This window comes from Hyaena hyaena, unplaced genomic scaffold (assembly GCF_003009895.1).
Source record: "Hyaena hyaena isolate Hyena2069 unplaced genomic scaffold, ASM300989v1 scaffold_291, whole genome shotgun sequence".
Lineage (NCBI taxonomy): Eukaryota > Metazoa > Chordata > Mammalia > Carnivora > Hyaenidae > Hyaena > Hyaena hyaena.
Genome location: NW_024080921.1, coordinates 1 through 288,358, shown reverse-complemented (window position 1 = coordinate 288,358; position 288,358 = coordinate 1). Strand labels below are relative to the sequence as shown.

The 288,358-nt window shown below is 38.8% G+C and overlaps 1 protein-coding gene across 1 annotated transcript; it reads left to right on the top strand.

Annotated features, from left to right (window-relative positions):
• Positions 1-73,111: 73,111 nt before the first annotated feature.
• Positions 73,112-287,196, top strand: AKAP6 (A-kinase anchoring protein 6; the record flags this gene model as incomplete). The annotated part of the gene is made up of 5 exons (XM_039247141.1): positions 73,112-73,154; positions 186,143-186,500; positions 273,707-273,958; positions 283,256-285,022; positions 287,047-287,196. Coding segments are annotated over exons 2-5 (2,493 nt in total), but the record flags the coding sequence as incomplete, so codon positions are not given.
• Between the last annotated feature and the right edge of the window lie 1,162 nt (positions 287,197-288,358).

Below are 288,358 nucleotides of genomic sequence, written 5' to 3'. Positions count from 1 at the left end.
TAGTTTGCCAACCTCTGGGCTTAATCCATTTACATTTTTGTGATTGATAATATATCTGTACTTCTTTCTGTTATCTTATTTTGTGTTTTTTGTTTACCATCTGTATTACTTAGGGTAGTGCTACCTGAGGTTACAAATGAACCAAAAATAATTATTTTTATGGTTAAGGATTAAGTATTCCATTATTATATTTTGTCAGTTTTTATATTCGTTTTCCTGACTTCTTTCTTGCTAGAGTGTATTTTTGAGTTTTTGTTTGTTTCTTCAGTGAGAGGCTCTGGTTGGTAAGCTCCTTTAGTCTATTATACCTGAACAGCTGGATATGGAATTCAAGGTGGATACTTATTTTCTCTTAGTATGTGGAAGGTATTACTCCATTTTCTTTTGATATTTCTTGTTACTGATGATACATCTATTGTCAGTTTAATGGTCATTGCTTCATAGGAATCTGTCTTTTCTCTCTAGTAACTTTTTAGTGTTCTGTAGTTTGACCACATACTATGATTGTGGGTTTATGTTTGTTGAGTCACATTGTCTCTCAGAGTACTTCTTCAAGCTGTGGATTCTTCTTCACCTCTTGAAAATTATTAGCCATTAACCATTTGAATAGTGCATGTCTGCCATTAATTCTCTGTTCTTATAGAACTGATTAGATGTATTTTGAAGCTTCTCAATATATTTGCCAGATCTCTTAACTGCACTTCCATAATTTTTTTTGTCTTTCTCCACCATTTGTTCTAAGTGCAATTTTTCAATTTCCTTAATCCTCTTTTGAATGTGTATAGACTGGAGGTGATCTCATGTATTAAGTTTTTCAGTTTCTTTTATTTTCATTTTTTATATGTTATAGCTACCGCCTGTAATTTCATTTGTGCCTTTTTTTGGTTTGAGTTTACTTTGAGAGGGGGAGAGAGAGCACAAGTGGGGGAGAGGGACAGAAGGAGAGAGAGAATCTCAAACAGGTTCTACACTCAGCATGGAGCCCGATGCGGGGCTCAGTCCCATGACCCTAGGATTATGACGTGAGCTGAAATTAAGAATTTGATGCTCAACTGACTGAGCTACTCCAGTGCCCCTGTTTGAGATTTGTTACTATTATTTTTTATATAAGGAAAGACTTTTTCTTCTTCTTTTTTAATTTATTTATTTTGAGAGAGAGCAAGCAGGATCAAGAGAGGGGCAGAGAGAGAAGGAGAGAGAGAGATCCCAAGCATGGTCTGTGCTGTCAGCATGGTGCCCAGTGTGGGGCTTCAGCTTAGAAACTGTGAGATCATGACTGAGCCAAAACCACTCAGTTAAGTTGAATACTTAACCATCTGAGCCACCTAGGCATCTCTGTTTGAGTTTCTATTTATTTATTTATTTAAAGTTTTTTTTTAATGTTTATTTAAAGTTTTTTTTTTTTAATGTTTATTTCTGAGAGTGAGAGCGCAAGTGGGGGAGGGGCAGAAAGAGAGGGGGACAGAGGAACCAAAGCAGGCTCCACACTGACAGCAGTGAGCCCAATGTGGGGCTCAAACCCATGAACAATGAAATCCTGATCTGAGCCAAAGTCGGATGCTCAACCGACTGAGTCACCCAGGTCCCCCTGGTGTTTGAGTTTTTAAATGAATGTCCTTCCTTCCTTGATCTCTGTAATGATTCTGCAAACACATAAAAACTTTTTTAGAGTATTCCATTATTTTCTTTTTTTTTAATTTTAGTTAAGTTTTATTTATTTAAGTAATCTCTACAGCCAGCATGGGGCTTCAAACTCATGACCCCAAGATCAAGAGTTGTATACTCTTCTAACCGAGCTAGCCAGGCACCTCTATTCTATAATTTTTATTTGCAAAGTTGACTGATTCTCATTGGTTGTCTTTTTTTATTGACAGATTCTCACCTTTTCTTTCCTTTTTTCTTCACGAATTCCTCCCTGAATGGTTGTGTCTACCCCAAGTCCCTTGGGACCCCTGTTCAGAACCAGGTATGGTATACCAGGTTGGAGAGTCCTGCCCTATGTGCTACTGAATCAGTCACAGGTCCAGTCCCTGCATTTGTGGGCGGCCTTGATCATGTTCTTGCTCATGGCAGTTCAATTTCAGGACTGTGCTGGTTCCCTTAAGTTTATAGCTTTCCAGGAGGCTTAATCTCAGGCAGCAGCTGCAGAACTTCTCCTGTGATAGGTAGGGTGCATGGACGACACTGGGCCAGCCCTGATTTCCCACAGTGAGCCTGACTCAGAGTACCTGCCGTTTGTAAAGCATCTCTAGTCTCCATGTATCCCCAAGAGCTAAATTCATTTGGATAGTAAACATATCTATTTATGTTTGGAGAAGTGGTAGGAGTGGTATGGTTCTATTCCTTTTCTTTTAGGAACCAATCCACCCTGATTTGAGAGCTTTCCTCTATTCCCCTTTTTCACTCTTTCATGAGTGGCCATACTGCTCAGCTCATTTTTCATAGCTCACATCACTACTGAATCCCCACTTGCACTCAGAGCAAGTGAGCATGAGTTGTTCTTGATAATTTTTTCAGAGATTGATGTTGATGATTGAGCTTGATAACAGGAGTGAGTTGGGTCTCACGGGCTGTGTCTAATTGAGGTTAGGCATGGCTGGCTTGAGTGTGAGTTCTGGCAGGGCCACCATGTTCCCTGTACCCTTGTTCCTTGTAACATCTCTCTTCTCAGCTAGCCTGATGTCCCGGGGCACAGAGGGGTGTGAGAAGGTTGTCTTTGGTTTGGGCTGATGCAGACTTGACACCTGCCACCTTTTCTGACACTCTGTCTTGAGCCTAATTATTTTTATACCCTGAGCTATAGGCTGGGAAGGCTCTGTGTGGCTGTATGTTGCAGCACTGTACCTGAGGACAGAAAGCACCAAGGGCTGAAATCATGCCTCTGTTCCAGCCAAGCTGTGCACCCACAGGGCTGTGTTCACTCAGAGTGAGGGCCTTCTAATTTATACATAGACTGTGGTGGATACAAGGATGCATCTGTAGGTTTCTCATTTCCTCAGATAAGATGGTCAGGCTTTAAGCCCCTGTTTTCCACCCTTATAAACAGAGTGTTACTGAATCCCATGTAGAGGATACTTTCCTACTGGGGCATGATGGAAGGAGGGTTAGGGCCTGGGGCCAGGTTGTCATGCTACACAACTGGCTGCTGGAAGAAGTTCCACAGGCTGGGCCTCCTTACTTCAGTGTAGAGCTGGCAGGTAAGGTACCAGGCTTCTCCTTTTATCTGGATAAAGCCTCAGACTTTTTCTCCAACTAGTGACACCCTCGAACTGCCAAGTGGCCAAAGAAATTCTCAACCATTTTTTTCCCTCCAGGGGCCAGCTTTTTTGTGTTCAGTGCCACTGATACCTTTGATCTGGATCTAATTACCTATCCCCTCTCTGCCACCTCACCAAGTTGTGCAACTATTTCTGGCCATAAAACTATAGGAAATTGGCCCCAGGGAAGGAGTTGCTGGAAATCCAGCCCTTGGTATAAGAAAGCCATGGCAAATATCACCTTGCAGTGCTGCTGAGATACTCCCTACTAAGTAGTATTATAACTTGAGATACTCCCTATTAAGTGGTATTATAGCTTGACACCTTCTCAGAGGACACTTCTGTGCTAGTGCCTAAGATAGCATAGAACCATATGGTTTCTAGAGCATATGAATACTTTCTTTAATTTCTCCTCCTCCTCCTCTTCTTCCTCTCTCTCTCCTCCTCCTCCTCCTCTTCCTCCTCCTCCTTCTTCTGGTTTGACTGGTTCTCAATATCCTTTCTACTTATAACTGACAGAATTTACCAGAATTTGCCATAGAATTCCTTCAGAGAATCTCAGGAGATGATAGAAGGAAAGAGAGGCTCATCTGTAATGGAAACAAGGAAGCAGTTATGAAAAGGATAGAGGAAGTGAGAGAAAGAAGACCAACTGATAGACCGCAAGATCATGACCTGAGCCAAAGTCAGAAGCTTAACTGACTGAGCCACCCACGTGCCCCTGTTTCACTTTTCTATCTACTTATGTATCTACTTCTTTTCTCCTACCTCAACCATTTTTACTACTTACAATAACCTTTCTTACCATCATCAAGAGGGTTCCTGCATAATAAGGAAAAGAGATCGGAACAAATTCAGTCCAAGAGTTTCATGTGATTGGTAGATTTGGGTTGAGAGTATCATTCTCTAGAATGTCTTGTGCTGGCCAGCATCCCTGAACCCAGTTAGTAGGGACAAGGGAATGGGATTAAGGAACCATGAGGAATCTGTTTTACAGCTGGAGTATAGGAACCAGGGAGTCAGCATAGGAAAGTTAAGGTTTAGAATTATGGAGGCCTTTGATGAACTACTCTTATAGGAAGTATTTTACTAGGCCAGGCAGCATTTACCAGTGGAGGGGGGCAGGAGGCCAGGTTTGACATTTGGGACAGGACGTTTTTTTCTTGTGTAAGAAGCTGTTTTCAGCTAGGCACTGAGAGAATTTTGGAAGTTTGTATATGAGGGAGAATTCAGGAGACATTCAAAGGGGTTTAAGATCCCTGGGCCTGACTATGTAAAGGTGTTTCCATCTTATAGAAACAGAATACTAGTGAATTGTGACCACTGTTTTTAAATAATATTGACAAAAGTCATTACAAGAAGATCCTGCAAACTCTTCTTTGGGTACGGGAAAATGAGTAACAGATGCTTTGTTTAGGTTCTTTTAAGTAATTGGACATGTCTGGAATCAGGTTTGAATCAATGAGTATCAGTAGCAAGTCAGGGAATGTTGGTACCTTTCTAGGCGTATGTAATGAAATAACAATTTTTGCCAAAGAGGATCTAGGGTTGAAATTGTATTGTTGAATCTCTTGAACAAATACTGGTTCAGGAGAGACGTGGAAGGCTGAGTAATTGATTTCTCATTGGTGAACCTAAGCTGGCCAACTTGTAGCAAATGTACTTACTCAAACTCTGTTTTCCAGCTAAAGACAGATAGAACCTTTGATCTGAGAGGTTTTGCTCATTATCCAAGCTGAGCCAGGTTCTGTGAGCAGAGACCATTTTTGATTGCTGGAGATCACCCCGATGAAGTTACATAATTCAGTGCATCTGATTCAGGGAAACATGGGAGCACTGAGAGAGCATAGAGATTTGAGGGGCTTCTGTTAAGGGTGTTAGAAGAGAAGTAGTGAAGGATGGGAATAGGAGATATAATGAACATTTCCTGCCATTCACATGGAGCTGATGGGAGAAAGAAATTCTCCCTGACAAAATGATCATAGAGTGTGAGGAATGGGTAGAACTTAAGCAAATGAACCCCTTATTATGCAGATGAGAAACTGAGACCCCAGGAGATTTTCCAAGGCCATACAGTTGAAAACAGTTAGAATGGAATTCCAACCCATGTCTTGAGACTCTAACTTTACATCACGCTATGTGGAGTTGAACTTATTTTTTTGTGGTTCCTGATATAGTCCTGGGTCTAATATGGCCAAATGAGTCTCTTGTTTCCTGTTCTGAAGACAAAGGCCATAGATCTGCTATTATTTCCTTATTAGCAATGATGCCTGCAGCTCATAAGAAGTTTACACACTAGATAATAAACTCGCTCTCATAGTCTGAGAGAAAGGTTGAAAAGAATTTACATAAAAATTATCAAAATCCCAAACTCATTAATGGATCCAGTTCCTACTAATATTCCTTTTTATCCTACTTGCCTTTATTTTTGTGATGGTTTTGGGCTTCCTGAAGTGAGTGATGATTTATCTTGAACAAAATAGAATTTGTTCTTGAATCCTGCTGGTGTAAACACTATGCTAAATAAATAGAAATAGATATAAGTCCCAGGAATAAATCAGACTCCCTGCTTAAAAAGCAAGCACAAAATTCAGTTCTTTCTTTCTGGAAGATAAAAGTCCCCAAAGCTAAGAGTCCATCTTCTTGCCCATGTGTAGAACTTAATGGAAGCTGTTTGTTTATTTATTTATTTGTAGTAAGATTGGGATGTTTTCTCCCTTCATTATCATTCATTCTTTGAGGGGTCTTTGGTAAGTCAGGATAAAAGGGACTTTATCAGCACAAAAATATATGAAACACTATAAAAGGTGGTGAATATTAACAAGGAAAGGTATGTTAGAAGTGGTTCCCTCTGAGACTCTGAAGGAATTAAGATAATCAGGACTCCTAGAACACAAAGAAGATGATTCACACTCCCCTCCTTCAAGGGTTGAGGAAGGACCTTTGAGGGAAACAGAGGGACAGAGGAAACAATGGAGACACAGGCAAAGAGATTAAAAGGGAGACCAGAGAGAAAAGGGCCTTAGAGAGTCTACCAAAGACAGGCTCTTCAAGGATTGAGGAGTTACTTGATGGAAAAAAGTGAGGGGCCCTCTGTGTGTTTATGATCATCTAATCAGTGGAGAACATTCCTTTTGGTATATAGCTAAGGTAAAATATAGTTTGTTATCCAAACTGATACCTTTTGCAAGGGAAAGGGGGCATTAACTGATTATGCTGACTCAACACGTGTAAACTGGGACTATGAGGCAAATCTGGACATAGGGTCACAAAATGTACCTATAACCCCTCCAGACCTCATGGGCATAAGTAAGAGGTTAGACCCAATCACAATATGGCTGTTAAGCACTGATGTGCCCAGCACTGTGCTTGGCACTGAGGGTACAAAACTGAGGCCTTCTGTTTTCTATACCAGATAAGTTGTTTTTTCTATGGCCAAGACTTTCATGACACTAAAGAGCAAGGGAAAACCTTCACAGTCCAGTTCCCCAAATTATGATACTTCTGAGCAGGGATTGTGTACATGGCTTCCACCTGGTCTCGCCTGCAAGGTGGTGGCTGTGCACCCAGCAGCCTGATGAGTCAGAGCAGTGTAATTTTGTTCTGCTTCTGCCCCACATATGCTGGTTTCAATCAAATGAATGCCTAATCCTGTAGTGAATTTTATTAAACCCTTTGCCCTTCCCCATTCCATCTGTTACATGTCTCATTCTCTATCCTGGAATAAACTGTATTTTTTTCGGACTCTTTCTGTCTGTGTTGGATGTCTTTCAGAAATAGGCCTGGAGGGGTGCCTGGGTGGCTCAGTTGGTTACACATCCAACTTTGGCTCAGGTCATAATCTCAGTTCAATGAGCTTGAGCCCCGTGTCGGGCTCTATGTTGACAGCTCAGAGCCTGGAGCCTGCTTCAGAGTCTGTGTCTCCCTCTCTCTCTGAACCTCCCCTGCTCACTCTCTGTCTCTCAAAATAAAGACATTAAAAAAAAAAAAAAAAAAAAAAAAAAAAAAAAAAAAAAAAAAAAAAAAAAGGAAATAGGCCTGGAGTTAAGAATTACAATCAGGGTGAAGTGGGTCTGACTGAGGAATTGTAGTATCTGAGTTACTTTCTGTAACGCAATGCTCTTATCACAAAACCTCCAATTTTGATGATGTGTAATGAAGTGTACTGGGAAGCTCTGCACTTGGTTTCACAGTCCTTCCTGTTGGCCTGCAATTACCGTCTCCCCAGACTCTAAGGGACCCTAGGGGCATACAGTTATGTGGCATCCACTTGGATCACGATGTCTGGGCTGCTGAGCCCAAATACCTGCTGGTGGATACCTCATAATCTTGCTTCAGTGGACCTTTCTAATTCTCTTGACTTATTCAGCTATTTTACTATATTATCGACCATATCTTCACACACATAAAAACCAACTCAACTTGAAAACAGGCTTCAGGGCATGTTGTGTCCTGGGAATAGCAAAAGAATATAAACAAATCTTCGCCAAGGAGTTTATTTCTGTTTACTATAGTTTCTCTCCTTGGCAGGTATGATAAGGTGTTAGTTTAGAGGAATGAAAATCTTTTGAAAGATGTTGATGGTATGGCCAGTTACAAATTTGGTTGTCTTTGAGGAAGCACAAGCTCAGATCCCTGGGTTCTGCATGTCTGTGTCAGCTTCTCCTATTTTTAAGCTCCTTTGAGGGAAAGCTTCCTGTATCTCTCATCTTTCAAGCCCCTCTTCACCCTACTCTTCTATACCCTAGTGCTAAACTCATTTTTTTTTCTACAAAGAATGTATTTAATAAATTTCTCTAAACTCAGTAAATATCTTTGGCCTGTAAACCAGTAATTCCCTTATTTGATGCTGACTGAAAGACTCATTGACAGGTTCTTGGAGGGAATGCACGGGTTAATGTCCCATAACAAAGCCATGCGAACGGTGTGGAAAATATGAAAGTCACTCCAGCACAGATTTTGGTACCACAGTGCTGAATCTTCAGGCCTCTATAGAGATGCAGGTAAAACATAGGGTTGATACCACATCCAATCTTTTAACTTTCTTGCTTACTGTTGGTGCTGTGTGACCTACAATCACAAACCTCCTTTGTGTGATAGGTGGAAGGAAAGGTATCTTAAACCTCGGAATACTCAGCTAAACTAAAGCCCAGAGCCTGCCTTAAAAGAAGCACCCCTACCCCCAAAGAAGCACCCAGAATTCTCAGTTGCTTCCCAAACTGATTCAAGTAGGATGTACCCTACCTTGAAATAGGCAGGAATCAAACCAGCCTAAAAAAAAAAAAAAGCAAAAAACAAAAAACAAAAAACAGAGGGAGTAAGACATATGAAAAAAGGCCACTTGATTTTCTGCATCCTATTCCTTATTTTTTAGGGTATCAACCCAGCTATAGTATGCTGTCTACCCTATTTGATGCTTTCAATGTTGCTTCTCTCTATTGATAGCCATTGGGCTTCTGGTCAGCTAGGGATGATGATGCTTTATTACTACCTCTGGGTAAAATTCTGGTTGCCAGGAATTCTGTTTGTGTTATATGTGCTAACAATCCAAATTTCTGCCTCGTTGAGGGTAGGGTAGGTACGTCAGGCTGGCCATTATGAACAGATGATGAAAGTTCAAGGCATTGGGAAACTTCACATGAGTTTCCAAGTAGAGAGGAAGTATGGAAGTGTTTTATAGTAACTTTCTCTGTTTGGTAAGTAGACCCACTCTTGTTCAGGGCTGAGTAGTGAGAAACAGGAGAAGGTGTCTTCCATTTATGTTGTGATAGCCATGACTTTAGAAGGAGAAGAGGTGTCACACAGGGCCTAGTATATGGGGACATGTAGCACAAGGCCTATGCACAGTCTGCCTTTAGTGATGACGAAGCAGTGATATTTTGTCATTTGCCCAGAGGGGATACCTTTTTGCAATTCTAGTAACACAAAGCCTTGTAATCATCTGCCTACCAAGAAGAAGGAACACCATCATCAATATTGTGTCTCCAACATCAAATCACATTCCTAATTCAGTGAAGACCTAGAATATAGTCTTTTGATTCTAGATAGGTGTTTTTGTCTATCTCCATCATTTTGCTCTGTGTATGATCAGGGCCAATCAGAAATGCAAGGTATTAAATTTTTTCAGGATGGCTCTTCCCCGTATCTATTTTCTGAGGCCCATTATTTGAAACTTAAAAATCTAACACTACACATAGCTACTAAATGTAGAATTTTTGGAGACTAAGATTCTGGGTGGTTAATATTAGTCAGAGTGCCTTAAGCAATAGCTGAAAAATCCAACACAAACGTAGAGTTTTTAAATCTAGGCGTTAACAACCAGTTGGGGCTTCTTTGAAATGTGGAGATAGGGAGAAGATTTGGGTCCTGGTTTGGGAGAGAAGGGGGTAAAATATTCTGTTAAAAGTGAATATAGGCATAAGCCAGTTGTGTCAGGGACAGATAGTTTCTTTGTGTGGCTTGAACTTAAGCTGGAGGAAAGGAACTAAACTCCAGAAACTTGAACTTTTAAACTCAGGTTTAAGAGAAGCTATGAGACTGCACGTTCCATAGGAATGGAATATGCCTTACACAGTAAGTAGTTTTGCAACTGGCAAGGTATTGTTTTACTCTTGGTGGACACTGAATAAATGTTCTTTGAATTGAATTGAATTTTCTGAATATATAAAGTTGGTGGAAAGTCCTGATTTGGACATTTTTCAGTTTGTTTTCTCTGTATAATTCTGTGATTTCAGGAAGGCTAAGAGGCAAGAGAGAAAGGATCATTTTTGAAGATCAAAGAGACTCATTGTGGCTGGAACATGAAATGTGAAGGAATTCTGGTGAGAGATAAGACTGGAAAGGTATATGGAGGCCAAGTCATACGGAGTCTTCTCAGTTGGTTAAGGCATTTGGACATCATCCTAAAAGCAGAGTGGAGCCACAGAAGGATTTTTAGTGATGGGAATGGCATGCTTAGATATGCATATTTGAAAGATCACTAGATATAGCATGAAAATAATTAGAAGAGCTCACATAGGGACAGGAAATCCAGTTGGTAGACATCTCAAATTTGAGAAATGATGGCTTTAACCTGAATTAGGCTAGTAGCAGTGAGAGTGGAGAAAAGTAGATGGATTCAAGAGAGGGAATGGACAGTTCTTGAAATGGAATGGATGTGAGGGAACTTGGGTGAGGAGGAACAAAGGGTGAGGGATGATTCTGCGGTCCCTGATTTGGGCAATGATAGAAGGTGGTACCATCAACATGACAGAGAGCAGAGCATAAGAAAGGGGGATGGGGAGGAGATAGAGAAGATGATGAGTTCAATTTTTTACATGTTGAGTCTGAGGAGCTTGTTGGACATCCTAGAGATGTGCAGTTGGCAGTTGAATGAATGAGTTCTGAAGAGAGATATCAGAGTATGGATTTGAGAATGATGCAGACATAGGAGTAGATGGATTTGTTCCGGGAAATACCAATATGTAAAGGCTTAACAGAGTTAGAAGGGTACATAAAGAAAACTAATCATGAGTGGTTAAACGGATAGGAGGCAAACAAAAGTGTGCACAGCAGAAGAGAGAATTTAAAGAAAGAAGGAGTGGTCCACCTTCTTTGCCTTTAAGTCATTGAATGTCTAGGTTCCCAAATATTTCACATTATTTTGGTCAGTAAATCCTAGATGAGGAAAAAAAAAAAAGATAGGAAAAAACCCATATCCAACTACTACTGTGTGAATGAGGTATCCCAAGGTCATTGCTCTAGGTCCTGCTCCCTGTGAGGATTTTACCTATAGTAGAGAGAACAAGAAGAAATCCTCTTCATACACTGTACAGCTGCACGAAAAGTAGCCAGCAGGGAAATTGACCTATAAATACTGAGAACACATTAATGTAAGTACATTTTTAAAAAAGTTATGTCTTCTGGCTATGGTCTAATGTGATGATTGGTGGAAGTGGAATTGAAGAGTGACAGGAAAATATTAATGGAAGGTAACACACAGTCCTTTGTCCTTAAAAAGAGCAATGGACTATATCTGTTCCCAGAGGGAAAGTTTGATGAGTAATGTCTTAATATACATTTTAAACATTCTGGCAATAATGCAACGGGTGCTGCTTTTACTCTTAGGATAGCAGACTCTCCTATGCTCTGGTGGGGTCTCCTACTTCAAATCTATTTAGAGGGCAACCTAAGGGTATAAGGGCAGAAGCATCACGACTCCTATATTCCTATTTGAGGCTGTGGGTGCTGTAAAACGCATGCTATAAAAGGCTGTAGGTGGGTGCTGTAACATCAGGGCCTGCTTTTGCTGCAGAGGAAAGAGAGCAAATCCAAGGTCCCAAGAAGACTTGCTTTCCCAAAACATCTCATTTCCCAGGTTGCTGATTAAGAGCTGATGATTCACATTTAGATGCCCCTCTGCCCTCACCCCCATCCTAACAACACAAAATTTGAGTCAAGCTTGAACCGTGCTAAGAAAGCAGTGTTGCTCTTTTTAGTCTTAGCAGCACTGGCATCTAAAGAGAGCCTCCGTGGGAAGGCAGAACCTTAGTTACCTCCTCCCCAAGCTGTTGCAGGAATTTCAGACCTCTGCCTGCCAAAGCACTTTCATAGAGCTTAGGATTTTTCTTTCTTTCTTTCCTTTTTTCTTTCTTTCTTTCTTTCTTTCTTTCTTTCTTTCTTTCTTTCTTTCTTGCTTGCTTGCTTGCTTTCTTGCTTGCCTGCTTGCTTGCTTGCTTGCTTTCCTTTTTTCTTTTAGTGGGGTGAGGGAATGCCTTCAGTGACTCCCTCCATTTCCCTCTCTGGGCCTCCGTTTTTTCCTCCTAAGGGGTCTGGATTAGGGGATCCTTGAGGTTCCCCAGGACTAGTTTTTGTCTCCACCAGTGGCCCCAACAGCAGAGAGCTTGCCCTCAGCTCTTCCCTGTTGAGCTCAACTGGCTTCTAGGGGACTGCTCTATATTTGGACAAGGCAAGTCATGATATGTCAGTCAGGAGAAAAGGAGCTTTTTTGGAGTGGAAACTCACAGGAAGAGGCTTCTTTATGCAGTGGAAATGCACACACCCCTGTGGGGGCTGGGAGGAAGATAAAGAGCCTTAGTTGCTCTAAGGGGTCTAGAAATCAGAATGGTTAGATTCTGCCTGGCTCTGCTCATGCTTTGCCTGATTTCTTGGCCTTATAAGTTTGTGTTTACTTGTGTGAAGAGGCTCCGTGTTTAGAGAGAAAGGGTATTAGAAGCAGACAAACCTAGCTCTGTTCCTTGGCCAGTGTGTAACTGAGGGAGTTATTGGACTTTCTATACTTCATTTTCATTATCTGTTAAATGAGGATGTCTTATAGGCCTGTCATGAAGATTAAATGAGAAAACACATATAAAACAGCAGTATAGAGTCTGGCTTGGGGGTACAGTGCTGTTTCTTCCCTCCATACCAGTTATTCTCTTTACTTTTACCTTTGCCTGCATTATTCTCCCTTCCTGGATCATCTCTCTACCTCTCTCTCACTTGTAGTACTCTTTGAGGTCCCCCTGCCCATGACAGTACTTGAGTCCTCTTGCTGTCCCAAGCATGCATTACCTGGCTTCACATTCTGTTAACTACCTTCTTTCTATAGTATTGTTTTGCTGATTCTGCCCACCTGGATTGCTGACCTCAGATAAAAGGAATCTGTCAAATGCTGGTTATCTTTGTATAGTACCTGGTAAGATGTCAGGTGCAAAGAAGAGGCCTAAGCAATATGAATGGATGCAGAAAGTTACAGGTAAAATGAGGAGACAGTGTATGGTTAAGGCCTGAATGCTAAATAGCCTACCTGGGTTTGAATCCTGGTGCTACCAATTATGAACTTCAAAACTCTACAAATTGTTGAATCTCTGTTCCTCAGTTTTCTCATCTGCTCAGTGATGGCTGTGGTAAAAATACTACCTTCTCCTTGAGTTGTTGTGAGAATTAAATAAGTTAGATTTGAAGAGTGTTGAGATCAATGCCAGCACATGGTACTATGTAAGGACCCACTATTATTATTTTAAAGAACATGAATTTAGGATTAGACATACCTGATTTCAAAGCCTGCTCTACTGCTTACTAATTACATGACTTTGGACAGAAGTTATTCAATTTCTTCATGCTCTAATTTCTTTATATGTAAAATAGGAATAATATAAATTGTTGTGAAGACGAAATTGATGTAAGAGCCCAGAACACAGTATGAGCTTGATAATCCATTGGTGACTAGATGCCTGCTTCAATCTTCTAGAAGCAAGAATTTGAAGTGCCTGCATGAAAAATCTTTGTGGTGGCTCAGGCCCCAATAAGGAAACTGAAGACGAGTTTGCCTTGTTTGGAAAGGGTTGAGAAAAGAGTGGAAACGGGGGTTGTGGGTGTATTGCAGGAAGGCATTGGGAAGTTACTTGTGCTGGTTGCTAAGCTATATCACCAAAATTCTGACCAAATTAAGTCATTAAAAACACATTTGGAAGGAGCTAGAGACTTTAGCCTGTGTGAAATTCCAACACAGGTCCATGCAAGTCACCTTTCTGTGTATCTTTGATTATGTAACGTGTTTCTTGTGTTTTGTCCTGACGTAGCCAGCTGTGTTACTGTCATGGTGATGTTGTAGGTGTGGACTAGTGGACACGTGCCATCCCCTGCTAGCCAAGTAGGTCTGTGATTCTTGGCTTTTGAGGAGGTGAAATACACTGGCTCAGAGCTTGTGTATCTGAAGGGTTCCACTTGGCCTCTTCTTCTGACACCAACCTGGGACTCACAGAGTCCTGATTTCTAGAGTTCAGTCTATTGATTGTCATAACGGAGATCTCATTAGATGTTGAGTGATGTTTTCTTTTTTAAAATTTATTTATTAATTTTGAGAGAGAGGAGAGCAAGTGGTGGAGGGGCAGAGAGAGAGAGAATCCCAAGTAGGCTCCATGCTGTACCCACAGAGCCTGATGCAAGGCTTGATCCCATGAACTGTGGGATCACATGACCTGAGCTGAAATCAAGAGTCAGATGCTTACCTGACTGAGTCATCCAGTTGTCCCAGCGCTGAGTGATTCTTTAGGCCCCAGTAGGAGCTATGTTCCCTTATCCTCTGCCAGCATTGAGGGGCTGACTGCTTTCTACCATTCAGGGCAGAGGGGATCTGAGTGGTTTCAGTCAGGAGCCCTGCTAGGTCCATTGTTCTTTTGGAGGGTGTTGGGGAGGAGCAGAGGAGAGGCTGACAGGGTGGCCTTGGCACTGATTACTTCTTTCCCAGTTGTCTTTGCTGTGTTTAAGCGACAGGACTAGGGATTTAAACCTTTCCACCACCATCTGGATCTTTATTTAGAGTTTTCATGGTACAAGCTTCTCATGTTCCTTTCTGTCTTTCTGCTGCCTCTTTGTTTGAATTTAATGCTACGTTCTGCAATGCAACAAATTCTTTGGAAAATAGATGTAATACATTTCTACCTCAAATTACAAATTTGCTGCATATTTGCAGTGTCCTCTCACCATCTCATCAGCATCTTGTGGCTTCATTGTTAGCAGTGCCAACAATTGGTTTCAAATATCATGATAAAAGTACTTACTTTTTTTTTAATTACCACAAAGTCTTATTTCACTATATTCAAATGGGAGGACTCTTGATTAACTTCATTTTGCAGAATGAAATTCAGATATGGGAGAGTTTAAAGAAGGCAGTTAATTATCTTCAGATAGTGGGCCTGGCTACACCAGTTCAGTGGTATCGATTTGGCTGGGCACCTGAAGAGTTTAAAGAAACACGATGCCGATGTCTCACCTGAGCCAGTGAAAAATGACAGTCCCTTGAGGAGTTGTCAAGTCAAGGAGATTTCAGTCTTTTCAGGAGAATCTCATGGGCAAATATGGCACATATTTTCACTGTTGGAATTAGGAAATCAGAGGAATGACTGTAAAATATACATTTAAAAATGTAACTGATAATGTTAAATTAAAACTTGCTTAATACGATTACTTTTCAAACGAATTAGAATTTTGTCTGTGAAGGTTTTTGGATAGCAACAGGTACAAAGGTTTGAACTTGTGTTTTTTGTTTTAAAGAATAAAACTCCAGGGTATTAGGACCAGAAATATTCATTCATTGTTTATCAGGACCTTATTGACTATAGTGATATGACTCATGCTCTCTCCTGCTCCCAGGTATGTAGTCATTGACATATGACTATGCTAAACTTAGTAATTTCCAATGGGGTTTTGAGCAGAGGTTTTGAGCAGAATAGAGGGGGCTATTCAGAGCCATTTTCTCAGAGTAAGCTTTCTCAAACTATACCCCACATCACGTCCCTCAACCTCCCCATTCTGATCTGTTCCCTAAGGATCCTAGTAAAGTAATACTGCATCAGTCAGCCTTGATAATTGATGGGAGCTTATCTTTTGGCTATGTGAGAGCAGAAATTAGGTTGAGAGCCCCTTTTACTAAAAGTTTCCCCAATACTATTTATTTATTTAAAAATATTTTATTTATTTCTGAGAGAGAGAGAGAGACAGCATGAGCAGGGGAGGGTGAGAGAGAGAGAGGGAGACACAGAATCCGAAGCAGGCTCCAGGCTCTGAGCTAGCTACCAGCACAAAGCCCAAAACGGGGCTTGAACCCATGAACTGTGAGATCATGACCGGAGCCGAAGTCGGTACCGACTGAGCCACCCAGGCGCCCCTCCCCGACACTATTTAAAGTATGATATATTTACCCTTGACTTTAGAGCTTTATGTGGAAATGTCAGGCTAGTTGTTGCAAAAAAGCTGGGGTTGGAAATTTTTTGCATTTCATCTGAAGGTTTGATGCATCTGTAGTTGGGATTCTGTCCCTTTTATGAATAGAGTACAGAGCAAAGAGGAAACCATTCTGGAGAAGATTTGCCCTAAAATGGCACCTTGTGCTGGCTGAGGCCCCTCTTGAACCACAGATAGGGATTCTTCAAGTTTCTAGCTTGGCTGGGCCGCTTTGGGAGCCAAGGAGAGTTCTAGTCATTAGCATTGGTGAGTTGTTGCTTATTAGCATTTGTGTGAACCAACAAAGGGTGTGAAACCCTAGCTTGTGGTGGGGGGAGGGTGAGAGGGATTGTTTCTCCTTGGATTAATACCAGGGTTATTTCCCTTGGTGCAGAGCCATTCTTCTCTGTGTGGGAATGTTTAATGTTCATACTGTTAGGTGCAAGTCTCATTCAGAGAACTTCTTTTAAATACACATCTTTCTCAATTTATATTAAAGTACCCACAAACCTAACAAAACGCTCTTTGTCATGATGGTTTGTTCAGAAATTTGAAAAGGCATTCTCCTGTCCAAGAGAGCTTTGCCTGTTGTGTAGGTCCAACAGTCATTCAAGCAAAGGGTTAATTGAGGCCAGAGAGGCTTCTCTGGCAGCCGGCAAGCTTTGTGCAATAGCCAAGCTGGGGGCTGGGAGAGGCTGATACTCATTTGTTTGTGTATAAGGCTTTCATTCCCAAAGTCTTAGACATCACATACCAGGAAAGATGATTGTGAAAAGCAGAGACAAACTCAAGTGTTTCCTGGCTGTCCTGGTTGCCTCTGATACATTTAATTCTGCCTGACAGTGATTGCCGCTTGGTTTCTAAACATAATTTTCTTCTCCAGTGGTGAGTGAAGGTTAATTTTTAATGTCCACTAGTAAATGATGAGTCCTAGATTAAAACCTTTAGTTTGGAGATCTTCAGTCCTCCCTTTCCATTGTACTGCATTTAAGCTTTACCCTGGATTTGTGTTGCTTGATGAAATGTAATGGTCTTTGACTCTGAGAAACTGTGCAGAGGGGTTATGCAAGAGGCCCAGCAAGAAATGTCTCCCAGGACCCTGAAAGCTCTGTCACTTCCTTTTTCTCCAGGTTTGCAAGCTCCTGGGATCTGGATATAGCAACAGCACCCCCTAGTGTGGGTGAGGGTGAGGATGGGCTCCTGGTGAACTCCAGAAGGGAAGTGTTCTGTTTTCACACAGTGAGCTGTGAGAAACAGGCTGCTTGCATTTATTTAATAGTATGGCTGAGACCAAATATGCGACGTCAGTGTGTCTTCTAGGTTTTGATAGCTGAGAAAGGAAGATAGAGACCGCAGGAAGACAGCAGTTTAGATCATTGTACAAAGATGTGAAAGCTAAGGAGAGCCACAAGAGCAAATCAGGAGATCACTAGGGAAGGGAGCTGTTCCTATGAACAATTTGCCATTCTTCCAAAGAATTCAAAGCTGGGCCTCCTGCGTGGAGACGAGGATAGATAGGGTCTGGCCACAAAGGCTTTCCATTGCTGACTGAGACTGGGCCTACAAAGGGGCCAAAGCCTTCTTTTAGAGTAAAACTGAAATTAACAGACACTCCAAGCAGCAGCTTAAAGGCCACTAACATATAAATAACTAATAAACATTACCTGCCAGCAGAATTTTGATCAAAGGAACTAGACTTAACAGTGAGCAAAAGGAGGGTAGAGATGGGCTATAGAGAGAAGGGAAGAGGAATACTTCCTTCCCTCATTTTGTTCATCCAGCAAATATCTATGGTTGAGCTGCTATTCAGTGCCAGATTCTGTTTTAGGAATTGGGGTACAGAAGTGAATAGAACAGAGTCCTTGCCCTCTTAGAGCTTATATTCTTTACTATTGCTACGGGGCAAGTCACCACAGCTCAGTGACTTATTTCCAGGCAGAATGTGATTGAGGACATGGAAAGTACCTGCTGCTTAAAACTGTGTCTGCCCTAAAGCAGTCTTTTCCGAATTTTCTAAACTTGAGCCCCTTGTTTATCAGTGATGTGTTCTCTGATAGAACTAATAATGAAGCCAGAGACTTTGGCTCCACACCTACTGTCTGGTGAAAAGGAACAACCTAACAAGACTTGGAGGGATGAGGATACTGAGGGATAGAGTTATAACTCTGGCACTGGCAAGTTGTGGCCTTGAGGAATTTATATTTCAGGACTAAAGTTTCCTCATCTGGAGAAGCAGCTGCATTAATTCCTCTCTCAGATCCTTTCTAGCTCTGACATTCTATTTTGCGTGGCAGATAGCATCCAGGAAAACCCAAACCTGGAGTGCCCCTGAAAACACTGGGTAACTGCAGATGGGAGCGGGACCAGATTAGACACTGAAAATAAGAGAGGCAGCAAGGAGCATGAGTGTGACTTGATCATCAAATCTGGGCTATTTAAAGAATGTTTCTAGGGCATTTATTCCTGGGTCCAATTTCTGACTAGAAAATGCCCCAAAGGGAGATTGGCGATGTGGATGTGGTTGTTGCAGATTTGGGGGGAAGCCCAGTTACTTATACTTTTATAGATCAAATAATAATTATTCACAGAGCTCCTGGATCTAGATCATACACACGCCTGAGCTGCAGCTGCCGTAAAGAGCTCTGTTGGGTGGGTTTTCTTGTGTAGTGTTTTTCCTTTAACGCTCCTGTTCAGGATAGAGATGGAGTACCATAGGTTGATATTCTTTGAATCCTAGAGAGCAAGTGACCTACTTTACTATTGTGCCTGAAATATTCAATTAGAGTGTATTTTAGGAAACACATTTTCAGCTTGAAATATGGTTTTTGCTTTTGTGAAAACACACTGCAGTAGAGAGATACCCTTTTGGTTTTCTTGGCTGTTCTCCTGACCTACTACTGTATAACTTTGGATACTTATGTGATTTCTCTCCTTGGAAAGAGGAATGTAAAATTCATAAGTTTCTTTAGAAAAGATAACATATAACTGTACCTTTATAAACACATGTGATGAAGATTAATCAAAGCTTTGATTGGGTTTAGAAATTTTAAAAATGCACATGTTATATGCTGGGCTCTCTAACAGCTAGATGTTGATCCTGGTCTTTACACTTCATTGCTTAGGCTCTCTCTCTCTTTTTTTAAAAAAAATATATGTTATATATACTAATGTATATTAAATATAATATATATTAAATATATATGTGTATGTACACATATAAATATATATATATTAATGTTTATTTATTTTTGAGAGAGAGGGAGACAGTGTGAACAGGGGAGGGGCAGAGAGAAAGGGAGACACAGAATCTGAAGCAAGCTCCAGGCTCTGAGCTGTTAGCACAGAGCCCTACGCGGGGCTCAAACCCAAGAACGTTGAGATCATGACCTGCACAGACTGAGCCACCCAGGTGCCCTGGTTAGGCTTTCTTAACTTTGCGATCCTTTGTCTTTGTGAAGAGTTTCAGCCTCACTGTGAGGAACACAGTACTGTATAAACAGGATTTAGGGATGGAATGTGGGTGGAGCTTTTTATTTGCAAAATTCCTTCTTATACATGGCCAAGTTTTAAAGAAATCAGGCTGAGGAACAAATGAGAGGCAGAAACCTTGGGTGGCTTTGAAGTTTTCTATGTGTGTGTTCTGCCATCTGCTGGAAAAGGCTCACCAAGTTTGGAAAGCTGACTGGCAAAGTTGAAGAGTGTCAGCACTCCTGGCACCTCCCTCTCTCTCCCAGGGCTGGGCAGAGAACAGAGCTCATAACATTCCATGATGCACTTGGATTTCTGCTGGATGACCTTAATTCACAACTAGAGTTGTGTCCCCCAGGGATTTCCCCACGGGTTGCTGAGCTCAGGGCCAGATGCCTCAGGCTCAGGCTGCTTTGGGAGCCTGTATTACAACTTCCTCTGGCCTGGTTCCTCTGGATACCCAGTGTGTTGACCAGGATTGCTTTGAGGTACTTTTCACTGGCTTTAAGTGGAAACAAAACAAAATTTTACATCCAAAATAGGGGCTAGGGTGGCTGCCTTCATTGTAATGTCATAACCAGAGGGCCTTTTGACCTATTGAGGAAAGGAATGCAATGCCCTTTTTTTCCCTGAGATTATAATCTCTTTATTTTTTGGTGTTAAAAGCCCTTTCACAAAATGTTGGTAATGGTTGAGAATTATCACTTTAAGCATTTATTTGCTTAGTAAAAGAAAAGACAACTGTGAGTTCCCTAATTCTTTCAAAACATTCTCTTGTCTCTGAAATCCCAAAGTCTGGGCCCATGTGCTGTGCCACTCCCTATGGTCTCACCTTTCGCTGCCTGTGACAACTTGAGTGGAAAAGTGGGGTCAACAATCGTCATTTGTAAGTTCCATATTTTCCCTGGCAAATTCTCCATGGATTTTCCTGTGCTGTGACCCACATAGAAATGCAAAAATAATAGTGTGGTAGAATGAGGATAATGTCTCTTCATTAACTGGGTCGCTACTTTATAGATGAGTTTTGGTCTGTAGTGAATGCCTGGCCTGGTTTCGCACACCTTTGGATCATTTTCTTCCTCTGGAGTTCTGGATGGAATGTGACCTTCCTGGCTGGATATGTATGTGGAACTCCCATGGGGAAGACTTAGATTTTTTGGCACTCAGACCCTGTAGGCAACTAGGACAGGATGTGGACATCCACCCTCCCTGTTTCTTCTCAGAAAGTTGTATACAATTTCTCAGAAGTATACAATACTTTTGAAAAATTTTAAATGAGAATATGACATTTAAAATCTATGAAGAGTTAGGAGTGCCTGGGTGGCTCAGTCAGTTAAGTGTCTTCATCTCAGGTCATGATCTTGTGGTTTGTGGGTTTGAGCCCTGCGTTGGACCCTTTGCTGACAACTCAAGCCTGGGGCCTGCTTCAGATACTGTACCTACCTTTCTCTCTGCTCTTTCCTCACTGGCTCTCTCTCCCTCTCAAAAATAAATAAACACTTAAAAATTTTTAAATTAAATCAATGATTAGTTAAAAGATTCTAGTAACTAAACTAATGGAATGGACTTTCATTTTTATTAAAGGTTATGATTATAGAAGAGTACTTTTTTTCCTAAATTTTTAAGTTTTAATTCAAAGAAAATGATAAAGCTAAAAGAAAACGATGAAAGTGAAGCTATTCTGATTGAGGCAGGGTTGGTATTTGACTCTGTGGAACCTGAACTGAAAATGGCTAGTGTAGAAAAACTAAACTGAAATTTGCTTTTGAGAAGATATTTTGTCAAGAGGGCGGATTGTTGAGATCTAAGTAGATGGAGGCCGAGAAAATCAGTTTGTGCTGAAGCCAGAACACGTGGTGTCTTCATTGGAAATAGATGTTCCCACAGAATTAACTTTTTTTGTATATTTGTTGATAACAACTGCTTCTGAACAAGCAAGGACATTCAGGATTGCAGGTTGTGAGTTTCATATGGACACACACAGAGGCTTATGACCTAAAGGCCATGTGAAGAAGGCGGAAAAATCCAACCCAGTTAAATGATCATGGGCCAGATTGTTAGAAATATGTCCAAGAAGTGATTTCATAAAACTTTGGAAACTTGGCTGAAAACACTGGCAGATCTGTATCATCTGGTAAATATTTAGGACTCTGTATATACTATCTTCAAGGAAAGGCAGTACACTGTAGAAATTACATTTTTCAACAAAAACAACAAAACACTGCAAGATTTTTAGCTTTTTAAGCAAATAAGAATTTTGGTAAGGGAATAAGTTTTTTATCCAGGGATGGCATGGAGAAGAGGTCTTATTTCTGATAAAATTAGTTCAATTAAAATTCCCTTTCATTGAGGGTAACCAGACTGAAGTTTGCTCTGATTTTGCTTGTTAACTCAGTGAAGTCTGGGCATATGGTAGCTTCATTCTTCCTCATCTGGTGGAGTTTTTTTTTTTTTTTTTTCTTGCCTGAAAGACTTGGTGAGATTTCATCATTACTTGCATCTTAAAATGTCAGTATATAACTGAATGGCAGTTGAAAATGTGAATTCTCCTATGTCTTAGGAGACTTGGAAAGCAAAAAGGTGGAGTTCAGGAATAATACTCCCCAAAGGGAGCAATCAAACATTAAGACCACATCCTGCTTTCCTCAAGTCATAGCCTTCTCTTAATGACACCGTCTTGTATTTCATTCCCCTTGAGATTCACACCTGTCATCTCATTTGTCTTTCAAATATCCATTAATGTAAATGGATATAGTAATTACACACCTGTTATATAACTTGGGAAACAGAGTCACAGATGAGGAGTTACTTTCCTGTCTCCCTTTTCCGCAGTTCATTATTCTGTTGGTAATAAGGGTAATACAGATGTCAGCCATTACTAAATGCCAAGCACTTTACATGTATTGTCTCATAATTTCTTGTGAGGTAGGTATTTACCTCAGACAAGGAAATAGTGGCTTATAGAGATCAAAAAACTTGCTGGAATTTATACAGCTAGGAAGTGGCAGAACTAGAGCTGACCCAGGTCTGACTTTATGACCCAAGCCTGAATTTATTACACCGTACTACCTCTCCAGTCATATACTACTGGGAAAAGAGCTTCTGCAGGCCATTTGAACCCAGCGTCTATGTCTGGACTCTCAGCTTAGTTGCCCTCCTTTATGCCCGGCATACAGAGAAGTTCATTTGGACCTCCCAGGAAAGGGTTCTTGAGAGGCAGCAGGGTCCTGCTCTCCAGCTAGGAATTGCTGTCACTCTTAAAACCCTCTCTAAGATGTTCTAGAAGAGTACGACAGAGATACTGTACATGAATATATGGTCTATGTAAAGCCTTAGTAAACAGCCACTCAGTAATTTCTTAAGGCCTAAGCAGGCAAGCGGGAGGCCTCAAATTGGACATGCCTACCCAGTGTGCAGGGAGACGCCATCTCAGTCTATATTCCCATCCTGGCCTCTTCCCCTTTCTGCTGACTTGGGCAGAGTCCCAACTTTTCCTTACAAAGGATCAAAACTAAGACTTCTTGGCTGCCCAAATCGGATCGTCACTAAGGTTTGGCAGTCTCTCAGAAAAGACAGGCTGGGTTGGCCTGAACTTTCCTCCCTTGCATTCCAGGAAATTAAAACTCCACCAAAGGAACTTATAACCAACAACTGTCTCCTTCATACCATAGTTTTTGGCTTTGATTCAAAAAGTGAATGTATCTGATTGTCAAGTAAATGGAAACTTTGGGGATACTGTCCAGACTCCCCAGCTTTTAACTTCCTTTATCTTTAGAAACCTAACCCTTCTCTTTCAGCCTCCAGGCCTGTATAAATGAAATTGTTTTGGATACAGTTTGTGCTAAAAAAACTTTCTGGACTGTTACTGTTTTTAAATCTTAATAGTTACCTTTGTTATTTTGTTGATGATGAGTTTTCTAGAAGATATACTTTTGTAGAACATATGTACTTTGGATCCTGTTTGTGCAAAATTTACTTTAAGGAAGGTGTCTTAAATGCCTGACTGAACTATTTGTTTTAGAAGTAGAAGAGATATCTAAGCTCTCCATTTCTCTTTCTTTTTGGTTCTTTGAGCTAGTGAGATGTAACTTCAATTTTTCCTATTCCTCAAAAATTCAAACATCTTCAACTACCCACCACAATGAAATATCACAAGTGCTTTAGGAATTTTAGAGGAGTAAGGGTGTGGTCAGAATTCTGCCTTCTTTCTCCTAATCACAAACAGCATCTATTTACTTTCTAATTCACCATAGAAAATGTGACCTTCATTTTAGCCTCTGCATATTAAGAACATGATTTCTGACATTCCGTTCATTACAGCAAAAGTTCATTATTTTAAATATCTGGTCTCAGATGTTCATTACAATGCTATGTTTTCTCTTCTGCTTCCCAAGAGAGAGAAGCAGCGTATCTGGCAAATGGGAAAGAGTTAAATAGATAAACTGTGACTCATCGACCAACTCAGCCCTGGCCCCAGGCAGCAGGTGGTTCTTTTGATCTCTCGCTATACTAAGACTTTTGCAGGAAACTGCTTTTGAAAAAGGCAGTTGAAGGGATTTGGCAGTTTTGTAAGCAGCATACAGGTGAGCCAGAGGATAATCCTTTTGCACTCCAGAGACCTTATAAAATAGTGCTGGAACCAGATGTACAGGAGCCCCCAAACACGCAGTTTCTGTAATGCACGTATTGTCCAATCATGAGCCAAAGAAGTATAGTTGATGATATCTTGCCTGTATCTTAAATCCCAAACTAAAAGAGAACGAGGGACCCTGCTTTTAGTAGGTTTTCATACGATATCAAAAAAAGCTCGGTCCCTTGGCAGAGTACCCTTCCTTTTGGAAGAGGACCTCTTACCCTGCAGATCCCAAAGTAATGAGGATAAGAAATAAAGACCTACTGTGGGATCATTAGAAATGATAATAAGTGGGGCCACTCCTGTTTCTGCGTCTTGGTTCCCAGACTCATGAATTCTTCCTAGTGAAACATGGGGTCATATAGATTTATTACCTATACTGCTTCTTGAAGGATGGTACCCCATTCTTGTAGAGGATTGCTTCCAAGCTGGTATCTCAGCTTTCCCTTCAACCAGTACATTCCAGGGCTCTATCAGGCCAGTGGCTTCTGGCTGATGTAGTATGTGATATAACCAATGTATTCCATGGTCATGGACCCACTCCACATGTCCTTCATTGTAGAATGGTTTCATTGGTTGCATGCTATGTTTTGTGGGATTCCATGTCTGTGGAATAGGCACACTATGATCCCTGGACAGTGGTGCTGTTTGAGGCTCTGCAGATGGTAAAGCAAACCTACACTTGAATAAGCGTCTATATAGCAGGATTCTCACACAGAGAGACGGATACTGAGGCTTTCTTTGTCCAGGAAGCAACTTTATTCATCGAGCCAGCAAGGGCCCAGTTTTTCATACCTGAAAAACTGAGCCCTGAGTGCAGAGTATAGCCTTTTATGCAATTTCTATTTCTTTGTCTCCCATATAGGGTGATACATAGAGTCTGAGTGGACACAGTCCAGGTTACACAGTGGTGTCAGAGCTATGCATACGTGTATAGGAGCTGACTGGGCCACGTTGTCTTTCTTTGTTCTTAGAAGGCCTCCACCACATTCCTTAGGGAGGGGCTTTACCACACCTACTCCTATGAGACTGAATCACTGATCCTTGAAGAGGTATAGTGTCAGTTTACCACCAAGTGACCAGTTGGTCAGTCTCCTTGAGGATTACAGCCATATCAGGATGCTGAGAATTAATTTCTGAGGTTGGAAATTCAGAAATGGAAGTAGTTAGATTGGGTGTGGTCAGTGGGAATCATGCTCTGGGCCTCAATATTGCCTTCATCTTTGCCACTGTGGGCATGCACCCATCTTATATGTTCAGGGTGTTAATGTTAAAGGCTGACTCATGTGAACTGCCAAGTCATTTTGCCTGTTTAATAGTTCGGTGCCTATTCTGGGTGGATGCTTTCTGATGGGCATCAACATGTAACACAGAAATCTTCACACTTCCACCTCACAACTATAAGACTATTCATATGGATCATTTTGTCTCTGATTTTCTGGTATCTTTTCCTTCTAGTCCCTGACCAGCCAATTGCCTTCTAGCCTTGCCAGTCATTGTAGTAATTTTGTTCTTCCAGCTTTTGTGCAATCACCTGGTCTCTATTGCTTTGAGGACCCATCAGCCCTATCACTATCAACAAGCTAAGTTTTGTGACTGCCTCTGGTACCATAGGCTCTGGCCTAGAGAGCAAGGCCACCACTGAAATTCTTAGTGATGCTGGTTCCTTTCTCACTAGCAAATTCCTGATAGCCTCTGTCAGTGAAGTGTCCTCTTGGCTCCTCCATGAAATATAATCCTCTGGTGGGTCATATGGCCAAACTTGATGCAAAGATGGCCTACCATTGCTTGGTAGGAGCTATCACATCCCCCATGCAGGGAGACACTACAGAGGGCCTCTCTGCTATAGGAAGCTCATGCTACCTAGATGAATGGTGCTGCTTCCCTCCAGTATACCTGCTTCCCTTAGCCTCTTCATGCCTTCTTCCACTGCCTGCTGTGGCAACCCAAGCATTTCCACTTTCCTTAGCACAGACTATCATTTTCTCCTGGCTTCTACGGGCCACCCTACTTGTAAGTTTGCTCCTTCCCTGGAGACATGTTAAATCTCATGTCCCAAGAGAATGCCCCCAAATCAATTTGGCAAGGACTCCAGGGAAGGAGCAAACTTACAAGTAGGGTGGCACCTAGAAACCTGGAGAGAATGATAGCCTGTGCTAAGAAAAGTGGAAATGCTTGTTTTTACAGTCTTATATTCCCTCTCCACTGATCAAGCACCCTCAACATCCAGCTACAGAGGTTCTTCTCTGGACTGTCAGGACAGGCTGACTAATTCTTACAGGGCCTCTCTTATCAGTCCTAGTTTATCACCCCAGATTATCCTGGAATTTATCCCTACATAGCAATTTGGCAGCCAGGTGACAAGGTGGGGCCATTCCTGAAGGTGGCATATACTGCTTGTGGCAGAGAGGCCTCTGCAGGGTCTCTCTGCATGCGGGATGTGCTAGTTCCTAACAAAGCGTGATCATCCATCTCTGAAGGGAAGTCTGTAGAGCCATAATCCTCAGGTGCTTTAACCCGCATGGCCCCATATCGCTCCCAGGTTTTTGCATAATAGATGCATCTAGACTAAGCATTTAAATGTTTCTGAAGCTTTGCAACTATTCAGCCCTGGGTTTACTTCTCACTTGTGTCCACCCTTTCAGTATGGGAGACAAGGTCCTTTTTATAAACTACCCAAAAGATTTTCTGATTTTTACATTTTAGTCATTAACTATTTTTTTTAAAATGTTTTATTTATTTCTAGGAGAGAGAGAGAGAGACAGCGTGAGCAGGGGAGGGTCAGAGAGAGAGGGAGTCACAGACTGAAACAGGCTCCAGGCTCTGAGCTGGCAGTCAGCACAGAGCCCGACGCGGGGCTCGAACCCACGAACCGCGAGATCATGACCTAAGCGAAAGTCGGACGCTTAACCAACTAAGCCACCCAGGCGCCCCATTTTAGTCATTAACTATTATCAGGTACTGTCAATTTGTTTATTTGCCCTGTGCTTGGCAATATAAGTTAGTAATAACCAGCTGACTCCACTGTCTTTTTTATGCATTATTCTCTCCTTACCTTGCAAATGTCTGAATCTCACTGATAAAGGCATTCCCCTTCACTGAGATGTATTCCCACATTACTACCAGTAAACTTTTCAACAGCTTTCCTGCCACCTTGTACCAGGCACTATCCATGCCCCAAAACCACTTGGGATGTGCTCTTCTTTGTCAGATGAGAGGTGGATGGTCCAGCCCCTAACCTGCCTGCTTTCTCAGCTCAGTCTTGTCAGTTCCTGTTCTCTGGGTGTAGATACCAAGATGGAATTAGGAGTACAAGGGACTTAAAGGGAGAGGTACTTGTGAATGATGAAGGGGAGTGAGAGCCGGGGCCTTTGGATGTCACTGTCAGTCATAGAACCATGAAGGGAGAGAAGAAAGGAAGGGTAGGAAGAGCCTGAGACCCAGCATAGCTCTGAGACAATCTCAGAAGGCAGGAAAGGAACCAGAGCAGTGATTACCATAAAGGCATCGTGCCCTAGCAGGAATGGCCCCACTCTAGAACCCTGCTGGGTATAGTCACTGGCTGAGTGTGATGCAGGGGGCTCATGGCCTTGGCCTGAATGATGCCTTGAAGCCTAGAGGGGTATCTGCTGGAGATTGGCAGCTAACTACGTGCTGTGCAGCAGGGAAATCTGAATGGCATTCCTCCATGAATGCCCCATCCCTGCCCCCTGGCAACTTCTCTGTCTTTAGTCTTCCCTATCTTAATGGCAACAACTCCTACTCTTAGGTAAAAATCATGAACTCCTCATTTATTCTTTTCTTTTCTTTGTTTTCTTTTTAAGTTTGTTTATTTTGAGAGAGAGAGAGAGAGGGAGGGAGGGAGGGAAAGAGAGAACATGCAAGGAAAGGGAAAAGACAGAGGGAGAGAGAGAATCCAAAGCAGGCTCCTCACTGCCAGCACAGAGCCTGATGCGTGGCTTGAACCCATGAACCGTGAGATCATGACCTGAGTTGAAACCAAGAGCCGGTTGTTTAAAGGACTGAATCACCCAGGTTCCCCTATTCTTTTCTTTTTTACATTCCCCACATTCAATTTGTCAACACAACCTGTGTCCAAACCTTCAAATCCTATCTCGAATCTGACCACCTCTCCTTACCTTTTCCACTCTCCTTGATGTGAAGAGACACAGGGAGAGGACAGCCATCAGCAAGGCAGAGAACACCTGAAGCTACTAGGCGTTAAGAGACAGGCCTGGAACAGACCCTTGCCTAGGGCCTTCAGAGGGAGCATGGCCCTGCTAACACCTTGATCCCAGACTTTTGGCCTCCAGAACGGTGAACCAATAAGTTTCTTTTGGTTGAGCCACCCAGTCTGTGGTTCTTTGTTATGGCAGCCCTAGGAAATAGATACAGATATCATCTCTCATTTGGATTACCACAGGAGCCTCCCTGTTGATCTGTTTGCTTTCACCCCCTTCTTACAGAGCAGAGTAAGGATCTTGTTTAATGTAAGTCAGATTATATTACTCCTCAGATCAAAAATCATCCGGAGGATTTCTGTTTGAGAATAAAAGCAGAGTGTTTACATAGGCCCAGATGACATGTGTTCTGCCCCCTGCCCCTTTCTCTGACTTTCTTTTTTCTTGCCCATCCTGCTCTGACTGCCTACCTGTAATTTTCAAACAGGTCAGGCTCTTGCCTCCATAAGGGCCTTTGCATAAGCTGTTGACTCTGACTGCCCTTTCTCAAAATGGTCCCATAAGCTTGTTCTCTCACCTTTTCCAAGGTGAGAGCAAGTGAAGGAAGCCTTCACTTCACCCTGCTGAAAATCACAATCACTACCCCTGTGTACCTGATCCCTTTTAATAAATTTTGTTCATTTCTATAGTATTTATTACTTAATATATGATATAGATTATTATAATTATTTCTTATTATCTGTCTGTTTCCACTAGAATATTAGGCTCTGAGGGAAAGGATTTTTGTTTTATTCTCTGATGTATCCCAAGAAGTATAACAGTGCCTGGTTCCTAGAAGATGCTAATAGGAATTGGCTTTCCAGGATAGGAAACAAAATAGAATATTAAACTCCATAGCCTAGTAGCACAAAAATCCTTTCCTAATTTAATATCTGGTTTTAATCTTGTATCCAGAACTACCAATCTTCATCACTTAAGAAATATCAAAAACATTCTGTTGTTAGGCACTGGGTCGAAAAGGAATCATGTTTGCTCTTTGCCTTCAAGGACTCCAAGTCTTGTGGCTGGAGGCAGGCAAATACATGTCATAAATTTTCTTTTTTCATCCCTCCCCCTTTTCCTGTATAGAAGCAAGCAAGGCACAAGGGATGGTTGGAGGTATGACAGGGCCAGGTAGATTTATTTTGCTTCATTTAATCCAAGTGGGCTTTTTTTTTTTTTTTTTGAGGGAAAGTTGAACCCTATTCAAGTATCATATGTAGATTTAAAATGTTCCCAACTCTGCCCTGTATCTAACCAAAAAGTAGAGATTTCTCATGAAAAAGATGTGATTATATAGAATGTAATGATTGACTTATTGTGAAATGCAGTGATGTTTCTTTTAATGACAAATTTAGGTCATTATGCATGTTTCTGACTAATCTAGCTCCAGGTCAATTTCATGAAAACTTGTAAATAAAACGTGCTGCTGGCAGATTTATGCAAAAAAGAAGCCTTTAAGTAGGATTCATCTAAGGCTGCTGAATGCAGTGAAAGATAAAAATAAATTGGGTAGTAACCTATTCATAGTCTTGTATAAGAAAATAGGTATTTTTAGTTTTTTTTTTACTTTAATTCTCTGAAATTGCTTTTTGTGATCTGTCAAAATATATAACATTTAAAAAGTGGATCTATGCCTGAGAAGTTTTGAGTTTTGTTTAACTGAATTTAAAAAAATTTTTGTCTTTGATGGGACTTAGAAATTTTGAGTGCTGTCTCAAGGGGAAAACAGTATTTGAGTGCATGTCTGTATTTCTATTGTCATGTCCTCATTTATTCAATGTTTGTTGAGTGCCTACTACGTACATACTAGTTTAGATTTGAAAATTAATATTTTCTATATTTTATGGAGATCAGAGTTCTCAGATATCTCCTGATAGGGCAGAAATATAAGGAATTGTCCATTTTGTATTAATTGCAGTGACTTTGAGAGAAATAGTCTTATATCTTTTTTGGCTAAAAATTCTTCTGCAAGAGGTAAAAAGCTTTATATATAACTGAATGAGGATAAGAATAAAAATTGTCAGGAGTTCAGGGTTTAAGAAAAACACCTTTATTTCCACCTGTAAATGACAATTATTATTTGGTTTAAAATATCAATTTCTCCATTTTTATTAATCCTAATTTTTTCAGAAGAAGCATGGCTAATTTCTTCTTTGATAATTTTCATTGATGTTCTTTTCTTAAAGATTATTTTTCAAAATATTTTCTTCATATATGATATTTCCTTCTCTTACCATTTTGTAACCTTTCCATATGTATTTTCTATTTTCTTACTAGCTTTTAAAAAGCTCTAAAAGCTCACCTCAGCATTTCCTTGAGTAATCAAATTATTCTCAGATTATACCCCTATTCCTTAGCCTTTTTATTTTCTTTTTTGTTTTGGCCTTTCTCTTCAAAGACATCATATTAATGTTACTTTCCTTTCTTCTCTTTGAAATACTGTTAGTCTACCTCTTTTTTTTTTTTTTTTACAGTTTAATTTTCAAGTTGGTTTCCATAAAACACTCAGTGCTCATCCCAACAAGTGCCCGCCTCCATGCCCAACACCCATTTTCCCCTCTCCCCTACCACCATCAACCCTCAGTAGCCTACCTCTTTTTTGAAATTTTTGGTCTCATTGATTTTCTGTATTTGAGAAATCTTTCAATAGATTTCAAAGAGTTGTTCAATTCATACTAGGTTCCTAAGAAAGATTCTTTACTCAGAAAACTTTCTTCTTTCACATTTCCGGATGTTTCCTTTATTTCAGTTCTATCTTGTTCTTCTTCGCCCTTTTTGTCTTCTTCCTGGAAGACACCAAATCTCCTTCTTTCTGAATTATCTTTGATTTATTGCTGGAGTGATTTCAAGACAAAATGTCAGAGATTTTCCCTTTTATTCTAGGAAGTTGCTCCCAACATGCTTCCTTTCAGGGCCTCTGGTAGGTTCATTTTTGTTTTCTTTTGTGAGTAAACAGTCTCTTCTGTGATTTTCCAATGTTGGCTTCCTCTTTTGGAGGCACTAGTTGTCTTAGTCCATATTCTCATGTTAGACAGGCTTACTTATTTAAGTTCCACATTCAAGGGGTGCCTGGCTGGCTGAGTTCATAGGACATGTGGCTCTTGATCCTAGGGTTGTGAGTTCAAGCCCTACATTGGGTGTAGAGATTACTTAAAAATTAAGTACCACATGCAAAATGTCAAAATCGGGTGGTCTTGGGTTTTTACTTTTGTTCCATTAATTTATCTGAATTAGACAACTCACTTCTTCTAGTTAAACTCAATCTGTTAGGCTTCCCCAGATATTTATTTTTTTAAAGTTTTTATTCAAATCCCAGTTAGTTACCATATAGTGTAATATTTGTTTCAAGTGTACAATATAGTGATTCAGCACTTCCATACAACACCCAGTGCTTATTACAAGTACATTCCTGGTGTGCCTGGGTGGCTCAGTTGGTTAAGTGTCCAACTTTGGCTCAGGTCATGATCTCACGGTTTGTGGGTTCGAGCCCCACATTGGGCTCTGTGCTGACAGCTAGCTCAGAGCCTGGAGCCTGCTTCATATTCTGTGTCTCCCCCTCTCTCTGATCCTCCCCTGCTCACACTCTCTCTCTATCTCTCTCAGAAAAAAAAAAAAATATATATATATGTATAATATATGCATATAATCTCACATCTTCCTTATCCATTCATCAGTAGATGGACACTTTGGCTATTTCCATAATTTGGCTATTGTAGATAATGCTGCTATAAACATCAGGGTGCATGAATCCCTTTGAATTAGTATTTTTGTGTTCTTTGGATAAATACTAGTACAATTGCTGGATTATGTGGTAGTCTATTTTTAACTTTTTGAGGAACCTTGAACCTACTATTTTTCCAAATGTTTCATTAAAAATTTCTCTCCAAGGGAGCCTGGGTGGCTTAATTGATTAAACATTTGACTTTGGCTCAGGTGATAATCTCATGGTTCGTGAGTTTGAGCCCCACTTTGGGTGAGCCCTGTTTCTCTCTCTCTCTGTCCTCCTCTCTTTGTCTCTCTGTCCCTCGCTCACTGTGTCCTCTCTCTCCCCCGAAAAAGAAAATTCTCTCCAGATCCTTTCCCAACTTTTTAGCACACTAAAGCATTACAATGATGTCTTTAAATTCTCTTCTCTAGCCAAGTTGAAGGTTTTGGTAGGGTCTTCTTTCCATGAAAGGCTAGTAAAGTCTCAGACTCCTCAGTTTCAACTTTAATAAAAGTTGTTTCAAAACATAAAATCCACCTCCGTTCTTCTCCTTTTTACTGGTTAAATTCAGGAGGTTATTTTTTCTTATTCTGACATGATTTAGTTGAAAAACCAGTTCTTGAGAATAAAAAGAATAAAAGGTTTTACTCAATACAATGCTTAGGTGTCAAATTATGAGTCAAAATATGACCAAAAAATATAAATACCTCATCTTCTTATGCTCTTTGCCTATTCTTTATAGGATTTATCCTTAATATAGTTTTTACTCCTGAAAACTGGCTTGATGGCTTTCTCACACACACAAAAAAACATTCATCTTATCATTTTCTAAGTATTAAACTATTTGTCCTCATTTCAAAAGGATATTCTCTCCCCACTTCAAGCAATCAATAAAGTCAATAAAAATGATTTCTCTGGACACTAAAAAGTCATCTTTAGATATGTAAATCAAAGCCATAGTGAGATATAACTTCACACTCATTGGGATGGCTAGCATAAAAAAGATAATAACAAGTGTTAGTATATATATGGAGAAATTCCACTTCTACATCCTGGGAGCAGAAATGTAAAATGATGCAGCCATTTGGAAAAACAGACTCATAGTTCCTCAAAAGTTTAAACATAGAGTTACCATATAATCCAGCAGTTTCACACTTGGGCGTATACTTAGACATAGACCCAGATGTTAATAACAACAGTATTTATAAGAACCAACAGGTGGTAACAATGCCAATGCCTATCAACTGATGATTAGATAAATATATGTGGTATATCTATAAATGGAATTTTATTTGACTATAAAAAGGAGTGAAGTACTAATAACCCCAAAACATGGACGAACCATGAAAGAAACCAGTGAAAGAAACCCGACACAGAAGAGGATATATTGCATGATTCCATTTATATTAAATGCTCACAATAGGTAAATCCAGAGAACAGAAGACAGATTAGTTGCTGTCTGGGGCTGGGGTGGCAATTGGAGGTGGCACATGGATGGGCAATTGCTGCTAATGGTATAGGGCTTCTTTGTGGAGTGATAGGAATGTTTTAAAACTTTGTGTGGTAATAGTTGTACATATCTGAATATATTGAAAAGCAATGAGTTGTACATTTTAAATTGGCAGATTGGTAAATGAATTCTATATCAAATCTATTATGAAAATAAACATAATTTAAAAAATGCATTCACTTTCCAGTGATCAATACCACTTCTTTATGAAATGTTTATTTATAAGAAATGTTTTTGCATCGTCTTTACCTACATTTTACCCCTTCTTCTCAGAAGTCAGGCTTATTCCTCTAACTGATAATTGCATTTTATCGTGATAGGATCTGTTCTGCTTCCTATAAGTTTCAAAATAAATCCAGACTGTGCTTTCTTCTTAGGAGGGATAAAGCTAAGCCTTTACCATTTTGAAACAGTAAATGTAAGTTTAGGTGGTTCATTTTTACAGTGCACAGTTAAATTTATGATTTTTAACTACATATTTCAAATATATACAAAAATAGGATAGTTTAATGAAGCCTAGCATTCCCATCATGTAGTTTCAGTAATTATCAACTCACGGCAATTTTATTTCATGAAGACCCTACCTACTTCCATCTCTGCCCTTCCAGTAATTATTTTGATGCAAATCTTACATATTTATTTCATCAGTAAAGATTTCCACATTAAGCTTTTTTTAAAAAAAAAACCACCAATATCATACCTAAGAACTAAGTATATTAACAATAATTAATAAAACAAAAAATAGTAGTCAATACCATGTAATATCTCATGTTCACACATTTCCTTGACTGATTATATATAGCACTTTGTTAGAATCAGGATCCAAATAAAATTTAATCATTGCAGTTAGATTTCTTAAATTTCTTTAAATCTGTGGCTTCACTTCCGTCTTTTCCTTTTCCCTTGCAATCTTTTTTACTGAAGTAATTGGGAGTTTCCTATAGTCTTTGTTTTGCTGATTGTCTTTCCATGGTGTTGATAAATGTGCCTCTCTGCACCCTGTTTTTCCTATAAATTCAGGGTTAAATTTAGTGGTTGATCAGATTAAATACTTGATAGGTTGTTGTGTTGGGTACTCTACTAGGAGGTACATAATGGATGGTATTCTCCCTGTGGAGAGGTTAGCAACCACTGACGATTATTTTCTGGATACATTAATTCATAAAGCTTTCCAAAGGGGGATATTCAATTTTTACTTCTTCCTTTATTAGCTGGAATAGTTCCACCTTACAGAAAATCTTCCCCTCAGCAACCACTAGGGTTCTCTGAGGTATGGCTCATAAAGGAAAGGCAGGAAAGGTGCTTGGTTTTTTTCCCCTTTATAGGACATGGTTCCCTAGTATTCTCCAGTGATGACTAGTGCTTTTTATTACCATTGTGAACTTGTGGATTTAAACACATGTGATATATTTAATCATTTGCAGGTATTATCCTTATTGTCACTAAAATTTTCCATTATTTGGCCAGTGGGAGCATTCAGGTTGGCTCCGGGGTACTCTAGATGCAACTCTAGTAGTGTTTGATGACTTCTTTTTGGTGTAACAAATTGTTCCAGGCTCATCTTTTACATTTCCTGGTCTAGAACTGAATCTGCCATTTCTCCAACCACCCCCCTGAGGCATTTTAGAGATAACTACCAGAGTACTACACGTGCATATTGTTTACACTTTGGTGATTATTTTTAGGTCTTTCAATGGACAGATACAGGAAATATTTAAGATAAAATAAATTTTGAATGCATACTGATACTTCTAATTTTAAAAATTGGGTTTTTACTTAATTTCATTGATCTTACATCCATGCCTCCTTTCTCCTACATCAAGACCTTGGTTCTTAACACCATTGTAGCTACTCATTTCCCTTATTCCACACTAAGCACACCTAAGCAATATGATTAATTTTCAGTTCTTTTTTACAAGGAGGGCGTATTGCCAAAAGAATGACCAGACACATTATTGTGTTTTAAAGTCACTTGGAATGATTTGTTGTGGTGATTACACAATCAACTGGACATACATTCAGGTGTTCTGGCTTTTTATTTTTAAAGATTTTATATACTTTTTATTAATTTATATACTGTAAAATTCATTCTGTTAAAAAATTTATCCTTTTTAATGTATAGTTCTATGAGTAACTAACTAATTTTATGCTTTGACAAAAGCATAAAATCCTATACCTTGCAGTAAAACTGAGATATAGAACAGTTCCATCACACCCCACAATTGCCCTGAGCCCCTGTGTAGTCAGTCTTTACTGCAGTCCCTAGCAACCCCAGATTTGTTTTCTGTCCCTGTAGAAATGTATAACAGCTTTTATCCAGAATGTATAACAGCTTTTTGGCTGTGGACTCTTAGCTTAAGCTTAAAAGGATTGCTTTTTAAAATTTAATAATTTTTTATTATTATAAAACATTTACATGATTCTACAGTCAAATCAACGAAGGTATATGAAAAGAAAGGCAGCTTCTGTCTTTGTCCTCTCCACTTTATTCCTTTCCTCCTGCTATAGATACCCATTTTCTATTTGTTTTTCTTTAAGATTGTATTTTAAAGAAATCTCCACACCCAATGTAGGACTCAAATTCACAACTTTGAGAAGTCAAGAGTCGCACACTCCATTGACTAGCCAGCCAGGTGCCGCGTCACCTGCCCTGCTCCTATTTTGATATCTATCTATCTCATATCTTCCTTTCCTGTCTTAAACAGTTAACATATTATGTACACTTTCTCAGGTGGTACATTTTAGTTTAAATTACTTTCTGGAACTAAGAATTAAAAGGGCTTAAGCATAATATAATTGATTAACTTATAGTTTTGTTTATTTATTTTTAATGTTTATTTTTGAGAGAGAGAAAATATATGCATAGGGGAGGTACAGAGAGAGAGGGGAACAGAGGAGCCAAAGTGATTTTCATGCTGACATCAGAGAGCCCAATGTGGGGCTCGAACTCACAACCCATGAGATCATGACCTGAACTGAAGTTAGTCACTTAACCTACTGAGCCACCCAGGACCCCTGATTGATCCATAGTTTTAAATTATAACTGTAGGTTTGATAAAAAAGAGTAAATCACCCCCTTTCTTATTCTTCCCTCCCTTTCTTATTTTCAGATGTTGATATGAGTCAATGGTTGTGGCAATGTGTCCACTGTTAAAGACTTGCAGGGTGATGTTTGTCCTGCAGTTTAGGTTTGGCTAGGATTTCCTGAGTCTTCAGTGTCACAGTGGGCGTCATGCAAGTTTATATTGCAAAGAATAGTGGTTATTATCTAGTAACTACTTGTGCAGGCCAAATGCAAGATATGGGAGAAAAGGCTAGGAACAAGTTAGACGTTTTCCCTGACCTCACAATCTTGCAGTTCTCTGAGAAAGGAAAAGGGTGAGCAGTGTCTGTAAGAGATGTGAGAAGGCAGGGTTTCCGATTTCCTGGTACAGCAGCCAAAGCTTTCCACAAGAACAGCCAGACTAGGCAGCCACTTATGTCAAGTCCCCCTTTACCTTAAAATATCTCCTTCCCACTCTGAGGACTGAAATGTTCATTTCTGCAAAATTCATTCCTTTGGGTTACCATTATTTTCAGAAACACTTGTTTAAATGTATAAGGTAGGGGTGGCACATTAGTATATTAGATCTCATTCCATTCTTGCCCAATGCCTTTAATAGATTTTTAGAAGATAGAAGGGCTCCAAGGAGTATTAATTAAAAAAAAAAAAAAAGGATGGAAAGGACAGCTAGAGGTTAGATTGTAGCTATAATGGGGGTGTTGGGTGGCTCAGTTGGTTAAGCATTACCACTCTTGATTTTGGCTCCCGTCATGATCTCACAGTTCATGAGTTTGAGACCCTACATCGGGCTAGCTCTCTACTCTCAGTGCAGAGTCTGCTTCTGATCCTCTCCCTCCTTCCTTCTCTGCTTCTCCCCTACTTGTGCACATGCATGCTCTCTCTAAAAAGAAAACTTAAAAAAAAAAAAGATTGTAGCTCTAATAAAGCTTAGATAGTTAATATGGAGAATGGCAGATAATAAAAGTGATCTCGATAGGTTGGGAGGATGGGCCTGGTATCAACAGGATGAAATAATATATGGATAAAAGTAACATTTGGAATTCTTCATCACAGATCCAAACAAACACACATCTGGCCCAGGAGTTGGAGAAGCTTAGAGCAAGTTTTAGGACCAGCTGCTGTCTAATGATAGAGTTGAGCCAGCAAAGATAAATAGAAACCTGTGGGAGCTACATCATTTCTGCCCACCAAATACCCCACAGGAATCTTTCCTATTGCCAACCCTCATCAGAAATATATAGGAAAGAAAATTCTGGAAAGGTTAGTTCCGTTTAGCCAAGTTGTACATGGGTGTATACTATTGCGATTCTTTGGTGGCAAGTAAGACTCCAAATAAAATTAGCTAAGGAAAAAATAACTTTCAAGATAACAAGGGTTACTCAAGTAACCTGGAGCAAGAGTGTAGCCAGGCCTCTGGAGGACCTAGAATCAGTCATGGCACAACATTTTGATACTTTTATTGCTACCCCTTGGTATGGCTGCTTCATTCTGTCCATAGACCTATTTCCTCTGCTCCTTTGATCTTGATGGCAAGTAGAAGATGGCCAGCCTACATATCCAAAGGCTGTTTTCATTGTAACTGGATGAGGCATCACAATAGGCTAAGCCTGCCTGTCTCTTTCCCTTCTTCCTTTGTCACTATTTCAGTTCAAATATTAGCAAATGAGGGATGACTAGGTTGTTCAGTCGACTAAGCGTCTGACTCAGTTTCGGTTCAGGTCACGGTCTCATGGTTCATGGCATTGAGCCCTTCACTGGGCTCTGTACTAACAGCACAGAGCCTGCTTGGGATTCTCTCTCTACCTCTATCTCTGCCTTTCTCCTGCTCATGCTTGCATGTGCACTCTCTCTCTCAAAATAAACAAACAAACAAACAAACAAACATTAGCAAATGAACTCTAATTGGTCCAGCTTAGACCTCATGTCTATTTTTGGTTCATTCAGGAAAACAGTATAACCTCCTTACTCTTGCTCTGAACTAGATTATCTGCATTTTAAAGAGAAATAGGAGAGGACAATATAGTATTTAAGGGAATTAAGGGTAATGTCTTGACCCCAAACAGCAGCAAAACCTAACCAACCAACCAACCCACCCCTAAACCATTTGGTTTAGGCCAGATGGCAGTCTTGAAAAGGTATCTAACATTGGGGCAAATACAAAGATACTATTTAACCTTATCACCACCAAGACTCTTTGCTAGGCAACTCTTTATTTTGTCTTTACTGGAACATTACACAGAATGAATAGCTAGAAAAGATGTGACTAGTGTTTTGAAACCACCTGAGGAGCAATAAATTCTGTTGTTTTCTGAGAATTGTGAAAGACTAGAGTGAGAATAATCAGTTGCACTGCCTGGATATTAAGTACTTATTAGTGATAATTGGGCTGATAGTGTTTTCATGCCTGTTTCTAAAGGCCAGAAATACTACCAAAGCATCACCAACATAGGGAAGCTGTGAAGTGGATGAATTTTGCAGTCTGTGACCTAAGCCTCCAAGCCCATGTCACTAAATCAACAAATATTTATTGAGTGCTAACTATAGGGTAGGTACCATGCTACTCTCCAAAAACTCTCACTTAAAAAATCAGTAGAGAGGTGCCTGTGTGGTTCAGTCGGTTAAGCGGCCAACTCTTGATTTCAACTCAAGTCATGATTTCATGGTTGTAATTGTTTGGTGTTGGCTCTGCGCTGGGCATGGAGCCTGCTTGGGATTCACTCTTTCCCTCTCTCCCTCTGCCCACCCCCCATATCTACTCTCACCTGCTCTTTTTCTCTCTCTCAAAAACAAGAAACAACAACAACAAAATGAATAGGGCCTTAAATTTAGAAGGGATTCTATTTTTTTTAAATGTTTATTTTGAGAGGGAGAGAGGGCAGGGCAGAGAGAGGGAGAGAGAATCTCAAACTGGCTCTGCGCTGACAGTGCAGAGTCTGACATGGGGCTTGATCTCACCATTGTTAGATCATGACCTGAGCTGAAATTAAGAATTGGACACTTAGCTGACTGAGCCACCCAGGTGCCCCTAGAAAGGATTTTAGGAGAGAATTGGGACCCACTCTATCTAGGAATGTCCTTCAGTGGCATCAAGTATTTTTTATTCAAAGGCAGCACTCTTCAACAATGGTCATCTCTGAATGACAAAAAACTCTTCCATATATTGTGATGAAAACTCATTCCTCTCTTTCTACCTATGGGTGTAATCTGTCCTATGGAGAACAAAGTCTCATTTCTACTTACACATGACAACTGCATAAGGTTTACGGATATTATCACTTTCCTTTAGGTCTCCTCCAAGGTGAGCATCCTCAGGGCTCTTGGCTGTTCTTGTGCTGTCTCATGGGCACTCTAGGTACAGATGTTCCTCTTCAAACATGATGCTCAGAATTGGACATAGTGATATATAAGTGTAGGGCCTAGGGGGTGTGTTATACTGGTATACTAACATAGTCCACATTGACTTGAGTGATTATTTTGAACATACTAAGTTTGGATCAACTAAGCTTCCAGATCTCTTTGACCTTCTACTCCTGCCATTGATTTCTTGAATTCAGGTATATCAGCATTATAGTCAAAGAGGGCTGTATTAGTGTCTTATCATTTCTGAAACAAATTAACATAAATCTAGTGGCTTAAAACAACACAAATCTATTATCTTACAATTGTGTAGGTGAGATATCTCATATGAATCTCTCTTGCCTAAAAACCAGATGTCATCAGGGTTGTGTTCCTCTCTGGAGGCTCTAGGGGAGAATACATTTACCTGGCTTTCTGGCAACCAGAGGCTACCCTCATTTCTGGGCTTGTGGCTCCCTTTCTCCATCTTCAAAAGAAGAAATATTGTATCTCTCTGTTCCTTTCTTCAGTAATACGACCCCTCTCTTAGGCCTTACTCTTTTATTTTTAAGGACTCTTGTGATTACACAGCCCAGATAAACCAGGGTAATCTTTCTTTTTGAAGGTCAGCTGATTAGTAACCTTAACTCTAGGCTGGAAAGGGGGGCTTTGCTTCTTTATGTTCCCATTTAAGGAGAGGGAAAAATTTCCTAGAGCCTCCTTGCCTGTAACAGACATCCCCAGTCATCTTACTGGCTACAATTGTGTCCCCTGCCCATTCCTGACCTAACCACTGACAAGGAAAAGAAGTGACCATGGTTGGCTTTTGCTAATCAAGATGTATTCCGTGAGGCTGAGGAGGGCCCAGCCTCCCAGGAGGAGGCAGATGGGCCTCTGACACCTGAATCAATTGAGCTTCTGGTAATAAGAAAGACATGGAAAATTGCTTTTGGGTATACTTTATTCTATAATGTCACCTTGATAATGGCCTAATAACCTGAAGGAGAGAGAGGGCAAGAGCATGAGAGCATGAGAGCAGTATTTTAAAATTATTTCTGATTTTCTTTCTCCCACTTTGGAAAGAGTGAAGAGATTTGAGATATCTAGAGAAAAGAAAGGAAAGTATCAATATATGTTTTAAGTGTATGGTTGTTAGGTTTCAGAGAAATATATATATTATATAATATATACATATTAGAGAATATATATGATAGAAACATTTATATATTATAGATGGACTGAAATCTTAAAATTCTTATTGTCTCTGGTCTTTCTTTAAAGTTGACTGAATCTTACTCGGATTATAGTATTTAATTTACTCAGGATTATTGCTATTCCTGGATTTTCCTCCCTGTATTTGAACTTTTTCAAGTTTAGGGACACTGGCAAATTTAAACATTAGAATTGGTAGTGTACATTGATTAGGGGCCTATACTTTAAGGGCTGCGTTTTCTGACAGCAGAATGAAGAAAAGGGAAAGGGCTAGTTTAACAATTTATATTTTATATATTATGTCAGATGATTCCTTTTGTTTTCCTTTCCTTTGCTGTGCTATCTAAGGCTTATGAGTGATTTACAAACCCTGAGACATTTGTTTCTCTTCAATAAACAGGAGCCATATATTATCCTTTAATAATCCTACTTACAGTCCATTTTATGTTTGGCATTGCTTTTTGGTCACTAGATTTTTTATAAGAAACTCTACTCCCAACATGGGGCTCAAATTCACAACCCTGAGCTCAAGAGTCACATGATCTACTGACTGAGTCAGGCAGATACCCCTTTTGGTCACTAGATTGAAAGATGATAGGATACAAAACTCCTTCTATAGTGTTTAAGGTGAAGTGACTATATCCTTAACTCAGAGTAATGGTCTCATAAGACAAATATTAGCAAAAAATTTTAAATCATGCCTTTTGGCATTATTTTTCAAAATACTTATTTATTTTTGAAAGAGTATGAGCCAGGGAGGGTAGAGAGAGTGGGGGATAGAGGATCCAAAGAGGGCTTATTGCTGACAGCAGAAGGCCCAACATGGGGCTTGAATCCATGAACCATGAGATCATAACCTGATCTAAATTCAGCCACTCAACTCACTGAGCCCCCCAGGTGCCCCAGCTTTTTGGCATTATTAAGTGTAGTCATTTGTTTGTTAATTGTGCCATGTATATCTTAGAAGCATTTTTGCATAAATTACTCATGTTTGAATTAAAGGGAAGAGGATTAAATTTACTGAATGTCCAGGATCTGTGTGCTGCATGCTGGGTGTCCTCATTTCACTAATTCATGTTTCAACCCTATGGGGAGTAGTTTTCCAATTTACAGTGAAGGAAACCATGCCTTAGAGTTGTCACTCATTTGTTTCCTCCACTCTGCATGGTGGAGCCAGGATTTGAATATGGTTCTATGTGATTCCAAAGCCCATTATATTTATTGTTGTTACTATTTAATTAAAAAAAATTTAAGACTGATTCTGGCAAGTTTGGGTTTCCTTAGTAGTGTTTGTTATAGATATACTATAAGATAATGCACTTGACTACACTGACTTGAAGTAAAATGGTAGAGTGTGTGTATATGTTCATACACATATGCTCATGTACACTCATACTCACACAGTTTCCTGTTAGGAAGAGGGATTATCTAATATGACTGTACATTAAAAATATTAATTCTACATTAAATAGGCATGTTGGTACGATGGCACTTTTTTCTTTTATTTTAAAGGGAATTATTAGTAAGCTGTGTATTTATATACATAACTATAATATTAGCATTTTATGCTAACATTGATGTCTGCTGATGGTATTCAAAGTACCTTTCTCTTTATTAATCCCCATATTAAACTTAACTATTGTAATAAACCATGATTATCAGCATTTTTGTGTATTTCTTTTTTTTTTAAGCTTATTTATTTATTTTCAGAGAGAGAGAAAGCGAGTAAGCTGGGGAGGGGCAGAGGGAGGGAGAGAGAGAATCCTAAGTCGGCTCTGACTGTCACCCTGGAGCCTGATGTGGAGCTTGATCTCACAAACCATGAGATCATGACCTGAGTCATAATCAAGAATTGGACGCTTAACCAACTAAACCATCCAGGAGCTTCTTTTCTATCATTTCTATATTACCTCCAAAAAGCTACTTAATTCTTTGTATCATATTTCTAATTTGAAAGTGAAGAGAAGAATAGATACCCAAATCCCCAAATCATCTTATTTAAAACCAGTTTATCCACTCTTGGAAGTTTCCTTTCCTTCTCCTTCTCTTTGACTTTTTATTATCTTTGGTTAATACATAACTTTAATACATTTAGGCATCATTAATTTTGAACCACACTTAAAAAAAATTAACTTGTGGGTAGAAGAAGTAAATATTTAATGCTTCATAAATTCTTTTTGCTGTTTCCCAAACAAGTTCATAATACATTACCCTATTCTGTTTCCTTCTTATTCAAACACCAGTTAATGCTTTTTATGGTCTACAAAGACTGAAACATGCTTGGATGAGAATGGACACATCCATTTCTTCTTTCATATTGACACTTGGCTCCCAAAAGCTACCATGCCAACCTCTGCTAGTCACACATGCCAATTTAGAATTGTATCCAGGTTAATGTGTATGGGGGAGTAGAACTCAACAGTGACTTTGGAAAGTGAGGATATAGACCTTCTCCATTACTTATGGTGTGAGGGAAGTTGGAGAGGGAAAAAGAGCTGAATTTTGTGTGAGTTGCAGAATTATGACCCTTAGAAACAACATCTTATTGGTTTCTCGTGATTGTACATTACCCACAAGGACAGAGACACTGTTCACACTCCTGTCCAATGCCCAGGGCAGGGACATCTAGCATCTACATAAAAGAAGTGTAGTTGGGCCAGGGACCTTCCTTATCCTGACTGTTCCATGCCAACAAGGACTGTGGCACTGGATATTAGCTTCTTTCCTTATAGACTCTGTTCCATTTCTAATTTCTGAACTAGCTAGGACTGAATTAATTGTCTTATTGCTTCCTTCTTCTTCTTCTTTCCTTCCTTCTCTCCCTTTTTCTCTCCTTCTTTCCTTCTCTCCTTTCTTCTTTCCTTCCTTTTTCTCTCCTTCCTTCCTTCTCTCCTTCCTTCCTTCTCTCCTTTCTTCTCTCCTTCCTTTTTCTCTCCTTCCTTCCTTCTCTCCTTCCTTCCTTCCTTCCTTCCTTCCTTCCTTCCTTCCTTCCTTCCTTCCTTCCTTCCTTCCCTCCTCCCTCCCTCTTCATGTCCAGCAAGAGCCTAATGTGGGGCCTTAACTCAGGACCTGGAGGTCAAAATGTAAGTTGAGAGCAAGAGTTGGTCACTTAACTGATTGATACACCCAGGTGCCCTATGATGGAATTTCTTATAGAAACATGGAAACACAGGATTTTTACTTTAAAAGAAGTTAGTATTTTGTAATTGTAAATGATTTCCCAGATTAGAAATTGAATATAAAATTGTGCAAATGATTTGTCTGTTCAAGTTGCCTCTTTTTGGGTGGATTCTTGGCTTATGGTCATGCCTACTCTTTATATAGTCACATACCTAGATTTTGAAAACAGTTAACTTCCCTAGCCAGAAACTACTAAGGTGGTTTTATTTCATGGGCAAATCATTCAAATAATTTGCCCTGAATTTGTTTTGGAAGCATATTGGTTAAATTAAAACATATACTTCAAATGAAACACTGTTCAGCTGTTAAAGTAAATGAGATCAGTCTACAGGTCACTATAGTAACTGGAATAAAGTAAGTAGCAAAAGAGTATAATATCAAATTTTTGTCTTAAATATCTACATATGTGTACAAATAACACATAGAGTTCTCTTTGTGTGTAAAAAAATGAAGCTACATAAAAACACTGAATTCTTTTCCTCTGGGGATGTAGATTTATGGGACACATTTTCTTTCTCCGTTAATGTATTACAAAAATGTCCCAACTTTTAATAATTATCATGTGTTTATTTTGAAATAAAAAGCATACTCTAAAAATACCCCCATTCTTTTCTTCTTCATTCCTTCAAAACAAGTCAAGAGGCCCAATCAGGGGAAGTATTGGGTCCAAGATCCTGAGGGATCTGAAGAATTAAGCATTGGGCATCCCTACTCAGTATGGTATTTTATCTAAAAAATCTTATCCTGACCAAACCATCAAGCCTAATTAAAATTGGAAAATTCAGGGAAGGAGAGGCCTCTCTGCAAGCCCCAGGGGAGCCATTCTTCCCTGGCTCCCTCCTGAGTCTTCCAGTTCATTAGCTAAAAGGGAGTTAGAGTAGTTGTCTCTGGCCACAGCTGCTGCCTTCTCCAGTGTCGCTCTGATCTGGTCAGCAAACCCCTGGTGGAAAGCAGCAGGCTCTGAGTGGCCTGCCAGCCCAGGCTGCTGGCTGTCTCCAAAGCAGCCCTGCTGGCTGGGCCTACCCTCCCTCAGTCTCCCCTCCTCCCTCTACAAGCCATTGTGCTATGGATAGTCATTAAGAAACATGAGAATTGAAAGGCTTTATGCTTCAGGACAGGCTGTGTCAGGAGTGAGACACTCAGAACCTGGGTCCTTACTAGGGATATCCCAGGCCTAAGATCTTAGAGATGACCAGAGCCAATGGCCTTATTTGTGTGAGGAACGTCACATGCTCCATGGCCGTCACATGCTCCATGGCAGCCATGCTTTATACTTAGGAGTGTAGAAATTATAAAAGAAAAACTGCTCTTCTTTGCTGTTCTTCTTTGTGAACCTCAGCCCTCCTTTGTGGGATGCTTGTCCTCACCATGGCACATAAGAAGCCCAAGAGAGGACATAAGACTGAGAACAAGGATATTATTTTGACAGTCACAGGGTAAGACGAGTCACATAACAATCCCATAATGTACACCTGGATCAGATTCTAGTGTGGTGGCAGTGTGTGTGAGAATGGAAATGGAAGAGAGGGATTGAGACAGTCCAGCAGCAGGCAGACAGAAAGTTCAGCTTTTCAAGAGTCCTCTTGGTCCTTAACTCCAGAACCTTGCTCCCATAGATCACATTCCAATGCAGTTAGAAAATTTACTTTGTAATTTACTTTGGTCATTTCCTGAACACTACACTAAACATTCTTTGGCTTGGTTATCTGGCTCCTACCCTTTTAACCGATCCGATTATAATGAAATCAAAAGAGATGGGACAGGCAAAACCAAACTCATTTTGTGAAAATAACTCCTTTCTTCATTTAGGGCCTAATCATTCAACTTCCTGTATATCCTAGCAAATCTTTTGCTTTCATTCTTTAATAAGAAACAAATCTTGCATGTCTTAATTACTTAGATAATTTTAGTACTTTTCTTGTGTTACTGTAAAACAAAGTATTTTTAAAGACACATCTGTGGGCAGCTAATTTAAGTAGGGCAATCTCTGTATTTAGGGAGAGAGAAATTTCATTAAAGAAGTTAATTTCGGGTCTTTCTTTCTTTCTTTCTCTCTCTCTCTCTCTCTCTCTCTTTCTCTTTCTCTCTCTTTCCTTCCTTCTTTCTTTCTTTCAAGGAATTTGCTACTTGTGGCAGAGGCCATTGGAGGTCCAAAACCAGACATTACTTCTCAGCCTCTCCTGCAGCTAGGTGTGGCCTTCCTTACCTGTGAGATATGAGTGGAAGTCACTGCTCCTCTCCCAGGCCTGAGTTGTAAACATCTCCCGTGGGCAAGCCCCATTCTCTTCTTTATTTCTCTGTTGAATGGGGAGATTCAAAGACTTGAAAGAGATCAGGCTAAAGGAACCTGAGTCCAGAGGAACTTTGTAGAGCAGAGTCCTTCTCATGACCCTCATTGGACCATGATGTGAACAAGAAATAAACTTTCAATGTACTGAGCCACTGAAATTTGTGGGTTCTCAGCTATAGCATTGAGTCTCTGTTAATTTAAATAAGCTACTTTAAACTAGGACTCAGAGGTACTCTTTGTACTTTAACTCTTTTCATTCATAGAAAGTACTATAGAAGTATTAAGGTTCTGTATTGTTAGGCCTTCATTTAGAGAGAGAGAGCTAGTTCATGGCATCAATAACTCTTTAGGGCAGCTTTTTTTTTTTTTTTTTTTTTTTTTACTAGCAATATCTTGTGAAATATTTATGGGCAAACCCTAGAGAATGTTTACACCAGAGTGCTGTTATTATCAAGGACCATAAATTGACTTTCCATGTAGCAAGACTAAGCACAAATTAAAATGCTCACTTTCTTCACTCGTAACACAATGGTTAAGGGTAAAGGAACATTTTATTAGATCATTCCTAAGATGCCTTCCAGATATGATGTTCTGAACCTGTAAGTTTGCTTGTAACAGAATCTATTATGAAAAGGAAAAAAAAAGAAGCTTACTGAATAGATTTGTGTAGTTCACACAGTAACAGAAAATAAGATTTCATAAGTATAGAAGCCATGGTAGCTCCAGGCATCTCAGTCAGAGAAACTCACAGAAATCTCTTTAGCTGCCTTCAGAATGACTCAGCTCCACTTATCTTCCATCTGTTCATCTCTTGCCCAATATTCCATTTCCTTGGGGAGAGGGTGAGTTGTAGATTGTTTACATGCTGACCACTTCGGCCAGGATAGGGTATCAAAGCTGAGGGACTCAGAAGTACCATAAAGAGGGCAAGAAGAGATCATTCCCAACAGAAAGGCAGGATTCTAAAACATGCCTTTAAAAACAGAAGGTGATGGCAGGAAAAGTAGAAGCAGGTTACATGGCTTTCCCTCTCCTGTGCGAGTTTGTCCTCTGAAGGATCTGTGCCTTCTTTCTAGTCTAATAAATATCTGAAATGATGAGCCTGGGTCAACACACAGAACTTATATATCGATAGATCTATCTTCATTTATTTTTATTTTTTAAGTTTATTTATTTTGAGAGAGAAAGAGAGAGAGAGAGAGAGAGAGAGAGAGAGAGAGAGAGAGAGCATGTGTTTGCAGACAGAGGAGGAACAGAGAAAGAGGAGAGGAAGAATCCAAAGCAGGCTCCATGCTGTCAGCCTGGAGCCCAGATGCAGACTAGATCTCAGGAATAAAGGCTGCTTCATTTATAATTAAATGAGTTACCAATTATTAGATAATAGTAAGCATTATCATCAAAAGCTTAAAAAGTATTTACTATTTTAGTTTCTCATAATGTGAATGAGATTTCTGGACATACATTCCAAAGAGGTGAGCTGTAATTGTTGAAAGCATGTGGTGTTGTGGGCAATTGCAGTTTTTAATACTGTTTAAATTAACAACTTTAGCAGGTTTAGCTGGGAAGTATCTTCAGATTGACAGTAATTCTTAGAATCATTACTTGATTTTAGTAAGAAGAAATGTTTGGATTCATTAGCATCTGAGGTCAAAAGGACTGTAAGTAAATCAAATGAAGCCTATTTATCGATCCTTGAGTCACTGGATATGTACTTCACCCAGCTTCGTCTAATGTTAACATTTTATGCATGTATAGTTACAGTCCTTTTTTAGTGGTTGAGCATGAACGCAGTCATTTAGAATTAAGAGAGACAGATTGATGCATTTAAAACAATGGAGTTTTGGATTCTGAGAAACTTGGATTCAGGTACTGTATCCCAGCCCTCCAATTCTGGCATTTTCTGATGCTAGGGGAAAACATGGTCTTTTTGACCTCAGAACAAAATGTTTCCACATCTCTTACAATATAGAGAAATTGTAAGGGAAAAAATGAAACCAACTATAGATTGCAAAATGTGATTGTGTGTGTGTGTGGGGGGGGGGCGTGCGGTAATCAGATAAAAATACATACTATTAAAAACAGTTCAAACTCTCCTGTCCTTTAACCCTGGAAGAGATTTCTAGTACATGAAATTCAAGACTCTGGATCCAAGTAATCTATTTTAATCAGGTGGGACTCAGATCCTTGATGGGTTAATCTACTCTTGTCATTTACTCTGATGAATGTCCATGGGGAAGGGTAACAGTACAATACTGGCACCATTTCACCTCTCAACAAAAATCTGCTTAAAACCAGATGCCTGGTAGCCATATGACAGACGCTCCACCCAGAAGAGAGGGCTCCCCTCAGGGATCTAGGAGAGGCATGGATGATTATGCTGTATGCTTGCTTCTAAGCCTAATGGGCAGGCTGGGAGGGAGAGATGGAGCCCTGAACATCTTGGAGGTGACATCCTCTGGGTCATAAGTGCTCCAAACAGGATTTAGCTTCAGCTCAGCAGCTGTCCCATGGCAGCAGCCCTTTTTTGCCATATGGGGGAGCCATATTTGGCATGGAACTGGGATTCTCAGGCTGGTAGAAACCCCATCCATGTCAGAATGTGGGTCAGAGGCCTAATTTGAGAGTAAGGGAGAGAGAGAAAGAGAGGAGAAAAGACACTGTCAATCTCCAATTGCCTCCTTTCTTTAAAAAATAAAACAATTTAATTTTAATTCAAGGACTGTTTTTCTGATGTCCAAGCCATAATAGATAGGAGAGGGGAATGAGTGTCACCATCAGAGACTATTATAAGGAAAAGATGATAATCAGGATTGGGCTGGGAGGGAGTTTTACCAAGGGGAAATGCTTATCCATGGTGGGCTTATTTGTAAGTCCATCTGGGTCATTGGAAGTGTCACAAAGTAAAAACATGACCATTCAGTAAAGAAAATGGGAGCCAGGCAAGTAGCATTTCTATAACAGCTACACTCCCAGATTTGTAAGGGGGCAGGAAGAAGGCTGAGGTAGGACATAGGACCAGAGGGTATCTTCTTTGCCTGAGTGATGTTGGAGGGGTGGGCAGAAGAGGGATTACTAGGGACCTTATTTGTTGTGATTAAAGATTGAGTCATTATCATTAAAACATAGTGGCTGTTTGAGCTCTACAGAGGTGGCAGAGATATAATCATTTTGACTATGATCAGTGTTAGGGAATATCCATGTTGCTGGATATATTATATGTCATCTTTTCTTTTAGAAGAGAAGTGCTGACATATCATATCGCTACAAATATATGATCTAGTGGAAGATGGTGGAGCCACAAGGCACTTGATTTACCATGTAGGTTCTTTGGCTGATTTGCCTCAGTTTCTATTTTTCTTTTTCTTTTCTTTTTTTGCTTCAATTTCTTTATTCATCAACGGTAATGAAAATAATAGCTAATACTTCATTACTACTAGCCTTATGTCAGGTACTTTCTGTGTATAGGTACTATTATCAACCTAACAATTTTATAATGAAGGAGCTAAGACTTGAGTTAAGTAATTTTCTGAATGTCATATGGCTAGTAAATGACAGAGCCACCATTTGACCTTAGGTTGCCTGACTCCAGAACCTATACATTCAACTCCTGCACCATACTGTCTACTCTATTTATACACAGGGTGTGGCAAGGATGAAATTAGGTAATAGAAAGGAACCAGTCTTGAGATGGCCATTAGTATGGAAAGACCCTTCTACCTGTTGGAGCCTGACAAAGATGGATTTGAATTCTGCTATCACTTTGTACCTTACTGCATATTACTTAATCTTATCATTTTTCTTCCATCATTTTATTTATTTATTTATTCTTTTTAAAGGAAACATTTTTTTTAATGTTTTATTTATTTCTAGGAGAGAGAGAGAGACAGCATGAGCAGGGGAGGGTCAGAGAGAGAGGGAGTCACAGACTCTGAAACAAGCTCCAGTCTCTGAGCTGGCAATCAGCACAGAGCCCGACGCGGGGCTCGAACCCACGAACCGCGAGATCATGACCTAAGCGAAAGTCGGACGCTTAACCGACTAAGCCACCCAGGCGCCCCTGCTTCCATCATTTTAAATAGGAATGGTAATGCCTATTTTTCTGGTTGCTAAGAGATTGGAGATGTTGTGTATAAAGTGTTCAGTTCGTAATAGGGACTTGAAAATTGCTAGCTATCATTGCTTACTCCCACTTTTATATATTAGTCTTAAGAGCCAGGACCATGCATATATTTTTGTATCCTGCTTTAGCTGTAGTAGGGCTCAGCACAAAGCTGTCACTCAACTGTTAGTAAGAGTGGCTAACACTTACTGGTTTACCATGGGCTATGTGCTCTTTTAGGTTCTTTATATATACTAACTCACTTAACCACTGCAAGATGAAGAAGACACTCTTACTGCCCTGATTTTACAGACAAATAGTTTATGACAGAGCTGGGATTTGAAACAAGTCATCTAGTTCTTATTTTTAATTGTTTTTTTAATGTTTATTCATTTTTGAATAGAGAAAGAGAGAAAGAGAACACGAGTGGGGGAGGGACAGGGGGAGAGGGAGACACAGAATCCGAGGCAGCCTCCACACTCTGAGCTGTCAGTCCAGAGCCCAGTGTGAGTTCGAACCCACAAACTGTGAGATCATGGCCTGAGCCTAAGTCAGATGCTTAACCAACTGAGCCACCCAGGTGCCCCAGTTCTTAATTACTATCTATTAGTCACAGATTCATAAGGTCATAAAGTTGGAAAAGGAAATAGAGGGTCTATATAGCTCAACCTCATGCCCCACAGTGAGAATTACTTGTTTAATATTTCTGAGAGTTGCTTACTCAGCTTCTGCTTGTTTATCTTCAATAACAAGGCATTTGATGGCACAATGAGGCCATCCTTTTGATTGTTGCATAACTTGCTGTGGGAGCTTTCTAATGTTAAGCTGAAACCAGCTTTAGCTTTTCCTTCTCCGTTGATCTAGTTTTTGAGGTGAAGATAACAAGGTTAGTCTGCTCTTCAACATTACACAGGTTTGCTACTCGAAAACCACTATCTCCTCTTTTCCAAGCCAGTGACTTCAGTTTCCCTCATTGGTGACTCATCATCTTGGTCAGCCCTCTATCTCTCTTTATGTGTCATACTGCGAAACTGGACGGTTATTGTCCCTCAGCAGTACATCATTCCTTCCTCGTAGGTGTAGGTGAAGATTGCATTAACTTTGTAGACAACCTTATCACACACAGTTTGCTTCCTTTGGCTTTAGGTAACTATAACCTCCTGTGTATTAGTCTGCTCAGGTGTTCTTAACAAAATACCATAGAATAGGTGGCTTAAACAACAGAAATTTATTTTCTTACAGTTCTGGAGGTTAAGAGTCCAAGATTAAGGTTCTGGCTGATCTGGTTTCTAATGGGAATTCCCTTCCTGGCTTGCAGATACACATCTTGCTATGTCCTCACATGACCTTTACTTGGTACATATGTGTGGGGGAGAGAGAGAGATCTGGTATCTCCCCCTCCTTCATAAGGACACCAGTCCCATTGGATTACGACCCACCCTATGACCTCACTTAACCTTTATTTCCCCTCTTAAGGCCCTATTTCCAAACACAGTTATATCGGGGGTTAAGGTTTCAATGTGAATTTTAGGGGACATGATTAAGTCATAGCATCTTATGACCATAGGTTGATGGCTGGGTGCTGGAGACCTGTGATGGAGAACCAAAGGAAAGGGTCATGGCCGCCAAATCGTGGGCTGCAAGGTAGTGTGGGAAGAGTTAAAACTGCTCCTCTGCCTTTAGGGGCTGTGCGCCTGTCTTTATAATCCCACTGAGCCCCTGAGCTTCCCCATTCTTGGTTTTGAGTATCTATCATACTGACAATATGGGGACAAAAGCTGAAATCTGTTATTGCATCAGTAACTCTAAGCTTCACACCAGGGATTTCCCTATCTACCTCACATTGGGCATTTTGCCTTCCTGCCATAGGAAACAGATGTAGGGAGGGCAGGTTGTAGGCTGGAACCCTTAATCATAAGGGCAAAGGGAACTCTCCCAGGACCTTCACTGCTGCCAGGATGTCTGTGGAGACCTGCCAGAGAAATCCCAGCAGCCTTTGTGGAGAAGCTTAAGGCGAGGAGACCCCCTGGTCCTATGATCCAGCTTGCTTCACCCCAAAAGTTAATTAGGACAGGGAAAGCAGGACATCTGTCTATTAGGATTGTCTAGATTACAGGTGCTAGAAAAACAAAACTAAAGTGCCAGAAGTCAGGTGGGAGTGTATTCACATATAGTCCACAGGCAGGCTGAGCTTCCAGTGTGATTTGGTGCAGTGCTCAAATATTGTCACAGGGATCTGTCTTGAGGCTTTCTTTGTCTGCATGTCAGCTTTATCAGCTCACTTTGTGGTTTCATATCCTCACACTACCGATTCCACAGGAAGACCAAACATGTTTTCTTGGCTCTGACTAGTTTATGTGCCATTCTGGAACTAATCAGTGTAGACACAGGGATGGGATGTTGTTATTCTAAGCCAATTAGGGACCTTCCCCGCCCCCACCCCTGGAAGTAGAGTTGGAGTCAATTCCATGGAAACCACATGACTGGAGAACAATGGAGTGGAGGGTGGTTTCCCAAAGGAAATTTTGGGTCCTCTTTCTCAAAGGAAACTTCAAATTTCTTAGAACTTTTGGAAAAGGCTATTGGACAAAAACAACAGGTGTTTATTACACAGCATTTCTGACATGGTCCCCAAAACAAATCTGTAGTCAGCGTTCCTGGAATGTGCTTAAAAATTGTAATAATGTGTTACTTTCTCTTTATACTCTTATTTTAGCAGTTTTTATGTTTTTATATGCTGGAACATAAGACTGTAGTCCATTTAGAGTCTACTCCATTTGTTTCTGAGATTTCCCCCATGGTCTTATCATTTATGCCCATCCATCCAAAACCAAGTACTTATTAAGTGTCTACTGTGTACCAAGGAATGCTAGATTCTGGGAATGTTGCAGTGAACTAGAGAGAGAAGGTCATTCCCCTCATGGGGCTTTCAATCTAGTGTTCTGTTCTCCTTATCAAGCTACTGTGCAAGTGCTGGTCCCACCTCATCATGTGGCTGAGACACCTTTGATCTTTGTCAGGCCATGGCTGCCCCCACTCCCATACTGACCTGATTCTATTCTTTATTATATTGTGCCACTTGGAGGGCAGGATTTCCCCTTAATTCTGCACAGTATGGCAGAGACGGCTGTGTGCTCTCATATGTGCAGGATAGTACTTGTCACAATTGTCATGAAGTTTCCATACATTTTTTGTTTAATACCTTTCTCTCTTGACTAGCAGAAAAGCCTATCTTAATCATCATTGTTTTCCTTTGCCTAGTACAGTGCCTCCAGTATACTAGGCATTCAAATACTAGAAAGATCTGCTAGACTGTTAGGTTTAACAAGACTGCTTTAGGTAAAGGAATAATTAAACAAAAGTACAATACCAAAAGAATCCTGAAACAGTTACTAGGTGTGTGTCTTGTCACTTCAGACTGCCATAATAAAACACTAACAATACCAATAAGAATAATAAAAAAGTACCAGTAATAAAATGGTGTGGCTTAAACAACAGAAGTTTATTTTCTCACTGTTCTAGAGGCTGGAAAGTCCAAGATCAAGATGCTGTTCCTGGTGAAAACTGTCTTCCTGACTTGTAAACAGCTTCTTATATGTACTTACATGGTGGAGAGAGAGAGAGCAAACAAGCTTTCTGGTATTTCTTATGTTCCTATAAGGACATTAATCCTGTTCAATCAGGGTCCCACCCTTATGACTTCTTATAACCTTAATTACTTCCTTATAGGCTCTATCTCCAAATATAATCACACTGAGGTTTATGGCTTCAATATATGGATTTTAGGGGGACACAATTCAGTCCATGGCAGTGTTACTAACTTCAGAATCCATAGCTCTACAGTACTTTCAGGGGCCTTTCTAGTGTCTCTTAGTTCCCTCCATGCTTCTATGTGCTAGAGGCCAGCTAACCATACCCTGGAGCTCAGAATATGTCTACTCTTAAGAATGTATTCATAGTTTCCCTAAGACCCAGAAAGTGAATGAGGTTCCTCTGTCCTAGTCTAGGGTTAGCTTTGTCAGTCCCTGTTTTTTTGTCCAAGCCTCTGTCTCATCCAAGGATTGGGAATATCTACTCTCTTTAGGGGAACCTTATCCTTAGACTACAGCTCCTCTCTGAAAAAGCAAGGACAAAATCTCTTTAAGGAGGGACACCTGGGAGGCTCAGTTGGTTAAGCATCCAGCTTTGGCTCAGGTCATGATCTTGTGGTTTGTGAGTTTGAGCCCCACATTGGGCTCTCTGCTGTCAGTACAGAGCCCACATCAGATCCTCTGTCTCCCTCTCTCTATGCCCCTCCCCCACTTGCTCTCTCTTAAAAAAAAAAAAAAACTCTAAAGATTATTTCAAGCTTAACCCAAAATGAAAATCTCTACCAAAGAGAATACTTGTACATGTGTGTGTGTGTGTGTGTGTGTGTTTTAAATGTTTATTTTTGAGAGAGAAAGACAGGCAGACAACACAAGTGGAGGAGAGGCAGAGAAAGGGAGACACAGAATCCAAAGCAGGTTCCAGGCTTTGAGCTGTCAGCACAGAGCTTGACGCAGGGCTCAAACTCATGAACCATGAGATCATAATCTGAGCCAAAGTTGGAGGCTTAAACAACTGAGCCACTTATGTGCCCCCAGAATACTTATATTTTTAATTTGAAACATCTATAGACAGAATATTTCACATTATTCTCCAAAAAAAAAGTTAGTAGGTATAACCAAGGATATGTTTGGATGTTTTTTTCAAAACAAAGGATCCACGTACCTCAAAGGGAATTTAAGTCCTTGTATCTGGACAGATGGAATTGCTTTCAGCACTGAAATGTCAGCCTCTCTCCCACTAAAACTTCCCTTCAGATTTTACCCATGAAGGCTTGGAAATCTTAGGAATGGCCAGAATTCACATTATACTAACATTGCCTGAGTCTGGTATTAACTCACATACTATAGTATTTTAGTCTCTGAACCTAGACCTCTGTATTCATGAACCATGATGGCTGGGATAAAGGGAAAAACTAAAACTATCCTAAAACTGCCAGAAATGTGTTTTCTGTGTGCATAATAAGCAGGAGCAGGAATAATCTTTGGAGCATAGTTTTTCTTTGTTCTGACAGCCCTGTAGGTTGTATAGCTGTAATTAAAAAAACTGACTGTGGTTGCTTGGAATGGCTTCAAATATTGGTAAAGTCAACCCAGTACAAACACCTCAAGTTGGGTGATATACTTGTTTTCTTCAGTAATGGGAAATATGTTTCTTGAAGAGAAAGTCAAACTTTAAAAGTATTTTTTTCCTTGCTATCTTCATTTATTAATTGGTCTAGGATTTTTATGGAGAATATCTGACATGACTAACAAATATTTTAAAGTTCAATGAAGAGGGGCGCCTGGGTGGCTCAGTCAGTTAAGCATCCGACTTCGGCTCAGGTCTTGATCTCACTGCTCGTGGGTTCAAGCCCCATGTCGGGCTCTGTGCTGACAGCTAGCTCAGAACCTGGAGCCTGTTTCAGATTCTGTGTCTCCCTCTCTCTCTGACCCTCCCCTGTTCATGCTGTCTCTCTCTCAGAAATAAATAAAAAACATTAAAAAAAAATAAAGTTCAATGAAGAAACTGCCTGGACCAATAATAGCTTAAAAACAAGTAAGAGATGCCTGCATGGCTCAGTCGGTTGAACATCCGACTCCTGATTTCGGCCAGAGTCAAGATCCCAGGGTTATGGGATTGAGCCCTATGCTGGGCTCCCTGCTGATCATGAAGCCTGCTTAAAGATCCTGTCTTTCTCCCCCACTCTGCTCCTCTTCCATGCTCATGCTCCCTCTCTTTCTCTTTCTCTAAAATAAATGGGAAAAAAATTAACAACAGCAAATAAGAGTAAAATCTAATTTCCAAATGGTTGAGTCTAAGTATTATTTTTGGTAATGATAGTAAAGATATCAAGTAACATCTATATAGTGTATTAGAGTTTACAGAATGTTTGGTGGGTTACCATTAGGTCTATTTTAGTGATGAGGACTCTGCTCAAGCCCAAGCTAGTAAGTAACTGGAAATCTTACCATACAAATAAGTAGTGGATATTCGTGGTGGGAGTGGGGCATAGTTTTGCCTCTGCTCATCCCCAGTGTTGCCTCTGTTTCTGCTAGTTTCCTCCATTCTGTCAGCCCTGCCACTATCTGCCCCCAGCATTTCTAAGGCTTCTACTCCCTCTGAGACCACGGGGATGAGGGAGTCTCTGCCACCAATGAAAAAAGAGCTGTGAGGATGCCCATGTTCCTTGACATAACTACTAACTTAACATCCTTGCACTTATATATTCATCTTGGCTCACCCTCAGCCCCATTTGATGAATATTTGCTAGTATACACCCTTTCAATTACACCAGATTATTTTTCCATTACCTAGCTGAGGCCCACTGTGGGCAAATACCGAACTTGGTGAAGGTAGGAATCTAGAATCTGGAAATCCATTTCTGGATGAGCCAAGAGAAGTTTTAAGACCTGTGCAGGGCGCCTGCGTGGCTCAATGGTTAAGCGTCCGACTTCGGCTCAGGTTATGATCTCACGGTTTGTGGGTTCGAACCCCACGTCGGGCTCTGTGCTTACAGCCAGCTAGGAGCCAGGAGCCAGTTTCAGATTCTGTGTCTCCCTCTCTCTCTGACCCTCCCCTGCTCATGCTCTCTCTCTCTATCTCTCTCTCTCTCTCTCAGAAATAAATAAAACATTAAAAAAATAAATTAAAAAAAAGACCTGTGAGCTATGATTATCCTTGGGGATCTGGTAATGACAGATTTTGCTCTGAGGACAGTCTCTTCTAGCACCATTCCCAAATCATCAGCCATGTGTGTCACCTGCAGAGCAAGAGAAACCCAAGCTTTTAAACCATTATGTTGTCTGTTCAGAGAGTTTGGAGCAAAACTGCTCCTCCCCTTGAGGTTCAGTCAAATGTAATCTTCTCTGTGACCTCTGGATTCCTATTGCTGAGGAAAGAGAAAAACTCTGGGTTCTGGAGAGCTCATCCAGCCTGTACAGAATACAGGATTTCTGACTCTTCTCAGAGGGCAGATTTTTGTTCCTCATCTGAACCTTAATAAAAATACTACCCAGTAGTGGTAAGTCAGAGTCTTCTTGGTGTATCTGATTTTAATTCCTTTTAGTTATTCCATTAGGATGTTTATTTTATTGTGTGTTGTCATTTTGGTGTGCTGTGTTTCTTTGGCTGTTCTGAGTCTCATATATATGTATTTGGATGGGGGTACTAGTATTACACAACTAGATATTTGCCAACCAGAGGATGTGTTTACTCCTTTGGAACTGCTCTGATTGAAAGAATTTTTTTTTTTTTTTTTTTTAATGTGTGGTTCATGGTTAAGCTTTAGCTGTGTTTGGCTCTATGTAATGGTTTCTTTTTTTAAACATATGCCCATGTATATATTATTAAATAAACTTTCTCCTCCATGTTCCCCACAGGATGCCATGAATAAAACAGAAATGTAATAGAAGAGGAAATTCTAGTGCCTCTGTACTCTTGGTTACTTTCTCAGACAGTGGTTAAAATCTTTACCATAGAAATAAACTCTTGCTTGTGAGGAAGAATAGAGGAACCCATAAACTATTTTAAGTTTTTTCTTGGCTTCCCTCTGGTCACTCTCCCAATATCTTTGTCATTTCCCCCACGTTACCCAAGACCAGCTTGGATCTCTCTTTCAGCTAGTTATCTGGGTCTTTGTTGTCTTTCCTTGACTCCTGAAGCAAGGCATTAAACCTGGCAGATTGTAGTCTCTTAAGATTTGGGGGTTTGAGGGTCAGAGAAGAAAGTTCTGACTTAGGTTGAAGTTTGAGATCATAAGTGTCTAGAATTCTTTTCAAATATTGAATGAATTGATGTCACAGCTCTGTTCACAAAAATGCTGGATTTGATACCAGTGGAGATGACAACTTACAGGACTAGTATGGAGAAACGTGGATGGAGTATTTAACATCCATTAGCACTTGAGCTTCCTCAACTTGCGCGGTCTGCTCAATTTCTTACCCGCTGCCTATAAATCAGTGCTTATTTGCACGGGAGACTTTATCTTCTTGGCATAGAGATAGATAATCCATTGTATAAGAAAGAACAGGCTGGAATGGCATTGCAATTGTTGCTACTGTTATTATTGCTGCCCTACTACTACTTCTGTTACTGTTATTGTTGTTGCTACTTGCTTCTCTGACAATAATTACAGCTGATCTTGCTGCTCTTAGTACTTGCGTTGCTGCTGCTAGTCACCATTCATCATGGTCAGTTCTATGCTAGATGCTGTGGGAATTTAAAAAAATTCGTTGTCAAAGGCCTCATGATGTTTGTAATTTACATAAGACTAACCTGAGAAATAATGGCTGGCAAACAAGCACAGTAATTACCATTTATTTAGCACCAATATGTGCCAGATACTTTACATAATTAGCTCATTTAGTTATCTGACTACCTTAAGAGATAGATCTTATTATTAATTTTTTGCAATAGATCTGGAAACTATGTTCAGGGTGGGCAAGTAATGTGCCCATGATCACACAGCTAGTGAATGACAGAGCTGGGATTTAAAGCTAGGTCTGTTGGGCTCTAAAACTTACACCATTTTCACTAGGCTGGCTTGTAGTGTTTAAGTGTAGAAAGCACACTTCCTTCTATTATTTGGGGGGATTTTAGAATAGCGTCCAGAAACAGCAGGGCATGTATCATGAAAAAACGGAAACATGGAGAATATAAATGACCCTCAGAGCTAGTTACTGGGATTGAGACTCAGGCCACCCAGTTCCCAGCCGTTGTTCTGCTTCCCTATGGAGCAACAGTGTTTTAGTGATTCTATTTATAAAGAAACCCTGAAAATTACCACAGGCCCAGAGGCTTTTAGGCCAGGGAGTCAAGATTTCTAGCAATTATTAAGATTGCGTTTCCTTGTATACTTGCCGTGCCATGTACTTAGTGCAACCATATTCACCTTGATTGTGATTTCAACCTAATTGTCTTTCCACCAGCCTGGCTAGTGCCTGTCTCACAGCATGCACCTCCTTGCAGGTATCAATGGTTGCTGATGGCAGATGGTGATACCTCGCCTCCAAAATACTCATTAGCTTCCAACTGAGTGGAGTGAATCCTGAGGTAATTTAGGAGCCAGAGTGGGTTTGTGGGGGAGACCATGGGACAGGTGGGACTTGGATTCTCCTCAAATTCCACCATCTGAGTAACACTTACTCGTAAAGCTATCTCCTGCAGGAGAGGACTCCAGACTGATTGCAAAACCCACCAATGTATGGGAGCCATACCCAGCCATCAGAAGTAGTGCCTCAGAATTGAGTGTCTTTTGGGGGTGGGTGTTAGTATTTACCTTTTTCAAAATTACCATTTAAAATCCCATGTAGAAAAATGGTGCTGGCTCTTCTTTCCTTGGGCCATCATCTCTTTCTTCAGTGTAACTCATCTCGTATAGTATATTAATGGTATATTACAGCACGTCAATAACATTTCAAAACCTTAACCACACATTGTTGTAGTGCTAACTGACCACAGTGACTACTGTCTACAGTGATGCCACACTTCTTGGGTGTTTTAAAACATTAAGCCAAGGGCTGACATATTAACTAAAACAGGCCCTGAAGTATTTTAACTTTATATTAGAAAAATTTATTTCCTGGCCAAATTCCATACAAGATCTGGATGTCTTTTGTTGTTGTTGTTCTTTTCTCTCTCTAGCTTTACTGAGGTATTACTGACAAAACTGTAAGATATTTAAAGTGAACAGTGTGATGATTTGATATATGTATGCTTTGTGAAGTGATTACCTCTCACCTCACACATTTTTATTTTATTTTTTGGTGAGAATGCTTAAGATCTACATTCTTAGCAGATTTCAAGTGTACAGAAGTAACCGTAGACACTATACTGTACATAAGATCCTCAGAACTTATTCATCTTATAACTGAAAATTTATACCCTTTGACTAAGGTCTCCCTCCAAGTCCTCAGAAACCACCTTTCCACTCTCTGTTTCTGTGAATTTGATGTTTCTTCATCTGGCTTTTTTTACTCAGCATTTCTTTATTCATTCATTTGTTGATGGACAGGTTGTTTCCGCATCTTGGCTACTGTGAATAATGTTGCAATGAAGATGGTAATGCAGGTGTCTCTCTGAGAGAGTGATTTCACTTCCTTTGGATATACCCAGAAGTAAGATTCCTGGACCATGACAACTCTATTTTAATTTTTTTGAGGAGCCTCCATGGGCAAAAACTGAGAGCTTTCCCCCTATAGTCAGGAACATAACAGGGATGTCCCCTCTTGCCACTGTTATTCAACATAGAATTGGAAGTCTTAGCCTCAGCAGTCAGAAAACACAAAGGAATAAAAGGCATCAAAATCGGCAAGGAAGAAGTCAAACTTTCCCTCTTCGCAGATGACATGATACTCTATGTAGAAAACCCAAAAGATTCCAACAAAAAGCTGCTAGAACTGATCCATGAATTCAGCAAAGTCGCAGGATATAAAATCAATGCACAGAAATCAGTTGCATTCCTATACACCAATTATGAAGCAACAGAAAAAGATATCAAGGAGTCAATCCCACTTACAATTACACCAAAAACCATAAAATTCCTAAGAATAAACCTAACCAAAGGGGGTGAAAAATCTATATACTGAAAACTATAGAAAGCTTATGAAGGAAATTGAACAAGACACAAAAAATGGAAAAATATTTTATGCTCCTGGATTGGAAGAACAAATATTGTTAAAATGTCAATACTACCCAAAGTAATCTACATATTCAATGAAATCCCTATCAAAATAATACTAGAATTCTTCACAGAGCTAGAACAAACAATCCTAATATTTGTATGGAACCAGCAAAAACCCTGAATAGCCTGAGCAATCCTGAAAAAGAAAACAAAAACTGGAGGCATCACAATCTTGGACTTCAAGATGTATTACAAAACTGTAATCATTAAGACAATATGGTGCTGGTGCAACATCAGACACTCAGATCAGTGGAAAAGAATAGAGAACCCCAAAATGGACTTATAAATGTGTGGCTGACTAATCTTTGACAAAACAGGACAGAATATCCAATGGAATAAAGACAGTCTCTTCAGCAAATGGTGCTGGGAAATCTGGACAGTGACATGTAGAAAAATGAACCTGGACCACTTTCTTGCACCATATGCAAAAATAAACTCAAAATGGATGAAAGACCTAAATGTAAGATAAGAAGCCATCAAAATCTTGGAAGAGAAAGCAGGCCAAGATCTCTTTGACCTTGGCCACAGCAGTTTCACACTCATTACATCTCTGGAGGCAAGGGAAACAAAAGCAAAAATGAACTATTGGAACCTCATCAAATAAAAAGCTTCTGCATAGCAAAGGAAACAATCAGCAAAACTAAAAGACAACCAACAGAATGGGAGAAGATATTTGCAAATGACATATTAGATAAAGGTTTAGTGTCCAAATTTATAAAGAATGTATCAAACTCAACACCCAAAAAACAAATAACCCTGTGAAGAAGTGGGCAAAAGACAAAAATAGACACTTCTTCAAAGAAGACATTCAGATGGCTAACAGTCACATGAAAAAATGCACATCACTTATTATCAGGGAAATTCAGATTAAAACCACAATGAGATATCACCTCACACCAGTCAGAATGGCTAAAATTAACAACTCAGGCAACAACAGATGTTGGCAAGGATGCCGAGAAAAGGGAACTTTGTTATATGGCTGGTGCGAATGCAAACTGGTACAGCCACTCTGGAAAACGGTAAGGAGGTTCCTCAAAAAATTAAAAAATAGAAGTACCCTATGATCCAGCAATTGCACTACTAGGTATTTATTCAATGGATACAGGTGTGCTGTTTCAAAGGGCACATGCACCCCAATGTTTATAGCAACACTATTGACAATAGCCAAAGTATGGAAAGAGCCCAAATGGCCATTTGTGACTATGTGGATGGAACTAAATAGTATTATGCTAAGCAAAATTAGTCAGTTAGGGAGAGACAAATATCATATGACTTCACTCATATGATGAATTTAAGATACAAAACAGATGAACATAAGGGAAGGGAAACAAAAAATAATATAAAAACAGGGAGGGGGACAAAACATAAGAGACTCTTAAGTATAGAGAACAAACAGAGGGTTGCTGAAGGAGTTGTGGGCGGGGGGATGGGCTAAATGGGTAAGGGGTATCAAGGAAGACACTTGTTGGGAGGAGCACTGGGTGTTAGGGGATGGATCACTAGAGTCTACTTCTGAAATGATTGTTGTACTATATGCTAACTAACCTGGATGTAAATTAAAAAATAAATAAGTTGATTAATTAAAAAATAAAAACTACCTCCTTGAGAAAAAAAGAGTATAAGGATTCCGTTTTTTCCATATCCTTATCAACATTTGCTATCTCTCATTTTTTTGATAATAGACATCATAACAGGTGTGAGGTGATATCTTATGGTTTTGATTTGCATTTCCCTGATTAATGATGTTGAACATCTTTTTATATTTTGCTATTTGCTATATGTATATCTTCTTTGGGGAAATGTCTATTCAGATCCTTTGCTCATTTAAAAATCTGATTTCTTTTTCTATTGAGTTCTAAGAGTTCCTTATGTATTTTGGATATTAACCCTTATTGGTTATATGGTTTGCAAACACTTTCTCCTTTATTAATTGTTTGCTGTACAGAAAAATTTTAGTGTGTATAGCCTGTTTATTTTTGCTTTTGTTGCCCATGTTTTTGGTATCATATCAAAAAGAACCACTGATGGAGCATTTGAGTGCCTCAGCCGGTTAAGTGTCCAACTTTTGATTTTGGCTCAGGTCATGATCTAAAGTAATTCTTAAGATAGAGCCATGCATCAGGCTCTGCACTGACAATGAGATTCCATTTCCTTCTCTCTCTGTCCCTTTCTTTATCTCTCTCTATATAAATAAATAATATTAAAAAATCCTTAACAAGACCAATATTAAGGAGGTTTGCCCCTATATTTACTTCTAAGAGTTTTATGGTTTCAGGTCTTACATGAAACCATACATGAAAAAGTTTCATTCTTTTGTATGTGGATACTCAGTTTTCCCAATACCATTTGTTGAAGAGGGTATTTCCCCCCATTTTTTATTCTTAGTGACTTTGTTGAAAATTAGTTGACCATATATGCATGGGTTTGTTTCTCTATTCTGTTTCATTGACCTGTGTGCCTATTTTTATGACAATACCATCCTGTTTTGATTACTATATAAGATAGTTTGAAATCAGGAAGTGTGATGCCTTTTCTTGCTTTCTTCTTACTGCTTAAGATTGCTTTAGCCTTTTGTAGTATTTTATGATTCCATGCAAATTTTAGTATGGCTTTTCTGTTTCTGTAAATGCATCGGAGTTTTGATAGAGATTGAATTATGTCTGCAGATTGCTTTAAGTAGTATGGACATTTTAATAATATTCTAAAATTTTTTTAATAGTTTTTAAAATTATTTTTGAAACAGAGAGAGACAGAGGATGAGCAGGGGAGGGGCAGAGAGAGAGAGAGGGAGACACAGAATCTGAAACAGGCTCCAGGCTCTGAACTGCCTGCACAGAGCCTGATGCGGGGCTCGAACCTATGAGCCATGAGATCATGACCTGAGCTGAAGTTGGACACTTAAACGACTGAGCCACCCAGGCTCCCTGTCAGTACTAATGATTAATGATTAATGATTTCTCACAGTTGTGCAGTCTGGGAAGTCCAAGATCAAGGTGCTTGTAGATTCAATATCTGGTGAGAACTTCCTCTTCACAGATGATACCTCTTTGCTTTGCCATCACATGGTGAAAGGGGGCAGGGAACTTTCTCTGGCCTCTTTTATAAGTGTACTAATCCCATTCAGGAAGGATCCACCTTCAAGACCAGCTCACCTCTCAAAGACTCCACCTTTTAATATCATCTTCTTGGAGGTTAGGATTTCAACATATGAATTTTTGGAGGGGACACAAATAGTCCATAGACCTGAGTAAGCACTGTGAACATAGAGCTAGGTCAAACAATGCTTTTATGACTTGTTTTTTTCTTTTATGATAATCTCAATATATGCATTTATATATAACCCTTATAAATACATATGTATTTTATGTGGTATATATGTCTTTATGTGACATGTGTACTTAATATTTTAGATTTATTTTTATGTTTATGTGTGTGTAATCCTTTTCAAAAGAATTCCATGAAGCAGTAATATTTTGTATTATTGTGGAATGTTTTTATAACAAATATAGAATGTTTACTTCAGTAGTATATTGGTAAATTTAACAATAAAATGGTGTTGACTACAGTAAAGGGAAATACTGGTATTACGTACAAAAACTCATTCTCACCTATGTTTCTGAGTACATATATATGTGGTGTGTGTTTATATGCACATACATTTATAGGAAAAAGTGACTTTTTCTAACTAAAATTATCTTGGAAAACCATATCTTTCTAGAATGTACTATGCTTATTCTGAGAGAATATTTATATATGAGGGTTAATTATTTTATTAATAATTTTCTCAGTAAAAGGAAGAGTCTAGTTTAAAAGGTTGTGCAGGCTGGAAATACTTTGTTAGTTATAAGACTAGGTTGTAAATAACTTGAAACAGATATCCTGACCACTATTTCCTCTATGTCCGATGACACACAGTAGGTATTTGCATAAAGATGACTTGCTTTATCATTTTTGGTCAGATCTTCTCAGTAGCAAATAACTTTTTTTGTTATTTTAGGCACCAAAGGAAGGGAAAAAGATGGACACATACAAGCCTTAGTAAGATCATATAAGCTTTCAAACTCTGGAGTGATAAGGAGAAGGCTGCTAGGAACATTGTCTTTGCCTGGAATGGAAACAATATTTCCTTGTAAGAAAAAACCCCTAAGAATCAAGAAGGACTTATTAAGGAACTACTTGTGCCTAGGAGTGTGCTAAAGGCTATGGGGAAATCAAAAGTAGTACAAGGCATGGTTAGTACCCTAAAGACTGTCTACTTGAATAGATAAGATTTAGACCTATGAAAAAAATAAATTCTTCAACAAGGAAATTCCAGAAATACAGTGCAGAGTTTAAATAGCCTGTAACCCCTGCTTCAAAAGTTGGTCCTGAATGTTTCTTTTCCCTGTATAAAGCAGCACAACTGTGCTTGACCTGCACATAAAAGCCATTTAGTTTCATGTTAAAGGTTTGTGTTTGGAGTTAAATCTAAGTGAAGCAGCAAATCATACCCTCTATAAAGTCAGGCAAGATAAAATCTTAAATTTAGAAGGATGGTAGGGAAATGTCTCAATGGGTTGGGGCCAGGTTCTATGGACAAAATCACCCCAAGGTCTGCTTCAAGCTCCAGATCTAGGTGTTCATTCAGGATCTCATCTACCTTCCCTGGGATTTTTGAGGCTTTTTGGCCTTTACTGATGGGAATTTTCCCCGGGAAAGGACAGAGGGATGGGGCTCAGGCTGATTGGGGTGTGAGGTCACTGTCATAAATCCAGGAGTATCCAGGAGAAAAGATAATGCTTTGCATCTTCCTTGTGGGATAAATCTTGCCAATTCAGGCCCTGATCCTAACACTGTTAGGGTCTTATTGCACTGCAGAACCCAACTTCTTCTTTCCTTCCCAAGGAGGCTGCATGTTTATGGTGCTAACTTGCACCTTGCACAGTGTCTCTAATGGCTTTTTGGATTAGCTAGGTAGGTCTCTGTTTACTGTGACTGAAATCCCAAAACATACTGGCTGATGCAGAAAAATGGACTTTTTGCTCTTATAACCTACAGAGCCAGAGAAGGGCTGATTTCTGGCTCAAGCAGTCTCACCAGCTCAAATAAACTCAGCTCTGCTTTCTCTTGTTGGTTTTATTCTTAGACAGGTTCTTCATTCATGACTGCAAAATGGGCAAGCAGCTTCAAATTTGACATCCTTTCACTTTTAGAACCAGGAGCCCGGAATGATTTTCATTAAAATGTCTCATTGAATCTCACTGGCTTCAGTGGGGCCCCATACCCATCTCTAACTAATGTCTGTAGGTCAGGGCAATGTAACAAACTGGTTGGCTTATGACTGAGTCACAATGAGGAATGTTCCATTCCTTTAATTGGATTCTCACCCAAAGAATATAACCTAGAGGTAATGTCTGGAATTTCAGGTAACTACAATAATAACTGAGCTTGTATATCATTATTATGACTGAAAGTTCTGTTCTGATCACCAGTGATTAATAATCTTCAGAAAAGAATTTTTGCTTTATATGGATATCTAAAGAACATAGAGGGATGCTGAGCATTCAACAGTAAGAGCCACTAATGTCCACTGTAGTTTAGTGTTCAAATAGTTTTGGTTTCCAGATATCCCCAGAAAGTATATAAAATATACTGATTGAAGTGGCATCCACAGGCAGCTTGGGTGTGTGGTCATAAAAGCATGTGGTTGGAGTGTTTGAATGCTTATATCATTTTATGAACAAAGGTCAATTTTGAAGCCAGAATTGGGCATTTCTGGTAAAAAGATTAGCTAAACACTTTATCCTTTTTTGAGAGAGCTTAACCTTTGGTTAAGCTCTGTTCTCCTGGAAACCTGAAAATGATAAAATGTCAGTAATGTTTTTAGGCAACAATGCAATGGGGAAAAATGGCCCTTTATTAGTAAAAATGACTACTGGAAAGTAGGAGAATTTCCCTGGTCTGGTCCTAACTGTGCTCTTTAAGAGGAGCTGTTTGTCCATTCTGCCTATGGCCCTAGCTTTGGGGGATCTCCAAGAGGTCTCCTCACTGCCATCTATTATATTTTCTGCAACATCTGCTGTGATTGATGAGGGGCAAGCCCTTCTTGGTCTGGAATGAGATAACTACAAATCCTGAAAGGAAGCCATAGTTTGGATCTTTTCTGATCACAGTGACTCTTATAACTGGGCATAACTTTTGTGGGAACCCTGGAAATTATGTCCATGACATTGTTACAAAGATATGGGCTCCAATGAAGAATAATGCTTTTAAGGCTGGGTGCTCTTGAACTTGCGTATGTTCTACTCATTGCACTTCAGCTGTCACCTAGAGGCCAGATAGAATAGCTCCTGGATACTGTGTGGGTTGATCCACAGTTTACTGCAAGACTCCTGCGGGAGAGTAATGCCTAATGCTGCCCTGCTGGGAAAGTCTCTGAGCAGACTGGTGGGCTGTGATAATCTTATGTGTCTGACTGTTCACTTGGGCTCAAGAAGACCCACTTGTGGTATTGCAGACAGATATGTAAGGTGCAACCTGAAACATGGCTCAGATTCCTGATATCATGATATGGTAGATAATTATATATTATGCCTGTTTCCTTTTCTTGCTGGGCACAAAGGTAGATTGCATTTCCCAGCCTCTCCTACAGTATATGTGGCTATTTGGCCGAGTTCTAACCAATGGAATGTGGATGGAAGTGTAGAAGAGTTACTTCCAGATCGGGCCCATAAACACCTTCCCTGTGTCATGACTTCCAAGGATTCTGAGGTTCCAGAGGAAGGTGAAATCTCAAGATAGAGTCCCCGAATCACCACACAGAAGGTCACCTGCAATCAGAACATCCATTTAGACTTCTAGTGAACAAGAAACACACCACTGTTACATTTAGTCAGGGTATTTTGGAGGCTCACCTGTGAAATCAGCTAGGACTTCCCCAGCTAACAGTTGCTAACAACTAACAGGCTTCAGATTCAGAGATTTTAACATGATACACTAAGGGAGGCAGGCTTGTCACATTTCCAGGAATAGCTTGAGGGTTTTTTTGTTTTCTTAAATAGTTTATTGTCAAGTTGGTTTCCATATAACACCCAGTGCTCATCCCAACAGCTTGAGGTTTTTTTAAACCTCTAAAATGCAAACACAAGATGCATGTTACATCATGAGCTGATGATTTAGAAAGAATACTCCTTTGTTCCTGATATGGTAAGAATTGGGGACACAACTCCTAATTGTAAGTAGGGGACAATGGCCAGGAGGAAACATTTGTATAAATGTTGCTCTGTCTATAATAACACCACCAATTTCTGCCTTGTCAGTTCAGAATGGCAGAGAAAGACTGGAATTAGACTGTTGTACTAGAGATGAAAAAAGTTTCACTTTTTCCTTTTCTACAGCCTCTAGACTGAAATAGGGACCCAAGGGGATTCTAGCTCATTATTGTTTACAGTCCTGTAGACTGTGGTTGGACAGCCAGTTGAAAATTAGTCCATGAAAAAAGGATTCTATGGTCAAATAAATTAAGGAAATACTATGTAGTTTATTCTCCCCATGAGGGATCTCAATGCATAGAAGCAAATTAAAGACTCTTAGAAGCTCTGTAATAAGAAAACCTGTTTTTAACACTGTAAATTTATAAGTAACAATGTATAATATAATTTTATTATATATTATATTTTATTACATTTTTGTATATTTTATTAAATTGTTATAATTTTATTTATAATTAAATAACTCATGTATAATAAACTACCCCCAAATCTGTTTAATACAGTAAAGGTTTATTTCTCACTAATTGCATTTCCATGTAAGTCAGTGGGTGATTGGAAGAGAGTAGGGCTGTACCCCAAGGTCATTGGGGCCAGGGACTTAGGCTCCATCCACTGTGTAGGGCTGTTCTCTTCTAGGGCTTCAGAATTTTCCACTAGATTCTTTGCATCCAGCTAGCAGAGAGAGAAGTATGGGAAAGGCACACAGGCTCCTAATTACCTTTAGAGATGTTTCTCTTCACTTTCACTCACCTTCCATTGGTGAGAACCAGTTCCAAGGTCCACCTACAGGTAAGGGTATTGGGAATGTACCTAGGAGGAAGAGAAGACACATGGATATTAGTGAGCAGTCTGAGTAGCTGTCACAAGTTGTCCTGCTGATCCCCCAATATTTTTTTCTCCTTTTTGCCCTATGACAAGCATATTCAAATCCCAAGGAAGCTAACTAAAGTCCCATATAGTCATGACATTCAGCTGAAAATCCAGGAGTTTTCAGTGATGCAGAGTCATCTCTGTCAGAGGCAAAATGGAAGACACACAGTGGTCCCTAACTTACAACGATTCTGAAGTCCTTCTCGTCATTCAGGTCTGAAGCTTCCTGCCTCATTTCACTGGTCTTGCCTTGATTCTCCTCTACAGGAGAAACTCATTTGTTCTTTGTTACCCATGGCCCTGGCTTTGTCCCCTGAGAGGATCGCCTATCCATTACCTTTCCTAACCTCATCTGAAGTGAGTGGTAAGGAGTAATTCCTCCTTAGTAGCAGACCTTGCAAGCCATTTCCTAATCATCTTAGTCCAGAGTCCAGAATGGGCCGGATGTACAGAGGAGAGCTACAGAGCCTCCCCTGATTGGGGTGAGTGGGCTATTAATGACAGTAGTAATAAGGCTTGAAATTTCTATGATTCTGGTTTCCACATGCTTTTATATACATTATTGCATGCAGTCCCCAAAATAAACTCATGAGATGGAGATGTGTGACAGTGAGAAGGGCCACTGGTAAGTCTAAAGTAAACTATTATAGGCCCATTCACAAGGCAAGAAAATACTTTATGACTTGATTCTGCTTTTTGGGTCCCCCCCCTCCGCTTTTTTTTTTTTTTTTTTACCCAATCTGTGCCATTTTTTGGACTAGTTATTCAGCCAGTTCAGGCTGTTAAGAGTCTGACCTCAGATTTGAAGAGCCACCATCCATCTCTTCCGAGCAAACAAATGACTTGCTTTTGGTAAAGGAGGCTGACATGGTTCTTCTCTTTCTGAGAAAACATATTCAAGTATGAAATACCTGATTCCACCCTGCTCTCTCCTCTTTACAGAACCATGAGATTTCAGCTATGGAAAGGCCAATAATATTGTTGTATACCTGTGACTCATTCCATCTTCCTCAGAGATGTCTTCATGGGTCAGTTCAGAGCAGATGAGGTAGGGGAGGTGGGGGTTGAGAAGAGTTCATCAGTTTTGGGGGCGCCTGGTTGGCTTAGTTGGTTAAACGTCCGACTTTCGCTTAGGTCATGATCTCGCGGTTCGTGGGTTCGAGCCCCGCGTCGGGCTCTGTGCTGACTGTCAGCTCAGAGCCTGGAGACTGTTTCAGTCTGTGACTCCCTCTCTCTCTGACCCTCCCCTGCTCACGCTGTCTCTCTCTCTCTCTCTCTCTCTCCTAGAAATAAATAAAACATTAAAAAAAAAAGTTCGTCAGTTTTGGTTCTGGGCTTCTTATCTCCCCTCAATCACGGCAGCCTAGCTTTGGACTAGAGCAGTAGAATAAAGCATTCAAGTACTAACAAAACTTGAAAACCATGGCTATGAGGGAAATACATTATCTCTGCAGATGAAAAACCTGAAGTCCAGAGAGGCTAATTGGCCTGAATGCACACAGATGCTCACTGGAAGAATTGGCATTAACACTATGTTTCCTGAATCCCAGATGAATGTTCTTTGCTCTGGCATGGTTGCCTGTTACTGCTCTTGGTATAGCATACGGTCTAAGATTAAGGATGGGAGTCAGGCTGCGCCCATGACTGAAAGCATGGGTAGCTTGGGTAGGCAGCTTTAACCTCTTGCTCTTGGTCTCCCAAGTACTCATTAGGTGAAACAGGAACAATCCTAGCTTCCCATCCAGGGAAGGGCAGCTCTGAATGGCTGATGGGGCACCCTGCTAGGATCCTGGCACTTCTCAGGCATTTTGTCAGCCCCTATTTATCAAGGCGCTGCCTGAATTCCTTATGTCATTCTATCTCTTCATCCCCCATGCAGTTAGCCACCATGCCATTTATAATCTCAAGTTAGAGACAACAACATAATTGTCTTTTTAGATTTGAGGCTTTTAGAATGTTGTTCTCCACCAGGCAAACCATGAGAGACTCTTGAATGCTGACAAAAAGTGAGGACTGATGGATGTGGGGGGGAGGGAGGGATGGGCATAGAGGAGGACACTTATGGGGATGAGCACTGAGTGTTATGTGGAAACTAATTTGACAATAAACTATTTGTAAAAAAAAAAAAAAAAAAAAAAAAGAATGTTGTTCTCCACCATAGTTTGGAGGTAGAGTTAATGGCGGTCAGCTTGATTCTGTCTCAATCAGTGGTCTAAGAGTATTAAATATGCAAAAAGTGGCTGCTCTGTCCAAATCTTCTCTTTCCCACATCCCTTCTCACCACATAATATTTGTTTCTGCATAGGACTAGGAAAGAGTGATTGCTTTAAATTTGCATTTCTTTCATCGGTTGGGGAAATACCTCACTGTATCTTGTTTAAGTGTGGTTTTTCAGGGGTGCCTGGGTGGCTCGGTTGATTGAACATCCAAGTCTTGATTTTGGCTCAGGTAATGATCCCAGGATTGTGGGATTGAACCCCATGTCAGGCTCTGTGCTGACCGTGTAACCTGCTTAGGATTCTCTCTTGCTCTCCTTCTGTCCTCCTCCCCTGCTTCCATGCTCTCTCTCTCTAAAATTAAAAAAATTTTTAAAAATGTGACTTTTTACACAGTTCCAGCTTTTGTTGGGGGAGAGGTACGAGTAATTTCCTCCCGTGTGTCTTATTTTCCTGAAAGAGGAAAACAGAACTCCAATATTTGAAATGTCACTGACTTTGGTGGTTGGTTACTTGTTCCAACCATTGGGTTTGGTCCCAAAGAAGACTTGCAGTTTGACTGTGAGCAGGAGAGGTTCTCTGCAGGCCAAGGGATGGGGCCCTAGAATTGAGAGTGACATGTTATGTCTCCTATATCATCCTTGCATGTGCCTGTCAGTGCTCAACTGAGAGCTGGGCCCGTACTGCATTAAGAAGGTTCTGTGGGTTGGTGTCCATCAGCGGAAATGATCAGGGCAGAGTTCGTTGGTGGGAGTTTGCTCATGTTTTGAGAATTAAAGCTTATTTATTTTAGAGCTAGAATACTTTATCAGCTGTTTATATTCCATTAAAATTTTTTTTCTGTTCTCTGCTTTGTTCTTTCAGTTTTTGACAAGTGAACAAAAATTCTTTTTAATAACTTTTAAAAAGATATCATCATGCTGTCCAGAGAGGAAAAAGCGATCAAACTGCCTAACCAAGAAACATTGTGCATTTGTTTTTATTTTGCTCAGTACTAAATCTATATCTCCCCAAACCTCATTCTTTTCTAAACGTGTAACAACAAAGTAAGAGGTAATTTTTGTTTTTTTCCAATGTGCCTTCAGGGAAATTCCTTTTAAATCTATGGGTTTTAGTCCAATGAGGGATCTTCTCCCTTTGGTCTACATTTTGCATATCGTCTGTTTCTTACAGGGCTTCCGTATTGTCTCAGGCTCCACTGGAAATGCAGCAAGGATTCCTAGCACATCCCGGTTGCCATAGCAACAGCAGTCTTTCCCATAATGAGCTGCATCATCTGAACTGATGTCACAGCATCATGCAGCAGGTCAAACAAGGCATCTCCTAGTATTGCATCCTACAGATGTGCTGTAAACATCAAAAGGAGACGGTGGGAGCAGGAGATGGTGAGTGTTGAATGTCTGGGCCTTAATTGCACGGCTGTTTTGTTGGTTAGTCGGTGTCTGCTAAGGCGGAGATGGGGGGGATGTTGTCTGCTTAAAATGGACTAGGGAAAGAAGGGCTGTTTTACCTAAATCTGTTTTTCAGGCTGCTGGGTTAAGACAAAGGCCTGTAAGAGTCATAGAGGAATCATAATACATAGAATTAATCTTGCTCCATCTCTGCCTGTTATTTTTGGTGTTCTCATAGAATTTTTCATAAGCATAAGATAATTTTCTATTGCAAAATCCCAAATAGGCTCTGAAATGAGCAGTTCACAATGTTTCAGCATTGTGAAGATGTATATTTCTCTCTCTTTTTTTTTATTGGGCAGAGCTAATTGGTCCCCTGTTTGCTCTTGTGATTTTTGAAATATTTAGCGATTTACAGTATGAAATTTGGTATTTACCTCGGTTGGGTTTCAGTTTCTTCATGGCAAGGAGCGAATGCTGAATAAGCATTTGACATAACCCTGGTGTGAAAGGGGATCTCTTGCCTGTTCAAGAGAGAATTTATTAAAAGCGTGAAGACCCAAACCAAATGAAATTACTTGAGCTTTTTGATTTATATGGTAGTCCTTCAACTCACGTCCTTCATAGTTAGTTGAAAGCCTGCCACGATATTTTTCCATCTCTAGACAGTCTCTAAAATAGCTTGAGTTGTTTGCAGGCGGACTTGTAACAAGTCTGCTCTCTGCGGCAGTTGCAGTGAAGGGTAACACTGAGGAGAGCTAGTGGGTGCTGCTCTTAACTTTAGCCAGAATCTGGTAAGATGAATAAATAGCAGGGTTCCAAGGGACTATGGTGAATACAGATCTCTGGACTCAGTCCTAACCTCAACTTAATTCTGAACTACAGTAAACATGTATCATGTTCATTTCAACTCTTAGCTATGTCTTTAGGCATCTTCAATTTACATATATATATATATATATTTTTTTTTCCTCCTAAAAACTGTAGTCTGACAGTATCAGTTAAGGAGCAATGTGTTGCCTTTTGTTTTGGGAAATGAAATGGATTTTCCTGGTGCAGCTGCTGATTGCTATAAAGAGAGAGAAAGGAGGAGGCACATGTCAGTTCAGTTGATCAATATGTCCACTTGGAATCAGGGAGTGGTCTTTTGGCTCAATGTTGCTGAGTTGATAGTTTTTATTTGAAAAGTCTTAAAGGAAAGAATGGCAACCCCTGAGTTGCCCTTCTTTTAGGCTGTTTATTGAGCCTAAAAGAGATGTATCCTAGGCAGGAAAAACAGTATCTCTAGCCAGCTTGGAGTGATTGTTTTTTTTTTTTCTCCCCCCTCACAGTCGATCATATTGGTCCCATTAGGCACTAGCTGGAATGAGAGACCTTAGATTTTAATTAGTTTGTTTATACACATCACATACATACTATTCTTGATCCTTTAAGCTTATATGGCTGACATGCAGCTATATGGGATGGGAGAGGTCAGCTCAGCCTGGCTTTATTGCAAGCACTTAGGAGCATGAATTGTTCATTGCCTGTTTTTTTTGTTGTATAATGCAAACAGAAAGCTTTGCTGGGACTGCTGGGTATGAACGCAGCTAAGTCAGAAGCTGTAAGGTGACAGGGAGGAGTCCTAGATGGAAATGGGGGAAGGGAAAGTGTGTCTAGTTGTTGAATTATGAGTCTGGAGAAAATCACCCAGTATGTATTAGAATTCTTTTAAACTATTACTTCCAAGCAAAAGCAGGGAAGAAAGACTTGTTTGGTAACATGAATTGTTAGGAGTAAAAATAATCAAAGACAGCATTTTAATGAGTTTTCTACTTGCTTAATTTTTGTTTCTTTTGTCTAACAGTGTATTAAGCTGCTTCATCATGGGTGATTTGTATAATTACTGGAAGTCACAGAAGCCAGATTCCTTAAGGGCAGTGTTAGAAAAAGTGGAGTCATGCTTTGAGGGTGGGGAAGGCGCCGGTGGGTGTGGGCTGACGCAGTTGTCTTGTAGAATATTCTCTGCTTTCAGAGGAACCTGTGACCGCCCCCCTTGCCCACCACACCCTTACCCGTTCCTGTAGGTATTCAAAATGCAGTTACAGTTCTCCAACTTTATGCTTTTGTGCTCTTTTTGCTCCAGGAGAACAAAGCCCTAGTAATGGGAGCTGTCATCCTGGTGCTCAGTTTCTTTGCAGAAGGCCACAGCCTGTGCTGCTCTCTGATTAGCTGTGTGTCTTAATTACTGGCTAGGGCTATTTCAGTTGCTTTAGTTTTAATATATCCCCAAGGGGTGGATGGTGTGTGTGTGTGTGTGTGTGTGTGTGTATGGGGGAGGGGAGAGATTGCTCTGTGGCTGCATTTAGTGGTGTTTCACTGAAACTTTGTAGAATTGAAAGAATTTTGTTTCACAGTGATTAGTGAAAGGTCATAAAGGCCATGTTTACTATGTGACCAAGTTTCCACCATGGAAACTCACAAGAAGCTAACCTCTTCCATGCTTTTGGTTATGGCCTTCCCCCCCCACCCCCAAGTTACAAAGTTGCAAGAAGTTAATTATTTATGGGAGTGATAGAAATAGTCCTCAAAATAACAATTCTTATAATATTCTCATTATGTATCCGGCTCTGGACCTAACATTATATATATTTCATTTAGCCCTTATAATGACATTATGAGATAGAGAATAATAATTTTATTTGTAGATTTGAGTGATATTATTCATGTTTTGCAGAAACCAAGTCATAGCCTGGTTAACAAAGTTGGCTAGGTTAAGTTAATAAGTGATTGGGTCAAGATTCCAAACCAATGTGATTTGACTGTGATACCCATAGACATCTTAGTTTTGTGACATCTTAACTGTGTACACCATACAGATCAGTCATCTTTACTCTGTCATACTACCACACCCTTCTGTTTGGAAAATCAGATTTCACATTTTCACACATAGAATGAAATTCCATTTATGACACTAAGTTCCATTTTACTGCATGGAAGAGCTTGAATTTTGGTGAGATCTTTGTCTGATCCTAGAGACTGAAGGAATGCAGAATTGAGGCTCAGAACTTTTTTCAGTACCCTGACTCAACATATCATTCTAGCAGGATCTACATATGGAAAATGCTAGATGAAAATGACTATGAGATTGATGGACTTGCACTAAAGGTAGGTCTTATCTATCTAGGTCAGTAATGAATCAAGTTTGTTGTACCTGTCTCATCAGCTACATAAATAGTGTTCTGCGAACTTTAAGACATTTGCGCTTGCTGGTAACAGCAAGCAAGGAATAGAAGAGGAAACTTCTCTCACAGCCAGAAGGTATACTCCAAATCCATCTCTTTGGTCAAGAAGATGAAAAGAGAGGGTTTTTTTTTTTTCCCCACTGAATGTATCGGTGGCTGAATCCAAATGCTTCCTATCTCTGACACAGTACTAGAATGATGGTATTGTGCAACATCCTGGAGGCCTTGTGTTTGAGGAGAGCTGATACAGTCATCTCTGTATCATCTTGCCCATCCCCAGCTATCCACGCCCAGCATCATTAGTGGGCTCTAAGGGCTGTTCTTTGTTTGACTGTGGGGCTAATGCAAACACTGACAGCACATTGATATTGATTCTGGTATGGTGAATACTTAGAGATATCATTCCATGGAGCTCATTAGCCTTTTCTAGGTTCTGGGAAGAAGTTAACCTTTGTCCCAGCTTGCTCCAAGGAGGCCCAAGCTTGTGTCTGCCTGAGCTACAGAAATGAGAGGCTGATATGAAAGCAATAGAGTTACTAAGTACAGTGACTACATGGTTAGAGTCTAACTAGGGAATAAAAAGGCCAGTGGAAGTTAGGGAAGTTGGTAGTCCTGCTACATGTGTCTGATTTCCTCCTATTTCTAATCCTAGAATCAGTGAATTATGATTTGTTTTGATCCTATGGATTCAGTTCAATTCAACAAGAATTTACTGGGTATCTACTATGTTCCAGGCAATGTGAGGGAACATAGGATTAAATAAGACAGATGCAAATCTCTTCCCCATTACATTCTAGAGGGATAGACAAAAATAAACAGGTAAATTTACAATGGAATAATTTATTCCCTCTGATATTATAATACTACTATTTCTATTTAGTTCTGTTCCACTTGCTAATAGATAAACTCATTATTTCTGCACACACATATATAGGTGCCTATGCTTATATGGTCTACATGTGGAGATAAAGTCACTGCATGAAAATATAGCCTTGTGATCTTGCTGCTTGGGTTTGTGTTAGAATTTTGCTGGGTATAGACAAAGCCTGCATAACAATTAGCATTTCGTTGGTATGAGCTGTTCTGGAGGTATAATTGTAATCTATCACAAAGTATACGTCCATCTCAAGTGACATAAACCTGACATATAGAAATATGAAATGTTTATGACAGATCAGTAAGGAGAGATTTTTTTTTCATCCTTATAAAAGGTATTTCTCATTTTAAAAACTATTCTGAGAGCCTTATAAATTGAATGGTTTAACCAGTAAGCCAGGGGAAGTATATTTTATAGGACTTTGGCCACAGCAACAGACTTTTAGGCATTTTGAATTAATAAGGCAAAATATTTTTTTCTCTATCAGCACATACCTATCAGCAGGTGACTCCATTAGCTGGTTTTGAGACTTGGTGAGGACAGAGGAGAGACTTTGTTTCCCTTGTAAGCCACCAGCGATATTTTTATCTGTTTTTCAGCTAAAGGACATGCTTCAAACTCTTCCAGGCATCTTGCAGCTGGGTGCTTTGAGTCTCAAAGAGAAATGGGGAGAGGTTGTGGTATCTTTGGGACACAGTATCAAGCAGGACAATTCATGGGCTAAATGTGGCCTGCAGTTTGTTTTGTATACCTCCAGGCTGGGCTTCATGGGCTTGCAGCCCGTGCAGTCACATAGAGCTGGTGCTAAGAAGGGTCCACACTTGATTTAATGTTCTGCTGTCACCATCATGAAATTCTTAATAATTTTTGAGCAAGGGGTTCTGCATTTTCATTTTACACTGGACCCTGCAAGCTGTTTGGCAGTCTTGTATGGCCATTTTGATATAAAAAATGGACACTCAAATTTGAGTTCCAAGTTTCTCCTTAAGAATTAGATGATGTGTCTCATTTGGCAAGAATTGACTTAGCATTACTCTCCAATTCATCATGGTTCCCACTCAGCCCCCTCCATTTACCCCTAACTGCTACTGCTCGAGCCCTGTGGATACTTGAGTTTGAGACCTCTGCTCTGGAACAATCCAAACAGAAATTGTAGAGCTTAAGATAACTAAAGTACTGTTGTCAAAACAACCCAGGGCAAAGACTCCATACATGGTAGTTTAGAGGCATCCATGGTAATTCAGTGCCATGCGCAGTAATTCAGTGGCATCTCTTTTATAGGCGATGGGTGACATATTACATTATACCTGAAGATATTTGGTAGGTCAGACTTATTTGTCTTTACCATTGCTTTCAGGGGAGAAATCAAATCTTTGCAAAGCAAGCTAATTAACCATCCTGTGGGTTCACTGTTTATATTTATTCTCCCACTCTTTGTTTACTCCTTGATTACTTTTACCACCTTCTTTGTTTAAACTCTCATTTAAACTATACAACATTTTTATGTTGGCTGAGTATTTTTTCAGCATTATTATTATTATTTTTTTTAATGTCCTGTCTTTCCAGGAGACTGGGGGCCTATAATTTGAGGTTATACTACTACAGAAAGAGTTCACATTTCTTTTAATTAAAAGGGGAAATACAGTCAATATTTATAATGAACTCTTCCCTAGCAAGGTCATCCCAACCATGCTAATGTTTGTAAGTCTAGATCCACCATGACTATTTGTAATAATGAGATATTGGTGATGGACTCCTGGATCTTTTAGTATGTGAAGGATTCTGACCCATCATGTTACAGTGAGAAGAATCTGTATTAATCTACAGATATGCAGAGAATTGTTAGAGAGTTAATATGAATTATGGTACTTGCTGCACAGGAAAAAGATAACTTTTTTTTTTTTTTGTTGGTTTTGGCTGTATGAGAGTGAACCAGGACTTGACAAATAAGTAAGGGGCTCCTGTTGTTTCTTAGAGGACTCAGGGGCATTGGAATTTTCTCTAAGAATCAAGCACCAAGGACTCATGGCCTTACTGTGTACTTTATTACCATCCTAATGCCCACCATTGTACAAGCTATAAAACCAGCTGTGTTAGATAATTTCACTAGTCAACTATCAACAACTGTGTCAGATATCTACCATATACAAGGTCATGTGCTGAGGAATAAACACTTTATAAATTAGGACAACCGAAAGCACGTGCGTGTGTCTTACCAGGAGAGTTTGTCCTAGATTTTAACATCCTGTTGTTGGGGCTCTGCTTACAGACAGTGAGGGCTAGCTCTCCTGTTCTGGAGGTTCCCTGAGATGGAGCTTAAAGCATATCTGAGGCTACCCTCTCATCTTTTGTTCTTTTCATTCAGTTCTTTGATTTAAATGTTTTCCCTGATATAACTCTTTACTTTGGTCCACTGACAATCATTGTTTCACACTCTTCTCAGCTCTTTGAATTCTTAGAGCTCATAGTTTGTTTCTACCCCGCCAGTTTCTCTCTTATCACTGTCACCTTCTGGCATAGCTCTGGACCCACCAAAGTCCTCTCCTCCAGCAGCCCCCCAGGCTCCTGTCTCCCCAGCCACAGTTTATTCCCATTACATTAGCATAAAAATAGCCCATCTGAAACAAGTGACACTGCTGCTCCCCTAGTGAAGTAATCTGCCTCCATTTAGCCTTAGTAGTTAAATCAAATATTGCACTGTATTTAACCTGTTTTTTGTTTTTGAGTGTGTGTGTGTGTGTGTGTGTGTGAAATAAACCAACTGAGCAAAAAATAAAAACAACCTCTGAAACTACCTCAGAGAATTAATGATTGCATCAAGAACTAATAAAGAGTTAGACTGGTGAATTAAGATATTATGGTTTTCACCAATTTAGCAATAAATAATTGATACATGATTTGTAAACATTTGAATTTTAACCAATTAAACTGAAAAGGAATAGTCTGAGAGGCAGAGGACCAAGAAAAAGAAAAAGGTAACATAACCAGCTTAAGAAGAGACATGTTTTACGATGATATTTTTTACTTAGAGGGTTTTTCTTTTTGTTTTTTGCCTTGGTTAATATTATTAGGCTTATTTGTTGTGAGGATGAATAAGCCCACATGTTTTGTTTTAATATTGGTGGGGAAGGGGCAGAAGAAAAGGGAGAGAGAGAATCTTAAGCAGGCTCCACATCCAGCTGGGAGCGGGATGCAGGGCTTGATCCCATGACAGTGAGATGATGACTTGAGCCAGAAACAAGAGTTGGATGCTTAACAGACTGAGCCATTGAGGTGCCTGTGTTTTAATTTTTTAAAATTATTCTTCAAGAAAATAACAAGAATCATGATCTTTGTTATGCTGTTTTTCTCTGGTTCTCAGATGTGAGATCTTAATGCCATCGTTGTGTAACTACCATGTATGATTAAAAACCTAAACAAGAAGTAGTAAAATGAGTGCTGTCAACAAGCTTGAGGACTTGAGGAAAAAAACAAAATGTTCCTTTTCAAAGAGAGTCGAGAGCTTCAGATGATGATGGAAATGTCATATTATCAAACCTAAAGTGACTTTTTTACAATCATTTGCACCAAATGAGGGTTTCCATTTTGGGAATTCTAAAATCCAATAATTTACACATGTGTATATAGACTGATATCCTCTATGTAGGAGATTAGTGGTAGCAGAGTTGGACGGGGTGGATGATCCCATGGGAGCAGTAACCAGGTCTCCCTTCTTGAATCAGTCCATCTTCTGACACCCTAAACAGAGCTAAGGATGGTGTATTTTGGAGCTAGGTGTATTTACCTTTGAATCTCAGCTCTAACATAAAATCATTATTATTATAATTTAAAATATTTTATCATTTATTTTGGGGAGAGCGCATGTGGGGAGGGGTAAAAAGAGGGGTACAGAGGATACAAAGCAGACTCTGCACTGACAGGCTGACAGCAATGAACCCAACACAGAACTTGAACTCACAAACTGTGAGATCATGACCTGAGCCGAAGTCAGATGCTCAACCTACTGAGCCACCCAGGTGCCCCTCTAACATAAAATTGTTAAATCTATGATTTTGAATTTCCTATACTGTCATTTTCCCCACATATAAAATGAGGAGACTATCCATTTTACAGGCTGAAATGAAGTATTTTTATGTAATCTTATTAGCACAAAGCATTTGATAAATGAGCTATTATTATTATTTTTTAAGTAGGTTCCACACCCAGCATAGAGGCCAGTGCAGCGCTTGAACTCAGAACCCTGAGGTTAAGACGGAGATCAAGAGTCAGATGGATAACCGATTGAGCCACCCAGATGCCCCAAATGAGTTATTATTATTTCACTTCTCAGAAGTAGTGGGATAAGATTACTATTCTCCCAGGAAGAAATTTAATTTCTTTTCCTTTTTTTTTTCTTAAATGTTTTATTTATTTCTAGGAGACAGAGAGAGAGAGACAGCGTGAGCAGGGGAGGGTCAGAGAGAGAGGGAGCCACAGACTGAAACAGGCTCCAGGCTCTGAGCTGGCAGTCAGCACAGAGCCCGACGCGGGGCTCGAACCCACTAACCGCGAGATCATGACCTAAGCGAAAGTCGGATGCTTAATCAACTAAGTCACCCAGGCGCCCCAGAAATTTAATTTCTTAACTTCAATCCTGAAACCAAGGAAATAATTTTCAAAGCTTTCATTAATGGAGATAAATCTCTTTAATATATTTTAAATCTTTATACTGTGCTATGCATATATATTATTTTGCCTTAATTTCCTTTCCCTGCTTAATTTTTCTCCATGGCACTTATCGCCATCTGCAAACTATATATTTTTCTCATTGTCTTAGTATGAAGCAAAGTTCACAAGGGCAGAGATTTTTGTCTGTTTTGTTCATTGATGTTTCATTAGCTCCTTGAATAGTGCCTGGCATATGGTAGGTGCTCAATAAATATTTGTTGCAAGAAGAATGAACCTATATAACCCTATGAGGGAAACAATATGATTATATTCAATATGTAGTAAATGAGTTCTCTTTTTCAGTGATGCTTTTCAAGTTTCCAAACATCCTTGAGTGACTCTTACTATTTCAGATAGTATGCCAGGAAGCTCTCGTGGCTTATGGTTAGGCCATCACGCACCATCAATTATTCTAAATTATTCCATTGAAAGCAGGCATATTGCCTAGGCAGTTCTGATGGGCTCTTTTCTTTACAGGGTTTCTGTAAAAGACCTCAGATTTCACAGGTCATTTGAAAGATACATTGATACTTCTATTGGTTGTCTTTTTCTTTCTATCTATTAAGTGAACTTGAATCTCCTTCAGAAACAGTTATTTATTTTTCTTTAAACCTTGAATCCTTAGGTGTAAATCTCAGATTGAAGGATTGGTGGATACTGAAGGAATCTCCAGGGAAAGGACAGAATGGGGGAATGATAAGCCATGGCAGTCAGTCTTTCCGTTTTGCTATTTAAAATACTCTAATGAGAAGTAAAGCAAAGCACAGGCACACAGCAACACAGTTGTTCAGCCGGAAGAACATACAGCTTCATAAATGAAGGTAATAATTAGGATAGCTGATTTCTGCCATTTATGTTGAATTAGAGGCAAAACTGTGTTTTAGCAGTGGATATCTGTAGCTGAATTTTGTACCAAAGACATTCTAAATGTCATGCTTTTGAACTGAGTATTTATTTTTCAAAGAGCAGGTGTGAGTTTTTTTTTTTCTTGAAATTCAAGCCATTTTGACAGCATCCTATTTTTAGAATGCCTTTCTCTGTAAAAAGGCAAAACAATATCCAAAAGTAATGAGAAAAACATCCTGGGAGAAGGCTGTGTTCTGGTTATACCATAATAATAAAAGGCTAAATAAGAAAATGTAATGCTGTTAAATTTTAAAACCCACAGTGTTTTTATTTTATGGTTATGAAACATATTTAGGATGTCTACTTTAGTAACCTCATCATGCTGCAGGATAAAAATTATGCCTCATGGAAATTTTCTTACATCTGCAATACATGCCATGGCCAGTTGAAATACACAAGGACATTATCATGTTCAAACAGAATGTTATTCTGATCTATTTTAAAGAGCCCTGGGGGGTCCTGGGTGGCTCAGTCAGTTAAGTGTTCAACTTTGGCTCAGGTCATGATCTCACAATCTGTGAGTTCGAGCCCCATGTCAGGTTCTGTGCTGACAGCTTGGAGCCTGGAGCCTGTTTTGGATTATGTGTCTCCCTCTCTCTCTGTCCCTCCCCCATTCATTCTCTGTCTCTCAAAAAAATGAATAAACGTTAAAAAATTTTTTTTAAAGAGCCCTGGACTGGAAGTAAGGAACCTGAGTTTTAGTATCTGCTGACATAATCTTCCCAAACATTAGTTTTCTGTACAATAAAAAAGGATTAAATTTATTTATTTATTTATTTTTAAAATTTCATTTCTTTTATTTATTGTCAAGTTAGCCAACATACAGTGTAGACAGTGTAGTCTTGGCTTCGGGAGTAGATTCCCATGATTGTCACTTACATACAACAGCCAGGGTCCCCCTAACCGTCCCCTCCTACAACCCCATCAACTCTCAGTTTGTTCTTTGTATTTAAGAGTCTTTTATGGTTTGCCTCCCTCTCTGTTTGTAACTTATTTTTCCTTCCCTTCCCCTATGAAACTTAAGTTTCTCAAATTCCAAATATGAATGAAAACATATGATATCTGTCTTTTTCTGACTGACGTATTTCCCTTAGCATAATACCCTCCAGTTCCATCCACGTTGTGCAAATACCAAGATTTCATTCTTTTTCATCTCTGAATAGTATTCCATTACTATACATATATATACACACCACATCTTCTTTATCCATTTATCAGTTGATAGACATTTGGCCTCTTTCCGTAATTTGGCTATAGTTGATAGCACAAAAGGATTACATTTAAATGATTTTTTGTTTCCTTGTAGCTCTAATATTTTATATCTCACTTATAGGGTTCTCCATATCTTTCAATTATTCAGTCTTGTGATTTTTCCCAAAACAATGTTCCATAGAATATTTTAAATTTGCTTAGTGCCTTCATGTAGATGAAAACATATTTTAATTGATACACCATTTAAATTTCATACTTGTGTATTTTATTAGCTTGTGTTTCACAGTAGTTTTTGTGGTTAACCTGTGGTAAAAGCCTAGGTTAGCACTTACATTGGCAAATTATTGTTTTTCACAATAATTTTTAGTTGTAAACCCTTTTTAATGGTTTCTTTATCTCGCCAATTCATGTATTTTATATTTGTTCTTTCTTTTTTTAGCCATAACATGTATTTTCTGTTAATGAGGTGAGTGAAATATTTGGTTTTCCTCTACCCTTCCTACTGATAGTAGAATCTTTTTAGAAAGTCACACTACCTTTCTAGACATTAAAAAAAATACCAATGCATGTACTTTTTAAAGGTCAAATTACATGAAATTTCCACTTTTGTAGGTCAAAAATGGCCAAACATTGGCAGTTTCCTGTGGTTCAACCCACTAATTTATTAATTACCATAGCAATGTTAATCATTACTATTTTTATAATCCAGTGATGAAAGTTAGTCCTTAAATGAGTAAGTGAAGTAATGCAAAGAGCACTCAGGGGCTTTGGTGAAGGACCGACTTGGGATTGAATTCTGCTTTTCTGCTACTAACAGTATTCCTTGGGTAAAATTTTCAAACTCACTGAGCTTGTTTGTAAACTGGAAAGGCTGACACCTACCTCACAAACTTGCTGAGAAGAATCCCATGACTCCCAGAAAGGTGCCTGTTACATGCTTTCCACTCAGTAATTGGTCATGTTATTGTTACTAGTAACCATCATAGTACTCCCTCAACCATAAATGTCTAAATATTCAGCTATTAAGACAAACAAGTGGACCTAAACAGACTAAATGGGAAATGGTTACAAGAAGGGGCAGATTCTTGGGAAAAAGAGTCCTATCCTCTAGTACAGAGTAGGCTTTGGACAAGGTTACTAAGGGACATTTTGGGGAGAACAGGAAGACTGCCTTTCATGTCATCCTCAAATAACTGTCTCTGGAGTAGTAATTCTATAATTTACTTAGCATCTGCCAATTTACTTAAACTGTATATATACATGCATACTGTATATATGTGTGTATATGTATATATACAGTCTGTATGTATATATGTGTATATACAATTTATTTACTTTGGGTCGGGGGTAGAGAGAGAGAGAGAAAGAAAATCCCAAGCAGGCTCCATGCTGTCAGTATGCTGCCAGACCCGGGTCTTAATGCCACAACCTTGGGATCCTGACCTGAGCCGAAATCAAGAGTCAGATACTTAACTGACTCAATCTCCCAGACGCCCCTATATTTTGTTTTTTGAGAGGAACATTCGTAAACTGCTCTAATGAAAACTATGGACTACTACATTGTATATAAATATAGCAAATAGATTTTATATTTATTCTTTAAAAAATGTCATAGTGTAAATGCCTAAACAAGTTTAATGTTTTATTTGGTCTAAAATGACTCCCACAAGACCATGAGTCTTGTCCTAGACTGGAAGGGACACATCTTTAACCCTCCTCCTTTACTCTGGAGGGTTCTGTGCTGGTCAATGCCTTCTCCTGTAGCTATGTGCCAATGACTCATGAATTCAGATTTCTAGGCTGTGGTTATTTATTTCTGAGATTCAGACTTCTATTTCTCCTGCCCTCTGTATGTCTTCTCCTGAATCTTCCACAAGTGCTTTCACTCTGCATACTGACAATGATCTCATCCTCTCCCCCATTCCAAACTTGTTCCTCTCTCTAAACTCCCTGTCTAGAATAAAACTTTGCCTTTAGTTCCCTCCCTCAGGGTAAAGACTGGGCGTTGTTCACAGCCTTTTGTTCCTTCTCTCCTCTCCCAGACCCAACTCTGCTTAGTCACCAAGTCCTATAGAGTTTCTAATTCTCTAGGATTTGGTGAAAATGAGCTTAGGGGTCCCCTAAAGAATTTTTTATTATGTAATAGGTTTAGGGACTGCTCCCTGACCTCTGGGCTTTCCCTTTTCTAAACCTCATATTATTAGTCATTCTGTCATGGAAGCCTCTTCCATCCACATGAACTTTCTAGCTGTGCTCTGAACCTTTTGAGCTCTGTTAAAACCTGTGTCCACAGCAGCCTCAGGTGTCCAGTGTGACTAGTGTGCTGTGGTGAAGCGGGGGAGAAAAAGCAGTGTGAACACTGGATGAGGACTCGACCAACAGAAATGTGTTATCCTCCATGGAAAGTGTTTGGAATTTTTTTTTCCACTTTGAAATAAAAGTTTTTCTGATCAGAGAGTTCCAAAAGTTGAAAAATAAAGTTATTACATCCTTACTCAAGAGGATAACATACTGTTGACTTCAGCACTAGAATGTATTTCTTTTTTGCAGGCATGATTCTCATTTGTCTTTTGAATTAATTCCAATGGACAGGAGTCTGTTTTAGCTCTGTGGCTCACAACACTTGCGTTGTTTACAGAAATGTACACAAGAGAACACAGCAGCAACTTTTTTTTCACTTGAAGGATTCAGACAACTGGTTCCCATGAGGAAGGCAGGTGACATGTTGGTGAGCTTGGTTTGGAGTCAGTTAGATCTTGAGTTCAAATCCCAGTTACACACTGCAAGCTCTGTGCCTAGGGAAAGTTTCCTAGCCTTTCCGGGCTCTGCTTTTCTTCATAGTACCTCCTTGTCCAGTATTGTCTTGTTTAGACATGTGTATAAAGCGCCTAGCTCAGTGCCTAGGGAACAGGAAATTCTGAGGAATGGTAAGTAGAGGCTGGAGCTATTCATAATGTAAAGGGAGGAGGACTACCTGGTGAACAGCCTGGTCTTGTTTTAGGAGAATTTATGTTTCTATCTCAGACCTCTAGGATTTCATTGATCAAATAAGTCTTGTACCAGCATCTTGTCCAACTACCCTGTTTCTCCCCTAAATTTGGCAGGTACAACCACATTACTTGACCAATATTTATATATCACATTTTTATTTACCTTATGCTTCCTTTAATTTGTGGAAAATGTTTCTGTGGAAAAATTTTGGGACCCAGTGAATAATAAAACTTAGCATTAAAACTCATAATCTTGTCAAGGGAAATTCCACATTTGAAAATGTGCATTTATGTCTCTAATACAGATTCAGTTCACACAATCTATTACATACTCAGTATTAAAATATTCTATATAGTTAATTTCACATTTTCCTCACAGATGTTGAATATGCAAGCAGACACACGAATTATACCTCCTTCCTCAGGGGAAAAAAAATTGCCTAGAGGGGTTCTCTCAGTACAGGTAAATCTTTGTCTTGTAAATTATTATGTGATTTAGCAATGAAGGGTTAAAATTCCTTACACTCTCAGCTGTATCCAGGTATTGCCTGGAGCCTCTCCTCTTGAAATGCCTCCATCACTGAGTTTCAGATGTGTCTAGGTATATATACTGAATGTCGGCCCTATGTCTGTGATGAGTTGATGCTTTGTCCCATCAATAAACAGAGTGTATTGGCACCTAGGTCAGAAGAGGTTTTGGAAGAGAATTCATCCTAAGAGAGGAGGAGGTAGCTACAGTGAACTTTAATCACCAGAAGATGGAGTGATTCTGAGCCCAGTTTGACATACATCCAGAGGTATCCTCTCCCAGTAGGTCACTCCCTGGACTCAGGGCTGAGTCCTATAAAAGGCTGAGGAGGAGCAAGTGGACTGTACAGAAATGCTTTTTCACTAGAGAATATGTACGTCATTTGAGGACAAGATGGCTGCTTCAGAAAAATATATTGTGCAAGGGGGAGAAAGTCATGTTCCCCCTTATCCATGGACTCTAACTGGAGGTTTCCAAATTCTTTTGATTTACACCCTTACTTGTTAAAAAATATCTAAGCCTTCTCATATTAATATATTATATAGTTTATGAAACATACACAAAAGTGAAACTTCAAAAGGATGAAACAAGAATTGAACAGAAGCCCTTAATGTTTTCTTCACACTCCTAAAGGTCTGCCTTGTGCCTTCCTTGGAGTGGGCCTCTACCTTACAGACCACTGCTCTAGAGTATCAGTGGGAAAGACCTGTTGGTGCAGCTCTTCCTGGCAAAGGTGCCCATGCTTTAACGAGTGCACATGTGAGATAAACCAGGAAACTTCGTGAAATTCTACATAGGTCCTTAGGTAGCCCTCCCCCTTTTTTCCAGGGAGCTGAATTCTGGTGAGGCAGGCAATAGAAAGAGATAGAAAATCAAAGACATTACCAATAATGTGATTCCATTTTTTCCTTCAGGCTGGTGAGCCCTGAGGCAAATTGGGTTGTACAAATCAAAAACATCTCTGAGATAGTATGTCTGTACTGGATTTTAGAGATTACCATCAGCTATTCACATGCAACTCTTCAATAACTCTGTATAGTATATGAATGATAGAAATTGACAATTTCCTTAGGCCAATTTGATCACATTCAGTTCTCAGATTTTTTTTTGGAAATCATAATAGCCACCCCAGAAGTTTGAGATGGTGATAATTTGCTACTCTTCCACAACCTTGCTATCAAATTGTAATGAAGGCAAGACTCAGAAAGAATTTACTACACACAGATATTTATTGGACTACTATTCACTAGTAAAGTAGGCACAAAATATTCTATAAGGTCTGTTTGGGAAGTTTGATGAAGTCCTAGCTTTCTTCCTTTTTAGGTGGTTTCCGGCTGTATCTTGAGTAAAAGCTTTCTTCTAGGTAGGGCTCTGCATCATTTAGTAAGCATCATGCCGTCAGAAATTCTTCTAAACCGGTGGCCGGAGACAAGGACACACTAGGGATTGAGCCTCAGACAGCATTAAGGATATACCTGAAGATTCTTGTCCTTTCTTTTTGCAAGTGTTTCTGCAGTATTTCAGCTAATTTGCAACCATTGAGTACCATTAATTGTACCAAAGAGAATCTATTTCTAACTTTCAACTTGCTAATGGTTAAAACAGTGGTTATTGAGCTAGTAGTGAGGCTACCCCATCTCTGATAAAATGCTAGCTGGCACATACTCCCACTCCTGACCTGTATATTCCAGATATCACTTTAGCTGATGACACCTAGAATGAAGCTTTAGTTGTCATACATACCATGTAGATTATACTGAAGTATTTTAAAGTAAATTATAGATCTTAGAACATTGGGTTACTGTTTCACACTGAAGCCTATGCTCTATGATTTGCCCAAAGTTTCCTAGTTGGGTGAGAGATGGATCAAAAACTGAACCCAGGCATAAATGCCTCAAACCTATGTTCCCTTTGTAATGCCAGTGCACCTGACTACATGCAGTGCTGCCTCCTGGGATTGAAGCCTTTTGCCCCTTGGCCACTTTTTAATAAAGTCTAAAAATTTACCTGGGGTAGCTCAGTCAGGTAAGCATCTGACTTTGGCTCAGGTTATGATCTCATGGCTTATGGGTTTGAGCCCCAAGTTGGGCTCTGTGCTGACACCTTGGAGTTTGGAGCCTGCTTCAGTTTCTGTGTCTCCTTCTCTCTCTTTCCCTTCCCTTCTCATGGTGTGTGTGTGTGTGTGTGTGTGTGTGTGTGTGTGTGTGTGTGTCAAAAAAAAAAAAAAACCCACAACCAAACATTAAAAAATAGTAAGTTCCTAATAGTAGAAAGTAAGGAATCTACCTCTTCTCCTAACCCAGTCCCTTCTATAAGTCTTCCTGAGGAGAGGAAAGACAATCCCTACTGTCATAGACTCTGGGTCTGAAGTTCTCTCTTTTCCAGCAAGAGAGTAGATGACCAGATTAAAATGCAAGAGAGGCTAATGTCTGGGAGGAGACAAGAGCCCCACCCCCTCATCCCAAGGTTTCCTGTTTCTATATCTTTGTCCTATACTGGGGACCTTTGTCCCATTTACCTAATCTTATTTACCCAAACTTGGGTGTGTTCATCCTATGGCTTTATAGTTGTTAATCCATCTATGCAAACTCAGGGAATTCCTACTGAAGTTTAAATTTATTTCCCACACCCTACCAGAATGAAGAGGTTTTGCTTATATTCCCAAAAGGTGGCTTTGTTTGCTCTGATTGTTACAGAGTGTGGGCCTCTTTCTCAAGGAAATTAGAGTGTATTTTTCCAGGGCCTGGAGAACATTTGCTATGACCCAAGGGCATGGGCTAGGCTGGACAATGAGATGGAAAGGCAAAGCTAGGGGATATAGCTGGGTGGGACAATGCTGACAGCAAAAGTGAGGTTCAAGGTGATCCAGACCAGAAATATGCTAGACAAGCTCCAGGGGATTTTGGATGGCACAACCTATGGGCTTGAAAGAATGTAGTCTTGGGACAGAGAAAGAATAACCAAAAGTGAAATTAGTACATTCTGAGATATACTAAGAACAAAAAGCAGTTATCCCAAAACAAATAGAAACCCAGAGTGTTTAGTAAGAAGAATTTCGACACTGAAAAACTTTTGTTTTGTTAGATTGGGCAATTTCTGCTTCCTTTTATCTGCTAGCATCACTCTGCAGTGCTTTTACTGTGGACTTTATGAAGCTTCTGGCACATCTGAAACCAGAGTGAGTTTTCCTAGTGCTCCCCACCTAACAACTCTGCAGGGCCCAGGAAATTTCAGAAAGGTGTGAGTGGCCCTATATCTTTTGCTATTCTTGTGTGGTATTCTTATGTCCTGAACCTTCCTCTTGGTCTCAGGGCCCTCCTCACAGGTCCTCTCAGGACTCAGGACACCTCTCTGATTCACACCCAGATGATTCCTGGTGGCCACTCTAACTGGCCAGAGTACTTGAGGTAAAGGAAACCTTTAAGACACCCCCTTTGGATCCTTGCTCTTGGTTATTGGATGCATGAAAGGGACTCTCTAGTACCTATTATTCATTAAGAATGGTGGCTTTTATATTTGATAAAACAAGAATTGTTTGAAGGGACTGTTACAGATCTGTTGGACAATAGCCAGTTCTATACTGCTGACATTGCAGTATTTCAAAACAACAGCTATTTTGGGCAGGACTTCAAAACTGCACTCTATAAAGCCCAAGTGAGTTTGACTTATATATGGGAGTGATTATTTTTTAAATTCCCTTCAAATGTTTCTTTTAACTTAATAACTTAAAAATCAAGGGACATCTTTTCCCACAGAATTCTTTTGATTTTATGGCTTTGTATAGATGTTCGGAAAGGAAGAAAAATATATATTATGACCAAAGAATGCAGAATCTGGGAACAGGGGTGAAGGAGTGTCTATTTCTTGGCCTTATATAGTCCTGAACCTCAGAAATATAGAAAGATCTGTGGACTTATTAAGGTTTTACATAATGACTAATGGGATACAGCTTTGGTTTAGGAGTTAGAAGTTCCAAATTTATTAAAAACGTACATCATCATCATCATTGTCATCATCATTATCACAACAGTAATGGTTTTATTCCATTTTTGAGTGCTTACTGTGTATCAGCCTCTATGTTAAGAAGTACTTCATGTACACTAACTTATTAAATCTTGAGTAAATTTATTAAAAGTTAGTGAAAATACACACTCAGTGTCTAGATCTTGGTTTCTAAACACCATTCTTCAACAAAAGGAATCATAGCTCCTAGGAGAAATGGCTAATTCTGGGACTAGGGCAGAGAATGATGTAAGATGAGTATGAACATCATGTAGTGCGAGAAAGTAAGGAAGAGCCCAAAAAACAAAAGGGTGGGACATATCATAGGGACGCAGAAGCCAAACCAGAAGAACTCCTAATGGCCAAATCTGGAATACTGAACAATAAAGAAATTTAGAATTGCGTTATAATCCAAAGTGTAACATGAATACATATTCATTTAAATAAAGAATTTAACAAGTTAATACAGAGGGAAGACAAGACACAATTTCCCTACAGAATTCCAAATAATGTGTGTAAGCACTCCTACATCTAGGAGTAAGAGCTTAACCCATCCCAGCACCCCATTTAGGCTGGGCTAGGCTTAGTGACTCATTTCCTAGGAACTGAGTATGGAAAGAGAAAAATAGTAACTTCACAGGAGAGAAATCTGGCAAATACCACCTTAGGCAAGTAATGAAGGTTAGCATCATTAGTAATAGTTGTGCCAGTGTCACTTGTCCCTTATATGATATGATGATAAGAACTCTTCACCTCTACAGTATTCTTTTCAAAAACCCATAACCCCATTCTGATTTTGATAGGAATATGAGTGAAATATCAGATAAGCCCAGATTGGGGGTCTTTCTACAGAACAGCTGGCCTCTCTTCCTCAGAACTGTCATGGTCATAAAACAAAAACAAAAACAAAAACAAAAACAAAAAAACCCAAGAAAAGCCTAAGAAAATGCTACCAGAGGAGACGAAGGAGATATGTCAAGTAAATGCAATGTGGCATTAATCCATAGTGGGTCCTGGAACAAAAAAGGGCATTAATGGAAAAACTGAAAAAATTCAAATAAAGTCAGAATTGTAATTAATAGTAATGTGTTGAGGTCAGCTTTATAGTTTTTACATATGTACTTTAATAATGAGATGTTAACAGTGGAGGAAATGAGGGTATTACAGAGTATTCTATCTTTGCAGCTTTTCTGTGGACCTGAAATTATTCCAAAATAAAAAGCTTATTGAAATAAATGAATGAATAAGTAAGTAAATAAAATAGTTGAAAAAATTTAAAAAGTAATAGTCTCATTTTTTAAAGATCAGAGTGTTGTATTATAGACAATGAAAAGCAAAAGTTCCTCTCCTCTCTAAGTAGGAGCTCCAAACCTACCTCATCACAATTCCGGAAGTAAATATAATTGAACAATTTCTTATAACTGTTCCCACATATTTTTTTCTGATCTATATGCACATTTAAAATGTATAACTAGTATCTTGCTTTTTATTCTATCTAGTGACTAATTTCTTCTCTACTAAGTAGTAAACCACGGACTTGGTTTCAAGACAGAGTGTAATGATTTTCCAGGTGGTTTTTAAATGTTTGGTAGAGTATTGCTTCCACAGAGACATTAACTATCAAGTCTATAACTTATTTTATTTTTAAGCCTTTTAGATGTATCTTACAGACATGTCTTAGACATTTATAAATTTTTGTCATATTACCCAGATTATTACCTACTCTGCTCTAAAAATAGTACTTGGTAATCATCAATTTTTAAGAAACAAAGACTAAGAAAATAAAATTGTTCATCATTTAAAAAAATGGAAGTAATAAAGATGTTGCTATTTGACCACATTTAGGTCATAACTTTGTAGATGGATTAGTGTCCATAATTGAAGTTGTTAGTGATAGAATTGGAATATATCTCTATGTATGTGTGTGTGCATATGTGTATATGTACACATATGTAAAGTCTAAAACCATCACTGGTGGCTAAGATAGAAGAAAATAGTAACCTGACTGAGCTCAGAGCTAGAGAAATTACTGGTTTGAATAAGGTTTTCTTTATTTTCACCCTTTCTTGTAACATAGTGAGAGCTGGGACTTGAGTATGGCTTGGTCCTGAGCATCACGCTGCACAGCATCCTACCCACACTGGGTAGCCCTGCTCTAGAAGCTGAGGGTTACACAGCCATGTGCACTGTTTCCTGTATAAGCCTGGGAGACCGCGTGCATGTTCAAGTGCGTAGGAGAGTCTGCTGCATGCTCCTCGGGCCTTTTCTCCTATCCTATTTCTCCTACTCTCAGCCCATGTTGTAACTGTCCTTCCCTGGTCAGACTCACTGGGCCATTCCCAAACTCCCATTTCTCCACCAATGGCTGGCATATCCTGCAGAGAGAAGCAAAGCTAAATGATAGGAATTATTCTCATGTCCTGCTTCCCTGATACAAATCTACAAGCTGTTTACCCCTGTTTCCCTACTTTCTCTGGGTTTTATAGGAGGGCATAATACTGTTAAAAGCATGGGTTTTGGAGTCAGGAAGAAATGGACATGTTTCTGGCTCTGCCACTGTAGATGTGTAACCTTGAACAATTTTCTTAGAACTTTCTAATTCTCAATTCCCCAGACTGTTAAAAGGTCATAATTATTGTACCTACCTGGTAGTATTAGAAGATAATGCGGGTTCCATCAATTCAGCATGGCATCTGGTATAGTAAGTGCCTGGTATAGTGAATGGCGATCATGACTTCTCTCTGTTCCAGATTCAATCCACCCTCCAGAGCTTACCCAGATAGTAAATTTCTCCTATTGCTCTTCTTCTTCTGTTTATAAATATGCTCACATCTCCTCTAGGTTAAAAGTAAACAAGAACCAAAAAATCCCTCCCTTGATTCTTTTTTTATTTCCTACTGATGTTCTATTTCAGTTTTCTCACAGTCAAGTTTTTCAACAGGGTAGGATACCCTGCTTTACTTCACGACAGCTCTTAGTCTAAAGCAATCTGAACTTGCTCAGGTTGCCAGCAAGAAGTCTCTAAAGTGGACATCCACTTTTGCTTACCTCTCATCCTTTCCCCTTCTGGCTACCAGTGCACCATCTTGGGAACTGTCCTTCCTCTGAGGATCTTGGTGTAACTATCAGTTCAGGTGCCCTGTTTTCTTACTGCCCAAGGAGTGGACACAGGACCCCAAGTCAGGCCAAGCAGACAAGCAAGTTAGGGGAATGATGGATGGTGGCATTACCTTCCTGCTACCCTGTCCTCTGGGACATTCTCTTTTCCTGTCTTTTCTGTGGGTGAATTCTTCAGTTTTTCCTTTGAGTCTGTGATATACCTCATTTTTCTACAATACAGTTCTTTTCACTTTTGTATGATAGTTGCTTCTGTTGCTTACAGCGAAAGAACTCAAGCTGATACAAGTTCTTTGAAGCTTATTTGATGCCTCACAAATAGCCAACCCCTCCCTCTTGCTATCATCCTTGAACCTAGCACATGTTGCTAGTAAAGTTCATATTAATTTACCAGTTCAAAACACATGAATCATAATCATGTATCCATGTATTTCTTTTTTCACTAAAATGTGAATTTTTTGAGGAAAAGGACCATATTTTATTCATGTATGTATTTCCAACCCCTAGCATGGCAGAAGCTCTTACCATATAGTTGTTGTTCCCAACAAATATTTGTTGACATATTTAATGTTACTAAAAAAACCCAAAACACTACTGTGTAATTCACACAGAGAGTAAATTTGTTTTAGGCTATGTTGAATGACTCTCTTCCATTATAAATTAAGGAAAAATTTTAGCCTCACTGTGTAATGTAATTGGACCTCTTTAGTGGAAAAACTAGGTCAAGGAACTGGTGCTATGCAGGGAAAGCAAAATTGTAGACATTTTAAAAGCTCGTCTGAGTTTCTGTATATAAAAGCTCAGTTAATCATGTCCATTTTAAGGTACTGTTTTAGCTAGATATATTATGATTTTGTATAAAGCTGTTATTTTTATCCCCATAAGTGATTTTCTGAATTCTGTTTAGATTTACTATACATGGAGATCCTTAGAAAAATAGCCAAAAATGTCAGGAATATTTGTAGGTTCTTATTTGTGGACCAACAATAAGAATTTAGTGACAGATGGAGTACCTGGGTAGCTCAGTTGGTTAACTGTTCCACTTTTGATCTTGATTCAGGTCTTGATCTTACAGTTTGTGAGATTGAGCCCCGCATCAGACTTTGTGCTGTGCTTACAGCAAGGAACCTGCTTGGGATTCTCTCTCTCCCCCTCTCTCTGCCCTTTTTTACCCCCACTCCCCCGTCTCTCTCTCTCTGTCTGTCTTGCATTTATGTGTGCTTTCTCTCAAAATAAATAAATAAAAAAATGTAAAAAGTGGAGACAGAATTACTGAATGGAAAGCAGTCTTACAGCATGTAATAAATTCATGGCTGCTATAGGGGTGCCTGTGTGGCTCAGTCAGTTAAGCGTTCTACTCTTGATTTTGGCTCAGGTCATGATCTCACAGTTGTGAGGTCAGCTCAGCCCCACATCAGGTTCCACAGTGGCTGTGAAGCCTGCTTAAAATTTCTCTCTGTCTTAATCTCTCTCTCTCTCTCTGCCCTGCCCCCCCCCACTACTAGCCCTCTCTCCTACTCACTCACTCTCAATAAACAAACAAACAAATAAATAAAATTGACATTAAAATCATGGCTGCTGCTAGTCCATATGGCACTTATATGTAATTTAGAAAAAAGACATCCCTTCCTTAAAATACTTTACTTTCACCTTTAGGAAATTGTCATTGTAGATTGATTTTATTAGGACAGGGTGCTTTCCTGATATCTTCTGGAAAACCACGCTAATAGATGTGCAAACCTGGGGTATCTGTGATGTGCCCCCGCTGACCCCAATCCCTGGCCCAGAAGTGGAGCGTTTGTTCAATGCACAGCCTGCCTTGTGACACACATGGCAGCCTTAGGTATACGATTGTATTTAGCATTCTCTTCTTGTATGTGTCTTTGCTACCAGTTACTTGTTCAGAAGAGGGTGCGAGTTTGCAGATGAAAACTGAAAAGTGTTAGTTGTACTTTACTGAAGGGGAGAAGAAGCTGACTTTGGGCTTCCCGAAGTGATTCTCAGACCACATCCAGACCATTGTCTCCTATAGAATTGAAACTGGGCACCAAAAATCACTATTTAGGCTGTTGCTCACTTGACTTGAAAAGTATAACTTCAGGGTTCTGAAACACTTTGTGCATTAGCTATGGCTCTACAAGAGTCCACTTTCATTTCCCAACTTCCTTCCAGGACAAGATTTCCAAATACAACTTTTAGGTTTATGATAAAGCACTAAAAACTGTGGCCAGTATTTGGTCACTGTCACTTCTTACATTTCCTAAGTCTAGGATTTGGAATCCCTGTTATTATGCAAATCCTGTGATGGATACTTAACATATATTTAGCCAGGAAACTATTTGTTCTCTGAATAAAAATGAACCTTTGCTTATTTCCTCATAAATAATAAAGTTTTTGATCTAAAAGAATTTGGATGTACTTTGTTTCCCTTGTTTTTCCCCTCTAGGTTTTGTTCTCTGACCCAACAGGGTGGGGGCCTGGGATGCAGTGAGCCATAGCAATTTACTCCAGGCATATTCTGGTTTTAACCTTTCAAGAGGACTGTCCTAGCAGGAGAGCTACGATCCCAGTAAAGCTGGGAGGTGAATGGAACATTCTGAGGATAGGTACAGTTTGGAGGTAAAGCTGTTTACTTTGGAGTTCGAATGGCAGGTGAGGTTCCCCAGGGGATAGTGCAAAGGGAGAGAAGCTGTTGGATATGATAGGAGTTAGATTGGAAGGTGCCTGTGCCAGAATGAAAAGAACATTGGGTAAGGGTCAGTGTATTTTTGGTAGAGCTCAGGATGGTAGAGATTTAAATCATCCTGCTACTGATCCATCTTGGAGCTCTGGTAGCATTGCATCAGAACAGACACCTGCTGAGACCCCAGGTTCAGAGGGAGTCTGGAGAAACAGCAGCTGGCAGTCTAGTCCCTAAGCTAGGCTTGGGTCAGGGACTGGCCTTGGATGGATGGGGGCTTCTGTCCATGACAGTAACTCAGCTGACACTCATTGAATTCTGTTTGGTGCTATCAAGAAGCCCTTGCCTCCTTAGAGCTGCCAAAAAGAGACATGTAACAACTATAAAATAAAATAGGATGAGCTGAGAGCTACAACAAAATCCTGAATTTTGTCTGAATGGACAAAATCCTGTGGGAGTACAACATAAGGAGCATTTTACCCTCTTGAAAGGAGCCTTCCCCAAGAATGTGTCTCTAGAAATAAATATCTTTTTGTTTGCTACTGATTTTTAAAGGAAAACATGATCATTTTAGAAACATGGAAGTACAAAATACATATAAGAACCAGAAACAGAGGGGTGCTTGGGTGGCTCTGGGTGTTGAGTAACCAGCTCTTGATTTTGGCTCAGTTCATGATCTCATGATCATGAAATAGAGCCTTGTGTCGGGCTCCACACTGACAATGGAGTGTGCTTGGGATTCTCTCTCTCCCTCTCTCTCTCTGCTCCTCCCCTGCTCTCTTAAAAAAAGAAAAAGGTATACTTTTAAAATGTTTTTATTTTGAAATTATTTTAGATTTGTAAGAGTTGCAAAGATAATACACAATGTCCCCATATGGCTTTACCCATCTCCCTCTAATGACATAAATGTCAACATTTAATGTAACCATGATATGTTTATTATAACTAAGACATCAGAATTAGTACAATAATATAAACTAAACTATAGACTTTCTTCCTTAAGATTTTCTGTTTGTTCCATTAGTGCTCCTTCTCTGTTCTAGGATCCAGTGCAGGATCCCACATTATGTTTACTCATCATCTGTTTAGTCTCATCTGATCTAAGATGGTTTATGATGTCATTATCCTTCCTTGTCTTTTATGACCTTGATACTATTGAGAACTAGCGGTCAGGCATTTTCTAAAGTTTGTCCCTCATTTTGAGTCTGTCTGGTGTTTTCTCCTGAATAAACATGTTATGGATTTTGGGAGGGAATACCACAAAAGTGATCCCTCTCGTTACATATATCAGAGAGCTCATACTATCCACCCAACTGATTGCTGATGATTTTAACCTTGCTCACATGCTTGTGGTAGTGATTTCTAATATTATTTTTCTCTTTCCATGCTCTATTAGAAACAAGTCATTAAGGTCAGGCTCAAGGTCAGGGGACTTGCCCTTCATCTCTTGGAGGTGTGGGGGGGAGGGGCTGGGTGGTCTATCAGAAAATATGTGGGCATATGCTAAAAGCACCATAGTCATTAGTAAATTTGGGAGATAGTATTCTGAAGCCATGCAAATATCCTCTTTCTCCTGAGTATTTTCACTACTGATTTTAGCAATCAGTGGATCTTGCCTGTAGTAATTATTACTAGGTGTTGTAATGGTGAACTTCTGTTTTCCTCATTCATATATATTTATTAATTGGTTTTATTTTTGGTAAAGGATGTTACTCCTACATTTCTTTATTTGTTCAATCATTTATTTATACCATTATAACTCATGGATATTTATTTTATGCTTTAGATTATATATCAACATTGTAGTTAGTTAATACACTGATCAAATTGTTTCAGCTTTGGCCATTGAATATATATGTTTGAGAAGCTGCTGAAGGTCACCGTAGGCTGAGAGTGCAGTGTGAGTAATGATCTGGTAGAGGAGGAACCTGATGCAATCAGGGAATCCAGTTTAGGTTCTGCAGTAAATGGCAGAAGATGAAGGGGAACGAGAGTGACAAACACTTGCCAGGAGGCCCTCAAGGCCAGTACTGAAAAGAAGGCAGCAAACAGCCCTGTTGGCAGCTATTTCAAAGCAGAGCAACTAATGAATCACTGGACCATTTACAGGGTCGCCATCTAGAGTTTTGTTTTGGATTCTGCTGGGTAAAGTGTGATGTGAGAGACTAATTAGAATTTTTCCTCATTGGCTCTGAAATCTCTCTCCTTCCTGTAGGGGATATCCAGCTACAGTTTTAATAAGGATTAGTTTCTTACTGGTTTTCATTAAGCTTTACACGTTATATGGCTCAATGTCAACAGAGACCAGGGCTCACTTAGACTACTGGGAAAATCATTTGATTTTGCTCGTTTATTTATTATCCTTTGATTGCTCTTTCCCATTCACTGGGGCCAGTGGGGTGTTGCTATGCTTCAGTGCTTAAAGAAGGCTTACTTCCGGTTGTGCAAACTCATCTTTGAATTGCACCTCAGAAGGGGTCTCTACTGCTGGCTGGCTACAGACATTTGGGCAAGTCTTTTCTCCTTTCTGAGCTTTTCCTTCTCTAGCACTGAAAAGGAGATAATTTGCCTGCCTTCCAGGTCTGTTGTGACAAATGAATAAGATGATTGATTTAAAAAATCACCTAGTGGGATGCCTGGGTGCCTCAGTTGGTTAAGCGTCTGACCTTAGTTCAGGTCATGATCTCTTGGTCTGTCAGTTTGAGCCCCATGTAGGGCTCTGTGCTGACAGCTCAGAGCCTGGAGCCTGATTCAGATTCTGTGTCTCCTTTTCTCTCTGCCCCTCCCCCACTCATGCTCTGTCTGTCTGTCTGTCTCTCTGTCTCTCTCTCAAAAATAAATGTTAAGGGGCGCCTGGGTGGCTTAGTCGGTTAAGCGCCGGACTTTCGCTTAGGTCATGATCTCACGGTTCGTGGGTTCGAGCCCCGCGTCGGGCTCTGTGCTGACTGCCAGCTCAGAGCCTGGAGCCTGTTTCAGAGTCTGTGACCCCCTCTCTCTCTGACCCTCCCCTGCTCACGCTCTCTCTCTCTCTCTCTCCTAGAAATAAATAAAAATATTAAAAAAATAAAAAAAATAAATAAATGTTAAAAAAATAAAAATAAAAAATCACCTAGCATAGTGTTTAGCCTGTTGTACTATTGTACTCAATAAATGCTATGAGACTCTTGCTAGAACTGAGAGAATCCTTAATAGATTATCTAGTCTAACTTAGGCCTGTGGACCAGTGAGTGCCCCCAACATTCAGGTTAAATGTTATGTATTTTCTTTTATAGTATTTCCAAATATGTAGACTCCGTAGTCATCTTCAGCAATGGTGAAAACATTTATTTAGAACTTCTTATATGTTTGTACTATATGACTGTGCATTACAAAGATGAGTAAAATATATCTTGGGCACCAACAAGTTTACAGTATTGTAGGGGACACAGTTGTATAGACAGATTTAGAATTCACTTCATTAAGTGTTGTACTGAGGGTATGAACACAGTAATGTGAGTGCAATGTTTGAAATGAATGCATTTTCCCAGAGTTAGGAAAAAATGACAGAGAAGTTCATATTTGAACTGGACCTTTATTCCAAACTAGAATTTGTTAGGAAAAAGTGGGTGCATGCATGCATATGCATATGTGTGTGTGTGTGTGTGTGTGTGTGTGTGTGTGTGTGAGTGTTTGGGGGGGGGAGGGGACTTACTGGTGATAGTGGAGTTCCAGGTAGGGTGACTAGAATACACAAAAGTTTGGAAACAGGAGCAAGCATGGCCTGTACCAGTTTTATGTGACTTGAGTGTCAGGTGAGTAGATGGCTGGTTGGGACAGGTAAGTCCATGGGACTGGAGAAGTGAGTTGGAGCCATGCTAAGGAGTTAAGACTTTGTCCTAGTGAATATAGAAGTCCTACAATTAGAACTGTGCTTTAGAAAATCACTTTTGTAACAACCTGAAAGATCATTCAGTAGTGGGAGGGCTGAACGTGGTGAGCACCTTATTGTCATAGGCCAGGTAAGAAAAAACAAAGGCTGGTATGAAGCTTTAACAATGGGACTGGAGAATGGGAAAGAGAGTCAGTTTCAGAGGTATTTATATCAGAACTTGGATGGAGTGAGGGGACAGAAAGAGATGAACCGAAGATGGCCCTGAGTTCTGTAGTGTGAATGACAAAGTGGATGGAATATTATTATCTGAGATGTGGACTAGGTAGAACATTTTTTAGTTTGCTCCTGGGTGCTATGTGTTTCTGGAGCTACAGAGAGAAAACACATTGTCCCCTCTCTCAAAGAATTTACTATCCTAGTAAATAGATAGAAGCATGAAACTGACCAACCAACAAGCCAACCAACCAACCAACCAAACCCCTGTCAATAACAGGTTGGTTATATACTAATGCTATGGGAACACAGGAAAACAAGCATCTAAGTCAACCCAGGTCAGTAAAGAGAGGTTTTGCACAGGAGGTGCCATCTGAGCTTCTATTGAAAAGATGAATGGATGGTTATTAGGGACATAAGAGGGCAGTGGCTAGTCCATGGTGAGGGAGTAATCTTTGATGGGTTAAAAATATGAAAGAGGATGAATTGCAAATGGAATGGCTGGTTTCCACATTAGACTGTAAGTGCGGTGAGTGCAGGGTCCATGTCTCTCTTGCTCAGCATCATATCTCCAGTCTGAGTGGTAGGAGAGAAGAGGAGAAGCAGGAAGGATGGTAGTGGGAGAATGCTTCACACTGGGGTGAGGAGGTGGATGTAATAAATCTGGGTTGCTTTTTTAAAATAAAAACTGAGAAGGAAAAGGAAGTCGTAAGAAAGAAGATGGCAGGTTTTGAGGGAAATAAACTGACAAGGTAGTGCATTCGGGCCAGTTTCGATCAATAGTCTCAAAGATTCTTCCAGAAATGGATGCATAGTAAGTCCCCCCACTTTATATTTTAACACATCTAGGGCCCTTGGAAAATCTGATTGGTTTATAGAGTGTAGACTCTGCCTGATGGACAGAGCAGAGTGGTTTACCCAACTTTAGGTTTGTAACTGTGAAATCAATGCCCCTCCATAACCCTCACCCCATTTGTTGAAAGTTGATAGTAATGGTGGTGGTAGGAGGGAGTGGGATTCTTTAAGCAAATATGTAAGTAACTATCCCATTGGCTAAGGTAAATAGCCATAATTGTTTTTGATTCACACTGGCAATATTTTAAACTCTTTATTCATTTGGACCTTGTCCCCTTGTCCAGTCCAGTATTACCCATTTGTTTCTCACCCCAACCTCCCATTGAAGGATAGATATTTCAAGGGAAAAGAGATTAGATTTTAATTATAAAGAAAAAGTATATAAGAGGCTTTTTGAATCATTTCTCACAATTTATATTCCAGAAGTCCCAACTGGAAATAATACTTTTTTAGATGATAATACAACATGAATAGCAAATCATGACAGTTGCCTTGGGGTCCCAGACAGAATGTTTTTGTTTTATTCATTGCTAAGTGGTAGGTTTAGGTTGCCAGAGATGGTTGGACTCTGGAATCAGGCATTTAAGTTATAAATAGATTTAATGTTGGAATTAGAATAATAGAATTAGGAAACAGCTTAGAATATCATCTAAATTCTACTCCATCTAGATTCAAACTCTTTACTTCACAAATTCAGAAGATCACACTCAAAGAGTCTAAGCCATGTGCCTGGTTAGCGCAGGAAACCAAGCCAGACTTGTTCTCAGTGCCCAGGCCTGACCCCCTGTTTGACTGGCATTAGGCTCTGCTGCAGATGACAGGACACAGCACCACATTCTTATTCCCTAATTGCTTCCAGGCTGCTTTTATCTCTCTTGATTGCATAAGCTATATGGTGGCAATACTTGTGTGGAGCAAGTCATCTCAGGACAATAAAGTGACTTATCTAATGATAAAGTAATGGGGCAGTAGGTAGAGAGATTCTCTAGGCAGAAGTTTTCTGCAGCTCGGTAGTCTTTTTTTTTTTTTTTCTTCATGCCAGAACCTAACATGCTGTCTCCTTTGTAGAGCACTCATAGGGGCACCTGTCATTGAGAATGTCTGATGTCTTACCAGAATTTACTGACAACCCCAGGGTCCATCGAGCCTTCCTTTGGAATTGACCATATAATGTGTGCCTTTTATGGTCACTTAACCCTCTCGACTCCTGATTCCAATCCTTGTCCATCTCCTCTGAACAGCTTCCTCTTGCTTCTCTGGTGCTCAGAGACTACACTCTTCCTGTGATCCTCTGTGGGTGCTACTCCTAGAGCACACCCAGGCTGAGTGTGAGGAGGGCCTCTGGGCCATCTGGCAGTCTTGCTTGTCTGCCTTTCCCCCGTCTTCTCATCAACCAGTCCACACTTTTACCTCAAGTCCCTTTTACTACCTCACCTCCTCACTCTCAGGGGAATATCATACCTTTGACTTCCCCCAAGAAACTGTTGATTATAGGGTAAGAACAGTTCAGCTTCCATACCCAGGCTTGCTTACCATCATCTGTACCCACAATTTCCTCTTTCATCAGGGGAAAGGTATCCCTGCCCTGTCTGCAGTTAATCTACCCCACTTCCCCTTCCTGGGGCTCTTTCCCACTGTTCAGCCCCTCTCCATTCCCTGTATATTCTAACTTCTCTTCACTGACTCTTCTCACATATAAACACCCTCAAAATCTCTCCCATTAAAATAGACAAACATAAAGAAAACCACACACATCAAACAGCAATCCGTTGGTCCTGGCCTTTCCCTGTTATCCTAACCTTCCTTATTTACCCCTTTCCATGAAGAACCACCTCTGCTCAGCCTCATGCCATTACTCCCAATTCTGCTTCTACCTATTTGCAGTACCCTGATGTCTGGTTGCCAGACTTCATTCTTTTATTTGCTAACACATATTCTTTTACTTAGAAAGTAGCACTTGAATTAAACTTGATGTGGGGGATTCCCAGGAATTAAATTTTTGTAGGGCAATGTCTTTTGGAGTCAGTTGCCTCTGACTGCTGATAGCCTTCTCCCACAGCACAGTGACTGTAGGTGGGGTGGGGAATGGCTGTGATCCTTGGCACGTACTCTCTGACTTCAGTCCAAGGTCTTTTGAAAACCATTGTGAGATCAAGACAGTCTGCCCTGAGAACTAAGCCCTTTTGCTTTCAGAATGTTGACTTTAACTGGCATTGCATATTTTATCTCTTGCTGTGTTTCTTTTCTAACTAGAGAGTGACAACTTCTCTCTACATTTGGATTAGAAAGTGTGTGTGTGTGTGTGTGTGTGTGTGTGTGTGTTTTGGGGAGTAGTGGTGGAAAATGGTGTTGGTCATTAAAGCTATAACAAGCATTTCCATTTATGTTTAGTCTGTTTAGTCAAAATGTTAATTATGTGAAGCTGAGGTGTTTAAATCTCAAATTTGTCCCCTAGGAGAAGGAAAGCCTTGTGTGAGGTCATGGGGCTGCTCAGAGGCTGGGGGAAGAACTTCCAAGGCTGTGCTACACCCAGCTGCTTTACTTCACAAACAAGCCTGACCTCTCTCTTGATGAAGCTCCTGGAGTAAGTCCTTGAAAGGAGCCCGCATAGTAGCCAAACGGAAGAACATTTTAAAATTCCCTGCAGTAGGCTGCTCCAATCAAACCATGAATTATTCAGAAGATCTTTTGGAAGCCCTCCTGGGAACAGTGGTCCCACTCCCCTGGGACAGGCTCTTTTGCATGAGAGGCCCAGCTACTTCTTCAGTCTTTCCTGTCCCACTAAGTCCACAATACAACAGGGCCTTCAAAACAGAGATCAGTGTCATCAGTTTGTCAGCAGGAGTCTTATCTCAGAGCCTGATAAGACATGTAGTTTTATACCAGTGACTCGAAGCTTGGGTTAAGAATACATACTAAAAGAGAGACAGAGAAAAAAACAATCCATAAGAGACTCTTTTTAAACATGTTTTTAAAAAATTTTTAAATTTACATCCATGTTAGCATATAGTGCAATAATAATTTCAGAAGTAGATTCCAGTGATCCATGCCTATGTATAAAACCCAGTGCTCATCCCAAGAAGTGTCTTCCTTAATGCCCCTTACCACTTAGCCCATCCCCTCACCCACAACTCCTACAGCAACCCTTAGTTCGTTCTCTGTCTTTAAGAGTCTCTTATGTTTTGTCCCTCTCCTTGGTTTTATATTATTTTTGCTTCTCTTTCCTTATCTTCTTATGTTTTGTATCTTAAATTCCTCATATGAGTGAAGTCATATGATATTTGTCTTTCTCTGACTGTCTAACTTCACTTAGCATAATACCATCTAGTTCCATCCACGTAGTTGCAAATGGCAAGATTTCATTCTTTTTGATTGCTGAGTAGTATTCCATTGTGTATAATACCATATCTTCTTCATCCATTCACTTGTCAATAGACATTTGCTGTTTCCATACTTTGGTTATTGTCAATAGCACTGCTATAAACATTGGGGTGCATATCCCCCTTCAAAACATCACACCTCTGTCCCTTGGATAAACACCTAGTAGTACAATTGCTGGGTCATAGCGTAGCTCTATTTTTAATTTTTTGAGGAACCTCCATGCTGTTTTCTAGAGTGGTTGCACCAGTTTGCAGTCACACCAGCTGTGTAAGAGGGTTCTCCTTTCTCTACATCCTCACCTACATCTGTCATTGACTGATTTGTTAATTTTAGGCATTTTGGGGGCACCTGGGTGGCTCAGTCAGTTAGGCGCCAGACTTCGGCTCAGGTCATGATCTCACGGTTTGTGGGTTCGAGCTCTGTGTCGGGCTCTGTGCTGACAGCTAGCTCAGAGCCTCGAGCCTATTTCAGATTCTGTGTCTCCCTCTCTCTGTCCTCCCCTTGCTCATGCTGTCTCTCACTCAGAAATAAATAAAACATTAAAAATTAAAAAAAAAAATTTAGCTATTCTGACTGGTGTGAAGTGGTATCTCATTGTGATTTTAATTTGTATTTCCCTGATGATGAGTGACATTGAGCATTTTTTCACATGTCTGTTAGCCATCTGGATGTCTTCTTTGGAGAAGTGTTTATTCATGTCTTTTGCCCATTTCTTCACTGGGTGTTGAGCTTGATAAGTGTCTTATAGATTTTGGATACTAACCCTTTATCTGATATGTCAATTGCAAATATCTTCTCCCATTTTGTCAGTTGGCTTTTAGTTTTGCCATTTGCTTCCTTTGCTGTGCAGAGTTTTCTATTTTGATGAGGTCCCAATAATTCATTTTTGCTTTTGTTTCTCTTGCCTCTGGAGATGTGTTGAGTAAGAAGCTGCAATGGCCAAGGTCAAAGAGACTCTTAATGATAGAGAACAAACTGAGGGTTATTGGAGAGGAGGTTGGCAGGGGTGGAGGGGGTGGCTAGATGGGTGATGGATATTAAGGAGGGCATTTTTGATGAGCACTGGCTGTTATATGTAAGTGACACATCACTAAATCCTACAACTGAAACCAATTTTACTATATATGTTAACTAATTAGAATTAATAATAATAGGAGTGCCTGTGTGACTCAGTTAGTTAAGTGTTTGACTCTTGATTTTGGGTCAGGTCATGACCTCAATGTTCTTCAGTTTAAGCCTCCATGGGCTTCTGTGCTGACAGTGTGGAACCTGCTTGGGATTCTGTCTCCCTCTCTCTCTCTGCCCCTCCCCTCCTTGCCCTCTCTGTCTTTCTCAAAGATAAATAAATAAACATTAAAAAAATTTTAAAAAATATGAAATGATCAGAAGTGTTCACACTCATGGATTTAAGTGGTCAAAAACTCCATCTCTTTTCTGTTTTTTTTTTAAACTATTAATTGCTCAGGAGCTAAGATTATGAAAATACATGTTATTAGATATTTATTATGAAAAAGTTCAGATCTTTTTCTTCACCTTTAATTAAGGTGGACAGATTTTTCTTTTTCTTTGTTTTTATTGACTATTAATTCCAATATCTATTTGTATTTTTTATTGTATTTTAAATAGGAATGGATTTCCATCAACCATAGTTTTGAGATTTTCATTTTCTCTTCAATGATTGTATGACCATTAGTATCCTGCTTGTTAAACCTTCCCTTTTGTCCTACCTGATCTAGCCTATTTTTCTTCACAGGGAAGAGGCATGGGGACAGGGATAAATTCCTAGCTAGCTCAACAAGGTTTGTATAGGAGTCTTTTTTAGACTTCCCTTCTAATCTGACGAAGCCTCTTAACTACTTCAATTTCTATATTTTTCTTCTTTGCTACTTAAGATTAAAAATAACATAGTCCAACCTCATATCCCCACCAGTAGCATTTGCCTATCATGGAATGCTGCTGGAAACAGAAAACTCACTGCCTCACAGACAGCATAATTATTTCCCAGTAGCTCTGACTGGTAAAAAGCCCAAATCTGTTGTCCTCTAACTTCCTCTCATTAATCCTTCCAGGGACATAGAAAGCATGTTTAATCTTCTAGAAATTTCAAGGCAGGTCTCATGTCCTTTATTTTCTCCTTCCCTGCCTCCTTCTATGTCTCTTTTCTAGACAAAACTATCTCAGTTTCCATTAGTCAGTCTATTAGCCCCCCTGATTGTTTTTCTCTGAGCAGGCAGGGGCTTTGTTTCCAGTAGCATATGGTACACAGGACTGAACATAATCCATTGCAGAGTAAGGTGGGACTGCCAAACCATTTCATCTTTATACTGTACCTTTATGGTCACATTAGTTTATTTTAATTAATTCAACAGTAATTTAATAATTGCTTCCCAGGTGGTAGAAATTGTAATAGGTGCCTGGGTACTGGGACTGTGTATAAGTGCTATCATGGTAAAACAGGCTAGGAAATAGAGAGAGAGCAAGTGAGCAAATGCAAAAATAGTTAGGTGGAGAGTATGATGAGGATTGGCCTAGGAGAAGCACAGAGTGGTATGTACAGAAATAGTTGGATCACATTTCCCAGCAGGCTGGTGAAGGCCTCCCAGAGGAAGTGACTTTCAAGCTGCACCCTCCAAGAACTGGGTGGGAGATGGTAGGGATGAGAGAGGTAGAGGTGCACAAGAGAAGAGAATGTATCAGGCAGAAGGAAGAACATATGCAAAGGCCTAGAAGTGAGAAAGGAACTGAGCACAGTAAGATCCAATAGAAGATTAGCCTGTGAAGAAAAGGCAGAGATGCAGCAGGAGACAGAGGCAGCACCCAGACTGTGGGCCCCTTAAAAGCCATCCATTCAGCGCATGTTTGAGCACCTACTATGTGCCAGCCACTGTTCTGGGGTATGGGGTATGGCAGTTAACAAAATGGACAACAAAAAATCCCTGCTCTCATGGTACTTATAGTTCAGTGGCTATTAAGAAGTCAAAAAGCTTTGTTGAAGAAGTTTGGGCTTTACTCTGTGGGTGGTGGGAAGCCACGAAAGAATTAAACAATGGAGTGATGTGATTAGAATTATAATGTTCAAGTGTTCAAGTTTTGTATATGATTTAACCCAGTGGGAGGCCACTCTTGAGAATGAAAGAATTAATAATAATTATGTTGGAACAATAGGTGTAAAGTAGAAAAGGTGGGCATCCTTTTAAAATGTGGAGAAAGACCAGAGGGAGGCAAGTCTGGGGAGAGACATTGGCATTGCAGGGACCCAGGTGGAAGGTAGCCAGGACTGGTGCCAAGGTGTGGAGTGAGGTGGGAGGAAGGGGTTGGGTCTGAGAAACACTTAGACCTGTTGTCAGAAACTGGCTAAGGACAGTGAATGCAGCATGGCCCCAAAACTCTTCTTCCAGACTGATAAGGACCTAAAAACCAGTAATTGTTAGACAAGGTCATTAGATCTGTGACTGATTTCCTATTGTATTATCCACGTGATGACCAACTTAGTCAAAATTCTTGATGGAATCTAGATAAGCATGTATGTCTATTATGTTTTTCTGAACTGCTTGTCCAGTAAACCCATTTAAAAACAAAACTATGGGGAGATGTTAGTCTGATAAGACTTCTTCATTTAAAAAAAAATTTTTTTTTAGTGTTTTATTTATTTCTGAGAGAGAGAGAGACAGTGTGAGCATGGGAGGGTCAGAGAGAGAGAGAGGGATTCACAGAATCTGAAACAGACTCCAGGCTCTGAGCTAGCTGTCAGCACAGAGCCCGATGTGGGGCTCGAACCCACAAGCCATGTGATCATGACCTGAGCTGAAGTTGGACACTTAACTGACTGAGCCACACAGGCACCCCTGACAAGACTTCTTCAAAATGAATGTCCTCTTGATCCTGAGATTGTTGTTTCTTTTTCTGTCTCCTTTCAAGTGTTGGCTATGGTTATTACACTATTTTAGGGTTTTCCAGAGAAAAATAACTGACTGGAAGTGTGTGTGTGTGTGTGTGTGTGTGTGTGTGTGTGTGTGTAGAGAAAGAGTCAGAGACAGAGAGAGAAGGGGGGCGGAGAGAGAAATTTATTATAGGCATTGGCTCACACAGTTATGGAAGCTAAAAACTCTTATAATCTTCTGTCTTCAAGCTGGAAATGGGAAAGCTGGTGGTATAATTCTGTCCAAATCTGAAGACCTGAGAACTGGGGAGCTGAGGAGGGTTATAAGTACTAGTCTGAGTCCAAATGTCCTTGAAGCAGGAGCACTGATGTCTGAGTGCAGGAGAAGATGAATATTCCAGCTCAAGCAGAAAGAGAAAATTTGCCCTTCCTCCACCTTTTGTTCTCTTTAAGCCACTCAACAAATTGGGTGATGCCCACCTATTTGGGCGAGGGCAATATTTTTACTCAGTCTGCTATTTCAGATGCTACTATCTCCCAGAGATACCTGGAGAGCCATACCCGGAGTAGTGTTTTACCAGCTATCTGGGTATCCCTTTGCTCAGTCAAGTTGACACATAAAATTAACCATTGCATGCACAATATGTGCATTAAAATGAATTAAAGAATCTTTTCTTGGATAGATAAGGGGGGAAGAACAATCCAGTTTAAGCAGTGAGTTTATCCCTTTAGTGGTTAACTTACTTCAAATATAAGTAACAATTCTTTTTGTTTTTCTTAATGCTTTTTTTTTCTTTTTCTTTAAGTGTGTAAGTTCTCTTTCAATCATAACCATACAGAGCAGTTTACCAACAGGGCATTATATGACCATTATTTCTAAGCCAGTATATTTTGTTGCACTTTGGCCACAGAACATGCGATACATGGCATATTCAGAGTGGGGCAGAGATTCTGAAATATCTGCTATCCATCAAGAGGGTACCTAATAAAAGACTGAAAGACTGTGGACAAATCAGTGCAAACCAGAAATTGCTGTTGAGGAAGCAGCATGGTGCTTTCCCTCAGAGGAGTAGCATCACTGTCACACAGAAGGGAAGGACTTTCTTGGTTTGTGGCTGCCATCATTTTTTGTTTTACACAAATGATGCTATTGACTGGGTGGTATTGTTCTAGGTTCTTATGAGGAATGCTTATAAAAATTGTTGCTGAACATGCTAGATATGCAAAGTGCTATTTAATTGCTTAATTACCAGAAGTAAACCCAAATAATGACTGAATTTGATTTCCTGCAGAGTAGAATTGTTCCTGGTGCATGACATTAGCAGAGTTCTGCCGTGTCTCTAATTGCACAGTCCTGAGGCTTAGCCATAAATAACTTACTGATTGATCAGGGAGGAAACCAGTGACTCTACTAATGCTGGTGAAATGGAAGAACAGAGTCACTTGCATAAAGTAAATTTTTAATTTTACTGTTAAATGATGGGGGAGGGTGGAGAGAAGATAGTTTCTTAAAGCTAAAATGTATTACTTTTATAAAGGCTCTCAAAATACAAACAGATGAGTTAGTGGTTGGAGATATGTTTGGGGTTTGTAGTTTCCGGGTTTACTGGCATTAAGACTTGGGCAGGTTTGTTTTAGTACTGGAGCGGCTTGACTTGCCTCATTCTTCGTGTATTCTGCTCCATAATAGCATCCTCTTTCCTTGTGTAAGAGGAAGATGAATGACTCATGATGACTCCTGGTTTTAGTTTCAGTTGATTCCTGAAGGTGCAAAACTGTGTTAACAAAATCATCTTGCTGAAAAGTTGGTTGATTTCATTTGAGGGGAGCTATTTGCTAGTTTAAACAGTAATGTTGAGAAGCAGATTATATATTAAACCATAGCAAGAAAACTTCAGAAACATGAAAATTAACTAATTTCCTAAAAACAAATGCTGATCTTGTTTTCTATCACCTGAAAGACATAAGCAGTACAAGAGCCATAACTCCTACCTCTTCTTCCTTCCTTTCCTCCTTCTTTCCTTTCAACATATGTTTACTGAGGACCTACTCTATTCTTGACACTGCACTCTGTGCTGGAGATATAGAATTGCACCCCCCTCCACTGTTGTAGAGGGATGGATAAGCAAATTGCCTTGTAGATGGATACATGTGGTTCTAAAGAGGCCAGCATGCTGAGGGAGTGGCTCACAGGCTAGCAGTCAGGGAATGCTTGTTACACAAATCAAAATTGTAACCATTTTGTAAATGTTTACTAACTTCACATTTTTATTTTACTTTTGATGGGTCCTTTATGGATTTTTGTGACTGTAGAGGAATTCTGAGTTGCTATTGAAGATTTTTGTAAAGAAATATGGCCTTGGCAGACAGAGGAGGGAATGTTTTAGATCAGTGAGACTTGGACCGATGCAAATTTAGTGGGTCAGATGTAGTGTTTGCAATAGATAAGAAATATTAGTCATCTGAATCAAATGCCACAATAGTGAACCCGGAAATAGTCACAGTTTTTTTTCACTATAGCAAAACTTCTTTATAATAAATGCAATAAAAAAATCCTTTTTTGGTTTTCGCACACTAGAGACAAAGTAGAGGGAATGGCAGGTCTCGGGTTTGTGAAAACAAGCATTGACTCATTAATTGACAAGAATTTATCTGAACACAGTGAAAGGATGGATTAGGAACTCCCAAAACAAGATTTTTTTGTAGTTTGAAGGGTATTTCTTATGAGAACACCAAATAATTAGAGGTAAATGAAGTGAGAGTTTGAATTGTTATTGCTAATTGTTGCCTGTCAAGCTTTAGGGAAAGATAAGAAGGTTAGATGCCACCGTTGGTAAAATTTTTGAGAAACTTCTTAATCTTTCAAAATCTGATGGTTCTGGTTCTTTATAATGTAAAATTTCATTTCAAAATGTATCTGTGTGTATATTTGTGTGTGTGTGTGTGTGTGTGTGTGTTGGTGTGCACAAGGTCATTGTTAGCACTTCTGGGAATAGACCAAGCATCAGCTAGTTGTAAGTGAGCTTTTCCTTACATGATATATTGATGTAAAAATCTTCATAGGAAGAAATGATTACTACATAATTATTATAAAACAGACTTGAAATGTGTGCATCCCATTTGATTAATACATAGCAGCTGTACATCCTGATACCATAGTTATCTATGGTTAAAGATGAGGGATAATGAGAACAACTGTTATGTTGGAACAAATAAGAAGCAGATTGCTACTGAGTGAAGGAAAAGGCCCAGAGACAGCAGCTGACAACCCTGTAAAAGAAATAGTGCACTTTGGTGTGCTCAGTTGGTTAAGTATCTTACTCTTGATCTCAGGTCATGATCTCACAGTTTGTGAGTTTAAGTCTCATGTCAGGCTGTGTGCTGTCAAGAGCCTGCTTGGGATTCTGTCTCTCCCTAACTCCTCCCCTTCCCTGCTTGCATACTCTCTTTCTCTCAAAATCAATAAATAAACTTAAAACAACTAAAAAAAAAAAAAAAGAAATAGCACACTTCTTAGTCTGGTGTTTAATTCAGAGACATGTATTGAGAGTTTAGAATATGTTGGAACTATGCTGGGTATTGTATATACAAAGAATGATACATAGTCCATCAAGAAGATTTTAGTGCATTTGGGAAAAAATGTGTATAAGCATCAGGCACAAGTCAGCAATAACTGATTGATGTATCAATAAGCTAATTTTTTCTAGGAAGTCATCCAAGAGGAGATGCTGCTGTTAAAAACACACATTTGCCAGATAGAGAAATAATGGAAGGGTCTTCCAGTGACAAAGAAAAAAATGATGACAAAGGTGACAAAAAATGACAAAGTCTTGGCCACAGAGCATATATAAGACATAAAGGAATGTTGAGTCATTCCATTTGGCTAGAATTTAGGGTGCAAACTGGGGGGTAAATGGGAGGCTGGTGTGGTATATTGGAGCTAGATTTAGAAGGGCCCACCAAAGATGTTTGGATGCTCTAGATGAGAGGGAGCCTTCATTTTAATATCAAGTTTTTAAATATACAGCAAAGTTGGAATAATTCTGTAATGAGTGCTTGGATAACTGTCATCCAGATCATACTATTAAAATTTCATACTATTAAAATTTCTTATAAATACATCAATCCATTTTATTTTTTGTGCATTTCCAAGCAAATTGTAGATTTCAGCATTCTTCTGTAAATACTTTAGAATGAATATCATCAATTAGAGCTCACTCTTTGTTTGAGATATTTAATGTAAAATTATAATCTTTATAGGTTTTAAAGTATAAAAATAAGGCAATCAATTTTGTATTTATGAAATACAATGTGGAGAATCACTTGGAGAGGGAAGCAAATTAGAAACCTGTTTCAAAAATCTAAATGAGAGATGTTAAGAATGTAATGAAAGCTTATTGTAGAAATGGTGAGGAGCCAATTAATTCAGGAGATAATCCAGAAATAGAATTAGTAGATCTGTTGATCAACTATATCTAGAGAGGGAAGTAGTGGAAGGCAAAGGAAGGATTGAGGGAGTATAAAAGTAAAAAATGACCACAAAAGACTCCAAATAGCCAAAGCAATCTTGAAAATAAGAAGCAGAGCTGGAGAAATTTCAATTCTGTACTTCAAGTTATATTACAAAGCCATAGTAATCAAAATAGTATGGTAATGGCACAAAAATAGACACTTAATTCTATGGAGCAGAATAGAAAATCCAGAAATAAATTCACAGTTAGATTGTCAATTAATCTTCATCAAAGCAGGAAAGAATATCCAATGGGAAAAAGACCTCCTCTTAAACAAATGGTGTTGGGAAAACTGGACAACTACATGCAATAGAATGAAACTGGACCACTCTCCTGCACTATATACAAAAATAAACTCAAAACGAATTAAAGACCTAAATGTTGAGACCTAGAACCATAAAAATCCTAGAAGAGAACACAGGCAGCAACTTCTTTGACATCAGCCATAGCGACTTTTTTCTAGATAGGTCCCTCTGAAGCAAAGGAAACAAAAGTAAAAATAAATCATTAAGACTATATCAAAATAAAAACTTCTACACAGTGAAGGAAACAATCAACAAAACTAAAAGGCAACCTATGGAATGGAAGAAGATATCTGCAAATGACACAGCTGGTAAAGGGTTAGTATCTAAAATATAAAAAGAACTTATATACCTCAACACCCAAAAAGCAAAGAATTCATTTAAAAAATGGGCAGAAGACATGAGCAGACATTTATCTAAAGAAGACATTCAGATGGCCAATAGACACATGAGAAGATATTTCATTCTCACTTACCATCTGGGAAATGCAAATCAAAACTGTAATGAGATATGACCTCACACCTGTCAAAATGGCTAAAATCAACAACACAGGAAACAACAGGTTTTGGCAAGGATGTGGAGAATGCAGAACCCTCTTGCACTGTTGGTGGGAATGAAAACTGGTGTAGCCACTCTGGAAAACAGTATGCAGGCTTCTCAAAAAGTTAAAAATAGAATTCCCTATGATCCAGCAATCACACTACTGGATATCTACCCAAAAGATTAAAGAACAGTAACTCAAATGGACATATGCATCCTTATGTTTATAACAGTAGTGTTTATAGTAGCCAAGATATGGAAGCAGCCCAAGTATCCATTGATGGGTGAAAGGATAAAGAAGTAGTAGATATATACAATGAAATTTTACTAAGCCATCAAAAAGAATGAAATCTTGTCATTTGCAATGACATGGATGGAGCTAGAGAGTATTATGCTAAGCAAAATAAGTCAGACGGACAAATACAATATGATTTCACTCATATGTGAAATTTAAGAAACAAAACAAGCAAAGGGGGAAAAAAGAGAGAGAGAGAGAGTGAGAAGCAGACTCTTAACTATAGAGAACAAACTGATGGTTACCAGAGGATAGGTGGGTGGTGGGATGGGTGAAATAGTTAAAGGGGATTAAGGCATGTGCTTATTGTGATGAGCACCAGGTGATTAAAATAAAAACTTTAAAAAAAGTGAAAAATGGATCCAAAGTTTTCCAGGTTGGAAAACTGGGTGGTGGATAATGAGATATGAATGCGAAAGAGAAAAAGATTTGGAAGTAGAACAAAGATAATAAACACAGTTTTGAATATGTTGAGCTCAAGGTGCCTGTATAACGTTTCAGGTGGGTATGTTCAGATGGTGTTTGGAAATACTCTCTGGAGTTTGGGAGAAACCTGATATCAGATATTCCTTGCAGTCAAGGAATGTATCAGGCCAGGTAAATTGAAGCCTTCTCTCAAGGAGAGTATTTAGAATAAGCAGAAAAAAGGAGCAAAGGGGACAACCCTGGGAAAAGCCAGTATATAAGGAACAAGAAGAAAATGCTGAGCCAACAAAAGAGGCAGAGAGAAATACTAAGGTGGGTAGAAAAGAAATCAAGCCTCAGATCGATCAATTGATCGATCGATGGACAAAGGTTTATTATGCATTTGCTATGTTCCAGGCATTATAAGTGGTTATATTCATGGACTCATCAAATCCTCATAACAACCCTATTATATAAATGAAGACATAAGGAAACTCAGGGATAGAAAAGTAATTGCTGAAGTTCTTACAGTTAGTAGTGGCCGAGTTGCTTTTTGAACTGAAGTCATATCAGTTTGCTTTTTTAGGATGGGTAAGAGAAGAGGGAGTTTCCAGGAAAGAGCAGTCAGCAGGTAACAGTCCTCCTTGATCTACATTTCCAACTTTGTCTTCTAATTAGTCTTCACCTACTGAAGCCTGGTCAATTTGTAGTGCTCCATGTTTCCACACAAGCTCAAATTCTCTTCAGCTTACCAAAGTGTTTTGTGGGTCACTAGTTCCATGAGAGGCTCTGTGAATAAAAGTATCCCATGGTCAAATAAGTTTGAGAAATGTTGCCAAGTCTGTTTTTCTTTTGGGCATTTGCAAGTATCAAATTAGCCCATCAAAGGTATTGGGAAGTTCTGCAATAAAGAATGTATTCTAACTTTGTGTTTCCCAAAGTTATTTGAACTTATTTGATCTTTGGCCCCATCCCCCCTTTCCTTATAGAAAATACATAAGCTTCCTTCAGAACTCAGGTTCAAGTGAAACATCTCCCCAAGTAAAACATGATTTTTCTTTTCTTCAGGTGGTCTTAGATGAGATGCACATAGCTTTTTTGCCTCTCACTCTCAATGGCCACAAAACTCATTTTCCCCTATAATATCATTATCCATTCTCTGCTCCTCTCCCACTGCCCAAGAGAATGGAGTCCACAACAGTTTCATTTTGGGGTTTTACATAGGACCTACTGCAGTCAGTGCATCTTTTACAGTCATTGTTCTGTCAGAGTCTATTTGTTGATAAATAAAATCTACAAAATAAAAAGGAAACTAGTACTGTTTCTTTTTAAATGAAAGTTCTCTATTAAAAGGACTTATCTTCAAAACAGGAATGCAAATAGACTCAAAGGTTTTCTTTGAGAATAAGGTGAATGTATATTTTCAGTTTTTATTTCCATTTGAACTGTTTGCTTTTGGTTTTAGTTGAGTAAACTGAGGAAGGTAATATTTTGGTTATTACTGTCCCACCTGCATATGGGATATACCACGACATCTTGGAAATACTACTTTCCTTGAGCAATGTCTCATCTTCTAATTTAAAGTCAGACTTGGATTTCTTAGATCAGTGCACACTATACCCTTTGAACTCTCTTACTAGTTTGATATAATTATTTCTTTTGCTTATTCTGACTTATTGTTGGAAGTAGTCCCACTGGTTTCATTTTTTCACTTGTGAGTCCTTATATAGACTTTAGTCAAATGTAATGTTATGTCTGATCTTTCTCTCCTTTGAATTATAGAACACATTCAGCTATGCCCTCCTCTGTTTTCCCTATGAAACTAGAGTAGAGCTTTCTCTGACTTCCTCCTACACCTTTTCTGTATCCTGTAGCACAGAACTCCCACATGTGGTTAAGTCATATACAACCATGTGTGTGTGAGGGGCGGGGGTGGGGGGGAAGGGAGAAAGAGAATATATGTGTACAAGTCAGCGTGAGACATACTGTGGGACACAGGCCAGCGATGAGCACAGGCCGTCACAAGAGCATGGAGATCCCTAGCAAAGGCCGGAACATTTTGATAAAATGGCTACTTTGCTTCTACATATCAACCGCACCTGCATTCAAGTTTGTTTGTGTTCTAGCTGGCTGTCCTACCTCTGGAGCAGAATCCTTGTGAGTTTAGAAGGCTCTGTAGGAGTTTTATTAGCCCACAATACTTGTTTAAGAGCCCCTGATAAGTCATAATTATTGTTTTAAGATGAGTCTCAGCTATTTTTATGGAGAAGGCAAACCCTACTTGGAGTATATTTTGTATTTTTTGAGTCTCTTCAATGCCATGAAAAGTAAGTTATTTTAATTTGCATATGTTAATATAGTGGTAGTACATGAATAATCATTATTCAGAGAGAGAACACCTCTGGTGGCCACTTATACATAAATTTCTAAGTTTATTATATTAAATGATTTGTAATTTGGGAGAGGAGGAAAGCCCCGAGAATCAGATCTGACCATATATAATAAAAGAACATTATGCTATCAAGAATAATTCTCATTATTTTCCATAGTAACATTATGGTATGCAATTAAAATGGCAATATTTTACATGGTGTGACAACATTGTATTGTCATGACCACCATATCATGTAGGGAGAAAACTAACATTTAATATCACTGTAACAATACTGAAATATTTAGAGCAAGCATTAGGACTTTTTTTTAAAGAATGAACAACTCTTATGATGTCATCAAAATTGGAAGTGTTGTAAATGGCAGAAAACACACTTTTGGCTGAATGCACAGGGAATGCTGATGGTATTCATTAAGCATGAAGCAATATGAGGAACAAAATTTCCATCTCTGTCCCCTCCCTTTCAAAATATCTTCTGTGTTTTCATCGCTCCCTTTGAAGTCAATATATGATCTTTGCTTTAATCCATTTTTAAAGCTTCCTTTGAAGTCAGTGGGAATTTGTGCCTGGAAGAAAGGAAAGTGGCTGAGGACTGGGTGCCTGCTGGGGAAGAGGGACCAGCCTAATCATCACCAGAAAAGAGTATTTTTTTATTTTGTATGTGATTGTCCTCATGTACATGGTCTATTAGGCTCCATAGCAAAGTCATTTTTAAAACGGTTTGATTTGTTTTCTAGTACTGTGAAAGTACTAAGATGACCAGACCAGTTACTTTTTTTTTTTTTTTAATTAGGCCAGTATTTTCATTTAATGTGATTGAAGAAAAGTATTTATAAATGGAAGTAATTCTTTTGTCTTGATACTCTCATAAATGCTGTTTTACCTAAGTGAACTTTCCAAATAATGAAACTAATAATTATCTAATAGAGTAATTCCTCCAAGGACAATTAAAGAATGTAGGATTATTTTCTCCTGTATGAAATTATTTCAGACTGCTTAGTGGTTTTTTTTTTTCTTTTCTTTTCTTACTGTCATTAAATACTTGGGAGCAAGATAGGAAGTAATTGATTAGTCATTCTTCCTGCCTCTTTCTTCCTACTGCCCGCTGTCCTCTGTGATGCAGGTCATGTGTTCTGTTTCTATTCTGCTCTCTTATTTTACACAAAATTGCTTTAAGAAAGTCGGGTAGTCCTCATGTAGCTTTATGCCTTTTCTACAGGGTAAAGCACTAAGACTGCCCTTTCCTCATTTCCTTTTCCTCTCCCCTCATCTTGTCCTTCCCTTCCTGTCTCTCCTCACCTCAGTATGCTTCTTTTCCTTCCCACCTCCGCTCCCCCACCCCTGCCCCTGCTGTGGCAGCTCTGCTCTCATAGTGCCTGTCTGTCCTGGGAGTAGAGGGAGTCTGCATCCATGTTTGGCCTGTGGACTTGGGCGCAGGCTTGAGCACTGCCTCGCTGATTGGATCCTGACATGGATGCCTCTCAGCATCTCAACTCAACACTTCAAAGCTGAGCTCAGCAGCTCCCACCAAAATTTTTATTTTTAATCTCTGTGAGTAGGGTCATGGCATCACCTTCTATCCAGCCCATATCTAGCCTGAAAATCTGAATTGTCCTTGACAGTGTGCCCTCCTTGTCACTCCACCTTTAATCCTTTAACAAATCCTGTTATGTCCACCTTGGAACTCCATGGTCATCCCACCTTCTTCACTCCTCTCTGCCACGTCGGTCTAGTCCTTATCACATCTTACTGGTAACTACGTCAGCCTCCTCTCTGTTTACATCCTTGTACAAACTTGTCTTCTCACTGTTGCAAGTTTTCTTCCTAGAATTTGATGCTCACCACGTCATTCTCAGACTTAAGAATCTCCCTTTTTGCCTCAGCTGAGCATCTAGAGCCTTTTATAATCTGAGCTGCCTTTCCAACTCCTTTTCTATGCAGTAAATCCATTGCTCCTGCCACTGAAAATGCTTGATTCACTTGGCAAATGTCTGTGTATCCTTCCAGAGCAGGTGGAGTGTCTTATCTGTGGAACCTCCTTTATTATCTTCAGGCAGACACCTGCCCCCTTTTGGGTCCCCACCTTCTGTTCTTTCCTCATTTACAGTACTTTGCATGCTGCCCTGTAATGATCTCTTTTTATATGTGTCTCCAGCACCAGAAATACATACTCCTGGAGAATAGAGTGTATAGTTCATTTCTCTCTTCATCCCCATCCCAATGCCTACCTGACATCAGGTACAGATTAATAAACATTTGGTGAAGGAATGAAGATTTTGAGAGGTCTTTTTCACTTACATTTGGGCTTGAAGTTATGTTATTGAAGGTGGTGTTCAGACATGAAAATAATAAAACATTTTAACAGATTCTCCCTTCATGGGGCATATAGTTAGAAAGGGCAAAGAATTTTTATCGCTTATAAGGGGAAATATTGCCTGAACACTGAGGATGATCCAGAACAAGGACAGAAAGTTCTGGTCCTTATTCATGTCGTCAAATCCTTGAACTACCTCCAGAATCATCTGCTGCTAGAGTCCTTGTTCCATGAGAAAAGTGATCCCCTATCATTAAAACCACTTTTAGTGGAATACATCTGCTTTAGAGCTTCCATTTTGTGAGACTTCTGGGAGGATTTCAGTTAAGAGTCTCTTACAAAAGAGTTTTTTCCTTAGTGTCTTTGGCAGGACCTATGAATCAAACACAACAAATCCCCAGAGTTTTATTGTAAAAAATAATAGAGCGGGGGAAACATGCAGCCGAAATACTTAATCTATGATAAGCATGAGAAACCTTTTTTCTTTGAAAGAAATGTAGAAAATGTCAATAAGGTACCCTTCCTTACAAAGAGAAAATTGGTTTTAATCCTAGTGATGTTTCTGGGCAATGGTAGAGATAGAAGAAGATCCATTTAGCTAATTTAAAAATTGAGTGAGGGCGTCTGACTATACTCAATAAATTTCTAAAATAAAAGTATGCTTCAGCTACATTGGTTGGACAATTAAAAGAAAGAAAATATTTAAGATGTGGAGGCAGAGCAGTGGGGGAAGTAGGAAGCAGAGCACAGCTTTAAGGCTGGGCAGGTAGAGCTTCATCTTCCCTTCCTCCTTTCTAGCCTACCTCATCTGGCCCAGACCATCCCCCAAAGGCATGTCTACCCAAGGTATTTCATGTTCTTTTCTCAGTTTCTAATCAGTCTCTATCCCCATCCTCTGCCTCCAGGCTCTCACTGGCCCAGGGCCCAGAGTCCCATGAGGTCTTATCTCCTCCCTTTCCCCAGATGGATGAAACTTAGACCTGCTCATGTGCAGCTCAGTGGTGTCCTATGCAACCCATGGTGTGTTATTTAACCCTCTGGGCCTCAGTGTCCTTATACTTGAAAAGAGGATTAGTAATACATACCTCACAAGGCTGTGAGTCACCCAGCAGGTCCTCAACAAACATTTATTTCCTTTATCTCTGCTTTTTACTGCTGTTCTAGTTACCTCACTTCTCCTCTTGCCGACACCAGTGCTCTCCAGTCCTCTCACTAGCTAAGCCACTGGCTGGAAATTTGACTCTGAAATCCTGCCTGGGGTCTATCCCTGTGTCTGAGAGTAGGGTTTCAGAGGGAAGCTTTGAGGTGAGGACATCTTTGTACCATAGAGTCAAACGTCAAGGCTTAGGTCCTAGTTCCACCATGTACTTGCTGTGAGAACTTTGAACAGGTTGCATTTTTACTTTGCATAGGAGGCCTAGTGTCCTCATTGGTAATTTAGGCATAATAATATTTCTACTTCCGGGATTGTAGGAAGGATTAAATCAGCTATTCCATGAAAAGTATTCAGTGGAATGTCCAGCATATTGTAAGTGTTCAATAAATGTTTTAGGTACCTTAATTTAGAAAATTTGCTAGGGCGCCTGGTTGGCTCAGTTAGCATCCAAATCTTGATTTTGGCTCAGGTCATGATCTCACGGTTTGTGAGATTGAGCCCTGTGTTGGGCTCTGCTCTGACAGCTCAGAGCCTGCTTGGGATTCTCTCTCTCTACCACTGTCTGCCCCTCCCCTGCTCTCTCGCTCTCTCTCTCTAAAATAAATAAACTAAAACAAAAAAAAAAAGAAAGAAAATTTGCTGACCAATGGCATGATTGTCCTCAATGTTCCAGTTTCATCATCTCATGTCAGAAAGAAAGCATAGCAGGATTCAAATGCTGGGTACACAGGTGTGTCCAGAGCAGATCCTTGATAGACACTTGCTGGCATTCACTGCCTGTGGGGTGTAAACTGGCTTTGTTTTCTGTGGGAAGGAAGCTGTCCCAACAGGAAAGGATGCAGTGGCTTGGTGTAGCTCTCCAGGAAGGGAGTTGTGGTGGTTGATGGAATGAGAGTAGAAAGGGTGCTGCTGCCATCACCTGAACGCTTTTGGTATCACCACCAGCCTCACCCTCTCGCCACCAGCTCAGAAATTACCTAACAGAACCAGAGCCCTGAATACCCTGCTTAAAAAAATACTGCTGTATGGGGCGCCTGGGTGGCTCAATTGGTTAAGTGTCTGACTTTGGCTCAGGTCTTGATCTTATGGTTCATGGTTTTGAGCCCTACCTGGGGCTCTGTGCTGACAGTGTGGGGCCGGGAGCTTGCTTCAGATGCTGTCTCCCTCTCTCTCTGTCTCTTCCCCACTTTCATTCTCTCTCTCTCTTTCTCTCTCTCTCTCAAAAATAAAATAAACATTAATAAAAACACTGCTTAAAAAGATCATGTGCCATTCCAAGACAGAATTTTGAGATTCTACTCAGGAGGGCAGAGTTCACATATTTCTTTTCTCAGTGAAAAGTAGGGAGAGGAGCTGAAGATCAAACTGTTTTCAAGGATTAGTGCAATATTTAGATGTGCCCAAAAAAGAATTGTCCTAAAGCAGCTTTAAAAGTATATCTGTTATTTAAGTGTTTGTCAAAAATATTATCATATAGCCTATTCTGGCCATAGGACTAGACTGCTTTTTAATAGGAAATAAGAGTGTGTCAGTATATATAAAGGTACTATGCCATTTCTTAATCTAGTCTGAAATAATGAATGAGTTATCTTTCAAGGGCCTGTATTATTTTCTAGAATCACTGTAGTTTCTGAAACCTATAACTTATCACATATTCTGCAGCAGAGACAGAATATCTGAATTTGGCCAGTCCCAGAAAATCCAGTGCGCTTAACAGTATAAGGGAGTTAGGTCATGTGTAATTTAATATATGCAAATTCAACCAGGGGCATTTGGAAAGAGATTTAAATATTATGACTCATTCTACATACCAGTTTGCTCAATAAGCCTAGGCCTTTGGAGAGCTCTCTTGAGATGGGAGACGTGATTTTTCTTTCCCTCAGTTGATCTCAGCTTCCTTGTGTGTCCCAAAGTGGAGCATCTACCTGAGCGAAGGGTGGTTCTGGGTTTAAACACAGTTTCTCAACGCAGGCCAACTTTTTCATCTCTTGCTTAACCCAAGAAAATGTTAACCCTTCCAACCCTGGCAGAAGTTAGTGCTATTGAGTGGCCAAGTATGCATCTCTAATGTGGTACTTTCCTGATGGATTTTCAAGAATGATTTTCAAAATGAATATCTTTTGTCACATCTGCAGCCTTGGGAGTTCATGCCCTGGTGAAACACAATCCTCAACTCACCACCAATTGCCTCTATTATTTACCATTCCACACCCTCTCTGCCAACTCATGTTTTCTTTCTTTACCATTGTGCATATAAGTGACTAAGGGAGGCTGTAGAAGGGCTAGTTCATGACCAGCAAACGGCCACCAATAATGTGTTCAGTGCTGGAATAAGAGCATCTGAATAGCCACGAGCATCCTGCAAACTAAAGGCTTAGATTTGGGGAAATACTATGAGGGAGCAATAGCTCTTAACTTGTGACACCAGACTCTAGCCCAAGAGGAATCTAGTCATTTGTACCATCTTGCTAGAATACTGAGAGGAAGACTCTTTGTAGACTCTGTTAATTATCACAATACCAGAGCAATAGGTAGAGTCTCTGTGTGTTTTATATTGCCCTGATCTGTGGAATATTTAGTATATTTTTAATATCACTAGACAGATCCTCATGGAGGAGTGGGAGGCAAAACTCTGAGAAATTCTAAGGTTGTCACCTCATGTTTTGTTGCTGTTCCTTAGTGATAGGAGAAGGAGAGAAGCCAGGGGTATCTAATAATGGCTACCTTCAAAGTCATAGAATCATAGAATTTTGGTAAAGGAGGGAATCTCAACTCTACTTCTTGAGTTTTAGAGGGGTTTTAGAGGGGTGAAATGATTGTTTGAGGTCAAAATATGGTCAAAATAGGAGCAGGAGCTCTGTTTCCTGTCCCCAGGCTGAGCTTTCTTATGCTATTACAATGTCTCTGATGAACTGGTTTAATAGGAACAGGTTTAACCTGTTTTATGGTTGCAAAGCCCCACCCTTTAATTCTCTCCCTGAAAAGGGGAGAACAAAGTCCACATTATTCTTATTTGTTTTGGTTTTAGGGTGCATGATTGTCACTGGCAAAGTGCCATGTGTGCCTAAACTCTAAAAACTTTTGCTTGTATATGGAGAGGGTGGGGATGGAATAGAATGGGTGGGTTAGGATGGGTGAACGGGTATGGTTTATGCTAACAATGAAAGTCACAGTTGCAAAAGTAGATCCCACTTTTGGTAATGGTTGCTTATGGAATTGATAAGAGTTTTATGAATATTTCATACTTTGATTTATTTGGCATTAGACATATCTGAAAGGAGCAAATTTGAAAAGAGAAATAGTTTTAGACTACTTTCTTGGTACTTTACCTGTCATTGGTCTTGCTACGACCTGACCCCTGTATCCAATTATACCCTGGAAAAAAGGGTGGGCCCAAGAAGCTGAGAGGCAAAAGCACCCATTATGCAGATTGAAATTATTTATTTAAATGTTTACTCTGATTCAAGGTTTGAAGCCCAGGAGTTTGGGTCACATAGCCAAAGAAGGAAGGGAATTCTTCCCCTTTATCTTTTGACTGCTGTGGTTTTAAATGGAACTTCTTCTTCTTCTTTTTTTTTTTTTTGTATTTATTTATTTATTTATTTATTTATTTATTTATTTATTTATTTTTACAAATAGTTTATTGTCAAATTAGTTTCCACATAACACTCAGTGCTCATCCCCACAAGTGTCCTCCTCCATGCCCATCCCTCCTCCCCCCCACATCCATCAGTCCTCAGTTTTTGTCAGCATTCAAGAGTCTCTCATGGTTTGCCTCTCTCCCTTTCCCCCACCATTTCCGCCCTTCTTCTCCCCCTTGTTTTCCGTCAAGTTCCTCCTAATCCTCCTATACGTGCAAACATATGATATTTGTCCTTCTCTGCCTGACTTATTTCGCTCAGCATAACACCCTCAAGGTCCATCCATGTTGCTACACATGGCCAGATTTCATTGTTTCTCATTGCCATGTAGTATTCCATGGTATAGATAAACCACATCTTCTTGATCCATTCATCTGTTGATGGACACTTAGGCTCTTTCCATGTTTTAGCTTTAAATGGAACTTCTATTTCACTAAGATTATTATTATTATTTTTTTACCTTCTAGTAGTGGCCTCTGGTTTTTTAAATGTTGTTATTTGCTACTGTACAACATGTGCCACACTCAGCAGAGAATAAGTCTTGTTTAGGTACCCGGTGTATAAGGGGTTGCTTCTTTGTGCTATGGATATCGGATTTATAGTTGTTCTCTGGGACCAGCTCTACCCAGATATCTTTTCCCAACTGCACATGACCAGGCTCTTTACTGGGAACTTTGTGAAAGCAGCTAAGAGATTAAGTGCAAAGAACTTCAGATTGCTGTTTTTTTTTTTCTTTACTTCTTAAATTTTTATTTATGTATTTATTTATTATTTTTAAAATATAATTTATTGTCAAGTTGGCTAACATACAGTGTCTTAAGTGTGCTCATGGTTTTTGGGATAGATTACTGTGTTTCATTGCTTACATACAACACCCAGTGCTCATCCGAACAAGTGCCCTCCTCAATACCCATCACCCATTTTCCCTACTCCCCCCTACCCCCACTAACTGGTAATTTAAAGCAAATGGCAAATGACATGAAATGTCACTCTCACATTTGATTCCCAGTGCCTCCTGATTAGGAAGTTGGCAGAACTCTTTGATTCAGGTTTCTCTGCTCTTGTCTTGTTCAGATCTTCTCTGATGTCTTGCTCTTAGGTCTATACCTTTTCTTTCTTTGCATCAGGGAGTTTATTTCCTTTCTCCAAGGCTTTTATTACCAACTGGAAAAAACTTGCAGTGTCTTTACCAGCAGTGGTTGGAATTTCATATATATAAACTATTTATATAGACTGTAGGTATTTCTATTCCTATAGGTTTCTGCACAAATATGTAAAAATCTAGCTTGATAAGAGGTTTGTTTTCCCCCCAAATCATGTTCTTTGGAACCAGCTTCTCTCTGACCTTTGGCAGTCGAGACAGCAGTTGTGTGATCCACCTGGACTCTGACTGGGAAGAAAGCTACTTCTCAATGGATTCTGATCTCAAGCCTCCTACCCTACAAAGAAATCACAGATTCCATATGACACCCCTGGGCTACAAGCTGCAAGTGTCCACAATGAGTTGATGGGGATGTGGAATTCTCTTCTCCCATTTCTGAATGAGCTAAATCAACATAAATTAGTATTCATGCATAAGTGACTTTGTCATGAATCTTATAGGCAAATATAACTCAGCAAGTTTACTAGCTTTGTGTGTCTCTACTCCTGCAGTCAGTGAGTGAGAAAATAGAGAGCGAGATAGGTGAGAAGAGGTAGAAAGAAGGAAAAGCTTGGGGTGGGGGTGGTCAGAAAGAGACAAGGGGATGGAGGTGTGTGTGTGAGAGAGAGTATTTATCTGAAGGCTTCATTTTCTGCTAGATTATGTTAGTTTCTGATTTTAGAATTGGTCCCATTATTCAGCAGTATCCCTGAAAATGAAGATGATACATTTCAACTGCATTTTTAAAGACAGAAATATATATGCTAGACTTTCAGATATGCCACAGGAGGAATGTGGCTGTATTCCAGATTGTCATTATAGCACAGAAAATATCTCTAGAATTCTAGTGTGGGAGCTAGGAAACATCTGTTTAGCTTGTCATTTCCTGGTGTCAGAAACTGAAGTACTGTGATGTGAAGTGACTTTGCTAGAGCTCACCAGCTGATCAGAGGCAAAGCAGGGATAGGACACAGTTCTTCTGTATTCTGTGAGCTTTCTACTCTGGGCATGTGTACATCATCAAATGTGCCAGAAAACTGACAATGTCTGGGAGATTCCAGAAAAAAGGGCTTGATTGGAATTGATTTTGAACATGAAGGCAGGAGAGGCTGACCTGTTCTTCAGTAGGAACAAGGTTGAGGTAAAGATTTTGAGGAAGGCGGCTCCCTCAGGCAGCCTCTGACAGGGTAGGGTAGGATCCTAGTCCTGGGAGAGGAATCTGTGAGAAGAGATATTATCATCTGCAGCAGTAGATCTTTAGTCTGGGCTTTAGCTTGTGGTGACCAAAAGAATAAGGTTACATGGGTTGTGTCTTTCATATCTTAACTCATCTGGCTAAGAGAAGAGAGTGAGCAGGAGAGCACAAGGCATCTTGATGAAGGCAGTTGAGAATGAACTGCAGAGAAAGGAAATGTTGGCAGTGTCTGAGATTGATCATATTGACTCCCCTGTCTTATCTAGTATTGATCCTTTGCCTGTCAGCTGTATGCAGGTAAGTAGATTTTTAGGACAGGTATATTTGTAGGGCAGCAGTTCCTATACAAAGACCTTAATAGGGATCTTGTCATTGATTGATACCAACAAAAATCTAATTCACAAAGGAAAATTCACCCCTATTTTAGTTCTGAGAAAAACTCATTTAAATACTTGGGGAACTTCCTTCCTAGCATTTGTCTGTGCATATTTACATGTGCGCGCACACATTTTTATTATACAAATGTGATCATACTAAACATTTTACTTTATAGTCTGCTTTAAGTTTTAAGTCACTTTTATTGAATCCAAGAATTGAAGAGAAGATGGCAACGTAATCCTCTTTTTGACTTATGCTTTCCTTTAAAAAAAAAAAAAGGCATTATTGAGGTATAATTTATATAAATAAAATACACCCACTTTACCTGACTTTAAATTATTTTTAAATGTTTTACTTATTTTTGAGAGAGATAGAGAGACAGAATGTGAGCAGGGGAGGGGCAGAGAGAGAGGAATACACAGAATCCAAAGCAGGTTTCAGACTCTGAGCTGTCAGAACAGAGCTCTACATGGGGATATAATCCACAAACTGTAAGATCGTGTCCTGAACCAAAGTTGGACGTTTAACTGACTGAGCCAACCAGGAACCCTGATGTACACCCACTTTAATTGTATAGTTCAAAGAGTTAAGATAAAAGAAGAACTCTTAACATTTCAATAATAAAACAGGTAACCCACTACAAAGGAGCAAAAGATTTGAAAAGACTCCATGAAAGAAGTTATTTCTCTTTGTGGTTCATCAGGTTTTGCCTTTTGTATTTTGAAACTGTTAGGAGTTTGAAGATCTACAGGATTGTTACATCCTTTTTGATGAATTGGCCCCTTTAGTATTATCATATATCCTCCTTTTTAAAAAATTTTATTTATTTATTTTGAGAGAGTGAGAGTGAGAGCTCACATACATATGTGTGCCAGCAGGGGGAGGGCAGAGAGAAAGGGAGAGAGGGAATCCCAAGCCGGCTTTACAACTTGGGGCTCAATCTCATGACCCACCAACCCACCATGAGATCAGGACCTGAGTCAAAAGCAGGAGTTGGAGGCTTAACTAACTGAGCCACACAGATGCTCCTATCATATGTTTCTTTTATTCCTTGGTGTTATTCCTTGTTCTGATGTTTACTTTGTTTGATATTGAAATAGATGCTTTAGATTTCTCGTGGTACATCTTTTTTTCTATTCGTTTAATTTTAACCTATCTTTGTCTCTACATTTAAAATGAGTTTCTTATAGACAGCATACAGTTGGGTCTTGGTTAAAAAATTTTTTTTAATGTTTATCATTTTTGAGAAATAGACCGAGTATGAATTGGGGAGGGGCAGAGAGAGAGGGATACACAGAATTTGAAGCAGGTTCCAGGCTCCAAGCTGTCAGCACAGAGTCTGACATGAGGCTCAAATTCATAAACCATGAGATCATGACCTGAGGCAAAGTCCTATGCTCAAACAACTGAACCACCCAGCTGCCCCTGGTCTTGGTTTTTAATTCCTGCCTATTAATTGGAATACTTAGCCAGTGTAATTACTGTATAGTTTGATTTAAACTTACTACCTTCCTATTTGTTTTTTATTCTATTCTTTGTTCCCTTTTTCCTATTTTTTTGCCTTCTTTTGAGTATTTATTACTTTAGTAGTATTATTTAGTAGTGAATATTTATTATTTTATCTCCTCTATCTCCTTTATATTTGGTATACTGCTTTATTGTTCTAAAGTTTACCATATGCTTTAACTTATCATAGTTTATCTTCAGATAATACTACCTCATGTATAATTTAAGAAACTAACAAATTTTAATTTCAACACTCCTGGCCTTTGTACTGTTGTTGTCATACATTTTACTTTTATATATGTTATAAATCTCACAATGTGTTGTTATCATTTTGCTTTAAGCAATCAATTATTTCTTAAAAACATTTTTTAAAGATTTTATTTTTAAGTAATTTCTACAACAAACATAGGGCTTGAACTTCTAACTCGGAGATCAAGTGTCACATGCTTCACTGACTGAGCCAGCCAGATACCCCTTAAAAACATTTTTAGATGAGAAAATATTTTATGTGTATAATATTTGCCTTTCTTTATACTCAAGTTCTTTGTGTAGGTACACATTTTGTTTTATTTACCTTTTGTCTAAAGAACATCTTTTAACATTCTTATAATACAATGTTGCTAGTGATAAATTTTCTCAACTTTTGCTTTTATAAAAAATAATTTATTTTGAAAGATATTTTTACTGGTTGTAGAATTCTAGGTTGGCAGTGTTTTTCTTTTACACCCTAAAAATGTCATTTAGTTGTCTTCTGCCTTGCATGGTTTCTTATAAGAAACCTATGATCATTTTTAATTTGTTCTTTGCAACATAAAATACTTTTCTTGTGACTACTTTTAAGATTATTCTTTAACATGTTTTTTTTTTTTTTTTTTTTTTTTTTAGCTTTTTTTTTTTTTTTGTGTTTTTTTTTATTTTTTTTTTTTTTTTTTTTTTTTTTTTTTTTTTTTTTTTTTAGCAATTTGATTATGGTTGTCTTTGTATGATTTTCTTTGTGTTTATCCTACTTAGAGGTATTAACTACCTGGGATTTGTGGGTATATATTTTCTCTAAGAGACAGAAAATTTTCTGTTGCTAGTTTTGATTGGATGCCAGCCACTGTGAATTTTACATTGTGTGTGCTGGATTGTGTCATATTTCTTTAAAGACTTTTGAACTTTCTCTTGAAGAAGTTAGATGGTTTGCAAACTGTTTCAATGTTTTAGAGCTTCTTTTATAAGCTCTAGTACTGGTCTGGAGTAGTCTTTACTTTTTGGATAGTTTAGCTGTACTAGTAGGGTGTGACTCTTCTGGAACCTCTATGAATGCCCTATCTATTGAAGGAAGCTTCTCTACTCTGCCTAGTGGGAGTTAGAATGATTCCCAATCCTCTGTAGGCTTTGGAAATTGTTCAACTTGCATCTCTCTTTAATTGCTATTTCTTAGGAAGCTGACTGGCCTTGCAAGTTCATCCTGTGCATCTACAGATTATATTCAGCCAAAAACTCAAGGAGATTTCTACTCATATTTATAGAGGTCTTTCTCTTTCTAGATTCCTCTTTTCTGTATTCTTCCCTGTCATTGTGAGGTGCCATGCCCTCTCTAAACTCCAATTTCTGTCTCCTCAACTCTGTGAGATCACCAGCTATTTTTAGGTCTCCTCTCCCTGCAATATTCACCTCCATAAAGAAAGCTGGGCCTACCTTAGTGTTAACATAATTTAATTTCCTTTAATCATGGTCATGTTGCTGTCTGTGGTTCAATGGCTAAAAACCAGGGCTGAGACCAGGTTTAGGAGAGGGACCAAAGGTACAAAATTTAAGAAGGCACTCACTCTCAGGCTTGTGCAAGTGCAAGATTGGCTTTTAAAAAGGAGTGCCTTCTTAAATTTTGCACCTTAAGCACCTGTCTTGCCTTAGTCCCAGACCTGATGAAAATAATCGTCATGTATTTTATCCAGTTTTCTTGTTGTTTATGGTGGGGAGGTAATACTGGATTCTGCTAATCCCTCATTGCCCAAAGTGTAAATCTCTTGTTATTTGCATATTTAGCTCAACAAGATGTAATAGACATAATTCTACATCAGAGAATGTAGATACCACCCTATAAAATGATTGCTGTGTATACTATGTGTGGAATGGATCTAAGGAATTATGGAAAGTAAAACTCATTTCTTAAAAAGTCTCCTCATTCTCAGGTGTGACATTAGTTATGACTGAAAATGAAATATGAGAATGTACATAAACAAACATTTCATTTAGAAATATGCTTTGTACTGAGTGTGCTACTGAGAAGCAACAATAGCAGATGGTTTTTCAGTACACCTCTTGATTTGTTACCTGGATGTATTTACTAAACCAGAAAGTGGACTGGAAATAAAGTTTTGTCATTGTGGCAGTGTTCAGCATTACATTCTGGAGCATGGAGTGACCTTAACGATGAATCAAAGCTAGCATTTTGAGAGACTGACATGACACATAAAAATTACTATTTTGTGGATGTTACTCAACTAGTTTTCTTTCTCATTTCAGAATTTCTTTCATTCATTCATTCATTCATTCATTCATTCATTTCCAGAATTTTTAAATTGAGATAAAGGTGAAATAAGAACATTAAGGTCTACCTAGTATTCAAAAACAAATCTAAATGGAGAATAGACTGACATATGTTGTCCCATTTTTAGTTTAACAACAAACTAGTTATCCTAAAAGCATAGTTTGTTCTAAAAATACTTTTACCAACTAAATATTATTCCCTTTTAACCTCATTTGTAACTTCCATGGTACCTTTTAATTTCTGAACTAGATAGAAGCATTTTATCATCATCATTATAATAATTATTAGAAATTATATATAACCAATAAAAAAAATTAGAAGGATATACAGGAAAATGATGTAACATTGATTGTTTGGATGGTAGGATTTGGAGTGGTGTTTCTTTTCCATTTTATCCCCTTTTTTAAGGTAGTTATCATATTTACAGAGTAGAAAAGTACCTTTTCATATCAAAATTGAATGCAACAACAAAATATTAGCAAGTTAAATCCAACAATGGATAAGAATAATACAACACAACCAAATGGGATTTATCCCAGGTATGGTTGGTTCAAATTTGAAATCAACTAATGTACATCTACAGGCAAAATAAGAAAAATTGCATGATCATATTAGTAGATGCAGAAAAAGCATTTGACAAAATACAACACTGATTCATGATAAAAACTCTCAGCAAACTAGGAATAGAGTGGGACTTCCTCAGTTTGATAAAGAATACCTACAAAAAAGATTCCTACACCCACATCATACTTAATGGTGATGAACTAGAAACTTTCTCACTGAGATCAGGAATAAGGCATGGATATTGCCCTGTTACCACTCTTTTTCAACATTGTATTGGTAGTCCCAGTAATGCAATCATGCAAGAAAAGGATATGAGAGGTATGCTGAATGGGAAGGAGGAAATAAAACTGTCTTTGTTCATGGATGATATGATTATCTTGTCTATACAGAAAAGCCAAAATAGATTCTTAGAGCTAGAGAGTGATTGTAGCAAGGTTGCAGAATACAAAGTTAATATTCAAAACTCAATAAATTTTCTATATACCAGCAATGAATAACCTGAAATTCAAAATACAATACTATTTACATTAAGCACACACAAAAATAAATACTTACATATCAATCTAACAAAATATGTACAAGATCTATATATGAAAAAGTACAAAATTCTGATGAAAGAAACCAAAGGAGAACTACATAAATGGAGACGTATTCCATGTTCATGAATAGGAAGACCCAAAGCTGTCAACATGTCAGTTCTTCCTAATTTCATCTGTAGATTAAATGCAGTCACAATCAAAATCTTAGTAAGTTATTTTGTAGATTTTGATAAACTGAATCTATAGTTTATATGGGGAGGCAAAAGACTCATAGCCAAAACAGTACTGAAGGAGAACAAAAGAAGACTGACACTGAGGTATTGTTGGAAGAACAGACAAATTGACCAATGGACGGGAATAGAGAGTCTAGACATAGACCTACACAAGTATATTCAGCTGATCTTCGACAATGGAGCAAAGGCAATACAGTGGAGCAAAGACATTCTTTTCAACAGATGGTGCTGGAACAACTGGATATCCATGGAGAGTGTGAAGACCTTACAGTCTTCAAGTCCTAACTCAAAATGGATCATAGACCTAAATGTAAAATGTAAAACTATTAAACTCCTAGAAGATAATACAGGAGAAAACCTAGATGACCTTGGGTGTGTGATGATTCATTAGATACAATACCAAGGCACAATTCATGAAATAAAACATTGATAAGTTGCACTTAATGAAAATTAAAATCTTCTGCTCTGTGGAACACCTGGGTGGCTCAGTCAGTTGAGCAGCCAGCTCTTGAGTTTGGTCATGATTCCATGGTTTGTGAGATCGAGCTCTGTGCTAAGCATGGAGACTGCTTAAGCTTTTGTCTCCCTCTGCCTCTCTTCCCTGCTTGCATGTGCTCTATAAAACAAAACAAAACAAAACAACAAAACAACAACAACAACAACAACAACAACAAATGCTTTGCTTTGCAGAAGACACTTTTAAGGCAATAAGACTGGGAGAAATTTTTGCAAAAGACATATCTGATAAAGGTCTATAACCCAAAGCATACAAAGAACTTTTAAAACTCAACAATAAACAAATGAACAACCTGATTAAAAAAGGGACCAAAAAAATGAACAGACACACTATGAAAGAAGATATACAGATGGCAAATAAGCATATGAAAAGATGACAAACATCATATGTAACTAAGGAATTGTAAACCAAAACAACAATGAGATGCTACTACTTACCTATTAAGAGGACCAGACTCCAGCATACTGACAACACTAGATGCTGATGAAGTTGTAGAGCAACAGGAACTCTTATGTAAATGTAAAATGCACAGCCACTTTGGCAGACAGTTTGGCAGCTTGTTCCAACACTAAACATACTCTTACCATATGATCCAGCAATTGCAGTCCTTAGTATTTACTCAAATTGAAAACATATTATGTCTACACAAAAACCTGCACATGGTTGTATATAGCAGCTTTATTCATAAGTGCCAAAACTTGGAAGCAACTAAGATTTTTTTTAGTAGGTAAATGGATAAACTGTGATACATCTACAGGGAAATATTATTTCATGCTAAAAAATAAGAACTATCAAGTCATGAGAAGATATAAGGAACTTAAAAGAATATTACTGAGTAGAAGAAGTCAATCTGAGATGGCTACATACTATATGATGCCAATTAGATGACATTCTGAAAAAGGGAAAATTATAGAAACAATACAAGGATCTGTGGTTGCCACAAGTTAATGTGAGGGAAGGATGCATAGGTGGAATATAGAGGATATTTAGTATAGTAAGACTATACTGTGTGATAAATAGCATTATACATTTGTCAAAGCCCATAGAATGTGCCACACCAAGAGTAAGCCCCAATGTAAACTATAGACTTTGGGTGATAATTAAGTGGCTATGTAGATTCACTGATTATAATATATTGCCACTCTGGTGTAAGATTTTGATAGTGGGAGAGATTGTGCATACATGGGGGGCAGGGAGTACTTGGAAAATTTCTGTACCTTTAGTTCAATTTTTCTGTGAACCTAAAATTCTCTAAAATAAAGTCTATTGAAAAAAATTTATTGTAACACTGAATAAAAATACATATTATAAGGCTAAGAGTTTTGCTTAGTTTCTCAAGAAAGCAGAACCCAAGGCAAGAATTCAAGTAATTTACTTGAATGTGCAAACCCAGGTAGTGAGAATTGAGAGTAAAAGAGTAATGAAGCAAGGAAGTATGCAAAGCATTATTGTACTGGCTAGCACTTGACAGTGAGGAACAGGTCACTTAGCAGGCAGGTATCCTTAGAGACTCCTCCAGAAGAGTTGCATGAAAGACCTGATCCTTCAGGTATTTCATAGAACCTGAAAGTGGAGGAGCAATCCAGTCCAGTAGAACACTAACCAAGAAAAAGAAAAAGGGAGGTGATTAGGGGAATATGAAAACATGCAGGTTTTGTGTAAAAGTGTATTAAGGAAGAAAGAATGAGGAAAGTTTAGGAAGAAATGGCGTCAAAGAAGGGCAGTAGGCAACTGTATTAAAGTCCTGGACACATGATGTTCTGGAACAAGGACATTAGTTTTGAAGTTATACCTCAATTGAAATCCATGTTCCATAATGTAGCTTCTGTGTGACCCTGGGGGAAATTAGGGACTTAGATGACCTTTCTAAACCATATTTTTCCTCATTTCTGACAATGAAGTGAAATATAATTTCATAAGATGTTTTTTTAAGATCTATTTTTTTTTAATTTTAGAGAGAGAGCATGATTAGGGGAGATGGGCAGAGAGAGAGTCTTAAGCAGTCTCCACACTCAGCATAGAGCATACAACCCTGGAATCCTGGTCTAAGCTGAAATCAAGAGTCAGATACCCAACTGACTGAGCCACCCAGCTGCCCCTCATAGAGTAGTTTTTAAGAAATAAATATATAAGCTTAATGAAATTGCTTGGCTCTCAACATACATTGCTTCCCTCTGTTCTAATTCTGTTCTTTTAAACCATTTTTTTAAATGTTTATTTATTTTTGAGAGAGAGACAGAACCCAAGTGGGGGAGGGACAGAGAGAGAGAGAGAGGGAGACACAGAATCTGAAGCAGGCTGCAGGCTCTGAGCTGTCAGCATAGGGCCTAACACGGGGCTTGAACTCAGGAACCGTGAGATTGTGGCTTGATCCAAAGGTAGACACTTAACTGACTGAACCACCTAGGTGCCCCTGTTTCTAATTTTCAGTGGTTAGCTATTTCTATTCCTTTTTCTTTTCCTTTTATTTGTTGTTTAGCAGTTTGAAACTCCTTTTGTCCTCAGGTCTTTTCATTTTCATTTTGGAGATGGAAAGCTTTTAAACAGAAAAATGGCATCATGGAGAGTATCTCGAGTCTACATTCTCAATAAGAGCAGGTGAAGTGGGTAAAAATTGGTTATTGTGGGTAAAAAACCTAAAATCTTTTAGTATATAAAGCACAAATATATATATATATATATATATACATATATATGTATATATATAGCACAAATATATATATAAAGCACAAATATATATACATATATACATATATATGTGTATGTGTACATACACATATATATATCGTACATGTAGAGTCTATCTGTGGTGATAAAATTTTATGAGGGATGATAAAAATTTGTCTAAAACAGCACCTGAGGGGTATTGGCATTAAAAAAATGGTTGAGAAACAGTGGTCGTGAGCCAAGAAAGAAAATTTCTAAAAGATAAAACTGTCATATGTACTGAGAGATTCAGAATAACTGCCACTGTTAATACTGTTTTAACTGTTAATGATCATCAGAAAATGCTGAGTATGTAGAAGTTAATTGTCATTTATATTCTTTCTTTTGCTTTCTAACAATGTTTTTTTAATGTATGTTTATTTATTTAAATGTTTTCATTTATTTCTGAGAGAGAAAGAGAGAGAGAGAGAGAGAAATAGAGACAGAGAGAGAGACAGTGTGAGCAGGGAAGGGTCAGAGAGAGAGGGAGATACAGAATCTGAAGCAGGCTCCAGGCTCTGAGCTGTCACCACAGAGCCCAACGTGGGGCTCGAACCCACAAACCGTGAGATCATGACCTGAGCCAAAGTCGGACACTTAACCAACTGAGCCACCCAGGCGCCCCAGATGTATATTTATTTTTGAGGGAGAGATGGAGCACACGACAATCAGGCGGGGCCAGTAAGAACGGAAGACAGAGGTTCTAAAGCAGGCCCTACGCTGACAGTGGTGAGCCTGACACAGGGCTCAAACTTAGAAATTGAGCTAAAGCTAAACCTTTAATTGACTGAGCTACCGGGAGTACCTGCTTTCTAGCAACATTAATGTTTCTTGTGTTTTTGTTTTCTTTCTAGGTTGTTGGTTCTTGTGGCTATTTTTCATTGTTCTTCAGTGATGATTAAATTGTGTATTGACAAGATCAGAGTCAGGGTTGTTGGAGAGAGTTGGGACTTAGAATCATTTGTTTGTTACATTCCACCACAAGTAACTGCTCTCCCCTTTTACCTTATTTCTCAGGTCTATACTTCATTAATAAAAGAAAAAAATCAGAGCCATTGGTTCAATAGTAAACAAAAATTTTCTGGTGTTTCTAACCATTTTATTGGATAGGACTCTCTTCTGAATTTCCAGGGTACTTTTTATACTAACTTCCTGTCACGAGCTTGGCTTTATAGCCTTTTTCTTATTTCTGTTCTACTGTACTTCTTATCTTCCTAGCTTTAGAGCATCTTAGGTCCTTAATTACTGGCATTCAGACGGTGCTCAATAAATATTCATTAATATTTAATTAAGTTACCAGATAGTAAAAACATAGCACAATAGAGAGATATGGAAACAGTAATTTAAAATCTATGTGCAGTATTTTTCCAAATAAATGTTTTCCTGTAGATGAGTGAGGAGCTGTTTTGTGCAATAAAAGGAGGAATCCTACCAGGTTTAGGCATGCATGTCTCTGAAACAGGTGATTTTAGAAACATTGTTCTCTAGGAAATATTAGGTGAAATCTTCCAGAATTTGAACAAGCTATCATATCATTTCCCTCCAGCCTTCTGGAGAAAATTTCACCACAAACAAAGACTTAAAAATAGATTATAATCTCTCTGAACTGGTATGGAATGGTTGCCTTGGTATATTATTAAGTGAAAAAAGCTAAATGTAAAAGATTATATATAGTATTGTACCCTTCATGTAAGAAAGACAGACAAATAAGAAAAGGTTCATTTGTGAAAAAAGAAATACAGGAAGGATGAGCCTGAAACAAATGAGATTGGTTAGATGGAGAAGGCAGGAGGGAAAAATGTGTGTGTTTTGGAGATGGGGGTGCAGAATAGAAATTGAATATAAGTGATGAAGAGGGTGTGACAGGTTTGAATATATTTTTTATATAGTTATGATTTTTAGAACCATGTTAATGCTTTACTTACTCAAAAAATCATCCTGGATGTGGAAAAACACCAAATAGAATATGGTGATAACAAATGAACCTAACTATTACACATGAATAAGTTAACCACAGTAAGTGGGATATAGAAGGAAAGAATTTACCTAAGTAACTTTGGAAACCAATTTTTGATGTATACTGTAAGACCAAATACCCAAAGAACTGCACACAAATAATGTCCTTTGCTTAACAGCTTATTTTTTCACCAGGATGTGGGTTAGCAATTTTGAAATGATTTCATGTGTATTCTAGAGCAAATAAACACATTGTAGGTAATGAAAATCAAGTCTGTTACTATCTGGGAAGTAAATGTAAATAAAGAGAGAGGGTATGACCGCTTTGATGGATTAGAATTGGAAGTATCAGTATGAACACATGGTTTTAGCATATACATGAACATATATAGAAATAGCTATAATTATGCATGCATGGGTTAGTATATGTATATTTCCTAGTTCTGTCTGCTGGAAGGGCCTAGAAACTATAAAAACCCAGTGGCCATTAGAACTACCAGCCTGGACCTTGGTTTCTAAATATCTTTCTCAAATAGAAGGAACTTCAGCTCCTCAGAGAAATGGCTAATTCCAAGGCGGAGGCAGAGAAAGTACAAGATGAGCATAGAGCATCTTATTATGTCAGAAAGTAAGGACATGCTCAAGAAATGATTGGATATAGAGGTTATAGGAACCAATTTCAAGGAGCTCCTACTAGCCAAATAGAAAACTATTTGAGCAACAAAGTAATTAATGATAGTAATGGATTATAATTCATGGATAAAATAAGTATCCATGATTCCACAGTATTAAATTTAATAAATAAATGGGGAGAAGAGAAATCTCTTCTTATAGTAGAATTCTAATTAATAAATATAGAAGAAATAATGGAAATATAAAAGCTTATTCTAGAACAATAATCACTACAATCAAGAGTCATCAGAGGTTGCTGAAATCATTAGACAGGAGCATTTGCTAGTTTCAAAGTATGTGTACATGAAATACTTATTAATTTCAAAGGGAAAATAGTAACTTCATGGTGGAGAAAGCTGTTAGATACCCCTTAACCAAATGATCAAAGTTAACCTCATCTATAATTAGACATATCAACATTGTGTGTTTCCTGCTAGGATACACTGAGAAAGTTACAATATCACTTCTGTGGTATACTTGTCAAAAATGCATAAACTGAATTTAATAATGAATAAACATCAAGCACAGGTTGAGGGACATTCTACAAAATAACAGGTCAATAATCTTCAAAATTGTCATAGTCTTAAAAGACAGACTTGAGAACTGTCTGTCCCACAGATGGCCAGCAGACACATGAAACGATGCTCAACGTCACTCATCATTAGGGAAATACAAATCAGAGCCACAGTGAGATCCCACCTCACGCCAGTCAGAGTGGCTAAAATGAACAAATCAGGAGACTATTGATGCTGCCGATGATGTGGAGAAACGGGCACCCTCCTACACTGTTGGTGGGAATGTAAACTGGTACAACCTTTCTGGAAAATAGTGTGGAGGTTCCTCAAAAAATTAACAATAGAACTGCCCTATGACCCAGCAATAGCACTGCTAGAAAGTTAGCCAAGGGATACAGGAGTGCTGATACATAGAGGCACATGTATCCCAATGTTCATAGCAGCACTCTCAACAATAGCCAAAACATGGAAAGAGCCTAAGTGTCCATCAAGGGACAAATGGATCAAGAAGATGTGGTTTGTCTATACAATGGAATACCACATGGCAATGAGAAAGAATGAAATCTGGCCATTTGTAGCAACGTGGATGGAACTTGAGGGTGTTATGCTGAGCGAAATAAGTGAGGCAGAGAAAGACGGATAACCATATGTTTTCACTTATATGTGGAACAGGAGAAACTTAACAGAGGACCATGGGGGAGGGGAAGGGGAAAAATACGGTTAAGGAGAGGGAGCGAGGCAAACCACAAGAGTTCTTAAATACTGAGAACAAACTGAAGGTTGAGGGGTGGAGGAGAGAGGAAAATGGGTGATGGGCATAGAGGAGGGCACTTGTTGGGATGAGCACTAGGTGTTTTATGGAAACTAACTTGACAATAAAAAAAAAAGAAAAGTTAAAAAAAAAACTGTCCCAGGTTGGAGGAGACCAAGGGGACATGTCAAATAAATGCACTGTGTGATTCTGAACTGGACGCTAGACTGAGAAAAGGACATTAGTGAGACAAATGGCACAATTTGAATCAGGTTTATAGATTGGTTAATAGTATTGTATCAATATTTATTTCCTGGCTTTGACAGTTGTATTGTGGTTGTGTAAGAGGTTAACATTTGGGTAAGGTGCATGAAGAGTTTACTGGAATTCCTTGTGCTATTTTGTACCTCTTTTGTAAATCAACATGAAATAAATCAACATGAAAAAGTTAAAGCTGTTTTGAAATCTTAAAAAGGAAAAAAGAATTGTAGCAGGAAGAGATTTAAGGACATATGGTTTCTAGTCCGCTTCTTGGCTATTTTATTTCTGGATTTGACTAATAATGATAAAAAAGGAAGAAAGTGCTCTTCCTCTAAAGAAATAGATATGTTCAACAACACCTGAGATTTGTTGTGTATTTTAAATTCTGCTTCAACTCTAACTTGCAAAATTGAATATATGAGTAAATAATAGGATAGAATGTGGAAATTAAGTGGGAAGGGAAGAACAACTTTTTAAAGAGAAAAGAAATCATGTAGAAAATATCTACCTTCAAGCAGGTTCTCCAGGCTTCAATTGCTGCATGTTTAAAGTCAATAATGACCATGAAGCATTCTCATCTATAGCATTATGTTAAATGATTAACAAAGGTACATAAAATTTGCTTTTTCAAGTATGAAATTGACAGCTAGTAGTATCACATTCATTAAGATGATCTTTGAGCTGTAAATGAAATTGAAAGCCATTTGATAGTGGTGTTTCAAGAGTTTTCCTGATGCTCGTCTATTTTCAATATAGCTTACTGAGCATTCATGATATGTTGAGTGTCACCCACCAGGGATATACTCTCTGTTTGCTTGAGGCAAATGTTTTAAAATTCCAAAGATTTAGGATTGCAAAGGAGTCTGGCAAGGATGTGTTATAACATTAGGGAGATAAAGGTACAAAAACAGGGACAGTAGGCAGGGAGTAATGTATGACTTTGGCCTTATACTTCTTCAGGATGAGATAGAACATCAGAGTCAGAGTCTTGAAAAGAATAAAATGAAAAGTCTTGGAGCACAGCAAATATGGGTCACATGCACATTGGCAAACAGAGCAAACAGCAATCAAGGTCACCTACTTTTAGAGAAATTTATATTCACATCACACTTTCCTTCTCTCTCTTCCACATCTAAATGCAAACACACATAGAGAGACACAAACACAGATTTCCTTGGATGTGGCTGCACCATATTTTTTTGTTGCATGTGTCTGTTTTTGGTGGGGTGACCTTCGATTCTTTTCCTAGTCAACTGAAAAATATATTTTTTTAAAATTTGGGTTCTGTCATTTAATTGGAGAAGCAGTTACTGACCTGTAGACACAGCTTTATTTTTGTGTTAAAGGTTCTGTAATTGCCATTCTTACAAACTAAAGGAAGAGGAGAAAAAAGACCTGGGTCTCTTAAAAATTGTGGGGCAAAACAAATTTGCATGTAAAAATTAAATGTCTTCTAAATAGAGTACATCCTGGTGCAAGTCAAGGTCACCTTGATGTCTTTTCCAGGGGCCTTAGTTATCACAGGTTAGGAGTTGATCTCAGAAATTGAATAGTAACAACATTAACCTAATAGCTGTTTTCCTTACCTTTTCCCACTGGGTGCTCAGAACAGATCATTTTCATGCCCATTATGGGCAATCATGGGAAACTTGGGATCTGTTCCATCCCCCGCAGGCTAAATATAACTCCATCCCTTTTTTCCTCTACCTCTGAAAGCGCATGAGAATGCAGATGATAGTGACAGAATTATAGTGATGACCTTGAACCTGCTTTCACTTATTAAGTAGTGAGTTATTTGCATAGTCTAGTACTTTATTATTCATAGCAAGTTACTTTCAATGTATCTCAAAAACAGATATATATATAGCCCTTGAGCACCCACGCTGAAGTGGAGCATCCTGTTCTAGAACAGGTCTGCTGCTTTATTATATAGATGAAATGCTCTGTTGTCTATGCTGTGTTATCTGTGTTGATTTTTTTTTTAAGATTTTATTTTTAAGTAATCTCTATAACAAACATGGGGCTCAAACCCACAACCCTGAGATTAAGAGTCACATGCTTTCCTGACAGACCCAGCCAGGTGCCCCTATCTGTGTTACTTCTAAAGATTGTCCAGAAACTTGTACTTTTCCTCCCCACTTATCTTTCTTTGTTTTTTAAAATTCATTTATTTATTTTGAGAGAGAGAGAGAGAGAGGTAGAGAGAGAGAATCCCAAGCAGGCTTTGCATTGTGAGCACAGAGTCTGATACAGGGCTCAAACTCATGAACCATAAGATCATGACCTGAGCTGAAACTAAGAGCTGTTCACTTAAACAACTGAGCCACCTAGGCACCCATCTCCCTATTTATCTATCAAAACCTTCCTGGGGGATCACCTCCATCCTTCATATCTCAGATGGAGTTCATTGCTTTGATGTCTAGTACATTTATAGTGTGAACATACATCATTTATTGCCCACTGCACCTGTATTGTGTTCATTTGTTCACTTGTCTGTTTCTCCATTTCACTGTGAGTTCTAGAAATGAGGACCTATTCTTATTTATCATTGTATCCCCTTTGCTTAACATTGTTCCTGGCTTAGAGTTACTGCTCTAGTTAAAGTCTGGTGAGCTGTTGAAATAGCTCCAAGATATATTATTTGTGAGTGAAATATGTCATTCATTATCTATAATGTGTATTAATATCACTGGGGAAATGGCCAAAAGACCTTTGCTATTCAGTAGATGAGTAAACAGTATTGTTAGGGATGGAAGAAGAGGGAGAATGATGGGAGAAGAAAAAAAGAGGAAATAGTTTTCCTTTTTCACTTCTACGTTTGCCTGTGAGATTTGATAAATTTCACTTCAGACTAATTGGCATCCAATAGTAAGGGGTGGAGTTTATGGTCTTGACTTACCAGCTTCAAGATGTTTAGCTTTAACTGCCATGTCAAGAACAGATGATTTTCCTTCCTAACAGCATGTTCTTGGAAATGAGCTGACTTTGGAGTAGTCTGCCTATCAATCATTTTTCCTTTCTCTTCCCTAGCTGAAACCTGATTTCCTTTTGGCACTCATCTTCCCTCTATACCAGGCAAGGGATAGTTGGGGACAGGGGGTGTAGTGGGGAGCTGACTCTCCCTCCAGATGCACGAATAGGCCTCATTGATCAGTCCCATCCTTCTTCCAGTAAGTGGTTCAGGAATGATTTTGTGTTACAGTTTGGACCCATGATAAAAGAGGAAAGGTATGCTAATGATTTCTGGGAAAGTTTTCTCACTCTTCTGTAGAAGTGAGCTCTCTCTCTTGCACTAGAGGCTTTTGTAGGCAGCTGTGAGACTGAAGGGCTGCTGCCATATCATTGGCATCCTGAAGATGATGTTAACCCTCAGAGGATGGCAGAATTAATAGAATTCTTGGGAAACCAAGCCAGGGCTGGTAGATTAGGTCACCCATGGAACCTGCCCGTATGCTACTTTTCTAGTTATGTGAGCCAATAAATGTTCATATTGTTCAAGCTAGTTGATAAATGTTCTGTTGTGATTACAGAAAAAGTGTCATAACTTGTTAAAATAACAAAACAAAATTTCCCAGTTTTGAATAGGTGGAAAATGAAAACAGTGCAAGATAGTTTGGAAGCTGGGAGAGTCTTTAAAAGGTAGTTTCCTTAGACCAGTGCTTCTTGATCTTGAGCATACAGGAGTATCATCTGAAGACCTTGTTAAAACACAAATTGCTGAGACTTAGTCCCAGAGCATCTGATTCTGAAGCTCTGGGTGGAACCCAAGAATTTGCATGCTTAACAACTTCCCCCATGGTGCTGATGCTGCTGGTCTAGGGACCACACTTTGAGAACCACTACTTCAGACTTCCAAGTATTTTGCTTTTTCTGCCAAGATAGTCAAGGGCAGTCAGCAAGGCCGTGGTGCCAATAAAGGTGCACTATTTGTTCCTGAAGGAGCCCCTGAGCTCTTCAAAATGAGTTGGGCAAGTAAACCCACATAATGGGACAAGTTATCAAAACATGATTGTCTTCTTAAACAAACTGTATACTTTATGAAGAGGGCGTCTGTGACATAAATATCTTTATTCCCCATAGGATTTAACACACAGATCTAAGCACATTTTAGGCACTCAGTAACACTTGATTAACCTGCCAGAAGGAAAGTGCTTTCTGCCAGATTTTTTTGGTTGGATGCTTTAAGGCGAGTAGGTTCGGTGTATGCGAGGAAGTCTAAAACTAACACAGGATGGTGATTATGTAAAAAGCTCCTCTAGTTGCTAAGAAACTCTAGCAAAAAACTTGCTCTTTAGGGAAATGGCAGCACTGAGAGCTTTGCTTTGAAGTTTTAGGCTTCCGAACAGGAAAACTATAATCACCTATCACCTTCTACTTTTCATACTAACCACGGAATAAATTTCTGGTATTGCTCTACTGATTTGACAATGTTGCTTTTGCTCTCAAGTATTTACTCCCTCTGTAGATACACCAACTCCAGGTATATAATAAAGGAGATCTATGTGTTACAGATAGATAACCAACTTTCACTTTCTCAGAGAAGAGTGTCCTCTGTGTAGCTTGCATTCAGATAAGTAACTATGTCTTAAGTAAGGAACATAATTGGTGTTTATGCACAGCCTGGGGGTGCTTCCACATGGTGGTCCCAAATGCAGTGAGGCTCTGCTTCTGACCTGTGATGGGAGGAAATCTACAGTCAGCAGGCATGAGGACTTCTCCCTGGCAGGGAGTTGCTACTTCCTCCAAGCCTTTGTTTAAACCAGGTGTTTGTTCACCCAGGGGCATGGTCAGGCAAGGACTTCTTGGCGTAGGTAGTCCCTTTGCATTTCTTTTGGCGTCAGGTTTTGCCAAGTGATTCACACCTGCTGGAAATGCAGAGAGGAACCTGAAGAAGTAGCCTTTATCTTAGCCAGCAATGGATTAAGACAGGAACTTCAGATTTGATGAGCAATCCCTGTGCTTTTCAGCCATCCGCAGATTTATTCAGGCCTCTCCCATAGCTGCAGGCTTTTATTGAGTCTGGGCCAGAAGAAGGGGTGGGGCAGTCTCTGTGAACAAGTGAATCTGAGGTGATCACCAGACTTGCAGGCCTTCAGGGTGGGTGTTTCTCCAACACTGGAATTGAATTTTTATTTTGAACAAATTGATAGTACTCTGCATACTGTGTTCTTCCCTTTGTCTTTCCACAAGTTACTAGAAATAAAGTTTCAAGGAAATACCCCTCATTTAGGGAGTCAGAGCAAAATGCTATGATAAGTTTGATAAAGACTCACTTAGATCATCAGAGGTTTCAGTTTAATCTGGTATTTTCTGAAATGTTGGCCTTTGTTGGGAAATACCATAAAATATAAATATTAAGCTGAAAAGTTAACATATGATAAGGAGGTCTACAGAGCAAGGATTTTTCAAATTATTTCATCACATATTCCTTCCTTATTCTCAAAAATATCATCACCAGTCATTTAATTGTCTGATTTTCACCTTGTTACTTCAGGGACAGGGACAAATCTTACCATGTCATGGTAGGAGTAGACATTAGGTACCACATAAAGCTGGGCATTTTGGGAACTCCCCGATTAGATACCCAAATTACAAAATGCTTTATTGAATAATAAGCTTCCATAGCTTCTTTGTTCCACCCAAGGCTGATTTCTCAGTGAGGTCATACATTTCTTGTTGAGAAAGATGTTGGGAATTTCCCTGTTGTATCCTTTTCAAAACTGCTTGGTTCTTTTTTTGATAGGTATCTTATTCCTCTCTCATATTTTTATTCCTTCTTTTACTTTTAAAAATAATTTAAAACCTACTTGTCCTTTCCCCTGTCCTGATTTGTTGTTTCTGCTGACTTTTGGTCATGGTGAGATGTTCCTTCAACTATTGTGATTTAAGGTTATGAGTTCTTGTTATATGTGAGAACCTCTTGTGGCCTGAGTTGAGGAGATGTCTTTTTACAAAGAGGCTTCCTGTTTGTTCCTTAAGCCAAGGCCTCAGGAACAGGGATATTTGGAAACCACTTTTGATGGTAATTTCTGTTTAAGGTTTACCTGCCCTGGTATGTAATGTAAATGTGTATTTCAAACCCACACCAGGACAGGCCTGTGGTTACAAGTTACTAGGGGAGATTTTTTCCCCCTTAGAGTTCAGCCTGAGATAGAGGAGTTCCTTGTTTCCTTCCTCTGTGGGTAGATTTTTTTTTTCTAGTCTACCTATTCTCAGAGAAAGTCCTTTTAGGGTCCTGGCTCAACACAAGAGTCTCAGTTCTGTTGCCTCACTTTGTGGCCACCTTATGTGTCATTTACACAGAAAGCCCTTTGTTACTGAGAGTGGCAATGACTTCCAGAGTGACAGAAGCTTGAGTACCTGTTTTTCAGATTTCTCTCTGAGGCCTTTTGAAGTTTGCGTTCCATTCCTAAGATAGAAAAAAAGTCTCCATTTTATTCCTGGACCATCTCTTGAGGCCTCATTGACTCTACACTCTCAGGAGCAAGGAGGCCTCACAACCTGGAACTTCCTTATAATTCCAGGATGTAAGAAAGACTGTAGACTTTAAGATATTTCTCTGGCCAATCTTCATTTAAATATAAATATGAAGGAATTTAGAGGCTCCCTAGAATATGGGTATGGGTTGGGGTAGCCTATCCCTTTGAGTTCTGGCATAATAGAATGAAAACCAGATTTAGAATCACAAGACCTAAGTTCAAATCTTGAGTTTGCTATATAAAATTGTGTAAGTTAAATTTTCTGACCTTCCATTTCTTCATCTGTGAAATGGAGACAAAAGTACCTGACAAAATTGCTGTGGAAAGTTAAAGGGTATAGTGTGGGTTTAAAAAAAAAAAAAGAAAAGAAAAGAATGGAGCAAGCATTCAACAATGCTAGTGGAATATAACTCTTCAGTGATCTTAATGGTTGTGGTTTGCCTCATTTGCTGATCCTGGTGTCCTGGTCATGGTGGCTGATAATCCAACACCCATTCCATTCTAAACTGGTGGTTCACAAATTTAAGTGTGTACTAATCACCTGGAATCCTTGTTGAAAAACGGATTGCTGTGCCCAACTCCGGGGATTTTGATTCAGTAAGTCTGGAGCTGGCCCGAATAGTTCACATTATTCCTAAGTATTGCTGGTGGTCCGGGGACTGCACATTGACAACCAGTCATGGTAATCCTAGTCTTCCCATTGATAATTTGTTTAGGAAAGAGCATATGATCTAAATCTGAGATGTAAGGGGAAGTCTGCTGAGGGCTTTCAGGAAAGGTTACCTCAACCCTGAGGAAAGACAGGAAAATCTTGTCCTGCTTTTCCTCTGGACATTGTGTCAGAACATGATGCCTAGAACTGCCACAGGCATCTTGCCTTCATCCAGAGGATGAAGCCATCTATGGTAATGTGCAGAACCAAGAGATTCCTAGGGCAGAGCTGGAATCCTGGTAGCACTTCCTTAGCTAGGTACTACCTACCTCTGTTATTTCTTTATGCAAAATTTAAAAAAAAAACACCTTTTAAGTACTGTTTAAGTCTATTTCCTGGTTACTGACAACTCCAAATAGTCTTTTTGAAAGTTTATTTATTTTCAGAGAGAGAGAGAGCACACACATACATATGTGTGACTGGGAGTGGGGCAGAGAATCCCAAGAGAGAGGAAGAGACAGAGAATCCCAAGCAGGCTCCATGCTGTCAGCATAGAGCCCAACGTGTGGCTCTAACTCATGAACTGTGGGATCATGAGTTGATCTGAATTCAAGAGTTGGATGCTCAACCGATTGAGCAACCCAGCATCCAACATCTCCAAATATTCTACCTGATGCAGCTGTCATATGGGGATGTTGTCTTATTCTCTGCCACATCCAGCTATGCTGAAGTATTTGAGTTCATGTTAGATTATGCTTTTATTCCTTTTTTTTTTTTTGAACTATTAATCTCCTGTGAAACTTTCTTCTCTACTTTACTCCCCTCCTCCCCACGGTCCTCTGGGGATGTGCTGTAACACTGTCAAAATTGTGAATCCCTTGAAAGGAAGTAACTGCTCCAACTTGCATCTCATTTGCACATGTAGGACTGTAGGATCCGTTTCTGGTTGAATGCATGATGACAGTTTTACTGGATGCGTACTTTCTTGTATTCTATTTCTATACATTGTTATTTTCTGGCAACCTTAGCTAATTAAGAATGTAATCTGTCTCCTTGAGACCTTGATTTCAGTTTTGAGAATTTCCCAATCAAGTCAGCATTGATTCTACCAGAATTTCAAACACACCCTGTCCTTCTGTGTTGAATTTTTGCTGGAAAGAATTGCAGCCAGAATCAAGACCACTTGATACCAGTGCCTGAATCCTGAATCGTGACCAGGATTGCAGAGAAAATGATAAAGGAGCTCTCTAGAGAGTTGGGCCAGCTCCGCACCTCCACATGGAGTCTGAAAAAGGAACAGTGATTTTTTTCCTTCTTTTAAATCTGAGTTTGGACAGCTTCTTTATTCAGAACATCAAGGACTGTTGACAGATGAATGGAAAGAGTAGGGGCCCATGAGATTGCTAATGAGAGAGAAAGCCACATTGGAATAAAAATACATTTTTAATCTGTTGGCGCCTCTGGCCACAGGGATATGAGTTGAAAGGCTCAAGCTAATTTCTACTGACAGGTATCCTTATCATGGTTAACATTGTGATGCATGTCCTAGCTGGCTTCTCAGATAGAAGACCAAGGACTTCCATTTATGTGCTTCCTTCCCAGCAGTTAGCTGGGCTGTGGTAAGCAAGTTGGTACTGATGAGTCATGAAGTACACTATCTGGTAGGATAATAAGATTCTTTTTTTTTTAATTTTATTTTTTTTATTTAGAGATAGAGTGTGAGTGGGAAGAAAGTGCGGGCAGAGGACAGAGGGAGAGAGAGAATCCCAAGCAGGCTCTACACTGTCAGCATGGAGCCCAATGCAGGGCTTGATCTCATGAACCACAAGATCATGACCTGAGCTGAAATCAAGTTGGATGCTTAACTGACAGAGCCACCCAGGTGCCCTGGTTAATAAAGTTCTTAATAATTATAGCTAACATATAATATTTCTCATTAAATTACAGTTTAAAACTCACAGATCCAGGCTAATGTTAAAATGAAGAATTCTCCTTTTTCCTGATATCAAATGCCTTTTCCATTTCCTCTCCAATTATAATCATGTCTATAGGCTAGATTATATTCCAAGTCTTCTTTTGAAGCCTTGCCTGACAACCCAAGCTAGAAATAATTCTTTCTTCTAACCACCCAGAGAAGTTAATCACCCTACTATTATATTATCTTATTTTGCAAAGAGCTATGCAGCTCTTAGAAGACAGGGACTGTATGGTGTCTTTTCTTATACTCTCCACAGCGGTTAGATATAAGGGCTCTAAGCCAGCACTTGAATCCCAGCTCTGTCACTTACTAGTTGTGTCACCTTGGACAAATTATTGAAACTCTCTGAATCTCAGTTTCTTTATCCGTAAAATGGGAATGGTAATAGTGAGCTAATTCTTGGGGTTGCCCTGAGGATTAAATGAGTCAATACCTATGAAATATTTAAAGCAGTGCCTTGCACACATCATAGGCATGATTTGTTAGCTATTATTATTGTTATTGTTTTTGTTCAGTTTTACTTCATTTTCATCAGTACAGATTAGCCATGGTAATCATATCTTCAGTGGCCCTTTCTACCACCACATTCTCTTCCAGGTGATCACTTAGCGGTCAGAACAGATTGATAAATTGCTTTGCAGAAATTATGTAGTTTTATTCTGTACCATGTATAATTCTCTATTTTCTTGCTAGAGTTTGCTTGGCATTCTGAGGTCAAGTTTTCACATTATGAAAGTACTTAAGTCATTTTAAACATTATTGGGGAGAGAATCAAGATCCTTTGAGTTTCATAAGTATGCCTTTTTTCCTCATTAAAATATATTTACAAAAATATTCTTCATTCTAAGAAAAACTTTTAGTAGGGTTTTATTGCCATCATTTTAGTTACTGTTTACTTGTAAATAGTTAAATGAAAGTCAAAGAATGTGGACAGATTGAAGTCAGTATGGCCTAGAATTAATTCTTTCTATTAGCTCTAAGATTAACCTTTTAAAATGATAAAAGGTTAGAGGTACCTGGGTTAAGCGTCCCGATTCTTGATTTTGACTCAGGTCCATAATTTCAAGGTTTGTGAGTTTGAGCCCTGCATGAGGATCTGTGCTGACAGCGCAGGGCCTGCTTGGGATTCTCTCTCTCCCTCTTTCTCTGCCCCATCGCCTCTCTCAGAAATAAATAAACATTAAAAAATGTTAGAAGTTTTGATTAATACCAGAATGTATAAATTTCATTTGCAGAGATGGTATGACTGGTGAGTTCTTAGTTCCCACTTCTGAGAGAAGCAGAAAAGTGATGACGTGATTTTTGTGGAGGGAGTGATTGTACTAAATGAGGTGCTTTTTGTCCGATGTTATTTTTACGAGGTGACTAGTAAACATTTGAGAAGGGAAGTGATATATAGAGGCTGTGTTGCAGAGATTCCTCAGCTTTGTGCATGTTCTGTGATATTTCTCCCAATGTTCCCTGAACCCTAAAACTATAATTAAACAGCTAATATCAATTACTCTATTCCCAGGAATGTTAAAGCCCATGGAATTAGAATATGCATATTTAAGGAGGAGAAAACTTTCCATTGAGGTCTAGGATAATGATGAAAACTGGGGTTATAAGGGGGTAAGAATATAAATTAATCACAATCATAGCAGGAAATAGTTGATAGATATAAATTGGGTAATTTCAGAGTTTAAACTCAATTTATAAAGATATGTGCAGAATATAGAGAAATGACAAAGGATAGTGCAGTATTCTTAAGGGATGAGGACGGTGCCTATTCACTCCTGGGTCTGAACTGGGAAAAGGAAAAAGCAATAACTGTAATCCAGACACACACACACACACACACACACACACACACACACACACACACAGAAAGAGAGACAGCCAAGGTGGGAGAGAGAGAATGTTGACAACCAGCTGTGTGGAAAGAGTTTCTGATAAGAACTCTTAAATATGGACATAGTCAGAGAATGATGGGAATGTAAAATGGTACAATACAGCCATTCTGGAAACCAATATGGAGGTTCCTCCATAAAACTAAAAACAGGGCCACCTTGGAGGCTCAGTAGGTTAAACATCTGACTTTTGATTTTGGCTGTGGTCATGATCTTGTGGTTTGTGATTTTGAGCCCTGCATCAGGCTCTGTGCTAACAGTGTGGAGCCTGCTTAGGATTCTCTCTCTCTTTTCTCTGCCCCCATCCCCTCAAAATAAAAAACTGAACTACCATATGATCCAGCAATCCCACTTTTGGGTATATATCCAAAGGAAAAACATTATTGTCTTGGAGAGATATATGCATCCCACATTCATTGCAGCATTATATACAGTAGCCAAGTTATGAAAGCAACCTAAATGTCTGTCTGCAGATGAATCGATTAAAGAAAATACAATACAGCAGAATAATATACAATGACATATTATTCAGCCAAAAAAAAAAAAAAAAAAAAAAGAAGGAAATCCTGTCCTCTGGATGACCCCAGAGGAACATTACCCTAATTAAAATAAGTCAGACAAAGACAAATACCATATGACCTCACTTATATGTGGTATCTAAAAATACCTAACTCATCGAAAAAGAGAGTAGAACACTGGTTGCCAGGGGCAAGGAGGTAAGGGAAATGGGGAGATATTGGTCAAAGGGTAAAAAGTTTCAGTAATGTACAGCATGATGACTATAGTTAATAACACTGTACCGTATACTTGAAAGGTGCTAAAAGAGTAGATCTTAAGCGTTCTTACCATACACATGCAAAAAAAGTGAATATGTGTAGTAGTGGATAGGGTAATTAGCCTGATTGCAGTAATCATTTGACAATGTATATATGTATCAAAACATCATACATATGATGTTTGTCCATCATACCTCAATAAATCTGGGGGGAAAAGTCAAAGGATAGTACCAGAGTGGGGGAAGCCTGCAGGGAAAAGAAGGCATGAATGCCCCAGTCTCCTCATTCTTCTTCCCTGACTTATTCTAGTGGTCCCTTATGAGTCCAACTGGAAGCCAGAGGGCATGGAAGACTCTGTGCTCCATAGAGATAATGGCGTACTGAGCATTTCTGACACCGAGAACAGCTAATTTTTAATACTCCTCCCCCTGCCTGCATAGGATGGACAGAGTTATTTTCAATAATAATCATATAAGTAATCAATCATAGTCATTGTTTTCTTGATTTATCCTTAAGCTTTACAAAAAATAATAGTTTAGAAAGAATATAATGTTAAAATTATTCAAATCCAGTAAAATATTTTATGTATGATCTTAAATTTGCATTTATCAAACAAACGATACAGTTGTACTCTGTTTTACTGTTTGCATTCTGTTTAGTGTTCTAAATTTTAAGCATGAATTAAGAATTCCAGGGGGGTCACACAGAATGGCACAATTGATTTCACTCAGGCTTTGGTTCTTCTTGATAATCACTGTTTCTAATACTGTATACCGTTTAAACAAGGGGATATGAAGTACTCTAGGGGCTGGAGGGAAGAAATGGTTCTATAGTAAGCTCCAGTGATTTTAGACCCTTAGAACTTAGTCTGGAAAAGAATGCCTATAGTTGGGTCTTTGTGGGTCAGGGATGACAGTATAACTGGAAGTTTTCTGAATTAACTTCCAGGTAGAATATAATGTTAATTAAAAGTAAAAGAGAGAGAGTTTGAGGCTTACAAACACATGATTAAAACTAGCAATTCTTTGTTTTAGAATTTAGCCATAGTGTTAATACAAAGCAGAGTGAATTTTGGTTGGTTCATTATTGTTTTCAAATTATCCACAAAGAATTCGCCCCTTATTGCCTATGCCAGGGGCACAGATCAGGGTGGGCAGTGGATCCACAGGGACCTCAGCAAGGCTTCTTGCTGAGGACAATAAATTATGAATTGAGAGTTGTCTGAGCCAGGAGCAGTGAGCTCTTACATTCCTGTTTTTCTACTCCTTGTTTGTCTGCATGAGGTTGTCAGGAACATTAGCCTGTGACTGTAGATTTTGTGACAGCTATGAATTCAACATGAGTGACTGAGTAGAGTGATTATAACAAAATAGAACCTAATTCTGTATAACAAATGAACACTTCAGGAGCTCTTCTCTAGCTTTAAGACTGCTTCCTAGAGCTTTCAGGAAATGCTGTTCTGGGATCATTGTGTACTCTATATGCATATTCTCTTTTTTTGAGAGTCTGCATACACCCAAGTGCCTCCCATTTGTCTGCCTTCCTCTTCCTCCTGTTTCCACATGTCTTGAAGATATGCTGGGTGTTTTTTTTTTTTTTTTTTTTTTTGCTCTCTTGGCCTTTTCCCCACCCCCTTCTTGGCTCCCTCTGTTTCCTTCTTCTTCACTGGACCAGACTTGAATTTGTTCTGGGAACTTTTAGTAATCTATGGAAAAGGTTGTTAAGGACTTCATGTCAGATGTTCAGTTGCTTGGTAACCCAAAGAACTGCCTGCCAAGTTTATGTTCAGAGAATTAGAAAAATGGTTCAGTCCCCACTGTTTTCGGGTCTGGGCAGCATCAGTTCACCAGCTCAGCTAAGTCTAAGGAGATCCCTACACAGACACAGAGAAGAGCCTCAGCCTCCACAGAGCATCGAGGGACAGGGCAGTGGCAGAGCCCATCTGGCCAGGCCTGAAGAAGCAGCTGGGGAGGCTGACCTGTACAGAGATGCGTGCACCTTTGTAGAGCACAAAAACAGAGTAGTCACTGAATGTTTGTGCGGTGGTTTGAGATGGTCTCAGTTTCTCTACTTTATGATCTCTCTCACATTCTCATGTCACATCTTAGTTCTCTCAGGAAACCCATAATTTTAGACTTAAAGACTCTAACAACAGGTATCAGGTAACCTCAGAGCAATGGCACTGAACACACTCCTGTAGCCAGTCTCTACAAACACACAAAGCCAAACAAAATCCACTAAGATTATGGATTGGGAGATACCAACCTGGGGGAAATGGGGCTTCCATAGTGGTAGGTAGGATGAATCTGGGTAAAATATTTGGTTTTAATGCCTGTTAATTGCTGAGGCACCAGAAACACCCCAGGGTCCCACAGAGTTCCCTGCTGGACTGCAGATGGTATTTACCTCCTGATGATGTGCAGAAAAGTGCCAAAAGAGTCGGCTCCTTCTGAATGGTATCAGGATCCTCTACTACTTGCACAAATCATTGGCCTTATAACTCCCCCAAACTGTAATATAGAGGAGGTGGAAAAGTTTCTAAGAAGAAAGGAACTACCACAGCATGAATAAAAATTACTGTTTGGCACATCCTAGTTAGGGATGGGGAGCGGGAGGGGAAGCAGGATTTTCTCCAAGACTGGCTGGCTGGGAGCCAGGATTATTCAAGTAGAAATGATTAGGGAAGGAAGGGGAAAGAACAAAAGTCTACTGAAGGGTACAATAAAATTTTTAGTAAGTCTTCAAATGTTGCATTGTCTTGTAAAAGTAGTCATTGTATCAGTTGCAAATTAACCTTGAAGTAATTGAATTGGGACAAAAACTTAAGAGTGATTACAAGAAAAGGAAAGATCTCACTTTAGCAACAATATTTATACTAAAGTTTTCAGTGTTCAGAGTAACAGATTTTGGTCATGGTTTTAACTGTTAGGAGCTCATTTGATTTTCATTTGAATGGACAAGGAGTGTCTCTAAATAAGAATGAGATCTAGGGCATCTGCTGTAGTTTTTCCTAAGAATACAGGTAAATTGAATATGACTTGATTTCAGCTTCTTCTAATAATTAGCACTATTAATTATATTTTGCTGTAGTTTAAAAGTATCTCCAAGTAGGTATATGTAGGGGAGGAATGTGATTTTTGTGCCTTTACTTTCATGGCCTTGGAGTAGAAATAAGGATCACTGGGGGCGCCTGGGTGGCTCAGTCGGTTGAGCGTCCGACTTCGGCTCAGGTCATGGTCTCACGGTTCGTGGGTTCGAGCCCCGCATCGGGCTCTGTGCTGACAACTCAGAGCCTGGAGCCTGTTTCAGATTCTGTGCCTCCCTCTCTCTCTGATCCTCCCCTGCTCATGCTGTCTCTATCTCTCTCTCAAAAATAAATAAAATATTAAAAAAAAAAGAAATAAGGATCACTGCTTAGTGGATATTGACGAAGGGTGTAGGCTCGTGTCCACGGAGAGGATGGTGCAGGCGAGAAGCTGCACGTGTGGGATAACGAGTTCATGTAATCAATCACGATTAGTTCAGATAACCAGTCTTGTACAAAGATCCCCTTTCCTTTTGAAAATGCTAACTGCTGAGATGACTTAGGGTGTGTTTGAAAGGAGTTAGGCAGGTACAGAGGGATTTGGTGGCAAGGATGCTCTGTCAGATGGCTTAAGAATCTTATTTTGCTCCCTCATTTCTTGATGTTGCTGAGGCTCAGGAAAATCTGGGGGCAGCAAAGCTACATGGGTGAAGGAGGAGACCAGGACTATTGAACCAAAAGTAATGGATTTGACAGAAAAATACTTTATTTTTCTTTAAAGCCTAGACCAATGGGTCACAGTTATAAAAGCACATTTGGGTATCTTTCTAGTTGATTCACAGTTGAACCATCTTCTTCAAAAAATAGCAACCCTATATCCTTGAATATGTAGCAGGAATCTTGAAGTAGTTATTTCTTCCTGGGATGGAAGGTTGACAAATGATTCCTGAGGTTCCTTTCTAATTTGAAATTGGATGGTTCTCATAAAAAAATTAAAAAAAAAATTTTAAACATTTTTTTATCTTATTTTATTTTTTTTTTTTTTGAGAGACAGAGTACAAGCAGGGGAGGGGCAGAGAGAGGGGGAGACACAGAATCCAAAGTAGGCTCCAGGCTCTGAGCTGTCAGCACAGAGCCAGACCTGGGGCTCGAACCTGTGAATGCAAGATCATGAACTGAGCTGAAGTCAGAAGTTCAACCAACTGAGCCACCCAGGAGCCCCCAAATGTTTTTCTTATATTTAAAATGTACTTCACATATTGTGAAATGTGTACGTATCTTCCTTCTCTCATTTGAAATTGACATTAAAATTAGTAGGGGTGCCTAGATGGCTCAGTTGGTTGAGCACCTAACTTCAGCTCAGGTCATGATCTCAAGTTCATGGATTCGAGCTCCACATCTGGCTCTGTGCTGACAGTTTAGAGCCTGGCATTTGCTTCAGATTCTGTGTCTCCTTCTCACCCTGCCCCTCTTCCACTATTGTGCTCTCTCCCTCTCTCTATCTCTCTATCTCAAAAATAAACATTAAGAAACTTTTTTTAAAAACTAGTAAATAATGTGAAAGGTAATAAAATTCCACATGTTCAATCTGATGTTAGATGCTCATCTCTTACAAGAGGACCAGAACGTCAGAGGTGTCCTCATGAGAATCTACTTGACTCATATACCTCTCTTGATCATGTATGATGAAATTTTTAAAAGGTGATGATGATGATGATGAAGATGTTCCTTGAGTGAGAAAGAGCAAACTAGAATTTTATGAAGTAAAGTGAAACCTAATTCATTTCTCATAGATAATGTTAATAGTTTATTTTTATTTTTGTTTTTTTTTTAAATTTTTAATTATTTTGGGATACTTTTAACTTTAGATGGTGTTTTTTTTGGAAGCTTTGTTTAAAGTTTAGATCTTATATAAGGAAAAAATAATTTTAGTTGAAAAGAATGAAACCATTCTTTGTTTCATAAATGGTTAATTAATTCAAGCATAAATTACAAGTGTATCTGTATTTACCTATGCATAATATCATTTAATATCTAAGAAGCTGATCTGAAGCCTGGGTTTTGGGAGAGGCATGTCAACTGTGAGCCTTGCTGCAAGGCAGTGGTTCTCAACCAGGAGTGACTTTGCCACCATCCTCCTCCCTCAGGAACATTTGGCAATATCTAAAGATATTTCTGATAGTCACAACTGAAAAGGTGGGAGGACTATTGGTATCTAGTGGGTAGAGGGCACAGGTAATGCTAAATATCCTGTAATACACAGGGCAGGTCCTTACAATAAAGAATTATCTGGCCTGATAATTATCTGTTAGTAGTCCTGCCATGGGATGTTATAGGCTGTTTACCCTTTGTGTCTCTTTTGAGTCCTTAGGAACTAATGAAGCTAAACACTCATTGCTCAGTATTCCAGAAAGGCTTCCAGTAGCTGCTCTTCAAGTCACAGGAAACCATCTCCCTAAAATGAATTGATATATGCCAATGTGCCTACATACACAGTATACCTTCAGTGATACATGCCAGGGATGATGGTGTTGGCAACCTGCCTTGGTTTAGTCCTATATTTCTTCACATTTCAGACACAAATGCCTTTGAACAAAGCAAAAAGATAGTAGGATGGCTGAGAGTAGGTGTAGATGATGCGCTTTTGTTTCTCCTAATGTTGAATTTGGAGGTTTTCACTGTAAATAGGGCAATCAGTCCTACACTTGCCATTTAGTGTATAGTGTCTTATGGATTTCTATTCTGGAAGCTATCTAGAGGTCCTCAAGAATGGATATACTTCTTTAAATCAGCTGTCTTTCTTTTTAACAGCTTTGCCATGATCACCCAAAGATACCAAGTAAGGATAGCATTAAACAAGTAAGAGATAGTCATAGGGACCAAAGAAAAAGTTTTCAAGGCACATCATTTTTAAATCCTTGTAATATACAGCCATAGGATGGGGGGAAGCTCAGAGTTATTGAACCACAAATTTCTCCCTTGCTTTCTGCTCCATCTCGTCTCCCAAACATAACTCAAAATGAAGTGCCCTATCATTATGCTTTCTGCTGCATCCACCACAGCTCTTAGCACCATGTCTTGATGAGAGAAGAAGCTCTTCACATTTTTCTTCATTGACTGAGGGTAAATCCAAGCTGTAAGAAACAGTGTTGGATTTCTGTTTCTCTATGGAGCACATCCTCATTCTCACCATTTGGGGTTTGCCTTTAATGTTTTGTCCCAGACAGAAGGATGAGCCCAGAGTGGAGACCTAAAGCGATAGTCAATGTAGAAGATCAAAGGAAAAACCTAGACGCTGAGCCAGTGTCAGAAGTGAATCATAGATTTAACTAGCCAGAATCTAGAATGCCAGATGAAAGGTTCCAGTGTGAAACTAGAAACATACTGAAAGGGATGTAAGCTTATCAAAAGCAAAATGAGAGATTCAGAGTTGAAATGAAAAGGTAAATAAAACACAAAGCTACAAAGCTTTCAGTTTTTTCTCCTTTTAATACTGATAGATTGAGGTTGGGTCAGCTGGGACACATAGGAACAGGGACTGTTGAAGTCAAAGGACTGGGAGGCAGGATAGGAAGGCTTCTTGCTTTTGACTACCTGAAGTCTGGAATCCATACTCTTTTTGTATACAAATGGTACTTGGAGTTTCCTAGAGCAACCTTCCCCATAGGGTTCCCCAAAGGAACACTAGTTCTGTTAATGCAGAAAAATATTTGGAAAACAATGAATTAAACAAAATTAAGAAGTTTCTTCCTGAAGACTCCTAGGAGCGAATGTGAGCTACATATCCTCCCTTAGGAGAAGTGTGTAAACAATGTTTCCCAGATGTGTTCAGCCTCCAAACCTTTCCTTACAAGAACTTCACAGGACCAGTATTATGTGAGCCACATTTTGGGAAATGATGTTCTTGCTACTATCTGAATGTTCATGTAGAATTTCCATGTCTTCTGCTAAGAACGTTTTGTTCTGCTGGCTGTCAGAGCTCACCTTGTGAAATTTTGCAGCTGAATGAATATACTGATATATTTTTATACTTATTCTCAAAGCATTGTTTATTAAGATAACACAACGTGTTGAGGAAATTTTGAAGCCCTTTCACTTTATAGCCAAGTTACAAAGAGAGAATGACAGCAGTAAAAGTTGTGGGCAGTTCAGATCTCTAATTTAGTCTTGCTCCAGGGAGAAAATAACCTTGAACAAATTACCAGATTAATCCATTTACTGAGTAAAACTCTCCTTTGCTCAGATAACTAAGTTTGGAATCATGTTTAGTTTGAAGCAGAAGTGATTATTTCATGTATTTTTAAAATTCTTCCCCCATGTTCAGTTTTAAATAGAGGACTGCTTCTTGGTCTTTTGGCCAATCAATAGAAGTGATTGATCCAGTTATAACCTAAGAATGAGATTTTGGATATTTTTCTCTTTAAATATTTCATAGACACAGAAATAACCAGTGATACTTAGAAAAAGTCAAAGACAAGGAGAAGAGGTTAAATCTGCATGATGATGAATTCTTTTGGGGGTATAATGTAATATACAGGTATAGAAGACCCTCTGTTAGCCATTGGATGATGTCATTCGGCAGTGTTATTGTATGTAATGCCCATGAATTTCCTAAGAATTTTAGGGTAATGATGTGTGTGTGTGTGTGTGTGTGTGTGTGTGCGTGCGCGCGCGCGCGTGCATGTGTGTGTGTGCGCACTCGCAAGTGCGCAGGTGTGCGTGCACCTATCCCAGTCCATTAACTGAGCAAATACTCAATACCTAGTTAAGAATTGCCTTTGGGACACCTGAGTGGCTAAGTTGGTAAAGTGTCCAACTTTGATTCAGGTCATGATCTCGTGGTTCATGAGTTCGAACACTGCATCAGGCTCTGTGCTGACAGTTCAGAGCCTAGACCCTGCTTTGGATTCTGTGACTTCCTCTCTCGCTGTCCCTCCCCAACCAACCCCCTCAAAAACAAATAAACATTACTAAAATTTTACAAGAATTGCCTTTGTTATTTTAAGACTTCTGAGTACTTTTTGAATAATAAGAAACAGTATTATTTAATTCAACTGACTGCTTCATAGTCTGAACCCAAGATCTGTTTTATGTTTTGTCCTCATATAAATGTTTTAAATTTTGTAGTAAAAGTACATTGTTTTACTTGTGTTTGCTTGAACACTGAGATCCTATTATAATATAAACCTTGTTATATTTAAGTGTGTGTATGGTTTAATATATAACTGTAAATGTAAAAGGTTATAAGAACCCTGTGAAGTTATAACCCTGGCCAGATACCTTCCTTTTTTGTAATATAGACTGATAAATTTGGTTTAAAAGTACAGAGACTTGACCCAGCAGGAGATACTCCCACCTTGGCCCTGGAGATCCTAAAAGGGTCCTATACTAGGCCTAAGCCCCTTGCTAGACACAATCTCTGATAGTCCTGTTGGCACAAGGACCAGAAAGGAGAAACTCTTATCTGTACCCCCAGAGACCATAAAAGGGCCATATGCATGGCTCAAGCTTCCTCACAGCCATATTCTGTTGGTCTTCCAGCAGTCTGGGGGCCAGAGTCCCAGGGGGATACACTTCTTTCTGTGCCCTGGGAGATCCTGAAAGGGCCCTGTATTTCAGCCACTCACACACTCAGTCTTTCAGTAGTTCTAGTGGCACAGAGACAAGGCATCAGGTACTTTTGTACACTTTCAGGGTATCCTGAAAAGCCCTTAAACATGGTTCTAGGCTCTCCCAGGTGCAGGCTATGAGTAGATCAGCTGGCACAAGGACAGGTGGAAGATCCCCATGTCTGCACCTCATATCCTGAAAAGGTGCTACACTTGGCTCTAGCCCCTCTAGTTATAGTCAGGGACCAATCCAGCCAACTCAGGGATCTGATGGGAGACATACCTTTTTGTGCCTCTGGAGGAAGGGGTAGACCTCAATCTTAGCTGTGGAACCTGAAACAGCCTTGTGGATTGAACCTCAGTCATGGTCCAGAGCCGATCCTCTCCACCCAGGGACTCATCCAGTGACCAAGCAGTAGTCTTCCCAGGTCCTGGCAGGAGCCACACCTACCACAGACATGGGAAAAGGCCCCCTTGTCTGAGGACACAGCCATGAACCTTGAAGTGGATACTTGTCCTAGCACCACCTTACTGAACAAGTTACTAGAGATGGCCCCGTCTACTCAGGGACCAGGCACAATACATACCTACCTGAGATCCTCCTAACAAGCCTGACAACTGTGGATCTTACCACATACCCAGTCATAACTTCATAATAAGCTCCAAACCTGTGCAACTGTGATTCTGGAGGTAATTCCATCAACCCAAGGAGCAAATAGGAGAAGGTCTTTACCTGCTGAAACCATTACCTTCTGTAATAACTGGAAAAGATGTTGGCTCTTTCAAATGCATATGCACCATTGTGGGGCTATATGGATCATAAAGAATCATACAAATTTGATACCACCAAAGGAAGCTAATAAAGCTCCAGCAACTAACTCCAAAGAAATAGATATCTACAATTTGTCTGACAAAGGATTCAAAAAAATTATCTTAAGGAAACTGAATTAAATGCAAGAGAATACAGGTAAACAGATGAATAGAATCAGAAAAACAATGCATGAATAAAATGAGTTTAATGAAGAAATAGACAGCATAAAAAATAACTAGACAGAAATCCTGGAGCTGAAGAATACAATGATAGAACTGAAAAATTTAAGAGACAGCTTCAACAAAAGTCTTGGTCATGCAGAAGAATGGATCAGTGACTTCGACAGATCTTTATTTATTTTTATCTATTTGATAGAGACAGAGACAGTGTGAGTGGAGGAGGGACAGAGAAAGAAGTAGAGAGAATCCCAAGCAAGCTCTGTGCTGACAGCACAGGGCCCAATGTGGGGCTCAAGTTCAGGAAACCGTGACATCATGACCTGAGCTGAAACTGAGTTGGATGCCTAACTGACTGAGCCACCCAGACACTCCTTGAAGACAGATCTTTCAAAATTAGCCAGTAAGAGGAACAAAAAGAAAAAGGAATGAGAAAGAGTGAATATAGCCTACATGAGTTATGGACACTTTCAAGCAAATGAACATCATATCATGAGAGTCCCAGAAAGGGAAGAGAGAAAAAGGAGAAGAAATATTATAGAAAGAAATAAGAGCTGAAAATTCCACAAATCCTGGAAGAGATATGGGTATTCAGTTACAGGAAGCTCAAAGGACCCCAGGCAAAACCAACCCAAAGATTACTCTGAGACACATCATAATCAAATGTTGAAAGTCAAAGCATGGAGAAAACTTTGAAAGCAGCAAGCAGAAAATGCTTTATCCATGCAAGGGAAACTACAAAATGCTATCAGTGAGTTTCTCTGTAGAAACCTGAGGGGCCAGGAGGGAGTGGGATGATATATTCAACATGTAGGAAAAAAAATCAACCATGAATTCTGTACCCTCATGCCTTAAAGGCAAAACTCTCTTCAGAAATGAAGGAAAGATAAAAACATTCCCAAACAAAGACTAAAGGAGTTCATCACCACTAGATATGCCTTATAAGAAATGCTAAAGAGAGTACTTCAAGTTGAAATGAAAGGACACTAAATAGCAGTATGAAAACATAAAATTCACTGGTAAAAGTTAATATATAGTCAAATTTAGAATTCTCAAATAATGTGATGGTGATGTGTAAGCCACTCTTATCTCTAGAGTAAAAGTTAAAAAATAATAAAAAAATAAGTGTAGGGGCACCTGGGTGGCTCAATTAAGTGTCTGATTCTTGATCTCAGCTTAGGTCTTGATCTCAGGGTCTTGAGTTCAAGCCCTGCGTTGGGCTCCATGCTAGGCATGAAGCCTACTTAAGAAAACAAACACCCCCCTCCAGACAAAACAAAACAAAAATACCCTATAGATAAAATGATTTGCTAATGGATACACAATGTAAAAAGATATAAAGTGTGACATCAATAGCATAATGTGGGGGGAGAAATAAAAGTGTATTTTTTTGAGGTTGAAGGTAAGTAGTTATCAGCTTAAAAGATTGTTATATTTATAACACTTATAACCTTCATGGTAACCACAAAGAAAAAATCTGTTAATAGTTGCTTAAAAGACAAAGAAAAAGGAAGTAAAGCATGCCACTACAAGAATCCTAAAGGAAGACAGTAAGAGGGAATGAAAGCAACAAAGGAACTAAGAAACAGTCAGAAAATAATAAATCACAATAGTAAGTCCTTACCTACTAGTAATCATATATAAATAGACTTAATTCTCCAATCAAAAGGAACAAAGTGGCTGAATGGACAAAGAAATAAGATCCAGCAATATGCTACCTATAAGAGACTCACTTTAGCTTTGAGGACACATGTAGGTAGAAAGTGAAGAAATGGAAAAAGATATTCCATGCAAATGGTAACCAAAGGAGAGCAAGAATGGCTATACTTACATCAGATAATATAGACTTTCAGTCAAAATCTGTCACAAGAGACCAAGATTGTCACTTACAGTGGTAAAGGAATCAATTCATCAAGAAGATACAATAGTTGTAAAGATATATGTACCAACATTGGAATGCCTAAATATTAAAAATTTTTAAATGTTTATTTTACAGAGAAAAAGAAAGCAAGCAGGGGAGGGGCAGAGAGAGAAGGAGACAGAATCCAAAGTAGGCTCCCGGGTCTGAGCTCTCAGCACAGAGCCTGATGCGGAGACTTGAAGTCACAAACTGCAAGATCATGACCTGAGCCGAAATTGGATGCTTAACCAACTTAGGCCCCTGAAATGCCTTAATATTTAAAGTGTTAACAGAACTGAAGGGATAAATAGAGAGGAATACAATAATAGTAGGGGACTTCAATACTCCACTTTAAACATTGGATAGTACATCTAGACAGAAAATTAATAAGGAAACAGCAGACCTGAATAACAGTATGGACTAAATGAGCTTAATAGATATATACAGAACATTCCATAAAATGACACTAGAATGCACATTCTTCTCAGATGCACACAGAACTCCAGGTTGGATCATATGATGGACTGCAAGCCAAAAGCTTTAACAAATTTGAGAAGATCAAAATTATATATAGCATCTTTTCAAGTCACAATGGTATAAAAATAGAAGGAAATCTGAAAAATTCATGAAATCTGTGGAAATTAAACAGTATATTCCTGGACAACCATTGGATCAAAGAAGAAATAAAAAAGGAAATCAGAAAGTATGCTGAGTCTGATGAAAATAAAAACACAACATACTAAAATGTATGAGATGCAGCAAAGTAGTTCTAAGAGGAAAGTTTATAGTGATAAATGACCACATTAAGAAAAAAGAAAGATCTCAAAAAAATAAAAAAACACAGCTTAACTTTATACCTCAAGGAATTAGGAAAAGAAGAACAAACTAAGCCCCAAATTAGCAGAAGAAAGGGAAAAATAAAGATTAGAGCAGAAATAAATGAATTAGAGACTAGAAAGACAATAGAAAAAAAATCAATGAAACTAAAAGTTGGTTTTTTAAAAAATAAAAAAATTAGCAAAACTTTAGCTAGACTAACTGAAAGTTAATTGCAACTGTTATGCCAATGAGATGGATAAGCTAGAAGAAATGGATAAATTCCTGGAAATATACCACCTACCAAGACTGAATCAGGAAGGAATAGAAAATTTGAACAGACCAATAATGACCGAGGGGACTGAAGCACCAATCAATAACTTTGCAACAAATAAATCCCCAGGACCAGATTGCTTCAATGGTGAATTCTACTAAACATTTAAAGAAGAATTAACATTAGTCCTTAAATGCTTCCAAAATGGAAGAGGAGGGAACACTTCCAGATTCATTTCTGAGGCCAGCATTACCCTGATACCAATACCAGATAAGGACATTACAAGAAAAGAAAACTACAGGCCAATATCCCTAATGAATATAGATTAAAAAATTCTCAACAAAATATTAGTAAACCAAATTCAACAGTACATTGAAAGTATCATGCACTATGATCAAGTGGGATTTATCTTTGGGATGCAAGGATGGTTCAACATACACAAATTAATAAATGTGATATATCATATAAATAGAATTTTAAAAATCATAGAATCCTCTCAATGTATACAGAAAAAGCATTTGACAAAATTCAATATCCTATCATGATTAAAAGCTCCCAAAATGGGTATAGAAGGAATATACCTTAGTGGCCATATATGGTAAGCCCAGAGCTAACCTCGTACTCAGTGGTCAAAGGCTGAGGGCTTTTCTTCTAAAATCAGGAGCAAGACAAGTGTATCTACTCTCACTATTCCTATTCAACATAGTACTGGAAGTGCCAGTCAAAATAATTAGGCAAGAAAAGATACAAAAGGCATCGAAATCAGGAAAGAAAAAGTATATATAGAGAAAATCCTAAAGACTCCACCTGAAGATTGTTAGAACTAATATATGAATTTAGTAAAGTTGCAGGATAGAAAATCAACACACAAAGATCAGTTGCATTTCTCTTCTCTTTCTTCTCTCCCTTCCCCTCCCCTCCCCGCCTCCTCTCCTCTCCTCTCCTCTCCTCTCCTCTCCTCTCCTCTCCTCTCCTCTCCTCCTCTCCTCTCCTCTTTCTTTAAGTAGTTTTCATGCCCAGCATGGAGCCCATTGCTTACACTCATGACTCTGAGATCAAGACTTGAGCTGAGATGGGGCACCTGGGTGGCTCAGTTGGTTAGGCGTCCAACTTTGACTCAGGTCATGATCTCACAATTCATGGGTTCAAGACCCGTGTCGGGCTCTGTGCTAACAGCTAGCTCAGAGCCTGGAGCCTGTTTCAGATTCTGTGAATCCCTCTCTCCCTGACCCTCCCCTGCTCATGCTGTCTCTCTCAGAAATAAATAAAAAACATTAAAAATTTTAAAAAAATAGGTGAGCTTAGATTAAGAGTCATATGTTTAACCAACTGAGCTACCCCGGTGTCAGTTGCATTTCTCTATGCTAACAACAAAATATTTGAAAGAGAAATTTTAAAAATTCTATCATTTATAATAGCATCCAAAGTGATAAAATATTTAGGAATAAATCTAACAGAGGCGATGAAAGAGCTATACACTAAAAACTAGAAGCTACTGATGGAAGAAATTGAAGAAGACATGAATAAATGGAAAGATATCTTGGGTTTGTGGATTGGAGGAATTATTATTGTTAAAATGTCCAAAGAAGTCTAGAGGTTTAATGTTATTTCTATCAAAATTCCAATGACATTTTTGACAAAAATAGAAAAAAAACTCTCCTAAAATCTGTGTGTGGAACCACAGGAGACCTTGAATAGTTAATGCAATTTTGAGAAAGAAGAACAAAGCTGGAGGCATTACACTTCCTGATTTCAAACTATGCTACAATATAATAGTAATAAAAACAGCATGCTACTGACATAAAAACAGACACAGAGACCATGTGGAATATAATAAAATAGAGAGTTCAGAAATAAAACCATGTGTATATAGTCAAGTAATATTGACCAGGAAGCTAAGAATATTCAGTGGGGAAAAGATAGTCTTTGCAAGGTATGGTATGGGAGAAGATATTTAGAAACTATGTATCAAATAAGGAGTTAACATTCAAAATATGCAAGGAATTCATACAATAGAGCAATAAGCAAACAAACAATTCAACTAAAAACGGGCAGAGGGTTTGAATGTTCATTTTTTCCAAAGAAGATATACAAATGGCCAATATGTGTATGAAAAAGTACTCAAAATAACTAATCATTAGGGAAATGCAAATCAAAACCATGATGCAATATCACCTCACATCTGTTAGAATGACTATTCTTAAAAAGACAAGAAATAATACATGTTGACAAGGATGTGGAGAAAAGGAACACTTGTGCACTGTTGGTGGGAATGTAACTGGTGCAGCTACTATAGAAAACAGTATGAAGGTTTCTCAAAAAATTAAAAATGGGAGTGCCTGTCTGGTTCAGTCAGAGTGACTGACTGATCAAGTGACTCTTGATCTTGCGGTTGTGAGTTCAAGCCCCATGTTGGGTGTAGAGATTAGTTTAAAATAAAGAGAAAATTAAAAATAGAACTACCATATATATGATCCAGTAATCCCACTTCTGGGTACATATCCAAAGGAAATGAAATCAGCATCTTGAAGATATATCTGAAGCCCTGTTTGTTACAGCATTATTCACAATAGCCACAACATTGAAAAAAACCTGTGTTTGACAGCAGATGAATGTTTAAAGAAAATATGATATGTATGTAATACATGCATACAAAGGAAGGCAGTTCTGCCATTTGTGACAACATGGATGGACCTTGCAGGTGAAGTGAAATGAGTCAGACAGAGAAAGACAATTACCATATGATATCACTCATATATGGAATAAAATAAAGTCAAATAAAATAAAGTCAAATTAATACAAGAAGTCAAATTAAAATAAATAAATTAAAATAAAGCCAAACTCTAGAAATGAAGTAGAGTGGTGGTTAGTAGGGGCTAAGCATAGGAAAAATGAGGAGATGTTGGTCAAAGGGTACAAACTTCCAGTTATAAGATGAATAAGCTCTGGGGAGCTAATGTACAGCATAGTGACTATAGTTAACAATACTTTATTATAGGTTTAAAAGTTGCTAAGAGTTATGGAAACCAACTTTACAATAAACTATTTTAAAAAATAAATAAACATTAAAATTAAAAAAAAAGTTGCTAAGAGAATAAATCTTAAATGTTCTAACCACATACTAAACATTGTAATTATACAGGCTGATGGATATGTTGGCTAACCTTATTGTAGTAATCATTTTGTAATATATATGTGTATCAAATCAGCATGTACACCTTAAGCATAAACAATGTTACATGTCAATTATAGCTCAGTAGGGCTGGGGAAACAAAAAAATGGATTAAAAAAGTACAGAGACTTATTCTTTATGTTCATGATCAATTTTCTACAACCTATTTCTCCTCATAGTTCAATTGAGAATGAAGTACACATAGAAGGTGCTAGACCTTCCTTTCCTGGACCTGAAATTCCTAGAGGGTGGGCTGTCAACAAGTGTTGACTGAACTTGTTTTCCAGACTACCCAGGAAAGTGTCAAAGTGAGATGCTCGTTAAATACATTTTTTAAAAACTATAGTGTACATAAAACTGTCAGGCTGACATATTCTTCCTACCTCCTTATAAATATGTCTGAATCTGTTTTCTTTAAATTTTCATTTTATTTTGCACATTATGGTAGAAGAGGAAAACCATATTCTGTCAGCTGTTTCTGTTTTTCTATTATGTTAAAAAATGAAATAAAACTCTCACTTTATAGACTTCTGCTTAATTAAGGGGCCATTCCAAATGCTCTTATTTAAAAAGTGAGTCAGCTGCATGTTAATAAAATATTCTGGATTATTTGTTTTCAGGCATAAATGGCATTTCTTACTCAAGAAACTCGTTCAAAGGACCTTGAATATCTAAATCAGTGTTTGAGTCATACAGAACTATTAACAATGACAGGATCATGGCAAAGGCCACAGTGAATAGAAGCTATGACAAGCAGAATCTGTCTGAGATTCATTTGTATTTGACTGCAAATGACTAATTAAGACCAAAAGTAGCTGTGTCATGTGATGTATGATATGTTTGTAAAGCATTACTGAAAAATTATAAATGGATGATTTCTGGAGCCTATTGGAGAAGGGCCAGTTGTTTCTGAGTGTCACATCGGTTTTAACTGTTGCTAACAGAGATATGGAAAATAAGAATAAAAAGCTTAGGAGACATCAGCTTTCAAGCATTTGAATCCCTCTTGGATGAAAGCCAGGTGCTCATGTGTGTGGATGATAGAGCTTATCGAAGACTTACCTAAGTAGGGCAAGAAGTGAAGGGCTCGGAAATGATGACCTCTCTGGGAATGTGCGGCTCCTTTTCTTCCCTGCTAGCCACCACTAGACTTGGTTCATGGTGAGTGATAAAATCAAATGGTTGGAGGGCTTAGCTTTCAGCTTAGGTTTTAGCACTCTCATGAAAGAGGGGAGAGAATATGGGTTAGCCTGTTACATTGTTCAGCATTTTGCCCTTTGTACTCCTGTGATTTAGAGGAGTACAGAAAAAATTACCAAAATTGTTTTTTTCTGCATTTGATGAAAGGAAAATCTGGCGAAGCATCTAGTAATACTCAGTTTATAACTAATTTTGTAGAGTTGATGTAGGATGTGCTGAGTTCTTTTTAGAGGCTTTTAAGTAATTAGCCCTTACTTAGCATTTTCTATATTGCTATTTATTTCATTAAGCAAGGGAATAGATAGTTTACTAGGAAAAAGAGAAAAATTCAGTGAAGGTGAATTTATGCTTAAGCTGGTTCATGCCTCAGCCTTTTATTGTCTGCCAGAATACACAGCACAGAAATATTTATGAGCTTATACTGTCTCTATACTTTTCACTATAAAATATGTATTTTATTTTTCTTTGAAGGTCTGTGATATATAACTTGTTTGTTCTAGGAATTACTTTTCAAAACACTGATTCATGTCAGAACAAGTCATATTTTATCAGACACTCACTTTCAATTTAGATGACTGGTTGCGCAGAAATGTTTGACAGTATTTAATGAATATGATGCATTTTAAGCAAAACCATTGTAATATATTTGAAAAAACAGATTCTGCCTAGATAAAATTGTTTCTTTGAAAAGCAAACTTAGTACCAGAACTTTAATTATTCTTTCTGTAATAAAGAACATTCAGAGAAAGGATCTGTGATAACATCAGATCTTTGGATATTAAGAGCCTTTGCCATCACCCATTAGTATTTTTTTAATCTGACATCAAAATCTTTAAAAAAATCATTCTTACATGTCTGGGAGGTTAGAGAGGGTAGGAAATAATAGTGAATAGGAAATAATGCTTTTGAAAATCCTGGTCTTTATGAGAGTTCACCACCCGTAAAAAGCCTTCTGTCTATGGAAGAATGGCAGTATGGGTAGTTATTTGATGTGTTCTCATGTTGCAGCATGAATAGCAAAAAGGAATGTAATATTAGTTGAAAGATTTGGCTTAAATTCGTTATTTGTTATTTCACTCTGATTCAGTTGTCTTCAAAAATAAAAGTTTGCTTCAGCATGTGTCTCTTTGTGGAACAAATAATAAAATAATTTCACCTCTAACTTGATCACTTAATCACCTGTGGCTTTCATCATGAGATCAGATTTAGTTTATAGGAAGCGGCTCTTTTTTAAAAGGATTGTTTGAGTGAATAAATACAACCATATTATTGAACTGAGTCACAGTAAGCACTTTGTATTAAAAACCGTAGTGTTTTAGGAGATGGGTAGGTGCAATTTTAATTTAGTATTTCAACCAAGCGCCTCACCCAGACTTGTGATATTCTCCACCAAAAATTAAAAACTAATAATTTTCATAGTCACGTGAAGTTGGGGAATTAATGTACCCCTGTTTAGAGATGCTCAGTGTACTTGAGAGTTTTAAAGCCCTGTCCTGCAATTAAGAAACTCTTTTATTTTTTAAACTCTATCTCTATATGTTAAATTTTTTAGATAGAGAGAGTGCACTTGGGGGAGAGAGCAGTGGGAGAGAGGGAATCCTAAGCAGGTTCATGCTCCAAAGAGAAGAGGGAGTTGGGGGGTGGCTGGGTCCCATGACCCTGGGATAATTTTCTCAGTTCGAAATCAGGAATTGGACACTCAACCAACTGAGCCACATAGGCACCTCTTATTCTAGATATTTTTAAGTTCTTTGTGTGCACACAAATAGTTGAGTCAAGTAGATCCTCTTCTTTTCCATGTCCTGTTCTCCTGAGGCAGGACATTTCATCTTCTTTTAAAAAATATTTATTTATTTTTGAGAGAGAGAGGGAGAGAGGGGGGGAGGGAGGGGGAGAGAGAGAGAGAGAGAGAGAGAGAGAGAGAGGAGCGAGTGAGCATGAGTGGGCAGAGAGGCAGAGAGAGGGAGAGAGAATCCCAAGCAGGCTCTATGTTATCAGCACAGAGCCCATTGTCGGGCTTGAGAAATCATGACCTGAGATCAAGAGTCAGTCATTTAACTGACTAAGCCAGCCAGGAACCTCATACGCTTTTCATCTTTTAACTGATTTTTTTGGTGCCAAACACTGTCTTGAGACAATAGAATTATATGGCTACTTCCTATTGTCTCTCTTTTTAAAATTCAAATATAGTTAACATATAGTATGATATTAATTTCAATGTGCAATGTATTAAATCACTATTCAACAGATCTATACATTTCTCAGTGTTCATCAAGATAAGTATATTCTTAATCACCTTTATCTATTTTCCTATCCTCCCACCTACCTTCTCCTTTGGCACACCACCAGTTTGTTCTCTATATTTGAGAGGCTACCTTTTTGTCTCTTTTTCTTCATTGGTATTTGTCTTTCTCTGATTGACTTATTTCACATAGCATTATACCCTCTAGGTCCATCTATGTTTTTGCAAATGGCAAGATCTTATTCTTTTTTTATCGCTGAGTAATATTCCATCACACACACACATACAGACACACATGCACCACTTCTTTACCCATTCATCTGTTGTTGGACACTTGGGTTGCTTCCATATCTTGGCTGTTGTAAATAATGCTGCAGTAAACATGGGGGTGCATATATCTTCATGACTTAATGTTTTTGTTTTCTTTGGGTAACTACCCAGTAGTGGAATTACTAGATCATATGATAATTCTATTTTTAATTTTTTGAGGAACCTCCATAATGGTTCCCCACAATGGCCATACCAGTTTGCATTCCCACCAACAGTGCACAAGCATTCCTTTTTCTCCACATCCTCATCAACACTTGTTATTTCTTGTGTTTCTGACTGTAGCCATTCTGACAGTTTCATTGTGGTTTTAATTTGCATTTCTTTGATGATTAGTGATGTTGATCATCTTTTCATGTGTCTGTTGGCTATCTGTGTGTCTTCTTTACAAAAATGTCTATTCACATCCTCTGCCCATTTTTTAATTTGATTTTTTGTTTTCTTGGTGTTGGGTTGTAGAAGTTCTTAATATTTTTGAATATTATCCCCTTATCAAATATATAATTTGCAAATATATTATTCCATTCATTAGGTCAACTTTTGCTTGTTGATGGATTCCTTTGATGTACAAAACCTTTTTATTTTGGCAAAGTACCAGTAGTTTTTTTTGTTTTTTTGTTTTTCATTTCACTTGCCACTGGAGACATATCTAGAAAAAATGTTTCTATGATTGATGTCAGAGAAAGTACTGCCTATGTTTTCTTCTAGGAATTATATGGTTTTAGGTCTCACATTATGTTTTTAATCCATTTTGAGTTTGTTATTGTGTTTGGCATAAGAAGTAGTCTAATTTCATTGTTTTGCATGTAGCTTTCCTGTTTTCCCAGCACCATTTGTTGAAGAGATGGTCTTTTCCCCATTGTGTATTCTTGCCTCTTTTGTCTTAGATTAATTGACATTAAAAGTGTGGGCTTATTTCTGGACTTGATTTTCTGTGTCTTTTTGTGCCAGAACCATGCTGTTTTGATTACTACAACTTTATAGTATTTTTTTGAAATTTGAGATTGTGATACCACCAAATTTATTTTTCTTTTTTCAGATTGTTTCAGCCCTTTTGTGGTTCCATACAAATGTGTTTTTTCTCTTATATTTATCTGTTGACTTCTTACAATGAAAGATGATAATTTATTAAGCTTGCCCCCATTCCATTTCTCTATCACCCTTTCACAAGGGTGCATGTGCATATGTGTGAGCACACTCACAATTCCTCCCTTCTCATTCATCCTGCAAAATTATGTTGTGACCTGGATTATATCAACATTTATTGTTTATATTATTAAGATGTAAATGTAAATTTTTTAGCTAAACCACATAAAGTAATTTTTTCTGGAGTTTATAGTTATTATTTGCTTAGTTTTCTATGTGTTTATCTCTAATTCAGCCCCCAATTCTCTACCAGTTGAGTAAATCTCTTCTAAGTATATTCGTTTACATCAGGTTTTCTCTCAATGTCACCTGTTTGAATCAGACTTTCTGAGAGTCTTCTGACCTGTTCCGTCTGGACTGGATGCCTTCCTTGTCTGATATACAGCTGTCATCCTGAGATTTCCCTTCTTCATAAACCTGGAGTGCTAGGTCTCCTGGTTTCTGCTTCCCATGGCTTCCTCTTTCTTGGTTTCCTTTGTTTTGGGAGAGTGTCTAGAGAGACTTTGATATCTTTTGAGAAAAGTGTGTGGGAGATTATTTTTTGTGAACTTAAATATCTGAAAATATCTTTATTCTATCCTAACATTGTACTGTTTATCAATCTATACTGCTTTTGGTATGCAATTCTATGCTATATTTCTTAAATTTTTAAAAAGTAAGCTGTACACCCAACATAGGTCTTGAACTCATGACCCCAAGATCAAGAGTCACATGTTCAACTGACTGAGCCATCCAGGTGTCCCTCTATGCTGTAATTTCCTTTTCCTTCTTAAGGAAAATGTAATTTCCAATATAGTTGCTATCGAAAAACACACTCTTATGTGTCTCCTCTATTTTCAGTACTCTACTTCTGGCACTTTTGATCACTAACTGTGTGGTGGTTTTTACCACACCAAGCAGTTCTATGATAACAGCTGGGTATCCTATACTTTAACTAAATTCTGACATTATCTACCTGAAGACAGTGTCAGATCCCACAGGTTAAGGAATCAGTTCCACAAGACTGTCTCCCTCCCTCCACCCCCTTTAGATGTCAATCTAAATAAAGTCCAGGTTGTTACCTGTGTATCTGACTGGCTATAACTCAACCCCTCCTCAGGTTCCTACCCCTCCTTCTCAGGTGTGATTAATTTCCTAGAGCCAGTCACAGCATGCAAGAAAACAATTTACTTACTAGATTACCAGTTTGATAGAAAGGATATTAAAGCGTATGAATGAGGGGCATCTGGGTGGCTCAGTCGATTAACTTCAGCTCACGTCATGATCTCACAGTTAATGAGTTCGAGCCCCACATCAGGCTGACAGCTCAACATCTGGAGCCTGCTTCTGATTCTGTGTCTCCCTCTCTCACTTCCCCTCCCCCACTCATGCTCTCACTGTCTCTCTCTCTCTCAAAAATAAATTTAAAAAAATAAAATAAAATAAAAAAATAAAATAATAAAATATATGAATGAATAGCCAGATTAAGAGATAAATAGGACAAGGTACAGAAGGGTCCTGAGCACAAGAGCTTCTGTCCTCATGGATGTATTTTTGTTCACTAATTGGAGGCTCTCTGAACCCCATCTTTTTAGTTTTTTATAGAAGCTTCATTACATAAGCATGACTGATTAAATACTGATCATTGGTGATTGGTTTCACTTCCAGCCCTTTTCTTCTTCCCGAGATTGAGGGTTGTGACTGAAAGTTTGAATGCTTTAATCATGGTTGGTTCCTCTGGTAAGCAGCGCCTTACATAAGGGCTTTGCAAAAGTCACCTCATTAACATAAAGTCAGGTGTGGTTGAAAGGGACTGGTTATGGATAATAAGGTCACTCTTCACCTTTTTGGTTTTGGTGCTATTTCAGGAACCAAGGACAAAAGACCAACTACTATAACAAAAGATACTTTCATTGCTTTGTGCTTAGGAAATTCCAGGTCTTAGGAGCTCTCTGCTAGAAATGAGGACATAGACCAAAAATATGCTTTTATTATAAATCATATCACAGTTTCTTTTAAAAAATCCAAAGCAATCTAAGTTATGATTCTTTGTATATGCCTATACCTCTAACCTAAATTTAATTTTCCCTGATATTCTGAGATTCCAAATAAAGTGCCTTAGTGTTTATCTATTTTTATACATGAGATGGGTCTTTTTAATCTAGATCATGTCCTTCTATTTCTTCAAAACTTCAATGATTTTTTTCCTTTCTCTTTCCTTTTGCCTTCTCCTATTCTCCAAATGTTGGGCCTCCTAGATTGGTCGCTAATTTCTTACCTTTTCTTTCCTACTTTCTGTCTATTTATTTATTTATTTTTTGTTTTACTTTCTGTGAGATTTTCTCAACTTTATTTTCAGCCACTGTATTGAGATTTCCCTTTTTGCTATCACATTTTTATTTTTCCAAAGTTTGTTTTTATTCCAAAAATTTTTCTTTTAAAAATAATAGTCTATTCTTATTTCATGGATACAGTATTTTATCTCTGATAATCTTTCTTTTTCATCAAAATCATCTTCTTACAGAACCTGTTTCCTACAGGTTGAGGTTTTCTGTTTGCTGACTTTGGGCATGTTATCCATATTAGAGCTTTCCCTAAATCTGCATTAATTCTTGAGTGCTTGATCATATTTAGGAGTGGGAGACTAGAATGCTGAATGAATGCTCTGAATATGTAGGCAGGCCTATTGACTGTGGATGTCACTGTAGGGTGATATGTATGTTTTATTATCTTGTTTACTTGGAGTGATCAGATATATTGGAGATGGAATCTCTAGTCTCTTGACTAGAGGGTAAGGCTTTGGAGAATCAAGTTGGGAGAGAAGACTGGCCGGAAGGGGGTGGGAGGGCCTCAGCACTCAGAATGTTGTGTTAACTCACTCATTCATTTTCAAGGTACTTCTTTCTTCAACTTTGTCCCCAAGCCCAGAGACCTTTTGATTGATCTTTTCTGGAGAAAAAACCTCCAGTCTTCTGCCAGCACTGGGGGTGGGAGCAACCACCCAGCAACACAGAATAAGGAAAGATTTAGAGTTCTAACTCCTTTTAAAACATTTTCCAAACAAAGTAAATCTAAATGTGCCCCTTTACCCAGAGTTAGGCCACACTCAAGGTTAAGGGCACAAGGTTAAGGCTGTCAAGGGGCCCAAGACTTCAGACACCAGCTGCAAACTCAGGGGTCCCCAGGCTATCCTCACTTCAAAACAGCTGATTATAAATTAAGGGATCCTCACAGACTCCTTCAGATTTGATAATGTGATAGATCAACTCACAGAACTCAGAAAAACACTATGCTTGTGATTACAAAATTTTTATAGCAAAATAATATAAATCAAAATCATCCAAAGAAGAAATAGATAGGGTGGAATCTGAGACTGAGAAAGTTCCAACTGCAAAATCTCCACATCCTCAGATAATCTTTCTTTTTCTTGAATTACAAGAAGGATGTAATCTTGAATTACACCCTTGTCATTAATGTGTGACAATACTCATGGAGTATTAACAACTCAGGAAGTTTCCTTGAGCTTCAGTGTCTATAGTTTGTATTGGTGCTTCATTACTTGTACATGTTTGATTGGATGATAGCCCTGGTGGTTGCCCAAGGCCCGAATTCCCTAACCACATGGTCGGTCTTTCTGTCTGACCAGCCGCCATCATGAGTCACCTTGTTGACGTAAACTGTCAGGTGTGCTCTGAGGGACCCACAATAAATAACAAAAATACTCCTACCATCCTGGAAATTTCAAGGTGCAGAAGTTACCTGCTAGGAGTCAGGACAAAGGCCAGACTTCTCTTTTTGTAAAGTTAATTTTTCTGTCTACCCTCTTCCTTCTCTACTTCCAGAGGTACCTGGTTCTACCAATTCCAAAATGCTTAATGGATTCTGAAGTAAAATCCGTTTGGTTCTTTGTTTTCTGTTCTTCTCATTTAGGCATTTCTTTTTTTTTTTTTTTAATTTTTTTTAAGTTTCTGAGAGAGATAAAGAGAGAGAGAGAGAGAGCATGAGCAGGGGAGGGTCAGAAAGAGGGAGACACAGAATCTGAAACAGGCTCCAGGCTCTGAGCTAGCTGTCGGCACAGAGCCTGACGTGGGGCTCAAACCCACGAACCGTGAGATCATGACCTGAGCCAAAGCTGGACACTCAACCGACTGAACCACCCAGGTGCCCCTGTTCTTCTCATTTAAGATTTAGCTTTCTTGAGTCAGCTGCAGCATTTATCACTTGTTCATATAATTTTTAGTTTCCCAAAAGATTGTTGTTTTTCCTCCCATTCTTGAAGGTGTATTCTAAAAAAAGAATTCCCCCCCCCCCCCGCAATAGTCCCTCTGCAGTGGTGTTAGTGGGATTTCTGGTGGAAGCCGAATTAGATACATATATTCAGTTTGCTATCTCTAACCAGAAGTCACCCAGCACTCTCACTTTATTTGTCAGTAGCAACTTCTAGTAGAATACCTATTACCACCAAATAAATAAACACTGAGTTAGCAAACACTTGTATGTTGCTGCATTAATACAGATAACTAATTTAGACCTCAGAATCTTTAAAGATGACTGTTCCTGTAAGGCTCATTTCCTTTCTACTTTACATAATGAGGTCGCAAAAGATAAATAGCCTCTTATCACTTACTGACTGCAGATGAAAATATAGGAATAGAAAAGGATCTTTTAACTTCAATGTTATCTATTTTTACAATGTTTGAATTAATAAAAATTAATTTTTAATTAATTTAAAAATAATTTTAGAACAGGAAAAAGTAAAAACATTGCATAAAATAATCCTTAAAAAATTTCCACTTCACATCTATGATACTAGGGTTAATGGAACACTAAAAATGGAGAATTCTTTTTATATTTAATGAAGTAGGTAGGACAGAGCACAGAACTCCTTTAATTACTCTGATCTGAAAGTCAGATTTGTGGGCTTCCTTTCTTTCTCTTTTTCTCTCCCTTGCATTCTCTTTTCTGGACAAGAAAGAGGCTTTTAAGGTTACATTTTATATTAATGAAGTCTACCTGGAAAAGAGGTTGTTGGCCCTCTCATAATGCTGATTTCTCATTTCATTTTCTTGGTAAATAAGAGTAGATTCACTAATTTTCCTATCCCATTTTAGAATACAGCTGCAATCATATTTCTCTTCTTTACAATCTTTTTCAAGTTTCTGCTCCCTGTGAGATTCATTCCAAACTCCTCTATAGCATGGCCTTGGCAGTACTCTTATATTATGCCTACAATTTACCTTGTAGCCTTGTCTGTTTCTGGTACCCATCAATCTCCCATTTGTTCTCAGTGCTGAGTTATTTGTTGAGTCTCCTAACTTTTTGGTGTTAAGGCATTCTCTCAGGCTGGAATTCTTTTCCCACTTCCCTTCTATCCCTGCCCATCTAAATTATACCTGTTTTTACAAGCCTATCTCAAATGTTACCTTATCCAGAAAATATTCCTTCTTATTTCTTTCTCCTTTCAGGATTAATCCCAATCCACTGGGGCCTCACAGGGCTCTGTTTGCCCACATCCTGCTTGTATAATAGGTATCAGTGGGTGAGTGTGTGTGTGTGGGGGGGGGCAGTGGAGGGAGGTACATTGTCCCTATTATAATTTCCTTGAGGGCAAATATGATGAGTCATATATATATACATAACACCTTACATAAAGTTGATTCTCAGTTCTTTCTGTTAATCGCACTGACGAGAGCAGCAATTGTGTAGATTATGTATTAATGTTTTACAAATCCATTTCCTCTCAAGACATTTTCTTGAACAACAGAAAGTAGCTGCCTAATGCTTAAAGATAATTATTAGCAACTTGGGATGAGAGTAAGAAATATGAACATTCATCACTGAATCCAGGTCCACACATTCATGAGCATGGGGACCATTTGCAGCTGACCGGTTGATGCAGCCAAGTGAATCTCTGAGTGACAAGAGACTATTGCTGTGGTTGGGGAAAAAAACCACAGGAGGCATGATGACTACACAAGTCAGTCTGGGTGTCCCTGCCACAGGAGAAGGCTTTGATAGTCAGAGTGGAGGGCTGGAGAGTAGGAAGAGAAGTCAAGGAAGGAAGATGGTTTGATGGAGTGTGTTATGGCTGATGGAAGACCCTATGCTCTGGGTGAGGGAGTTAGCCATGATTGAAGGGAGATTGGGAAAGGTCTCTGTGTGACTAGCAGGATATAATCAATCATCTGCCTGGGGACACAGTTGGGCACAGAGGACATATTAAAGAGGAAAAAAGAGAGTGAAGAAACAGCAGTGATAACACCTAGAAAATCGTTTTAATTGTAGAAATCTGTCAGGGACCCATGATTTACAGGTCATTGCCCCATTCCCTCCCTCCAAAGTCCTTCTCACGGATATCCTATCCGCTTGCAGGCTGTTCTGTTATGGCAGGAGGATTAGAAAGTAAGACTAATCTGGGGTTATGGTAGTGATCTCACTAAACCTTGTTACTCCAGGTGAGTGCTGCAGGGCTTGGGGCCAGGAAGAGGGCCAAGGAGGAGGAGGAAGCAGACAGCGATTATGGAAACTTCCTTAGGAGCATCTTACAAAAAACACTCTCGCCTCCCCCCCCCCCCCAAGAACAAATCTAACAACACTTGGCAGGAACCTTTAGGCTCTCATCTTTAAGATCTTAGAGCCCTTTAAAGTCTCCTAATGCTTCACCTTACAAGAGGCCAGGAAGGTACACAGGCAGCAAGATTTAAAACCAGATGATGAATTAGAGCCTCATTTGTCTAGGTAGGCCATGACATTTAATTCAGCCATTTATTAAAGCTGTTTTTGTGTTTTCTTCACAGAGTTTGATTCTAGAATGCTGAAACCAGATACAGGGTACACCTCTTACATTTATTTCTTTTTCCTTAATGCAGTCAAAGCATGAGAGCTTAACCTTGGACAGAAAAAGAAAACATTCCAGTGGAAATTTTTTTTCCTTTCAAAATTCAGTGTCTCTACGAATAGGATTTGTGACAGATGATTATGAGAACATGAAAGGGATGAAATGAAGAGGGAGGAACAAAGATACTCAGTGATGCCGAACATAATTTTCTCTGCTCAGTTTTGTAACATGTGCTTAGTAGCAAGCATATCTGTTAATTTGGCCAGAATTATGCTTTCGTCTCTCACTTGTTTTTAGGGAATAGGCAGAGCACAGAAAGATTGAGGGTAAGTATTTTGGTTTGAGTTGATGGTAAAACTGCCTCTCAAACGATACACAGGATGATGTTCCTTACTTGGAAAGAGCAGTTTCCTTCTAAGAAAGGAAAGGGTGCTTGACCCTATTCCACTCAGATTGGCTTTGTCAGCTGGTTAGGTTAATGTGGTACTATTAATTTATTTATAGATTTATTAATTTATTCTGCCTTAGGATTGCTCAGTTTTTAGGATATGCATAGTCTTGGTTCTTCTGAACTGTGACTGGATGTGCTCTGTCCACCCAAACACTCTCTTCCATAGTGATCCTTGTTTTGGCAACTGTCTCCTTTTTCTCTGCTCACTTATCACGGCTTGTTTGCAAAAGACCTAACTGTAACTGCACAGGCCTGGAGTTTATACATTAGCTTCCAAATAGGGACAGGAGAGTAGCCTTCTCTTTGTAGGAGATTTGGGCTACTAAGGACATATGAAGCTGGTGCCCTGCAGACTCACCTATGTCCTGCTGGCATGGAGCAGGCCTGACACCAACCTTTATCTTATTTGGCCACAGGGAGAGAACCCGAGGGGGGTGGAGAAGGAGGAGCCAGACGCTTAATCCTGAAGGACCTTTAGGGACAAAAGCATTTACAGTGAGTACATACAACAGATTTCTGGCTTTTCTGTTCTTTTATTTAAGAGAGAAAAATTACTAGAGAAGGGAAAAAGAGGTGGGCAGATTTGATGGCTGTGTGGCTGCATTTTTTGGTCTCCTGGCTTGGTAGAAGAACACTCTCTGGTTGAAATGTGTCTTATTCAAGTCGGATGCATTCTGCTAACGTCAGGTTTCAGCTAAAAACTTGTGGACTGTCAGGAAGATAGCAGAACGGGTCAGTGCCAGTAAGCAATTCGTGGCATGTTTCTTCTCTTGCTATAGGATGATAAATAGAGTATAGTGGGAAAAGCCCTCCCACATATAAAAAAAAAAAAAGCTTTTAAATCTTTACTGCTTGCGCTTTTGCACTTTAAATGTTGAATCTTCTTTGGGTTTATGGAAAGTAAAGGATTTGATTTATGTTATTTTTAACAGCAGCTGGGATAAAGGTGGTATTATCTCTAATGCTGGAGAGGTGGCCACAGATAAGCCCTTGATGGGGGAAGGGAAGGGGAAGTCTTTGGTTTCCAAAAAGCTGGTTGATCACTCCTGTCACACATGCATCTTTGGAACCTGAGTGGGTGGGTGGACACCTGTGCATATTTGGGTCATTGTTTTCATCTACATCATCAGTTGCCTACTGGCTTTTTAAAAATGTTTTTCTGTGCCTGGAAAGGAATCTCATTTCAAGATACCTCGTAAAGAAAGAATATAAAACTTATGGTATCTAGAAGAACATATAATAGGCCTGTGCTGAATTTCCTACTATTTGCATTCAAATGGAGTAATTAATTCAATGGGAAAGCAAGCTTGAATAGGCATGATAGGGGCAGGAAAAATATACATAAAAGTTGTTACTATAGGTCTCTACAATGTGTAGCAGTTTTCCTTTAAATTACAAATTTATCTTTGAAATCAGATGTGATTTTGTGAACATCAAAAATAGAGATTGGTTATCCATGGGGGGCACATTAAATATGAGCTACTAAAACTGAAATATAAATGTTTATAGTAATTAATTTGTATGAAAATGGATAATTAATCAATTTTATGCTGCTTTCCAGGCTTCCTATGCTGTTACAACACAGGCAGTATTCCTTTCCCAGTGGCAAAGTAGATGAGACGGAAAATAGACAGAAATTGAAATAAAACTTGAGCAGATTCCTGCTTTGCTTTACTTTCTCTGAGATACTGAAGTTCTCTTGCTTCCCGTCTGGTCCGTTAAATATGGAAACATTACATCCAGGCTGAAATTTTATAGACACAGGAAAATTTTGCTTTGTGGCTTGAATGTTAGGTTTCCTTAGCCTTTACTCATGTGTGATGAACCCAGCTACATTTTTGTTTAATGTTTTTATTTTATTCTGTGTGTCCTCTACATATACAACCACAGCTCTGCTGTCAGTCTCTTTCATTTCAAACCCTAAGAGGAGAACATCTCCCATATGTGCTTCTCTGGGAAGAATTTGCAACACAAAATGTGTTAATGATGATTTATAAAATACATTTGCATGGTAATACTTTATTTCATTCCATTAAGGAGGACAAACCTATTGATGCTGTTCATGTGCTTTGGTAAAATGGAGGGCCAGCACTTGGTATCTATACACTCTCAGTATAGACAGGATGCTTCCTACGGCTTTGAAATCTCTAGAAAATAACCCGAGGTAATCACAGATTCTTATGGTCAGATGGGATTTCACTGATCATCTCGTCCAATTTTTGTCATTTTACATAGAAGGAAATTGAGACCCAGAAATGTGGAGCATCTTGTCTCACATAAAACTGCACTGTGTCTGCTTAGTGCACAGCCTGATAGTATCTATGGAAATGTTGTATATTGGAACATAAACTGCTTTGAGCCAATTTTTTGTATGTTCTTTTGTTTACAGTAGGATGTGTATTCCAGAGAAGGCCTTTGTTGATTTAGGAGTTTCAGAGAAAACATAATGACCAAGCATCATTTTTCCATTGTGCAGGGCTCTTAGGAGAGATCTGGGGTTGAGTGTGTGAATGGGTGTGTAGGTGTGGCTGAAACAGTTCATCGTACACTACCCTGGCATTTAGTTTTCTGATTTGGGTGAGTCTGGTTTCTTTTTTCTTTTTTCTTTCTTATACTTTTTATTTATTTTTGAAACAGAGAGAGACAGAGCATGAGCAGGGGAGGGGCAGAGAGAAAGTGAGATGCAGAATCTGAAACAGGCTCCAGGCTCTGAGCTGCCTGCACAGAACCTGATGGGGGGCTCAAACCCATGAACCGTGAGATTATGACCTGAGCCAAAGTTGGATGCTTAACTGACTGAGCCACCCAGGTGCCCTGGGTGAGTCTGGTTTCTTCGAAGAGGTAACAACCACTGTGACACCAATGTCTTCTTCATTTATCACCAGTTCTGTGAACTTCCATTGGAAGCCTTTATTAACCTTTGTGTATCAGATTCCTTTTGGGATTGTGATTCTAAACAAATCCCCCAGAAAGCAGTGAATTGATTAAAAATTTGAAAGTGCTTTGGGAAATCAGAACCAGAGCCTGTCTGAGGCTAGGGTATGAATAAGTAGTATAATACTCACTCTTCCTGGACTTTTATTGCCCTGGAGTTTTGATCTCTCTCTCTCTCTCTCTTTCTATAATAGCCAGGTCTAGGGGTGCCCCTGTGGTTCAGCCAGTTAAGCTTCTGACTTCGGCTCAGGTTATGATCTCATGGTTAGTGAGTTCGAGCCCAGTATCAGGCTCTGTGCTGACAGCTCATAGCCTGAAGCTTGCTTCGGATTCTGTGTCTCCCTGTCTGTCTGCCCCTCCCCTGCTTGCACTCTGTTTTCATCACTCTCAAAATAAATAAACATTTAAAAAATTCTTTAGAAAAATTAACCAAGTCTAGTAAGGTTTTAAAAATTGTATTCAAGGGTGGTTAAAACTGTGGGGAATGGATTTCTCTCTCTTGCAATTAGGTGGAGAAAGCTTTTGAATTGAAGCTTAAAACCACTTTCTAAGGCAGGTACCAAAGTGATAAACCTACCTTATGACACAGTATTTTATTTTTGCAAATAACTTTGGTTTCAAAAATTCATCCATAAACTTGCTTATCATTTAATTTAAAATTTAAATGTTCAAGAAATTGGGAGGGGGCACTGAAGTGCAGTGTTGGAAGGTTTCTGAAATAATATGTCATAGGAATAACTTATTCTTAAGGTTTTTTTTCAGTTCAATAAGTCTTTTCATTCTCTGTGCCCGTTTTTACTTGGGAAGTTACATGTTCCTGATCAAAATGGGAGCTTTCTTGATTTTCTTCCCTCTACTTTTGTAGGTAAAATAATTTTGCTATTGTTACTAGGTGAATATTAAGAACCTAAAGAAATAGGAGTGCCTGGGTGACTCAGTCAGTTATGCGTCTGACTTCAGCTTAGGTCATGATCTCATGGTTGGTGGGTTTGAGCCCTGTGTCGGGCTCTGTGCTGACAGCTCAGAGCCTGGAGCCTGATTCAGATTCTCTGTCTCCCTTTCTTCTGACCCTCCCCTGCTCACGCTATCTCTCTCTCTCAGAAGTAAATAAAATATTTTTAAAAAATTAAAAAAAAAGAATTTAAAGAAATATAGGCTAATTTCTGGCAATCACATTTAATTTCATATTTTGTTCAACCACCTTTCATCTTTGGGGTGACTTCAGCTCTAGTCATGATCTTGTGGTTTGGTTCATGAGTCTGAGCCCCCCATTGGATTCTCCGCTGTCAGCAGGGAGCCCTGTTGGGTCATCTGCCCCCCTCTCTCTGTCTCTGTCCCTTACCTACTTAAACTCTCTCTCTCAAAAGTAAATGAACATTAAAAAATATTTTTTAAAAAGGAAAAAGAAACTCACTACCTTGAGTAGAAGCTGCTTCTGAAACTAAAAATAATATCTATTTGAAATATTTTGGGGCGCCTGGATGGCTTAGTCGGTTAAGCGTCCGACTTTTGCTTAGGTCATGATCTCGCNAGCCTGGAGCCTGTTTCAGTCTGTGACTCCCTCTCTCTCTGACCCTCCCCTGCTCACGCTGTCTCTCTCTCTCTCTCTCCTAGAAATAATAAAAAAAAGAGAAATGTTTAGAGTACAAGATCCTAAACATTGTCATTTTATGCTAGACTAATGCTAGAAGAAAGATAAATTAAGTAGCTTAGATTATTATATTAGTAAGCTAGATTGCTAATAAGCTTATCAACTTTACCTTAAAAGACAACTTTACTTTATTATGACTTACACTTATATTATTTTAAACGTAGTTAGTTAACATCTTAATGTTATATGTGTTTAAGAGCAATTTATTACTCTTGAAATTCTAGAAGCCTTTAAAAATTTCAATATAACCCAAAATTAATATAATTTAAGATGATAGTTAATTCGTATTTTGTATATACTAATCCCTGATTTATACTTTTTGGCAAAGTATAGTTTGGAATTACTACATGATATCTATTTATCTAACATATTGTAGAAAGGAGCAACCTCTCCTGAATTCAGCATAGTTGCTTTTGTTGATTAGAACATGTTCCCTCTCTAGTTATCCCAGGTAGTCAATGTATTGGTTATAATAGCCAAGATGATACTTAGGTGCTTGAGGTAGAAAAGCCCCAAATAACAGAGGCTAAAATAAGATAGAAGTTTGTTTTTCTTTCAGTAAAAGAAGTTTAGGGCAGCAGTCTAGGACGGATACAGTAGCTCCTTGTTATCTGGTGGGTTCCATGTTCCTACCACTTTGCTCTACTGTCCTCTACTACCATACCCAAATGCATCTCCTGGTCTGAAACAGCAACTGGAACTCTGGCCATCAAGTCCACATTACAGGCTAGAAGCAGAGGGAGAAGGAAAAGGGCAGAAAGGAGGCCCCTCCTTAATTAAGTTGGCTCTCTTGAAGCAGTTCTCCCAGACATTCATTTAAACCTCATTGGTCAGAACTTAGCCACATGTACATACCTTGCTGTGATGGAGATAGGGAATGTAGTTGTAAAATCTTGGCAGGAATATGCACAGCTGAAAAGCAGGATTTTATTAGTAAGGAATGAGGAGATAGATGATGGATGGTGGGGGTAGGCAGTACCACATGGTTTTGTGTTCCTGTTATATGCTGGGTCTTGGAGCTACTATGTAGAAACTCACAACACCTCCTTCTGTTTTTGCCATGAGCTATGGTTTCTTAATTTAGAAATCTGGCTTAATTTAGAAATCCTGTTTCTGCTGCGAAGTATGATTTCTTTATTTGGCAATCTTGTCTGACTCTTGCTTTCTTCTTTCCTCTTGCATTTCAGCTGTTTTGGAAAGAAGTAAGGTTTAGACTTCTCCATGTTAACCATGAGTGTGACACTTTCCCCACTGAGGTCACAGGACCTGGATCCCATGGCTACTGATGCTTCACCCATGGCCATCAACTTGACGCCAACTGTGGAGCAGGGTGAGGGAGAAGAGGCAATGAAGGATATGGATTCTGACCAGCAGTATGAAAAGCCACCCCCATTGCATACAGGGGCTGACTGGAAGATTGTCCTCCATTTACCTGAAATTGAGACCTGGCTCCGGATGACCTCAGAGAGGGTCCGTGACCTAACCTATTCAGTCCAGCAGGACTCAGACAGCAAGCATGTGGATGTGCATCTAGTTCAACTAAAGGTAAGGAAGGTCTCTGGACTTGGGTCCATTCTAGACAGAAGTCTGAAAGAGGCCGTAGCACCTGGAGCCTGAATTCTGTAACTTGCAATGAGGAAACGTCCGGGAAGAAAAACAGAATAGGGGGTTCAATACACATGGGCAGAATTCATTCTTTCCTGGTTTTAATACATGGGTTGGTTATCTGGAACCAAAGTGATCTTAGGGGCTAATGCAGACAGGTGGGGGAAAGAGAAGGGTATTTTGGTGCAGTGTCATAGAAATCAGTTATGAAGAATAAAAGTATTATAAAATGTTTAGTAAGACTCTCACAGGTAAAACATCAAACTGAGCTGTGATTGTGAGTATGTGTATGTGATTATTATCGTCTGTTGCAGTTGATGCCACCTTTGTGGTAAACAGTGGGTTCTGGCATGATGGGGAAGGGCAGCATTCGCCTTTTAGAATGAGTCCTTTCATCCAGGTACAATGCGTCATGCAGAACAAAGGTGCTTTTATCTGAACTCACTCAAGTTCAGATGTTAAAAAATGTCTGTGGCGTCTAGAGTCCTTGAAAAGCCTGACATTTGTTGATCATGAAACAGAGGTGCTAGTAAAGAGTGCTATTAATAGAGATTCTGGCCTCGGTACCCCACCGTACCATGAATCTGGTCCTGTCATAGCCACTTCTCCTATCCAGGTCCCCGAGGCAAACACAGGCTCAGGTTAATGACTAGCAAAGTAAGGCAGATTTATCACCAGTCAGGGCATTGGCCCGAAACCCTAATGTAAATTTCTAGTTAGTTAGATGAGATCCTAAGGAGAATTATTTTACATAAGTGAATTCATCCTAAATGACCTGAAACCAAAGACCAAACAGATTCTTGGATCTTAACACTTAAATGGTTTATAGGCTGCAGCCGTCAGTGTGAGAAGAGAAGGTGGGGAGTTAAGGTAATAGAACATGTGCCCCAAAGCCTTGAACAGAGCTGGCTCAGATCCTGAGACCATCTTCCACGTTAGGGAGAATGTCCCAGAGAGAGAAGGATGGAAATGGGGGTGAGAGAGAGAAAACAAAAGAAGCCAGAATGGCAAGGTGGCTGGCTGGGCTTCTCCCAGGTTGAGCAGACTTGGGTGGTCTTCTTTCCATAGGTTCTTGGGAAGGAGAAAGTGCAAAAGAATAACAGAGAGAAGGCTAGGAACTAGCTTCAGTGTAAGCCTGCCCATTTCCCCACTGTGGTCATAGGGAGTGATACATTTCAGTCCTTGAAATATGGTTCCTTTAATTAAAGGAACAGCTCTCCTTGAGGCTGGAGTGAAATGCAAGTCAGGGGGCTTCACCTCATTCCTCCTCTCCTCTGTTCCCTCTAATGCTGCACTTACATGTTGCTCCTGTAAGTAAATACAGAGTTGGGGTTGTAAGGCAAGTTGGCTGTTGCTCCCCCCAAATCTTTCAGATTTCCACAGAAAAGACGGCAAAAGATTAAAGGAGAATAGGGGAAATGGAAATAACTTCAGAAGACTCCACTAAAAATACTGCTAAGGGCTCCTAAAAACATCAATGAGTCAGTTAACTTCATTTAGTTACATCACAGAATACATCAAAATTTAAGTCTTACTTTCATACAGGAATGGAAAGTTTTTATATAATTGGCCAGGGTTAGGGTTAGTGTTTGAGAAATCACCTCTAGAGTGATTTGTTTGTCTTTTTCTCATTGGAACTGTCACCTTCTCACTTTAGTCAAAAGGCATCTGATGCCTGCCTCTACCCAGCTCTGTCCCAAGGTGTGGTCTGTCTTCTCTGCTGAAAAAGGAGCCCCAGAAGAGCAGGAATTCGACATAGTAATCACATAGTTGTTAATCAAAGACTGTTAAAAGGATGAATTGACATTGTCTTATGTTACTTTAGTTTTAGGGTTTCTATCACTACTTTTTTTTTTGGATACTTGTTTCATCAAGTGACTTAATGAACATTTTTTGTTGTGTTCTCAAATACTCTGTAATAATAGAGCCCTTCCACATTGAGCCCAAAGTCATTGAGCTCTGGTCAGTGAACTGAAACTTAATCTACATATGGCTTTAGTTTTGGTCTCCTAATTTCATATATAGTTAAATTTCCCCTTTATTTGTGTGGTATTTCTTTATTCAACCAACTAAACACTTTGATATATTTCAAACAATTTTAAATGCATGTCAATTTGTCACATTTCCACATTGATCCACAGAATAAAGGGGAAACTTGGACATAATGTTTTATATGTGAAAGCACAACCAAACAACCTTGTTGGCCAGCTCTCAAGTAAGGGATATGGCAAAGCAGAGGGGCAGACCCAGCCCGGGCAAGACCAGCCATCTGCTATGGGACATCCCAGCTTGGCTCTTACTGCCTTGGTGAATAACTCAGTTTATTAATTTACCATGAAAAATAACCATCCCAGGGATGGGAATGCCATGGCTTTAAGGACCATCGAGGCACAGATAATTTCTAAATTTATATATCTGTCCTAATGTTTTCCCAGGAACTTCATCTGCCTAACTGACATCTCTAATTGTATCTTTAAGTGAGCATCTCAAACCAGATATGCTCATTGAAAAGCTCTTAATCCCTCCTACCCCCCCATCTTTCCAATTACTACAAATTGCAAAGCCCAAGTGTGACTCCCCATTCCACACATCTATCTTATCAACGAGTCCTGTGGATCCATATCCAAAATATGACCTAAAGCCATTCACTTCTCCACAACACTGCTGTTGCTCACTAGACAAACCACAAGCTTGCCTGGGCTACTTTTAGAGTCTCCTCTACCACCTGCAGTTTATTCTCCACATACTAGCCTATGAAATCTTTTAAAAATGTAAATCAAGTTGTGTTATTCTGTGCTTCCTATTGGCTTATAATAAATCCAAAATCACTTCCTGTGGCTCCACCGTTTGGTTCTGCCCATGTATCCTGTTACTTTCTCCTTGTTCGTGAAGCTCCAGACACATTGAAGTTCCAAAGGAATGTTAGGCTAGTTCTTGCCTCAGAACTTTTCCTGTTGCCTCGCCTAGAAACTTCTTTCCTCTTTCTTTGCCTGGTAGAGTTTCGATTGTCATCAAGCAGTGATGCAGAGGTGCAGCCAAGTTCCAACATCTGGAGGTGCAAGCCTAGGAGAGGGTTAGGCATAGGATAAGGGTGAGGTGGGGCCTGCACTGTGTTTGGTGAAGGGCAAGCACAAAAAAAAGAGCTATCCTCACCTAACTTGTTTTTGTGCTTCACACTTCGTTTCACATTGCTTGCTCTATGTCTTGTTACCATGGTCTTCTCTGCCATTGTGTGGATGTCTAACTTAAAAAATGAGTTGAGAAGTGCTTTTGGAAAATGCTCCTGATAGGCTCAGCCTGTGGTTTTGTTTGTTTGCTTTATTTGTTTTTTTTTTTTAGATTCCACATGTAAGTGAAATCATATGGTATTCATCTTTAACTGACTTATTTCACTTAACATGATGTTCTCTAGCTACACCCATGTTGTCACAAATGGTAAGATTTCATTCCCTTTTATGGCTGAGTAATATTGCATTGTGAACTATATCAGTATATATACCGATCTTTATTCATTTATCTATTGATGGGCACTTGGGTTGCTTCCATTTCTTGGCTTTTGTAAATAATGTTGCAGTAAACATAGGGATGTAGATATATTTTGCATTAGTGTTTTGTTTTCTTTGGGTAAATACCCATTAGTGGAATTTTTGCATTGTATGACATTTCTGTTTTTAAATTTTTTGAGGAAACTTCATATTGTTTTCCACAGTGGCTACACCAGTTTATATTCCCACCATCAGTGTATAACAGTTTCTTTTTATCTTTACTAACACTTGTTATTTCTTGTGTTTTTGATTTTAGTCATTCTGACAGATGTAAGGTGATATCTCATTGTAGTTTTTGATTTGCATTTCCCTGATAGTTTGTGATGTTGAGCATCTTTTCATGTGTCTTTGGCTGTCTGTGTTTCTTCTTTGGAAAAATCTCTATTCAGGTCCTCTGCTCATTTTTTAAATGGATTATTATTTTTATTATCATTTTTGATGTTGAGTGGTATATTTTTTTATGTATTTTGAATATTAACCCCTTATCAGATATATCATTTGCAAATATTTTCTCCCACTTATTACATTGCCTGTTTGTTTTGTTGATGGTTTCCTTTGATGTCCAAAAGCTTTTTATTTTGGTGTAGTCCAAATATTTTAATTTTGCTTTTGTTTCCCTTTCCTGAGGAGACATATCCATAAATATGTTGCTAAGGCCATTGTGCAAGAGATTACTGCACATTTAGGAGTTTTATGGCTTCAGGCCTCAGATTTAAGTCATTAATCCATTTTGAATCTATTTATTTATTGCTTTAATTTTTATTTGTTATTTATTTTTATTTAATTTAAAATTTTAGTTAGTTACCATATAGTGTAGTATTGGTTTCAGGAGTAGGTTTCAGTGATTTATCACTTAACATACAACATCCAGTGCTCTTCACACATGCTTTCCTTAATACCCATCTACCCGTCTTTCATGTATGGTGTAAGAAAGTGGTCCAGTTTTATCCTTTTGATGTAGTTGTCCAGTTTTCCCAAGACCATTTGTTGAAGAGACTGTCTTTTTCCCATTGTATAATCTTGCCTCCATAGTTGTAGATTTTTGGCCATATAATCATGAGTTTATTTCTGAGCTCTCTAGTGTGTTCCATTGATCTATGTGTCTATTTTTGTGCCAGAACCATACAGCTTTGTAGTATATCCTGAAGTATGGCATTGTGATACGTCCAACCGTGTTCTTCTTTCTCAAAATTGTTTTGGCTATTCAGGATATTTTGTGGTTCCATACAGATTTTAGGACTGTTTGCTCTAGTTCTGTAAAAAAATACTATTGGTATTTTGACAGCAATTGCATTGAATCTATAGAATGGTTTAAGAAACAAGGAGATTTTAACATTAATTATATTAAACATCACTTTCTCAAAGAAGCCATTCCTGACCCCTATTCTAAAACACCCATCCTCTTTCCCAATAATTATCTAGTCCATTATTCAGCTTATTTATTTACTTAGTAGTGGTTCTTATCACTAGCTGCAATTAGTGCAGCTAATAACAAATAAATAAACAAATTATTTGTTTACTTGTTTGCATTAGCTCCAATGACCTCAAATGTCTAATTCTTCATTTTATCCCTGTTTCCTAGAACAAGAGGCAAGTACTTGATGGGGGCTCAGTTCACATTTGTGGTTGAGTCCAAGTCTGTATGGTTAGTGCCTTTTCTCCCCATAGACAGGCTTACCTTAGAAGTCACATAAGAAAGGCTGTTTGGCAGGGATTGAGTCAGGACAGAGGTATTGGATGAATCAAGACCCGAGTACATTTGGGGCATTACTTTCTCATCATAGAGAATCTGAGCGACTCAGAAGTCTTGTCCATCTTTCCTAAGAAAGTCTGCATGGAAGAGTCTAGGTGGCTTTTTTCTATAAGTAGCTGTGCCTGGTCCTTCTCCTCCTCCCTACTTTTCTGTTTGACTCCTTCTTTGGTAATGATTTTGGTCAATAAGCATCTGCTTAGGTCTTTTGGACTCAAATCCATTCTTTTTCTTTAAAGGCAATTTTGCTTATCATCTGGTCATTATGGTGATCTTAGAGTTTATCAGAAACTGTATTTATCAACCTTACTTCCAAAGTTCTTAGGGGAAGTTTTATTGTAACCCCTAGGATGAACTAAAAAGCACTATTATGACGTTCCCATGTTGGCAGGTGGAGAAGTGATTGTTCTAGAGAGTGAATAAAAATATCTAACCTTAAGATTAAAATATGGAAACAATGCAATATTTTATACTGTGTAGTTTTCCCATTATTTTTTAAGCTGAAAATATAATCAACATAAATTACTTCTTAGCTTCCAGATATTCTTTGGTTAAGAAGTATGAGAGGCCAGCTGAACCATTTTTAGAAACTTTCCCCTCTCCTCTTTTGGATTTAGAGGCTGTGCTGTGTAAGAAAACCAAACCAAGAATCTTACCAGATTTTGACTTTAACTGAGACTTCTTGTCTGGATGAATGTATTTGGATGCTAAACAGGCAAATTCAGCACCTCGGCTGCTGATTAACAGTCTTCTTAGAGAAAATATTACTTGTATTCCTGGAAACATGAGAGGGAAGAGGGAAAGCTTAGACTAGCTAGCATAGGCTAAATTATGTGCCTACATGACAAATAGAAGTCTTGATGTGACTTAGCTGGAATCAGCTCCTCCAAACAGCCTACTTTAGATAAATTGTGCTCTCAGCCACCTCCAAATGAAGTTGTGTCTGTTTCTTCGATTTGGGCCTGGTTCTCAAAGTTAGAACATTAAACAGAGACTCTGTTTACAAGATGTTCTGACTGGGCTGTATCCAGACTGAGATGTGCCTGATATCTGGAGATGAGCCAGATACCAAGTGACTCACGTGGGGTCTGGAGGGCTTGGTGGAAAAATGTCTTGAATTCTCTCTATATCTGAGGTTGGCATATCACATGGGCCTGATAGACTGAAAGTGATGGAAGTCCTAGGATGAGGGAGCTCTTAGGAGAGAATTTACTCTCATCATGGGGCCAGGAGTCTGTCCCAGTGCAGTGAGGAGGGAAAGGAGTAGTGGTTTGTGGTAAAGCATGTTTCTGGCCTGGGACTCATCCTGAAGAGCCAGCCAGGCAGTGTGGGGACACAGGGAAGGGAAGAGGCTGTAGGTGTGACTTGGAGGACCTCCCTCATCTGACTCTCTGCCTGGAGTTCTTCCCTCCTCTTGGACAGCAGGTGTAGAGGAAAGAGTGGTCTCTTCCTCCCACTGCTGAAGCGTAACTAGCTGAGCTCTGCTGGAGGAGGCTGGGCTGGTACCAGAGTGGCAGCTGTGAAGTGCAGGGTCTGCTGGCCGTGACAGTGAGCAATAGCCACGGTTGATTCTTGGGCACATCTAAAATATGCCCTAGGATTCTCAGAAATTCTTCTTAGAGGGAACCCTGAATGAAACCAAAATTCTGAGGTTAACAGTTTGGAGCTTGAAGGATTCTGATCTTAATGTTAACATGACCAACTTGAAATGTACATTAAATTGGCAACCCCAAAAGCATATTCCAAATTCCAGGAAACTGGAAAATAAAGCTGAGTTTTCTGTTGGTAGTTATAAAGATATTACTTTGTTTTGATTTTCCCAAGCCCAGATTTGTGGCTGGAATCTCTTTTATGCTTCAGGTGAATTCCTTGGAGGGTATTTTCTCAGGAAAGCAGGATGCTCATTGTGTAGTGTTTTGGGAGTGTAGCTTCAGTATGGTGCTTATCAGTGGACAAGTTTCTCCTATGGTTATGGCCTAGATTATGAAAAAGTGTGTGGGGTCACTGACCAATAAAAATGGATGATATAAAAAGAATGTTTAGTGTTTGAAAGGCTAATTTTAGATATTCAGAACACCCAATTATGTGGAAAAATGCATCTCATTCATGGAATAAATATCTCCCCACTTCCCTGCTCACACATCCAATGCTAGAAAACTGGTTGTGTGCTAAATAAATACTTTTTGATTGTTGAGTGGTTAATATATCTTCATCATGATTTTGGGAGATGACCTAGAAGTCTCAGATCTAGCTCATGTTTCCTACCACAAGTCAGTATTCTGGGTTAAGATTTAGGAAAGGCATCATAAAAAAAATTAACTTTGGTAGCTTCTGACACATACTACTATGGAAAATTTGTGAGTATATATGAGCTTTACTCACACACACTAATGTATTCAGAGCTTAGAATGGGAACATTAATTGTCAAAGGGGCCCAGTGAAGTCCACCAGATTTCCCAGCTGTGTAATTTTTAATTAGCAATAGTAGCATGGAAGATGAGGATTATCATAGACTTCACAATTTAAAATAAACCATGAAAACAGAGTTTAGATAGATGTAATAAATATCATAGAAGGATTTAAAAGTGAGTCCAGTGAGGAAAGTCTGAAGAAACACATTATTTTGATTCGAGAAGTCTTACTGGGATTTGTTACTTAAAAAATGGGTTTAAAACACTGTTGGTATGGTACAGTCTTCCAGTTATGGAATGAATAAGTTATGGGAATGAAAGGTACAGCATAGGGAATATAGTCAGTGGTATTGTAATAGCATCCCATGGTAACATATGGTAGCTACACTCATCGTAAGCATAGCATAACCCAGAGAGATGCTAATCACTGTTTCACAAACTTAAAAAAAATGTAACATTGTATGTCAACTATACTTCAATTAAAAAAATAACATAATTCCAGGATGAACTATCACTGAGCAACACTACTTATCAGCTTTCCTGGTCTCTGGGAGTTAGGTGTTTGTTGGAGCAGTTCACCAGAGGCAAGATACTAGTTACCTGTCTTTCCTTGGCCAGAGAGTTTTCAGTTGAGTAGCATTAACTGAATAGCTGATATGAACCAGGAGTTTTTATTTACAATATTTTTTAATCCTTATAATAATCCCCTATCATGTATGAAGACGTTGGGTCTTAGAAAGGTTAGAAGCTGACCAGCTTGGGAATCAAACCACGCTCACAAAGTCTTAAGTTGAATATTCTTTCTACTTTGGCACAGTGGTCTCACACCCTTCTACAGTGTGAGAAACTTTGGTGTCTATAAAGTATAAGACAGTAAGTCCTGGCTTTCTTGTGTTAGATGTTTAAGATAAATGGATTTGAGAGTGGGGGCTCATTGTTTGTCTTCTTTTTTCTAATTAAGAAGATCCATACTATGTGTATTTTAATTCATCACCAGCAGGAATGTGAGGGTTTTGAAGTGGGATGTAAATGAAATCCTGGGATCCCTTTGAGTTAGGGGTGTTCACAGCTACCTAGAACTAGAGAAAGAACTTGGTTGTTGTTGTTGTTGTTTGTTTCTTTTAATTATTTGCTGCTACTTTGCCCACTCTTCCCCCTTCAGAATTTTATATACCAGGGGTGTCTGGGTGGCTCGTTTGGTTAAGCCTCTGACTCCGGCTCAGGTCATGATCTCATGGTCCATGAGTTTGAGCCCCGCATCAGGTTCTGTGCTGCCAGCTCACAGCCTGGAGCCTGCTTCAGAATCTGTGTCTCCCTCTCTCTCTGCCCCTCCCCTGCTCATGTTCTGTCTCTCTCTGTCTCTCAAAACTAAATAAACGTAAAAAAAATTTTAAAAAATTTTATATACCAAAGACGGAAACATGTGATCTAACTAAAGTGAAATGATACCAAGGTATGAATTACTAGTATTCTAACATGGAAGTAGATGGAACAAGAGATGGACATCTATAATGAGAAATGTTAAGAAATCAATGGATTTCCACGTATGGTGTTCATAGAGAACATGGTTCTTATCATTGGCTGCACAGTAGAATCTCCTTGGAAGCTTTAAAAAACCCATTTACCAGGCCATTTTTCCAGACAACTACATTAGAATCAGGGGATGGACCAGTCATCAGTCATTTTAAATACTCCCCAGGTGATTCCATTGCACAGCTAGAGCTGACAACCCTTGGAAGATGATTTTGAGCAAAGGCTCTTGGATTCATTTCTCTTGGTCAATGCATTCTCCCTTTCCTCCCCACAAAACAACCAGAGGTTCAAATTCACTGATTTAGTAGCAAAGACTCCTACATGACTTTTTTGAACTTCAGTTTCTCAAGTAACCTCATAAAGTCAGTAAAAACAGTGATAGAGAAAGGAATAAATCCATGCCAGATACCAGCCTGAATGTTTTAAAAGTATCCATGTTATTCTCTTAAAATTTTTATAAGCAAAAGAGAAACCAAATCCAGATAAAGTAAACGTTTCTCTCTCACTTAATTCATACAACTTTTTGAATTAGAAATTATTTTATAGGGAAGTCCAGGCACAGGGCTGCCCACCTATAGTTGTGCAGGCTATATATAAATGGTACCTTTTGAAGTTGTAGAGTGCACCACATGCACAGCTTTCCATGGGTGCCTTGTATAGGCAGGGGAGATTGCCTGAGCAGAGTGCTTTGAATATGAAAGACAGAAGGGCTTCTTTCCCTGGAGCCAAGGAATGATGAATGACACATATTATTGAAGTTAGTGAAAACACATTTTGAAGGCCCATAAATACTTTGAATGCCTCAGAGGAGTCTGGGCTTGATCTAGTAGTCATAAAAACATCTACAAACAAAGGAATAAATGGTGAAAACCTATGTCTTACAATGAGATTGTATGTGCATGGTGATCTGGGAAGGGGAGAGATGTGAGACAACTATGAGGTTGTGTGGCAAATGACAAAGGGCGGTGAAAGTGGGACGCAAGAAAAAGTCCATCAGGCCAGGTGACTGATGGAAGCCCAGAGAGGCCACAGGGAGTCAGAGGCAACTGGTACCCTGTGACTGAATTTGCCCTCATCAGGCTCAAATTGAACTGCTGTGTCTATTGTCACTGTGTGTTAGGGCTGAGGGCTGCATTTCTTTGTATTAATGTGAACAGAATAAAAAGGAATAGAATAGAAATCTCTCCGGTGTTCATTTTAGCAGTGTGGCTGTTATTAGTGGGCTTTTTAGAGTAGCTGCTTCCATTGTTCTGTGATAACTTAATGCACCAATTTTCTTCATTATTTGAATGCAGCAAATCTGCCATCATTAAATGGAAAAGGAATATATGAAATGAAAGTGGAAAGTGATCTGCTTCTCTTCTGAGAAAGAGGGAATTCTAACAGCTACTAGAGAATTGGTTCACAAGGAGGGAAACTGATCTTAGGCAAATTATGAAGAAATTCTTCAGGGATGGTTCAGTCAGTTAAGTGTCCCACTCTTGATTTCAATTCAGGTCATGATCTCACGGTTTTTGACTTTGAGCCCTGCATCGGGCTCCGCACTGATAGTGCAGAGCCAGCTTGGGATTCTGTCTCTCTGTCTCTCTGCCCCTCCCATGCTTCCTCTCTGTCTCTCTCTCTTTCTGTCTCTCTCTCTCAAAATAAATAAATAAACATTAAAAATTTATATATAAAAAAGAAAGTCTTCGGTACTTGTAGTTTCTCTCTTCCAGAAACCTAATTTCTGGCAAAAGACCCTATAAAGTAATTTGAACTTTATTCAACACTGTTCACAGTGTTAACAGTGGCTGCAGCTCAAACTTTTGCTTTTGCAATGGGAATATTATCCCACTGGCCAAAGGCATCCACTTCTGTCTGTGTGGTCAGGCATTAGTGACAAGGTGGAGAGGGAGTTCTTCAAATAACACCACACAGGAGACTACCTCCTTTATGCATGGTCTATGCCCCCATCCTGGAAATAACTAGGAATAAAATGTTTGAAAAGATACCGTAGGGGTGCCTGGGTGGCTCAGTCGGTTAAGTGTCCAACTTTTGATTTCGGTTCAGGTCACGATCTCACAGTTTGTGAGTTTGAATCCTGCATGAGGTTCTGCGCGGACAGCATGGAGCCTGCTTTGGTTTCTCTTTCTCCCTTTCTCTCTGGGCCTCCCTTGTTTGCATGTTTGCATGTATTTGCACTCTCTCTCAAAATAAATAAACTTAAAAAAAAAAAAGAAGTATTTTAACTGCACTGTTTACCTGTATTAGCTTTCAGCTGCCCTCTCAGATAAAGTCCAAATGCCTGGGCATGGCTCATAAGTTCCTTCACAGTCTGGATCCAGCAAGCCCATTGTGTCTTCTGACATTTCCTTTCCTGCACCTCTATAAAGTTAGGACTTTTTGGAAATCCATGTCTTGGAACATGGTTTCTCTCTCCCTGGGAAATCACCTCCCTCTTTAACCCAAACTTCTGTCTCTGGGAAAATAGCTATATATCCTTTGAATTGCAGCCAAAATATCATTTGGGGAGAAGCCATTTTGAAGGTCAATCTGGTCAGTCCATCTGTACATTCTCCCCATATTTTCATATGATGCCATGTCTATAGCATGATGGTAGACACAGCCTTCAATCTGAGTCATTACTACTCTAGCTGTTATGAGGAATCCTGTTTTCTTTACTTGTCCAAACTTAACATACAGCTTACATTAGCATAAAATACATTTCCTTCAATTATTTTGTGGATTGAATGCAAATCAGTATACTTAGGCCTGTGAATAATTAGCAGGTGTTACAGAGAGAGAGAGTTATTTCCTACATCTATGCTGGAAATCTGAGGGCCTGCATATTTTCATTTCGTTTGACCTTTGACAGAACATCCTGGACACTTTGCACTTTAGGGATATGACTTGGGGGGAAGATCCTCACCTCAAAACTCTATTTGCAATTCCAAAAATCATGCGTCAGTCAACATTTAAAGGTAAATCATGTTGGTAATAAAAGCTTGATGTCATTAAAGAATAGTTTCTGCAAGGAAATATTCAAAGTCGAGGTACTTTCAATTCTCTTTTTTTTTTTTTTTGTATTATATTTTGTAGACAAATGTAGGATTTGTGTAAGTGGGTGATTTTGTCATTATCATGGCAAAAACTATTAAACAGCCACGAAGACTTGATTTGCTGGGTTCTTCTTTAAATGTATGAACTCTAGTGGTTCTCCCTGGGGTGTATATATCTATCTGTTGGATTCTGGGTTCTACGGTAAGTAATGAGCTAGATAAACCAAAAGGAATATAACCTCTGCATAATTAATACAGTAGCTGGCACTATTTTATGTGCATATGTGCTTTCCTTTTCATTTTTCTCCTTTCTGTTTTTTGTGATCTATATGTATCTTAATTAGTTACAAACCTAAGGTGTCTATATTTTTTAAAATAGTATTTTTAAACTTTTATAAATTAAGCTGTAGATAATATAAAATGTATTCAGTTAGAAAAACCAGTGACTTTTCATGTCAGAACTGGTAGACATCTGTTTTGTTACTGTTGTTTGTTTCAGGTTTTAAAGTTACTGGGCTTAGTTTTTCCTACAGATCTACACGCAATTATAATTTTAGTCTCCCATAGGACCATAAATAAGAATAATTTCATAACTGTTTAACATAGTTATTCTAAAATTCAGTACATCTTTTAAAATGCAATTCCATAAATGTGTTGCAGATTTCCAGAACAAATTTACTGATGCTTAAAGCACAAGGCTTTATAAAGTCTATGCATTTAATATAATTTTATGGTCTCTGCTTTTATTTTAAAAAGCAAATGTAGCAATAAGTTTATTTCTCATCAAATTTAAATTCTTTTGTTTCCTTTGGTCTATTATTGGTGGTTTTGTAGTTTTATTAGCCAAAGACAGTAAAAAACCCCAAATCATTGTGTTTGCCTTATATCGTGACCCGAGCTGAACAGTGCAGCACCAATTCTAGAGTCACAATTACTCTGGTCCACATCAAACTTAAAATCAGTGATCCAAGGCCTACCACACAACTTTTCTCTCCACTGTGAAGCCTTTCTGGTGCTCTCAGCCTGCACTGCTCAGCACCTATTCTCGTGATCCATAATTTAGTGCCAGTGTTTGTTATCTTACATTCTTATTTGCTTTTTCATATATTCTTTTCTTTTCTTTAAATTTATTTATTTATTTTGAGAGAGAGGGAGGGGCCAAAACAGAGGGAGAGGGGGAATCCCCAGTGGTCTCTGTGCCATTAGCACAGAGCCCAGTGGGGGGTTTGATCCCACCAACTGTGAGATCCTCACCTGAGCTGAAATTAAGAGCTGGATGCTCAAATGACTGAGCCACCCAGCTGCCCCTTATATGTTGTTTTCTAATTTCCTTAAACAAAGGTAAAAGTTTGTTAAAGTAAATTTCTCTCATTTCTTTTGTATAAAATTGCAAACATTTTTGGTCAGCTGATTTACTAAATCCTCACATTATCATTTTTAACTTTCCTTTCTTCTGTACATGCCACTAGCATGCTAGAGAAACCATAACTTCCCAAAGATATTTCAGTGAAATAATAAGATGTATTCATAAGCATTTTTAAATTAGTATAATTGCTCACAGAAATTTTGGGGTTAGGGCTTGGTCAAAACAAATAGAATTTTGTTGCAATTAACTCAGGGCAAAATTTGACAATTTCCTAATAAGAATGAAATGATGAGTAACCTTAATTAAGTTCCTTCAAGGACAAGAAACTCCAGTTAATATAACCCAAAGTTTGGACCAAATTAAATCACTGAGTCCTAAGCAAGCCTTTTATCAGTTCAATTCTAATAAATCTCCAGTGTAACACATATTCATGTTTGAGAGGAGAAGTAGAATTATGAATCCCTCCATCTTGGACCACTTGTCCAAGTTTAATATACAGTTTAATATTCATTTCCATCCATTCTCCATCCAAGTGACAGCTGATATGGAAATGTGCTCCCTCACCATATTCACTTGAATACCTCCTATAGCGGGAGTCTTGGTTTCAAAGGTTAAAACAGGTGCACTGACATAAATCAGTCATACATCTACCCACACATACCCTGCTTTTCCTGTAGTAAGGAGAGCAAATGGGGAGGAACTAGAAATGAAATGCACTGACATCTTGATTAATGATGCCTAGGATCAAAGTTCCTCTCGCAAGGGAGGTAAAATGTCTATAAATCAGGTGAGACTGAATGACTTCTGTTTGTAGTTGAAAAACAACAGTACCTCAGTGGTGACTTCTCTTTGTTTTCAACTGCCTGGAGTAGAACCAAATCCAGTGTCCATACTCTGTCACTAACCCATGACGCAGCAGTCTCCCGTGTTCTGGACCTCAGCTTCTCCATTTGTAAAAAGAGGGAACCACCAGGGCTCCTTCGAGTCCCAACATCTTGCAGAATCACCAGGCACACCCCAAGCAAGCTGTAAATTCTGCTAAGTCTGTGGCTCTGCTCCCACAGTCTCCTCTGTGTCTGGATCCGGACTCTTGTTCGCTCTTGAAGTTCCTCAAGTCCTTTACTCTGCTAGTTAGCCATACTAACCAGTTACCTAGCATTTACGCTTTGCTTTCCTCAGAGTGATTTGCCTCTCAGTTAATCCTTACAGTAGCACCTGGACCTCTGGTGCGGGACCTGAGGCACAGAGAGGTTAATTGACTTGCCCAAGGCCCACAGCTAGAAAGTGATAAAGTGGTAAGGCTAGGAATAAAAACTGAGTGTTTATACTCCTAAAGACTGTTAACCATTTGTAGATTAGCACTTTCTTTGAAAAATGATAAAAAATATAAACTGTCTTCTCAAGACATTGCACACATATGCCCAAAATATTTTGCATACTATTTCAAGAGACCTTTTGAAACCCATTCTTGGGCACTCCAAGTTAACTCCTGTGGTATAATATATCATACCGCTCTTTCACTTCACTTTTTCTTGATTTCAAAATGGGGAGATTCAGAGAGAGAAGGAGAGAGATGGAAAATGTGTAATTGATTCCACAGTCTTAAGTTAAGTGGAAAATAGCCACTCGGATTCTCGTTTGCATTCTTTTTTTTTTTTTTTTTTTTCCCACATGCATGAATGTCAGGGCCTTTGAGGAAGGCTCCCAGTCCCAGAAAGATAGTGGAATCACAGGGGAGACCTTCACCTTGAAAAATTTACTTTCCAGCCTGCTCTGTAATACCTGCATTTTCTCTGTCCTCCACAAAGGCTGTCTTCCTATAATTATAGATAAAGCATTAAATATACATGTCATTGGGATAAATAATGTATTGGCTTACATTCACATCAAGAATACATACCAGAGACTTTCTCAAAAAATGTTTTTTGGTGGAGGAGAAGGTTCTGGGCTTGTAAACTCTAGACGGAAGGGAAAAGCGTTAGACAGAGGCCTTGCTAGTCAGGGGACAGTCTTTACTGAGTCATATAGCCACAGGACTGCTAATCTAGTTCAAGCAGAAGAAACTATTTTCTGAGCACATGGGTAGTAACTGGTAAGACAGTGGAAGGTATTCTGAAAGCAGAGTTGAAGCTGTATTCTAGAGTTTATAGGGCAAATTGAGATATTCCAGTCGCTTTCCGTGATGGTGGCTCATTTTGTTCAAGCTGCCTCAGAGATTTCAGAAGCATATCGGAAACAATGAAAGCTTGGCACCTCCTTCATATCAACCAGCTTAATAATTCTGGAATGGGAGTTTCTAAAAACAGTGACAATCTGTTGTCACTGCCGCACTCATGCCTCCTTCATTCCTGCTGGCCCACTGCTCTGAGTGAGGCAGAGTAGAAAGACCCTAGAATTTGGAAATGGCATGCCTGGTTCTGATCTGGTCTCTGCTACCCACTGGAAGTAAGGTTCCAAGCAATTCAGTGATTTCTATGAGCCTTAATTTCCTTAACTATAAATATCTACCTCTGAAGGCTATTATAAAAATCAAGTAGGAACTTGGAAATCTCTCAGGTGCTACATAAGTGTTAGTAGTTCTGGTTATGATTATTATTTCCCAGTCTAAACAAATGCTTGCTGCATTTGTGACCATGGCCGGGTGAATAGGCAAATGTGTGTATGTAGATGTGTGTTATGGTTCAAGGAACCATATGTACTTCCCATTATAATATGCTCTTCTATAATTTGCTTTTTGCCATTAAAACACAATAAAATATAGCCTTAACGCCCCCAAGGGCAGGGCATGTTTCATTTGATACTTTTAGTTATCAGAATGAAATAAAAAAACAAATTTGATTTTGTGTTCTGTTAAATATTTTTGCTAAAAAATGTTGTACAGTACACAAGCACACTTCCTTCACAAATTTCAAGCTCATGGTACTGAACATACCTACATCTTTTTCAGAATTATAGATACAGCAGCTTTTGAGGTTATCACTTAGAACATAATTTTTAGAAAATAATGTAGATTTAGATTAGTAAGAGATTTATGCTAAAGTTTTCTTCTTCCTTCAGTGTCCTATTTCAGGATTTTTTTTCTTTTCCAAAAATGTGGAATATGGGAGGATCCAATTAATTAAGGACCTTGGTTAATTATAGTTTTACTATTAAGAATGCTACAATTTAGGGCAATTTTGTCTGTAAGAAGTCTTCTTTAAATTCTAAATACAGGGACAAAAAGCCTTATTATGAATATGTTTACTGTATCTTGTTTATAATAGCACGATGCTAAGAAAAACACAAATGAGGAAATGGATGATGTTTTATCTATCTCATAATTGAATAATGGAAAAAATAGTTGACTTGGGGGAAAATGTTGCTTTAGATTTACAAATAGATTAGAGTCTGGAAATACCTGTGAACAAACATTCTTTCTTTATTTAGCCTTTCACTAGTTTGCATGATTGTCTAAGACTATGTTTTATACTGGCTGGTATATGAGAAAGTAAGATATTTTGTTGCTGTAGTATATTTTGATATACTCAATATTGTAAGTAGAAAACATGAACTTCCTGATCAGTACAAATCCATTCAATTAGTTGGATAATTTATCATCCTTTCAAAAAAAAATCTGGCCTTGCTTTTAGTGCTCCAGCTTCTATGTTTTACTTCCTTTCATTTATCACTCTTTCTTTCTAGTCTATTCAGCAGAGTTAGCACAAATAGCATAGCTTTGGCATAAAAGCTATTTATTTGCTAGTATGTGAACCGGTATCTAGGAAACTTGCCAAATTAGCACAATCATGCTTAGGTGTGGAAAGCACGCTTGTAAAACACAGACTGGTGCCTCATGCTGAAGACACAGGAGCTCTGTACATAAACCTGTTGTTGAGCAATTTATTTCTGTGTCTTCTAGGCACAGGTGTGATGTTTAAACAAAACATTTTATATTTTTTCCGATTATAAAGTAACACATAGTTGTAAAATCAACATCAGTGTCTATAAAGCTGTCCAGTATGGTAGCATGAGCCACAATGAATATTTAAACTTAAATTCCTTTTTTTAAAAAAATTTTTAATGTTTTATTTATTTCTAGGAGAGAGAGAGAGAGACAGCGTGAGCAGGGGAGGGTCAGAGAGAGAGGGAGACACAGAATCCGAAACAGGCTCCAGGCTCTGAGCTGGCAGTCAGCACAGAGCCTGACGCGGGGCTCGAATCCACAAACCGCGAGATCATGACCTAAGCGAAAGTCGGACGCTTAACCGACTAAGCCATCCAGGCGCCCCTAAACTTCAATTCCTTAAAACTAAATAAAAGTAAAAACAAAACAAAACAAAACAAAAAAAACCACCTCAGTTCCTTAGCCTCACTAGCCACACTTTTAAGTGTAGTTAGCGGCAACTATATTTGATAGCAGCGAATTTTTCCATAATTGCAGAAGTAGTATCGCACAGTGCATTGATGTTTTAACCTGTACTTTATTCACCTCTTTTCTTTAATTCAAGGGTAAGTTGTGGCTATATTTCCATTTAGTTAACTGTAGCTCTATGCTATCAATTTTAATGCTGCATAGTAATCCACTGCCTGGATGTGCCTTAATTTATTTGTCCACTCTCCTATTGATGCTCATATAGCTTGCTTCTTTTTTCCCTCCATTATTAAAAGTGTTGTCTTTATTACCATAGAGCATATATCTTTCTGTACTTGTGTAAAATATTTAAAATTTGAATTGCTTGGTTACAGCTATTCATGGTTTATGCTTTGATACCCATTGCAGGGCTTCCCTCCAGAGACTATCAGTCAATATGCCCTTGGTTAATTGTGGAAGAAGCCTTCATATCTGCTGGGGCAAGTCACTTAACTTCTCTAAGTCACAGTTAATTTTCCTGTTTAAAATAATGCCACTGGCTTACTAGGTGGTTAGTAGGAATGGAATAATATTTGTGAATACTTTAAACAATATACTTTAACAATACTTTAAACAAATAAAAGGAAAGTGTTACTATATGATATATTATTAAACTATCTGTTGATTGTGAAGTTGGACACCATGGACCCTTAATCCTTTGCATTCTAGTTTAACACCCCATAAGGAATAAGGTGGTGGTAGTAATGGAGAAAACATGCCTTTGAACACTTCATCATGGGAAAGGCACCTCTGGTCTCAGAAACATCATTTATTGCTGTAGATGTATCAGTATAAAGGTAGGATTTTCCATACAGAAACATCTACAGAAGTGGGATAATTTTTGTTTTAATGTTAGAAGAGGATGAAACTTAAGAGGTCATCCAACCTTACTCCTCATTCTACAGATGAAAAAGGAGAGGCCCAGAGAAATAAATGAGTTATCAGATTTACACAGCTAACAAGGGCAGGATCTAGGTTAGACTCCAGTGTTCTGATCCTCTAGCCAGAATTCTTTCCTCTACATTCTGCAGCTTTAAATGACATAGGCAGGATGCGGCAGGGTCTTTGCCGTCCCTCAGATTAAGTTTAAGTCAGTCTTGCAATCCATTTTGACAACTAATATTTATCTAGAAATTTATTCTTGAAATAAGTGCTTGTGTAGGCTAACTGGGCTGTTTCAGAATCAGGCTGCCAAATGCTTATTAGCAATCTGAAACTCCTTTAGTGATAATAGAACTTTTCAAGCAGATTTTGTAAGCCAAATTACAGTCAAATCTGTCTCATAAACAGCATCTTAGTCAGCACTGCTTAGAAACGAATTTGAGGAAGCTCCGAGTCTCTGTCTTTAGCTCATCTCTGATACTCAACCTTAATACCTTAATTTACTTTATGACTTTACATAAGAAACCATAAGCACAGAGAGCTTCAAGTTATGTGGAGGATTTTGATCAGCCTGCAAAACCAACCATACAGCCAGTACCATCTCTCCCACACCCACCCCACTGCTGAACATGCCTTCAGAGTCCGTTCCCTGAGTGTGTGCGCTTAGATGCTTAGATGCCTTCCTCAGGATCTCTCTTCTCACATTTTTTTTTTTTTGAATGTCCAATAGCTGGTGGCAATAAATAACTTAGAGAAATTAAGGTTGATGGCTGTTATTCTATTTGCTTCTGGGTCTTCTAAGGAACCAAGTAAGAACTCTTAAATTTAGAAAGGGCAGACAACCTTCAGTGAGTCGTGTGCTGGATTGCAACTCAGTGAAAGTGCTTTTCCTTCTTCAGGAACCAAGGAGTCACAAGTTTTCTGTGAAAAGCATAGTTTCTCCTGTGGTCGTGCTTGACTTACATAAGGGCTTTCCATACATGACAGTACTTGGTCTTGGACTTGCTGATGTAAAGCAGTAGAAGATGGGACAACAAAATGTAAGGATGAATCATTTGCTGGAACAGACCAATAGGGAGTATAAATTACAGTGAAAACTTGATTTACAGAAGATGAAAAGATACAGATAATATACATTTTTTAGGTATTTAAAGAGCTGAGGTTTTTCTCACATTTCATTTTTTCTATAGTTAAAAAGGCATATAATTATAGATTTGGAATGGATTAGGGTTATTTTCCCCATATAAATGCTTCCTTATATTAAATTGCTTTCCTTCTTTTGTCATTTAAAGATTTGTGTTTTTCTTGAATATAAAGCAAGAGGATAGTGTTTTTCTTGAGCATGTAGCAATTGAATGATGTGGATATGAGAATTATCCATTGGAAGAGTGTCTCAGTGTATTTGCCAAGTTGTCGTCAAACATGGCTTGCTAAAAATCCCAAGAAGTTCTCTCTTGAAAATAAATTTGCTTGCCCTCTCGTTTTCATTGAAGCAAAACTGGTTCACTCCAAAAATTTCCTTTGTGATGTTGATACATGGGAATGAAAATGGTGAGCTTTATAGTCTCTGTCCCCTTTATCTCCTTTAAGAGACTCTGATCTGTTTTTATCAGGACTGTCCTATTTCTTACTTACATAACATTTGTAACCTGCCCCAAACCTACTTTGGAAGTACTCAAAGTATAAATCCCAAACAAATGATTGAGTTTGCTGCCTAACTGTTCATCTCTCTAGATAAAATGGGGTTGGTAGGAGAGGCTGATGGGTCAAAGCAGGACATTTTGAAGTGGCTACTTTGATGATGATGAGATGCCCCTTTTTAAGGGCAAAGGTTTGGGATATTTTTGTTTGCTTTATTTCTACTTTTTCAGTGGTGGAGTAGCATCTGTAGAAAAGAGTGATACACATGCATTTCAAAAATTTAAAAGTGACTAAAGATTAACATTTTCTTATGATGTGATAGATGGATAAGAATATTTCACTATAAAGCAGATTCAGTATACTAGTGCTAAGGGTGCTAGGGTCCATGGAAATTGGTCTAGATATTATCAAGATGCTTTATGTCAATAGTCACATTCACCATGGTTTAATTTGAATGATGAGCAGTCTTTGAATGCCATATAGTTCCTTAGTATTTAATTTGGCAAATCCTTCAAAGTGAAGAAAATAGTAGAAATATTGTCTTTACTTCCCAGACATGTTGTTTGATTTTGACCTCAAAAAGAACAAAGAGTAGAGATTAAAATTCTTCTTTTGGGTCACCTGGGTGGCTCAGTCTGTTGAGCATCATACTTCAGGTCAGGTTATGATCCCATGGTTAATGAGTTCAAGCCCCACATTGGGCTTTGCACTGACAGCACAGAGCCTGGTTGGGATCCTCTGTCTCCCTCTCTCTCTCTGTCTCCTCCCTGCTTGTGCTCTCTTTCTCTTGAAACTAAATAAACATTAAAATTAAAAAAAAATTTCTTTTTACAAAAACCAAAAATCAAAATATAGAGTAAAAGCTATAATAATATGTAAAAAAAAATCACCAAATACAACTGTATTCAGAAGTGAACATGGAATATTTTTTGTTTCAATATCAGATAACAAAAACACAGAGCTGATAGAAGACTTTCAAAATGAATTATGCTTTCAAATGGAAACAAAAAACTTTGGTGGATGTAAAATATAACTAACCAAGCTTTTATGATGGTTTAGTAATGTTTGTAAATGTCTGGGTCAACATATCTGTTCCAAAATAAGTACCTTAAATTGTCATGTGTCTGCGGGTGGCAAACAGGGCTGGTCATGACCAGAGTCAGAGATTTGGATTTTGTCCAAGGACCTCAAATATAACTTGTTAATGGACTTGCTACTACTTCGTTAATGCTAATAATTATATGCATTTTAATCAAAGATATTATATTCCTCAAGAGAAGGGTATATAACACACTAAGAGAAGTAATTTGATATGAAGAAAATCAGTGATCTTCAATCTGTGATTTCCCAACAAATGATGCTCTTCAAACTTCTTTGAAAACCTCAAAAAGCCTAATGGAAATTGTATATTTATCTATGATATGGTTTTATAGGCTGATTTTTTATTGCCTTCTGTCTGAAATTCTGTTAAGCCAATGAAGTAACAAACACATTTTATCTCATTTTTTTAGGGAGCTCTGAGAAGCATTTGTATTTATAGTCGAATAAGTGAAAAAATGGAAAAATGATATTTTCTAAATAAATTTAGCTTGTCCAATAAACACAATGTTTCAAAACATGGGGTTTATGGTGGGAAAGGATAAGATATAATGAGGGTGAACAAGAGAGGTTTCTTGGTGAAGACAAGGTTGAGTAACCACTGAATTAATCTAGTGAATAGGGCTTTATCTACTGAGTAGGGCTTTAGGAAATTCACTATGGAAAAGGTAAGTATGGATCAAGTGGGGAGGGGAAGGGCTGAAGCCCCCCTGGCAAAGACCATTTTTAGCAGTAACAGGAGGTCATGAAGATTCTGAACTCTGTTTTACCTGCTTCTCAGTTTGGTGCTCAAATGGCACCCTGGTGTGGAGTGAAAGGAGCTCAAAATTAGAAACTTGCCATGGCTAATTGAAAATTCTCTATATAGCACATATGGTGAGAGCATATCTCTCTACCCAGCTCTCAGCTCTGGGCTGGGGCAGGTAAAGCTCAGAAATCCCAAGCTTCTCGTTAATCTAGGATCAACTTCAGGATTTCAACACAGTGGTAGACAAGAGAGTAAAGCCAAACAGAGATATTTGTGTAATAATCACACTCGAAATTCTTCCCTTTGTGGTGCTGGGGCTGACATTCTGATAAAGTTCAGGTGTCTGGTGAAGCTGCACAGATAGGGCCTGGTCTCTTAACCACATGCTTCTTATCTACATCATAAACATGGAATTTCTGCATTATTCCTGTTGGCATTTTCATCTCTGTTCAGAGGCCATGAGCCTTAATGATATAATTGGTACCCAAGTTATATCAAAATAGGAAAGTTAAACATTTCTCTTCCATTCACTTGCCTGAAACCTACTCCCTAGGCCCCTCAACACCCCCTACCCCCGTGCCCCAGCCAACTTTGCAAGTCTGACCTAGTCATCATTTTTGTTACTCACAATTATTTACTTTGATATTTGGGGATTCTATCAGTTTTCCTACAGATATTCTCCAGTGATAAATGTCACATCTAGTTCATTTTGCTTACTTGATAGCAAGGTTAGTGTGAATAAAAAGCCTTGACAAATACATGTAAGTATATATAAAAGAAAGTTACCTTATTCAAGGTATAGTAATTCTTCTACTATCCTAATGCTGTATTGGGAGTCAGTTTGTTAAATTTGCTTTTATTTTTTTAAAGGAACCCTAGGCAGAGAAGAATCTACCTAGAAAAGATAACTCTTCAGGTCAGAATAATGAATCTTCATTCCAGTTATGTACATCTTCATATATAGTCTGGCAGTTTGGAGCCTAGTATTGTAATATTGCCCTATTGTTAACTTGAAACTTTTAAATTTCTAGCATTAGCAATTTCTTCTTCAGTAAAGTAAGGATAAATACTGACTTCATAAAATTCAGGCACAGTAGTAATATCCCGTACTTTTGACAGATAACAGATGGTGTATAATTATATGTGTTGATGATGCTATACTTAGTTTACATATTCTTTTCTTAGTAAATTTTCATATAGTATTTGTTATTGCAAATGTCTTTTAAAGTATTATTATTAACTATAATAGTAATACAGAAAATGAACAACAGAGAAAATCGATTACTATACAAAATTACTTAAAAAAGAGAGTAAAGAGCAGACTGACATCTTCATGGACAATGAAAGCATGCCAGAGAGATATGCCCATGAAACATATGAAGGTGATACTCAATATTTACAATTGAGCCAAAAGCAATTGAAGAAAATGAGGGAAGCTATGAAATACAAACATGAATCATAATCAGAAAAACTTAGTAGTCTGATGATCGAGGAGAAGGTGGATTTTAAGAGGTAAAAAACTCAGGGAAGAATTAGAGATAAAAGGGAAAAAAATTCAGGAATGAATACTAAAAGGGCAAATAAATACAACAGATAATTAATACTTTAAGAAATAGAGAATATGGAAAGAAGTAAAGATATTCATAAGCACCAAAAGGAAACAACATAAATGCCCATCAACTGGTGAATAGAAATTTTCATTTATCCACAAAAGAGTACAACTTACCAATAAAAAGAATGAATTAATTACACATGCATTAACATAAACAAATCTCAATAGCATTATGGTACATGAAATAAATCAGGAAAAAAAGACTACATACTGTAAGATTACATTTAACTGATGTTCTAGTTTTTAAAAAATTTTTTTAAATTTTATTTTTTGAGAGAGAGAGAAAGAGAAAGCGTGCATGTGTATGTACTCACACAAGTGGGGGAGGGACAGAGGGAGAGAATCTTAAGCAGGCTCCACAGTAAGCTCAGAGCCCAACACAGGGCTCAGTCTCATGACCATGAGATCATGAGCTGCACGCTTAACAGACTGCGTCTCCCAGGCGCCCCTTAACTGGCATTCTAGAAAAGGCAAAATGTAAGGACAGAAGGTGGTGGGTCAGTAGTTGACAGAGGCTGGAGGAGAGTGTGTATGAGGGGAAGAGAAGGTGATTGTCCACACTGAGGCCTGAGAACACTTTTTGGAGCAATAGAAATGCTATGTTTATCTTGGTTACACTCCTGCATACATTTGCCAAAGCTTACCACACTATGTACTTAGAAAGGATTAATTCTATTATATGTAAATTACACCCCAGGAAAAATAAAGAGATAAAGAGATAAAAAGGGATTTGAGAAAAAGTAATGGTTACAGGAAGATTGCCAAGAGGATTACATATATGCCTAATAGGAATCCCCAAGAAAGAAAACTAAAACAGTGGAATAGAAGCAATAAAAACCTCTACTTCATGAAAACTTTTTTGAAATCGGTTTTTAAATTATTTGATATTATATATTGGAAGGTGCTACATGTATGAGGGGAAAAAAATCTACCCAGAAAAGTAAAAATTATTGGACTATAAAAAGGAAAAAAAATGAAAGAAGAAAAAAATCCTGTTGTCATCCAGGCTAAACAACCAAGTCATTGATAAGGCAAAGAATATTAGACTGTCACTAGAGTTTTGTCAGCTGATTTATTTATTTATTTATTTATTTATTTTTTGCCAGAAGACAATGGAGTAACATATTTAGGACACTTGGGAAAGAAAACAAGAGGTGCCTGGATGGCTCAGTCGGTTAAGCTGCCGACTTCAGCTCAGGTCATGATCTCAAAGTTCGTAGTTTTGATCCCCGTATTGGGCTCTGTGCTGACAGTTTGGAGACAGAAGCCTGCTTTGAATTCTGTGTCTCCCTCACTCTATGCCCTCCCCCCCCCCACACACACTTGTGCTCTTTCTCTCTCAAAAATAAACAAAAAAACCCAAAGAAACAAAAAAATTGAGAGCTAAGAATTCAACAAAATAGCACTTAAAGTATAAAGATCACAGAGAAACTTGCCAGAAGCCAGGATATGTTGTTTCTGGAGTGGTTACTGAGGAATCTACTGGAGAACATATGTGTTAGCCAGTCAGAATAAGTAGAAAAACCTCTAGGTGAGGACTGCTGGCAGTGATTTTCATTAGCTGATAAAAATCAGAAAAAGAAAGACAACCATAGGGAACTCTTGACAAAACTATATAATACCACCCATGAATTAGTCTTGCCAAAAATAAAATAAAAGGAGAAGGAAAAGACTGGAATTTGATCAAATTTAATTAACTATTAATTTCCAAGAAACATAAGAGGGAGGAGAAAAGTGTTAAATAATACCACGAGGTTGCAGTCAGCAAAACGTAGGCTGTGTGAGATGTGAAACTCAACAGGACACACAACCCTGAATCTTCAACAAACTTTCCAAGCGGGAGAGAGAGGGAGAAAGAAAAAACATATAGACTGATAGGGCTATTAGAGTCATATTAACTGATCAGCGTGTAGACCTTGTTTGGATCGTGATTCAAAATGAAAGCTATACAGGGGCGCCTGGGTGGCTCAGTCGGTTAAAAGTCCGACTTTGGCTCGGCTTAGGTCATAATCTCACGGCTTGTAGGTTCGAGCCCCGTGTCGGGCTCTGTGCTGTTAGCTCAGAGCCTGGAGCCTGCTTCGGATTCTGTGTCTCCCTCTCTCTCTGACCCTTCCCCCCGCCTCTGAAATAAATAAAACATTAAAAAATTTTTTTAAAAACAAAATGCAAGCTATACAAACAAGATATTTTCAGGACAATTAAATTTTGTAGGAGTATAATAATGGTATTATCATTGTGTTTAACAAAAGGAGTCCTTGTCTTTTGGCAATATGTACTAAAATATTATTTAGATGAAATGACAGCATGTCTAGGATTTGCTTCAAAATAACTTGAGAACAGCAGGAGTAGGTGGGAACTTAAGTGAAGCCAGATTGGCCAGGGTTGCTAACTGTTATTGCTGGACAGTAGGTATACGGGGATTCATTATCCTGTTGCCTCTGGTTTTGAATGTTTGAAAATTTCCATAGTAAGTTTAAAAAATAGAATGGTTAACATTTATATGAGATTTTTCACAAACCTGTAGCAAAAAGACTATCGTTCTCCAGGACAAGAAATGGAGACTTAAGGAGGTGATCATTTGGCCCAGGATACATGACTAGAGAGTGTCAGAATGTGGAATCAATCCTCCACCTTTGACACCATCATGTCTTGTCTCTGCTCCTCTAAACTGTGGTGTCTTAAAAGTGAGGTGGCTCTTTTCTTTGATTGTTCGGGCGAATCTTCCTAGTACTGTGATCTTGTTGTGGGAGAGGTGAGAATCCCAAGAGGTTGGTCTAGGATTCCTGCAACTTCACACTTTTTGCTTTTCAGTGAGAACCACAGTCTTTTCCTCAGCTTGCCTTCAGGCACTGCACCTTTTTGTAGGGCTCACCACTCCATTTCTTTCCTTCTGTCATTACAAGTTAAATTTTCCCTATTTTATTTGCTTCAGTTTCTATTTTCTCCCTTCCTTCCTTCCTCCCTCCCTTCCTCCCTCTCTCTCTTGCTGTTTCCTTTCCTCCCTAGCCTTTCTCCATCAGTCAGGTGATTTAAAAAAATTTTTTTTTAATGTTTGTTTATTTTTAAGTGAGAGACAGATCACAAGCAGAGAGAGAGGGAGACACAGAATGTGAAGCAGGCTCCAGACTCTGAGCTGGCTGTCAGCACAGAGCCCGATGTGGGGCTCAACTCAGGCACCATGAGATCATGACCTAAAGTCGGACGCTTAACCGACTGAGCCACCCTGGTGCCCCTATCAGGTGACTTTTTTTTTTTTAATAGTGGTTTTTTTGTTTGTTTGTTTGTTTGTTTTTTTAATTTCTAGGAGAGAGAGAGAGAGACAGCGTGAGCAGGGGAGGGTCAGAGAGAGAGGGAGTCACAGACTGAAACAGGCTCCAGGCTCTTAGCTGGCAGTCAGCACAGAGCCCGACGCGGGGCTCGAACCCACGAACCGCGAGATCATGACCTGAGCGAAAGTCGGACGCTTAACCGACTAAGCCACCCAGGCGCCCCTGTCAGGTGACTTTTCAATGGCCGGTTGCAATCCTTTTCTTCCTGGCTCTGCTGTCGATACTATTTCTTCTCCCTCCTTCTCATCCAATGATTGCCTCATTTTCAAAGAGTTGGGTTCAGGCGAGTTTGAGAAATTGAACCAGCAAAAGGACCTCTCATAAGGCAATCCTCATGAAATAGGAACCCAAACAATAGCATTTAGAATCTAGAAAGGCTTCTGAATTTTCTGTCCGACTATTATTACAAGAGGATTCCTGGTACTTTGAGCAAAATAAATGCCCCATTAATATTTATGGTTGACATCAATGAAGAAGAAATGAAATGACATTCTAAGAAGAGCTGGTTTCATGAGAAAATGTTACTTGCTCCATACTTTTTGACTTATTGGACTACATCTTCATCCCTGTATGCCTTGTAATGCATACGCCATACACTTGTGAGACAATGTGTTACCCTTTAATGGGGTGACTGAAAGTCACCCTGAAGCACACCCTCATGTTTTCTCTCTCTTTTTAAAAAAATATATTTTATTTATTTTTGAGAGAGAGAGAGAGACAGCATGAGCAGGGAAGGATCAGAGAGAGAGGGAGACACAGAATCTGAAGACAGGCTCCAGGCTCTGAGCTGGCTGTCGGCACAGAGCCCGATGCGGGGCTCGAACCCACGAACCATGAGATCATGACCTGAGCCGAAGTCGCTTAACCGACTGAGCCATCCAGGCGCCCCCCTCATGTTTTCTCTTAATCAAAACTCCCCTCAGGGCGCCTGGGTGGCTCAGTCGGTTGGGAGGCTGACTTCGGCTCAGTATATTTATACTCTCACGGTTCGTGGGTTCGAGCCCCGTGTCAGGCTCTGGGCTGACAGCCAGCTCAGAGCCTGGAGCCTGTTTCAGATTCTGTGTCTCCCTCTCTCTCTGACCCTCCCCTGCTCACGCTCTCTCTCTCTCTCTCTCTCAGAAATAAATAAAAAACATTAAAAACATAATTAAAAAAACACAACAACTCCCCTCTCACCACAGCAACCTCCACAGACTTGCCAATCACGAAGTGTCCAATGTTCTAACTGGACTTGCCACCTTTGCTCTAACACTCCTATCCCACCTTTATCAATATCATTACTTCTGAGGTAGTGAGCTGAGACAGAGCATTTATTTAAAGTGATTCTTTTTGTTTTGTTTCATGTTTATTTATTTTTGAGAGAGAGAGAGAGTGAAAGAGAGAGAGAGAGCAGGGAAGGGGCAGAAAAAGGAGATATAGAATCTGAAGCAGGCTCTAGGCTCTGTGCACTCAGCACAGAGCCTTATGTGGGGTTTGAACTCATTAACTGCATGATCATGACCTGAGCTGAAGTTGGGAGCTTAACCGACTGAGCCACCCACGTGCCTCTAAAGTGATTCTTAATAAGATACGAATAATAGGCAAGTTTTGTTGAAACTAATCTTTGCTTCGTGGAACGTGTAAAACACATAGTCCTAAACTTATAGCAATGTTTTAGAAGATGTATTTTGTAGGCATTCCAACTAGAAAACTTGCTGACCCTCCGTCTGCTTTGTCACTCCTCCCTGATTCATGGGATTTGTGGTGAGAACTCCTGCAGCTTTGGGGAAGTACTTGCCTGTCCTGCTAAGAGACTTTGTGCCAGGAAATAATTTCTAAGCACTGTTTGCTAAGACTCGACAACTTGCTTCAGCAGGCCTATGAAACTAATCCAGGAAATCAACAGAAGGTTTTGTGTTACTCTTAATGATCTCCAAGGAAAGAGACTTTCACAACCTTTTTTGTATGCCAATATATCACAAACTTTGTGACCATTAAGATTCTCCCATGTAATTTAAGAAGAACGAAAATACATATATGTGCACAAATGCTCATACTGTTAAAAAAAACATTAGGTCATATGACGTATTAAACTTCGAGTCAATTTCCTATAGCGTTTCTTAGAAGTAGAAACATTTTAAAACACGACCAATGATCTGTACAGAATAAACTCAAAATCAGTTTTGACCTTAATCTGTAAGAAAGTGGGCAAGATTTAGTGAATAATTAAATCATTAAGAATTGTATCCTGGCAAGGGAAGAGATAGGCTGTACGTTTACTGTTTACTTGTATTGTAGCACCCCCTAGTGTTGATAGAGAAACAGGCTCTCATCACCTCTTCTAGCGTCTCCTTGCCTGGCTAAGTTAGAGAAACAGAAACCTAGCACATATTCTCAGCCAGTTAGCCAAAGAACTGCTGCTTAGGGATGGTTCTAACTTATGAAATACAGATTATGTTATGTTTCTTAAGTGAAGGATTATACCTTCAGTTACCTAATGATCAGAATGACATTTTTTCATATGTGTATTTGACATATTTTGTCTCTTTTGAGCCTAATAATATGTATTTATCTTTTTATTTACTAACCAATTAGCCTGTAGATGTTGGGAAATGGCCGCTTTGCTTTAACTTCAGTTGCTTTCTCAACAAACAAATCTTTAAGTGGTAAAACAGCTATTTCTTCAAATACTGTGATGCCATATGAGGTTCTGGGTTAGCATGTAAGCACATTACTCCCACCCCCAGCAGAGAATCTTCACCCCTTAAAAGGCCACAAAACATCAGCAGGGGTATTGGCCTTTACAACTTCACTACTCAAAGTAGGCTCTGCAGACTAGGAGTTTGGGCACACCTGGGAATCTGTTAGGAATGCAGAATCCCTGCACCCCAGCCCCGGCCTACAGAATCAGAGCCAACAGTTTAGTGAGGTCCCCAGCTGACTCATATGCCCATTAAAATTTGAGAAGCACCGTTTAGAGACACCCATCTCCCCAAAGATTGAACAGCCATCAAACCAAGACTAAGGACTTTAATGATAATTTTGGGCTTACAAGGTTTTATTCTTGGAAAAATAATATGGTTTTCTTGTCTGACTTAGGACTTATTTCAAAGAAATTGTATCACGGCTCTTGTTGGGACTCACATCAGCAACTATGCAAAGGCAGCACAGCCCTGTCCTACCAGGGTCCATCAGCTTCATTTCTTGGGAAACATAATCAGAGCCATTTAAAGCAGCTGAGAGGAGAAACTGCCAACTCTGAAATTTTAGAGCATGAAATGCTAACAAAATATTTAAATCAAGTTTGCTGTGCTAGAGACACTCATAGTTGGAGCAGACACTAGGGGGGTGAGGCATAAATAATTCCTGACAATTGAGGTAGAAAGGAACACTTAGAGATTGTATTATTATTAAAGTGGGAAATCTTAAAGCTTGATTTTTCTTAAGCCTTCATTTTCTCTTAAATATCTCTTGATTCTATTTATATATCTAGTAAGTTTAGTGTAAAAATAGAAGCAGTCACTGTCATTTGTTTTTGATTAATGTTCAGTTAGCCTATGAGTTTAACAAATTAATAGCATTCACAAATTTAGTTAGATTCCTAAAGCATTTTAATCTCTCTAATGATCTCAAACACCTTAGATGAATAGGACAGACCTAGAAGCCTAACTAAACTAATTTTTCTATCATGTAGACAAATTAGAAAATGTAATAAACCAGACTTATAACTATGATAAAGATTCCTTTATATTAAACAATTAATCACATTATGTAATTAAAATCATAGTTGATATCTATTAAACATTTCAAATTAAAATTTCAAGATGGGGGTGCCTGGCTGCTCAGTTGGCAGAGCATGTGACTCTTAGTCTTGAAGTTGTGAGTTCAAGTTCCATGTTAGGCATAAAATTACTTATTTTGCCTTGAAGGGTTATTTAAAAAAATCCTTCAAGGCAATATCATATTGCAGATTCTTTAAAACATTTCAAAATTTGATGTTTTAAAAATATTTTAATGTTTATTTTTTAGAGAGAGAGAACGTGAGTTGGGGAGGAGCAGAGAGAGACAGAGACACAGAATCTGAAGGAGACTCCAGGCTCTGAGCTGTCAGCATGTCAGAGCCTGACATGGGGCTCAAACTCACAAACTATGAGATCTTCACCTGAGCTGATGTCGGACACTTAACCCACTGAGCCACCCAGGCACCAGAAAGCATTTCAAAAATTTTAAACAATAAATACAGATTACCTCCATAATTATAAAACTTACTACTAAATTTAGCTTAAAGTACTATGGCTTATGTCATCATCTCTAATACTTATTTCTACATTTTTCTGGTGTTTTACAGTCATTTACACAACTAAAGAGGGCAGAAGTTAATTGATCCATGACCAGTCCTTTAATCCGGTCATGGACAGATGTAGTAAGTAAGACACTGTGGAATGTAAGACTTGGGTGCTACTTCCAAAACCATAAATTACCATGCTGAACCTTCTTTTATACAGTTTAAGTCTTTCCTGCCAGTGGGGCAATCCAAGTCCATGGCTATTAACTGGGACTTAGTTTGACAACCCAGTGTATCACTTGTCTCCAGGATTTATTCTACCTTTATTCAATTTTTATTGTAAACTCTTTCAACATTCTCCTACCTCTTTTGGGTAGGTGGAATTCTGTACCCCTTAGCAGGGTTGCAGCTAATGTCATCATCACACAGTTAGCATTGATTGAAACCTGCACCTTTATCCAAGATATACGCTGTCTTTATTCATCTGCCTCTGTTTTACAGTCATTCTGTTGACATTGTCCCATGACTGGCTGAGAATGAAACACTGGGCATTGTGTTACTGGACTCCTCTGAGTAAGCACAGATATTGCAGTGTGTCATTCATTCTGGGTTATGACTTCTGTGTTGGCATAGTTATTGTGAGTTAACCAGATAGTCCCCATGAAAAATAATCCCTGTGAAATTTCTTTCAGACTTCAATATATAGAAGCCCATGACTTGTTCCTTAAAGAAACTAGAGGTTTGATAATGTATTTGTCATCATAGGTTGTGTTCCTAGGAAGCAAATTCTAAGGCTTTGGGATTTACTTGCTGGAGGCTATTTGATAAAACATCTGTGAGAAGTGTGAGACATCAAATCAAGTAGGGGGGAGGAGTTGAAACTCAGGGCAGCTGCAATAGAGACCTCAGTCATTCCTACTGGGGACTCCATGGAGTTATGTCCCTACCCTTTCCCTGCTAGGGTTTATATTCCCTCCCCTTGAGCAGGAAGTGGATATAGAAAACTCCCAGGGAAGGACATGACCTTGGGTGAGGCAGCTGAGGGCAGTTCTCAGAGAGGATCTTAGTTGAGAGCAGTAAGCAGCCAATACTCCTGGAAGCTGGGAAACTAAGTACCTCAATCAGAAGAGGTGGGAGAGTATAAACCCTTCCCATAGCATTCACTAATCTGTTTTCTTTATTATTATTATTATTATTATTGTTACTGTTATTATTACAGGGCTTAGTCCAGAACAGGTCATGGTCTTTAGCCCTGGAACTTAATTCTAGGAGAGGTGGTATAAGAGCAGACAGATCCGTGTGATGCAAATGAAAACGCCTCTCTGCTGAGGGGCATTGTGGAGAATGCATGAAAACATGGCAGTGATGTTGGCAGGGAGATGGCAATGAGGTTCTCTGAACCAACTGTCTCCTGCAGCTGTGAAAAGACACACAGCCTGCCTGCCAACTGTTGGGCTCATTGTGCTTTGGCTGAATTTAGTTCTCTCTTATGTCAACTTGCAATTCTATGTTGAAGAAAATTGGTCTAGTCTGCCACCATCTCCATCTCTTAGCAACTGAGAGAAATGGAAACAACAGCTGGGTAATATGATACTGAGAATTTAAAGGTCATGAAAATGGAATAAATGGCTGTTTGTATTAATGAAAAAAAAAGAGAGAAAATGATGTAACTCTAATGCTTAGAAATGTTCGGAATGCCACATGGATTACAAAGAATGAAAAGCTAGTTTAAACTGGTTGGACTATTCCTCTCTCGGAGTGATTAAAGTTGAGGCTAGAAGCACTCCCAAAAACATGTATTTGCCTAAATATAAATTCTTGTGGAATGTTGGAATTGTAATATAGAAAACAGTTTCTGTTTTCTGCATTAATTTTCTCCAAGATTAACCTACTGCTTTCTTACTACAGGCTTTGAAACAATAATTCTAGTATAACACAGATGACAGCTTAGAATTATATTTTGTTTTTCTTCCGGTGGCCAAAGGGTATGGAGATGAGAGGTAAAAATGGGACAAAAGCGGGGATGGTCCTCAGAGGCAGTGATAAGCTGGAAACCTGCTTCATAGGCTGCTCACACTGTCTCCAGGGTGCATGTACAATAGGTAGCAATGGAATCGTGTGTTTGAAAACTAGAAAATGGAAAGCCAAGTGGAATTGTTGATAATAAGTTGTTCTCCCTCTTCCCTGGGGCCAGAGAAGAGGCCATCTGGTTTTCAAATTAGGAAAGTCAGAAAATATACTGTTTGCTCTCAGAATGAGTCAAATGTCACATTCTAATGAAAATTCCAAAGCAGAGGGAAAGAAGGCAAGAGAGAAGGGGAGGGGGGTGAGAAGAAGAGCTTAAAATGCTTCGTGGGGTGAGCTGTTTGCTGCTTACATTCCTGTAGGTTCATAGTCCAAGCATTTTGCGACTGTTTAGTAAACCTGCCTGGACAAGGTTCATTTGAAGGGATGTGGATTAAAGGGAGGGGACTGAAAATCGAGTGTTTTACATGGTAGGTAACTGCCTGATCTTGTTTCTCAGAATAGCTTGTTCATCCACTACAAATGCAGCTCTTATCTGAGCACAGTGGGCAGAAAGCCATTGTTTTCTCAACAATGTTAGTGGTTCACTTCCTTGCCACCTTCCTGTTTAGTTGGGCCGTGGGTCTACTGCTGATGTCGCCATGAGTTTCTCTGTCTTTTTTCATTAATGCTAAGAGGGCCACATGAAGTAGTTCCAGTTCCTCAACAAAGTGTTTGGGTTTATGATACAACTTTGAAGAGGTGAAGTAAAAATTGGGAAATACGTTTCTTTTTTTTATCCATTCACTTCCTTACCTCCCAACAACCCCAAGAAAAAATTCATCTAATTTATAGCAAATGAAATGGAACCATATGAAATTGATTTTTTTTGGTAAGTCAAAGACAGTTAAATACAGGTAATTTCACATGATTCAACTTCTACATATACAGACAAGTTTTCTGATTTAAAACAAACAACTGAGTTATTCTGAGTGATTCTAAATGATATCGAAGGATAGCTGGCCTTAGAATTCTCTGAGGAAAGAGAACACATTTCAAAGTAAACAAACTGACAAACTTATTTGTAACCAAACTAAATTCCATATGGGTCTGGCTTATGGTTTATAGACAGAAAAGAAATAGGGATTGCATCTTGAAGGAAACTAGCTTCTTTCTGAGGGTGATGAGGAATTAATTTCTCTTTGTGGGATATGTTTTCAGCTTACTTGGTGTTGTACTTATCTTAAAATTTCTGTTTGAGAATAGAAAACCCAGAGATGCCTGGTTGGCTCAGTCAGTGGAACATGAGACTCTTCTTGATCCTAGGATTGTAGGCTTGAGCTCCACCTTGGGTGTGGAGATTGCTAAAATATAAAATCTTTTTTTTAAAAAAAGAAAAATCTAGAAATGGACCAACAACTATAGGGTCAACCAGTCTTCCACAAAGCAGGAAAGAATACACAATGGAAAAAGGACAATCTCTTCAACAAATGGTATTGGGAATACTGGACGGCTCCACAGAAGAATGAAACTAGACCAATTTCTTTCACCCTGTACAATATTCAAAATTATTTAAAGTGAGACCTGAAATGGATTAAATATGAGACCTGAAAATTATTGCACAAGCAGTAATCTCTCTAGCATTAGTCATAGCAGCATGTTTCTAGATACGTTTCTTTTTAAAAAAAATTTTTAAATAGTTTTTATTTTTGAGACAGAGAGAGACAGAGCATAAGCAGGGGAATGGCAGAGAGAGAGGAAGACACAGAATGTGAAACAGGCTCCAGGCTCTGAGCTACCAGCACAGAACCCGATGCAAGGCTTGAACCCACAAACCACGAGATCATGACCTATGCCGAAGTCAGACACTTAACCAACTAGGCCACCCAGGGACCCCTAGATATGTTTCTAGGAGCAAGAGAAATAAAAACAAAAATAAACTATTGAGGCTTCATCTAGTTAAAAATCTTCTTCACAGCAAAGGAAACCATCAACAAAACTAAAAGGCGACCAGTGGAATGGGAGAAAATACTTACAAATGGTGTATCCAATAATGGGTTAGTATCCAAAATCTATAAAGAACTTAGCAAACTCAATACCCAAAAACAAATAATCTGATTAAGAAATGGGCAGAAGATATGAATAGACAATTTTCCAAAGAAGACATCCAGGTGGCTACAGACACATGAAGATACTCAATGTCATTCATCATTAGGGAAATCAAAATCAAAACCATGATGAGATACCACCTCATGCATGTCAGAATGGCTAAAATTAACAACACAAGAAACAACAGGTGTTGGTGAGGATGTGGAGAAAGGGGAGCCCTTTTGCATTGTTGGTGGGAATGTAAACTAGTGCAGCCACTGTGGAAAACAGTATGGAAGTTTCTCAAAATGTTAAAAATAGCACTCCCTACAGTCCAGCAATCGTACAATGGTATTTACCCAAAGGATACAAAAATACAAATTTGAAGCGGTATATTCACCAAGATGTTTATAGCAGCAGTATCATCAATAGCCAAACTATGGAAAGAGCCCAGATGTCCATCGACTGATGAATGGATAAAGAAGTGGTATAAGTGGTACAATGGATTATTACTCAGCCATCAAAAATAATGAAATCTTACCATTTGCAACAACATGGTTAAAGCTAGAATGTATTATGCTAAGCAAAATGAGTTAGTCAGAGAAAGACAAATACCATATGATTTCACTCACATGTGGAAGTAAGAAACAAAACAGATGTACATATGGGAGGCGGGAAAAAGAGAGAGAGAGGGAAACAAACCATAACAGACTCTTAATGATAGAGAACAAATTGAAGGTTGATGGAGGGAGGTGGGTGGGTGATGGGCTAGATGGGTGATAAGCATTAAGGAGGGTACTTGTAATGAGCATTGGATATTGTATGTGAATGAAGAATGACTGAATTCTACTCTTGAAACCAGCATTTCAGTGTATATTAACTAACCAGATTTAAATAAAAACTTGAAGAGGTACCTGGGTGGCTCAGTTGGTTAAGCATCTGACTTTGGCTCAGGTTATGATCTTGCAGTTTGTGAGTTCGAGCACCGCACTGGGCTCTGTGCTGACAGCTCAGAGCCTGGAACCTACTTTGGATTCTGTTCTGCCCCTCCCTTGCTTGTACTCTGCCCTCTCTCTCTCTCAAAAATAAACATTAAACAAATAAATAATAAAAAAAAATTGGAAAAAAATAAAATATTCTGTTTAATATTTTGGTTCACTTATATTTCAAAATTCATTCTGATTCCAGATCTCTGTGTTAGGTTAAAAAAAAAAATGTTCATATGCTCCTTGCTTTAGGAAGTATATTAACTTTTTTAGATGAAAACTGTTTCCATTCATTTGTGGAAAAAGTATATATTTGTTCACTTTCTTGGCTCTAGAACATTCATTCTCAGTTTTATATTTTTGAGACACAGAAAGTATATTTGTTTAAATTTTCTCTCTGACACCGAACCCGGAACCTGATGAACATAATACAAAAGAATGGAAATCTTAGTGCAATTTTCGTTTATACTTTATTTTTAGTGGTTTATATTATGAGTGTTTAATAACCATAGTGACTCTTTATTCAACATTTACTTCATGTCAGGTACTATGCATGTACTATCACATTTAATACTCATCCTATGACATGTGTTCTTGTGCTAGCTCACTTAATAATGAGGGAATTGAGGCACAAAGATTGTTTCTCTTCTAAGAAATCAAAGTTGTTAGTAGCACTGCTAAGACTAAGTTTCAGGCTGTCTCTAGACTTGTCCCTAGACTTGTGTCTTAGAATTATCTCTCTTAATTTCCTACACCATCTCTTAATTTACTATATACCCTTCTGCCGTCATACTGACTGTAACCAATTCAAGGTCCCCCCCCCACAATTTATCATGTTTAATGAATGCTTTTGTTATCAGTTCTTATTTGGAAGCTGGCATTTGAGCAAGGTGTCTTGCAGGACTGAAGGCAGGTATGTTAACTATTCTATGAAGAGCAAAACTTCAAAAACATTTTAATGAATTTTCACCATGTGGAGATGCAAGTGAAACCAGCTGTGTTTGCAGCACTCACATTAAAACCAACCCGCTTCCTTGAATCCTTGCATTTTACTGCATTTTATATTTTTAAGGTTTATTTATTTATTTTGCGAGAGAGAAGCATGAGTTAGGGAGGCACAAAGGGAGAGGGAAGGAAAGAATCCCAAGCAGTCTCTGTGGTTGGCTCAGAGTTTGACACCGGGCTTGATCCCATGACCAAGAGATCACAACCTGAATCAAAATCAAGAGTCAGATGCTCAACCAACTGCCCAGGTGCCCTGAATCCTTGCATTTTAATCTAATAAACAAGGGGCACCTAGGTGGCTCAGTTGGTGAAGCATCCAACTCTGGCTCAGGTCATGATCTCATAGCTCATGAGTTAAATACCCGCATCAGGCTCTGTGCTGATAGCTCAGGGCCTGGAGCCTGCTTCAGATTCTGTCTGTCTGTCTCTCTGTGCCCCTCCCCTGCTCATGCTCTCTCTCTCTCTTCTTCAAAAATAATAAACATTAAAAAAATTTTTTTAATCTGATGAATCAAGTCTGCAACCAGAAATTGTTATTAGCTCTTTGAGTTCCCTGTAAAAAAATGTTTTGAGCCCACTTTCAACAATAAAACATTATAATTATTATCTACCTCATTCTTTTAAATTTTCTTGTTTCTATGCTGAAACAGAAGTTCAATGTATTGTTTTAACTAACCAAGGATACAAGAGATCTGTATGATGAAAACTATAGAAAACTTATGAAGGAAATTGAAGAAGACACAAAGAAATGGAAAAACATTCCATGCTCATGGATAGGAAGAATAAATATAGTTAAGATGTCATTACTACCTAAAGCACTCTACACATTCAATGCAATTCCAATCAAAATTGCACCAGCATACTTCTCAAAACTAGAACAAACTATCCAAAAATTTGTATGGAACCACAAAAGACCCCGAATAGCGAAAGTAATACTGAAAAATAAAACCAAAACGGGAGGTATCACCATCCCAGACCTCAGCCTCTACTACAAAGCTGTCATCCTCAAGACAGTATGGTATTGGCACAAAAACAGACCCATAGACCAATGGAACAGAATTGAGAACTCAGAAGTGGACCCAAAAGTATACAGCCAACTGATCTTTGACAAAGCAGGAAAGAATATCCAATGGAAAAAAGACAGCCTTTTTAACAGATGGTGTTGGGAGAACTGGACAGCAACATGCAGAAGAATGAAACTAGATCATTTTCTCACACCATGCACAAAAATCAACTCAAAATGGATAAAGGACCTGAACGTGAGACAGGAAACTATCAACACCCTAGAGGAGAAAGCAGGAAACAACCTCCTTGACCTCCACCGCAGCAACTTCTTACTTGACACATCCCCAAAAGCAAGGGAATCGAGAGCAAAAATAAACTGTTGGGACCTCATCAAGATTAAAAGCTTCTGCACAGCAAAGGAAACAACCCAGAAAATTAATAGGCAACCAACGGAATGGGAAAAGATAGTTGCAAATGACATATCAGATAAAGGGTTAATATCCAGAATCTATAAGGAACTCACCAAACTCCACGCCCGAAAAACAAACAACCCAGTGAAGAAATGGGCAGAAGACATGAACAGACACTTCTCCAAAGAGGACATCCAGATGGCCAACAGACACATGAAACGATGCTCAGCATCCCTCCTCATCAGGGAAATACAAATCAAAACCACACTGAGATACCACCTCACACCAGTCAGAGTGGCTAAAATGAGCAAATCAGAGAACTCTAGATGCTGGCGAGGATGTGGAGAAACGGGCACCCTCCTGCACTGTTGGTGGGAATGTAAACTGGTACAGCCCCTCTGGAAAACAGTGTGGAGGTTCCTCAGGAAACTAACAATAGAACTCCCTTATGACCCAGCAATAGCACTGCTAGGAATTTACCCAAGGGATACAGAAATGCTGAGGCATAGGAGCACATGTACCCCAATGTTCATAGCAGCACTCTCCACAATAGCTAAAACATGGAAAGAGCCTAAGTGTCCATCAACAGACGAATGGATCAAGAAGATGTGGTTTATCTATACCATGGAATACTACATGGCAATGAGAAACAATGAAATCTGGCCATGTGTAGCAACATGGATGGACCTTGAGGCTGTTATGCTGAGCGAAATAAGTCAGGCAGAGAAGGACAAATACCATATGTTTGCACGTATAGGAGGATTAGGAGGAACTTGACGGAGGACCAAGGGGGAGAAGAAGGGCGGAAATGGTGGGGGAAAGGGAGAGAGGCAAACCATGAGAGACTCTTGAATGCTGACAAAAACTGAGGACTGATGGATGTGGGGGGTGGGGGGGATGGGCATGAAGGAGGGCACTTTGGGGATGAGCACTGAGTGTTATGTAAAAACTAATTTGACAATAAACTATTTGTAATAAATAAATAAATAAATAAATAAATAAATAAATAAATAAATAAAAAAGAAGTTCAATGTATTGTTTTAAAACATCTTTATATGCTATATTTTCTAGTACATGATATTTATCAGTTCAGCAAATATTTATTGAGAGCCTACCATATGTCAGACATTCTTCTTAGCGTAGCAGTGAATAAAACTGGCAAAAATTCTGACCTTAAGCACTTAACATTCTTGTGGTGATTAGTTTTTAAAAGGGTTCCCAGCAGAAGGCCAGAGAAGGAGAGTGGATCTATAGTGTCAACTCCTTAGAAATGATTGAGAGACCTGGTGAGAAATTTGCAGTGCCTTCTTGTTCAGGAGCCCCCAGAGCCAGCTCAGACTCTCCTCAGATTAAGAGCAAACAGCAAAATGGGAGCTGGAAGAGGTTCCAGTTTAGCTTCCGTTGTGTGGATCACTTCAAAAATGCATTATAGTAAGATATTTGCATAACAATCTAAGTCTCTTACTGGACTTTTGCCTTATTTCCCATATTTAGATTTTTTCTAGTCGTATTTTAATTGTCACACGAAGATGAAAACCTTAGATATTGGGCACCAAGTTGCAGATCTTTCTGAATCCCCAAGTTAAAAATAATAGAAAAATTCCATAAGTAGAAGCGGCTGAAGAGGGAAGCTGAGGGTGGGGTTCACAGTTCTCCCAAGGAGTGGCTGAGGCTGGCTTGTTGAAGCTCAGCTCCAAGGCAACTTGGCTCCCATATGTGTGTATCTGTCCTGACAAACTAATTTAGTGCCACCATTTCAAGACTAGTATGTACCACAGAGTTGCAAAAATGCTCTGTGGTATATTTACTACTTTGTTTCCCCAAATCAGTTGAGTCAGATTTTTTCAGTAACAAAGCAATTTTATTTATAGAGATCTTGCTACAAATGAGAGGCAATTTAGAGTGGTGGTTAAAGGAGTTGATGCTTGGAGCCCAACTGTCTGGGTCCAGATTCCAGCCCCACCTCTTACATGGCTACACAAAGCAGCTCACTGTGCCTCATTTTCCTTTTCTATGAAATGGCAGTCATAATAATAGCATCTATCTCATAGGATTGTAATGAGCATTAAATGAAGTAGTATCTGTGAAATGCTTAGAATGATGAGTGGCTACTGCAAGCACTATATAAATGTAGCTCATATGACAGTCTTAGATTCTCCTGTCAATAGGCATTGCGTAGCTGGGGTTTAGCATCCACAATGAATCTTTCACATAGCTTTCTAGATATACTGGGCATCACCCCTAAATGCCAAAAGGAAACTCTAAGACTTAGTTAAAGTAAGGCATATACTGACCATAGCCATGTATGAAGTTTTAAGTATTTATATTCAATGATTAAGAGCCAACATTAGTGAATGTTGTTGCCAAGAAGCACCACACACACACACGCACACACGCACACGCACGCATGTGTGTATGTGTGCCCTCAAGCCAGGTGCCTGTGTGATTGCCATCAAATGTGTCAGGGAAGACATTACACTCAGATCTATGAAATCAAGGAATAGATTTCAGGGAGATGAAGGTTCTTCTGCTAAACAGATGATGACTGAAAGATTAAGTAAGTAAATATTGAGGAGGAAAATTCCAGGCTCCAACTGGAGTCAAGATGTGAAGCAGCAGCAGCTAAGCTAACAGGCAGTGGTGACAGGGATTAAAGATGAATTGAATGTCCTCAGGGGGAAAGCCAAATGAGATCTCTGCCATTAAAAAACACAAAACTGTATTTAATGCCTAAAAGAGACAGTCAGCATGTGGAAAACTAGAGTTCGCCTGAGATATGTTTGCTTAAGGTGCAGGTCGAGGAAGGAAGATGAACACTAGTGGAGATTTTATGGGGAACTCCCAGAACATACAAACTACATTATGATGACTCGTAAGTGAGGATAGGTGGTTTTGGCTTTGAGGCAGGAGATGGGCATGCAGAGAATTTGGACACATGGGTTAGAGAAAGAATGGTTGAACTAAGATAGGGAATAGAAGTATAAACAAGCCTCCTTGGTATAATGGAATTCACACTTCACCATGAGAATTCCTGATTTCTACTATATTGCCCTCTTTGGCTCAGCATAAAATTAATTTCTAGGAGGAAGGAGCTAGTTTCAAGTTAGAGGGTGTTGAGGAAAATGTATTCGGAGGAGAGGAGAAGAGAGAACAGAGCTCCCCAATCCTATTTCTATGAGTTTGTCTCTTAATAGTTTCCTTTGAGGTGCATTGTGAATAAATTTGCATTTCTTAACTCATAAAAATGATAGGTAGCTGCTTGGTTAAGAGAGAAACATTGGCTACTATGTTAGATATTTAGAATAAAGAAGAAGTTGACCTATATTCTTCAGAGTTGGGTGAAAAAAATCATAGCTCCAAAGTAAGAGAATGTTGCAGTCATCTTTGAAGATGAAAAAAATTTACAACTGGTGAATTCTCTTAAATTCATGGGCTTCTTGTGTTAATTAATGGAGGATCTGTGTTAGGTGCTCACATCTTATGATTGAAATGATAGCACAATTCGCAGTATTCAAAGGTCTTTCTTAAACATCTGTACCCTATTCATAGTCAGTGCCCATTCATAGTCAGTCATGCTTTCTGATGTTGGATTTCTTTCCACGATTTATACATATTTGTGTACAGTGACTCACATGACTATTTAAAGGAAAGAAGAAACAGTTTTGTGATTCAGTATATACTAGTATGGAGGCCTAAGATTTTTAAAACTCTATTTCTCATTTACTATTTGTTTGAATTTAGGTGTCACTAGTAGTAGATAAGGTTTGGTATGTAAAGCAATGCAAGACTTAACTCTCAGGAGCCAGAGTTCAATGCGCTTACCTGATAGCCCGTCTGACTATTCTTATTCTTCTTTGGCCCTACCTGCACCTGCTCATGCCTGGAGATCCCAGTAGCCTAGGAAAGTATCTAGTTGGTTTCCTTGTTGCTTTCACACCAGGAACATTAATTCATATTTGCAGATTCATGGATAGTAAAGGTACTTTTAAAATATGAAATACATATTTTTCTGATGTACAAGATTGTTATTTAATGTAAACTGGTACAGCCCCTCTGGAAAACAGGGTGGAGGTTCCTCAGGAAACTAACAATAGAACTCCCCTAGAACCCAGCAATAGCACCGCTAGGAATTTACCCAAGGGATACGGAAATGCTGAGGCATAGGAGCACATGTACCCCAATGTTCATAGCAGCACTCTCCACAATAGCTAAAACATGGAAAGAGCCTAAGTGTCCATCAACAGACGAATGGATCAAGATGTGGTTTATCTAGACCATGGAATACTACATGGCAATGAGAAACAATGACATCTGGCCATGTGTAGCAACATGGATGGACCTTGAGGGTGTTATGCTGAGCGAAATAAGTCAGGCAGAGAAGGACAAATATCATATGTTTGCACGTATAGGAGGATTAGGAGGAACTTAACTGAGGACCAATTGGGAGAAGAAGGGGGGAAATGGTGGGGGAAAGGGAGAGAGGCAAACCATGAGAGACTCTTGAATGCTGACAAAAACTGAGGACTGATGGATGTGGGGGTGAGGGGGGATGGGCATGGAGGAGGACACTTGTGGGGATGAGCACTGAGTGTTATGTGGAAACTAATTTGACAATAAACTATTTGTAAAAAAAAATAAAATAAAATAAAAAAAAATCAATCAACAGACAAGTGAGAATTTTCCTATTATATTCTTGGGGATTACCACCCTTAACAACTTGGCATATATTCTTCTAGACTTTTACTCTGTATTTATATTCATTTTTATGTAACTTTTAAAGCATGTTTGTTACTCTTATTTAACCAACTCTCTTGCTTCATATTATATTTTAGGATCTCTTTCTGGATCAGTGTTATAAAGATCTGCTTTATTTGTTCCAGTTTATTGATTGACTGATTTTGTGCATAATGCATGCAAAGATACAAAATGGAAAACATTGAAAAGGATGTCTCCCTCTTGCCCCTTATTCTCCTGCCTCATAGTTCCCCCTCTCCAGAGACAATCATTGCTATCAATTTCACATAAATCCTTCCAGAACAAACACAAGCTTCATTACGCCCTTCAGTACACAAGCAAGCTGTACAGTATCGCAGTCTGAAAGAGGAAGAAGCCTTCCTCAACTTGTACATTCCCTTCTGGCTGCCACCTCATTTCTTTGCTTCCCTTACAGGAACAATCATTCAAATTTTTCTCTAATTACGGTTCCCTGTTCATCTTCTCACGCCCTTTGATGAACTCACAGCAACCTCAATTGTTATGGTCTATTTAAGAACTTATTGGGCTATAAAGGTTTGGCTTCTTCTATCTTGGGGCAATTTGGAGAGCATTCTCCATTTCCGAATTACATGTGAGGTAGGCTGATGCATTCTTTGAGACTGCATTACAGCTCAATTTCCCCCAACCCTGCTTATGTCCTTTTTCTTCAAGAGTTCATCCCAAGAATATCCCTAGTAAACGTCCGGCACACCAGTCTCCACTGTAGAGTCTGCTTCTCAGGAAACCAACTGTGACATCCTCTAGTGGTTCCCATTTCAGAATAAAAGCCTCAAGTCTTGCAATGGGTCTGTGTGTCCGTCCTTCTTCCATTGCCGCCTTTCCTGGCTACATATCCTAAACCCTCCTGTTTGTTCAGTTTTATTTAGGGGTTCCCTAAATACACTAAGCATACTCCCGCCCCTGAGGTTTTGCACTGACTCTTCTGACTTCCTGGGGTTCCCCAGGTACACTCCTGTCTCAATCCTCATTTCCTTGAGATCTCAGCTCAAATATCACTTTATCAGAGCTTCTTTTCTTGACCACTCTGTATAAAGCAGCATCCCCAAAACCTCCCTAGCATTCTTTATTCCCCTTATGATTTTTGATGTAAAATGTACTCAATTAATTTTATTGTTGCAGGTGAGGTGGATGGGGGAGTTCTGTGTTCCTGCTTTGGGTTCCCCTTCCAGCTCCATTTCTTTCCCTAGGGACCAGGCACTCTTAAGGAAGCTGGGATAGAATCTTAGCCTCAGTTTGAAGAAGTTGGGGCTGAGAGGGGATACCATGATCAAAAGGGCCATTTCTCATGTTTCTTTCCTCATCTTCACTGCTCCTTGAGCTAGGTGGATTTTCTCTTCTTGACAAGTAAGTGTATTTTCTAGGTAAAACAGGTTAAAAAACAATAAAACCCATGCCCCTGCAGGAAGAAGCCACACCATCAATACCAACAAATTGCATGTTCCTTTTACAATAAAATGGACTTGACTTTTTATATAACCAAATGTGGTATTTCAGTGACTTTTTGTAATGTACAGGGCTTTTTTCCTCTGTATTTTTAGGACCAATCTCATTTTTAAGTTTATTTATTTATTTTGTGAGAGAGACAGGGGGAGTGCAAGCAAGAGAGGGGCAGAGAGAGAGGGAGAGCCAAAATCACAAGTTGGATGCTCAGCTGACTGAAATGCTTAAGTGACTGAACCATCCAGGCTCCTCAGGACCAATCTCATTTTTAATAAAGTTTAAAAAAATGTCTAGAGAAAAATAATTCCTGTTTTTGCCATGTGATGTTCCACAAGTACAGCTGTAGAAAAGCACTTATCTAAATAAAAACAACATTTGATAGAGAAAAAAAGAGACAATTATATTGTCTTTCATATAATCTTTATACTAATACTTTTTAAATAAGCTTTGTTGGGATTGTTTTACTTGTTAACTTATAGAAAATGTAAATATTTGTGAATACATTTTTGTTTGCCTTTTATATTTTAACTTTATGATGTTTTATTTTTCATATAGAAGTATAACATTTTTGTGCAGTGGAGTTTATCAATTTTTTCTTATAGGCTTTGTGTCATGCCTTAGTCTTCCTCACTTTGAGATTATAGATATTTTTCTCATATATTTTCTTCCAATCCTTTTAAGCTTTGGTTTTTAACATTCTAAATCTTTTTTATTTGAAAATTTGTCCTGATGTACATCTTAAAAACATGGGCATATAAAGTTTTTTTTTTTTTTTTTTTTTTTAAATCAAAGATCATGAGGCACCTGGGTGGCTCAGTTGGTTAAGCATCAGACTTCGGCTCAGGTCATGATCTCACGGTTCACGGGTTCAAGCCCGTGTCGGGCTCTGTGCTGACAGCTAGCTCAGAGCCTGGAGCCTGTTTCAGATTCTGTGTCTCCTTCTCACTCTGACCCTCCCCTGCTCACACTGTCTCTCTCTCTCAGAAAAAAAAAAAATTAAAATCAAAGATCAAGGATTACCATAGTGTCCAAATATCTGTTGAACAAATTGTTCTTTTTTCCCACTGATGTCAACTCCATCAATTTCTATTTCTAGCCTTATATTATGTTCCACTTATCTATTCATTCATGTATGGGTACCACATTGCTTTATATTTATATAATATATAATTTGTATTTATAATTTTTAATATGTTCCATTAGTTATCTGACTGGTTTTATCTCTACCCCTAACTAAAAGTTCTGAAAATAATGACATTTACAAAATTTTTCCATCTTTATTACTTATTTTTCTACTTAAATTTATAATCAACTTGTCTGGTACCAGATAAAATTCTGTTGGTTTTTATTAGTGGGGTTTTTTTTTTTGTATTTAAAGATGAATTTAGGAAGAACTAACATTTTCATAATCTTGAGTCTTCTTATCTAAGAATAAGAAATTTCTTTATCCAGTCTTTCTATACTCCTATCACTATATGTTTCCTTTTCCTGTTTTAAAATTGCTGTAAATATGCTTTTATTCTGAATATAGTGAGATAATCATGTGATTTTTAAAAATTTCTTTTTCAAACTCAAAACCAACATTGCTTTCCTGGAATGAATCCTACTTGGTCATGATTATTATCCTTTTTTATGTATTGCTGTCTTCATTTGTGAGGAATGGTCTATTTTCTGGTTTACCTGCACTCCCCTGGAGTGGTCCCTTAGAGCTTCACCCTGAAATGTTGTATTTTTACCAGCACCCCTTCTCTTTGGTAGATTCTGAGCTCCAGTTTTCATCCCTCCAGCACTGAAAATGGCTATAACTGAAATCTCAGCTCTCAACTTCTTAGCTCTGCTTACAAATCTGCAAAGGCCTTAAAGGGTAAATGGTGCCAGCTATCTCATCTCTGAATTTTCATTCTCTGTGGAATGTTAAGCTCTGGATTCCCTGCTGCCTTGGCAAATCTCTGATGCCTTCAAACTGATTCTTTTCTATTCAGTGTGTAGTTGTTGTCGTTGAGATTTTTTTTTTGCTTAGCCTCATCTGCCACAACCAGAAATGGAAATCAAGAAACGATATAAACTAGAAGTTACTGTTAAAGTGTAGTAGTGGTATCAGGAATTATAATTTATTCCCAGGTTTTGGGAAGCAACAGTAGTAGCACAAACTACCTCAAATACCAAGAATGTCATTTAGCTCTCCAGGGGATATGCAGATGATCTGGCTGTGACATCCATCACTCCACCTATCTCAGGTTGATTCTGCTCATCTCAAGGCTGCCTGGCATCTCCTTTCTCCACAAACACTTCATATGCATCCCTCCTGTTACTTCTTCCAGGATTACTCAGTTACCCATACCTGAAAATGAGGAGTTACTCATGCTCAGCATCTCTGTTTCTTCACCCACCACGTCCATCTGGTTACCAAAACATGTCTTTTATTTCCCCCATTGTTTCTACAGTATGTTCACTCTTTTCCATTCCCACTGCCTTTGCGTAACTCCAACTATCATCATTCTTTTTCTGAGTTATTGATAAGACCCTTATTCCCACTCTCCTATCAAAACAAGGAATGATCCTTCTAAAATACAACTTTTACCCAAGCTTTTGCTACTGTACTTAAAATCCAACAGTAGCTCCTTATAATTCATAAGTTATAATATGTAATACATAAAATTATATATATTATACATATTTGCCTACAGGCACTGAGTGCTATAGGATACTCCGAGACCTCTGTCCTTGTACAGGGGCTGTCCCTGTCTAGTATATGACTGGACCAAATGACACCCTCTCTGGACTGTGGTTTCCTCCTCTACAATAAGAGGAAATTGAACCAGAAGATTTCCAACTCCAACACTTTGTGATTCTGAATCATTGCTTGAGGATGTGTTATGTGTGCCTTAAAAAATGAAACTGATGTTTATAATAACATTCATATTCATGTTGTGAATATAGAGAGTAATGTAAAACATCATTTATGTGATTTTTTGTAACAACAATCAGTTTTGATCTGTATAAATTCATGACTCAAATGGAAAACTAAATCATGGCTGAATTCAATTGTAACTGCAGCCCTCTGCCACTAACCGACACAGGAAGCCCGTCAGGATTAAGGTGTACTGTAAACTGACCCTACACGTTCCTTCCTCTGGGTTGGCTTCAAGTGTGACGAGTTCTGTTATTTTCTGGTTCTATTTCTTGCCTCTCTGCTCACTCCCTCCCTTGTATTCTGGGTTTCTCATGACAAGGTGTTTTCAGTTCCTGCATCAAACTGCTTGATAATCTCCTCCTTCCAGGTCTTCTCACGGGATGCTTTTTCTTCCTGGAATGCTTTCTTCCCAAATCCAGGTCTGGTTCTCTCTTACTTGTTCTTTAGAACTCAGCTTTGCCTCACCTCCTCTGACCAGCTTCTCTTATTCTGAGCAAGGTACTCCCCCTTCCTTCTCATTCTCATGATGCCATCTGCAGATACCATCACTGTGCTTCTCAAACATTATGATTATTTACTTATCTTCTATTTCTCCAGATTCTAAGAGCCTTGAGGACAGGGACTATGTTTTTTTTTTTTTAATTCTAAGAGCTGAGCACAGAGCTTAATATATAATGAATATTTTATAACACATTAAATTCATAATTAAGTGAATGATTGGGGTGTCTGTGTTGGCTCAGTAAGTAAATCAATCAACTCTTGATTTCAGATCAGATCATTATCTCAAAGTTTGTGAGATCAAGCCTGGTGTCAGCCTCCACACTGGCAGCAAGAAGCCTATTAGGGGTTCTCTCTCTCCCTCTCTCTCTGCCCCTTCCCTGTCTCACAGAATGCAAAGTGGGGAGGGGGAGAGAGAGAGAGAGAGAGACAGAGAGTCAGAGAGAGACACAGAGAGACAGAATCTGAAGCAGGCTCCAGGCTCTGAGCTGTTAGCACAGAGTCTGACATGAGGCTCAAACCCAAGAACTGCAAGATCATGACCTGAGCCAAAATCAGACGCTTAAATGACAAAGCCAGCAAGGTACCTCTTTTAAAATATGTTTTTTAAAAAATAAATGAATGATTATATTTCACAATGAGAGCCATTAAATAAATACATTTTCCTTATAAGAATCTTAGAATAATCCCTCTTACAGCTAACTTTGTTAAGTGCTTCTATGCCTCTGTTTGGAAACCACACACACACACACACACACACACACACACGAATCAAGCTGAAGGCATCAGAGATTTACCAAGGCATGTATGTATACATGTACATATTTATACATATAAACTTTTGGGTATGTGACAGACTTAGGGAAAATTATGTTTAGATACTTAAATTCTCTGAATAATATGTAAATTTTCACATAAACATAGCTTTACAGGCTGATGGTTCTGATCAGAAAAATCTTGTCTTGATTTTGTCATCTTTCTACTTTTGTGCTGGCAAGAGCCGACAGCTATTTAAATGAGAATTAAAAATAGGACCCTGTGAAGTACATGTTCCTTTTTTTTTTTCCCCTGCCAGGATATAACTGACCACAGAACTAGGGTTATATCTCTCTCTGTTCTAAAAAAAAAAATGTCACAGGCTATGCTATCAAATTCTAGATAAAAGCCAGTAATGAAAAAGATAACTCCTAAGACATATTCTAGTAGTCCAAATACTTTCTTCACTTCTAGTAGAAAATATGATTTTTTTTCCTTACTCTTGAAAGTTGTTCAAAGAATCTGAAGGTTAAAGTGCCACCAGTTTGTAGCTACATAGCCTGTGATTCATCCACACTGTGAGTTGTTTTGACTGCTGAATGTGTCTTCCCTTTCTGTATTATCATCATAAATGAAAGAACCTCAGCTTAAAGGAAGCAGGTGCTGGGGTGTGAGAGAAATAGAGTAATTGCATGTCTGAGAGGGAGCTGTGGAAAATACTTGGGGCTTTGGGAAGGCAGGTTCTTATTTATCATTGAAACTCACTGACTACACCAGGCCCGGCTGAAGTTGGAAGCTGGAAATAGACTCTAAGTACACTCCTACCCAAGATTCGACATGCTGTTACTCATTCATTTGCTCCCTTATCAGAGAGCCATTGAGTTTTATGACAAAGAAGTCTATGTGACATCCATTATGCCACCTTAGAACTGCTGGTCACTCTGACTTAACAGTACCTCAGGAGAGTGGGAACAGGGCAGGAGGAGCTTGCTGAACGCAGAGGCAGGCCTGGGGTACTTTAGTGATTCTCTAACATCCCAGAACTCATTTATTTAGCAAATATTCACTGATATCTGTTAAGGGCCCAGTGGTGTTTTAAGCCATCTGTGCAAAGATGACCCTGAGGCAGCAACTGCCAACTAGAGTGCTCAGGTTGAAGAGCTAGGAAGGAGACACAAGACCGTTAAGATGTCGGGCAGTAGCAGAGCCTGGGGGCATTGAGGAGAGGACATGAAGCCAGCTAAGGGGAGTCATGAGGCTTCCAGAGCAGTATCCACTGAGCCGAGTGTCAAGAGGTTATGGGAGCAGTAGCGAAGGCAAGAGGAGAGACTTGCAGACCTCACCTGATTTGGTGCCCTCTTTAGGGAGACTATGGCTGACCATTCCTCATAGAATTTTCAATCCTTTTATTTAAACTTCTCTCAGAATCATGTTTGGCTAATTCGCTAATTCTTCCCATTAGTGATTGTCAGCAAATCTCCAACCCAGAAAATCCTTTTATCTATTTTATATCCATCGCCCACCCCCACCCCTCCTGGAAATGCAAGCCGTCTCTAGTTCTGATTTTTGTGGAAACCATGAGAAGGGTGCTGATGAGGAAGTTGAAAGTTGTGTGAATTTATCTGACTCTGGGAGTCAGGATGCTCAGTGCTTCGTGGAGGAACTCACTGGTAAGGAGGCACAATGCAATTTCCTTCTACTGTTTCTCTTTTGGTTATTTCTCCCATGAGATATGTGTCTACAAGACAGTCCTATTAACCAGTAGGTGGTGTAGTTTATTAGAAATACAAGCCCTTAGCAAATCTGTATCAGTTTCTAAAGGGGAGCTAGCTTTCATGGTTATGAAAACTGTTCAGAGTATTTTTATATTTGTAGTTTTCTCTCTGTGAGCTTGGAAGGCAATGAATAATCTTGACAAGATTCTGGGCAGTTAGTTTACTTTCACTGGGGCTTCTTGTGGAGTGCTGTACTACGTGACTGGATACTGCCAGTCAGAACTTAAAATTCTTCTCTAAAACAGCTGTCCAAGTCACTTGCATTCTTCTGCTGAATTATTGTTATTCATGATGAGTGTAAACTCTCTGTGGCTATTAAAAGATAGATGCACCATTTCAGTGTGTCTCCTTAGCTAAAGCAAAAGCCCATGCAGTGGCGTCTCGAGGAAGCCCTGCTCACAGATTATAAGCTTCTCGAATGAGCTTTCTTTTGTAACCAAGCAACCGACACATTGGACACCCCTTGCCCATCAGCTTACATTCTCTGAGAACTTAGGTCAGTGCCTAAAATAACCCTGCTAATTGTGAGGGGGCACATGTGGACTGGAATTCCAGTTAGCAGTCTGGGAGCTGAGGGACTGAGGATTTGAAACCTTACTGTAGTTACGGTTCATAACTTCTAGGCAGTTAGATTCAAAGCCTGTTAATGTTCATGTAAGGGAAGAAAAGTTATATTTTGAGTCTTATGTTCTCTGTTCATAAAGCTGGTTAACTGGTTACAGCTGGTTAAAAACCAGGTCTGCTTGAGTTACAAGATCTGGGCTATCTGTGCTCTGCTTTAACCCGGTGGTTGTGGAGTAACTGACAGAAGTGGATTGCTTGGCTGAGGGACGTGACATTTCGGCAGTCTGTGTAGGAACCCACGGTACTTTGGACCTCTTCTTGCCTCACAGTTCAGGTAGGCTGTTGTTTGCATGGGATTCTTTATAAGATGGACAGAGGTCATAAACCGTTCAGTTCCACAGATGGAAACGAATCTCAAGTGTCAATCCTGCACACAGCATGCCTATGTTGGTGGGCACTGCATTTCACTCCCCCCCTTTACATTATGCCAGATCAAGGTCTTTGTGTTCTTACCCAAGTGCACTGAAATTCTAGGACATAAGGGAAACTAATGCAGTTCACACAAAGTGTGATTTATCTAGCATGTGGAAAATGCTTCTTTACATTTATTCTTCCTCTTTTCTGTATTGCTTCCCTTATTCTAGTTCCAAAAGGCTAGAATATCTAGCCTTTCTCATATCTATGAGAAATGATGGGAGAAAATGTTAAGCCTCATAATATAATTGTCATATATTTTAAGAGCACTTATTAAGATCTGGGTTTTATCTTTAGACTAAGATGAAAATCAACACTACTGTTTTCCAAAAACCCTCACTGAACTTTCTGTTTGTGCCCCATATTAGTTTAGTTAACATAAAATGCTGTAGTATTATTGCTCATCGTTCTCCAATGTTAACCTATGTTATAAAGTATCAGATTTAGTTTTGGCTTCCAAGTATCTGGCATATAAAAGTAGTCTGTATATATGCTGTAAATGACACTTTGGAACTTCCACCTAGTGGGTTATTTAATCCAGAAATTTTTCAAATTTGTACATATACCTCATATCATATGACTGACTCATTTCTGAAACATACGTGCAAGTGGGGTTTTATAGTTGAAATGATTTAATAAATACTTAGAAAGCTGATCACCTTCAAGAAATCCATGTGTAAAATGAAGAGGAAGTCACAACTTAAATTATGGTCTGATCATTCTTTTTGCACATCAGGTTCTTAATTTGAGGTACACTGATATTGCATAACCTAGGATAAATTTCTCAAGAGCAAAACCTGCCTTTCATTATCAAGGAATATATGTGTATATGTATATGATCACATGAAACTTTTTGGGTATTTCTAGAAAGATGTTCGTGTGGTGGGATTTGGGAGTGGTCTATTGGATATGTTGTATTTTAAATTGTGCCTCTGGTAGAGAAAGATTTTCTAAAGGTAGGGATCATGGTCTGAAACTTAAGAAATTAAAAAGTTAAAATTGAAAAGAACGTTATCCTACTCTTTGTGCATTATGTCAATTTAATAAATTGTAATCTCAAGAATTATCAGCTTGACCAATAAAAAATTGCAAATGTTTGACAATCTTGGACATAAAAATGGCAATTTTGTGTGGCTCATTCCAATTGTTGAATGAACATAAACTCATTTTAATGAAAGTTCAGTCTTCATCACCAAAGGAATAGTAGCAAGTGTCAACTATTCTCATCAAGTATGAGAGCTTTCTTGTTAAAAACATGATCATCAAGGATTACTTCCTGTGAAGAAATCCAGTAGTGTGTGTTATACCGCCCCCCCCCCTTTTTTTTTTTAAATCCTTAGCTTCTTTGGTCTTTTAAAAAGAACTTACTGTGTCTGCCAAGTCCTGCCTACAGTGTCTATCAGATCCGGTGACTGTGGAAATACATCCTCAATGACTGAGGGGTTAGCAGGGGTTGGGGTGTCTTTGAGGTTCTTCCTGTAGTAGCTTGCCAATGACCAAACATGTTATAATTTTAGGATTTCTCAGTGTGTGCTATCTCAGTGCTCTCCTTTTTATAATTTCTAATTTCCTGAGGTCATGGTTTGAGACTTTTTTATGTAAGTGTTCAGTGCTATAAGTTTTCTCCTAGATGGTGCTTTAGCAGCCGTGTAAGAAATCCTATATGCTATGTATTTATTTTTATTCATTTAAAAATGTCTTCTAATTTACTTTTTGATTTTCTCTTTGACTCATGGATTATTTAGAAATGTATTATTTATTTTCTACCTTCTTAGGGATTTCCCAGAGGTCTTTTGTTACTGTTTTTATTATTCTAATTTCACTCCAGCAAAGAACATGCTTTTTATGACTTGAATCTTTTTAAAATTTATTGAGACTTGTTTTATGATTATAATCTATCTTGGTAAATACTCTTGTTTGATAGTTCTAAACTGTTAGGTCAAGGGGCACATGGGTGGCTCAGTTGGTTGAGCATCAAACTCTTGGTTTTTGGCTCAGGCCACGATCCCGGGGTTGTGGCATTGAGCCCTGCATCAGGCTCCATGCTCAGTGTGGAGCCTACTTAAGATTCTCTCTCTCTATCCCTCAGTCCCTCCCCTGCTTGCTTGTGTGTGTGTGTGCACATGCACATGTGTTGGTGGGGGTGGGCACTTGGGTGCTCACCCACCTTCTCTCTCTAAAAAAATATAAATAGATAGCATAGCATAACATAACGTAACGTAATGTAACGTAACATAATGTAACGTAACCTAACATGGCATGGCATAGCATAGCATAGCATAACACAACACAACACAACACAACACAACACAACATAAAATGTCAGGTCAAGTTGGTTGCTAGTGTTGTTCAAGTATTCTCTCTCTGTAGTTGCTTACTGATTTTCTGTCTATTTGTTCTATCAATTATTGAGAGATAATTATTGAAATATCCATCCAAAACTGTAAATTTGTCTAAATCTTCTTGCAGTTCTATCAGTTGTTGCTTTATGTATTTTTAAACTCTCTCATAAAACACATTGACATTTAGGGTTAGAATGCCCCCTTAATGAACTTATCCCTTAATTGTTATGAAATGGCTGTCTTTATCCCTGGTAATATTCTTGCTCTGAAATGTACTTTTTCTGATATTAATATAGCCACTCCAGCTTCTCTCTGTTAGGAAGTTTCTATCTAGGTTTTTATGTAAAAATAAACTACATAACTATTTTATATATTTATATATTTAGCATATTAATTAAGTTATAAGTAGAATTCTTTTACAATTTCTTCTTCACTGTGCCGGGGTTTCTATAGCTATCCTACTTCTACTCTTATGTGATTGTCATTGTATAGTAACCTTCTTTCTATACAATGCATGGTATTTGTATATTTAACATGTAGCAGGAAATGGGCACTGGCCAGTCAGAATGGATACCAGGAAACAATAGGTGTGGCCTTACTGCTGTGTGCTAGCTAAATATCTGTCCTTGAATATATAACAACTCATGATCCCTGACTTAGGTCCAGGAACCATTTTTCCAGTCATGCATATAATACTATATCTTTTGTAGATTCTTTTTTTTTTTTTTAACATTTCGTAGAGATTTTTTTAAGTTTATATATTTATTTTGAGAGAGAGAATTAACAGAGGATGAGCAGAGGGGGGTGGGGAGAGACAGAGAATCTGAAGCAGATTTTTGGCTGACAGCAGAGAGCTTGATACAGGGATTGAGCTCACAAACTGCAAGACCATGGCCTGAGCTGAAGTCAGACACTTAACTGACTGAACCATCAGGGTGCCTTGATACTTTTTTTTTTTTTAAATAATGTTTATCTATTTAGTACCCTTAGAGCCAGTCAATAATTAAGTTAACAAGTATGTCTACTTCTTAAGGCATGTTTTTTTATATTAAGACAATACTCCATAAAGGAACTCATTTTTAAACTTTAATTTTAAATTTTGGCTGATATTTCAGGTAGCAAATATTTGTTCATTAATTCACTAGTTATTTATTGAGGCCCTCCCCTCTCATATGTCAGCCATTGGGAATTTGAGAATGAGCAGCACTACCTTGTTCCTGCCCTTAAGAAGTAGTCAGGGAGGGAGGTCTGTTGAGGGATTTTGCACAACCAGGGATGAGGTCCAGCAGTGTGTGGTGGTGTGTAAGAGAACACCCTTTGGCCTCACAGGATCTCTCGGGATGTAAGAGCCCAAAATAAATTAACCCATTTCCCAAAAGGTAGCACCTATTTTGTAATGTATATCCTATTTTTATTCTTCCAGAGATTTTTACCATTTACTTGGTCATCACTGTATTTTCAATGATTAATTTTTTGGTCCATCTCTGGGGTTTAACTAGAGCTTTCACTCCACTTACCATACTTCATGCAGCTTTGTATTACCTCATGGAGTGCCTTGAACACTCTGGGAACTCAAATATTTGTTCAGTGAATTTGTACCTCTGTGTATGTAGGATGTAGGAAGAAATTGGAGCTGTCCTTCAGCCCTGTCATGAGCTGGATATCACCTAAGGAAAGTGACTGTCACCAGAAGACACTCCATGGCAGAACTGGAAGGAGGCATCTTCAGGGAACAGGAGTGGGCTATCATGATACGCATGTAGGACTAAAGTCAGAGCAAAAAAATTTTTTTTTTGTATAGAGCTTTCTGTGTACTGAGAACAAGAGTTTAGCGAAAAGCAGCTTACATCACCTCAGGCCCTGGGTGGAATTTACACATGCCTTTGTTCTTTTCCATACAGTGTAGCCTCAGCAGGTTGGCCACAAGAATAAATTAGCGTCAGTCATCAGCTAGTTCCGGGCTGGCATAGGGAAGTCCGGCTGGTTTGGTTGTACTACTGGCAAAGCCATTTAGGGGATTTGAACCACGAGTCAGTAACGGTTGGTAAATAGTTACACATATTTTCTCTCCTTTTCTTTTTCTTATCAAAGCATTTTAGGAACTGTCAGAAAAACCCAATTTAGAAATGAGGGAAATTTCTAGGAGTGCCTGGAGCGCTCCAGTCAGTTAAATGTCCAACTTTGGTTCAGGTCATGATCTCATAGACTGTGAGTTCGAGCTTACATAGGGCTCTCTGCTGTCAGCATGGAGCCTGCTTGGAATTCTTTCTTTCTCTCTCTCTCACTCTCAAAAATAAATAAACATAAGGGAATTAAAGAAAGAAATGAAGGAAAATTCTAGAATTGGGTGATGGGTATATGAGTGTTCATTTTATTATTATTCTTTATACCTTACATATAAAGTATGTATTCTTGGGGCACGTGAGTGGCTCAGTCAGTTAAGCCTCCGACTTTGGCTCGGGTCATGATCTCACAGTTCATGAGTTTGAGCTCCGCATCAGGCTCTGTGCTCACAACTCAGAGCCTGGAGCCTACTTCAGATTCTGTGTCTCCCTCTCTCTCTGCTATTTCCCTGCTCATGCTCTGACTCTCTCTCTCTCTCTCTCAAAAATAAACAATTTAAGAAATTCAAAAAAACTAAAAAAAATAAATTATGTATTCCTGTGTGTATTAAAACATTTCTCATGATAGAAAAAACATAAGATATGAAAAAATGTTTCAAACATAATGTTAAGTGAAAGAAACAAAAGAATACATATATATGATTTCACTTATATAAAGATCAGAAATGAGGAAAACAAAACTATTTTATTTAGGTGTGCATACTAATTAGCTAAAATGATAAAAAAAAAAAAACAAAAAAACAAGAAGGGATTACCATAAAGTAATAGGCTTGATCTCCTCTAGGACATATGGGGAACATCTTGGCTGTCAGCAGTGTTCAACTTCTTTAGCCACAGATAGTGGTTACATATGTTTTCGTTTATGATTGTTTGTTAAGATGTACATTTATGATTTATAAACATGTATCTATGCCATATTTTCCAACACAAAAATAAAATTTAGTGTAACAAATAGGAGAAAAAGAAGCAATTTTCATTCTTATTCATTTAGGACTATCATTCTTTTTTTAATGTTTATTTTGAGAGAGAGAGAGAAAGAGAGAGAGAGAGAGAGAGAGAGAGAGAATGAACAGGAGAGGGGCAGAGAGAGAAGGAGAGAGAGAATCCCAAACAGGTTCCACATTGTCAGCACAGAGCCAGATGCGGGGTTCTATCTCATGAACCATGAGATCATAACCAGAGCCAAAATCAAGAGTCAGATTCTTAACTATACAGCCACGCAGGTGCCCAGAGCTATCATTGTTTATACAATTAGGAAATCTGCTCCTTGCTTAAGGTTTTAGATATAGATTTTAGGCTTATGTATACAGGTCTCTATGTGTTATAATTTGAGCTGTTCAGAAGGTGAACAACGTCAGTAATGCAAAGCTTTGATATTGATGCCTAGAATAGAATTTGGATAACATTTTTGTTATAGTAGTAGTAATAGTAAATAATATCACTACTAATATATGATGTTTGAGATATTATTACACAAATTTTCTATTGAATCTATTATTACATATTTGATATTATTACATATTATCAAACTAAAAATGATGAGATTATACATTTGATGTGGTTAATTTTTTAAAGTATTAATCACTTAAAAAGAGAGAGATAGATCCATACAATGTTCATTTGTTACATGGTTTTTATCTTTAAAAATCTCACAATTACAGTTGAACAATTCTTACTTATACCTAATACTCATTATTAAAAGTAGAACCTGTTAAGTACGTATGTACCTGATAAAATATTAAAGCTTTCAGTAAGAATTTGTGTTTGTATGAACTGAAACAATATTTAGCTAACATTTTTAAGTTTAACTGTAATTGATATATCTAAGAAATGCTGGAGACTTAGAGATTTTTGCTTCTTTAGCATCTTTGTGTTTGACCCACTTAGATGAGGTCTTTACTTCAAAGAAAAAAAGAGATGAGAAGAGAAAGTAGGGAACACTCACTAACATCTCATCAGCTTGATCCATGGAATTATCAACAGGAAACAGGAAATATAAATAGATTATTCTTAGCAATGATCCTGCTTGCAAAAATCCAAGCAATGTTTTTTTTTTTTGAAGAAGTGGTCACCCTCACACATCCCATAACCTGATAACTTGGAAGATTGCTGCAAAGTATTTGCTTGATATGATTATTAATTGACATTTTGTGAAAATGAATTACTGCAATATGTCTGAAGGATTTTTGTTACAAGAAGAGGAAGAAAGTTCAGTATTCAATAAGTTATCATTTCCCGTGCTTTTATCACTCTGGGACACTGCACATCCTTCTCCTCAGTCCCTGGTTGGAAGAAGGGCACATGTACCATCCAGGTTGCTGTGCCAATGGTTATAATTGCATCCATACAGTGTATCTACCCAGGATTGGTAAATTGTTGTCTAGTGTTAGCTAGAATAATAAAGATTTGGGTAGGGAAGATGGAACTGACCAGTTCTATGCCATAAAACTAATCATTACCCATGGGGAGAAATCTCTATATCCTCCAATATTTATCTTTTTTTTTTTTTTTTTTGTACCAGTTTTGGCAAATGTTTCTGGAATCTAAAGCTGTAAGTCATAGCTACCATCATGTTATAAAATAGTTCTCCCCCATCCTCTTTACCACTTGGTGTGAACAAATCTCTTTATGTCACCTGGGGCAGGTACCCATACAGGGAACACTACAATGGAGTCCCAAAGGAACAAGGGTAGAGGCTTGCAGTTCCTCCTTGCAAATACATTCTGGAGTGGTGATGACACAGCACTATCACAGGGCAGTTCTGCTCTGTGCAGTCATTTAGGGATCAAAGTTCCTTATATCTCAAGCACTGTTGTCCAATAAATTACAATATGAACCGTGAATGTGAATTCCACATGTGATTTCAAATTTTCTAGTAGCCATATTTTTAAAAAGTAGAAATGGGGGCGCCTGGGTGGCTTAGTCGGTTAAGCGTCCGACTTTCGCTTGGGTCATGATCCCGCGGTTCGTGGGTTCGAGCCCCGCGTCAGGCTCTGTGCTGACTGCCAGCTCAGAGCCTGGAGCCTGTTTCAGTCTGTGACTCCCTCTCTCTCTGACCCTCCCCTGCTCATGCTGTTTCTATCTCTCTCCTAGAAATAAATTAAAAAAAAAAACATTAAAAAAAATTAAAAAAATAAAAAGTAGAAATGAACAAGTAAAATAAATTTTTTTTTATTTTTTTATTTTTTTTTAACTTTTTTTTTTTATTTCTTTCTCGGAGAGAGAGAGAGAGACAGCGTGAGCAGGGGAGGGTCAGAGAGAGAGGGAGTCACAGACTGAAACAGGCTCCAGGCTCTGAGCTGGCAGTCAGCACAGAGCCCGACGCGGGGCCCGAACCCACGAACCGCGAGATCATGACCTAAGCGAAAGTCAGACGCTTAACCGACTAAGCCACCCAGGCGCCCCAAAGTAAAATAAATTTTAATAATATTTTATGTCACCCAATTTATCAAAAATACTGCCTTTTCAACATGCAGTCAATATAAAATTATTAATAAGTTATTTTAAATTCTACTTTTATATTAAGTCTTCAAAACCCAGTGTGTATTTTACACTTACAGTACATGCCTCAATCTGGACTAGCTACATTTCAAGTGTTATCACATTGAAAAGTGCAGATATAGAGGCTCTGCCATTTTTCCAGAACATCAGATTCCTCTCTTGGATCTTTTGAATCCAGCCAGCAGACAGAAAAGAGAGTGCAATAGTAGAGTCTCAAGGAGATTTTTGGCAATGAAGGCCTGGCAATGAAGTCTATCACTTCCATCCCCATTCCATTGGCCAGTTCTCAATCATGTAACCCCCCAAAACTGCCTGAGGCACCTGTGAAAAGTAGTTCAGCCTGGTGCCCAGGGTTTGTTGGTGAGCATGTGACAGTCTCCACCACAGCAGACAAGATATTATTAACACATTTTGCAATTCAGGAAATTGATGCCCAGGAAGCTTAAATGCTGGGCCAGTTAATGGGAAAATGTAAACAGAATGCAGGCCTTTACTCGCTAAAGTGATGTTTCATCCATCAGACTGCCCTGCCTCTTCGCCTACATTTGTTTCTCAGCCTCCCATTTAATTCTGTCCATATAGATACAGTTCTTGGAGAAAACTTGATGATTCTAATATTTTATCTCCTCGGCTCTCTTAGGCTGCTCTATGACTTAATGACAGTATCCCATTACCACTGTTTTGGAAAATGACAAGCAGTCCAGTATAATGAAGCAAATATGCCTTATTACTGAATGGTTCAAATAATAGTACGATTCTGAGTACTACATTATCATTTTGAGTGGGCCTTTTCCTTCCGTGTACTGAAGCTCCTCATTCAAAGCAAAGGATTATTAAGGTCCTCATCAAGCCATTCAATCAATGGATAAATTGCATTTTATGTTATAATGAGCAGCCTGTTCAATTGGAGTTTTCAGCTTTTTAAAAGTGCTTAGGAGAATAGTAACAGAAGTGCTCTTAATGGTGAAATTATTGAATTGAAGTGCTTGGATAAGCTGCTTTATTTTTTAGATGGAGAAATAAGATAATATTCCTCAAAGCAGACTAGTGGTAAAGAGTGATATTTCTCCATGGACTACTGATTATAACACTGATTGTAAGTGTCCATCAAGGGCAGGTTTTATTGAAGAAAATATAATTAGACTACTGTCTTTAGCTCTAAATTATCCATAGAAAACTGGTTTAGGGCTTTTGTTGTCTTAAATTTTTGAATATTTTGAATACATTCACAGAGTTCAAAACTTTTAAAATATTAAAAGATATACAGTGTAAGGTCCCCATTCTATCCTCTAATGTAGAAGGTTAACCCATCTGCCTAGCTCCTCCCTTCCCTATGCCAGCTGGGTAGGTACTGATTCTTACTGATTTTTAGAATGATCTTTCCAGAATTTGTATAAGCATTTATAATGAAACATGAATGTATATTCTTATTTTCTTCTTATGTTATTCTTTTTAAAAATGTGTTTATTTATTTTTGAGAGAGAAGAGAGTGGGAGGAGGGCAGAGAGAGAGGGGGAGAGAGAATCTCTGCACTGACAGCCCAGAGCCTGATGCAGGGCAATCTCATGAACCGTGAGATAGTGACCTGAGCCGAAATCAAGAGTCTGATGCTTAACTGCCTGAACCACCCAGGTGCCCCTCTTTCTATGTTATTCTTTACACACCCTTCCACATCTTGTTTTTTAAACTTAGTAGGAACCTTTCTATGTCAGAATATAGAACCTCTTTGTCATCATCATTCTTTCTTATAGCTGTGTAGTATTCTACTGAGTGAGTATATCATAATTTACTTACCTGGTTCCCTACTAATGGACATTTAGTATGTTTCCAATCTTTGGATATTACAAACTGTATTAAAGTAAGTAGGCATGAACGTGTCGTTTCACAAAAAGTGCAAATGTATTTGAGGCATAAATTTTCCAAAGTAGGATTTCAAGTCAATGTGTATATATATTTGGAGTTTGATAGAAATGGCCATATTGGTCCGTGGTGGCACTAATTTTGCCCTCTGACCAGGAATGTGAAAGGGTGCCTATTTCCTACACTTTTGCCAATGGTTTTTGTTATCAAGATTTTTTAGTTTTATCTTATAGCTTAAAATGATATTTTTATGTTGTTTAAATTTATATTTCTCTTACTGTGAGAAAGATTGAGCAGATTTTCGTATATTTGAGGACTGTTAGGATTACTTTTTATGTGAACTCTGTTCATTTCCTTGCCTGTTTTCAGTTGTGTTGTTGGTCTTTATTGATTTGTGGGGCCTCTGTGTTGAGTAGGGGGATAAGGCCTGGGGTATAAGCTGCAACATTTTTTTTTTCTGGCTTGTTATTTGTCTTTTGACTTTGCTTAAGGTATACTTTTCATCACAATTCAGTTTTCTTTTTCCAGTGTGGTCAAGTTTATCTTTCTTTTAAGGATTCTGGAATTTGAATCCAAAAGGCCTTCTCTACTCCAAGGTTATAAATAATTTACCTGTTTTTCTTAGTAATTTTTTGGTTTTTATTTTTTGTATTTAAATATTTGATCTATTTGGGATTTATCCAGGTACACAGTGGCTTCAACCTAATTTTTTCCCAAATATTTATCTAGTTATTACTTTTTTCTCCCACTAATTTGAGATGCCTCTTTTATCACATGCTCAGATACCCATGTGTATTTGAGTCTATTTCTATACTTACTCTTTTTGTTTGTTTGTTTTTATTTATTTTGAAAGTGAGTGGGAGGGGGGCCAACAGAGAGAGAATCCCTAGCACAGAGCCTGATGTGGGGTTCTAACTCATGATTATGACCTGAGCTGAAATTAAGAGTTGGATACTTAACCAGCTGAGCCACTAGGTACCCCATTTCTTGACATGCTCTAATTGTCTGCATTTTTTTCCAGTGTAACATAGTTTTAATTACACTGGCTTTATACTATACTTTAATATTTGCTAGATTATTCTGCTTTCATTGCTCTTTTGTTGTTGCTTTCTCTGGCTATTCTTGTTTGTCCATTTATATGTTAGGATTAGATTCCCATCCCCTTTCTTCAATGCTTACCTCCAATAAAAACTTGTTATATGTATTAGAAATTGCATTGCATTTGAAAAATAACTTAGGGAATTCTGATATTTTAATGAGGTGAAATCTTCCTATCCAAGAACATGTTTTGTTATAACATTTTTTCATTTTTAAAAAAACATTTGTAGCAGTATTTTATAAAGTTGTCTTCCTTTAGGTCTTCCACATTTCTCTTAAGTTTATCCCAAGGTACTTCATCTTTGTTGTTGCTGTATCATTAATGGAATCTTCAGTTGAAGCTCCCAAAAGCTTATTATTTGTGCATATGATAAGTATTGATTTCTAGGTATTATTTTTTAATTTTTTTACCCACTCTCTGATGAAATTTTGTTTTTTCGAGTTTTCCAAGCATACAGTCCTATCATCTTTGAATAGTGGTAGGCTTATTTTTTCCTTCCCAATAGTTACTCTTCTGGTACAGTTGACTTTTAATAAGTTATTTTGAGGCAACAGACAACTTGTAGATCATCATGGTCTACAACAATAATGTATATTTATTGCTCGTACTACATGCCTATCACAGGCTGACGCTTAGCTCTGCTCAATGTGTTTGTCATCCGGGACCAGGCTGAAGGAGAATCTACATCTGGGAGATGCTGGTCTCCTGAAATCAAGAAGGAAAAAGTGATGACAGAGCCACTCCATGGCTCTTAAAATTCCAGCTATCTTCTTTTAGCTCACATTTCATTGGCCACAGCAAGTCATATTGCCAAGCCTGGTATCAGTGGGATAAGAAGTGTAATCTTTTCAAAGAGTGGAGCACTGGTTATTAGAGATCAATAATACAGTCTATTATAAGCTATAATTAATTTTTCTAGAAAAGCAGCAAACTTTGAATAGCATAATCATAGCTCTTGTCCACTAGCCCCAAATACTTAATTTGTCATTGTTCTATCAGTTAACTCTTGCTGCTTAACATCCACTCCACAATTCAGTAGCAGATAGCAGTAAGCATTTATTTATCTCACATGTCTGTTGATTGGCTGGTGGTGGCTAATGTAGGCCTAGCTTAACATGGGAGGTTATGCTTCGTGTCTCTGCTTCCTCACACTGGTGGTTAGCCAAAGCAGGCTGAGATTAGATTGAAGCAAGTGAGGGCTTGCCTTAGCACAAAATGTAAGAGGGTGACAAAAAAACTTAGTAATCAAAACAAATAATATTTTAATGTAGCATTTTTAAAAGCTAAAATTAAAGCAGACAAATTTATGATGAACAAATATCAAAATTTTAAATAAATACAAGATCAATAACAGTGCAGTGTCAAGCCATATTGGAGCCTGAGGCAAAAGGAAAAATCAGTAATACTGATCCTGTCTTTATGAACAATTATTGAAAAAGTATATTTATCAAGTGTTATATATAAGGCATTATGTTACACACATGATATATATGTAGATCTTGTTTATGAGATGTATATATACACATTTTTCCATTTAATCAGTTGTAAAGTATTTTATAGCAAATAAATATACTCCTTTTCACAATCACAGTAGTTATAATAATATACAGTATATAATCATATACACAATAGCTTATTTATTTTTGTGTTTTATTTTTAAGATTTTTTTAAACATTTATTTATTTTTGATAGACAGAGAGAGACAGAGCATGAGCAGGGTAGGGACAGAGAAAGAGGACACAGAATCTGAAGCAGGCATCAGAATCTGAGCTGTCAGCACAGTACAATGTATCAGTAATAAATAACAGTTATACGCCATTTGCAACTGTCTTTCATATGTAGATGTCATTTTAGTTATTGTGCCTTAAAGAATACCTATACAACTTATAAACACACACACACACACACACACACACACACACACACACTTCTTAGGAAGACCTTAAGAAAAATAAAAAATATATTTAATCACATGATTAAAAAGCAGTGCTTCCTCTGAGTTGTAGAATAGGAAGAGACATTGAGGGCTAGCATAAGGTATTCACTATATTAGAAGGGTTTTGTGGATTTTTTGACAAAGTTATGAAGTAAAAATCTTAATCATCTTCTTTCTAGCTTGGTCAGTATTTTCTGTCTATCCAATAATTGCTTGTTATTTGATAGTGATATCAGTCATTTAGAAGAAAGTAGCATGGTAAACCTTGGGCATTTTTAGTATTATTTATAGAAAAGTAACCAGACTTGTTCAGAAATTTGTAGATTTGTAGGAATACTAAAATAAGCCAAGCATTCTCCTTCCCTTCCAAGGCCTTACCATCCAGTGCCTCAGTGTATAAAAAAAAAAAATTCTTGCTTTTAAGGTGGAAGGCTTTAAAATTAGCAAACCTGAAACACTGGCCTTAAATTAAAGGTTTACATTTAAGGTAGAAAAGGGTTAAGGAAAACATCAAGATGCAGTGCCTGGTTGGTTGCGCTTATTGAGTGGTGTGTTCCAGTATCAGAATGCAACTGGCTGGCTCAGCACATTGTAGTGTTTATTTCCCTGCCCCCCCCCCCCCCCACCCCCACCCCAGTTCTACCCTTCTTTTCTTTCTTACATATGCAGCAAGCTATTTCACTCAACTGTGAAATATTTACCATTGCAAGGCAATGTATAATTAAGTGCTGGAGTGAGTGAGGCAGGCAAATGCTGTTGGAGATCAGAAGACAAATAATTGAGCTTCGCTTGTGAAAGGCATTGTAGAGGATGCAGGGCTTGAACAGAGCCTTGAAAAAGATTTAATCACATACAGAGGCAGCACAGAAGGACAATTTAGGCAACAGTAATGCTGTGAGCAAAAGACAAGAGCCAGAATGAGTCAGGTTTATTTCAGGATAGTCTGAAACTCTCTCCTCTGAACCTGGATAGGCGATGAAGCTGGCCAGGTAGACTGGGAGCCCATGTGGCCTGAAGAACAGGCCATGGCCTGCAGGCCAGAGATCAAGGCTATACCTACAGCTAGCTGTGTGTTGTTGGCAAGTCTCTGAACCTTCTAAGCTTTCATTACCTCAGGTGTAAAATGATGGTTTCCAAATAAAAAATCTCTAAGGCAGCTTCCTATTTGAAGGCAACCTGTGATTCTTTTATGGTGGTCCTTGATAAATGAGAATAAGGCTTTTGACTTCATCCCAACATTGCAGAGCCTTTCAGGTTGTTCAAAGGGATTCATGTAACAAAAGGGAAAATTTATCACATAATTAAAGGAGCATCTATTGGTATTAAATTCAATAAGGGATGATTACCTCAAGAAAGGCAGTTAGACATATTGGAGGAAGGAAAACAGCTCAGAGGCTATGCTGATAGTTCAGACAGGAGCAGAGCAGTTGAAGTAGGAGTCAAAAGAAGGGGAAAGAAAAGAGTCATTATTCCTTCATTCCCATTGATAATAAAACATTGTACTAGCTTCTGGGGATTGAGTGGTAATTAAGACAGAAAAGGTCTCTATTCTTTTTTCTTAACATTCAAACAAAAGGAAAAATCAGCAGAATTTGGTGATTGACCAATAGGGTATTTTTGCCTTGAAGAGAATAATATTTGCTGCAAGACCAAACATCCAAGTACAGAGGATTAGTTTTAAAAATATTGTACTTTTATAAATCAGAACATGATACAGCCATAAAGAATTATGAAACATATTTATTGATATGAAAGAATACTAGTGATATGCCATTGAGTAAAAAACAGCACAAGCATTGAACACAAAATAGAAAGTTACCTGCCACTTTGTATGAAGAGTAGGATTATTGGTTTTTTAATTATTCTTCAGTGATTATTTATTGAGGGCCTACTATGTGTGAGGCATTGTTTTGGGCTTTACGGATACATGGTAAATAAGAGAGACACAGTCCCTGATTAATTTTTTGTGTTTTCTAAATGGTCAGGGTGTGTTCAGGATGGTATGGCTATAGATACCTGTAGCTGATTTTTTTGTCTCTTCTAACTTTTTTGCAATGAACTACTCATATTACTTCTGTTGAAAACTAATTTTTAAGAAACAGTTTAACAGATTCTTCCATTGGCCATTTGTGTGGTATGCAAGTGTGTGTTATGACTCCTCCTCGGCTGTGCAAGTGAAGTGGAGGTGGCGCTGTTATAAATGACACTGCCCTGGCCCGTGTCTCCTCCAGGTGCTTACCCGAGAGGGGAGGTGGTTCCGGGACACCAGCCTCCTGCTTAGGGGACATCAGAGCACTGCCTGCCCTTTGGCAGCCAGTGTCAGAACTCCCAGACGCAGTCTGGCTCCAAGGCAAATAGAATCCTGCTAATGAGACTTTCACCTCTCTGGCTTTTTATAGTTCTCCTGAGGGCTGGTCAGTCCAGCCTGGTGTCCATTTACATTTGCTGTACGTTACTTGACACTCCTTTATTCCCGTTGAAGTTGCCTCTCCCGGAAATCTCTGTCATTCCATAAACACTGGCAACTGCCTGGCTGTGCAGCTGACCTCCCACGGTTTGAAAAACAAAATGTATTCTGGCTACATTTAAAGGAAGTTTTGGGGGTGAGTTCATGGGTGAGGATTTGGCTGGAAGATTTTTGTGGGCAGAGCACCTAAAGGGGGATCTGGCACTGATTATCACCTAGGTTCCAGGGCCCTTAGACAGAAGACTTTGTGTTAATTTTTCCCTCCCTCCAAACAGCTCTTCTCCCATGATTATTACTAACCACGTCTTTCTGCTAGAATGCACTCATCACCGCGTCCTGTTTTTAAAAAGCAAGATCTTTGAGTATATGCCAAAGAGCAAATAAGCCAACAAAAAACCCACTAAGTTCTTGTTTTTTGAAAAGCATTTCGTGTTCCTTATAATAAATTGTAACATATAAATAAACTTATGGATACATGGATGAAGAAAAAATTACCTGCAGTACTATTCCCCACCCAGAGATGTTTTGGTGTATTTTTTGTGTACTTATTTTACTCTCTACTCACATAGTTTTCAGGTTTTGTTCTATCACTTAGGGAGCCTATTTATAGATCTTAAGCTATGTCTGTACCAATATTTTCCATCTAAGTAAGCCTATTCTTTCTATAGCAAATGAATGCTATTATAATTCAGCATTTCACTGGTTTCCCCAACATCAAGCTGGCCTCTAGGCCCTGAACATATGAAGACAGAATGTTTGTCCATTTCAAAGAAGCATTCATTTATTTTTTCCTGTCAACTCTGGCTGAGGGAAGTCACTACAGTCAAGCTAACCAATCAAGACCTCATTCTTTGTTACTCTGTGCCAAATGACAAGGGCATTTTGATGCAGAAGGGTCCTCAGGGTCACTGATGGTCTTGACTTTTGCACTAACCTGAGGGAGAAAGGAGGAACAGAGGTCCCTCTGGACTATATCATCCTCCACATACCTTCTAACCTCTGTTTGAGATGTGAGAACCTTCTTGATATTTGTATGAGTGGTCCTGGAGCACAAATCCTCCATGCGGTGTAAGTGGACAACATGGAGAAAGTATAATTGCAGAGTCCACTTTTTACTAGTTTCAGAGACAAATTTCCTCAGGAATTTCCTTGTTAGTATTCTCTCTCTGATATGAATTCAGCCCTCTCCAGCCTAGGTGTCTCTGCACTGGGCTCTGTCAGTTGACTCTTGCTTTTACCTTCCCTGTTCGAAGTCTGATTTATTGTCATTAAGATGTCATGCAGTTCTAAAGAAGCAAGATCTTTTGAGCTTTGATGTTCCAGGTTTTTAGTTCACTCTACTTACAAAAATCACCGACTGTGACCCTCTTGTATTAACTGTTGATAATTCATTTATGTCTCTAATTTCCCGTAAGAGATCTTTTTCTTCAGCCATCCACTTATGGCCACACATTTTTCTCCTCCTTCTGTAGATCTACACTGAATGCTAAGATGCAGCAATGATCTCATTTGAAGTGTTTTGTTCATAGTTTTCCATCCTGCTTTTTTTGTTTAACTTTAATAGTATACTTTAATACTTGTAAGACACCATCAATCTCTCCTCGTTTGTAAATAGATAAGGTCTAAATCATAAAGAAACAATATAAATGATCTTATCCTTGTAAATCTCTCTTGTAGTCTTTTCTTATTCATATTGTCTGTATCTGAAGCTCATTTGCCCCTTTGTCTCTTTAATTTTATTATTCATTATCAACTTACTTGTTCATACTGAATTTTCACTAGACATTCACAAGATGGTTTCTGCCTACAGTTAAATAGGGGTACAGGAACATAAGATTTAGGATCCTGTAGGCAGGAGATTATTAATTATGGATTAAATGTTGAAAGGAATGACCTGAGGTTCAGTTGATACTTGTGCTCGCTCAGAGCTCATTTATTGTCCTGCTTTCCTTTTGTGTGCCTTCTGAAACCCTGCTCATTGTTACATATGAATATAATTCTGTGTGTGTAATCAGAAAGTTCTTCCTCACTAAGTTTATAGTCAATCCAAGTAAGCAATGAGGTTAAAAATGATTTTATAGGTAAAATTAATCTGGATGATTGGGAGGTGCATTGAAATTGAATTTATTTCTTCGCTCATTGCTGATTTCAAATGCAAAGGCCTTTGAGGAGGCTGAGTTGGTATTATAGGACTGTTGGAATGGATCCTTCATCCTCCATTTTGATGTGTCATTGGGACATTAATAATGGATGGTTGCTGCACTTGGTGGTCAGATATGTTATTCTGATCCATTTTTATTTCCCAAAGGGGCCTCTGGAAAAGGGCAACGAGAGTAGATTTAAAACCACATTATTGGAATTCAATAACTTTTGTCTTGCTTTGTATGTCTAGTGCTTGCTGAAGAGTAGTTCTAATATGGAGAGTCATTCAAGCATGGAGCAGGCCAAATACCAAAATGGATTTTTAAAAACTAAGATATAAGCTTAATTCTATGTTTTAATTTGGGCTCTGATGCTCTGCTTTAAATTTTCCATAAAATATGTTAGATGTCTGCATTTTGCTCTTTTTGATTCTGTGGATGAAGGGATGAGCATAGGAACAAAACAAATCCACCAGTACAAATTATTTGGGTTGATGGAAGTAAATAAATGTATAAATCAATTAACAAGAATTCTTTGTTTCAATAATCCCTAGCAATTGTGAAGGAATGACTTCTAATTATGTAAAATGTGCTCCCAAGAGAGGGCTGAATTCTCTTTAGACGTCTTCACTTCTCTGGTAATTACTCAAAATCTAGAGTAGCTTGAAAGTGGAAGATTCTGAATCTTAGTTTGGAAGTCACTTCTGGAAAGAAACAAAGTCTTTATCAATTGATAGACTCTGTCCTTAGAAACATCCCTCCCTGGTAGGTTTGTATGAAAATGTAGGAGAGGGTTGATGATCTATCCAGCCATACCCTAGGACAAATCAATAAAGAGGAAGAGAGGATGAATGATATTCACATTCCCACTCATTTCAGTTGTTGAAATTTTTGTTTTGTCCTCACTCATGTTTTTATTTCAAGTCTGCTAAACTTTAAAAAAGTAATCAAGCCAAAACGGAGTTAAATGCCTTAATAGCCGGTGATTACTACCTGGCTAGTAGCACCTGGCTACCTAACAGAGACACCTAAGGGAATGGTGGGTGTGGATGAGGTGAAGCGCTCTCTCTCCATAAAAAGAATTCTGGGAGTCTGAGGATCCTGTTCTTTTGACGCTGGTCTTCCTCAGTCACCTTGATATTGCACGGTCTATCACTTACTATGCATAGTTTGACCTGTACTCCTTGACTATTGTTTTGCTGTGACACTGACTTTACTTCTTTGTTGTTCTTTCACTTTTACTCTTTTGTTTTTCAAGAAAGAAATGAATCTAGAGTGGAGAAAAATTAAAACATACAAGCCAATAGTACATTAAATATCATTTGTAATGCTGCCACCTACAGAAAATAGTATAAACAGCTTTGACATCTTTTTGAATTGTTTCTGAGTATACATCCCTATCATTTTTATAGAACTCTTTTATAACTTACTTTTTCAATGTGTCTTGAACATCTGATGCTATGAAACATATTTTCCAACATTTCTGTATTTTTTTATTATATGAAATATCACATCAAGGTAACGTTATTAACTACTTATATTAGTTATATTCATTTCAGGTATATAATACAGTGATTCAAGAATCTCCTTTCTTTTGATTTTTTTTTGGTTAGTAGAATTTTTCACCATTATAAACAACTCTGTGATAGCATTTCAGTAGGTAAATCCATTATTGCCTTAGGAGAGATTCCTAGGAATGAAATTGGGTCAGTGGGAGGCATTGGGAGCTATCCAGGAGGTTAATTGATGACTTGCATTCCCATCTGCCCTATATGAAAGGATGGCAATGACTTTAGAATTTGGATTTGTGTATGTTAGAATTTAGAATTGTGTATGCTACCTCATCCACAGAGTCTTAACCATGACACCTAAAATTAGTTCTTCACAGAACTCTGATCCTATGAGGTTTCATTTCCTCTTCTAGAACTCTCAAATGTGGAGTCTAAAAACTTGTGTATATAATGTTAGATCCCAACAGGCATGTTGTAGGTGTTTAAATAGAAATCAACAGCAAAGCTAGTTGCTGTGATATTTATGTGGGGGAGGAAGACATAGAAACACATCCTTAGAAGCTGTGCCATGGTTTTAGTGGTCTAAATATATAAAGAGTGCATCTACGAAAGAGGTTGACCGGCTCAAGGTCACATCATGAGTCAGCAATGAAATCCCAAATAGGACTTTCATGTCCTTAACCTTTTTATCACAGTATAAAGAGTACTTATGAATAGGTCAAGAGAAAGCATTTATAAATGAACCTGTAAGGCCATTTATAACTTGAAATTCTCAACAATTTCAAGGGAGTTACTAGAAAGTTTCCATCTGAGGTAGGCAAATCTAAGTTGCCAAAAGGTATTGATAGATTTTTAGAAAATAAAATATAAAGTGACTGAAATGAAGGGTCATGGTAGCATAGGCAGATGGAAATGAACCTCAAGGGAATGTGTGTGTGTGTGTGTGCATGTGCGTGTGCATGCACAGGATAGGGATGGGGTGGGAGGGACATTGGATCGATGAAGAGTAGTAGCCTGAGCCTACCATGGTGACTAAAGAACACACAACAAAAGGAGCTCCTCAGGACATTAACCCGAGTGAAGGTGGAGGTTTTGATCCTCATTATGAATGAACCATAGATCTTTCCTCCTCTGCCTGGTGGTGTGAATCTGCAGTGTTATTTCAGAACCTGTGACAGGGTCGCTTGCAGGAGCCAGAGAGATACTGTCCAGTGTCCCCAGGAGTGGGACTCAGGTATCCTGATTCCCAGTCTAGTGCTCATTCTAGTACTAGTAGGAAATCGTGTACCAGAGTTTTCAGAGATACACAAAAGTTTCTGGGTAATTAAAGCTCAGATTCTACATCATGGGAAGGGTACACAAATAAAAGAGAAAGAAAACAAAAGAAAACTTTGGAGCTTGAGGGTAGAGATCAGCTCTCCAGCACTCTTTTTATAGATAAGGAAACTAAGGCTCAGTGATCAATTGGGATGTAAGTAATTAGTACATACTAGGACTAAAAACTAAGACTTTCTGACATTCAGCTTGATACAAAGTGATGTAGGTATATCTTGTGATTCGTTTATTCTTACTCATGATTGTCTTTAAGCTTCTATTTCATGGTTCATGAAATCAGTATCACTAACATCAGCATGTATCAAGAATCTGTTTTACATGTGGTGCAGTACTCTATAAAGCCAAATAGACAAATGTAGCACTTGACACATAGGAATTTCAAAGGAAGACAGAGCTCATATAAGTAGACAGAAGTGATTTATAGACCAATAAACAAACAAAGCAAATACATAAATTGTACAACTTCTGCCATGTGAAATGGTAAATAAAAAGATTCTCACAGTCCATTGCATAAAGAGACGACCTGTTTTCACCACTGGATAGACCTAAACTGATAATAAGAATCGCCCTGTGCACTGTAGTTGTTACATTGGGAAAAAACACAGCACATAAGCCGGCACATGTAGCAGGATGGCACATGTACTGGTACTGTTTCTCTGGTATATTATTGATTTCTTCCTTCACTAATTTTTGTCTTTTGTGTATTCTCTGATGGTTTGCAAAGACTGGAGGGGTTTGCTGAGGCAAGAAGCCTTTAAGGGAATGCTTTCTAAAACCAAACCATTTTTCCTTCCTTAGAGAACTAGTTAGTAGTCCTGTGGTTCTGAGTCATATTTTTATTGAGGCTCTTTTCCCATTTAGAAATACCTTGAAGATGAAAAAGGAACATACAAAACTCTCAAACATTTGATCCGTATAACTTGAACTGTGGTGAATATGAGACTAGGCTATATTTTCTATTCTCTAGAAGACTAAAGACAAACCAAAGGTGACCCTGCCCCCTTCTATGGTAACAAAAGTCACCTTGGCCAGGTGTCTTCATAAATGCCTGTCCTAGTCATTTGCTTCAGAACTAATATTAGTAGTACTGTTAGGGTAGTATTAGCATTAATATTCTGAAACTGTCATATGTGTGATATGAGATAAAACAAATGAGTAATTATGGGATCTTCTAATTCCATCACTCCTGGTTCCTGAGAACCCAGAGTTTTGGTGTAGAAGAAAAGACATATTAATGTAGTATTGAAGATATTTGAAAAAAACAGTTTAGTGATGAATTTGAATTGGAAATATCAGTTATGAACTCATAAGGTATTTTATTTTTAGATATTCATATTTCCTTTCTCTGTTAATTAAAAACAATCCTGGAAACAGTAAATAACCCAGTAGTAATGAGCATCCCTATTGCACAAATGGTATACTGGAAAAACTTTTCCAATGAAAGGAAATCAATGATGTTTAGAAGAATGGCTAATTTCAATCTAGAAATAGACAAGATGAGCAAGGAAGCTATCAAAAACAACTAGAACAATCAACTTGAAGTCAGATTGAAGGGTATCCCATTGGTCAAAGATGGACAATATGAGCTTCAGTAAGATTGAGAATTGTAATGCATCAAAACTCATCAAATATGTTTAAGTCAATGAGTAGTTGATATTAAGGAAATCAAATGGTTGATTCACCTTCTGATTTGACAGGAGAACATTTCATTATCTTGAACACTGGGTAACGAAAAGAATCAAGCATTTACCTTGACTTTCCTTTATGAATTGTATCGCTGTAAACAAATAGTTGATAAAGGGAAGCCTCTTCTAGTAAAGTTATTCCCGGTATTAACTGAAAAAAAAATGAGGGGTGCCTGAGTGTCTCAGTCAGTTAAGTGTCTAATTTTGGCTCAGGTCATGAGAGACTTGTAGACACATCTGAATAACGTCAGTTGTGGGCTGCCTTTCAGGCTGCTGGGAGATTTTGGTTTTATGATTGTGTTAGCAACAGGTGTGCACGTGGTTCCCTTTTCAGTGTCAGCCAGACTGAGACCATCTTGGTCTCAGTGTTTTTTAGCATGTGGTGCCGAGAACCCTGGCGTCCTGGCCACTCTGTGCTTAAGAAAATTCAGAACTCTTGGTCCCATCTCTCATCAAAGGAGCAGCCCCAGAATCTATGTGATTCACAAGTGCCCTGCAGTGTAAGAACCACCACTGACTTCTCTGTCAATCACTTCTATAAAGATGTGGGAAGTATAGATCTTTTAAGCAATTTCCAAATGGACTGGTTAGAGTCAAGGCCACAGCTACGATTTTCATTAATGAATGAACTTAGTTTTTGAAATTTTATCTAGCTGAGTCATTATAACACTGTGTGTGAATGTGTCTAACCAATAGCCCAGTTAGAAAAACATTTTCTTCAGTGTGCAATAACAATTGTCAATTTTCTTCTCATCTTTTTTGCTAAGTGTTTTTTCCCCTCTCATATGAGTGAGAGCCTGGGATTAGGAATTTAAAGTGATATTTCAATCGATGAATCATTTGAAGCTTTTATTTTTTTTTTTTATTTTTTTTTTAGGAACAGTTAAAGCATTTATTTTTTAGAACAGTTTCAAATTTACAGAACAATCAAGGAGATAGTGCAGAGTCTCATATACCTAACTATTCCCCACCTCACTCTGCATACAATTTCCCTAATTGCATTAGTATGATACATTTGTTATAATTCATGAACCAAATGATACATTATTATTGGCTGAAACCCATAGTTTACATTTAGGTTCAATCTTTGTGTTGTTTAGGGTTCTATGGCTTTTGAAAAATGCATCATGTTCATTTGAAGCTTTTAAATAACAATCCTAACAACAACAACAAATTTTAAATCATGAAAAGAAAAACCATCTAGATTTGGATGTGGCCAAGTATGGCTAGATAGAACTTCAAGCTGGTTCTTTCCCAGTTGAAGGCAGAGGAGATTTTCAGAATATGAAAGTAGAAGTGTAATGGCTTCCAAGTCTGTATTCACCATCTTCCTCCTCCTCTTTCTATCACCTTTACTCTCCGAAACCTACATGTTTTTCCAGCCCCTTTATTGATCAAGACAGCGGACATCCAATGTCAGCTGCTTATTACCTTTGCCAATTGAGTGCGAATCTGTGTGGATTCGCTTAAGAGAGGGAACTAAACTAGTCCTCACTTATGGGGATTGATTTGCCATAATAGAAACACAGTATTCTATTCAATTGAATTCTACAAACATCCCCTGAACACCATCCAAATGTGTGGCAGTATGCTAGCCGTGTGGCATGATTGACACAGAGACCACTAAGATGTGTTTCCCGCACCCAGAAAGGCACAGTCTGGTCAGGGAAATGGATGAGTTATAGCTAATAATAGCAAAATTATTGGCACATAAATAATCTCCTTTCAGTCCTCATACTTTCCAAATTGTAGCAATTTAAAGGATAACAACTGTTTGTAGCTATAGGTTCTTCAAACTCTGGAGGGAAGTATGTATTGTGATGACCATAAAGCCTCAGGATCTTCCCTCCATCCCCCATCACATCCATTCTCAATATGACAAGGAGGAAACCAGGACCATTAAAAAAGTATATTTGTGGGGTGCCTGGGTGGCTCAGTTGGTTAAGCATTAGATTTTGGCTCAGATCATAATCTCATGGCTCCTAGGTTTGAGCCCTGCATCCAGCTCTCTGCTGTAAGCACAGAGCCTGCTTTGGATCCTCTGTCTTCCCCCCACCTCCAACCCCTGCCCTAGCCCCTGCTCATGCTCTCCCTCTCTCTCTCAAAAATAAATAAACATTAAAAAGGTATATTTGCTTGAGGCAAGGAAAAAAAAGAGGGAGCCGTCTAATTTGGGGGAAATAAAATACTTTGTCATAGAAACATCTGTCTGTTTTTTGGAGAAAGCACAGCTTTGAAAGTCAACTGAAGATGACAATAATACTCTGCAATAGGAAGTTTTTAATATAAAATTGGAAGGTTTAGTTCCAATAGCTCACTTTCACAGGAATAGGCACGTATGAAGTTTTCTTTTCTTTTTTTTTAACCAAGTACCTGCAGTGTTCCTTTGATCTGTACCTTAAAATAAAAGTTCCATGTATTAGATATGAATCTCCTCTCCATTTTTTATGGTGAGTGAACACACACACATATAGTGGGCATATCTATAATTGCTAGTAAACAAGATGAGCAGTCATGATGACATGGCATTTTGCAGTAAGACTAAAACATGTATAGAAAATACTTCTTGATATTTAAAAAAAAAATAATGTTTATTTCTTTTTGAGAGAAACAGAGCACACGAGTGGGGGAGGGTCAGAGAGAGAGACACACACAGAATTTGAAGCAGGCTCCAGATTCTGAGCTATCAGCACAGAGCCCAACACAGGGCTCAAACCCACAAGCTGTGAGATTATGACCTGAGCCAAAGTTGGATGCTTAACCGACTGAGCCACCCAGGGGCCCCACCTCTTGATATTTAATTCTAGTCTTACTGACTTTAGATCAGGAAAACATTTTGCAAATGTAATTTAAAAATGTAATTTACATTTTTCTAAATGTAATGGTCTGTGCTGGCTAAGATGAGGGTTCAAGAATTTTGAAACTCTTATAGGAAAATGCTGGAAGTGGAAATGAGACTGGACTGTCCTTTAAAAAGCATGCTTTAATTCACAGTTTCTTAAAAAGCCATTGAATATGCCCCACAGTTACACAAATATAAGTCAAGAATGTTTTAAGAGAAACAGTGAAATTACTTTTAGGAGAAAAAAAAAGAGAGAAGCATTATTTGGGGTTGTAGATGAATGGAGACGTCCCTGCCAATTACTGTTTGTTCCTATGGAGAGGCAGGTTGTAGGTATTAGGGGAATTTGCCGTGTTTTCTCATTTGGGGATTGCATGTGGGGAAAAGCAAGAAGCAGAAAGAAGTGGGTAGCACTGTATTTATGGGACTTCATGAGAGTGAGGTGCCTAGTGTTCCTTTGGTACCTGGGTGAGGAAGTTGTAGGAAAGGTGGATTTCCCTCCAAAAACATGCACAGAGCCTAGAGACGGACAGTTTGGAGCCCTTTGGAAGAATGTGGATCCGTGGATACTTGTAATTTCACAAGAAAACCTTCAAGATGTCTTGAGAATGGGCATGGTGGCCTTATGATGAGATAGCAGACAGATCCCCTCCCAGGGACAAGTAGCAGAAGCTGAAGCAATTAGAGCACTCCCAGGAAGGGTGTCCTCCTCTCTCTCCTATGCTCCTGAGAACTGAACACACTGGTTAAATACATACCAGTGCTCTATCTGTCTAGAAAAGATAAGATACAACTGAAAAATATACAACAGTCCTACTAAAAAAAAATCAATAGAAACACACATAAACACACAACTAAGTTAAAAGAAAAACACCCAGGGGCACCTAGGTACCTCAGTTGGTTAAGTGCCCAACTCTTGATTTCAGCTCAGGTCATGATCTAACAGTGTGTGGGTTCAGGCCCCACTGGCAGTGCAGAACCTGTCTGAGACTCTCTTTCTCCATCTCTCTCTGTCCCTCCCCTGCTCATGCTGTCTCTCTCAAAATAAATTAATTAATTAGAAAATAAAATAAAATAAACACCCAAGCAGCTGGAGTTTATTTGGAAACAGTCCCAGGTCAGTGTTTGCATGAGCTGCTTCAGTAACCACAGAAGATTCCTATTTCAAAGACAGCTGCAATTTTGAGACCACAAGGTGTCAAGAAGGTTGAGTGAAGTGGGCAGTTGGCAACATAATGCATTCAGTGCATTATATGCTGTGAGTAACTGAATGCCACAGAGGCTACTGTGCTTGTGTGGATTAAACAAAATGGAGAACATCACTTTCCCACATTAACACAGTAATGTCTAATGAAAAAGTCCCATGCATCTTTGAAGACACATTGTTAACCACTGCCATTTGGTTTAGTTCACTTTGAGGTGGGCTCTAGATTAGTCTCATTTTCATTTAAAAAATTTTTTTAAGGTTTTTATTTATTTCTAGGAGAGAGAGAGAGAGACAGCATGAGCAGGGGAGGGTCAGAGAGAGAGGGAGTCACAGACTGAAACAGGCTCTAGGCTCTGAGCTGGCAGTCAGCACAGAGCCCGACGCGGGGCTCAAACCCATGAACCGCGAGATCATGACCTAAGCGAAAGTCGGACGCTTAACCGACTAAGCCACCCAGGCGCCCCTCATTTTCATTTATACTTGCTAGGAAATAATGTGGAAGTTGTGGAATCAGAGATGTAGATAATAGTACCATATAATGAGTGTGTTCTTTGTAATTTCCAAGAATCTGAAGGGAATGTGTGACCCGAAATTAATTTTTCTATGTGTTTTACTAAGAGATTATAAACTGGTTTTCTTTTCTTTTATTATTTTAAAAATTATCATACAGCAACATTGACTTTCACTTTTGGTGTACAGTTCTATAAATGTTAATCCACGTGGAGATTTATATAACCATCTTCACAGTCAGGATACAGAACAATTCTATCACCTCAAAACTCCCTTATGCTATCAGTTTATAGTCATGCTCTCCCCAACCCCAGTGCCAGGAAACCACTGATCTGTTTTTCATCACTATAATTGTCTTCAGAGAATGTCATATAAATGGAATTATATAGCACATAATCTTTTGAGACCTGCTTCTTTCACTTAGCATAATGCCTTTGAGATTTATACAAATTGTTACATGTATCAATAGTTTTCCCCCTACTTATAGTGTATTTTATAGATGTGCCACAGTTTGTTTATCTATTTACCACTGAAGGACATTTAGGTTTTGGTGATTGTGAGTAGCTTCTTTTCCTTTGTGTATGTGTCTAAGTTTTTATCTCTCTAAGGTAAACAATCAGGAGTGGGATTTCTGGGTCATATGGTAAGTGTATGTCTAACTTCATTGGAAACTGCTAAACAGTTTTCCAGAGTAACTGTACCATTTTGCATTCCACTAGCAGTGTAGGAGAGCTCCAGTTGCTCTGGAACTTCTGAGCACTTGGTATTTTTTATTCTAGCCATTTTAATAGGTGTATACAAGTATCTCATTGTGGTTTTAATTTACATTTCTCCAATGGCTAAATGAGAATGAAAGGTTGTTTGTTTTTTTTTTTTTCCACATGCCATTTTAGCATCATTATACCCACTTAGGTAAAATGTTTGTTCAAGTCTTTTGCCCATGGTATAATTATATTGTTTTTTTTTCTTACTGTTGAGTTTTGATAATTCTTTATATACCCCTTATCTGTGGACAGCAATGGTCTGGAAGCAGATGACCCTTCTTCTGATGTATCGTCAACAGGTCAAGAGTAGCCTGACACTACATCACATTGCCTGTGTCATTCACCTCACTTCATTTCATCACATAGGTGTTTTATCACCTCCCATCATAGGAAGAAGGGTGAGAACTGTACACTAAGATGTTTTGAGAGAGAGGGAGAGAGAAAGAGGCCATATTCATATAACTTTTATTACAGTATATTGTTATAATTGTCCTATTTTATTATTATTATTATTATTATTATTATTATTATTAATTTCTTACTGTGCCTAATTTACAAGTTAAACTCTATCATGGTTATGTATGTATAGGAAAAAAACATAGTATATATAGATTTCAGTATGATCTGTTGTTTCAGGCATCCCCTGGGGGTCTTGAAACATATCTCCCATAGATCAGAGGGAGCTCAGGTATTCTGGATATAAATCTTTTATTGGATAGATGATTTGCAAATATTTTCCCAGTAACTTATCTTTTCCTTGAAAATATCTTTCACAGAGAAGCAGTTTTAAATTTTGATGAAATAAATTTTTGTTCTTTTATGAGTTGTGTATAATATGCCATGACTAAGAAAAATCAGTACCAAACCCTGGGTCCATTTTTAGGGCGAGCACATGGACACCTGCAACTCCCTGGAATGCCCTTCTTGGCCTCACCTTCCTGCTGTCTCCCTGAAGACCCAAACTTTTACTTCCTTAGAAAAGCTTTCTTGCTCCTTTCCTCTTTGCCTCCTTGGACACAGTCATCTCCTCCTCATTTGTGTACCCTCTGTGAATACTTATCTTCCCAGCTATGATTTCTGGTTCCATGCCCCTTCCCACAAGGCAGGGGACTCTGGGGTAGGGGGGCAGGCCCTAGCATTATTCAGCTTATATCCCCAGCACATTCACTGGAAAAACAGAAGTGACTAATTTCTAAAGACATTATCCTTCTATCCTTAATAATTGTGGGTTGTGTCAGAGACAATTTGAGGATCTATAAAAAATGTTATTGCTTGAACAAGAGCATTTAAAAACTACCCTCAACTTAAAAGTTTGTTATTCTTTGAGACATCTGTTGATTGAGTCATCTAAATGGGCTTGATGGAGAATATCTTTTCTCAGAGAAGATATAAGAGAATGATGTATTCATGTAGAGTCATGGGAGATTTTATGTAGCTAAAGCAATTGATACAAACTGATGATATTAAAAATGAAACTAAACAATTCTATCTACTAAAGTTAAGTTTTTTGTTTATTGTCAGGATGTTGAATTAAGATCCTTGTTGTCAAAATGCTTGAGTACCCAACTTACTGATAGCCACTAATTATATGAAGAGATGCTGGGGAACCAGCCAACTAGTACAGGAGAACATTCATCCACCAAAATATATATTCTGTAAATGAAGCTACATTATGATTCTTGGTGTCCTTGGCTGCCTCTCTATGGATCTGCCTTTCTCCTACCTCCACAGAGTCCCATAGTCCTCTAGCTCTATGTTTGTGAGCTACAAACAGAGATACAAGGGATGAAAGCTGCCTTTAAGGGCAATAGACTGAATTTGGGGTTTTAAGAGTGAGAGAAGTCTGGACTGGTGGGTCTGTCCATGGTCACCTGTCCCAAGTGAGGCATATTTGGGAATCAGGGGAGGAGTCTTAAAGTCAGAGAAGAAAGATCTGGTAGAGACAACAATGGAGAGAAGGGCTGCAATTGATAGGAATGCTGTGAATTAGAGAAGTGGTATAATTTCAGGGTAATACTATGAAAGGTGAATTTCCAGGAATAACTTGCTTTATAGAAGATGGACTGCTGGACATAATCATCTCCCTTTGAACCTGGAAAGGGTTCCATGGCTGTCATTCGTACAATCTTCAATGTCCTCATCCCCTTCTTGATCTTATCTCCTTTATAGACACTCAAGTTTCTGCGTATTAACACCCTCTGTAGAAATAGGAAAGACCCTGAAATCAAACATTTAACATTTGTTATGAATTTTAGTCACTGCATCAGCTTAATCAGTCATTGCCATGTTAAATTCGATATCTCTAATTGTATAATGTTAGTGTTAATGCTCTCAGTAAGCAGATGGAGAGAAGAGGAATATTTTTGCTTATACATCTTTAAGACGTGTGTATGTGTGTGTGTGTGTCCAGTCATGAACTCAGGGATTATTTCTTTTTGTATTCCTAAAAATCTGTGAATCTTAGAATTACTAACTTTTCTTCTAGCAAGTAGCACCGCAGTGCTCAAGTTTGTTGTATGCTGAGCAGTTTGGCCATGTGAGTTTAATCCAGTTTCCAGTTGCTATCTACTTGAGTCACATGTCTGGTCAAGGCTGAACACTAGTGATTCCTTCTATGCATCTGGCTGACTCTGGTCTGACCCTCCACTCCCCCCACCACCTCACATTCTTCCACGTCACCTTGCTAATCTAGTGCCCACAGGGCCTCCAACAGGTCATATCTCTCAGAGCCTTTTAATTCCAAACAGTCTCTGCTGGAAGGAAGTCATTTAGCAAATCCTTTTCAGAAGTTTCTAATAAAGTATTTTTTAATGTTTTATTTATTCTTGAGAGAGGGAGATACAGGGAATGAGCAGGGGAGAAGCAGAGCGAGAGAGGGACACAGAATCTGAGGCAGACTACAGGTTCTGAGCTGTCAGCACAGAGCCCAATGTGGGGCTCGAGCTCACAAGCCATGAGATCATGACCTGAACCGAAGTTGGACGCTTAACTGATTGAGTCCCCTGAAGTACCCCTAGAAGTTTCTAATACCTAGTTAGCTGACTGCATTAAAATAAACAGAGTATCAATAACATTCAGCTTCTTTCATATAAATGTACAACAAACTGGCAACAGTTAAGGTTCTAAGGCTCAGAAGCTTTAAGCTTATTATTCTTTAAATGTTTTGTTGGCATTTATGTAGAAGGACAGAGAAAAGCAGATTTTATATTATTAAAAAGTATGTACGATTGAGAATCACTCAGTTATTTCTCTAAACAAACCTCTCATCGAATATTCCAAGTATAGTTTTATGTTTGGAGGAGGGTGTACACACTTTCACACACACACACACACACACACACACGCACGCACGCACACGCACACACACATGCACACACAACCTACATATATATCTGGAATTTTTGTTCTACAGTTTGTGTGTGCATGTAATCTTGTCAAACCAGACACCTGGTAGCAGAGTAGGGGGGATACAAATGATTAAATAAATGAATATGCCCCAGAAAGTTGCACCATGCCATGCATTATTTAGTTTCAGAATTTCAGCAGACACTGTATGTGCACACTGCCAAAATACTCAATAGAGAGAAGCCAGGTCTTGTGGGGAGAGTGTTTCTTTATCTCAGGGCCTATCTGCTTCTGTAGGAACAGGGGTAATTTCTTTTTCACAGATATGTAATGAGGAAGGTGTGAAGACCTTAGTTAACTGTCACCATTGATGCTTTAGTGCCCCTTATACATTCTTTCCCCTGGATAGTTGCCTGGAAGTCTTGACCATGGCTTGGGTCTGACTAAATCCCTACATTCATCATGAAGGAACCAAATGATGTGTAAGAGGAGTGATGACATGTCATTTTGATGGTCTAAGACTGTATATAACACATTGTATGGGAAGATGGGAGAGGGGTGGTTGAGAAATGACTATCTGGCTATTCTGGGCAGGTGGTGGCATAATGGTTACCTAAGCCCTTTCCTCTCCTGGGTATATAATGTATTCTGCATCTGCAGGATCATAGTAGGTCCCAGGAGACTGATATTAACAAATCCAAGTAAGGACATCAAGAATGTGAGGAAGTGGAGAACACTGCCAAGGGAGTAGTTGAAGTAATCATTGTAGAGGCTGTGCTAAGAGAAGATGGTTTATGACAAAAAGGGGTGGAGGGGTCTGGTTGCCTAGAAAAGGTTGGAGAACACCTGTAGTGGGAGAATGGGAGTGAAAAAGTCAGACAAAGAGAATTTGGGAGCATAGGGGACTTTCTGATAGTATTCTACTGGTAGAGTGGTGATAAGGTCCAGAGTAGAGATATAGCAGAGTTGTTCCAGTGGAATAGGCATGAAGGTCTTAAGATTTGTGGAGTAAAGGAAATTTGAGGTTTTGGTTGGTTCATCAGTGTGAATATTACCTCAGGTAATGGTCTGCTCAATATGGAGAGGAAAAGTGAACCACATGCATTCTTCAGTGTGGAGGAGCAAAAGAGAAGAATATAGGTGACAGCAATGAAGAAGGAAGATGGGAAGGCTTAGCAGACAGTAGACACCTAGTGAAAATGAAGGGTGTTAGTATGAGGGAAAAGAGTAATGATCAGAAAGTGGTAAAGAAGCAGTGAGGCTTGCCCTTCCCCCATTAACCCTTCCCTCCCTGTCTCTCAGGTGAGGGCCGGGAGAATGCATAGCTTCTACTGGGAAGGCAGTGGGGGAAGCAGGAACCTAGGACAGAGTCAGTTTGGGTAAGAGCAGGAGATACATGTGAAAAAGTTATGGAGAATTTTTTATGTAATGGAATGGGAGTATTCGCCAGGAAAGTACAGGGTGTTTGTAAGAGGTCAGCAGTGAGAGGAAGAGAGTCCTCTCTGTACTGTAGTAACACAGTACTACATGGAAATGAGCATGCTAAGAGGGCAAATGATACAGGACATTTGCTTTGGGGTGGTGGTGGAGGTATCAAGAATAAGAGGTATGGGGGATAAATGGAGTAGATGCTCCAAGGAGGTATCTGTTGAGACCCCAGGCATTATTGACTATTTAATGATAGCGGTCAGAGGCCTGCCCTTATGTGCTGAAGGCCAGCAGATACTGGCTAATCTGGCTTTGAGTGGTTCCCATGTACTGGTTGTTAAGGTAATGTGATTTTTGCCCCACGTCTTTTTTTGGATTGCATGTGCTCATGGGCCAAATTAGTAAGAACTTTACCTAATTAGGATTCCAAAGTCTGTTTAACTTTTAATCTACTTCAAATTATACCACCAGTTTACATAACTATCACCAATTAGTTCTTGAGTTTCAAGAAATAAATTGGAGCATTTATTGGAATTATACAATAATTTTTATTAAAAATTCAGCATAACTTTCTGTCATTCTTCAATAGATTTTTTTGCCTACTATTACATATTAAATACAGATGCCATTTTAGTTTTTTTTTTTTTAAGGAATTGAATTATATGAAACTGAAAGTTTATGTTTAGAGCATAGAGAGACTGACTGTTTGAATACTCGTGTTGGGGCTCAGACTTCAGATGTTACTCTACATTTTAGCCTTAATAAAAAAAGCATAAATAAAAGCCCCATTAAAAAAATCACTGATGCATAACTAAACATGAGTCACTGAGTACTTTAGCTGACATGTACATCCTTTTGATGCTTAATGGACTCAAATTGCTCAAGTAAATATTACCATCGATGCTACCCATTTTGTGCTGCTAACCTCTGACAGCACAATGGAAATTTGGGAAATTGTAAGGACAAGTGACATATCAGACACCGAATCTGCCTACCTAATAGTATGTGTGGAGGAGATTGAAACTTTGATTAGTAATGTGGTTTATTTAAAATGTCCAGGTCTTAAAAACACAACTGTATTTTGTCTTTCTTTGTCCTTGGAGTTTTTCTGACTTTCTTTCTTAAGAATAATTCTGTCAGAACTATAAATATAGAGAACAAATTGATGGTTTCCAGAGGGAAGGGGAGGATGGGGGGTGGGCAAAATGGGGGAATGGGATTGGGAGATACAGGCTTCCAGTTATAGAATGAATAAGTATCACAGGGATAAAATGCACAGCATAGGGAATACAGTCAATGATATTGTAATAGTGTTGTATGGTGACAGATGGTAGCTACACTTGCGGGGAGCATAGTATAATGTTTAGAGGATTTGAATCACTGTGTTGTACACCTGAAATTAATGTAAGATTGTGTGTCAAGTATAACCAAATAAAAAGGTTTTAAAAAAGAGTGATTCTGATTACAAAGTGTGGGTTGAAATTGAGATATTCATTATGAATTTAAGGATGAAAATATATTCTTGTGGGAATGTAACAATTGTCTCTTACATCAAAGACCCCATGGCTCCTTGAGAATGGTTGAGAGTTCCTATGAAATGCACATTCTAGCCTAGCTTTCTCTCTGCTACCTGTCTGGATGACGTCTCTATCCTGAAATATTGTGTGCTCAGAGGAGCTCGCCACTAGCAAAGAGAACAGCTGTTGGGTCCCTCGCCAGGATCACAAACTAACAGTAACTAAAGAGAATAGAGAGTGGATTTGTGAAATGACCTCTTACCTTAGCTGAACTTTCAATCAATCTTAAAGAATTGAATCTGAAAGAATAGTATCATTTTTGTGGTTTAGAAAAAGATCAACTTACCTCCATCCACTAAAGATCCAGCTGGCTAAGAATATGGCCTGCAACTATGTATCTGATATAAAATAAAGGCAAGTTAAATGATCATCAACAGGGGTGCCTGGGTGTCTCAGTTGGTTAAGTGTCCGACTTCAGCTCAGGTCATGATCTCACAGTTCGGTTCGTGGGTTCAAGCCTTGCATTGGGTTTTGTGCTGACAGCTCAGAGCCTGGAGCCTGCTTCGGATTCTGTGTCTCACTTTCTCTCTGTCCCTCCCCTCCTCACACTGTCTCTCTCTCTCTCAAAAATAAATAAACATTTAAAAACATAAACGTCCATCAACTGATGAATAGATAATTTACACTAAGTGAAATAAGTCATTTAGAGAAAGACAGATATCATATGTTTTCACTCATATGTGGAATTTGAGAAACTTAGCCGAAGACCATGGGGAAAGGAAAGGGGAAAAAATAGTTTCGAACAGGGGGGGAAGCAAACTATAAGAGACTCTTAAATACAGAGAACAAACTGAGGCTTGATGGGGGAAGGTCGGAGAGAGGGGAAAAGTGGTGATGGGCATTGAGGAGGGCACTGGTTGGGATGAGCACTGGGTTTTGTACGTAAAATGAATCACGAGAATCTACTCCCGAAGCCAAGGGCACAATGTGTACACTGTATGTTAGCTAACTTGACAATAAATTATATTAAAAATTTTTCAAAAATTAAAAAACAATAAAGGCAAGTTATCCAACCTGCAGTTTGCTGGACCTGTTGGCTCTCACAATCAGTGTCAAGTGAAGGAGTGACTTTTTTTTTTTTATCACTCCCGCTCTGCTCCCCCCTAACCTCCCCGCCACTGTACCTAGGTTAAGGCAAAACAGTCTTCATGCATTTTGTTTTTCTTTACAGGACATTTGTGAAGACATTTCTGATCATGTTGAGCAAATCCATGCCCTCCTTGAAACAGAGTTCTCCCTGAAGTTGCTGTCCTACTCGGTCAATGTGATTGTGGACATCCACGCTGTGCAGCTCCTCTGGCATCAGCTCCGAGTCTCGGTGCTGGTCCTGAGGGAGCGCATCCTTCAGGGTCTGCAGGACGCCAATGGCAACTACACCCGGCAGACGGACATTCTGCAGGCCTTCTCCGAAGAGACTAATGAGGTGGGTGTCTGAAGCCAAGTCACGCATCACCACGTGTGACCACTAAAAACGTTTTAGGTTCAGAGATGTGGGGTAGGAGCTTTTTGTAAGTAAATAATCAGGGCTTGAGCTGAGCTTTGAATCTAGGTATAGTGACCGGTGGCTAGGCCCCTTTTAATGTGAATAAAGCTTTAGAGCAGAGTTAATTCACCTGATGGTTTGCCCAGATACCACCCACAGTTGTTGGTGCTTAGCTGGCTTCTTGCCCCCATTCAGTTATTTGATCAATATTTACTTAGCACTTAACATGCGCTAAGCACTAGGTGCTGAGTATAGAATAGTGATCAAAATGTGGTCTTTTCCTTCAAGTGGTCTAGTACAGGATAGAGACAAAAGAACAGACATTAAGCACAGATTATGATTAAGTCTACATGTTGGCACTGGAGGACAGAGAAGGGATACCTAATTCAGACAGGAAAGCGTTTCCTGAAGTGAGTTCAACCTGGGACCTAAAGGAGAAGCAGGATTAGACTGGCTAACAGAGGTAGAAAATGTTCTAGACAGAAGGAATGGAGAGAGGATGATTGGCTCAGAGAGCTATAGACAGGACTGGAGCAAAAAGTTCAAGGGACCAGGATTACCTATTAGGTAAGCAGAGGTCAGATTATGAACATGAAAAGTTATATTAAAACCCCTTATATTAAAAGAATTGGACTTTAGGGACAACAGAAGAGTTTGTTTAGGGAATTGATATGATTAAATTAATGCTTTAAAACAATCATTCTGGATGTAACAAGTCAAATGGGTTTCAGAATTTTATACAACCAATATGTTTGGATTTTTTGTACTCATATGAAGAGTAGTTTAAAGAGCTTATTGCTGTCACTTTGGATGCATGGTTTAAGAATGAAGGCTGTGACCATGGGTGAGAAGAAGGGGGAAAATAGTGGGGGAGAGGGAGGGAGGCAAACCATGAGAGAATGCCAAGAACAAACTGAGGGCAGATGGAGTGAGGGGGAGGGAATGGGGGCTGATGGGCATGGAGGAGGGCACTTGTTGGGATGAGCACTGGATGTTATATGGAAACCAACTTGACAATAAACTATTAAAAAATTTAAAAAAAGGAATGAAGGCTGTGAATTTTAATCAAGTGAACTCTCCTAATCCCAAATAAAATTGACATACTTATAGGAGCAAAGCATTGTGCTAACTAAGCAGGGGCTGTGCATGCATGTGTGCATATGTGTGTGTGTGTGTGTGTGTGTGTGTGTGTGTGTGTAGGTAGAGATGGGTGGATAGATATGGTATATAGAATCATAGAATGTGTGCCTGTACATGTAGATAGTTCCTTTGCTCTTGACATCCAGTTTAGTGCTCTACATTTGGTTTTGTGGAAAATACAATTTATAGAAGTTTACAAGACACATAAATAAGATTAAAAGGTCTTATGATGAGTATTGCATAATTCAGTATTAATGTTTCAGTGGCTTCAACATTATCAACAACACAAAATAAGTCTGTGCCTATTCTCATAAATGATTTATACTTGTTGATTATTGTTTTCATAACGATGCTCTTGCTGTAGCAAATTCCCTGCAGGTTTATGAGAATCAAAATCTACTAAGCTCACTTCTAGCTTTAAGTCATGTTCTTTGTTTTCATTCAGCTTTTTCTCTTATCAAGGCAGTGAGGGAGGTGATTCCAACTTTGTTAGAGTCCTTTTTTAATCATATGGTGATACGTGGGTGTGTATGTTAGTACTCAGGTGCCATCTGTCCCTGGTGGAATTCCCTAGAGCATCCTTGATTGGGACTCTTGTGTTCCTGGGAGGCTATGAAGAATCCCAAACTGTCCAACTTTGCCCTAAATATGGTATTCATGAAGTATATGTAATGAGGTAGAAATGAGAGTTGGGAAAGATTTATCTAAATTCTGAAGAGCTCTCTAGAAATCTACCTGCCATCTTCAATCTCTATATTTTTGTTGTTGTTTTCCCTCCCTATGTGTTTTGCTGGTGCTAACATCCAGTATTAATCAGACATCAGATCTGCCCAGTTTCTACTACTAGAGGGGGTATTAGAAATTATTGGATCAAACCAGTTCTTCTTATATATTTATTCACTAAATAAATATTTACTAATCACCAACTCTTTGTTGTAGAGTGGGGATATAGCAGTGTTCTGGGGCTTACTGTTATCATCGCTGTTGTTTTGTGGAATACTTTCATCAGGCGTTTGTGTCATTCATGAAGTGGTCGCCCAGGTAATGATGAAAAACCATTGAGGCTAACGAATTGTCACTGGCCACAATTCTATCTTTCGAGTTTATATTAAGTAGTATCCATTATAGTTCTCACAATGTGAGCTCAACAATTATTTACATATTTGATTGGAAACAATTCAGCATGTTTCCACATTTGGAATTCTTTAGTTCTGTCATAAATATGCAAGAATATGTTGTGTGAGGGATAAAGGAACAGTGCCTTCTCAGCCATCTGCTTTGTTGATATTTTTCTATGAACTGAAGCACTGTTTCCATTACCATCTTCCTAAAGCAATAGATACCTGATCCTATTTGTTTGTGCTTCTAGTGTGATTCCATTAGAACATTTCAATGACTGCTTAGTTTTATTTGTTTCTGCCAGCAAGCACACTGGAATTGTGAAAAACAGGAAGAGAATTAGGATAAAATTCTATGCTTTATCAGAATAAATTCAGCTGTGGAAAACTTGTAGAATGAAGAGGGAAATGGCATAAAACAGGCTGATAACCTGGCATAGTAGATGTCCCTCCAGTGAAAGTGAATTTCATTTTTCAATATGGCTCACTTGAGTTTCTGAGCCATATTAGAGGATAAGTTGGGAAGCTGAGAAAGTGGCAAGTTCTCTCTTTTCTGTGTTTGCCAAAACAAAATGTTAATGTTAATTTAAATATGAAGCAGACCATATCTTGAAAACAAATTAGCAAATGTATTAAAACAAAACCAATCAACTAAACAAATAGAAAACAAGGCAAAGCTCAACATTGTGTAAAAAATGTGTTATACTGGAATTTTTTATATTTCAGATCCTTTGATAAACACTTTATATTTATTGTTTCATTTAGTAAGGAAGGTAAGGGATATTAAAAACAGTTCTATTTTATAGATGGGGAAAACTGAATCTAAGAGAGGTTAAGGACTACCTAAGGACATAAATCTAGGAACAAATAAAACAAAGAAAACTACCTCTTAATCTCAGTTATCATAAGAGTGATTCTTTACTCCCTCTCTCCTCTGCCCCTCCCTTCCTTCCAGCTTTCCTTTCTACCTCCCCTAAATACGTATTGATTTCCTACTATATAAGTCAGTAGACAGTCAAAGATGAATGAGACATGTTAGGAATCATGTTCGTAATTTTGTTAGATCTTCAAACAGGTCTGGTGGGTAGGCAGGGATGGTGCCGGTATTCTTATTTTACAGATAATATTCTTGTATCCATCTTACAGATAACATGACTGAGGTTGAGGGAAAATCAACAGGTAGTGGTAACTATTAATAATATCAACACAAAAGCAAACAGTAATTAAGAATTTACTATAAGCCAGACGGTGTGGTAAGCACTTTACCTAAATGATACCCTTTCTTTGGGAATACTTTATCCTTCCAAAGCACACACAAGATAGCCTTTTGTGTGTTCTTCTGTGAGCACTTGTCACAGGTCAATTTATACAATAACAAAGTACATGCTAGATCTGAACTGTATGAGTGTTGGTACTGGATTATAATCATCTGTATCAGCCAGAGCACCTTGTTAGTATCACTGAATATAAAAATCTGATGGGTTAAATTGAATTAAATAGTGAAGATAATCACTGCTTTAGGGGTAGAAGACAGAGATGCCATTTTAGGTTGGTGGAATAGGATCAATCTTGGAAATTAATCATTTGACTCCTAATTTTAGCCTGTAGAAAATAGAGAGTCTTTGAATTATTAATGAGTATTTTCCCCTTGCCCATCAGAAAGTAAACTTTGCTTACATTTCTATTTCCTTATCATTACGTCTCCCTCTTGGTCTATTGCTGCTCTCCGGAACACATTAATAATCATAGAATCCCAACATGGTAGGGCTGAAAGGAATCTGAATCAGAATCTAGTTCATGTGGTCTGAAGATTCAGGGGGTGGTGTGGCATTCTGGCTAGAGGTCTGTGAATTTCTATGTTGGTAGTTGAGGCATAACAAACACCATGTAGTAAGATTAGAGGAGGAAGAGGAGGGAAGGGCATTTAAATTTTTTTTTACTGTACCCCTGATTAAAAGCTAAAATTCTATTTCAAACCCTCTTCTCAGTAAGAACTCTAAATAAGGGTACAAAACTGACCCCGAAGTGACAGTGGACACTGATATAACTTTGGCGGCTTTTTAATAGGGAGATATTCAAATCTCTAAATTATGAGTATTAAATCTCATATTTTTCAGTAGCAAAATGTAGTGTTAAAAAAATTCTAAGAAGACATTTGGAAGAGCTTCAGTTAATTATGGGTGAGGAGCAAAGCAAAATTTTTTGCTATAAACTGGGGGCAAGGGAAGGGTTTACTTGATGTCTGAGACAAGATTGAAGCCAGCAATAAAGTGAATAAATTATCATCTCCATAAAACATAAGCTTCATCTGAGAAACTGCTTCATAGAATATGAAGTGGAGGTATATTCAAGCTTAGACATTGGTAGGCAGCCGTGACACAGCTAACAGCACCTACACAATTAAATATCTCTGAAGTATAAAAAAGACAGTAAAAATAACATGCACTCTTCCCCACCTCCCTATCTACCTGAGACTATTAATTATACACATTAGAAAACTGTCTGGGACAACTGGTCCAGAACTATTTTAGCAGGGCTAAAAATATTAGTATTACTAAGCAATATTTTAAGAAATGAAACTCATTATTCATCTGCTCTGAGATACTTCAGAGAACTTTTTTTTAAAAACAAATTCCCTTTGCATGGTGAAATCTAGAAAATGTACTTTTGAAGAATGCTCTTAATAACAAACTGTGTTAAAAAAAAATACATGGGTAGATGCTTATCATTTGGTCTTTAGGATATGAAATGGATACACTGTACGCTGTTTTTTTGTTTTGTTGTTCAGGGAGGTCTTTTATCACATTAAAAGTGCAGTATTATTAAAAATAGTTGCCCCTGAATGACAGTCAGCCATGCACAGAAATAGTTGGCCTGGTTGGGAACAGGCTGAGAGAGAGTTCCCTTTGAAGCATTAAGTGTCTTTGAGTATGGTATTTTCTTTTCCAAACAAAGGAATGGCTAGGAAGGGGATCTTAGGGGAAAACTTAGGAAAAGGTAGCCATACCCAGTTATCTGAGATGTAGTCCCATGCCATAAACTCATATAATATCACTTCTTGAGTACCAGTTATTTTCGAGCATTACAGTCTCCCTGATCTTAAGATACTTAAGACAGTATCTCAAAATGGAGACCAAATACTTTCCCAGGGTTACAGTATTCTACATGGCCAGAAACATGTGCCTGACGCTTGTAGGGGTCTAATTTTTACCTAAACCCTCAAGTTTCTTTTCTCTATCCATCATAGAAACACTTTTACTTAAAACCTCTTTTACCTGACTGAAGGAGCTGCAGTGCGTACTTTTTTGACAAAAATGATAGAAAATAATGCAAATTTCAACTAGTTAGTAATTTAAATACAAACTTCTGGGATAGCTTGGGAACCTAACTATCATTTATAATACGAATTCTGTGAAGACTAAGTTCTGAGCACTGAATTAAAAAGTTAAAAAACACAACCCTTCTTTTATTTATTTTTTAACTTTATTAATTAATTTATTTTTTAATCCATATCTAAGCTAGTTAGCATATGGTGCAACAATGATTTCAGGAGTAGATTCCTTAATGCCCCTTACCCATTTAGCCCATTCCCCCTCCAGCAACTATCTGCTTGTTCTCTATATTTGAGTCTCTTATTTTTTGTCCCCATTCCTGTTTTTATATTATTTTTGCTTCCCTTCCCTTATGTTCATCTGTTTTATATCTTATATTCCTCATATGAGTGAAGTCATATGATATTTATCTTTCTCTGACTGACTAATTTTGCTTAGCATAACCCTCCAGTTCCATCCATGTAGTAGTAAATGGCAAGATTTCATTCTTTTTGATTGCCAAGTAATAATCCATTTTGTGTATACACACACACACACACACACGCGCGCGCGTGTGCGCGTGCACCACATCTTCTTTATCCATTCATCCATTGATGGACATTTGGTCTCTTTCCAAACTTTGGCTATTGTCGATAGTGCTGGTATAAACATGGGGGTGCATGTGTTCCTGCGAAACAGCACAGTTGTATCCCTTGGATAAATACCTCGTAGTGCAATTGCTGGGTCATAGGGTGGTTCTATTTTTAATTTTTTGAGAACCTCCTTACTGTTTTTCAGAGTGGCTGCACCAGTTTGCATTCTCTACAGCAGTGCAAAAGAGATCTTCTTTCTCCATATCCTTGCCTACATCTGTTGTTTCCTGAACAGCCCTGCTTTTAAATAAGAATTTCTATATTACTCTGCTAAAAACTGCATAAAGTGTGACTTTGGTTCCAATGGCTCATTAGTTGGTGGATTTGACTTCTGACTGTATTATTTAAAGGGCTTGGTCCAGGAATGAAACATAAGAGCCACACAATTTCATTTAGATATTTTTGTTGAGATTGGCAGTTAATATTGGTTTCTCATTTTGTACAATGTAATTTAGCATAGGGATACCTCTCATTTTGATGAAGCTTTCCCCCTCAATATACTTGATTAGTAAAAGTAATAATATAATAAGTAGTAAGAGTGAACATTCATTGAGCACCTATCTATGTGCCAGACTTATGTTTCACATATAATGTCTCCTTTAAAATTTATAACTGCCCTTGACATGGGATATCATTTGCTTTTTACAGATGAAGGAAATGAGGTTTAGTGACATCAGACTACTGGCTGATGGTCACATAGCTAATTAGTGCTGAAGCTAGAATTGGCTCTGAAACTTGGGCTTTTGGTCACTTGAATCAGTTAAATCTGCCTAATCAGAAGAAGAAATTACATGAAGGCATAGAGATACATTCCAAAATATCATTCACCCACCCATTCATTTATTCAACAGTTGTATCTGTGAATACTTACTGTATGCACATCAGTATGCCAAATGTTGCAAATGTTCTCGTGAGTCAGCCAGTTTTTATGTGATTGATACTCTTGTGGTGCTTACAGAATAGTGGGAGAAACAAATTAATCAAATAATCACAAAAGTATGTATTTATAGTTGATGTAAATGCTTAAAAGAAAAAACAACATAGTTTTATGAGAGCTTGTAAGAAAAAAGCTGACTTTGGTGGGAATTTGGAATTTTGAAGAAGTGAAGCTTGATCTGAGGTTTGAAGGGTGAGTAAGAATAAACTAGTTAACGGGTGTTGTAGGTGGCAAACTTTCTTGACAGAGGTAATAGCATGTACAAAGGCCCTGAGGGAGAAGAAACACATTATATTCAAAAACTGAAAGGAGAACATTGTGGCTGTGTGCAGCCAGGGAGGGGAGAATTGCTTGAGAGTGTCCTCTACATGACTGTCCTTGGAAGGATTTGGATTTTTAACCCAGCAGCAGGAAGCTAATTAAGACTTTAAGCATCACATTTGTAATTTGTAAAGATTACTCTAGTGACAATATGAAGAACAAACTGGAGGAGGGGGGTACATCTGTTTAAAATAATAGCCAAAGAATCAAAGAAAATTATGATATAGAGGCCAGAGGGTAGACTTAGGGTCAGAAAGCCAGCATTTAAGGCCTAGTTCAGTCACTAGTTGCAAGCCTGTATTCTAGTTATATACCTTCTTTTGACTTAGTCTCCTCTTATATAAAACAGGGACAGTGGTACAGGCCCCAGAAGAAAGTTATTGTGAGGATTAAATGAAAAAGTAATAGTAGTAATCAACCATCCCCACTTATAGATCAGGAAGCTGAGGCTTAGAAAAGCTAAATGATGCTTACTAGTATTTATCTGAATGTTGTAGAATACCAGTGAGTGGAGTAGTAGATAAATGCAAGGTGAAGGTGGGAAGGGAGAGAAAATTTCCAAAAATAAAACAAACAAATGAACAACAACAGCAACAACAGTGTAAGGTCCTAGAATGGCCAGATCTTGGGATAACCTGGCTGAAAGGACATTAGGTCAGTGGCCACATGACCTCTGACTTCATTTTGCTCACCCAGGTCTTCCTCCAGGAGAAAAGAGGTCTGGGGGATTGAATGGCCCTTCGTGTTTTAGTTTCCTTCCTTTACCTCCTAAGGGGCTAGATTAGACCAGCCTTTTCTTAACATGGTAGATATAACAGGATTCCAGGGCCCTCCTGTCTTCAGCAAATCATCAATCAAACATCTCCCCACTTGTGTGATATTAGAAACTGCATTAGTGATGAGATAAAAGCTTTAATCACATAATTAAAGATTAAAAATTAAGAACACTTGTAAAGCTATTTTTTGGCATAAGGGGGTTTCAAATCAAACTGGCCTATCTTGAATTATTAATAACAACAGAGAGACACACTTGGTATCTAAAACATACAAATGGAAGTGGGGATGAGAAATGGATGCCAAGGCAGAGAGGACAGGGACTGAGATGCTAAGGTTTTAATATTCATTACTTTTCCCTAGGTTTACCTGTGTCTACCTTCCAAAGGGTGGGTACAAACAGAAGCTGGTCTTGAACTATTTCTGTGAGGTATACAAATCACAGTTCACCTTCCTGTGATTTGTGAATATGACAAATATATCTGAAATACATAGGTAACATGACAGATTTAGTGTAATTAATTATACACTTAAAAGTATTTATTAAGCATCTTCTATAAGCTACCCACTGCGGTAGATGCTGGAATGATAGCAATAGGCAAAACAAATGTTCATGGAGATTTTACTCTTACATTACTTCATTCCCAGAATTTCATTGCATAAGGCATCACAAGGGAAATGCTTTATTCAATGAACTATATGCTATTTTAAAATAGAAAGTTAAGGCAATAATGGATATTTTTGGCCTTGACCATTTCTATCAAGGCTCTATTTTCCAGATTAAAGGAATACCCAATATTTAAGAACAGGATACTATATAAAGCAATATAATTGATTAATATGCCTTTCTGTATGTTAAACCAGAAGCAATTGAGACAGCTGCATTTTACTTTTACAGTGACCTCTGCTAAGTTTTCATTTGAATAGCAGTAGAGTGTAATTGATGTTGCATTTACTGAAACTGTTTCCCTTGTCTGTTTCAGGGCCGGCTTGATTCTCTAACAGAAGTGGATGACTCAGGACAGTTAACTATCAAATGCTCTCAAAATTACTTGTCCCTGGATTGTGGTATTACTGCTTTTGAACTGTCTGACTACAGTCCAAGTGAAGATTTGCTCGGTGGCCTAGGTGACATGACCTCTAGCCAGGTCAAAACCAAACCCTTTGACTCTTGGAGCTACGGTGAGATGGAAAAGGAGTTCCCCGAGCTCATCCGAAGCGTTGGGTTACTCACGGTGGCTACTGACCCTGTCCCTTCCAACTGCAGTGAAGCAGTCAGTGAGGAGAAGTCTCAAGTATCTCTCTCAGCAGATGACAAAGGTGGATGCGAGAAAAACAGTGCTTCTACGGTTGAGGAGCCACCAGGCTTAATGCCTGGGATATCATCTTCAGGGGAAGCTCTGACAAATTCTGATCAACCCCCTTCTGAGGCTGTGAAGCAAGAATCCAATTCCACCTCCCAACTTGGGGCAAAGGACCAACAGCCCCTGCCTTGTGAAAATGCAACTCCCAAGCGATCCATCAGAGATTGCTTTAATTACAACGAGGACTCTCCCACGCAGCCCACATTGCCAAAAAGAGGGCTTTTCCTTAAAGAGGAAACTTTTAAGGATACTATGAAAGGCACTGATGCAAAGAATCAGATGGCTCATCTCAAGCCTGAGCTGAGCAAAAGCACCCCTTCTCTGATGGAACCCCCTGACAGGTCCAAGCTTTGTCTGCTGTTACAATCTTCCTACCCCAACAGCCCGTCTGCTGCCAGCCAGTCATATGAGTGTTTGCACAAGGTGGGGGATGGGAATCTTGAGAACACAGTCAAAAGTCACATTAAGGAAATCTCCTCCAGCCTTGGAAGGCTTAGTGACTGCCATAAAGAGAAACCTCGACCTAAAAAGCCACACAAGGTCCCAGCAGAGGTGCCTCTGTGCCGAGCACCCAAACGGGAAGCTGGTTCAGGCAAGCAAACCGAAAATATGAGGAGCTCAGCAGTGTCGAATGGAATTCCTCCAGGTACTTCCAAGGCCTCAGAGGGGCCAGAAACAGATTCCATTTCCACATTCTCTCTGGAGCCATGTAGCCAGAGAAATTGGGATGCCAAGTTGCCAGTGCAGTCAGAGACATCGAGTTCACCACCTCTTACTCAAAGTAGTGAATCTTCTGCTGGCTCAGACAGCATCCTTTCCCCAGTGCCCCTTCTTTCAAAACACAAAAGCAAAAAAAGTTACTCCTCCTCCCCAAGCCATGTCACCAGGAACGGTCAGGTCGTGGAGGCCTGGTACGGCTCTGACGAATACCTGGCCCTGCCCTCACACCTCAAGCAGACAGAAGTTTTGGCTCTGAAATTGGAAAACCTAACAAAGCTTTTGCCTCAGAAACCCAGAGGAGAAACCGTTCAAAATATCGATGACTGGGAACTGTCTGAAATGAATTCGGATTCTGAGATCTATCCAACTTACCATGTCAAGAAGAAGCACACGAGGCTAGGCAGAGTGTCTCCAAGCTCATCTAGTGACATAGCCTCTTCGTTGGGGGAGAGCATTGAATCTGGGCCCCTGAGTGACATGCTTTCTGATGAGGAGTTGGGTATGCCTCTCTCTGGTATGAAAAAATACACTGATGAGAAGTCGGAGAGAGCTTCATCCTCTGAGAAAAATGAGAGCCATTCTGCTACAAAATCTGCTTTAATTCAGAAACTGATGCAAGATATTCAACACCAAGACAACTATGAAGCCATATGGGAAAAAATAGAGGTAAGGTGGTCTTCTTGACTTGAAAGAGTTCTTACCTGATCTTTGGAAGCAATGCTGGTAAAAGGTCAACCCCTCCCCATCCTCATCATGAAAAGTGTAGCTATTTTTCTTAAACCTGATTCCCCCAAAGAAAGAAAAGAAAAAGCACAATGATCACTGCACTGTGATAGAGTACGCATCTTTAGGAACAACACTTGTCAGTGCATTAGCTTGATGTGTGCTGCTTGGTGCAAGAATCTCTCTTGATATTGTTCACACCCAACATGGCTCCTGGTAAATGGCGGGCCCCCTTGAATGGAGCACAAAGTAAAGAGAATAGTAGCTGTGCACAGACCAGTACCTCAGGAGTATGTGAATGGAACATTGTAGCCATCGTCCCTGCTATTTGATTTGTTTGTTCTAACCCAAGAATCACTTACCATCCCCAATGTTATCTCCCTATAGAAATAGACCAGATGTTTCTAGTTAGTGGGGAGTCTTTGTTTTTCTTCAGTCTTCCTCTTCTTTCAGAACCCTGGCTAATAACCATGCTCCCTATACTGTGTACCATCCATGGGCTCTAAGATGAGGTGGTGGTGTTTTCTTGGGTATACCTGTACTTTTAGAATGGATTATTAGATGAAATATTTGGGGGCAGATGTCAAAATTCTCAGGACTGAGCTCCATAATTTAAGCTGTGATTTAAGACACTGGATAAAAGTATAGTATACACAGACGAGATAACCTGGTGGAGGAAGATGAAGGTGCCTAAAACAAAGGAAGAGATGGGGTACTTGGGTGGCTTGGTTGAGCAGCCGACTTTGGCCCAGGTTGCGATCTCATGGTTTGTGGGTTTGAGCCCCTCACTAGGCTCTGTGCTTAGAGCTCAGAGCCTGGAGCCTGCTTCAGATTCTGTGTCTCCCTCTCTCTCTGACCCTCCCCTGCTCATTCTCCATTTCTCTCTGTTTTAATAATAAATAAAACAAAAAAAAATTTTTTTAAATGGAAAAGTTAATGTCAAGATACAATAATAACATATATTAATGATTATTTTTACTAAGAATTTATATATCCAATCCTCACAACAACCCTAATATTAACCCCATTGTGTGGATAAGGAGACTGAGGCTGAGAGAGACCAGGTAGCCAGCTCTAGAACCCATACTATTAACTGAATGCTCCCATGCCTCTCAGTAAGAAATATATATATACTGCATGCAAATACTTAGTATTGGAGAGAAGAAATAATATCAGTGGAGCTAGGATTTGCTTGGGATGTTATTGTCAAGTGCGAAAACTCAAGTGGAGTTTTGAAGGGTATGCCATGATTTAGACAGAGAAGGACAGTGGGTATTTCAGGCAGGAGGAGCATAAACCAAAACACAGAGGTGGGAACTGGGAACAAGCATGGTAATGGGGTGGGGGGAGGTTTAGAGAGCTGTGCTGACTGGAAGCTTGTGAACAGAAAGCAATGAAAGTTCCCATACATGTAATAGACCTGGTTGCTACAAGGCCCTGAAGACCAGAGCAAGGCAATGAGAATTTGCTCACCAGGCACCTGTGGGAGCTTCTCTCAAAGTGAACTTACTATTACTGAGAGTATAATACAAGCCACAATAACTAGTGGTTCTTGGGCTTTTAATTTGTGCTCGGCTCTGTGATAAGAGCTTTATGTGCCTTATTCTGTTTAAGCTGTGGCAGGTAGAACTTCTCCAGACAAAGAAGCTAAGCCAGAACAGGTTAGAAAATTTGCTTTAGTCCCCACAGCTAGTAATTACAAAATAAGGATTTGAACTCAGAGGCAGCACACCTAAAGCACTGTAGGCCATGGCCTCCAATATCCTTTCTGGAAGATTTAGTTGACAGTAACAGGAAGGAGGTCATGACAGTTGTGATAGTGACCAGGGTAGAGATACTGGCCTGTGACAGCCAATCTGAGGGACTTCTGTGTTGTGAGACAGGCAAGGGTGGGGAGGGCTACTGAAGGAAGTGGCCTGTGGCTAATCATGTTGCCTTCTGGGTGTTGTGTCTTCTTTTGTAAATAGAGATGTTTTAGGCAGATAATGGCTACCATACCAACTCCAATGGTAGCATGTTTTGTTCCATTATTGTGCAAGGATGAAGCCAAATGTTCGGCCTCTTCCTTAGAAGGAAGCATTTGGATGGGTAGCTGGCTTGAGGTGGAGGTGAGGCAGGTAATTTTAAAAATAAATACATTGATGTTGATTACATGATAAAACTGTTAAGGGAACGTGTCTTGTAGGTTGTTGGAAATACTCATCCTTGAGCTGGAATATGAAGCAAAGGCTGCAAGAAGACTAAGCCCCTTGGTCAGTCTACCCTCCCTTCCCCCTTCAGTGGGACAGCTGCCAACCCTCATGTCAGCTGACCTTGGATATCACACTCTAGCTTTCATCTACCTGTAGGCCTAGAGAACTTTTTCTACCTGCAAATGTAGCATAAAAACGAGGTGTTAACCACCCTTTTTGTACTAGGCTTCTACTAGGCACTTTCCCTGCAGTCATTTTCTCATAGGATTCTCAAACAACCCTACAGTGTAGATTTTACTACCCCAAATAGACCACTTCTCTTCCCCACTTTTGCTCCCACTCTGGTCCTAGCCACCATCATCACCTCCTGTCTGGATTACTGCACTAGCCTCCTGACCAATCTCTCTGCTCCCATCCTGCTCCTGTTATGGTCTGTTTCTAACATAGAAGCCAGAATGATCCTTTTAAGACACAAGTCAGGTCATATCATACCTCTGCTTAAAACCCTGAAACAGCTCCTGTTAACTCAGAGGCCCCTGATTGCTTCTCTGACCTGATTTCCAGTTGCTCTTCCTCACGCTCACTTCACCTCATTCCCACTGGCCTCTCTGCTATTCCAGGAACAAGCTGCGCTGCCCCTGCCTTTAGGACCTTTGTCAGTTCCCTCTGCCTGCATCTTTCCATCAGATACCCTCTTTCTAATTTTTTTTTTAACCTCTTCTGTATCTGCTGAAATAGTAACTTCTTAGGGAAGCCTTCCCTCAACACCTTTTAAAAGGTGTAACCTGAACTCCTTTACTTTTTTCTTTTTTTTTAATTTCTGTTCTTTTAATCTTTTTTTTTTTTTACAAATAGTTTATTGTCAAATTAGTTTCCACATAACACTCAGTGCTCATCCCCACAAGTGTCCTCCTCCGTGCCCATTCCCCCCCTCCCCTCCACCATCCATCAGTCCTCAGTTTTTGTCAGCATTCAAGAGTCTCTCATGGTTTGCCTCTCTCCCTTTCCCCCACCATTTCCCCCCTTCTTCTCCCCCTTGTTCCTCCGTTAAGTTCCTCCTAATCCTCCTATACGTGCAAACATATGA